We start from the raw sequence: 210,817 nt of genomic DNA, 5'->3' as shown, positions 1-210,817 counted from the left end.
CTGTAAAATTATGACAAGTTGTTACTGTGGTGCCACAATGAACTGAGATAATTGCACGGAATCATTTATAGTCTAGTCTTTGTGGATATACTCTCGTTAAAGAAAACAGCTTAATGTAAACTGTTTAACCCTTTCACTCACGTCTTCAGCCCCTGGCCTAGGAGTAAAAGGGTGACAACTTCTTTACACTTTGTTGTGCATTATCTTTAGTTACCAAAAGTCAAATAAGTTAAATTAAAAAAAACCAAACAAACCCAAAAAACAAATCAACAACACAAAACAAATGAACAAAACCACCAACAAAAAAACCCCAAACACTGATTCCAGGCAATTGATCTAATGTTAAAAATAATGCTTAGCAGAAACATTTACGGTAAACATAGCTAATTTGCAGCCAGCTGAGAGAGATCACAGAGACAAATGTATAAGTACCCTGTAGTTTCTATTTGCACCTTTTTTTTTTTTTTCTTTTCTGCAGTTTTCCTTTCCAAATGCAAAGTTTTATATTCTTTTTGATAGGAAAATTTCAATGATGGAATTATTAACACCTGTTTTCTGAAAGTCCCTCAGAAACAGAGGCACAACAAACTGGAAATGGTTGGAACAACAGTAAGCATTCGTACCAGGGTGTAATCTGAATCATCTCTGTACAGAAACCCATTAAGCACCTCTCTCCAAACTCAAAATTTATTTTATCCAATAGTTTAGTCAGTAGTAAGCATGAGATAAAGTGCTACTATTCAAACATCAAAACACTCTGAGGAAAAAAAAACAAAACAACAAAAAACTACCCTTTAAAAAAAGTGTAAGCTTGCTAAATATGAAATAACACAACCAACACACTGTCAGCCAGTCCATGGGAATGGTTTCAGGGTTCATGCTGTAGCAGATTAGAATGACAAGATTAGTGGTGTCTTGTTTCAAATTTTTTAGTTTGGTTTTTGTTTTAATGATGAGGCTACTGGCTCAAAGGAATAGAATCTAACAGCAAATTTCAGCATTTTTTTTCAAAGTGATTTCTCTCGTATTTTTACCATCGAGTTCTCAATAAGGGAAACATGCCAAAGCCAACTGCCAGAGCTTACTGTTTATGCCCCAGTTAAAAACTTGTAGCTGGAGAAGCCCTATGAACAGAAAAGATGCACATTCGCAGTAGCACAGAGGTAAAATACAGTGATAACAAACTAGCCTCATTTGTAGATTGCTAACCACACCACCACCACCATCCCCTCCCCCCCCCAAAAAAAAAAGAGAACTGCAGTGGGGTAACAGAGACTGGACAGAACAGTTGCACTGAAAATACTTTCCCCATCACCCAATCACCACTAATTACAATCCCTGCAATTTTGTGCAAGATCCTCACCTAATCAATGCATATATTTTTACCAGATTTTGATATTAGATCACAGCACTAGAAATAGTGCAAATGGGCTCAAAACAAAAGGTGGGTACTTAAATTAGCAAATATACCCAGTCACCCTGGGACCTGAGATGTGAGATAAAGAAAGGATGCAAGTGACATTAGACAGCACCATTCCTGTACTTCATAGAAGTTCAAATACACAAAATTTTGATTTGCACCATAACCTAATCCATCCCTTTATCCTCAAAGCTGAGGGTTGTGATGATTCCTCCATAGGCATAGATTGACTGCTCCACAGTCAGAACTACAGCACATGTGTTGGACAACTTGCTTTTGGTTGGGTATCAGTGGATCTATCAGAGATTTTCATGCTCACATTAATTCCCTGAGCCATCAAACATCACCCACACACCTGCACACACACTGCAGAAGCATAAAAAACACCACACAGTTCAGCTCACAGCATACCTGGAGCCCCAGAATCTCTATGTCAGACTTTCCTTACTTCCTGTCTCCCTGGGCAGTGCAACTGCAACAAGTCCACTGCATTCTGGCCCTTCCACAGCTATCAACAAAGCTTCTTAGAAGGCCTACAGGGAAACCTGCTGGCTACACTGGTTCTATAACAAATTCCTCATGTTCTTTAATCTCCCAACTGCTATCTTTCTCACCCTTTATCTAAAAGATGGTGTGCTAGACTGCAATCAGATATTCTACAAGTGTGCCTGCTTTATCTATATGGGACATAAGCTTTCCAAATGTAACAGAGAAATCTAGAAGAAACATCAGCTGGCATCAAATGTACTGAGAAAAAAAAAAATAATAAATCATGCTTTCTCTTTTTCACAACTGGGAGGAAATATATAAAAATAAAAAGCCTAAACCCAGTATTTTACTGCCTAAGATTTCCAAGTTACTTAAAATACCAAATGCTTCCAAATTCAGAAGAAACAAATTCTACAGCTCTCGGTTATCTGGTATATCTAAAGCAATATTTCTGACAGTGGATTGGCTGACAATCTGGAGGTGGTTTATTAAACAATACCTCCAACTTATTTCATATTTAGCAGTATACAAAAAATGCCCCCAAAACACTCAAAGCCTCCACTAGAGCCCCATGTCTTTCTATTAAAAACACCTTCAAATCCACTTTAAGCAGGAGATGGTAGTGGCAGTTTTCAATCCAAATCTAAAAGGAAAACAGGAATCTTAACATTATACATTGGCACAAAATTGTCATAATATTGCTCTTATTTACAATGGATTCTTTTTAAACTGGATTTGTATCATGGAAATGTTACAAACGTACTCTTTCCCACACCCACCCAACATTTTTCCTAATCAAATGGTATGAAAATAGTTATTCATAAAATCCAACAGTCATAACACCAATCACTTATAGGTCTATAAGTCATTATGCCTGCCAGATACATTCATGTTTTGTACAGCATGAAACATACAAAAATTTCTCTAAAAAACTCTGAAGGATGATACAGATCTTCATAACCCAAATATGTAGCAGTTTTGACGGGGGTTTTTTTTGGCCATATAAAAATATTTTAAAGGCCATTTATACCACAACAGGTAGAAACGTCTTAACAAATCATTTACGGTGCAGAAAGGCTTCAGTGCTATTCTCTTTGCCAATCTGTTTTTGGTTACCACTATCCTGGCTTGGGAGAAGCCAAAAAAAAAAACCCACTGAGTCGCCAATGGCCAATTATCTAGGAATAGTTACTTTGTTTCCATTTCCCCCCAGTGCAACTAGTTAATACACTACACATCAGCTTAAATCAGTGCAGAGGAAGATTTTGAAGAGATCTCTTATTCTTACCTTATGTTTGTCATAAAAACAGTAATGACAGACAAACAATAAATATCCCACACTTAATTGTGGTATAAATGAATCTTTTGAATTCAAACTGCTTTGGCAACTTTATATAGGACTATTTAAATATGTGACATACCAACACTATGTAATGCTGCTATAAACTCCATTTCTGATTTCCCTCAGAAAAAAAGGGCAAATGCTATTTTCATTTACAACTTAACTATGAAGAAAGTTTATTTCAATATAATGACTCTGAACTGTTTTAAGTGCTGAGCTTAAAACAGCCTTCCAACTAGTCAGCATCTCTGCTAATAATCTTGTAATATGGAAGTTAAAGCTTGTACTTTCCTAAAGAATTTTCTTTTGTTGCAAATGGCTTAAAATAAAACGGAGATTAAAGCTACCTTATTACTCTTTTTGAGTTTATCAGATCCAGAGATTCTTGTAAGATTCAATATTGATTTAAGCATCAAATCTAGAAATACAAGTAACAGGGCCACAGGCCACCTAGTGTTATTTTGTTTTCTAAAAATATTAAAACTCTGTCTTCGATTTGGCATTGTGGTTCATGTTTATTACTAAGTCTTATGCCAGGATTTCATTTTGCCTGAACCCCTTTCCACTTAATAGTTCATAGATGATCTCTTTCAAATGTCCATAGAACACAGTATATTATATAATAGAATTCTTCCATAGTTAAAAATTGTGTAGGCATAGAACTTTCTGTTCTAATTCTATGCCCCATACAGCTTACAACACAATTTACTGGATAAACATTTTCAGGAAACCAATAAATTAAAACATTTTAAATAGAGGGCACAACATTATGTTGTTCACAGGGCAGTCAAAGAAGTGACTGATTTGCTTCTTACAGTATATTACACCAGATACTTTGCTTCTCACTTGGTTTCTCCCATACTGCAACAAACTTTTAAAACTGGTATCTTTAGAATGAGCTCAGAGACTGTATCAGACAGACACTTCTTACAAAACTTCTACCTACTAAGCTGGAAACAACCCATACCCACCGGAACAATTTTGCACAAGTATAACAGAAGTTGACTGGGGTCATTATAGAATTCCAATAAAGTTTTAGAACAATTTCATAGTGTTCTCCCTCCCACCCAAGCCATTAAGAAAAAAAAAAAAAGAAAAGGAAAAAAACACCCCCAATAAAAGAAAAGGCAGACCTGTACGAACATGGCTTGAAATCAACTATGAGGACTTGAAAAAGTAATTGGTTAGCAGAAAATGGAATTAAATCACATCTGATTGCAAGTTCAACTTAGTGATCAGTGCTATTAAAAAGTTATGTTCTAATCAAGTAAGACAGCTATTCTCAATAAAAAGATAAAACAAAGTATCAGCTCCTAATGACCTACCAGCATTTCACAATAAGCTGCTAGTAAGAGATTATTTGGAAGGAATGAAGGAATGTGTCAGATTTTTCACAAGATTACCACACAGCAGCATACAATGCTCATTCATTAAGTTGGCAGAGGTGCTTTTGCTACCCAGAGCAGCACACAGGTACTTGTATCAAGAAAGAGGGAATGGTATTTCCCTGACCCCTTGTGGTAACACATTCCAAGCACCAAGGGCCGTTTTAAAAATCTGAACCCATTAAGATAAATATGACAGAACAATACCACCCCCACAGACTCATGAGTGCCTTTCACTGGATGTACGCTGTAAGTCTCAAGGCACTTAAGGGGTTAAGACACAATGCATGCACTAGTTCCCATCACGTAACCTTAAGTCACACGAATCAGAATACACCAGTGTATGACACACAAGCTGTGTCACAGAAATGCTGTTTATTTATTATTTTTTAAAGTTTTTATTGTTACTGTTATTATTTTGTACAAGATGCTGGTAAGTGGGCACTATGCAGCTACTGCTGGGTTAACACAGATGCCAGCTTTCCTCTAACAACCAGCTGGTCTCTAGTAAGGGTGTAGGACAAAGTGTGCTGCATCAGTAGGCAGTGTGTATCTATCTAGTATTGGCAATATTGCTAATGTTGTAGAAAACAAAACAGTGAGAGTCTGTACATAGTAAATAAACCTAGCACTGGAAAAAGACCATGGCTTAGTGTATTTTTTTCTCTCTTTTTTTTTCTTTTTTCTTCATTTTAAGAGACATGGGTGTAAAACAGAGTGAAATAATTCCAAGCCTTGTTTGTAGCAATTCAACCAGAAGCGCAGTATATGGCACTACAATGAAATATTGTCAATTACCCTGAACACAATTAGTTCTTTCAGTTTATGGTTTGTTCGGAGCAAAGCATGAAAATAAAGTCTTCAAAGAGATGAAGAGTTTCAGAGACTGATTTTTTTTCTTTTTCAACGTAAAGTGCAACAGTGCTGAAGTTTTCAAAGTCCTTTGTCAATTCTTTGCTGTACTTCACTATCATTTCCTGCAAGCAGTATTATGGCACAACGAATGCTGCCAGTTCATTATAGAGGACAGGATTCCTCAATTGATATTCTAGGTTTTTTTTGCTCTTCACTTATGCAGTGATGCTTGTAAAGGTTTAATAAATCCTTCTTCATACACCTTCAAAATAGCTTCACATACAAATCTGTATTGACTCTGAAAAGGAAAGGAGAGTCAGTAAATTGAAAAGAAACAATCAAAACATGCCATTTGGAAATGGAAAAGGCCTTTAACATTTCCCCACCCCACTCTATTGACAGGCCAAAAACTGTGTTTCAAAATTAGCTTAGTAAACACAAAACAACTGGAACTTTATATTAGAACATGTTGTTTCTCAAGAGAAGAATGGGATGAACAGCACTTTGAAATATATACCAAAATTCACACCCACAGAACCACTACTATTATATTAAATATCACATATTTAGTAACTTTCTGTTCTTTGTTTCACTGCTGAAATTTCACTGACCTGAGGTTTCCAACATACCTGGGATTTAGAATCTACATACTTTATACTTAAATTATTTCTGCCATGTTACCAGCACCTCCTTTGATATAAAGGCACATTGTTTCATGTTTTAGAAAGCCAGAAGTCCAGTTTCTTAACATTATATGATGTCTATCTCTCTACTGTATTCAAGTCTAGCACTTGCATACCTAGAAGTCACTAATAATTTGTCTTAAATATGTAATAGACCAAAAAACCCAACAGTAATGAAATTAAGACTCTAAAGAAAGTAAGATGAAATACAAGCACTGCTTTGTAAAGCAAAACAACTGTCACTGAATACTGCTTAATGGTGTATATGCTGGTCTGAAAGCCAGCAGGGTCCTGGAATATCACTCTCTTTCTATGCAGTAATCAGTGCTGTCAGATCTTAAACGCCCACAGATTTAGTAACAGAATCATAGTTTACTGCATTGTTGCATGTACATTAAACTAGCTAAATATATAGGTATTTGTGTAAAATACAGATTTTGCCTCCAGTGCTCCCCGAAGGAGATTAAATTCTCCTCCTACAGAACACAGAGCAGACACATGTCCATAGAGCCATCTTGTGGGCACTGAATGAATCTTTCAGGAGATTAAAAAAATCAGGAAGAGTGCAAAGGAGAAATTATAATAGCTAATGTTTCTGAAACCTTTTTAAAAGCTACTTCAACTCTCTTATGCTCCCTTCTCCCTCTGAAGCAGTAAACACCTGTGTTTCACTGAAGCTTCAAAGTTCTGGTTTCTCTACAAGAAATTAGAAGACTGGAAGATATTTTTAGCACATGGCAAAAAAAAAACCAAAACCCAAACCAACAAACCAACCAAACAACAAATCCCCAATCCCCAAGTCAATTTAAATACTTATTGCTGCATCTCTTCCTCTACTAATAGAGTTCTCTTCCTCTCTGTGCTAGAGAGATATACTGTTCATCCTGTATAATCAGCACAAACAACAAGAGCTATCCTTTACTATTTTTCATTCATCATCATCTTCCTCATGCTTCCTGTGCAAATTGAGTAACATAACTGATTGATTTAGAGGAATTAAAAACTTGGAACTGGTCAAAGCTTTATTGAAAGACAACACAACTTAAACTTTTGACTCTTTTTAGGTATTTTCTAAAGACATAACCACAAACTTCTCTCAGATATGCAACACCTGACTGACAAAGTAAAAGCTTCTGAAACTTTTATGTTTATAACACATTAAAAGAATATAGCAATTTTCTGGGGGGAAAAAACCCTACCATCTTAAGATACATCACATGTGAAGAAAGGACTTAAAGAATGCTGGCAGCAAGTCACTTTTTATAGACTAAATACACTTAAGATCACTTTGATGTATCTTGCATTGAATTACACTGATTTTAAAAAAAGATTATTTCCCTTTAATCAAGTCACTACAGGGGAAAGTTAAGGCTTGTTTTTGTTGTAACTAAGGAACAACAAAAATCACTGAATGGCATCACTGGAGGTTTTCCTTGCATGTCTTGTATCTTTGTGTGTTTATCTTTTATACTACTCCCATTCTTAACATACAGAATTAGGCTCCTTCTTTCTCACTGGGTAATTTTCAGATTACTGAAAACTAGTTGGTTTTGATACTAATTACCAGGTATCACTGAAACAGCCACTGCTTTTTTTGAGTCCTCTTTGTAGAAAATTTAAAGAACTGCTCCTTTTCCAACAGCCTTAGCAATTTATTCCTGCCTGCAGTCAAAGCTGTTCCATTAGGTAAAGGTGACCTCTCTGCAACATGATCAACAGCAAGTCTACTGAAAATCTATCTAACACTATGATTTGGTACAGAAAATCATTCTTCTGCAACTCAGAACAGCAAGTGTGATACTCACAGGTGTTTGGATCATCATGGCTCTTTGATCTCTCATGGTTCTTACAATATCTAATGGATAAACAGGCTGATTGCACTCAATGAGACACATAGCTGTCTCCATAGTAATAAGAACTCCTGTCCGTCCAATCCCAGCACTGGAAAAAATAGCAAACAAAAAAAACCCAAAAACAACAAAATAACACTCAAATTGGAAATGAAACAAAGCATCTGGAATATTGTCCATAAAGACTTCCTTTCTCAAGGATTCTCATGACTGATCAGTAATGATTCCCAGAGTATTAGGGCAGGGGTTAGACAGATGGTGTCTGTGTCACAGTTAAGTCGCCACCCTGCCCAAACAGAGCAAAAACTAATCAGTGCAAGAGGGACTGTCTTAAGCTAAGCATTGACTTGAGAAGAATTTACAAACTGGTGTTTATTCAGATCATATTATAAACCACACTAATATCCAGGCAATAACAAAACAGAGATACTGAGCATACACTGTGCACTTTGTGTCACTTTGACCATAACTGGAATGACTGTCACTAGAGTGCTGGGCTAATTGGATAAAACCATGTTTATGTTCTTGAAGTGATTCATGCCTTCATGTTTCAGTGTAAGTAACAGAATGATTAACAGAAACCTTTGGAGGATGAGGATGATAATATTATAATTTCTTCAATACAGCACAGATTGAAAAAGTATATTTAGTAGCAATCCTTTTCAAGACAAGGAAGAACTATAAGGTGTACATCTTGGTATGGCAAAATTGTTAAGAGAGCTTACATGAATCATGTCTAGCTTAAAACAAATCTAAAGATTTATCTGCATTGTATTATACATACCTACACTTTTCCACAAGTAGCAATCCTCAAAGATTGAATATTTAACCTTGAACTTGATAACTGGTTTCAAATTCACACTTTTCATGTTGCACTTTTGAAATAGAAAAACTGATGTTTCTACGAATTTGAATACAGGACCAAATCCATACTTTCAACTTTATCAGTTGAGGCAGTACTGGAAACTAGTGTTTTAGTTAGTCAATTGACATATTTACTTCTAAATTAGTTATTATAAATATTCCAAAGTCTGAAATTTAATTGTTCCAATTTTGAAGCATAACTTCAAACTATGGCCAAACTACTACTTTAAATCTTTGTCCAGAAGGTGGCATTAAAGTTACTACATATTTCACTGATGTCGTAAGAATTTCATGACAAGAGGTAAATGTCTGTGTTATATAAAATTATACAGAAACATTTTATAGGCCTAGAACATGTACAGAATTCACATGCAGAATGCTCTATCAAATCCAAATGGGAACAGTATCTGTCAAAGAAACTAAAGACTCATAAATTCAAAAGATTCAGCTAAGGGCAACAACAATGAGGGACAGTGCGATAGTTTCCATATAAGCATCAGGTAGGCAAGGATTCTTCAGCCTGGTAAAAGAATTATTCACTGATGGAGAACACTGAGACAATACATGGACAGAATGGGTGGTTCACCATCTCATCCAGAACAAGAATTGGAAATTTTCAGCTAAACTAACTTGTAAAAATAAAGACAAACACATGGTTAGAAACTAGAGGTGTAAGCAGTTCAACATAATAAAAACCTTTCCAGTTGGTTAAGGTTTTTGTTGATTTACAGTTTCTCTGAGGCTTTCTTCGGTTTCGTTCTTAAACTACTATTGTACCAAAGAAAAGTCTGCTCTGCTAGCTACTTGGACTCTCCACACTAAAGCTGGTGGCTTAGTTCTGAAAGCAAATTTCACCATTTTGTTATACTAATGCCTTGTCCTATTACACTGAACAGATGTTCAAAACAGTGTGTGTGCTATATATGGGGGAACCCATGGGATCCTTCAGCTTGACTCACTAGTGGAATTTAGTTGTACCTTCCAACAGCCACCAAGTTAGGCCAATTAAGTAAGTAATGTTGAACTGTGATATTCCCTCTCTTCTGTGAAATACCAACCCACTTATAAATACTGGTACTGAAATTAGCAGTGTGGAACTAAACCAATGCCTCACTGAAATGTACCCTCTAAAGTTGTTTGTTCCAGTGTCTCTACAGACTTGCACACTTTCTGCTGTAAAAGTTGTATCTGGCTGATATTTTCACTATATATTCATAGCCATATCAACCAAAAGTGTATCAATAGTAGATACTGAGGAACAAAATCATTTAAGACAGTGGCATTCTCATACTGGTTTTCCTAATCAGTAAAATTCACCCTCGCAAACACAAAGGAAAAGAGAGTGCTAAACTAATCAAATACTGTTTCTGATACACAAACTGTTAAAAAGAGAAAATACTTTGTTTCATCATCTTCAATATATGTCTAGTTTACTTGTAGATTAAATAATCTCTACATTTATTTTGTCCCTTAAATCTCTCATCCTCACTCTGAAACAGGAGCAACACACCCCTCGCTCAGAGTATTTGGGAATTCGCAGGTCAAATTCTATTCACCGAATTGCTCATCAAGAATTGGTATAGCACATTTTCACATGAACATGGCATTATGCATATTTATAGTTTACTAATTAGGTATTTTAAAGGACTAAGAATTTGACATTTAGTATAGGAATGTAGAATGCTATTAAAACCTGTATCACAAGAGAAATAAAACCCCACATTAAATGTGTACATAAAAAACTGGGTTAAAGTTATTTGAATTAATGAAAAAAGTAAATTGTTGAGAAAAATGCATCACCTTAATGTATGCACCAACATATGTAGTCAAGACTGCAGAGTTGAGAGGAAGTGTCTTTTATTTGATTGCTGCACATACCACTCTCACTTTCTGCTATGGATTATTTATACAGTTATCTTGGAACTCTGGGCAATAGTCCCCATGACAATAGTCATTGTTTCCCTGAATTATTACAAAGACTGCTAGCACAAGCATTTCAGCTGCAAATAAAACTAACAAAATCCTGCACAGATCAATACAGACAGATACTCCACATTTTGCTTATTGACAAGTGATAACAATTTCAAGCACTTGTTTGAATTAAAAATTGAGTTCTACTATCACCCTCAAAGCAGATAAAATCAAATGCTTTTCAGCAACAAAGCACAGAAAAGACACTGGGTGATAAGTAAGTTCAGTTTGATGATTTAATAAAATTGGAAACAGTTGGATACCTGCAATGAACAACAACAGGTTCTTCTCTGCCAGCCCTCTTTTTTCGCACAAGACACACGAAATCTAGGAAGTCACTGGAATCGTCCGGAACCCCATGGTCAGGCCATGCTATATACTGGATTTGGGTTAGTTGGCGGCTTTCTTCTTTCTAATCAGAAACATGAATTTTTTATTCAAAGGTAATTCAGGCCCCATTAAAAAAAAAAACTCAAACATAGACCACGCCAGTCATCATCAACAGTCCACTTACAGCAATTTGTACCCATAACAAAAGTGTTTTCAGGCAGCACTTTATTGGTGTTCATCTTTGTGCAACCCGGATTTTAAAATTATCTTTTTGTTCTTAAAAACAACGAAGGCAATCCACAACAGTTTGCATTTTCAACTACCTAAAAAAATATACATGCCATGTAACAGGAAAGCAGTTCAAGGATATCAATGATTTATCTGAACGCTACGTGTATGCAAAGGTAGTCAAATTTTTATCAACACAAATGTAACAGAGAGAGATGCTATCTTACTAGATCAAATGACAGAACTGGGGTAGGGAGGAGAAATGTAGGATTTTCAGACATAAAAGCTTTCCCTTTCAGACCTCATGTGAACAGAAGCATTGTTTTGGCTTTATATGCACCTCTTAATTTTATCCAGTGTACTATACATAAAATGAATAATGACTCTGTTTTCCACTTCCTCCTGTCAGTTGCTCTAATATTCTAAGCATAATTTTCCCCTGGCTAGTGATGGGGAGAAGCTGTCCCATCAGTGTAAAAGCAGAATTTCCAAGGAGAGAAGTTATCACACTTTAAATAACTTCAGGCATTTAATCATTTACTGAGGTTCCACTGCTGATAAGAAATGAACAATTGTCCCAACAGGACACAGAGGAAAAAATGTAACTGTAAATTGACTAAAAGACAGCTCTCTACAACTGGCAGCTCATACAGTAACCCAAGCAATGAGAAACAAGTATGTGAACTAAATTCTAGACACTCATTTCCAAACAATTCTGAGATTGAAAAGCTGGCTGGAGGTGCTCTGTAAACTGCATGTGCCCTGAAAATCATGCAGCTCATGTTCAAGAAGGTCCTTGTTTATGTGCAGTCTCCAATCCCTATTCATTTTTCTCTCAGCAGGATTTATCTTCCATCTACTCATATGTATCTCCAAGATAGAACCACTAAGAACTGCTTGCCTATACGAAAACAGATTTTAAGTTACAATAGTGAAAACAGCAAGGCAATAACAAGTTTCTCAGCTTCTTTAATTACTCTTTTACTTTGTCCAGGGCATGAAAGACACCAGGCAAAGACTTTTAAGACAAATAATACATCTTTTATGTGATTTAAAACCAACTGATGTGACTATGGAAACTGAATCTTTGTGGTATTTAACTAGTGAGAGATTTGTTATTATTCTAAGAGTATAATTTAGCCTAACAAGTACATAGCAATGAGTAGTTTATAAAGGGTTCTAGAAATAAACAGTTCTATTAATGTGGCTGTGTCATCAAGTTGACAAGAATGTCTGATTCCCTAAGTTTTAGCGAGACTGTACAGATTTCACAGATTAATACTTCAAAATGTATGTTATGATTTTACCTCCAGATTAGTCAATGTCATTTCTCGAAAGACATAAGCAGGATTTCCTTCTTCGGAATGGCAGGTAATCTGGAAATTCCCATATGATGAGCTTCCTGATGGTTCTGGCCAGTACTGATGGCATTTAACCTATGGTCAACACATTTTAAAAGATACCTGTGTTTAAATGTACAGATTGTTATTTTCCTTATCATAGTATCATATTATCAGTCAGGGTTGGAAGGGACCACAAGGATCATCTAGTTCCAACCCCCCTGCCATGGGCAGGGACATCCCACACTAGATCAGGCTGGACAGAGCCTCATCCAGCCTGCTCTTAAACACCTCCAGGGATTGGGCCCTAACCACCTCCCTGGACAACCCATTCCAGGGTTTCACCACTCTCATGGTGAAGAACCTCCTCCTCACATCCAGCCTGAATCCCTCCACCTCCAGCTTCATTCCATTCCCCCTAGTCCTATCACTACCTGATATCCTGAGAAGTCCCTCCCCAGCCTTCTTGTAGGCCCCCTTCAGATACTGGAAGGCCACAATGAGGTCACCTCGGAGCCTTCTCTTCTGCAGACTGAACAGCCCCAACTCTTTCAGTCTGTCCTCATAGGAGAGGTGCTCCAGCCTTCTGATCATCCTCGTGGCCCTTATACTATTGTTCATTACAGACTATTTTGTTCATTTTGTAATCTCTATTAATTTACTTACCAAACTGACTGTGTTACCTAATTACAGTTTATAACACAAAGCATTGCAGAGATTTCCTGGTTCTCTTTTCAAGAGGACACATGAAGCAGCTCTTGAGGTTAGCTTAACCTAACATGGATGCCTTTAAGTCTCATTACAACTTTTAAAGAAGGTAAATCTGTAAATATTCCATCTTAACTCTTGTGTGACAGAAATGCTCTTTTATAAACATTTCCAACCTCTAATTGAACCCTCTCAAAGCACATTTATATGGGAAAAGAAGAAACTTAAAAAAAAAGGGGGGGGCAATAAAAAAGTTGCTAAACTAATGCAGGAATTAGGAGATGCAGATGGTGGACTTCAAAAGACTCTTGGATGAAGTCATCGAATGTGAATGGAAGCTTCAAACATTAAGGTTTTCAGAGAAATTGCATAAGTGCCTAATTACAGAGGTCATTTCAGCTCAAGTGTACTTTTGTTTTTCCAACCCACCTGGCGATTCTTTAAGAGCAGCCAGATTTGCAGACTTCCTGCTCCACTGAGACATCCCGGCATGCAGTGGGATAGTGATGTCAGTAGCCTCATGATCAGCTTTAGAGCAGGGAGTCTGCCTATGGGTATAAGACAGATAAGTCCTTTTATTTCGTTATTAAGCAGCTCTCCAAAGAACTCCACAAATATCATTATTGAAGGGGTGGGGGAACCTTAGAGAACTGCTATTGCAAGTCTGTTCTTAGCAGATCTGCAAAGGAAAAAAAAAAGGCACTTGTACTGAAATTCCCTCTAATGATCTTTGTTTGGGAGCAGGCAGCATCATGCTAATACTGAGTCACTGAAAAATGGTTTTAAAATCCTGCAACTCCCCTTCAATTATTTTAATTGTATTTAGATGCCTGACCTTCCATCAAATATATGGTTACAAAAAGTGAGAATATATTCAGACAGTGGAACTGCAGCCTGAGTTGATCAGCACACCCACAACATACTACAAATCTACCTTCAAAAAGAACTACTGAATGTGGAGAAATTCCACTAAACTATTATTCCACTAAATTATTATTGTTATTTGTGTCCACACACTCAACCAGTCAGTGCAACTGTGAATGCTCCAGACTACAGACCCAGTAACTCTAGTTATTATGCGGTATGGCCAGATTTGATTGTTTTGCCTGTATCCAAAGGACAAAGCTGCACAGTAAGAGAGGAAACAAATCCAAACAAACTAAAATATACACCCAAGGCCTTTTACAATATCATTTGTAACTCTAAATTACTTCATTACTAGTATGGTATTTTTACATGTTTTTGTGTGGAAATGACTTAGGGAACAATGATTCATTCATATGGTTAAACAAATGTTTATAGCCACAAAGGAATATTTTATAAAACATTTCAGATTTCAAGCTTATCAAGGACTCTCTTTGAGACAGTCACCCAGTCATGGGATCTTAACACTACAAAGAGGTGTTCTAGGCTGTCTTAAAAATATTAATCTCTCTACATATCAAAGAAGTAACACACAAAAACTCATGAAACTTCTTTGAGTACCTTCATGCGAAGAGAAAAAAAGTCATTGTAGGTAAATTCTAGTTGCTCTTTGCTTTACAATAAAGACTCCAAAAAAAAAAAAAGGGCCTAAAATATTTTAAGAAATACATGAAGACTTCCAACATATTCCAGAAGTGAACAAAGTTTAAATGTTAGCTACATCATGAGTATCAGAAGGTTGAAAATTTAAGAGTCATTACTGCAACAGTACTAGGAGTGCAGCGCCCTTATGCAAAAATAGTCCTAGAATCACAGAATAGTTTGGGTTGGAAGGGATCTTTAAAGGTCATCATGTCCAACTCCCTTGCAACAATCAGGGGGACATCTTCAACTGGATTAGAGCTGTGTCCAACCTGAGCTTGAAACTTTCCAGGGATGAGGCACCTACTACCTCTTCGCCAACCTATTCAAGTATCTCAGCACCCTAATAGTAAAGAGTTTATTCCTTATTCCTTTGATCTAGTCTAACTCTCCCCTCTATTAGTTTAAAACCATTATCCCTAGTCACACTATTATAGTATATTCCTCTTATCTTTCACAGGATAGTGACCAACAGATCAATAGATTTTTTAAGAAGATTATACTAACAGTATTTAAGGAAATCTTTTACTTACTCTGCCTCTTTCAACTTGTGTTGTTAACATTACAACCATAGATGAGCCTTGTTCCCAAGTCATCTGCCAAAAGTCAGGACAAGTGTTCGGTAATGGACCTTGACAAGCAATGTACTGGTTTATTATTGTGGAAGAAGGGATTTCCATCTAAGAGAAGACAAAGTCATTATTTTAATTCTTCCAGCAAATATAAGTTAGGCATCAGACATTTAGTGTTGAGTAACTAACAGATTAAAAAAGTATCCACTACATTATATCTATTTATTCTAAATTAGCAGTATTGATTGGCACAGATAAAATTCTTCAGAGTGTTCCATTTGCAAAATTATTACAAAGATCCAAGTAAACATCACATATTAACTGAGTTATGTAGGTGCCACAATCAAGATTAATGATGGTCAAAACCAGAAATGATAGATGAGTGATTGGCAAATAACTGCAAACATTTCATGTTCTGTGCATTTCTGATGCTAGATTTAAAGTACTGATCTTGGAATAAATTTAACCTCTGGGGTTTGATCACAAACAGAAAAGTAAGTAGCTGAAAATTTGTTGCTACTGACAGTGGGAGAAAACTAATAATTGGGGAAAAAAAGAGAAGTTTTTAAAAGATGTAGAGGAAAGTGCTGCCAGGTCAAATGTTACTGATGTTGAACACAACCGTCACATGAGTAAGTAGAAAAGAAGAATAAATTAGTCTGGTAGAGGGCTTGCTTTTCCAAGTGTTGTTTTTTTTCTTGGTTTCTTTTGAAAAGGAAAAAAAAAACCCACCTGCCAAGAATCATTAGCCATAAAAAGTATATCTACAGTAACTTTTAAACCACTTATCTACAGGTTTATCAGCCACTGTGCTCTGTACTAGATTTATGAAAACGTTCCAATTTTTCCATCAACCTCTCCACTGGAAAACTGCAAAATCACTGCATACCAGAAACTCTTTTGACTCAACAGTACCACTCACATTGATATAATTTGCATTGATGTAATCTTCATTACTTTTTAAAATAACCCGTGTAGCATCATCTGAAAAGAAACCAATAATGAAAGATGTTACTTCTTTACTACCCATAGCAAAACGCCTTTAGAACACACATGCATGAACACACATACTTACAAGGCGAAATGTCTCTGTATCTATTTTTGGAAATGTTTTGAGGTAATCTGGCACAAGACATTGTCATTCCAGGCTTTTTCCTATACAATTGCTACAAGACAAAACCAATGGTCAAATGGTAACAGACACAAAAGACCTATTAGTATATTTTTTGCCTTGAGGTATTCTTTAGAACATAAACCACTGAGCAACAGTAGCTTCAACACACATGGAAAATGCTTTTTCAAAAGAAAGCACTATATATTTATTATGCTGAGGAATCACTGAAAATAATCATGTCATCACAGTTTAAACAAACTGAATGTAGAATTTCAAGCTTCCATAAAGAACACTGATCCAGAGAAAAGTCATTATTGTATATTGCTAAGGGAATTGACTGACACTGACATTCTACCCTGTGATTTGGAACAAGCAGTCTGCATTGGCATCCTGGCCTGCATTAAGAACAGTGTGGCCAGCAGGAGCAGGGAGGTCATTCTGCCCCTGTACACTGCACTGGTTAGGCCACACCTCGAGTACTGTGTCCAGTTCTGCACCCCTCAGTTTAGGAAGGATGTTGACTTGCTGGAACGAGTCCAGAGAAGGGCAACAAAGTTGGTGAGGGGCTTGGAACACAAGCCCTATGAGGAGAGACTGAGGGAGCTGGGGCTGCTTAGCCTGGAGAGGAGGAGACTCAGGGGTGACCTTATTGCTCTCTACAACTACCTGAAGAGGGGTTGTAAACAGGCAGAGGTTGGTCTCTTCTCCCAGGCAGCCAGCACCGGAACAAGAGGACACAGTCTCAGGCTGCACCAGGGGAAGTTCAGGCTGGAGGTCAGGAGGAAGTTTTACACAGAGATAGTGATTGCCCATTGGAATGGACTGCCCAGGGAGGTGGTGGAATCGCCATCACTGGAGGTGTTCAGGAGGAGACTTGACAGGGTGCTTGGTTACATGGGTTAGTTGATTAGGTGGTGTTGGGTGATAGGTTGGATGCGATGATCTTGAAGGTCTCTTCCAACCTGGTTTATTCTATTCTATTATAAACATTGTGTACAGGCATTTACCTACAGTGCAGTTGTTTGGGTTTTAAGTTTTTTACTTTTTTTTTATTATTCCCTAAATATCCTTATTATTTCCTGGATATCCTGTATCTCACTAACTGTGGAGAAAATTCCAGTCTACCTTGTACTTTTCCTGCAAAAACTCTCCTTTAAGAGGTTCCTGCCCTCTCGTGCCTTAGCCATGCTCTGCAATAACTGTTGTGCTGTAAAACAGTATCAGTGAAATGATCCAGATTTAATAAACAGCACTTTGAAAACTTCTAAACACTGAACCTGTTTTGGAGTCTGAGAAGCTAAGGTAAGGAGGCTTTTAAATCCACTTTGAGAAAACCTTTTCTTTCAAGTAAATTTTACCAAAGTTCCTAAAGAATGCCTTGTATATTGCAAATAAATGCTTTTATTTGGCGGGAAATTCACAGAATTCACACTGCTGTTTTACAAACTTACTGCTTCCTGCTTTAAGTTATTTGATCTCATGCATTAATGATCAAATATCATCAAGGCACAAGTAAGTGCTGAAGAAACACTAGAGCTATCAGCATCTTAGGACCCCATGGGAAGTGCACTGTCCTTTTGAAAGAGGTCATTAAAAGTTCAAGTATTTATAAAAGGCATTATTACATTAACTGTCACGATTAGGCCCTTATGATTAAGGTTGTGTTTTTCCCCATTGGTAATTTTACCTTCCCTCACTGAGGTTGTCAATACAATGTCATTCCACTTCAACAGTAACCTGGATATGGAGCGAAGGTCTGAGTATAGAACATATTTTAGTATACACATTTCAGCCTTCACCTCTATGAAAGCATTTTATCAGCATAGGTCCTTGATGACCACAAAAAGCTCTATGTAACCAATAACGCTATATATAACAACCAATACTCAAAACTAATACTAGGACTATTCTCTGCCATAAAGTAGTATGTACAACACAGGATTTTTTTTTGTTCTTCTAAGACAATAAGACAATTGTTTTGCTAAAAGATGCTGACTCTGAAATTTAACTGAAATCTGCTCTGCTTAATTTAATTACTATCCCCAAAGCCTTGGAACTTGCTCACAGCTACAAATGACACAGTACTCACGTCAAATTGAGCCAAAACAGTTCCAGTGATAAGCCCCTCTGCTAGCTGAATCATGGACTCCCTCAGAGCATTATCATCTTGATGGACACCATCAAGTGGAGATTTCTCAGGGATGTACTGGAAGTCAGGCTCACTCTCCAGCTTCTCTTCCACAACATCATAGACAGCTGCAATAAAGTGAGGTATGAATGCTCCCACTGAACATGCTGTTTGGCAAATAAAGTTAACTCTAAATCATATATTTAAAGCAGAAAAAAAGGTAAGTATTTTGCCTGTCCAAAATCCACCTTTTCTAACATACTCATTTTAGTCATCATCAGCAAGAGCAAGTAGCCCTTACTTATTTTAATTCATGACAGAATAAATTTTGATTTAATAGGAATTTTAAAGTGAAAGCACATCACTGACTGCTAGGATTTTGACCAAGACTCATGTCATACCCTAGCTAATCTGATTTAACACCTGAATCTAAGATCCTCCACATTGTGCCTCTGAAGTCATTATAGCTGCATTTAGATTTTAATTGACTTTGATTTTAATCTTCAATAATTAGGGCAATATATGCAGACCACCTGAGAAAATGGCATTTAGTATGTGCCATTATGATGCTATCAATGTTGTATGTGTGCCCTACCAATAAATAAACTCAAAAGATACATAACAGAGACATAGGCTGTTCAGAAGCTTGTTAAGTATCATATGACTATGAAGGAGGAAACCAGCAGCTCCTCAACTCTACGACTCTGGATGTTTTTGTCCAGGATACAAAGACAATCAACACACAAGAAGAAACTGGTTTAAGTAAATTGGTAAACAAAGCTAACAATTTAACCTGAAAAAGTAAGTGCAAAAAAGCTGCAAGAGCACTCACATACAGAAGGAGAGCTCAAGTAAGTGGGGAATGCAAATAAGAGAAAGAAGTAAAATTGTTTACAAGGTGGCTGAGGTACTCTTCTGAAGTAATTTCAATTATTCCAATTAAACACCATTATTTTTCATTTTGCTTTTTCCTGCAACCGGGATGCTCAGTAGAATTAAATCCAGCAACCATCTGCTGGCAGTGCTCCAACAGTGTATTTCATGAATATAATGCACAAGCTGTTATTTAGGTTGCATTTTTAGCACTTTCTTCTATTAAGCTTCCTTGAATAGAAATATTATCAGTCATTCTGGATTGTTTTAAAAAAAATATGGAAAGATTTTGCATAGATCAGCCTTCAAAGTCATCCAAACACTGGGGGTTTGGTGAGTTGGTGTTTTGTTCTTTTTTCCCCCCTTGTGTTTTTTATTTTCTTTATGGCAATAATAGCAACCTCAGAAAATGCATTCAATATCCGTATCGCTTTCTGGACATTTTTATAAATGAGACTGGGAACAAAATTTATATTAGCTCTGTCAGAAATATTTGACCTCTGGCTTTGCTATTAATTTTCAACACTTATTTATGCACACTCAGGGCATGGGATTGATCAAAACCTGTATGCAGATTGTGTTGTTGCAATTCTTTTCCAAGGAAGGGAGTTCTTTCTTACAAAGATGTCTAGCATTCCATCTCAGGACACAAAACAGAGGTTAGAAAATGGAAGCAAGGTATGAATTATTTTTTTTAAATTATTATTACTATGTACAAATCACTCACCATTGGGTCTAACTAGGAGCACAAGTTCCCCTGAGTGTCTCTCACAGCTAGCTTTAATAAACATAACAACTTGATCATGGGTATGCTCTGCTATATCCCTGCCATTAATCAGTACAACCTGGTCCCCTTCATTCAAACGAGGGACACAGAGATCAGCCTGCAAGAAAGAAAAAAAATAATTAAAACTGTAACCTGTAAAATGAGCCATTTCCAATTTTATACCTTAAAACAGCAACTTACAGTGACTATACTTTGGGACTTGAATCCTAATAGCCTAGTTACTATGGTTGCAGCACTGTATTCAAAGGATGAATTTAAGTGTTACAGAATACATAAGACTGCCATTCAGATGATCAAATCAATTTGCAAGTGGGAGGTGACTGCCATTGTAACATCTTTGGGAAGCTGTTCCTCCAGTCCTCTGGTTGAAGTAGAAAGCGCCTCTGAACCACGTTTTGTATAGGCAATTAGAATGAATGGACTTACCTTTAAGGGAAGGGAGTAACATTGGCAAAGCCTTGTTTAAATCAATTTCACAGGCTTGGATACTTGAGATGTGAAATACCACACCTCTAAATATAATTGTAAGACAGTCCATAAACCCCAGTAATCCCAGAAAACGGGTAATAAAAATCATTATTCTAATCACAGCCTAAAAATTGTCACAGGCAGAGCACATGCTATCGCCAAGTATGCTCTCCTCAGAGAGATGATGTTTTAAGCGTTCAGCCAAAACTGTTGAAGCTATTAAATATTTCAGAGATCATAATTAGTAGGGAGAATCACAATGCTCTTGTCAAACATTTTAGTGATTTCCAATAGCAAACAAAACAGAAAGCTGGACTTCTTAAACGTTAGCAAATAAATGGTCCACTCTAAAAACGTGTAAACAGAGCTGACTCCAGTCAGTTGAATACCAGGTCAGTATTTTTGGCAACTGACTGGCAAAATATTGTGCCTAGTTAGAAGACACTACTGACAGTCACTCAACATCAGTAACAACAGACAATTAGACCTGATGAATGATTCATGATGTCCGATTTTAATCTAAATCTTGGCTTTATTCAGCTACATCTGTCACTAAGAGAAATTAGCTATTTTAGTTATTTTTAACGTACCAAAAAACCTCAATATGTAATTTATGTGAAATTATATGAATGCCTGTATTTTAAAAAATAAAGTAAATGTATTTTTAGGATGACACAGCTCAAGAGAAAGTGCATACTGAACATCTGTAATTCCCTGAAACACTTGGGAATCAAAATTTGCTTCACAGTAAGAAAAAAAATAAATTCTTATGAGGATTGAAGTTCTAAAAATATTGTTATGCAGCCCCGTGAAATTCTTGCTGCAAATAATTTGCTTTGTTGTGATAATGTTATTGCACAAACTAATATTCATAGGCACCTATGAATACATACTTCAAGATACACAGGCAGTGCTATCAAGTTTGGTATTTTGAAAACTTACAGGTGTTCCTGGAGCTACTCTGGACACTATTACTGGCATCTTCTGATCATATCCACCCTTTAAAAACAAATTCAATTAGTAATCAATCACAACTGTCAGAAAATAATCTAAATAGGCATGAAGGGAAGAGATGTACTGTTACCTTTACATTGAAGCCAAACCTTCCATTTTCATCTGGTTTCATTCTGATCATAACAAGATTGTCATGGGGGATACCACCATTGGGCTAGTAAATAAAAATTACATCACATTAATATATATTTTGTTCATAGTTAGACTTTGTATGTAATAATCTTGTAGTTTCCTCATCAAATAATTACCATGGACATTTGAGAAAACATCAAGTAACAGTGCAAACATCCTGAGTTCTGCATAGGAAAATTAAATGTGTCTTGGACATAACTAAGCAGTCTCAAAGTAAGAAATAGTATTAGAAAAGACTAATTCACGACTAGTAGTCTTAAGAAAAACAGTTTGCAAATAGAAACTCCTTAAATTTGTTTTAATTAAGACTGCAGTGAAAAGCCATCAGTAAAAGTGTCACATAATGAAACGTGAGGCAATTGAAGGCATATTTTTGTTTCTATTAACAGCAATGTGATGGTACCAAGCAAGGGAAAATTTGGCAACAAAATGCTAGTTTCCAATCCCCTATTCCATTTCAAATGTAGGGGATTATGAGGTGTGGCACACATTCTGTGTTGATCAAGCTCTGACAATTTAGGCTGCTTTCTATGCAATCACATTACTGTTAATGGAAGTACCAATAAACTGGAGAATATCAGATAGTTTTTTAATTGGGGCAAAAAAATCAACTTGGTAGCATTTAAGTGTTTTTTTGTTTCTTCTCATCAATACTTATTCCATAGGCTGAATATTATCTAATATTTCCAAAGTTTCAATGGTGAGGAAGTGAAGTATTATTAAAGAAATTTGTTTCAAGCAAGTTTTCAATATTGTCAATTACAACCAAAGAGTAAGACTCATTAAGGAAGAGTGAGAAAAAAAAATATCAAAACCAAAAAACCTTATTAAAGCAAACATTTCTGTAAGTAAGAAAATTTAAAACCTGCAGATTCAACACGTAAAAGAAGTCTGTTCAACTTGGCTCACAAAAAGTTAACTCAATTCCAGGTGTTTAAAGCTCATGTTTAAAACCGAATATACTCTCCTGAACACATTCATAGTAATGAAAAGATGAAAAATTTGGGTAAGAAAGTAACAGTGTAAGACATGTTGATGAGAAGGAAAGGTGCACAGGAAGCCAGATCAAATGCAAATCATTTCATTCTATGTTCACTGGCCCTAAAGAGCAGAACTGGGTTCCCAGGCAGAATGAACAGCAAGCAAATGCTCACCTGCAGCACTTGGCAACTTACGTGCCATTGCATTCCCTGGCCAAAGGGGAATAGTATTTCCTGCTATAAGAGGCTACTTAGAGCAGCAGTTCATAATTAGAAACCTGAAGAGAGCACTGTATTAACCTGTTTGACTGAAGGAATCCTGGCCACACCTGTTTTCAAATGCTCCGAGACATTCCAAGTCTGCATACTTAGGGAATGCAGATGGCATAAAAAGTTGTCATTGGTGTATCTGTTCTACTACCTTTCTAAACAGACTTTCCATACACACAACAGACCAAGGGCACTCAATAACTAAATGAAGTAAAAACATTAAGGAGATTTCCCTAAAACAGCCGAGATGAAGCAGCATAGAGACACTTTTGTGGTACAGGAACCTGAAGTCCATTCTGGCCAGAAACCTTACTTTGAAAAAATAAACCCCACATTCCAAATCCTAAATTTACAATTTCACAAAATTCCAGAGTCAGGCTGCATCCTTTCTATAATACCAAAAAGGCATCAGCAGACCAAATTTGATCTTCAATTACAATGGTGTTCTGCCTTAAGCGAGGCTGCATAAATGTGGAACACAGAGAACAATCACATTGATAATGCACAGACTAAAAAGAAGCTCATTCTCACGCAGCTGTGTTGGTTTTGCAGAGCTAAAAGAAGTGAAAACAACTGAAAGTTATTTTTGTCTGTTTGGTAAAGATAACTGAATACAGAACAGAAAAACTTAGTAGTATTATCATTTGAAAGAGAACAGTGCTTTAACATGACTCAGGTAAGCACTGAGAAGACAAAGTCGTTAAAAATGTAATTTCATTCTTTATTTAAAGCAAAAACTTTTTGCATTCCCCAAATGCTCGTAAATCCAGAAGTTTCACTTTTGTGTCTTTTACTAAAACCCTGGCTACAAAATTAAATGTGTCTTTTATGGGAAATTTAACTTTGCAAAGAGGCCTGAGAGAACAGCCTAGGCCTAGCATTCAGAATGCAAATAAAATTAAACCAAAGGCATGCCTAAAGTAACCATTTCGGGAGCTGACTCATCATTTTGAATGTCTGAGGTTGGAAAAATTGTTTGCATTATACAGATTTTGCTACATCTGGATGTTAAACAGCGTTCTCATCCTGCAAAATGTTTATTTTCCCATATCAGTATAAAACCAAGAACCGCTTGAAAACTTCTAGAAGAACAAAAAAAAGTCACAAAAATGTTCAGTGAGATCTCAACTCAGTCAGACAATAATCAACTGACTGGATTACTCATTTAGCATGTGCTTAAGTGTTGAAAAAAAGACTTTTGCTCAGATTTTTCTATTTGTTGCAGGTCTTTCTGGTAGAGTCTCTCTTGGAAATGCAACACAGATTCAAGAAGCCTCTCCTGAACTAAACTGCTCCAGAACCTGGTAGGCATTTTCAGTTTCAGCTTTTTGATAAACGCTAGTTTAAACACCTGCACTAGGTAGTGCCTGCATTATCTTCTTTAAAACTGATGGTAAATGACTTATCAAAGAAGAGGTTAGTAGAAATTTCTCCATGTGCTGATGTTCAAAATATTTGAGCATCTGCCCCAGTGTAGTCATCTGGTGACAATGACATAGGCCTAGTCCAGCAGGAGGAAAAAAATAGCGGGAGATAGCGAACAAACACTGTGTACAACGTAAATGCTGTAATGTAATGCACAGACACAGCTCTCTGAAATGCATCAGAACCAAGCTCATGAAAAATAGGCTGTAGCATTTCAAGAAAAAGCAGAATGGTTAAACCAGAATGCAAAACTTACTGTGGATTTTTCAGGTGATGCAGGAACATCAAATGTTTCATTAATATGGTTATCCAGTTCTTGCTGTGAGTGTGAGTGATGAATTTGGTTCCAACTGTTCTTTTTAAATTGTTTAGGTGGTAACGCAGGAGGCTGCCCATCTATAGGAGTCTCTTGAGATCTAAATACCAAAATAGAAGTATGAAGTGGAATGATCATGAGATATTGACAATTCTTTCAGGGTTCCAAATAAACTGAAAGTGCTAGAAGAAACTGAGGAGTTTGACAGCTGCATATCTGCATGTATTTTTAGAATCTCAAAAATGTACTTGTGGTGGAATATATTGCAAGTGTACATTTGCTTTTTCTTGACAAGCAACTATACACAGAATCAGTAAGTTCATCTTTTACATATGTTTGCTTGGGTTTTTTTTTCCCCTAAAATGGTCTTGGCACTCTTTATACTGGCATATTCTAAAATTCACTGTATTTATGCTCTGCACCATTGCTAAAAAAACAGTATTTCTAATGAATATATCACTTAGTATATTTTCTTCAGTAAGAAAATGAAATTACTTTGCATCTCCAATTGACGCCTGCAGACACAACCAGCATAATAAAATACTCCCACAATATTTTCTGGGGTTTGATCTAAAAAATAGGAGTGCAAGTTGAAGACAACTCATTTGTCCTCCTGCATTTATCTGAAAATCCCATTGGTGTTCATAGTCTTAAATTTTCTCAACTTAAAAGTATATGCATACATTTCAAGAGAACTTTTGGGGGATTTTTTCCTCCCTTGAACATGCACAGCATTGAAACATTTGCAAAACCTGGCATTCATCACATGTATTTTTCAGTTGAGTTATAACACCATTACTGAAGATGAAAATAGCAGAAACTTCTATTTCTGTTTTAGAGCTGCAAGGACTCTACTGTTCATTAATTAAAAAGTTCTCGTGTTTATATAGAATATGGATCATTTCCTTTATTAGTCCTTTTGGAATAAAAGCATAATGGTATAATTTGTATTGCATAAATATATGATTCATCTTTCATTAGATGGCTTTCTATTTGAGAATTAAGAATGTTTTAAGAGGCCCAAAAGGGCAGTCAGCATATAGCTCCCATTAAGGGAGTCTGAATGCCAGTTTCTGAATACCAGCAAGGATACACGCCTTCCTACCCATGAACCACATTAAAAGGTTTTAAGTAATTTAATAGCTTAGGACGACAGCCCACTGAACCTAGTGGCAAATCTGCAACCACCAAGAATGAAGCTACAGGTTACAGCTAAACCTAAAGAAGACACTACCAACAAAAACGGGTGCATCTGTTCTTTCTTTCACCCACACACACTGCCCCATCCTTGAAGCGCTCCGGTGCTTCTGGTGCTGTGGCTATGGCAGCTTACCAAGCAAGCAAAAATACAGTAACATTCCGGAACAGCCTGGGTAGCTCTCTGCTGGTTTAACAAGGTGAACTGGTTCAACATGGGGTTGACCACTGCGTAGGAAGGGAAGTACACTCCCAGAAGCCAGAAATAGGACACTGCCCCTTTCATGCAAGCTGTAGTGGTAACTCGCACAACATCCCTCTCAAAAGCACTGATAACCATGTGATCAGTCTTACTGTATTTAACTGGTCTAGCCAGTAAACTGTTAGCAGTGTCAAGACTCTCATTAGGAGACAGCATAACATTTCAGGTTGCTGCAAGTTAAAAGACCTGAAGCACACATCAAATTCCACAGCATATAGTTTGTTTCTATGCAATTAAAGAAAGGCAGATGTCAGGTACAAGTTTTAAAATAAAAACAAAAAAAATCAGGTCTACAGTGATTAAAGAAAAATAAACAAAATGTACAACACTTTTCTTTCAAAAAAACATGAGTGGGAAATGGAACACTTCACTTGCAAAGCCACAAGTTCTCCATTTCAATTTTTAAAAAAATTAGTCAATTTTCTCAGAAAACAAAATATTTGCTCAGTACATTTGAAAAGATCCTAGTAATATTTTTCCCTCTATGTTTTGGCTTAATTTCAAGTTTCAGGTTTTTGGTTTTTTTTTTTTCTCAGGCAGTGTTGATAGAAAAAAACCCACAAAACCTTGTTATTCAATATCTGAAGTATCTCATGTTCAAAACACACTAGGGAACAAAAATAACATTTCTTAACACTTTTCAATGCAACTGACAGGAGAAAATTATATCATCCTTGTATTTTATTTTTTTTTTTCCAGAATAAGAAGCTTTTAAAAATTCATTTCTGTAGAAAAAGACAAAAAAAAAAAGTAATGATTTCCAACATTTGCAAAGTGATTTTTTCAAGGCAGTTATAAATTGTTTAGAAGTTGAATTACAAAGGTCACCCAGAACTTTTTAACTGCCTATGTGTTTATGCATTCGAGTATGGCCAGCACAGGTTATTCAGCCTTTTAAGTGAAGGGAAACATAGTTATGTATTTTCCTGCAAACAATCACTGCGGAGAGTTGTAAACTGCATGAGAAAGGAACAGAAAACAAAAGTAGACACAAAAAAAGTAATTCCAATAAAAGTAAAAATGAGATCTTGCGTTTGACTCGATGTCTGTACATACGTGTCAACAAACACAAATGAATTCCTACTGAACATACAAACTTACAGAAAAGATTTGAAAAGTTACTTAAATGAGCATTTTAGAAACAGCAATGCAAGTACTGTAATATATTAGCATAACGAATTGTGAGAACTAACAATCAAGCCTTGGGCAAAAACTTCATTGCTTTATATTTGCCCAGTCAGCTTTGAATTTCCTTGTGAATGCTTAGACAATGGCAGTGAAAGCAGCCTATTTTGCAGGCAAAGCAGCTCTCTGTTACTGCGTTCAGCAATTTACATAATAATAAAATAACACACAAACCCTGCCACTGACAAGCTTCGGGTATTTTTGTTACAGATATCCGGTCTGACCTTTTAAGGTATTAAGCAAAAGTTTCATATGCATCCCCGTAAATTTATTAAACTGAACACATATCATGAATCTGGAACTAGGGAATTACGAACAGAAATCTCTCAATTTAGTTCTGAACAGCACATGAAGATAGATAAAAAAAATGGCCAATTAAAGCTTGTATTTGTTAAGCTAGAATATCCTTCTGAACTGTACTAAAACTCAAATTTCATTTGCTATTTTGTCTCTGAACTCAGAGATCAGGTTAGCCCCTCTAACTTTCCTATATAGGTAAATTTGATCAATAAAAACCTCCCAAGAAACTAACAGATGGACTACTTAAATCTCACTCAGAAAAGTCAAATTGTTTATGTTTTTTCTTTCTTACTCTAAAACAATGTAATTTTCAATTACAGAGATAATAAAAATTTCACAACTACTAATCCCAAATCTTGAATCAAGAACATAACCTGAAACTTTCAGAAGATCCTAATCAGTTTCATGTATTTTTGGCAGTCAACACCCTCACCTTATGCTAGGGACGTTAAATTCTGCTTTTACGCTTCCAGCACAGAAAAAACCCAAACAAACAAAACCATAATTTAGTGATGGAAGGGCAATAGTTTTTCTGCTTGGACATAAAAAGTGCAAAATCATGGAAAAGAACAGCCATAGTTGCATAACTAATTTACAAAACCACTTCCCCTCTTTTTAAGACTCATTTCTATGGTGACTTAAAAAAAATAGGTATTAAATAAACAAATTAAGGACACTCAGGAACATCTTTTACAATGTAACTGAGAGTAAAGGCACATATTAGAATTGTGCTTACTTCACTGTATCAAGTCTACCATTAGATTTTCTTATAAATTATTTCAATTGGAATTCTTGGAACAGAAGGACCCTGACCCTGTGTGGCCTTTGTATGGCAGAACACTAACATAAGAAAAGATTCACAAGGGTTCCAGTTTTGTAAATAGGTTTAAAAAGCCCACCAAAAATAGGGAACTTTACATTATTCAGCCAAATTACTGTTTTATAATTCTGAAAGCTAAATAACTGTCTATGGTAAAATTGTAACTATGGTACTTAAACAACGTTGTGTGTTACTTCACCAAAAAAACTGTGTACTTTATTTCCCCTCTGAAAAGTAATGCAAAAGTGTTAAAACTGAAGGTACAGTCCAAGAAAGGTTTTTAAACCATGTTTCTGGAGTAATCTTTCCTGAGACACACAATTTGTTTAAAAACATCTATTTATACCTGTGCTACTCCATAGCTCTCAAATGGTTTTGAAACAATTTGCACAATTTCCTTGTTAGTAGAGAGTATACAAAAGTATGAGGGCAATGTATAGCTACATGTAAGAAGGTACAGTGGCAGTGTTAATAAGGCACACACTGTGCACCTTTTTTTCCCCCCAGTTAATCTGTACTCTGGCCATAAATTACTGTTTCAGATCTTTGAAAAACTCAGGCCTTTTTCTGTCATCCTTCTGGACTTAATACAGAGCAACAGTTCTTATTTTTCCCAGCATAGCATAGCAAACTTGCAGTGTCAAGAATATTAAGAGTAACAGAAAAAAAGCCTGAGAGTGCTATCTTAAAGACCATAAATATATATTCTATAATGATACACAAAACACACTAGGAATCTGAGAATGCTGGGGTATTTTAGTGAAGTAATTTGCAAAGCTCACTCTTACTTCTGTGCCTTGACAAAAAGTAAAAATTCCAAACTCACTAGAATTAAGAACATTTATCATAAACCACCACACTTCAGTTCTGTCAAGTAAATGACTTTCGCTTCCACAGCCAGATGCTGTTGATCAAATTACAGCATACCCACATTTTGGGTGGGTGGGGAAAGCATTGCAAACCTGCACTGGAAGCACATCAGATATAGACTAGACTAGAATAGAATAAACCAGGTTGGAATAGAATAGAATAGAATAGAATAGAATAGAATAGAATAGAATAGAATAGAATAGAATAGAATAGAATAGAATAGAATAGAATAGAATAGAATAAACCAGGTTGGAAGAGACCTTCAAGATCATCACGTCCAACCTATCACCCAACACCACCCAATCAACTAACCCATGTAACCAAGCACCCTGTCAAGTCTCCTCCTGAACACCTCCAGTGACGGCGACTCCACCACCTCCCCAGGCAGCCCATTCCAATGGGCAATCACTCTCTCTGTGTAAAACTTCCTCCTGACCTCCAGCTTGAACTTCCCCTGGCGCAGCCTGAGACTGTGTCCTCTTGTTCTGGTGCTGGCTGCCTGGGAGAAGAGACCAACCTCTGCCTGTTTACAACCCCCCTTCAGGTAGTTGTAGAGAGCAATAAGGTCACCCCTGAGTCTCCTCCTCTCCAGGCTAAGCAGCCCCAGCTCCCTCAGTCTCTCCTCATAGGGCTTGTGTTCCAAGCCCCTCACTAACTTCGTTGCCCTTCTCTGGACTCGTTCCAGCAAGTCAACATCCTTCCTAAACTGAGGGGCCCAGAACTGGACACAGTACTCGAGGTGTGGCCTAACCAGTGCAGTGTACAGGGGCAGAATGACCTCCCTGCTCCTGCTGGCCACACTGTTCCTGATGCAGGCCAGGTTGCCATTGGCCCTCTTGGCTGCCTGGGCACACTGCAGGCTCATGTTCAGCCTACCATCAACCAGTACCCCCAGGTCCCTCTCTGCCTGGCTGCTCTCCAGCCACTCTGACCCCAGCCTGTAGCACTGCATGGGGTTGTTGTGGAAAGAAGGACATAACTGCCCATTGCAGGCTCGAACCCACAATCTCAACACTCAGAGTCTCATGCCCTACCAACTGAGCCACGTGGTCCTCCAACCTTCAAGATCATCACATCCAACCTATCATCCAACACCACCCAACCAACTAAACCCTGTATGATTTACATCTCGTTAAGACATATACTAATACTCCCTAAACAACAGCTACCTTTTTATTGGACTTTCTGGTTCTCACCCAAATTTAACACTAAATTCTTAATGGTGAAGATTTCTGACCTATCTTCAGAGGTCCTGCAAGCTACCATGAAGCAATGGCTAACAGAACTTACGGTGATGATTCCAGGATGATGCTATTAGCCTGTGTGGAAGACGGAGACCTGTGATTTACAAATACTTCACTTGGGGAAGTGTGAACTACATGGTCCACCAGATGTCCAACTGATGAGGGTCGTAAGCGGGCTCCTTCTTGAGTGAAGGCAGAGTTGCGACTAAGAAGGAAAGCACAGCAATAAAATGTGAGAGATTTGAACTTAATCTGTATTTCTTAAACTACTACATAGGAATGTTTTGTCACTGCAAGCAAATGGTCATATTTTTATTAAATGAAGTTTAGAAAAATCATCATTGAAGCAATTACATTGTCAGATAAACAAGCTACATTTCACAATTTTTTTAAGGGTTCACAAATTCTCTGCATAAACACTAAATGACTAATAGTCTTCTTTGTTGGTTTGTTCGGGGTTTGTGTTTTGGGTAAGAGCTTTTTTTTTGGTTGGATGGTTGTTTAGTTCGGGGATGGTTTATTGGGTTTGTTGGTTTAGCTTTTGGTGTTTTGCTTCTTTTTTCATTTTGTTTGTGCTCCCTTTGTCTTTTTTAAATTAAAGATGCCTGAAAGCATTATGGTCCAATGAATGGGGTAATGGACAGACATTCAAGTCAAAGACAACGAAAAATACTTCCCCAAGAAAAATCCTAGTTTTGTTCATGGCAGAACTTAACCCAAATTCATCAAGGTAAAGATTTTATCCTCTACATCTTCTCTGAGAAGAATTATATTCCTTGCACTGAGAGTCTTTTCATCATTTCTGTGACTCAAAATTCTCCCATTTGAAAACTAATGAAGTGTCACGGACATCTTTCTTAAAATGATTTGAAACATGCACAATAAAGTTATGTTATGCTATAAACATCATTATTACACCATTTTTATGTAGTATTGATATTTACAGCAGTCTTTTAAGAACATGCTGCAAGGTGAAAGCATTTAAAAATCTTCTAGATTATGTAATAAGAAAATGGGTAATACTGATTCTTAAGCCAGTTTCAGTAAACTGAGAAAATTAGTTATTTTCCAAAAGCAGCAGGGATGATTTTTCACTAACTATAAACACACACACAGGATCACAGGATGCTGGGGGTTGGAAGTGACCTCTGGAGATCACAGAATCCAAATCCCCCCTGCCAAAGCAGGACCACAGAATCTAGCGCAGGTTGCACAGGAATTCATCCAGATGGGTCTTGTAAGTCTCCAGAGAAGCAAACTGCACAACCTTTATGAGGAGCCTGTTTCAGTGCCCTGTGACCCTCTCAGTGAAGAAGTTCCTCCTCATGTTGAGGTGGAGCATCCTGTGCTATAGTTTATATCCCTCATCTTATCACAGGCTGCAACTGAGAAAAACCTGTCCCCTCCCTCTTGACACCCAGCCCTCAGATATTTATAAACATTCATTAAATCCTCTCTCACTCTCCTCCAGACTAAAAATCCCCAGGTCTCTCAGCCTCACCAGAAAGCTCTATCCTGTGAAGAGTCAACTTTGACAGATAATGGAGAAAAATTAAAGGAAATAAACCCGTAAGGGTTTCTGATTACATAATTTTCACCAGTCTTTGAAGAAGTCCTATTAACCATAATCAATTATTTGTAAAAATTCACAGATTTTATTATCTTTTTCTTAGCCAAATGAACAATTTGGTTTTAAATGCTTCAGAAAATTCAAGTTCTCAAATTTAGGGTGGTACAGTCTCTATCTTGCAACTTTTTATAAGACAAGCACCTAAAATTTACCCCTAAACAGTTTCTCTTATTTGGACCTAAATGTTCCAGAGAATGACTCTGCACGTAACTTGTGAAGTTATTTGTCTTCATAATGCATTAATCCTATTATTACATGTGTAGGTCACTCACATCAGAGATAGACAGCCACTTCTAAGGAGAAATTTGATGCTACTTACTGATTTGGTGTTCCAGGTGGAGACCGCGATGGTAGACTCTGTGTTTCCAACCTATCATCAGACAGCGAATTCCTACTCACTACTTCCCAGTCCATCCCACTCATTACTTTACGTGCCAAGGGTTTGCTGGGGGATCTTAAAAGAAGAAAGTAAAATGACTAACCAAAAATCGTATGAGGTAAGAATAAAATTATACAAAATTCACCACAATGAAGCTGTGTATGCATGCTATCATGGGAAAACAAATTATATGCATGAAAGGAAACATAATAATGCAAAACTATATTTAAATAGGCAGTTCTACATTTTCTCCATACATTGTACAAGAAAATGAATGAAACAGCTGAGAAATATTGTTGGCTTGGAGAGAGACAGGCAAGATGGAAGAGGAACCCACTAAACTTCACTAGAATAGTTAGCAAAGGAAAGAGGGGGAAAAAAAAACACAGCTGTCTCAGGAAAAAATCAAGCAGGGGAAATGGCTTTGATGCTGTGGACTACTGTGTTTAGATCTGGGGTCTCTGGTTTAAGAGAGACAAAACTGGAGACAGTCTAGTGAAGGGCTACAAAGATGATTAGGGGACAAAGCATTCCTCTTATAGTGAAAGTCTTGATATTGAAGAAACATTTTCTTCTCATTCTTCACTCATCCCAACATACCTACACTCCCCTTTGTCTGTTTCTTAAGGACAAGTAAGACCATACCTCCAATGGTCCATGAAATAGTATATTTACCTTTTATACTGGATGCTGTCAAATGAATCATTTAAGAATTGTGGTTGCTTTTTTCTTAGCAGCACACGGAAGGGTTCAGTCATCCTATGACTGAGCACACCCAGATTTCTGCTGTTCATTGTTTTCAGTTGAAAATTCTTTAGCCAACAACAAAAATTCTTTTAAACAATCCTTAAATATACGTGCTCTGTGTTTTGTGTTCCTGGGTTTTTACTTCTACTTTGATGGTGTGATATATTGTTCAAATTTCCCCTTCATCACTACTCAGGTGTCTAGTTCCAGTAATGCCTGAATTTCATCAGTCTTGTGCCATGACTATTTTATTCTCATTTGCTTTTATATTCTACCACTATTCTCTATCCTCCAGGTTGAGCAATGAGATTGCAACATACTGTATCAGCACACTACCCCTATTTTTTTCTCCAGCTCCATACAGCAATGTCATAGAATAACTTCTTCCTTTGCTGTCCTTGGCACACATGGTAATTGTTGTTTATTCTCTTCCTATCATTATCAACTTACTGATTTACTGAAAGTGTTAAGTCCAGAAAGACGGAACTCTAAAAAATTAAGGAACTGCCCAAACACAGATTACATCATTCTGAAAATGAAAACATTTTTGCTCCTTGCTAAACTTAAAACACAAGTGTACAACGACAACCAAACAAGTGCCATATTAAATCATCTACCTCCACATGCAGAAACAACAGCTTATTCATAGTGTTTGATACTAAAGGAGTGGTGATCTGTACATGAGGGTTTCTTTTTCTTTTACATCTCTGAGCAGTTCTGAACATGTATTGCACGGTGCTGTTGCTGCTCTGAAGACTTACTGAACAACAGCTGACAAATTTCAGACAGTTAAGTAAGGTGAGTTGGTGTAAATACCAGTGTTTCAGGTCTGAATCCACTTGGGAATTAACAATTAAAAAATAAAGATCTAGTAGTATATTGATATTTCAAACCAGGGAAAAGATCAATTATTTAATTCCTGAGGGGAAAAAAATCCCATTTCTTAGCATTTATTCTAAACAGTATTAATTTGATTAAAAAATAATTAGCTTGATATGTCAATTAAACCAACATTTCAATTTCTGTAATTTGCTTTAAATGTAACTCAAACCACTTCCATATATTCTTCAGAAATACAGCAAATTTAAGCAGTTCTGAATACACAAAATAACAAGAAACCAGCAGAACTGAAATGCATGTCTGATGTCTTCAATTTATTATTCCTTTATTGATCAAAGCTATCATTAGCTAAACTTTGATGACAACACACTTGCAGCCAGAGGATTTGCACCAAGAGTCAGATCTGCTAAGAGGCTGATTCTACTAACCAAAGACCGGGCTGAGGGAAGAGTGCAGAGGAACATAGTAACTGCTGTGCTACTTTAGGTTAGCACAGGAGGACAGATACAGTATTTTCTGCCAGACATGTAAAGGCAACTATTGAACTTTCTTTACCTTCGGTAAAAAAAAGCAACAAGTACACTATGGCAAAGTTGATGTTTTGCTGTTTAGTGGTGGTTTTGTTTTGAAATGTGCAATAACAGTAGGCACTGTCCTTCCCTGTATAAAAGAAATTAAGCTGCAAGAGACCTACAAAAGCCTCTTACAAAAACCATTATTTTTTTCCAAAAACTAAATGGGAGTGCTTCAGTAAAAAATGCCACCACATTGTATCTTAAATCAGAGTTTGTAACTACATACTTGATAACTTCTGCAATCTATGCAACAAATTATCTTAAAGTGAGAGGCATCACTTTCTTCCCTATCAAAAAATCCAATGTTAAGAAAACTCACCTTTTACTGTGGAGAGGGGTCTGATCTCTCAGAAATAATACCTTGCTACTATGACAAACAGCTGCAGTGTTTATCAGCAAAGGTTCGTTTCAATTATTTTATTAACAGTTCTAACCTCAGAGTCCCACCCACTCCTGTTTGTTGCCTCCATTTCCTGTCTTTGCAGAAATTTCAAAGAAAAAATTACCACACTGAAGCACCAAACTTCTCCGTGTTGCGGCTTTTTGGTACTAGTTCTCCTGTCAACACTTCTAAACCGAACAAGAAGTTAGCTTTTTATTAACTTTTATGATACGCTGTGAAATATTTCTGTTACATCACTAATTCTTTACAATATTCACATAAATTTCCCATGCCAGAGTGCAGATGATGATATGGAGAGTTAGCTGGGAAAAAACTTTTAAAATGCTTTGATAAACTTGGAAATCCTAAATTCTGTGTTTGTCTGCTCACTCTGGATGCTTTTAGTGCACTCTAGCACAGGGCATTCCTAGTTAACAAAGCAAATTATTTGCCCATTGAATTTTTTGGTGTATCTGCAGAGTCATTCCTACAAAGAAATCCTATCTGAGTAGGGACAGAGATCATAAACTTTACCTGCCTCCCAGAAATCAAGAGCCATCTTACAAAGCTGTGATACTATGTCAATGTTTTTAAAGAAGGGGGGGAAAAGGACAAATCCCACACAAGCCTCCTCTCCCCCCAAAAACACAAAGCAAAAATAATAATAATAAAAAAAAAAAGGAAATAAAAAGAAAAGAGAGAGTAGCAGGGATGATATTACATAACACTACTAAAATAAAGCATGTGAAATTACATTAGCTCAGCTACAGTCCACAACAGCTTTCAAAGACACAATTTTTTTGTTTGTCTCAGTTGAAGTGCTGAACTCCCACAGGAGCAGGGAAATAAAGGGGGTATTGTTTGGGAATACAGGTGGGAATCTTTCAAATAACTTTGTTCCCAGAAGAAACATAACCTGGAGCTATGGCCTTGCTTTGTGTTTCAGCATGGAGTACAGGGAATGTGTTACTCCGAAAAACTCACGACTACTGCTTCCGACCAAGAGCCTTAAACTGTACACAAATCTGCAGATACGCCACAAACGACAGATGCAGTTTAAAGCAACTGAGGAATTAATTAACCTCAATAAACACATGGTTGAAGCAAGACTGAATTTTTGTTAACAGAGTCTGCACCTTAATATTAGGGAGTTTGCAAATACAAATGATAGAGATACACACAATCATACATAAACTACCTCCTCTCAGCTAGCTCCAGTCCACATCCTGAGAACTGAACAGAATTACAATAGTTTGGAAGAACTCTAAAAGGAGTATTCTTTAAAATAAATAACTAAATAAATAAATCTCTCAATTCACAGCTTGATTGACATTTTTTCACTTTTATTATCTACTTTCACTTTTGTTACGCTTATGGGAATTCTTATGGGTTTTCTTGGACTGCCACTATTCTGCCAGAAATGAGACCAAGAAAATATCTGTAATAAGGATTAAAAAAAAAAAAAAATCTCAACACCTGGAGCAAGTCTTCTAAATCCTGAACTTAGTGCTGCATGAAGCTTAAGAAAACACCACCTACAAAACACATCAAATTTATTACAGACTATCTCCTTCAAAGTCATAGATTCCATTTTAAGAAAACGGAATGTTAAATGGTCTTATGATTTTGGGGGGGAAAAAAGATCCATAAATACTACTACATTAATTTTGAAGTAAACCCCTCAGGAGTGCTAATTGCAGGCTGCTTGTTTTATTCAAATGGCTGCTATGAAAGTTTAGGTCCAATGTCATGTGCTCTGTATTTGCATTCCACTCAGTGTGTAAAGGCTAGATGAGCCTTACTTGCAGCCATCGCCATTTCCCAACTTAGAACAAACAGATCACTCAAACAATATCTCAGTGTATCAGTGATATTATTTCCTTACAATGAAATGATTCAAAGGTTTGCTTAGACAGTATTGGCTTAAGTAAGGCAGTTTTTAGACAGATATGGATGTGAAAATAGAATCTAAATCTGGATAGGTATAGGAAAAAAATCTGTTTGTTTGTTTGTTTTTTTAATTGACCTTGAATAAATCTTCTGATGTGGTACTAAAAGCAATAGCATCCACTTAATTCTCAAGCAGCACCTCATTGTAGTTGCTAGCATGTTTCTGGTTTCACAGCAAAGAGCAACCAAGCAGAACTTTCAAAAGCAACTGAAACAAGTCCACTGCTTTACAGCTTAAAAAGCTGGTTCAACAACATGATGATTTTGTTTCACGAAGACACAATGAGAAAGAAAGGCAGGTTCCAGGAACAAAACACATTATACCTGTAAAACCTTAAAAAGAAAAATGTATCCTCTGAATTCAAAAGGGCTAATATTTATTCAGTATTACAACTTGAAATGTAAATGCACAGAAGACAAGGAATTAAGGAATAAAAGATGATGTTCTTAGATTAAGCTTCTTGAATCACATAGTGTTCTAGAAATGTCTTATACTTCAAATTTTTTTCATCACTGAATACACAGCAAGTCTTTAAAATTAAAAATGCTTTAATTGTGCACTGTGATGGGGAAGACAGAAACATATAATCTACTAAAAGCCTTTTGAGGTGTATTTGTTACAACACGCCATTGCTTTCAGCTCACTGAGGTACACATTTATACCTCAAACATTTATCAGTCAGCAACACCACAAAACAACTCAAAAGGTGAGGATGAATGCTGCATTCCACCTAAAAGCTACAGTGGAGAACAGAATTACTGGAAGACAGGACACACAAGTACTTTATTAACTTTTAAAAGCTGAAAAGACTTGAAAAAACTGACAAATTCTAGTCATGCCTTACAATTTTATCCAGAGTATGTATTACAAATACAAGTGACCTTAGCACTACTTGTTCAGTTTTGACTCAAAGAGAAGAGTGCCATCTACTGAGTAACAGTTTCTAAAATGGTAAATATATGTCTCAAAACTAAGTATCACCTCTCATTCACCCTTCTTTCTTGGGGGTAATTGCCAGTTTCAGAGTGCAACAAAAAAAGAGTATTTTTTTTAATCTAATTCAAAACAGTTGTTTAAATAATTAAAACACAGTTGTCATGGTGCTAGGTCTACACTGTACTAGAAGTGTTGCCTCAAGTAAAAACTAACCAGATTCCCAAGTGAATTAGAGTAAAAGAAAAAACATCTCTGCAGCACAAACCCCAAATTGGCGTTACAAAAATCTGTTAAAACATGTCACAGTACTTCTGCCCTCAGAAGTATTGGGTATTTATGATGTGCCCAGATCAAATTATATTGTATTGCACAGGGGGAAAGAAGGGGAGGCAAGAAATCCAAGACAGAATTCACCAGTGCTCTGAAAAACAGCATTTGCAGGTACCTGAGAAAGGTTTCTGGTCTCATTAGAAAGCTGTGAGGAGAGATTTGAACTCTGGAGTTCCTCAAGGGACAACTGTGTTAAGAGATATTCCTCATCCCAGTAAAAGTGTAAAAAAAGCACAGAGCATGCTCCCTCCTCATGATTCTTTTTACTAACAACCAGAGAAGACTGCCAAGCAGACGCAGCAGCAGTTTTAAATCCTGTATCATCATTTCTGAATTAAGAACCAAATCTGTGTCTTCAGTTTCCTTGTAATCACCAAATCCCTCAGGAAACACAAGCAATAAATTCCACAATTAGTCAAACAATCTGTGACAAAATCTTCAGAAGCAGCTTGCTTCCAAAGTTTTCAAAGTAAAATACCTCACTGGGGTTGTAATGATAAAACTTCTCACCAAGTCAGACACTCACAGTATCTTAGTCTAAGGCAAACGTGTGTCCAGTCGTAGGCTGTTATCAGAAATAAAACATGCCAAATAACTCAATATTTTAATGGAATACAGAGCCTATTCTTTGCAATAAAGACAATACAAAGAAGGCCAGTAAAGGTAAAAAAAACAAGATGGAAGGCAATTCTCAATTTGGAAAAAATATGAAGTGGGGGAGTGGCGGGGGTGGAATATTGAAGAACGCTCTTAACTTTTCCATCATATCATTTCTGGCTGCCCCAAAGAGACACTCAGTATTCCTAAGGTTGGAAGAGACCTCAAAGATCATCAAGTCCAACCTGTCACCACAGACCACATGACTAGAGTAGGGAAGACACTACTGCCCACTGCAGGCTTGAATTCACAACCTTCCCATTAAGGGTCTGATGCACTACCAAGCTGAGCCACACTTGAAGCCACTCTCCCTTATCAAAATTCAACTGTTTAGTACGGTTACATCAAGCTACCAACAACAGCCTGTTAGAGTTGCACTTTATTCCACATGTTTGCAAACAGAAAACAATGATCCCATAACATCCTAAAAGACACAAACAGAAGACTTAGCTGATTCTATAGAAATGTAAATTGCTTACCTTGCAAATACCCTGTCTTTGTTTGCTCTTTCTTTACCATACTGCACAGACTGGACCTCTGTTCTCCCACTGGAAAACAAAACCAAACCACTAAATGCAACAAACTTAGGATCACATTTTCTCGCTCAAACAATTATGCTAGCTTCAGTTCAGTGTAACTTTAGATATCATTTGGGTAAGGGTTCATCTTCCTTCCCACTAGGATCTAATTGTAACAAAACCAATTAAAAATTTAAGGCATGAAATTTTCTGCTCTCTTCTGTTTTCTTCTTATTCAAAGTAGGAATAAACTTCTGCTTGGATAATGCTTAATGACACAATCTTTCCTGTCATAGCCACAATTCAAACTTACAGCATCTCCTCCATATGCCTACTAAACTATCTCCAGGATGTCTAATAACTTAGTTGCTACTTAGTTTGACAAAAATATCATCAAAAACTTAGGTAAGCACATCAAGATTGTATTTTTCTTCACAGTTTGTTGAAACCAAGATTAGAACCCGAAACTTGCTTTTCTTACAAGACCAGATGTCTTGTATCAAATCAAAAGTAATTTATATTTTATAATTCCTACTCTAACTTTTTAAAGTTCTATCAGCATTTTAGAATTGGTGGCAAGATACCATCAAAACTGCCACTTGCAGGTGGGTGTTGGTCTCTTCTCCCATGTAACTAGTGACAGAACAAGAGGGAATGGGCTCAAGCTGCACCAGGGGAGGTTTATGCTGCACATTAGAGGAAATGTATTTTCACTGAAAGGGTTGTCAGGCATTGGAACAGGCTGCCCAGGAAAGCGCTGGAGTCACAATCCCTGGTGGTGTTCAAAAGACATGTAGATGTGGCCCTTGGGGATATAGCTTAATGGAGTAGGATATAGCTTGGAGGAGTAGGATTCATGGTTGGACTCGACCTTGAAGGTCTTTTCCAATCTAAATGATTCTACAATTTACCACTTACAACTTCATACTACAATGCAGTTAGAGGATTCATGTTCTACAAGCATATTGATACTCAAAACTGTTCTTTCCTGTTCCTTAGAAGAACATTTACATTGCAGAACCAAAGAATAATTCACTATTTTCACATTCATATAACAGAACTATTGGATAAGTAAAGGCTGGAGTAGTAAAGGGTGGAGAAATGAGCCAGTTGGGATCTCATGGACAGAAGAGAAATGCACAAACTGGCAGCTGGTGGGGAACAACGTCATGCATAGGCTGGGAAGCAGGTTTACTCAATACCAAGTGAGACCACATCTGCAATGTTGTTGAGTTCTATGGTGTCTCAAATCAAGCAAAGGGCCACAAAGGGAAAACCGAGGGTCTGAAGTATTTGATGTATGAGTAGAGGCTGAGACAGCTGGGGCTGTTGAGCCTCAGGGAGTCTCAGAGGGATGAAATGAGTGCATGTAAATGCCTGAAGGGGGACAGAAGCCAGACTCTTTTCAAGGCAGCCCAGACACAAGGCAAGACGTAAAGGGTCACAAATTAAAATACAAGATATCCTACTTAAACAGGGGGGAAAAACCCAAACAACAAAACCACTCAACAAAACCCCCACCAACCACCAAACAAATCCACAACTTTTTTACTGTGAAGATGGTAAAACACTTGATCAGGTTGATCAGAAATGATGTGGAGACTCCATCCCTGGACACATTCAAAACCTGGCTGAACACAGTTCTAGGCAACCTGCTACAGTGATCACTGTTTGAACAGGGCAACAGACTAGACAAGCGTTCAGAGCTGCCTTCCAACCTCTGCCATGCTGTGATTCTAAGAGATCTCTTTTCAAATTTGCTGTCTGCTAACTTCCTAGAGTTATAAAACTTTTCATTCCAACAAGCAGCAAGCCATCTCTATTTTCTTCTATTGCTTTCCAATAATTCTATCATTGTATTTCACTTTCTCTAATTGCTACTAATAAATGCAAGTTTTTAGAGAACGACAAAGCTCCAAGACAGCAATTAGCTTACCTACAATTGATGCTCCGCCTCTCTTCTCTCCTGGTACAGATTATTTTGCATGTTTAGATGCTGAACTTTGATCTACCATTTCACTGACTACTCACTCCTCATTGTGACATACCACCAAAACTTTCTAGTCAACTTCTGGTTTTACTACAAAACCTGTAGTACTTCAATGGTATCTTCCATTCATCACGAAGAAAGGACACACTTGTTTTCCATCTGGTTAAAACAGTTCTTAATAACAAATAAAACTCTTAATGTTTTGGCAGTTTAATGAGTATTTGGTGAGAAATACTATTAGAACCAACCTGAAAATCCAAGGACAGTGCACAGAAGTCAGATTTTCTCACCCCTCCCAGAAACTGTTTTTATTTTTAATTAAAATTGCTTTAAAATTTGCAGCATTAGAATTTTTTAGTCCAATAGCAAAACAGATTTAAGAGGTCATCAATTTCATGTCTCTGATTTCATTTTCTAGCCAAATTTTGAAAGCCTCCACACAGATATTCCACAACCTCCCCCTCATGTTCCACTGATGCACTATCCTCCTAGAAAACTGAAACAAAAAAAACCCCAAAACAAACATTTCCTAATGTCCAGCTAGAATCTTCAATGTGAAATCTGTGACTGGTACTCCTTGTTCTATCACATACCATTACTGGTACAAGTTTGGATCCATCATTTCCGAAACTGCCCTTGAGGTAGCCTTAAGCTTGCTACTAAATTCCCTCTTAGCTTCCCTTTACCAGATTAAACAAGCCCAGTGCCCTTCACCTGCCCTTGTGTGCCACATTACTATTATGCTACTGCAAAACAGTCTCTCCAACAACTTACAGAAATCCTAGCCTTTTGGCTGCTTCATTAACTTTAATGACCTCCTTCATTTTTAGACAATTTCCCTTTTCATTTCACATCCATGTCAAGTTAAATCATTGAAGTGCTATTCTGTAATAGTAACCATGATGATTCAAACTCAAAATCCTTACAGAAATGAGAAAGTTCCCCCAAAATCACTATAGCTTCAATGAGACAAGTCTCAAACACTGTTCAGGATCACAAAATGTCATTTATCCCATGGTCCTGAGAATGCTGGTCAAAAACCCCAGATGGTATAAAAATTTAGCCACTGAATTACTTTCCTCTTTATACATTTGTGCAATTCACAAGTGTAACAGAAATAGTCTGTTATTGTGTTTTTCAGCTTTTCATCATCTCTCTCTGTACGTCACAGGCACTGCTGCCATTCTAGACAGATGATTAGCAGTAGCTCCATTATTCTCTATTCCAGGCATGATTTAAGCCATGAGAATTCTGCACTACTTGCAGAAACAGTTAACTCAGTTACTCAAATGAGCCTTTTTTTTTTTTTTTAATAAGAAGCATAAAACACTTTAAAAACCAACACCACCCACTCCATCATTAGAACAGAAATTATACTCAGGAATTATAGTTATTCCACAGTCATTCTTTGCACGTCCAAGCTTTTTGTCTGTTATGTCAAGTTCATCCTTAACAGTTACAGACTTAATTTCGTCCTTACTTTTATACTTCTGGTTACAATGAAGAACACTGATGTCTCTTTTTCTTCACCTAGGTGCCTATTTGTATGCACCTAGCTTAAGTTAGCTTTACTTGTACAAGCTTTTTTTCATTGATTTCTGTTTATCTTTACTTAGGTCTGTTTTATCACTGCTGCTTCACACAAGATGTGAGATCCACCAGTTTTCTGAAATACCAGGCCAAGGACCTTGAAGTTCTGAGACAACATGCTTAAGATAGAGATGCAGTCTGTGAGACAATCTCAGAGTACCAGCTCAATAATGACTACTACCATTAGACGTGATGATCTTGAAGGTCTCTTCCAACCTGGTCTGTTCTATACTATACTATTCTATTCTACTCCATTCTATTAATAATTCCCTTTCTAGGATATCCTAGAAAATTACTGACAGCATTTGAAACTTCGGTCAAGAGGGGAGGGGAATAGTTACAGGATTCAAAAGCTACTTGACTTATGGCACCCTTTAATATAGACTCTAACAATTTCCCTATGTTTCACAGTATCACAGTATAACTAAGGTTGGAAGAGACCTCGAGGATCATCAAGTCCAACCTATCAACACAAACCTCAGGACTAAGCTATGGCACCAAGTGCCACGTCCAATCTCCTCTTGAACGCCTCCAGGGACGGTGACTCCACCACCTTCCTGGGCAGCACATTCCAATGGCGAATGACTTGCTTAGTGAAGAACTTCCTCCTCACCTCGAGTCTAAACCTCCCCTGGTGCAGCTTGAGACTGTGTCCCCTTGTTCTGGTGCTGGTTGCCTGGGAGAAGAGACCAACCCCTTCCTGGCTACAACCACCTTTCAGGTAGTTGTAGAGGGCAATGAGGTCACCCCTGAGCCTCCTCTTCTCCAGGCTAAACAATCCCAGCTCCCTCAAGCCTCTCCTCATAGGGCTTGTGTTCAAGGCCTCTCACCAGCCTTGTTGCCCTTCTCTGGACATGTTCAAGTGTCTCGATGTCCTTCTTGAACTGAGGGCCCAGAACTGGACACAGTACTCAAGGTGCGGCCTAACCAATGCAGAGTACAGGGGCACAATGACTTCCCTGCTCCTGCTTATTGAACACTTGCCTGTTTCGTTGCATTCTTTCCCATATATTTCAAATCACCACTTACCAGTACCGGAACTTGGAACCCAGAGTGAAATAATGTGCAAAAAAGTTCTTCTGAGGGGGGAGCGGTCTGTCCAAACGGAAGAACGTGTGATGTTCAACACAAGCTTTCCACAAGTTCTTACACGCCCGGTAATTCACCATGTTGAAGCCCAGTAAGGTTTCTCTAGATTCGTGCTAAAAAGAAGAAAAAAATTATTTCAGGCCAAAAAAATAGTCCAAACTACTTTTGAAATTTAGGTAAACACTGCTAGCTTTAGGTTTCTCTCTGGGTTTTGGGGGGTTTTTGTTTGTCTGTTTAGGGGTATGTAGTGTGTTTTATTTCAGCTGTGCTTTATGAAGTGGATCTCTAATTTTACAAGAACTCTGTGTATTATAAACCCTTTAAAAACACCTCTAAATTTTCATTAAAGGAATTTATTTATTTTGGAAATGAGCCTGCTCAAAGGAACAGTGTTTTTAGTGATACTGACACAAGTCTAGATGGTCTGAAAATGTAGGACCCAAACGACATTAAAAAGTAGGTGATTTGAGAACTCAAAGGCAACATGTCTCCCTGTTGCAAGATTACTACAGTTAAGGCAAGGAACTGTCATTCACAGCTGCCAGTTAGAGATTATGAACAGGTAATGAGCTCAAGAGCAACTGATGTGCCTACCTCTATATGATTAATTAGGTTCCTTGTAAAAGAAAGAAGCATAATTGCAGAAGAAGCTAAGCTATTCTGCCTGTTGAGGGAGCTTGATTACATCAGAAATATCTTTAGCACTTGGGCTGTCTCTTCACAGTACTAAATCCTCCACAACATTTAGCACACCTTAACTGTTTTCACTTGGCAGTAAACTTCCTTTTCTAACTCAAGCTTTTGCTGCCCTGCTCAGCTTCAGATAATCTGATATACTGGGGCATAGACCTGCAACTCTGCTCTCAGTGTTGTATTTGGGAAATCATTTTAACTAATAGTTGACACTATTTTCAGCCATGTGATGAATTCAGGATAAAGAACAAAATAGATTAAAAAGGTAACAGCAAATTCTGAGCATTTATTGATGAAATGATATGCAATACAGTTACAAAAGGCTTTATTAACGAAGTAAATGTACAATAATATAAACAAGATACATTACTAATCAGCAAAAGAGCAACTATATAAATTTATGAGCTGCCTCATGCAGATCCAGTAAAGGACAAACTAGGTAAGATTTTAGATTCCAATAAAAGTTCTCACAATGTAGCAAATTTTAATTAGTTGTTAACCTTTTATACTGTTGGAAAAGAGAATTTGGGAAGTTATATGAGCTGATGATCATGCATTTTCATGTCAGCCGGAGCATTATAATTATAGGCCGGGGGGTAGGGGGAACCCAACCTTCTGTTTCCTAGTTTGTATTCCGGAGAATGAGCTGATCTGATTCTTATGCTACCATCTGATCACTAGATCAGGCATGAAGCATGAAGGAGGAGCCTGTATCACATGATAAGGAGCTGCTGCTAGATCAGCTTAATTGTAATGCGAAACAGCACTTTCACAGGAACTTGGTGTGTTAGAGCTTTAAAGGTACCCTAACAATAGATCTATTCATAGCTTCTAAGGCTCTCATTGCAGCAGAGAGAGAACTGATTGTCAGACCCTAACCTTCATCACAATTAAAGCTAGAAATAAATCTTTAAGGCAGAGTATAAGATACTAGCTCTTAAATGCACCCATCCTTTTCCTATCCACCCTTCCCAGTGCTAGGCACTTGCATGGATAGGTATGAAACCATAAGCTGGGCACTTGAAAATCATCTTTGCTGATGATTCTGGGCTGCAAGCCCAGATGGACAGCATTAAGAGTTGACTATTGACATTACCACAGCCAAGGATACAACAAACTAAATAAAAGAGAAGCTTAGGGAAACATGTTAGAAAAATGATACTATTGATTTGTTCTGAAACAACTTCAAAGCATGTAAGGAAAGCAGCACACGGAACAGGTAGAATCATCAAAAATATTGTGGGGGAAAAAAAAACAGCCATTGAAGTTATGGTTCAGAGGGCTTCTAATGTCAGATGAAGAAGTCATACATACAACATTCTTTTCCCTAAACAAAATCATAAAGAAACAATGGGGGGGAAAAAACTACTCCAGTAAATGTGTGCTTCAGCTATGCAACTGTCAGAATACACACCAGCTTCGATTCAACATTATATTACACTACCAGGGGAAGACGACTTTGACATTACAATGTCTCATCTGACTTCAAGTGGCTTATTTAAACACAGATATAATCTATTAACACTAGGCAAATAATTCTTTACTGATGCTGATGCCTCTAAGCAATTCCAAGACGAGGAATAAATTTAATGGCTGATTAAAAGATAAGGCACTTGCACTTTCGATGACAGTTGCAATTAAAAGCTCTCAACACTCAGTAGCATTATTTGAAAAATAGCTGTTTAAGACTCCTTAAAATCTTATCTAGCCCAAAGAAACAAAACAAGCACCAAAAAAAAAAAAACCCCAAACCCCAAAACTAAAAACCCACCACACACAAAAAAACCCCACCAAAACAAACAAAAAAACCACCAAAACAACCCCCCACCACAATGAAGATAATTTCTCTCCCAAGTCCACTTTTAAATCCTCTAAATCTGCAGTAGTCCTATAGTACTCAGGACGCACTTCTGCCTAGAATCCATCTTTACCTAGTCAGTAACTCTACATTTTAGGCCGTCGAAGTCTTTCAGCTGTAAGAACTTCACAAAACCTTTTAACTAATCTGATGAGTTAATTACATAGTCATATTTTTAATCTATTCCTCCATCTTTCCCCAGTGATGTGCCTGTGATGGGTTAAGACTAATCTCTTAGAGGCATGGAACAATGCATTTCTTGCTTATTAAACAAGCAGTGGCTCTGTTGTGCTTCACAGGGTAGCAAACACAAATCACAAGCAGTTAACATTCTTCACAGAAAACATCAACTTTTTCCCCAACAAATTTAGAAGCAGGCATAAGAAATTATTGTACATAATTTAAAACTGCAAAGATATTCTTATCTCCTGTGGTGATGATATACAAGTATTAAGGCCAACTAGTATTATTACTAAATCTGAGCAATACAAATCATCATGTTGTAATCAAACATTTACTTACAAGTATACGTACAACTGAAGCAGCATTAAGAACTACCTTAAACTTTCATTTGGTTTCTTGTGAAACTTTAATTTTAATTTACTTTCAATCTTTTCACAAATTATCTCATATAAGCAAGTTATATTTCCTGCATAGGAAAAGCTAAACATATTAACAATTAAAATCAAATAAAAAATAACATGAAAAAATAATCATATAAAGCACTATAATGGCCTATTAGAGAATTGAAATAGTCAGAATGCTTGTGATTGTAGATAAAGGCAAGAATCAAGATAGTATCATGCAGATTTGCAGTATAGACAAATTGCATTGCTCTTATTTTTTGAGATGAAATTTAAGACAGTACTCACCAATTCTTTTCTAAGTTGAATAAAAAACTGTTTGCACTTAAAAGAAATTTTTACAATCTTCAACCTAAATGAAAAATAAAATCACAATATTGAAGCGCGTCACATGCTGAATCATGGTTAAGGCCTTAGAAACATGTACTAAAAAAATACTTTATAAAGAGAACAGATGTAATTTCATTTCCATGAAATAGCTTGTATAATTGGAAATTTATGAGCCATATATTTATCTATCAAATTTACTTGTTTCCATCCTAAACCCAAGGCAGTTGCTAATTTAAGTATTGTATCATTGTATCTTTTATTGTATCATTCAGGGTTGGAAGGGACCACAAGGATCATCTAGTTCCAACCCCCCTGCCATGGGCAGGGACACCCCACACTAGATCAGGCTGGCCAGAGCCTCATCCAGCCTGGGCTTAAACACCTCCAGGGATGGGGCCTCGACCACCTCCCTGGACAACCCATTCCAGGGTTTCACCACTCTCATGGTGAAGAACCTCCTCCTCACATCTAGCCTGAATCTCCCCACCTCCAGCTTCATTCCATTCCCCCTAGTCCTATCACTACCTGAATCTTTCCACCTGTATCTACCTGTATCTTTCCACAGTTCCAAGAGCTATTCTATCCACTGGTCATTCCAACCAGATGTTCTCTTTTCTGAGACTGCTTTCAGAGCATGAAAAAATGTTTTGAACTACATCAGATTCCTGAAAGATTTCTATGTTCCTACATGTCTTTAAATATACCCAGAACTTGTTTTAATAAAATAACTAAGACAAGATATAAGCACAGCCATAAGGACTTGCCATCAAAGAAAATCATTACACTATCAGGAGGGCAAAACCCACGGAAAATATCACATGATAGGGAAAACTTCCAAAGAACTTTGCATGGTCACTGCAATGCTAGTTATGCTAAATGGCAAAAGACAACCCATCACAATCTAATCATTTATCTTTTCAAAGAAATGCAGTATTAGGACAGTGCACATCCTTTACTAAATATATAGGAGTACTATTTTGGTCAAGAATAAAAGCAAGGTTTCAATTGTAACAAGAAAGAACATAGTGATCTCTATGACTTGGAAAAGGAACAACTGATGATACTGCAAACTGTGGAACACTGAATTTAAATGCTATCTCAGAGACAGATAAAGCTGGATGAACATAAGCCATCAGTGTGCTCAGGCAGCCATTAGATGCCAACAGCATCCTGGCCTGTATCAGTAACAGTGGGGCAAGCAGGAGTATAACAATGATTGTGCACCTGTACCTGGCACTGGTGAGGTCACACCTTAAATACTGTGCTCAGTTTTGGGCCTCTCACTACAAGAAACACACTGAGATGCTGGAGCGTGTCCAGACTATAGCGACAAAGCTGCTGAAGGGTCTGGAGAACATGTCCTATGCAGAGCAGCTGAGAGAACTGGGACTGCTTAATTTAGAGAAGAGGAGATTGAGAGAAGACCTTATTGACCTCTATGGCTACCTGAAAGGAGGTTGTAGTGACGTGGGAGATAGTCTCATGATTCTTACAAGTAACAAGATGAGAGAAAACAAGCTCAAGTTGTGCCAGGAAAGGTTTAGATTGGATATTAGGAAAAAATTTCTTTTTCAGTACTGAAAGAGTGATCAGGCGTTGGAACAGGCTGCCCAAGGAAGTGCTGGAGTCACTCTCCCTGGAAGTCATCAAAAACCTTGTACACATGGCACTTTGGGACATGGTTCACTGTGCATGGTGGTATTGTGTTGACAGTTGGGCTTGATGATCTTAGAGGCCTCTTTTCAAATAAAATTATTCTAACAATTGTTATAAAACTCAAAGCAAGAGAGAACCTAGAGCACTCAGTTGACTTATGGGAAATTACACAGCAAACTCATCAGGGGTTACCATCAACCTACTACACAGAGCACCCTTACTAATCTCAACCATCATCTCTGATGATCCCTGTACTTCAAGTTACTATATTGACTTGGCAAAGCTACAAGAAAAAAAGAAAAACAAAACAAAATAAAACCAAATTTAAAAAAGACACAAACAAAATAATTAACAAACCCAATTTCCCAAAAAATCCACATCAGTGAAGACAGTAGCACTATTTTTAAGATTAGATTTATTTATGAAGATTATATAAGGACTTGAATAGTGACTGGAATTACCATTTGCATGTTTATCATCTCGTTGAATAAAGTAAACCTTCTAGGCTAGGAGGAACAAGCAGCAAAATACTAACAGTCACCTAAGACAGATATCTATATACAGAAATTACCATAACTAAATCAGATGGAGGCATTTTTCTCCAGGGGATTATTCAGAGCAGGATCCTAACTTGAATGTCCAAGTTTGTTGAGAGAGTTTCTGTCTCCAATAGCACAAAGGGAGTCTGTGAATATTAGTCTTTAAACTATGCTTACTTCAATCTTTTCCCAGACTTCTCTGACATAGGTTCAGGACTGGTCAGCTATGTAAGATAAACTTGGTAGCACAATTCACAAGCAAGGAAGAATTGCCCAGATTTAGTAGTCAAAGATAAACTTGGCTCCAGGAGCTATGAGATTGTGAAGACAAAGTGGGGAAGTGAGAAAGGATGCAGAATAAATCACCCTGGAGTTCAGGAGAAAAAAACTCCAGCTTGCTCAGAGATATGGTAGACAAAATCCCTTGGAAGTGACTGAAGAGAGGTGGCTGATCATAAAATACAATCTTCTCTGTGCAGAACAATCCTATGCTAGCAAGCATGCCAGCACAGGAGGAGGGCAACTTGGATGAGCTCAGGACTGATTACTATGCTCAAAGACAAACGAAAATGTACAGGACATGGAAGCAGAATTAAGTGACCACGAAGGAACACAGAAGTACTACCTAGCCATTCAGGAATAGAAGTAGAAAATCCAAAGCGCAACTGCAGTTGCATCTGGCAATGGATGTGAAAGGATGCATCAATTACAAAAAAAAAGCAAAGCAAAGTGTGTTTCCACTGCTGAACAGGTGATCTAGTAACAAAGGAAAGGCTAAAAGGAACTCTTTTCTTGGTCTTCAAGGGCAAGATCCACTTCCTGGATTCCCAGGTTTCTATGTCTGGCAGCACAGTGTGGGGAAAAAAGAAAGTACTCATAATACAGGAAGATCAAGTTAGAACACAGTGGATAAAAGGTGGTTTCCTTTGTTATGCTTTATTCCTGCCTTGTCTCCCTCCTGTTTCATTTCTTCCCATGATCACAAGGTTCACTACATGCAATGTAGATAGCATATGAAATTAAGAGGGAGGGGGCCAAGATATTTTGCTTGATTCTTCCTTGAACAATACAGTTGAAGCATTATTCTTCCCTAAAAATATGTATGTTTATCCTCTCACTTGTCCCAAAATTCATCTCAGATGTACTGAAAAAGGGCTATCTAAATACTCAATGTAGCAGTAAAGGACTAGGAAGACATGACACAGCTTCAGTTGCACAAGAGCAAGACTAACTGAAAGCAAAAAGAAAAAGGCATTAGTACTGGTGTCACTGGAGCAGCTGCATGGTTATGGATAAAAAGGAAAGGTAATAGGCATACTACTGAGCTACACTGTGAGAATTGACATTTCAGAACTTTACTCATAGCAAAATAAAGCTGGTAATTGGATGAAACAGGGCATGGGGGTCATTCTTTCTAATTTTTTTGTAAAGATCAATCATGTTGGTACTACCATTTTCACAGGAAGAAATTAATATCCTTGATGTCAGCTGATATGGTTGAATACAAATAATAACTCTTTAGGTAATTATACACGTACAAAAACCATACTAAGAATTTAGATCAGTCCCCCTGGCATGCAAACAATATGAAGCAGAACTCACAGAAACCTCTAGCTTTCAGCAGGGACACTTAGCTTAAATAGTGATTTACATAGCCAGCAATTTGCCAGTGTGTTTTTATAGACCCTATTTCTACTATTACTATTTTCACCAAAACAACAGCAGTAAAAGTAGTCTGAATCAAAATCTAATTATTACAACATTGCATTTGCAAAGCAACCTTAACCCAGAAATGACTAACAGTTCCAAACTCTTTCCACATGAACTCTATCCTTGATAGAACATCTCTACAACATAGGCAGGTCTAACTGACTAGTACAGTAGTTCCAGACTTATGATTGCAAGATCCAGTTTTATTTATCCAAATAACCATAGTGACTGAAAATCAACATGCTCTGCAATTGCCTCAGGTTTACTTTTCTTTGAATAATTCAGGGCAAAATGTTCACCAGGTTCAATGGTATCTGGCTGTGAATAACACTTGTGTCATACCTTTGTTTTTTCTTTTTCTCCATAAATCTATGAAAATGTCACCATTCCCACTGTTTCCCAAAATGGTAAACCACAGAATACGTGCCATCCTACAACAAAACTTCAAACTAAGCATAGCACAGAAAACCAGAATGTCCCTTAGGTTGCAGGTGAGATCAAGACTGTGATTAACATCTTGAATCTCTGAAAGGTAACTTAGTGAGAACAATTGAGTTTCTATGAAGTAAAAAAAAAATAAATCAAGAATTTTCTGCTGGATTTCAAACTATCACTTAGAATATCAGTTAGAATTCAGAGAAAATATTTTCTAGTTTTAATTATTGCAATTATTTTAATCTAGTTATATAGTAAGATGACAGACCAGGGGAAAAAAAAAACCAATGAAACAACAAAAAACTTAGTGAAGTCTAGTGCTGCACTGACAAAGAAATCAGCAAATGAAAACTTGCTCTATCTAGAAAAATGCTGAAAAGTGTTAAGTTTTGTGCCTGGTAAACTAATGTCTACTATGATAATCTACTATGTCTGACTTCACCCCCTCAGCCCTGGTGAGACCTCACCTGGAGTACTGTGTCCAGTTCTGGAGCCCCTATTACAAGAGGGATGTGGAGGTGCTGGAGCATGTCCAGAGAAGGGCCACAAGGATGATCAGAGGGCTGGAGCACCTCTCCTATGAGGACAGACTGAAGGAGTTGGGGCTGTTCAGTCTGCAGAAGAGAAGGCTCCGAGGTGACCTCATTGTGGCCTTCCAGGATCTGAAGGGGGCCTACAGGAAGGCTGGGGAAGGACTTCTCAGGATCTCAGGTAGTGATAGGACTAGGGGGAATGGAATGAAGCTGGAGGTGGGGAGATTCAGGCTGGATGTGAGGAGGAGGTTCTTCACCATGGGAGTGGTGAAACCCTGGAATGGGTTGTCCAGGGAGGTGGTCGAGGCCCCGTCCCTGGGGGTGTTTAAGAGCAGGCTGGATGAGGCTCTGTCCAGCCTGATCTAGAGTGGGGTGTCCCTGTCCATGGCAGGGGGGTTGGAACTAGATGATCCTTGTGGTCCCTTCCAACCCTGAATGATACTATGATACTATGAATGCTGCTATACCACACTCAATGACATATGTAATAAACCAATTAAAACTGAGTGTCAAAGAGGATTCCAGGCAGACAATGGAAACCCAAGTGACAGATGACATAAAGCACTATAGAAGTTATAGTCTAGAACAGGATTTCTCTTAAATGTTTTTCTATCCTATATGCACACATAAGAACAGGATCCCAACTTAAGAATACTGATAACTAGTTACATATTCAATAAGGCAACTCGTTTAAAAAATAGCTTAAAAAACTTAAGAGGAAAAAGACAGGGCAGCATTGTCTGCAATAAATCCTTAGCATGCAAATGTTTAACTATGGATGCAGAAGTGACAACGTCCTGAATGCTCCACCACAGCCATCCTCCAAATGCCATGCCTACATTAAATTTAACTCAACACAATGAAGTTATATGTGACAAAACAGTTAAGAGCACCTCTCCAGGTTAATATCTCTAAGTTTGACTGCCTTTAATGACTGGAAGTAGACCATAACACTACTCCTGGCTATAAAGTATGCTTACAAACCCCTCAAGAAAAAACAAATTATTTTGCACTATAACAATTTAACAGCCCAGCATGCAGAACAGGACAAAAACCCAGCATAAAATTACCCATAGCATATGCTACAACTAAGTTTCAGTATTTTTCAAAACATGTGATACTGGTAGTGCTAAAATGATGTTCTGAAATACCAAACAAAAACATAAGCTTAAGCAGTTGTCCTTACCACTGAAAGGTGTTAATCCGTACTCTGTTCTTAAAAATTAGTATTCCACCTGACATCACTCCAATCATTATCTCATTGTTACTCTGATCCTTTAAAAGAAAAGAGAAAATTACTTGAAGAAACACAAATATATTTAAAACCTCATATATATTCATTCTCATTTTATCTCTAAATATAAAAATATCATAGTAAAGCAGATTAACATGGAAGGAAATGTGTTTTAATAAGACAAGGAAGGAATAAATTATTAATTCCTATGCAGGACAAGCCTGAATGTTTGGTCTGAATTCTTTACACCCTATCGGAGAATCTTAATTTGTTAAGTTAAATCCTCTGTCTTCTGCCAAATTCAAAGTAATACAAAATATAGAGTATGATTCTAGCAGTTTATTATGAACAACAGCACTTGCAGACTGACTTGATGCTGGCTACACTAAATGCAACCAACAACTTAAATTCCTACCTGAAAGTAAATTGCCATCTGAGAGTGGAGAGATTCTACACCAAGTAATATGAGCATATTTAAATAGCACATTTTCCCTGAAATATCTCTGCACTCTAATTAAACACTTGCTATAGATCTTTGCACAACAGCAGGATACAGACGGCAGCAAGTTTCTCTAAGCTCAGGGAGCAGGACAAGAATATTTAAAACCAAAGGTGTCTCAGTTACCAGAAACAATTACATTCAGGGGCTTTGCAGAATTGGTAACATTGTACTGACAGAGTAAGATGGAGTCAAGACTTCAAGCTACTTGCTTTGCCAGATGAAAGTTGACACTGTATCTAATTATAATACATTCACCTGACATTGAGAGGTGACATTATGTAATGATGATTTATAATTTGGTTCCAGTTGAAACCAAATTAAATATTTTTCAAAGCTAACAGATTCCTAAATTTCAAAAATACATTCAACCAGCACATTTTTCTTATTCATCAGGATCCAAGTGGACTGGCATTCAGATCAGTAACATTCTACTCTGCCCTGGTGAGACCACACCTGGAGTATTGTGTCCAGATTTGGGCTCCCCAGTTCAAGGGGGACAGGGATCTGCTAGAGAGAGTCCAACAGAGAGCTACAAGGATGGTTAGGGAACTTGAGCATCCCCCCTATGAAGAGAGACTATGAGCCCTGGTGGCTGAGGGGATCTGATCAATGTCTATAAGTAACTGATGGGTGGTTGTCAAGTGGATGGGGCCAAGCTCTTTTTGGTGGTGGACAGTAATAAGACAAGGAACAATGGATACAAATTTCAACATAGAAGTTTCATCTCTACACGAGGAGAAATTTCTTTACAGTGAGGGTGATGAAGCACTGGAACAGGCTGGCCAAGGGGGGCTGTGGAGTCTCCTCCTCTGGACTTTCAAAACCTGCCTGGATGCATTCCTGTGTGGACTACCCTAGGCAATCCTGCTTTTGGCAGCGGGGTTGGACTGGATGATCTCTGGAGGTCCCTTCCAACCTCTAACATTCTGTGATTCTGTGAACACAAGTATAACTAAGCCCAAACTTAAGCAAAGAAACTAGAGTGAAATAGTGGCTACTGAACTTGCTAAATTGCAGTTAGGCAACTAGTGAGAATAATACTGTTGGTTTTGGTTGGTTTTTTTTTGTAAGCAGCAGCCAGGAAGGTTCACTAAAAATAAATATTTATTTTTCCACAAATCTCAGAGGAATCATTTTTTACACTACAAGATTAGTTTATCCAAACTTACCCTTGCATAGTGCAATTCAACTCCATAAAGTTCTAAGGTACGTGCTGTATTGAGATAATTGAACTCTGCTTCTGCAGGAGACAGCCCTCTGCAAGAAAGAAGCTAAATCAGAAACATTCTAACACAGTCCCTGTATCAGGCTCCCCGGTGAATGCAAATAAAATCTGCTTTTGCTTTACTACTTCTACCCCCACACTGAAATCTGAATTTCCTTTCTCACCATCAACACATTTCAATTTTAACACAAAAAGCCTTGCGGTTCCACAGACAAAGTCTTGTCAAGTGCTCATGACACAGCTTGGAAACGCACACCGGTTTACTTCTAAGGCACTATCATAATTGACATGTCTGTAGAGCTCTAAAATCCAGGTATTGCTTTTGCATTTGTTTTGTATTGATAGCAGCAATTTCTCCACAAGGCTCACATATAAGGCTTAAATTACCATTAATTCATTTTAACTTCTTTACCGTACCTAACAGAATTTGCTAAGCTACTGACTGAAGTGTAATGTAACATCCGGTAGTTTCTAAAGCCAACAACCTGCCCCAATTCAGCAAATGCTTTTGGAAACATAGCTTACATTTTGTTAAATTTAATTGTAACAGAAAGCACTTAAGTTCTAAAATACCAAGGAAACATTAGGATACTTTTTCAGTAAAGTTACACAATGGTGGGAGGAATAACAAAAGAAAAAGAAAAATATATGTTTCATTGCTTCATCGCCCTTTCCTCTTTAGTTAAAGGTCACAGACTTGAACACAGGAAAGAGCAGATACTGAAGAAAAGGACTTTGTTACTTCTAAAGTAACTCCTGTGTTTACTGGTGAGAACACCACTGAACAAAGCTTTTATGCAGAGCATTCTAAAGACCTGAAAACCTGCTAAGTTAACAACCTATGCAGCACACAGAAATACTGTTTGCAGTGTATCTTTAACATGTTCTTTTTCTTCACTGATTTTCCCTATCATTCTGTCATAGATATTTTATCTGTGCAGAGTATCAGTAGTACTTATAATACATACAATCTAAAAAAAAAACAGTAACAAAAATCACAATAAGCATACTCTTAAAAACTACCAAAAAACCCAAACCAAAACCAACAAACCAAACAACGAAACCCCCAAATCCCAGAAACCTTTAAGACAAATCATCATTTTCTATAAAATAGCACAGCACCAGCAGTCAGGATTTGACAAACTCAGTCAATATCTTCTGCTGTAAATCCTTACATGTGCTGCTGATGTAATTTTGCTATTTCTTTTTCAAAGTCTTGAGGCTGGCTAGGGATGAAAGAATAGTCTGAGAGGTAGCCTGGCAAGTTTTCTGAATGGTTGTAGTCTCCCAGCTCGGCTAAAATATTAAAAAGAGAGGTTATTGTTTATCACTGATGTACTAGGCACTGTGCAATGCCCCCAAATCCCTAAGAGTCTGCTCCCATATACTTTATGATCTATAGCAAAGAAAAATAGAGAAGACATTTGAACTCCCTTTTTCCCTTGTGAAATATATATTCCCTCGTGAATAAACAGTAACATCTCCGTGAATACCACGGAGATCATTTAAAGAGAGCTTTGAGTAGGCACTTAGGAAGGAAGCTGATGAAGTGTTTAATTTCAAACCACAAATTAATTCATAAACACTGTTATAATGACTACCACCAAACAACACACTTGAAGATATTTTATTGGATTCTTTTTTTCCTGGTTTTATTTTACCTTTGCTTGCTTTTATGTAATTAGACAACATGTATATTTTTAATCATACAGCTGCTACTCATTAAGATCTGTGAAAATAACACCAACCCATTCTATACCAATATATATTCAGAAGCATTAGAAAAAATATTTTTTTGCACATTCTATTGTATGAATGGAAAAAAAAGGGCACACAAACATATACCTACATTGAAACTGCTTTAGTTCAAACTACTAACAAGAGCATTTACATAGTCTCTAACACTTTCTTAAAATTATAATAAATAAATCAAAATCCCATTGTCAGCATGAAACACATACAAACAATGTTTGCTATAAATACAGCCTTTGAGGCTAACCATAAGAAAAAAAAATAGTTCAGTGTTGATTATCTGCAATCCATGTAATAGATGTAGAGTGCTAGGTAAGTAACATAACATGAAACCAGGAAAGCTCACAGCAACACAGCACAACGTGGGGTCCTGGGCAAGCCTACTGACACTTTTATGGGGCATGGAGGAACTGACGAGAAGGCTGAAGGTTCCCATGGAAAAGGAGGACAAGCAAGGTAAGAGAAGGTACAAAAAGAAGTTCAGCGCACATGTATTGCCAGAAACAGATCTCCTTCAAAACAATTGAAAAATTGGGAAGTGGAACCAAGTTGTATAACAGAGTGCATGCCTTGGTGACATCCACTACAGAGAATCCAGCACTGAGATCTGCATCTGCTCTTCACCTATATTAATAAAGAATCCCAAGAGCAAAACTCAGAGAGAGCTTAGTAATAGAGATGCATGGAAAATCATTAGAGAGATGTTTGCTCACTAGAGAACTTAAAGGAAGTGGAATCACATAAATGAATGTAACCACAATGCACTAAGCATACCTGCCACTTCTGCAACATTCGGGGAAACGAAACAAAACCATGTTGCATTCTAAAAAGCTTACCAATGTTATAAACTTTTCATAGTGCTTGCTTCATTATCAAAAATTCATGTCTTCTAAGGGAAAGCCCTATGGCATGGCAGGACTCATGGCACATACTGTTTTTCAAATAGTTGCAGTTTGAGAATTTTAAGAAAAATTGCCCTATTGATTGACCTGGGAAAAGTTGGCCACTTACCAAAATTACGCATAAAACATTGCATTGACATTACTGTAAGTTTTTTCCCCTGAAACAATTAACGTGGACACTACTTTTTGTGTACAAACAAAATATAAGGACTACTATATTACAGAGATGAGTGTCTTTAATAACAGGAAGAAAACACATGAATGTAGATGAATATATCAGGATTCCTTATAAAATTGAATTTATGGCAATCATTAATTTCAAGAACTAACTGCCTGTGGTTGGTTGGCTGGTTCATTTATCACTGAACTATTTAAGTTTATGAAGGAAAACGAAGAGAGGAAGAGGACTAAATCTCAGTCTTCAAGACTTATCTACTTAAAACTGACAACATGGGTATTGAACTTTTTGTCCGGATACAACCAGAATTCCATTGTCCACATCCATTTGGACGTATGTTAAAAATGCTTAGTGTTTAAAAAAGGATTTAGTATCATTCTCAAGAAGGAAAAAAAACAAACCAAACAACCCCACACTTCATGATACAGAAAAATACACAAAGGTTGTTTTGGGGTTTTTGAATCGAATGGGTTTAAAGAAGGAAAACAAAGAGCATTACCAGTAATTTTTTCCGTATCCAACTCAGCAAAACGTGCTGGGGGAGAAAAAAACAACCAACCATATTTCCTTAATCATGAGAAATGTAGCAGCACATCCACAAACATCACAATGCAATACTACACAAACAACAGTCTTTAGAAGCTAATCAATACTACTTACGATGTATTTCAGTACTAACATGTACAGGAATACTAATTATACTTACATTGAACAGCATAGGAAGCCAGAAGAGCAGCAGTATTATAAGGACAGGGCAATCTGTTTTGGTTTGGTTTTAAAATGAGAAATAAATAAAATTACATATTTCATATGACATCTGGTTATTTTGAAAAGCCTAGCTTTTCATGTGAACAAAGAGGACAGATAATTATTACAAACACTTCTACTTGCACAAATACTTATTTTTATTACATTTTCACAGGTAAAATTCCTCACTATTAACTTTCCTCTCAAAGTTACACTTAATGTTTAACATAGGTGTAAAAAAAAAAAAGGTCTTACCTTCCAGTAAGAATGTCCTGTTTAATTTGCAAAAAATACTGGTACCTTATTTAAAGAAAGAAAGAAACAAACAAAAATCACTGTAATTATTATATTATGGTTTAATGCAGTTTGCTTTCAATTAGTGCAAAACTGAAATTTCACATTTCGCATGCTATTTCTTAAGCTCCTATGAGAAAGGAATTAAACTGCAATTAATAAACTAACATAACAATTTTGCAAATTGAAATAGTTACAGGCTATGAAGTGATACATTGTAAATCACCAGAAGTCTGTACATTTCACATTCTGCCTGATTCATTTTCCATTCTTTATGCTGAACTTAAAAGTTTTAAAAAGTGTCTTTCACAAAGAATGAGTATGAACAACTAAACTACTGAACATAGCAGCCAGAAGTCAAAATTTGCATGTGTGCATGGAGGTACCTCAATAAGAATGATTATTTCTCTAGGTAGATAAAATGTATTTATTCTCAATGAGTATTTGACATTACTTTGTTTTCATAGAATCAGTAAGGTTGGAAAAGACCTAAAAGACCATCAAGTCCAACCCTGTCACTGAACACGTCATGACTACTAAACCATGGCACCAAGTGCCACGTCCAGTCTCCTTTTGAACACCTCCAGGGATGGTGACTCCACAACCTCCCTGGGCAGCCCATTCCAATGGCTAACAACTCTCTCTGTGAAGAACTTTCTCCTCACCTTGAGCCTAAATCTCCCCTGTGTCCTCTACTTCTGGTGCTGGTTGCCTGGGAGAAGAGACCAACCCCCTCCTGGCTACAATCTCTCTTCAGGTAGCTGTAGACAACAATAAGGTCTCCCCTGAACTTCCTCTTCTCCAGGCTAAACAATCCCATTAATTCATTTAAATTAAAATAATTTTGGAGTTCTTGAAAGTGTGGATTCTGTTATGTCAAATGCCTTCCACCTGACTTTGTTCGAACTTCTGAATTTCCCTGTAATTATGATGCGAGGAAAAACTAGGTTTAGAAACTCATGTAGTCTTCCCATGTCCACTTTTTTCAAGGCAGGAAGGAGACAAAACAGCAAAGGAACTAAAACAGGAACTATTTTCTACCAAACAGTGGCAGCAAAAACACTTACAGCTCCCAACAAACTTGAGAATGCAAACAGATTTCCCTCTAAATTACTTCCTTTGTTTCTCCAACAAAATCCAAATATTTTGCTAACATCCCAGAATTAGTCTTTTGTTCATTCAGTTTAGTTCCTTTATATTTTACTCAATGGTTTTGGATCATTTCAAAGTATAAATGTTCACATTAAATGGCAAATCACACCTGCTTTAAACCTCCCTGACACAAAAACTGAAATGGGGTAGCAAGACTCACTGAGACAGCAGGATGTTAGCAATAAGCTTAAACTCCTAGCAAAAGCTCCTTGTAACAGCGTAAAAGCAGCTGTAGATTTCAGACTCTAATGCAGTATTTTAAAAACCCCAAAACTTTCATCAAGTGGAAAGTTTAAACATCATGACTGGTTACTTACAAAATTTCTTCTGGTTTGGGACCTTCTACATTATTATTCTTACCAAAAAAAAAAAATAATAATAATCTGATTTCCTTTTTGTAGCTCTGTTTCAAAAGCAAGGAGTAAGCCATATTACCTGTTCATAACAAACTCTCATTGAAATTACATATAAAAAACATCTTGCTCCAGTTTGATTAAAATTAAACTATGAATATTTCCCACTATTAACTTGAAATAAGAAATTTTGAGGGGAAAAAAAAAAAAAAATCACATACTTCACATATCACAACTTCTGGTAATTGTACAGTCTTCATAAAGTAGATTAACTACTGCTTTAAAGACTTCCACAAGCATTTATAAACACACACAGAGAAATCCAGTCATTTACAAGCTAAATACAGTGGAAAGGTAAAATACTCCCTGTTTAAAAGAAAATGAGGAAAAACCCTTGCAAACTGACAAAGGTCAACTCCTACAGAACTGCCTAGAGTTTCTTTAACTGACCAGGGCTGCAGTAAGCTGAGTTTAAGGTATTAACCTTAAGAAATTAAAACTGAGATATCAGCTAGGCTTTAGAGACCCTAAAATACATATATGTTTTCGCCTGTAAAATGCATATTGAAGCCAAATGGGAGATATATAAAGCAAATTTACCTGTTAAAAAAAGGCAGTAATTCACAAGTCAAATTTATATATTAAAGGGATATACTTCACATGCTTAGACTGAGTTTCTCTTCACAAATATACTGAACAACTGAATTTTTCTTATTTTGTTTTGGTAACATTTATGGCTAATAAATGTAGGATAAAATTCTGTGTATGCACCTAGCTGCAACTTTTCTTTTTTCTTTGTGTCATGCTTTGATAGAAATATTCTGTGGTACATGGGACCTCAGGATTAAGGACCACCAAGTAGAGTTCATTTTCCATCCACTGTTTTCAGGAGTGAAGTTAATGGTGTGTTAGCTAATCAGCCCAGTTTGAATACTGAAGCCTTGTATATTACAGAGCAAAATGGGAAATCAATGGAAACTTTAGCCATGTAGATCTGAAAAAGGCCACACAACAAATCCAGTTAACACAATGAAGCTGGCACTGCGCTATTTTTTAATCCTCCTTACAGAGGTATACCTAGAAAAGAGTATTGGTAACTGGAGTCAATGTTAATAAGCAAGTCTTTCTGCCAGGAGCAGAAATAATGAAGCTTCATTTCCTAACAAGACAAGTTTCTAAAACTGAACTCTCCAACACAAGGTGAGCTCCCACTGGCCTTTACCGACCTGGGGAATTTATAACCTGCCTCCCTCACACAAATTCATTGAGGTCTAATGAGACAAAAGCTTGCACTATAGCATTCCCTGCTGTCTATTTGTATCGCCTCATATACTGATTAATTTCTCTATTTTCATGAAATTTTTAAGAACTGAGCATCTTTGAAAAGTCTCAGCCTAAGCTGGAATTGTCATTAGCTGATGCTGTGTTTCTTTTGTGTTTTGTTGTGGTTTGTGGGTTTGGGTTTTTGTTTGTTTCATTTTAAAGAGGGGGATACTGATTACACAAAAGGAGCCCCTATTTGTGACACAGCATCTTAACTGCACACTCCAAATTACCCCACAGACACTAAGTCTCTCTTTATAATAATTCCAAATACAAGCAAGTTTTCTCAGAGGCAATTAGGTCTATTAGCAAAAAAGGCAGCGCTGACCTAGATACAGCCAGCAATCGTACATTATGTCTCTTAGATCTGAAAGGATACTGTATTTATAGCTTTTTATTTGCAGCATAATATTTAAACAGTCTCTTTTCTTTACTGTTTACTTCATATTGATTAACATTTATTGGGTTTTTTTCTGTCTCCTCAGGAATATCACATGTTGTCCTTCAATTCAAGTAACACATCTTTCCTCATTCTGATATAGTGAATTGCCACATTTTCTGAGAGTAAATATTACAATAAACCAAAATTTGATCCAAGATCTCTGAGACTCATTTTAGTAAATCCTGCCTGTGTAGATATTTGTGATAAAGTCCCCAAAATATGACAAATCAGAAGAAATGATAAACAAATGTGGACTCAAATGGTGACAGTTTTGGTACTTAAGTTTCTAAAGATATCTTTAATAATTTAAATATTGGTGTGTGTTTTTTTAACAGAGCTGACCTGTCTTCAAAATGGCTAACATCCAAAAACTCCAATCTGTGAAATCATGTCACTCATGCAGAGGACCAGAACTAATTAAGAATACTGACAATTTGAAGTATTTCTTCAGGGACTAATCACAACTCATAATCCTCCTATCTTGAGTCACACTGAGCGTTTTCTTCAACAGATTTCTAGCACACTGCTATCAAAACAAGCTTATATGCTTCAAGCTAGGAATACAACCATACAGATTAATTTTATTAGCGCCAAGCAGAAAATGGAGGGGGGTTGGGAGGAGGCATGGAAAATCGACAACAACAAAAAAAAAAGGCAGAAAGGAATTTTTTAATCACAAAGAAGAACACAAGTAAGGATAAAATTAAATTTGTACTCATTGGTGAATAGTGGAATTAAGTTTTTCCTCTCATCTCAATTCTTCCTTTTCTGTTTCTACTTTGTAGTATTTTCTCCATGGAGTTACTTCACTTTGCACAGTATCAGTATCAGTCAGGGTTGGAAAGGACCAACAAGGATCATGTAGTTCCAACCCCCCTGCCATGGTCAGGGACACCCCACACTAGAGCAGGCTGGCCAGAGCCTCATCCAGCCTGGGCTTAAACACCTCCAGGGATATACATTTGTAAATATATTCACTGGGGCATTTTTACTATATTGATTTGGTGCAACTGCATAGTTCATATCTGTAACAGGCAAAAATTAGAAGCTTGAACATATGACAACAATTATTTACATTTCCATGTTATACTTTAAAACCCCAAAATTACTGTTTTGCCCCTTCAACATAAGCCTTCTGGAATAGTATTTTATTGATAAATTAACTGGACCTACCTTGTGTACTCTTCCTGGAGCTTGTTGGGGTCACTTACAAAAAACTTAACTCTGAAGTTCAAGCTGTGAGGAGATCCTCCTACAGTCAAGGAAAGTTATTTCTAATTAATGAGGGTACCCTGGAAAAACAGCATTAATATTGATAGATGAATTGGCCAAATACATCCATGTACTCACTTTTTAATTGTTTCCTGATAGGCTTGTTTGCATCTAACCACCTCTGGAAAGAGACAAATTATAACACTAACTTTAGAGAAACAAAGAAAGTATCAATTATGGCCTTATATATACTTAAGAAACTGTTGCTTCTCTATGACTGTTTACCTGGTCTTACTGGCATATCAAGTCCTGCTACTGATTCTCAAAGGAACCAACTTTGTCAACATCAGTTTTTCTTGTTCTTTCCCTGGGATTAATCCCCATTGCCCAGATATCTGTCTCTTACAGAAATAATTCAACTATGACTTGGATCTAGGAATGTCACATGAGCCTGAAGAAGGTTAGAACACATTTACGGTGCATTTAATGACCTTTGTCTGCTCTTTAAACAGATTGTCTAAACTGAACTAGCTGTGGCAGCAAAGAGCTATAAGCAGCCTTACTAAGCCAATTCAGAAGTTAATTTGATTAAACTAGCTCCAGTACTTTTGACTGCATTTTGCAGGTCTGACACATCCAAGGAGTGATCCCACTGGCTCAAAGATTCTCCTCAAATTGTCAGCCCAAGTACCATCTCTGGTAAATTGCTGAGACTTCAGAAGCCAGAGGCTCCACACTCACCCTGCTGGATTCTGTACTACAGAATGATTTCACTGCAGTATCCAGTCTTGATAGGGATTTATGAGAGATGATGTTGTGGGGAAGTACAGACAGATCATTATAAAAGTCAACATTGAAAATTTCAGATGGAAGTATGGTTCGTTGCCAAGCCCTACAAGTTGTTTAAACCACTCCACACAAGCAATCCTGAAGATTCTACACAACAGTTTAGCTCAGTCAACTTGTAAGTCTAACTTTGCCATAAATACCATTCAGTTTCTCATTCTGCCTTTCAATGGAAGCCCACGAGCCTCATGAAACTGTTACATGGCCACAGTTCCTATGAAGTGGCATTGATCTAACCTGTATGGCATGTAACTACCTCACATTTATCACAGGGCCTTTTATTTTTAGCATGTGAGAAAAGAGGAAGCAAACACAGAGGCACCTAAGCTATCTGACATACACTACGGATCTGAAATTAGTTGAGTCATTTTATTCATTAGGAAAAGCAAACAATGACTACATCCAAAAACTGTATCCTTGTAGTGGATGACTTAAGAAGAATTGAAGAGAGTGCAATACATTTTCAAGAGTGTGAGTGTGTAAAAAAAAGTCAATCCTCACACAGGATTGGCTAACTTTTCAGACAAAATGTAAAGGCATAAGGAAGAAGTCTTCAGCCAGGGGTACACATGAGGATCTCCTGGAGAGTCATTTCTGCACTCTCTCTTTCCTCAGCAATGACCACAGCCTCCTGCCAAAGGTGCTCCAACACTCACAATGACAGTATTCACTGCACCCTCACACCCACTATGCACCAGTTCCCTCATACCACTCCAGACACCAACAGCCCAAGACCCCATCCAAATACATATACAACTCCAGCTGCACATTGCATCAGTGCTTTCTTGCATTGACTTTTACAGCAACCCTGATAGTATACAAAATCCTAATGCTTTTGCAGTTTGTGCAATTTGTGTTTAGTCAAAACGACAGAGGTTTGGCATTCCACTAGCAGAATCCCCTTTTCCCGATCACCTTTATCTCCTGCTGCAATGACCACACCTTAGGAATTTTCTTTCATGCTGTTTCACAAGTTAACAACAGTATTTGTCAATCTAATTTGGGTTCTTTGTCCAACTGAACTGAGTGCAAAAATAAACTGGTATCAAAGGCTGAAATTAGTCAAACCCATACATTCTTAAACTTACCTGACTAATACTGGTAACAGATAGGTAATATTTCTATTTAGATCTGATACAATGTTTTCATTACAACTAGATAGGTACTGAAAAGTCAAAATATTTAGGAGTCAAAAAAATACTAAATCTTTAAAGTATGTGCTTATATCAAATAGCTGTGAAGTTATTTCTCCTTCAGGCTAACTCTTAAACAGATCCTTCTATTACAGTGTTGTGTTCAGCTGTTTCCCGATAGATAAACTGGAAGAAAAAAAAAATAGAGCTTAGAGGCTTAAGCTTTGAAAAGCAAGATAAATGAGAAAGACTAGAGATTTCTGAATGTTGACTAAAATATTAAGAGATATTTCTAAAGCTGAAAAATAATTCAACCTTCTGTATAGCATACCTACATCTTTTTGGCCTGGTAACAAAGTTTAGAATGAAAAACTTAAATGAGGCCAGTCTACCAATGTCTTATTAGGTCTATCCATAAAGTAACAAAAGAAAGCTTTTAAAGGTATCTACAACTGTATTATACAGCTTTATTCATATTAATAATCTTCATGTTGCCAGCATTTAGAAAAAGAACATAATTAAGAATAATTTCCTCTAGAGAAGAAAGAAATGGGGGAATTAGTTCACTATTCAGGCAGAAGAAAAATTATAGCTGTATTGTGACTTCTTTCTTCCTTTTCTACATTAAAAAGAAGAAAGCCCAACCTTTCAGTAAGATTAAAAAAGTATTCTATTTAGAACAGATCCTCTTGATGGTGAAATAACAGTAGCTGAAATCTACACTTACCAACGAATGCTGCCTTATCTTCTGAAATTCATCTTAGTTACTGAATGATTAACACTCTACAGTGTCACTTATCTCTACAGATCACACTCTGCACATTTTGTGAACAAAAATTACTTCTGGCAAACAAGTCGGGAGATAAATTTAGATCCTATCTCTGTGACATGTGTATAATGGGAATTAGGTAAAGAACTGTATTATAAGAATTAATACTTTGTTAAATCAAACATTTGATATCTATAAAAGAAAGTACTGAAGAAGTATTCTACAAGCAGTCACAATCTCAACAGTATAGCAGTAACCATTATTGCAATAAACGCTCCAGCTGGACATAAAAGTTTCTACCAGTGATTTACAAAGGTCCAGTCCTACAAAGTTTCCTTTCATTTAAAGTTCATGAACTATTAGAAACACTGACTTTCAAAGGAGTCCCTTTCTTTTCTAGATAAGGTGAAGAACTGGCAGTTCTTGTCAGAGAGTGGACTATATGAAGCACTACTGAAAGGCCTACCAGGTACTAGGAAGAAAAACACCATACAGGACAAACTAAAAAAACAAGCAAACCCCAAACCAAACCCAAAACCCCCACAACAAACAAAGGCAATTTTTTGCTAAGTCCTAATGAAAGCAGAAGTATAGACAAAAAAAGCTACTATTTCTTATTCCACCTAACAATGACCACATAGTCTAATAAAGTAAATCGATACAATAGAACGAGTAAGGTCCTTTTAAGGTATTGTTTTGTAAGCACAAATCTCAACATTTCACTGCAAACTTCTCAGTATAAAAAGATCAGTTTTATAGTAGCCACAAGGTGATAACACCCCACTCAAATGATTCAGTTGTAGAAGTGGCACAATATTGCAGTGACTTCATTTCTCTTTACAATGACACAGAGCATAGTGACAAGCAATAGTGATTTATAAAATCTTATGTATAAAACAAGAGTCAACTTACAGGGTTATCAGTAGATTCATCAGCTAACTGTAAACCAAAGTAATCTCTTTCTGTCAAATCGAGATGCTTGAAGACTATATCCAATAGAACTTGTCCCTGATCATGTTTCTGCAGAGAACAAATACAGATGGTTTTTAATGAACAAGTATGTAACACAGACTTTGGGCAGGCAGAGCTCTTTATGATGCGCTCTAGCAGCCTAAAGTTTAAATACTGCAAAGGTACATAATTTTTAAATGAGTTTCATCTCTCTTTCTGAAACACAAGGAATTATTTGTCCTCTATCACTTTCTGACAGTAAGATTTTCTCTTCCCTTCTCTCAGCTACTTACATGACTATTACTGAAAAGCCATTCATTACCCAAAACTAAGGGGAAAGACAGGGGGAAGCAAACTAGGATTTGACAATGAATGTTTCAGCCTTGTTTGAGTCACTGACCTTGAAAGTACAGATCTAAGTTATTCTTATTTTATATGAAAATGGACTCCTGAATCTAAATGAACCAGCATATTGAAAAAGTTTCCAGAGTTAAATGGCGTTAACTGAAGTTAACTGAAGCAGCCAAATTACTCTGGGAAGTGTTAAATGCCTTCTCTCAAAGATACTACTTCACCCTAAATGAACTAATTCAAATGAACTGAGTAACAGTAACATTCCTCTTCAGAGACAAGTGAACAATTTCCACTATGGGGACAAATTTTATCCTCAAAATGATATAAAAATAATCTACAGTTGCTGATGCCTAGCAATTTTTGGCCTAACCTGGAAATTCTGCCAACACAGTCATTGAAACAGAACGTGCCATTATGACAGGACTCAATAAATACATTTGGTGAAATCTGAGGGGAGTTTCCCAAAGAAGTTAGTGCCATAGCATACTGAAGTACAAAAGAGGAGGAAAAATTCTGGAAGAACAGCTGTCAGAAGAATGAATAAACAAAAAAATGAAAGATACAATTGACACTTTTTTTACCCAGATCTTCTACTTCCCTGGTGCCAAGCAAGCTTGCAATAATCTTCTAGGTGCCAAGTATTATTGATGCAACAGTGGATTTGTTACATCTTGCCTTGTTTACTGTAGGCAATAGGATATTTTTTAACTTTTAGAACAAAAAACCTGCTGTTCTGCTCCCAAATGACCTAATTTTTCAGAGATTATACAACAGCTTATTTTTGCAGCCGTTAAAACAGAAGTATGTAACTAGAAGGTTAAAAAGAAGATTGCAAGAATATAACTTCAATATATCAGAAAACTCTGCAAATCACAGGCATTTGTTAATATCTGAAAGCAGATTATCAAAACACTTTTTATTCAGCTGAAATTACACTCGAGTGAACTGTCAAAAATTATTTCCTAATAATAAAAAAATATTATAAAATAGTCAACAAGTTATGCATGAAATGATCCCAGCAGGACAATCATGACCATAGCTCTGTGCATTTAAGTTGAAGTTACAGAATGCACGCAATTCAGGTCCCATATAAATTTCACCAAGTGATCTAAGAATTGCTATAATTACTTTGAAAGAAGACCTTGGTTTAAAAAACAAAACAAACACCAAAACACCACAACCAGAAAAATACTTCTTGATAGGAGCACAACTGAAAAATTTACTTTCCAATAATTAAAAAGAAATTAAGAAAAATCCCAAGATGTTAAAGTAATAAATACACAAAAGCATAAATGCATAAAGCAATTTTAATACACAATCCAAAACCAATCATCATATTTACTAAATTAGGAGTTTCTAGTATATTTTATAATAAACCAGTCATCAGTACTATTTTTCAGCAAATAAAACTAATTTTAAAATGACATAGTAACACTAATTGCTTCTTGGCATTTTTCCCCACGTAGATTTAAATCAGAATTCAATATAAGAACTTATGACACTAACTGGCAGAAAGGAGAGAACCCAAGTTTAGGCTCATATTTACCACAGCTAACGTGTTACTTCCTCAAGTAACGTGTAGATATCAAATCTACATATTTTCTCCAATCTAAATCTGACAATTGACACTGTTTCTTAATATAGGAATAGGTATTTCCTAACAGAAAAGCTTAGAACTTGTTGTCCAGTTTAAATTTAGTAATACAGCACATCATTTCATGACCTCAAGGAAGGTATTTCTCCTGCAACAGAGCAGCAAATTTGGTAAGAGAACACTAGTTTGAACATGAAGCATGTTTTGATCTCAAAGTCCTACTCGCAGTGCAAAATGAAGATAAGTGTCTAGGAAAACACCAGACCTCAGTTTAACCCATCTCTGATACTTATATGATGATGTTGCAGCTTGTCACAGCAAGTGAAGGTCACAATTCTACTTGTTGTGAAATACCCAAAATATTTGTTATCCCAGCATAGCCACTGAAGGGCTATTATAAGTGATAAAAAAATATGGTATAAAGCTTCTGAGGGTTTTGTTTTGATTTTGTTTGTTGTTTTGGTTTTGGCTTTTTTTCCGCTGTGTGTGATTTTTTTTTTTTCGGTGGTTTTTGTGTTGTAAAAATATAAACTTAATGGATTAGCATAAAAAGAAATGTGCTTTATTCCTACAGACAAGCAATATTTCCTCTTAAAATAAAGAGCAATGCAAAAACATATGAAAAAAAGTAAAACATCTAACATTAAAGTGCAGTAGATAGACAGAAAACAATAGTACTTCTGAACTGAAATACTAGAGTGTCATGTGCACTTCTTATCAGCCATTGCTGAGACTTGATGGGGTGCTTGGTGCCATGGTTTAGTTGATTAGGTGGGTTGGATTGGTTGATAGGTTGGACGCAATGATCTTGAAGGTCTCTTCCAACCTGGTTTATTCTATTCTATATCATAGAATCATAGAATCAACAAGGTTGGAAAAGACCTCAAAGATCATCAGGTCCAACCTGTCACCCAACACCTCATGACTACTAGACCATGGCACCAAGTGCCACATCCAATCCCCTCTTGAACACCTCCAGGGATGGTGACTCCACCACCTCCCTGGGCAGCCCATTCCAATGGCTGACAACTCTCTCTGCGGCCTTTCAGAACAAATTTGTCATGAGTATATTAAGTGCACTTTAAGAAGTATCCATCATCTAGTGGCTAACAGTATTACTTGATACATACACATAATTTCTAATTGCAAAATGATCATTAGCTGCTTACACATTCCCATGTTTGAAAATCTATGAAAACACCTGCAATTACATAGGTTTAATTCCTGCTTACCAAAATACCACCATATTCCCAATTTATATTACTGACATCATGCTTTTGTTGCTATCCTACAGAACTGGTCTCATCTGCAGCAACCACCAGGAGATACTGCTGTCATGCCAGCCCAAAGAAATTTGGACTTCTGATGGCAGAGGAACAGCATGACAGGTCTCAGGCTTTCCTGGAAAGGGTGAGACACCCTTGCTGCTCACAGATTTATGAGAGGCTTTGCTGCTCCTTCACTAATGACAATGTTGAAACCTCTTCTCCTACAGTTCACCTCAATAGGTGTTTTGCAACTCAGGCAGGCACACTCCTAAACAGCTAGCACTGCACTACTGTCTTCTTTGCACCTAGAGCTTAACTTCAGCTCTGCAAAAAGTTCTCTTACTTTAAAAAAAAGGTTTCCAAGCAGGCTATTATTTTATTTTTGGTCCAAGTGAAAAAAAGAGAAGCAAATAAGTAATGGTGAAGTACATTTAGTGAAAATTTTCACTTCTGAAATTACAAGGGGGTTAATGCAGGGTTTGGAGGTTATTTTACAAGTATATTAAAATGGTATTTTATTGACTTAGAGGAGAATTCTGAGATAATGAAGACTCCAAATGGAAATATTTGTCCATGACTGCTAACCCACTAACCTTGCTCACAGAACAATTCATCTTATCCACCCTGACTTGGTTTTCCCTCAAGTTTAGAGAGATCTCCACATCTATGTACTGTTTTTCAGGAAACACTATTAAAGCAGCCTGCACATAAAAGATACCATTTGAGGTATATAAACAATTAATTAAAACCAATTAAAGCAATATGATCTGGAAGAAACAGGTTCACATCTAGTCAGTCTCACTTATTCCAACTACACATTCTACAAAGTATGCTTTCAGGGGCAAAGTATGAGCTCTTCATTCTGTAAGCAAAGTGTTTTGTAAAAAGGATTTGTACTCTTCAAACATATGCACAGGTTAGCTCCAACTGATTCTTCTGCCTGCAACCAAAGTAACCTTTGTCTGCCTACAATAGGCAGGGATTATTTGATTTGATTTGTTATGCTCTATACAAGGTAAAGCTTAGTACAAAGAACGCCCGTTTTGCAGATCAATGGAACAGCCTGGTTGAAACGTGAACTCTGCACATGTCACATAAATTATCAAGAGACACTGTCTGTGATCAGTACTTCACTGTGCAAGAAAAAATAGCACTTGAGCACATTTTATTAACTCAGCACTGCATACTCCAGATGATTAAGCTTTACAATCATTAGTATACAGAACACCTTTAGCAATCACTGGAAGGAAAAAAAACTTTGCTAATTTATTTGATGAGATCTTTGTTCTTCATATTTTGAAAACAGTTTTATAAATATTTATTGTCAAGTATTGTGTCAACCACAATAAAGTATAACAAAAGTATAAACCCTGAAAACCTGTATGCCATGTAGGTTAGTATACATTTGCTATGATTGAATACTTTATACTCCCTATTTTTGAAAGAACAGATTGAGACAAAGACCTGAGATCAAAATGCTGAACACCAAGGAACTTTTTATTCCCTAAATGCAGTTTTAAAAGATAAACTTGCAGGCTGATCTGTATAAACTGCAAAGCATGATCCATGCAGCTAAAATATTTAGTGCACTAGAGAGGTTGCAGGAACGTATTACGTAATTTTTTCTTGAGAGAGACACACTAGACATTTAAGGACTTACAACTGGTGATTCTATTCTATACAGGCAGTAGAATTCTCTAGCAATATGCAGCTTTTGAACACCTACACCAAAAAGAAGTATAATCTCCCTATCGCAGAACAATTATTATTTATTTTAGCCAACTCTTATTAGCAAACAAAAAACTGCAAAAGAAATGTTTTAATGGAAAACTCATGCACCTTAAAGCAAAGAATACAATATTTACTATTTTTCATGCACATGGTTGAACAGTTAGCTACAAAATCATGAGAAGTGTGCCCGAGGAGGTGGTGGAGTCGCCGTCACTGGAGGTGTTCAGGAGGAGACTTGACAGGGTGCTTGGTTGCATGGGTTAGTTGATTAGGTGGTGTTGGGTGATAGGTTGGACGCGATGATCTTGAAGGTCTCTTCCAACCTGGTTTATTCTATTCTAGTCTATTCATTGTACCTTACACCTTACTCATACTCAAAATGCCAAAAGAAGAATAGAGGAAAACAACATCTCAGTGGTAAAACTGCCCTCAAATTCCACTACAAAACTTCAGTCCAGAAGAGAATTACTAGCAATATATTATACTTTGTATATTCAATTTTGAAATGAAGATGTGTTAGTACTATGAATGATGCCAGAATGACTAAGCTGACAGTGACTTGGTACTTGGTATAGACATGTAGAAGCATGCCTGCCTGAACATAACTTTCCCTCCTATTCTGCACTTAACACTGTTTTCAAGGTCCAGCTCTAGCCATAGAAATCCAGCAAAGGAAAGGAAGTTCACCGATATTGATTTCCAATAAACAAATTACTTACATTAACTCTGAAAGCTTGTACAGTGTTATCCAGGAGAAAAATGTTGCAGACTACCTCCGTATGCTGCCTGTCTCGTGCCAGCTCAGATGCTCGTACATTGTAGGTTCTGCCAGCAGGCAATCGGAAACGTGCGGTCATTACTGTCCACACAGGGTCTTGAAGCAAAACAAACAAAAAATTGAAAAAGATCAAAGAATGCAAGTGTAAGAATGTCATACTTCAAAGAAACATCAACACACTACAAGTTCACTGTTACTCCATCACATGGAAAAGAAAAAAAATAAGAAAAAAGTACTAAATTCATGGTATCCAATACTGAAACAATGCCTAACAAATTACAACACAACCTTATCCCCAAAGACTCAGTCCATTAGTTTCTGCCCACTGACCACTCCCTTCCTATTTTAAGGTTGTTTCGTGTGTTTGGATTTTTGGGTGATTTTTGCTTGGGGGAAGGGGAGACCAGATTCTGGTTTTGTTTGGTTGATTTTGTTGTTTGTTTAGGGGTTTTGTTTGGTTTATTTATTTTTAAATAAATACATCTTAAAGGAGTTTGCAGAGAATATAGATTCTGCTTCTAAAACCGGTCATGGACTGCCTGTATGGCAGGGAGAGCCACACTGGTGGTGGCTTTGGTCATTCTTTCACCTTGGGGAGAATCCAGAGATGCTTGGAGAGGGGTGTGTTGATTTCTGTGGGGAGACTGATCAAGGTTTGAGGTGCTGCGCTGGTACTGCATCTCCCCTTTCCTCTGCCTTGGAGGAAAGTGGAGATTATGGAGGGGGTTTGAGTCCCTGTGTTGTCGCAGGTGGACAGGCTGAACTAGATGCGTTTTGCAGCCGCACAGGTCTTGTGGAGCTGGTCAGAGATCTGGCCAGAGAGCTGGCCAGGATGCAGGAGTCCCTGTCTGGCTGCAAAAAAAAAACCCATAAGGGACATTTTTGTCCATGTGGGTTTTTTTTTGTGTTTTTTTGTTTGTTTGTTTGTTTGTTTTTTGTCTTAAATAAATATATATACCTGCACGCATGTGTGGGTACCTAAAAACAGCTTGGTTTTTGCACTTTGTGGCAGGAACATAACTATTTTTTAAAGAGTTTTGGGTTATGGGTACTTTTTCCCCCACTCACGTGCACCAACTTCTCCATCCCCATCTCATGCCTTTTTGGCTGCACGACTGAGCAGGAGGCCAGAGGTGAAGGCAGCCATGCTCTCCTTCGGTGCCTCACTGAGAGATTGGAGGTGGACAGCCCTTTGGTTTCATCCTTCATTGGCTTTTCCCACCCCCTTCAGTAGGAAACAACCTCCTTACAGATGGGAATAGAGAGGTTTGGGGAGAAATTATGACTGTGCTTATCCCAAGAAAGGTTGGAACAGATGATCCTTGAGGTCCCTTCCCACCTGTGTTCAAGGATTCTAATTTCTTTCTGTTGGTTTGTTTTTCCTGGTTGTTTGTGGGGGTTTTTATTGCTTTAGGTTGTGGACTTTTTGTTTGTTTTAAAATGAAGATTTGTAACTTCTTTTTACTTCAAAAAGCATTTTAATTGCTGGGCATCCCAGATACTAGGCTCTAAGTATTAGAGGCAGCTAATTAGTTTCAGTACAGACCAGCAAAAATAAAATGCTTACACCAAGAAGCTTTATAGAGAAAAAGCATGCACAAAACAGCAAATATAGAAAGATTCTGATGCATTATTCAGCAAAGCCTGTGCATTCACTGCTTAATCATTAGACATAAGAATACAGGGCAATAACAAAAACCTTAGCATGGTTATTCTTTGCCTTTTAAAAAAATTACAGCATTTGTTGAAATATTTGTCAAACTAGTGAATTCTCTTTTTCCATCAATTTGATTTGATTTATGCATCCAGTTTGCAAGCACAAGCTGTTCTTACTCTCCAAATAAGGAACTGTGACCAACACGAGTCTACACCCTGCACTAAGTGCTGATAAATAAAATGCAAGAACTGCAGTGTGATTTTGCTTTTCAAAACAAAGATTCTAATTACTATCATGCAACCAGCCCTAGTCCCTCAAAGTAGTGATGTGCACACTTGATTGTATCAGCACTGTGCAATGATACTAGTTGCTTTAAGTACCTCACAGGATCAGGGCCCGTGATTCACTTAATTACACACTCAGCAAATGATTACTACATCCTTTCACAAGGGCATAACCAAACAAAGTTTCATAACTTAAGTGGAGAATATATCAAGATACAAAATATCTTAAAGCATGGTAGAATAAAATAGTTATTATCAAAATAATTCACTCTCCCCATTCTGAAAAAAAAATTTATGAAGGCTTCAAAAATGTTTACACATTTGCTTACTATTTTGGCTGTGGGGGGAGTGTATAATGATATTTTTAAGTAGAATTTAGTATAGGACAGCAAACATCCAGAGGTGATTAGAGCTTGCCTGGATCGTAAGAGATATCCATGGCTCCAATATACACAAATGAACAAGTAAAAGATAACAAGAAGGTGAAAGATCAGTCCTCTCCTAGCTTAGATACTTCAGGTCTCTTGGAAACATGGAAGACCAAGATCCAAGTTGATTGCATGTGGAAGGGCTGGAACTTCACAGCTTAATCTTCTTCCCATCATCTGCAGCCAACCTCCTAAGTGACTGTCCTAAAAATCACTTTTCTACAGCACACTAGCATTTAGAATAAACCAAACCAGGTTGGAAGAGACCTTCAAGATCATCGTGTCCAACCCATCAACCAATCCAACCCACCTAAACAACTAACCCATGGCACCAAGTACCCCATCAAGTCTCCTCCTGAACACCTCCAATGACGGCGACTCCACCACCTCCCCAGGCAGCCCATTCCAATGGGCAATTGCTCTCTCTGTATAGAACTTCTTCCTAACATCCAACCTGAACCTCCCCTGGTGCAGCCTGAGACTGTGTCCTCTTGTTCTGGTACTGGCTGCCTGGGAGAAGAGACCAACATCCGCCTGTCTACAACCTCCCTTCAGGTAGTTGTAGAGAGTGATAAGGTCACCCCTGAGTCTCCTCTTCTCCAGGCTGAGCAATCCCAGCTCCCTCAGTCTTTCCTCATAGGGCTTGTGTTCCAAACCCCTCACCAACTTCATTGCCCTTCTCTGGACTCGTTCCAGCAAGTCAACATCCTTCCTAAACTGAGGGGCCCAGAACTGGACACACCTTCAGCTCTTTCAACTCCACACCTCAGACATTAAAGAAAACATCCTTTGGATGATAATTCATCCTTGCAAAACATTTCAGTTTTAACTTAACCAGCATTTACAGATTTACAAGTACTTGCACCAGAGAGTTTTTGAAGTTTGGGGTTTTTTTTTTGGCTACTCAGTCACTCTGCCATCAGACCTGCAATGTTGTATTCATGTAGAATTACTGCAAGTTTATTCTATTTTGCTAAGCCAATGTGACAAACTAAGAAAGGATAAAGATATCAGACAAACCCCCCAGCTGCAAGCTAAACTCATTACTTTTTCTTCATGATGGAACAATGAAAAGTTGTGTTGCCAACAAAAATGCAAAGGTGACGTGTACGCATCTGATGACTCCTCATGGAGAGGCTGCTTCTGCTGTGCCTTCTACAAGTCAAAAAACCCAACAAAAACCAACATACAAAACCAAAGAAAACACCACCACCACACCCCAAAAGGCAAAAGAAAATCTTTAACAGAGAAGAATAGAAACCGCGCCACCATGGCAGTGATCTGACCCAACAATGTAACATTCCACAAAAAATATTTTGTCCCATAGACACAATCTGAAAGTTAATCACCTTACTAGCAATAATGGCATACAGATCAGTATCTTTATCAGTGCAGCTACACAACCGAGAACTATGGCCAAGACTTCAGAGTTGTATTTGCCTGTAAGCTCGAAGAATATTTTAGGAAAGCATACAATTTGATTTCATAGAGTTTATCTATACCACAGAAACATAGGCATGTTTTGCAAGGATTAGCATAAGTAACAATAAGATAACCTTCAGCATGTCTTGGTTGTAGAGTCCTTTCCCAAGAACACAAACACCAGTACACAAAGTAGAATTATTTAGCTTTCAACTAACTATTGCAGTCCTCACAAAACCATTTTGTAGTGAGCTAGGAAGGCCTAACAATCGATAATTTTGCAGCACTAAAAACAAAAACAACAAAAAAAAGAAGCAGCCCCCCTAAAATGCTGCACTTGTAAAGGCCAGAAACTAACATGCTTTACAGGAAGAAAAAGGTATGTCTCACATTTCCCTCCTGCTCTCTCCCCTGTTTTTGTCTTTTGCTGATCAAGACTGACAATATTTCTTCCTTCCTCATCACTGACTTAAGCTAGGCAGAAAACTTCTGGGTTCAAACAGAGCAACAAGTTCCTAAGAGTGAGCAAGGAGACAATCTACCCTCTGGTTTTGCTGTAATACAGCCAAACAGAAACATGGAATAGTCACACAGCAATTCATGTCTTTCTCAATGTACATAAAATACATTGTCAAATTCAGCACAAAAGGCATTATGAGTTCATTAAGGAAACAAAACCAGCAATATTGAGTCAGAACAACAGTTTATCTTGCTCACAGACCGGGAGGACAATGCCTTCTCACTCTTCCTAAGGAAGGAAGAAATGGATAGACATACATAAAAAGACACTTCTCACATACTGTTTCACAGTTGGGAGTTTAGCACCTTCCTGACACAGAGCTCATATGCACACCATGCTGGATATCAGTCATTCTTAAGTCCATGAATAAAACACCTAGGAAACCACATTTTGAACTTTACAGTTAGGAAATACAGAAATATTCTATGCCCCACATACAATATGCAGTAACCTGTCAGCAACGCTGCTGCAGACAGGTTTCCTCCGTGAAACTAAGAGGCTTTTAGAACTACAGAATAGAGTTTTACAGCTAAGTATGATAAGTGAAATCCTTCTACAAAGTGGAAAAGCAACAGCCATCAAAGTAATACAGAGAAAGGTAACAAAGACTATTTTCTGCAAACCACATTCAAAGGTACTCTTTCCCATACATCAGCAAGGAAGCTACTGGAGTGTGCAAGCATTATGTTAAAATGCCTTCACCATCATACACCCTCTCAGAAATACCCTTTCTAAAATATGCCAGGGCTATTACAGGTAACTCTTTTGTGGCCAATCATACATACACAACCCATAGTTAATGTACATATAGAGAGGACCCAGTTGCTAAGCACAGACAGACCCTGCAACTACTGGTCTTACTGTGACACACAATTGGCACTAAATGGTATCCATATCATCTTTCCTATTCCTTTCTTCCAGAAATACGTGCACCAAGAACACAGATAACATTATTTCTCATGATCAGGTATAGCCATTCTTGCTATAGATTTTTAAAACATGCTAGCAAAATAGTGAAATGGCTAGCAATTGCTCAAGACACTATAAATCATAATTATCTGATTTCCCAGTAAATATTGACAGATGAAACAGAAGAAATGATAGACATTCAGCTGCACTGGTTGCAAATTTCTGCAATGAAAATCTGTTATAGCTAATTTAAGTACAGAACAAATAAAGGACTGACAAAATAATCTGCAGGCCCAGAAGAAACAGGAGTAAAAACAAAGGCTGAGACTGAACAAAAAAAAAAGGTTTGAGAACAGCTGATTTAAACATCATGTAACTTAAGCAAGGTACTACCTGTGTGTGCACATCCATGTCAGTACCAGGGCTGCTTACAATAAAATCTATTCATGCAAGTGGATTATTTAAACTCAATTTAAAACAGCTTAATGCTTGCATAGGAAGGTATCTACTTATAATTTTTCATCATCCTCTGCTTAGCATGTAATATTTAGACACTTGAATTAACAATCCAAAACATATGTTACTACAGCAACTGGAGAAGGACAGAACTTGTGCAACCAAACTCCACTTACTTCTCAGGTCTGTGGAGGGAGTAAGTTGTGCATTTCCTGCCCAAGCTCAAGTTTCAAGCGATGAAGCAATTCTAGGGAGTGTTCCCTATCAACGAGCAGAACATTCCTGCAATACTGGCTTGGTTAGGGCATTAAAGAGCATACAGAAGCTTCACAAGTGATTTTTCAGCATCCTCTATTCTTCTATGTAAACTTATACAGTAAAGTGACAATTTGCTTGGGCTTATAATAAACAACCAATTTTAAGCAGCTTAATAAATAAGCAGTTGGCTAAGAAGATAATTAACTGAAAAGTTAATTTATCCAAGAGTGAAACCAGTGCACTGACTTAAAGAGCTTTTTAAAGAGACTTCACATGTACTGTACACACAGCCACCTCAGCACAGTACACTATGCACACATGCATGCAAGAACATGAGAAATTTCATTTTTTATGATGAATATTAGGCAGCCAAGAAGCTAATACATTGCCACATCTCCACGAGTTTAAAAGCCGGTATTTTAGCAACTCAGAAGGAACCTGAGCTCACCTGCTGATTTTGGTTCAACACAGTACATGAATTTGCAACAAGAGGTGGAAAAGTAGGCCAGCCTAATAGAAAGCCCACATCCTCATAGCATGATGTATATAGCTTGACTACATTAAATAGATTGCAGACCTCATGGTTGCTAAAATGATCCAGACAATCAGATTAGGAGGAAAAAAACCCTGTTACAAGTACAAAGGCAATTCTGAAGGTTTAAACAGAGTAATACAATATACTGCATTTCAAACATTTAGGTCTAGAATCCATCTTCATGTAGGTTTACTGAAAACACATTACTGAAACTACACTAAATGTTTTAACTAAAACCAGTCTGAAAATTCTACACATTTGCTGATTGTGCACTGTTTTGAGGGAAGTCCACATTAGCTCAGCAACTAAGTTGCATTATTTTACCTTTCAAAAAAAATTGTTTTGAAAGCTTTCAGCAATTCTGATGTTGTACACAGCTTCAGGACATTCCTTATAAATAAAATAAGAGTAGAAATGCACTTTCATTTAAGTGAATCAACCCATGCATTACAATCCTGAACTTGTTCCAACAATTCATTCTTCATTCACTTCTCCCTGCTTTCTGCTGACCACACAATTGAAAGTATCCATATTTCCTGAAAGCTGACATGTAAACACTGGATCATTTTACTCTGTTGTCACCACATGCAAAGGTTCAAGCTAAACTTTTAGCCATACCATAGCACCATTGATGCTTCTGGGCTCTATCAAAATCTTCTGCTTATTTTGTAAGTTTATTAATGATCTGTAAAAAAAAAAATATATATATATATATATTCAGCTTGTTTAAACAACTTATTCAGAAAGTACCCTGGATAGCAGCCCTTAAGAACAAAGGAGTCCAGGATGGCTGGACCTACTTCAAACAGGAGCTCTTGAAGGCACAGGAACTGGCAGTTCCCACGTGCTGAAAGATGAGCCGGCGGGGAAGGCAAACGGCCTGGATGGGCAAGCAGCTCTTGAATGAATTAAGGAAAAAAAAGAGGGTGTATCACCTTTGGAAAGAGGGGGAGGCAACTAGTGATATGCTTAAAGATGTTGTTAGATCATGTAGGAGAAAAATTAGAGAGGCAAAAGCCCAGTTCAAACTTAAGCTGGCCACTTCTGTGAAAGACAATAAAAAGCATTTTTATAAATATATTAATGCTAAAAAGAGAGGCAAGAAGAAGCTCCACTCTTTATTGGTCCTGGAGGGAAACATTGTAAATAAAGATGAGGAAAAGGCTGAGGTTCTAAATACCTTCTTTGCCTTCATTTTCAGCAGTAAGGCAGAAGGACTTCAAGATAACTGGCCTCCTGAACTGGTAGATGGGGTCAGGGAGCAGGGCAGTCCTGAAATCCATGAAGAATTAGTTTGGGACTTGCTGAGCCACTTGGATACTCTCAAGTCCATGAGACCAGATGGGATCCATCCTCGGGTGCTGAGAGAGCTGGCAGATGAGCTGGCCAAGCCTCTCTCCATCATTTTCCACCAGTCCTGGCTCAGCAGAGAGGTCCCAGATGACTGGAAACTGGCCAATGTGATGCCCATCCACAAGAAGGGACAGATGGATGAACCTGGAAACTACAGGCCTGTCAGCCTGACCTCAGTGCCAGGAAAGATTATGGAGCAGATCATCTTGGGGGCAATCACTGCACACCTGAAGGATGGCCAAGGGATCAGGCCCAGCCAACATGGATTTAGGAAGGGAGAGTCCTTCTTCACCAACCTGATCACCTTCTATTATCAGGTGAACCACCTGGTGGATGTGGGAAAGGCTATGGATGTAGTCTATCTGGACTTCAGCAAGGCCTTTGACACCGTTCTCCACAGCAAACTCCTGGCCAAGCTGTCAGCCCGTGGCTTGGGCAGCAGCACTCTGTGCCAGGTAAGAAACTGGCTAGAGGGCTGAGCCCAGAGACTGGTGGTGAATGGTGCCACACCCAGCTGGCAGCCAGTCACTAGTGGCGTCCCACAGGGATCAGTGCTGGGCCCTATCCTGTTCAATATCTTCACTGATGATCTGGATGAGGGGATTGAGTCCATCATCAGTAAATTCGCAGACAACACCAAGTTGGGAGCAGGTGTTGATCTGTTAAGAGGGTAGAAGGACTCTGCAGAAGGACCTTGACTGGCTGGACAGATGGGCAGAGTCCAACATGATGACATTCAACAAGTCCAAGTGCCAGGTTCTGCACTTTGGTCATAACAACCCCATGAAGCACTACAGGCTGGGGTTGGAGTGGCTGAAGAGCAGCCAAACAGAAAGGGACCTGGGGGTAATGGTTGACAGTAGGCTGAACATGAGCCAGTAGTGTGCCCAGGTGGCTACGAAGGCCAATGGCATCCTGGCCTGCATCAGGAATAGTGTGGCCAGCAGGAGCAGGGAAGTCATTGTGCCCCTGTACTCTGCATTGGTTAGGCCACACCTTGAGTACTGCATCCAGTCCTGGGCCACTCAATTTAAGAAGGCTATTGAGACTCTTTAATGTGCCCAGAGAAGGGCAGAGAGGCTGGTGAGAGCACAAGCCCTACATGGAGAGGCTGAGAGAGCTGGGATTGTTTAGCTTGAAGAAGAGGAAGCTCAGGGGAGACATTGCTGTCCACAAGCACCTGAAGAGAGATTGTAGCTAGGAGGGGGTTGGTCTCTTCTCCCAGGCAACCAGCACCAGAAGTAGAGGACACAGTATCAAACTGCACCAGGGGAGGTTTAGGCTCAGGGTGAGGAGAAAGTTCTTCACAGAGAGAGTTGTTAGCCATTGGAATGGGCTGCCCAGGGAGATGGTGGAGCCAGTGTCCCTGGAGGTATTCAAGAGGGGACTGGACGTGGCACTTGAAGCCATGGTTTAGTAGTCGTGAGGTCTTGGGTGACAGGTTGGACTTGATCTTTCAGGTCTTTTCCAACCTTATTGATTCTGTGATTAATCAAATGCTTTCTGCTTAAGGAAAAGAATCTATTTCTGTAAAGATATAGTATGGCCACTTTTAAAACTCTTCCTACAACTTCCACTGGAAAAGAGGGCTATCTCATTTTTCCTGATGATGAACTGGAACAACTACAGTGACCAATTTAACTATAAGCACAATTCCTTCAGCGCTACTACACCCCTCAAAAGTTGTCAAAAGAGAACACTGGATACAAGAAGACACTGGCATTGTAAATTAGGAAGGTGAAGCTCCCAATTTCTCAGCAACTTCTGTGCACTGGTGGGTAACCAGATGGTGGTCTTATTAGCACAGGTATCTATCCACAAGGGCCTGGCAGCTCTGGGACTCCCAAACTCACACCCACATCCTGCTTTATAGCCTGTCCCTGAGCAGAATCCCTGCTTCATATGCAAAACGGATACAGGAAACTTATCTAATCTCCAGCTGCTTTTATACATTCCCTCAAGACTTCTATTGTCTGTGGGCACTGTGAGCTGCTTGATTAAATCTCTTACAAATGCAGTAAGTACAGAACAGCAAAAGAAATTCCTATCTACAAGTACTTCACTCTTGAGAGCAATAAAGAGCAACATACTCACATCCCCACCACCACCAAATGTGCATAATCTCACCTGAATTTCAATGAATGAGCTACTTTTGCATCCTCAACCACAAGAAGAGCCAAGTCTAACACAAAAGGCATTAATTCTTAAAGCAGATCTTACGGTTTCTGAGGATTTTGTGCCTGAAGTTAAACAGCTGAGAAGTTGGATTTAGTCTCTCTTCTCCAACATCAGCTTCTCCTACATACAAGCCAGTAACAGAATTAATATTCTAATCACTTATTCAGAGATGTTTAAGATTTTAACTCATTTTATGGGCATGACAATTTAATGGAGTTGGCCGTGAATTTCAGTACGGGCTCAACACCTAAATTAGTAATTACTCTCAGTTTAGAAATTACTTGAGGTCTTCTTTTTAAATTAAGATCTCCTTGGATAATACTTTATCTGTTTCTTTGGATAGGAGTTTCAAATCTGAATAAATGCTGTGTGACACCAAGGAAGGTGTCTGGGTTTTTTTTTAGTGTTATAATCACATTGTTACTGTGACAAAGGTTAAAGGAGAAGCAGCACCTTGTTCTGTCACTCCCAGATTTTCATTCTTTCTAACAAAAATAGCAACTAACAAGCATTTGGTCACTCTACACAGGACAGTGGCCAGTCTGTTAGAGAAAGCTGGAGGATGCATCCCAGAACATGGCAAATTAATTTGTTAGTACTACAGCTACCTACTATTTCATGTGAAAAATAAGTAATTTCAACAATTTGACTATTTCCTCCCTTGCTCCTCCCTTTACTCAAGAACAAGAGTACAGATAACAGAAAAGCTTAATACAAATTAGACTAATTAAAAATCAATACTCATTATGCTTGAATTGTATGTATGACGCTCCCCCCAGGTAAAAAAAAAATCTCTCAAACTCATCTGCTCCCTTTCCATGCTCTGGGTCTGAATTAGGACAGTGCAGGAAGCCTGGTATCTGCTTTTCTTCACTCCTGTATGCAGCATTTCAGGAAGCAAAACCAGCAAGGTTTAGCCTGAGATTACAATAGTTACTGGCACAACTTAGAAATAATACTAATAAAAAAAGTAGTTCCCAGAAATCATGCCATCAATACTGCCGATTATTTCGAACCTAAAACCTTTACGTCTTCCCTTCCTACGCCCAGTTGTTTTTCCACATGAAGTGACTCTTCCATCTTCACTATATAGGACTCCAATTTAGATAGAGCCCAAGAAGATACTAAAATTCTTCTGAAGAGGATAAAAAGGACAAATGGGACTTTGAGATTTCAAACAGCTCAATATAGTTCATTTAAAACTCATTTTAAGCTTCAAATTTATTCTTAGTAAATACACCTGACATCACATTGCAACTAGCAGATTGATAAATGCTCTGAATTTCCAGAGCACATCCTTTCATAGCAATATCATCTCTTCTTTCAATTTTTGACTGTTGGTCTAGATGGAGGACTGAGCTTTAGAGAGGCTGAAGGTATACAGCAAATATACTAGAAATCTGTGGGTAGAATCTAGATCTAGAATCTAGGATCTAGAATTAAAACAGTCAGACTTTTATTCTATCCTATCCTTCTTCAGGGGGTTCAATTAATTTCCGTCTTCCTGCAACAGTCTTACAAGTCAGAGTGTGAAAGAATGCAAAATCAGAACCTCCTTCCAGCTAGCTCCTGCCAGCTTCAAGGCCGAGTACTCACTGACCTGATGGTAACGACACTTCTGAAGAGACAGAACTTCAGCATCACTTCAAAGTAACACCAGAAAAAACACCCAGAGAGTCCATGTGCCTGTTGTGGTTTAGCCCCCAGCCAGAACCAGGATAACGCATTTAGGAGAAGGCTTCATATTGAGTACCTCTGGTTATTTACAACAAACACTAACCCATGTGTCCTGCAGGTGACACACTAAAGCCACAACTGGAGTCAAAATAATGTATGAATTTGTGCAGCTATATTGTTTCTGGCCCGGGGTGATTATCAGGTGATAATCAGGGATAAGGGAAACTTCATGAAACAAGTCACATATACTTGAACAAGGTATGGGAAGAAGCTTGTCTGAGGTTTCAGATATTTGAGCATGCGTCTATAAAATTTCTATAGGATAGCCATACACCCATATGCACCTCAATGAACCAGAAAAAAACACCAACATCTACACCTCTATCAAGCAATAAACTACAACTGAACTTCAGAAGTAACCTGGATAGTAGTCAACCACATCACAGAACGGTTCAAGAAGGGAATGCCACAACATGAACAGGGAGCAGGCAGCTGAAGCAGAAATATCTACATAAAAAGTATTGGCATAGTTTAAAGCCTGTAATACAAAACCAGAAGCTGATGACAACCACCAGCTATAGCAGTGGCCAGCTTGTGGGCCAGCAAAGACACAGGAGAGGAGGAACCCCTGGGTGCACAGCTGTGGTCACCACACTGCTATATGACCACTTCAGCTGGTGCAATGGGCAGCAAAGAAACGTGTACTGAGTCAGCAGCAGCCCACATTCCTGGAATAAGTCATTTAGGATAGAAAATGGTAAAGGGGCTGGGGAGGGGAGGAAATCTAACTATATAAAACCAAAAAAAAAAAAGCAAAAAGGGAGAAAACCAAACAAAAAAACCCACAAACCACCACCCCCACCCCAAAATAGAACAGACCACAGTCTGTGGAAGGGGAGATAGTCAGATCAGTTAGAAAAGGATAAAGCTGCCAGGAAAAAGAACCAGGAAGATAAGCACAGTTTAAATACCACAACATGGTGAATTTCGCTATCCTTCTATATTTAAAAAATATTATAAATTAAACAAATATGCAAATGCATCAATCAAAACCACCTTGCTTCCTAGTGCAACTGCCAGCTCATCATATTTGGAAGCATTTATCATGTGTAAAGATTACTAGGAATAAATAGAGAATATTTTAAAGTGATTTCCACCACTTGCTCCTGTTTGAAAATAGCCTTATAAATGGCAATCCACAACCCCGACACAGATGATTACTCTACCAAACTCTTCCCATTCCTGGCGATGGATCTCTTATTCATGGTTTCATGACTCAATGCTATAATAAGATGTAATAAATGGAGCTATAATGAAACATCACTAAAATATCTTCTTGATAGAAACTACTCAAAATAAATGTGCAGTATTTTTTTTTTTTCAATGTGTTCTTAAACTAGGTTAAGCAGATTGAAATAGAATTTTCATTAAAAGGAAAGTCTGACTCTCATACAGCTCTAAGATTAGGAAGCCTAAATACTTGCTTGCCAAAAGAAAAAGAAGGTTAAAAATCAGTGCAAGTTCAGACTGTGGTGGTTTTAGGCTATGCCTTTAAAACTTAGTTATGGATTTTGAGCAGAAAAGTAGAAAAATGTAAATGAATCACTATTGGGTGTAAAAAGGAAAACAAAAGATTATTCTAAATAAATTCATTGGGTAAATATCTGGAATAAGAGGAGCTGTACCATAACAATTCTTCCTTTTTCTCTTCTCTTCTGATCTCAGCTGTTTTTTCTTTGCTCAGGAGAGATAATCTGCATGCTTTGGCAGGCCTTGGCTAAGTCTAACTCACTCTTTCTCTCTCCAGTCTTTTCTCTCTTGGTATGGGGGTGGGGGGGGGTGGGGTGTGGGGCAGTGGAATGGCTGCCCTGGACTCTTGACCAGGGGGGTTTTCATGTTGTTTGCTAATTGTCAATATCTGTAAATATTGTAAATACTATGTATTTTGTACATATTCATTGCAATCCGTTGTAGAGTGTAGATTTTGCTTGTAAATACAGCTTCATTTGCTTCTGAGTTGGTCAGGCAAAGTTAATATTGAGGAGAAAACTTCAACTCACCACATTACAAAAAATAATTGGCATCTATTCAACATTGGGCAATTGCTTGATTGATTAATTCCTGCTCGGATTAAGGAAGCAAACTGAAACTGGTTTGGTTTTTGTGGCATTTGATATATTCTGCTCTGACAGTAATTTTATATAGATGGTGCATGGCTCTTATGTTAGATAAGCTGGGAAGATATTTGGCATATAAACGGTTCCTTTGGTTTAAATACAAGCTGAAAATGCTGTATGATCACTGTTTGGGATTTCTTTGGCTTAAAAAATATGGCAATGTGACTGTAACAGTTCCCACAGAAATATATGAATTTAGCATTCCTGTAGCTGAGAGCTATGTGAGAAGATGGGATCCAAAAATGATGTATTTGCTATGTGTGGTTCTGTTATTGGTAATAATTAATGTGTTCTTGTTAATGGCACTGTACCAAGAGAGATGTGCAGCAAACAGGTGTTGTGTTTTTAGATGCAGCAGACATAGGAGAGGTAGTTCTAACTCAAATGCAGAAATTTCTACTGACGACAAAGACACAAACTAAAACTGGAAGCACCAGGTGAAAACACTTTGGTATTTTATACCTTGCTGAACAAACTAAAAAACCCCCAAACCCAACAACTTCTTCCTCTAGTTTTCCTCAAAAGTATCAAGGGGTAATTAAATCTGATTTCCCTTTGCTATACAATCCAAGAGAGGTTTCTCTAACAAAAAAGTTCACAGTTCTAGTAGAACCCTCAAGTTCTTTAGTACCTAAAAGGAACTTGGTAATATGAAAATGTAGAACTGCTTGTAGCCAGAACAACCTAGTACAGTTCTTTTGGGACAGTAATTATTTACAGCTTTGAACTTGAGCAACAGCCTGACTACACATGCTGCATGAAGGAAATATAGCAAGTGAGAATTCAGTTGATTATTAGATAGTGTTGGATGATAGACTGGACTCGATGATCTCAAAGATCTCTTGCAACCTGGTTAATTCTATTCTATTCTAATTAGGTTTTTATTTCAGGCTTCCACCTACAAATAGGAGGAGATTTTAATGAAGTTTAAGAAGCCAAAAAGAGAAACAAATTACATATAAATAACAACTGCTGCTCTTCCACAATTGTATACAACTAAGCAGGTAAGACAGGAGTAAAACACCTAACACTGGAAAGTAACATGTTCTAACTTGGTGTGACTATGAATGAACACAACTCCCACATCCTGTATGCTGTACAAGCCTCAATCTCAATTATCTGACAGCAACATCAACAGAAAACACATCAGTGGAGAAAATCTGTAGGGTAACTACTAGCCACTTGAACACCCACAGATCAATACTGCTGCACACTGTAGGATCTTCAAGTCCAGAACAGCTAGCTGGATTGGCAGCTTTACTTCCATCCGTAGCATCTGTGTTGTGAAGGCTTTGAAGGCAGTTTGAATTCAAAACAAGCTGGCAAAATTTGGAAAAAGCTTTTGTTCTAATCATAGTCAACTTCAAGCTGCATTTTGGCTGGCACTAGAACTGAAGTATTAGAGGAAAAGAAGTTGCATGTGTATAGCCTGTTCAGAACTGCTAAACCTAAGCCAGACTATCTTCAACAGAATTCAACATAGCAGATAACAACTCTAAGGCTGAATATAAGCAATTAGACATTTTCCATCAAAATTAGATTTTAATCAAAAATGTCATTTCCACAAAATCTAAATTTTCAAATGGAAAATTTTAATTTTGATAAACCCTACTTTTTTTCCTCTTCAAAAATTAAAATGTCTGGCTGGCTACCTGCCTGGAAAACAGTTGTCAACTCCACTTCCTCCTCCAACAGAAAACAAACCAAAGGATGTCTTCTAGCAGAGCTGCCCAGAAAAGTGACCTCACTGCATCCATGCCCCTGGCTCTCAGCTGTCCTGCCTCATCCAACCTTAGTGATACTGAATGAAATACTGAATGAAACTTCTTTTCCAAGTATCCTCACACTCAGTCTCTCCCCAGCTTTCTGGCACTAGAATGAGAAGCTCTCTGGACAGGGCAACAGCAGCTTTACTGACAGACCTGCCAAATAGCAAAAGAATCATCCTATTCATCCAATCTCAAGTTTTAAATTCCCCTTTTATTTTTTATTAATAACAGCTCTCATTTTTTTACAACTTCAGTGGAGCTTAGGTAAGTACTTCTCTGACTTGCCTACACCTTCTAAGATTTTCATTATAGCAAACAATTTCCATTCTCAAGCCGGCTCAAGAGGTCTAGAAGTTCAGAAGAACATGAGTGAGTCTGGCAATGAAAAATATTACTCACACTCAAATGACTAAACAGTTAAATCTGATAATTATTTATCTGCAGTGAAATTTAAAAAAACCAAACAACTAATCACCATTTTATGGGTTTAGTTTCTCTAGCAAAGCATCTCAAAAGGTCTAAGCTCCTGCAATTTGTGAACTGTACAAATTTACCTTGGAACAGGATCACTTTCAAAGATCAGGACCAGAAAACAATAGACCCATTTTACCGATGCTAAGGTGAAAGTTAAAACCAAAGCATAAGCCTTCCAAAACTGTGGCACACTGACCTCAACAGTCACACCCCATCAGGAGTTATGACTGATTAAATGTTAAAGCCCAAACTCAGACTCCATGCATTTATCATAGTATCATAGTATCATTCAGGGTTGGAAGGGACCACAAGGATCATCTAGTTCCAACCCCCCTGCCATGGGCAGGGACACCCCACACTAGATCAGCCTGGCCAGAGTCTCATCCAGCCTGCTCTTAAACACCCCCAGGGACGGGGTCTCAACCACCTCCCTGGACAACCCATTCCAGGGTTTCACCACTCTCATGGTGAAGAACCTCCTCCTCACATCCAGCCTGAATCTTCCCACCTCCAGCTTCATTCCATTCCCCCTAGTCCTATCACTACCTGAGATCCTGAGAAGTCCTTCCCCAGCCTTCCTGTAGGTCCCCTTCAGATACTGGAAGGCCACAATTAGTTTCATGTTTTATATTTATGTTCACACATTTTGAGTTTTGTAAGTTGCTAAACCATAATCAATTCTGTACATAAACAAGAGGAAAGATTACTTCCCGGCATATTTCTAAGACTTATCTAAAAATGCTTTTCCTTTTGGGATGCATTTCCTTCTTTTGAAACTAAACTGACAAAGTTACCAAAGCATCTGTAAGACAAAAAAAATTTTAAAAGTGCACTGGAATAAAGTTTAATGCAAGAGGAAATACGAGACCCACACTCAGATAAAAAGTCTGTAATTTGTACTAGGATGCAAAGCTGACTTTTGAGGGGAAAAACAACAACTTATTTTTTGTTTCTGTATATCACAGTATCACTAAGGTTGGAAGAGACCTCAAAGATCATCGAGTCCAACCTGTCACCACAGACCTCAGGACTAGACTGTGGCACCAAGTGCCACGTCCAATCCCTTCTTGAACACCTCCAGGGATGGTGACTCCACCACCTCCCTGGGCAGCACATTCCAATGACGAATGACTCTCTCAGTGAAGAACTTTCTCCTCGCCTTGAGCCTAAACTTCCCCTGGCACAGCTTGAGACTGTGTCCCCTTGTTCTGGCTACAACCACCTTTCACGTAGTTGTAGAGAGCAACGAGGTCACCCCTGAGCCGCCTCTTCTCCAGGCTAAACAATCCCAGCTCCCTCAGCCTCTCCTCAGAGGGCTTGTGCTCAAGGCCTCTCCATGACTGGATTATACATTACAGCTTTGTTCCACATAAGAGTTTCGCAGCAATGCTGCAAAGTTTCCACAAAATTAACTTTCAAGAAAGAGCAGATGTTATTAACGGAATGAAAAACATCATCACACTGTCAAAGTTAACTACAAATATACTCTGCAACAGCAAAAAAACCCTCCAACATTGCTGATCCAAAAAATATAGGCATGAAGTTGCAGGTACCCAACTAGAAAAGAAACAAAACCTATGAAGGAGGAATTTTTTAATGTAGTGCAGAACAAAACCAAAGTCTCACAATGTTACCCAAGCAAAACTAAACTTTACTGACATGCTCTATACTATTAAGCTGAAATTACTCAGTTAAGTTTCAGACCTTTAATTACATGTTAGATCCATTTAAGGTAATAATGATTTCCAGGTACAAGGTATATATTTGCTATAGCAAAACATATAGTGTCTTTGCATTTGATAGAACTCCCCACTGAGAGAAATTATCTGGCCATTGTGCTTGGAGCTGAAAACTTCTAAAATCAGATGCCATTCAGAATCAGCAAAACACTTAATACTATGGGTTTCAGATTAATTAAACTATTCTATTAGTTACTGAATTTGGTTTCAGTAGGAAAACTACTTCTACAATCTCCTCTATACCACTATGTTCAGGAAAAACGAGAGGATTTAATACTTCCTTATTGGTTCACTTCAGCGTGAAGTTTCATGTCCACTGAAAAAGCACGTTAGAAGCCAGTTAACCAAAAATGAAGCAGTAAAAGAAATCACAACTCCAGCTGGAGTAAAACCACACCAAGAAGGGCAAATAAACACAGAGATGCAGAATTAGCAACTATCTAAAATTTTGGACAAAGCACTACAAAATTTTAAAAGGCTATTTATAAGCTTAATATCACATTACTATTTATTGCACTGCTACATATGGTTTCTGTCACGTATTTACCATTTCTAAGTCAGAAACCCTGAATGCAGTTTAATTACCTGCATGTCACAGGGTCTTCAATTTCATTTAGTTACTTCTCAGAATTTCATTTACTTCTCTGCTGCTCCTGAGGGCTTTCATTTTGCTGGATCAATTTCCTGATAGGAAGCTAGCCCATACCTTCTGCCACAAACTAACACAAAAAGACCACAACACCCCTGACAATACCTTGAGAGTAATCAAGTTACGTATTTTTCTTTGTAAAACAACTGAATGTCTAGAAGTACCCTGTTACAGTAATTTCTGTGCCACTAACACTGTAAAATGGTTCAAATTCCCAACCCATGCCTCTTCACTGTGTCACAGGCTGCAAGCAGAAAGTTGTTCTACCTCAGCTGAGAGGCTAGGGCTGAATTCAGTACTTGGTTCATTCCCCTAGCAGAAGTATAAATGCCAACCCTATTGTAGCCATGGCCAAATACAGTCCACACATCATAGCAAACCTTCTCAAATTTGTGGTATAAAAGATCAGATTTAAAAATAATAAAGACTGATTTTAAGAAAACCATTCTGACAGGTAGTTAGTCACTAAACTATGAGTAGGTGAAACAAATCAACTTCTACACTACACTGCCTGTAACTAGCATCTACTTATTCATAATGCGATAATCTATCCATAAAGTTTGCTCTCAAAAGAAGTCTTAAAGCAAGTAATTAATTTTGCTTTATGTGTCACAGTGAAGTTCACATTACTTGTGCATAAAAAAAATTGCTGTTCAAAATGAACATATGTTATTTTACTGTTCAACTGTGTATAAAAGAGACTGTGACATCCTAGCCTTTAACAATCTTTTCCCACTCTTTTAAAAATAAGCATATAGCATGCTTGTTCTCTTTGAAGTGAAATGACTGAAGCAGCAGATTGATTTAAGAGCCTCCTATGCAAAGTAATTCACCTTTCAACATACAGCAGCTTTACAAAATGCTTAGCAAACCCCCCCATTTGGTTAGTCTCTTCCACTATATTGCAGTTAACAGATACTATTGTAATAGAACAATACCAGTTATAATCCCCAGGCTGTTAGAAACCAGAAGTTTGCAAGGCTGTTCCATCTACTGCAATCAGCTCTCTTTGCTCCTCCATGCAAGTGCTAAGCTCCTGGGTCCCCACCTCTGCTGAACCAGGTCTGAGGGTAGCAGGTCTGAATGACAGATTTTAACCAGTTCCCTCAGCATTCTCAATTCTCCTTTCATTCCATTGGAAAAACACTAAGTAATAGTGAATGATTATGCTGAATGTCTTGTCTGCTCCAAATCCTAACAAGCACTTGAAGCATACGGTAGTCGAAAATCTGACAGCAGAGACCTAACGCAAGGCTTAGGGATCATGTTTTCAGCAAAGTTGGAATGCTACAAATGCCAGAAAGGGATTTCATAGTAAAAAACCCAAAAACCCACAAGACCCCAAAAAACAGCAACCCCAAAAAGGCAATGTAAATCTGCAAGAAAAAACTCCAAACTTATCCACAACACCATGATTTCCAAAAGCATGTAAGGAATACACATTTTAAGCAGCTGATCTGCAATGACAGCCCAATAAAGTCACAGTATAAAACTTGCCCTGCTACCACATTCATTATTTCTATGAGGTGTGAAACTGCCTCCAAAGCTATCTGATGTGTCTCTCAGTAAAACAAGGCAATGTACTTTTACGATAGTAGAGCTTTAATTGGAAAGTACAGTACAAGCTATTATGCAGATGGCTGATATTTAGCCAAAAAACACTACCAAAGAGCAGTTACTCCTCACAGTAAAAACTAAGCATGGAAATGATGCTGCAGTTCCTAAATCTAGGAACTACTTCCTCAACTGTAACTGTGGTCCATGTCAAACAGCAGAAGACTTTAATAAGCAGGTGTTTTTCTGTCCAGCATTTCAGCCCTCAAGGATCTGTGAGCATTAAGTAATGTATACTTCCAGTGTGCACTGCTATGAGACGTGAATCTCTGAAAAACAAAATCGAAGTCCTCAAAGCCTGTGAAGCTGAAAAGATTCAAGTCTTTTGACAGAAATCATAAATTTAAGTGTCCCTAACAAGAAAGATTTGCAGAATGCACCCAAGCCTCCCAGCTTCTTGTTCTCCTGGTAAAGGTGGGAAGCAGCCAGCAACTAAAAACATCACTTCCTTAAACACCTTTCCTTTGAGGACATCATTGAACTTTTTTTTTTTCCAGCTCATGTGTCAAGCAGTCATTTTGGGATTGATTCACTTCCCTTTTTTGAAAGGGAACAAGCTAACACAGTAGGGGAAAAAAACCCAACAACAACACAAAGAAACAAAACCACCCCTCCCCCACCAACACCACACTCTCAAAATACAGACCACAAATGAGAAACTGTGCAGTGTCACCCTCTCAATAATGCCATGTGCAGAGACAGTTGATAGAAGAACCAAACACCTAGAATTCAACCTGCTGTCAAGCCATCCCAAGATTACGGGCCATCCTCAGTAAAAAAGTTCACCATTGGATGAGGTGTGATTAGTTTCCACTGGTGCTGCCTTACACAAGTAAGTTGTACCTGTGAGATCAGTTTGGTAAGCAAATCTCAAAAATAACCAAGGAGGCAAGTTTTATAAAGAATCTAACTTCGTTTCCCAACAGCTCTAAAAGAGCTTAATCTAAGTGTTTATGTTTTATTTATAGGAATATGCCGTTCTAAAATTTGCCACTACATTTCTTGTTTATATCCAGCATTCATGAAGTCATGATAAAAGGCTATAGAGCTCTCTAGTCAAAGGCATCAGGATGAACTTGCAGAGAAATGAGAACAAGTTACAATAAGGAATATTTTAATTTCTTTTATGAATACCATTACAGACAATAAAAATTCCTCTTGAGTCAGTAATATAAACAAGAAATTTTTCACAATATATTTGAGCATTTTATAAAGACAGAGCAGAGTATTCTGTTGAGTGAGTTATTTTTCTATGAATATTTGACATCAAATACAAGATTTTTTTGTCTTAGCACATATCATCCCTGAAAGAAAGTACAGATGGACAGAGGACACTGGAGATACACAAGGTTTCAGACACTTAAATGTGGCTACTAATAGCTCTCTAAAAAGTCCTGAGGGACTGTTAGAAAATTTTAATAAAATGCTAATTAAGTGACCTTAAAATAGCCTGACTCTTGTTCCTGCTGTTTTTCCTGGAAAAGCAGGCACAAACATGGGTCAGACTCACAAATTGATGGTTAGATTCACAGGTTGATGCAGTGGCCATGCTGAAACTACAAAGATCATTATTTATTACTGAAACCATCGGTTCAGTACCATTCCCCTCCTTTAAGTATTTCAGATTTCCTCCATGTGCCTTCTTCACTTGTCAATGCTTTAACAGTTCCACTTGTAACTGTTCAACTCCCTTTACCACTCAAATAATTCCCTACATTATGTCCATTTTTCTAACCACCTTTCAACTCCTCCCTGGCCTACTCTGTCCTTGTCTTTGCTGCTCCTGCTCCTCTAGGATGGATACAGAAAGCAGATGGAAAAGCAACAGAAATTACCAAATGTCCACAGGAAGGCAAGAAGAAAAGCTGTAGCAAAGATATAAAAAAACATGCTTAAGCCTACTCCAAAACTTAAAAGAGAGATTGCACGTACATCTACAGTCAGACTAACAGGGGTAAGGTACCTGATTGCCTGATGCACTCCACTGAGATGCTTTCCTTATGGTTATGAGTGGAAGGTATGGATGGCAACATAGTTAACCGCCTAACACAACATTACCAAAAATCACTAAGAGGCTTTTTTAATTTCACAAATTAAACATGAGGCACAGAAAGGTTCTCATACCATCATAAAAATCCATAAAGGACCTGCACGGTCAAGCAACTTCCCTTTAACAGTCTCCCAGGTGCACAAATTTTGAGTTAATTCTGGGTTTCAGAACTTTGCCTTGCCTCCTTTTTCTATCATCTTCACCAACAGAATTAATTCAATGTAGTGCCTAGGGACAACCTCCTTCAAAACAGGACTTTCAGGAGAAGAGAAAAGCCTGCAGGAAAACTGATTAAAGTACAAGTTTATTCTCGACATGCCCAAACATGTTGACAGTGACATGACAACTTTCCAGTAGCTAAGTTTTCCAACACATAAAAAGAGAAGAAAACACACAGCCTCTACCAAGTGTCACGAGACACTCAGAAGTTAAAATATTATTTCTTTTATTGAAAGTGAAAATATTGTACTGCACGCGTTAAGAAGAAACAGTCTAACAACATACAAATAAATTCAGGATGAAGGTATTAAAAGGTGATGTGCTGTCCAAATCAGCACACTTGCACTGCTCCTCTGAGACCTTACACCTAAAACCTCCTTGCATTCAAGTGCCTTCACAGTCAGGCTCAATCACTTTTCTTTTTACCCACTTTTTTTACGGCACCCTTTCATGAGCAAACTCAGCTTCCCCACAACCTCTGCATTGCATGACAGAAACTGAAACTTCTAACTCACACTCAGAATCAGGGGGTTTTCCACTTCAAGGTAAAGATGCAATATCATTAAAATTATGTTATTATGTGACTTCTCATTACAAGGCAGCACCACTAATACTGCCTTGCACTGTTTGCTCCAATGCTTTTTTCCTTATCTAGAACTCATCCTTAATAAGAGAATAGGCTAAGCTGAAAAGCTGTTTGGTTAATAGCTAAACTATATTATCTCAGAAATGCAGTTCATTTATATTGCCTGTGAACAGTATTATTCCTTCCAACTACTGTAAAGATAGGTTTGCAGGGTTTAGATAATGAAATTTCATGAATCTCATTTAATACCACTATAAAGGATAAAGTCAAATAGTCTCTTGTTGTTGATGAGGATTTTAGTTAGTTTTCCCATGCTGCATTAACACTAACATTACCACAACATTATAAATTAAAAATTTGTTTGTTGGTTTGTCCTAATGGTGTTTTACAACAGGCATGCAGTCCAGCAGTAATGAAGCACTGTGGAAGGCATCACCTATAACATTTCAGAATTAAAAGGCTAAAGAAGAGGGACGTATGGCAGGATATAGAACATGCACATTAACAAAGAAACTAAGTAACTGCATTCTTCTGTTTGTCAACGTCTACTCACATACACTTTCCCCTGAGGACAGTTCTGCAGCACAACCCAGCTCCCCTGGAAGCAGCTGCAGGTGCCACAGGTGAAAGCAAAAGGAGTGTTCTACAGCACAGGGTCTCTCTGCACAGTAGTACTGTGCTCAGGCTTAGGGCACAAAGCTCTTCCTCACACTCGCACAGATGTTTGATGAAGTATTCTTCCAAAATGAAGACACTAATATCCCACAAGCTACCGCCATATTAACTGACAGGACTTTCTTTCTAAACAGCAAGACAACATCATGGTATCACGGATCTTCTAGGGTACCAGGTCTTTCACTACAAGAAGCACTTTAAAGAAAGACTTTAAGCAAGGACTTTAGGAAATTCAGCATTTCCCAAAATGCAGTGGTAAACTGAATTAGCAGCAAGTTTCAGCTTAAAGATGCAGGAAATTGCACAGAATATTAAGGCTTATGAAGAGTTAAAGAGTGCCAAACCAAAATAAAACCACCAGACACTGAACTTGGTTTTCCCATTTAAGTCCTCATTGACATGATTAATGGCTCTGTGACAGGAATGAACAAACTTGCCCTACTACAAAAAGGCAAAAAAAATCTACAAGCCATGAAATTGAGAGGATCCTTTTCCCATTGCAGAATAATAAACCAGGGAGAGATATAAAGACTTCATTCTTTAACAATATTCAAAGGAGATCTGGACACACTACACCTCCATTATGATTATGGGGAGCACTCTCGTCAATAAAGTCAACATTATAATTTCTGAATTCCAACAACCACACCAGCACAGGCAATCCTGACATCAGAACAGGTATATTGCAAGTATCTGTCACTATGGGTTGAGGAAAAACTGACTGGTCACCAAGATATAACATGCAGTTTTTGGCTGCAGTTGTTGAGCATTTTAGTGTTCAACACTTCCAGAACTGTCAGCAAACCAAGTAATACGGACAACAGCCTGGCCTACCATGAAATTGCTGGTACTTTCTGTGGAACGGTGAGACAATGGCATACAATTTATTCCCTAGGTCACAAGAATGAGACCCTGATGACCCATGACTGGAAAGGTTTCAGTGGCTCCAGGAAGTTACAAAGAGAGTAGAAACACACAGATGGATGAGTTCCTTTATATTTCAGTAACTTTTGCGATGCCTCAGCTTTGTCCTGTGCTGGAAAAGGTCCTCTCCTCTTAAGACAGTGCTAGCAGGTCAAAAAGTGGAGTCTGCAAAACCAGAGAACAAAAGAGATGCAGTTCCAGTTGAATTGCCTGATTACTGAACTGAAGCTGCTAGGAACACTACCCACCACTCTTGAAACAGCAGGTAGCCAGTGCCATGCATCATGCTATTCCTTCACTGTTACTCAACGGTGGAGTGTCTCAGAAGGCAAACTAAAAAATATCTGAGTGTTCTTAAGATCCAACTATGTGACCGTTTGAGGCTGTGCCTTTAAGAAAAGGACAGTACTGGGGCATTGTGGCTGAATGTTTTGTAAACAAAAGACATGTCTAAACGAATTTCATTGGTAGATTGGTGGAATGCAACTTTAAGTTTTGAGTGCGGCTGAGACTTTCCTCAGTTCACTCTTCCCTCCTCCTTTCCAGCTCGTCCGCTTCTGGGCTCTCTGCCAGACTGACCTTGGACAGCTAAGCGTGTGGCCTACTAACACTTTGCTTTGATTTATAATTGCTTTTATTAACAATTGCTCTTTTTCTCTTTCTAACCCTCTTTGGGGAAAAAGGGGAGAGAAGGAGGTACAGGGGGGGAACCCTCCTCAGCAGAGGGGGGGAATTTCGTTCCTGTATTATTTTTCTTTTTACTTTGCTGTATATTTCTGTGTATATATTGTAAATACTGTAAATTGTGCATATATCCTGCATTCCCTAAAAATTGCTTGTCAATATAGCATTTCCCTTTTTGCTTCTCTGGCTGGCTAGCTGTGGTTTTTATTTTTTTTTTTCCCTCTTTGTGGGGGGAGGAGGCTGGGCCTTTCTCTCTAACCCACCACAAACTATTAAGAAAGAAATGAAAAAAAATGTTGTCCTTTCCCATTTCAGGAGCTGGTATCAGGATGCTCTGGCAATTTCTTAAGAATGACCATGATGCTATGTGCATTAGAGATAGAGGCAACAGTAAAGTTTATCACTACCACTGCTTTTGAAAAGTAGCTCCCACTGTCCAAGAACCAACACTGCATGTTTATTTACCAAGAGGTCATTAAAAAAAAAAAAAACAAAAAACAAAAAAACTCTCAAAGAAATGGAACTTCTCAGCAGCCAAGAGGATGAGAAGTCTACAATGCCCATCAGAGAATGTATCAAACTTTGAAAGATGGAGCCCAGAGCACAGAAATCCCCATTATTTAACACAAAACCAGCAAGAAGCTCATGTCTGCTACTGAAAAACAGGCAGACTGCTAGGAGCTACTCTGTTTCTTTATGAAGGATGTAACATGAGTATTATTAAATAACAGACATGTCCATCTGTCCTCTGGAAGTATATAAAGAGAAACACGAATTAGAATTTCTTCACAGCGTTAGATCATCCGCCTTTCACTAAGAAAATCTGCTGAAAAACAGAGAGAAATGAAGAGGTGCCAACTAGACTGAACAAGTGCTGACAGAGCTCATGAAAGTGCAGAAAAATCTCATCTAGCTCTCTAGAAACCCAAAATAAGTAACTGAAGAACACAGATACCCAAACTTATGCATACTTTGTGGTGGGATTTGTTGTTTTTAACAGATATAGCAGGCTATGCTACATGTACATCTCTCTGGCACATGGTGGTCGCTACAGTAAAATAACTTACAACTATGAACGACTGCTAATAATTTTGCCACTATATATTATATTAAAGCACTTTGTAAACTTGCTGTTATACTCTTCTAAAACATGAGACAGGAAGATACTGGCCGCTGGACAAGGAGTAGCCATGGCAAGTTTTAATAAGAGTGCAAATCCGGTTCTTACATTTCATCTTGCAATTCTGGGAACTGTTGAATTCTTAATCTGAAACAAAGGGATGGGAAAGGTCTTAATACTATAGTTGTTTGAACATTTATCTGAAATTCACATTTGGAGTTACACTCATCATCCTGTGTTGTTGGCTTCACAAAGAAGTTCCTTTCAGTGTTCTAGTGAATACAACCAACTTAAGAGAACACAAAATTGCTTTTCAGAGTATCTAAATCAGAGTTAAGGAAGAACAGAGAGTCTTTACTTAAATGACTGTTTTCAGAACGCTTACAGATAAAAATATGACATCTATGCAAATCTAGGCAAGGCAACAGGAGAAACAGAAAACTGACTGTTTGACAGCAACATCTAGGTAAAGAGAACACAACCACTATCTCCACTGGCAATAATTCAAGTACATTACCTCATGAATCTGAGAACAGCTCCTGAATGAAGATCATGCCTTCCTTTCAGTTGGGAAGAGAATAGCATTCAAGGGCTTACTGAAGAGTAGGCGGTAGGATCCATGTTATTGACAGGTACCAGCAGCATAGAACTGATAGGAGCTAAGAGACATTATACAACTACTGAGAATGGGAAAGAGCAACAGTAAGAGCTCTCAGGCAGAGGAGTGCTGCTAGCTTTATGACAAGAGCATCAGATGCTCAAACGCACAGACAATAAGGCTTTAGGATATTTTGGGAGAACGTGTAGAGATCACAGGCCAAAGTCACAAAAGGTCGTGTTTATTTACATTTTTAATGCCACAAATAAGTCTGCTTTCCATTTCTGATTTGGGGTTATACTTATTGGATTTCAACAGTTCACCTTCCTCAGGGCAGTACATCAAATCCTGGTATTGAAGTTCGGAAAATGACCTATTTACTGAAAAAAAATGTAGTAACGAATGACCATCAGTAGCCTGAGTGAGCTCATGGTTTTTTCCCCAGTGCATTAAGCTTAGATTGTTTTACTTTGTGGTTTGATCTTTGAAAGAAACAAAGCTTGATCCTTTTGTCCTAGAGACAGATGGGAATTTTGAAAGTCAATAATCAGGATTATCATAACCAAAAAGAAGGCAAGGACCAGAGGGTAACATCATTCCTTTCTGAAAGGACATATACAAGCAAAATATCAAAGCTGAGCTGCACAGACTGTCTCAATGGTGTATATCACACTGTTAAATAATGCCACCCTTTATACTTTGTTCCAGTTAATCAAAGGAACAGAGGGAGTGTAATTTACATTAATTGTTTAAGAACAACAGATTAGTTGAAACATTTTGAGACTTAAAACACATACAGATGCACTATTACATACAAGTTTGGACTGAACCAGAACATCTACCCACCCAAAATTGTGGGAATATGCAGAATCAGACTTAGATGTGAATTCATATTGTTTGTGGGCCTTATGGTCAGATTTAAAAACGTCCTGCTTTGCAGGTAACTTAAATTCAGATGTATATTTCACCATTTCAGAATCATAGAATAAAACAAATCACTCTCACCTCCAAAAAAACCCAACCACAAACACTTTTATGCTGCTATTAATAACTTGATTGCAGACTAATGATAGTATATCTCTATAGGCCACAGAAAAGGGTGGGATTATTTACTACATATATTTACAAAGAGTGCCTTGCAGTTTCTGGGACATGACAAACAAAATTATATGTTGTGAAGGTATCTGGTCCCTTTTGGAAGGGAACTGTGAAAGCAGGTATGCTTGTATGACGTCTTATCATTTGGGTTTTTTCCTCCAATGATTCACCAAAATGGCTTAAGTCTTTACTATTTCATACCAAGCAAGTATCATACTGTCTGCCTTAGAAAACTACTGATTTAAATCAATACTTTGAAACTTGTAAGTATACAACTCCATCAGCTTATCAGTCTAAACCTTATCACAATAATTTAATAGGTACTTCTAAATGATGGTATAGAGTTTCAAGAATTTGACTAATAATGCCCACCCAAATTATTTAACTCGGAGATTTTCAGCATGTCATGAGGATGACAGGCTCCACCTCATGTGTGTGCTCAGAAATGGGAGACTTCTACCACAGTTGTTATTGACCTCTTTTGAAAATAAGAGATGAACAAGCAGCTTTTAAAAATAAACTGAAAAACAAGGGGGAAGGAGAGAGAGGTTAAGGGGAAAAAAAACAACAACCACCAAGTAGCAGAGATCAGGATTTCCAGAAGTAGGATGTAATCATATCAGAAACAATTAGACCTTACTCTGATGAACTCTTTATTTTGATATAACCTGGCACCACCAGCTAAGGCAGCACTCCCGGCCCACTCCTGAGTCTGGCCACTTGTTTCCAGCCTTGCATCATCCTTCCCCTACTGCTGACATAGCCATTTGTACAGCCATATGGTAAACCAGAGTGAGGAATTAAGAAGCAACACAATTTTGGCAAAATTATTTTTCAGTCAGACCAGTTCCCCAATATGGTTCACTGTGCAGCAGCGTAAGTAGGACAGCAGGTGGCCACGAAGGGGGAAAGCTGCTGCTTTCATGGTCAAAAGGAGGAAAACAGAGCAAAGGTATTAGCAACCAGTCAAGTGAATAGATCACTCATTTTGGTATAAGTAATTCTGAGAGTAGAATAAAAGTGGAAAGTAGTGAAAACTTGGGGGAAATGTAAAGAGAAATTCAAAATTAACTTTTAGATTTGCTGAATTCTGGGCAGCAAATGACTGGATAAAATGAGATGATAGCTGGAGTAATTCACGAATGAAGTTTTGTTTTGTTAAATTCTGATGCTAAAACAGGAACTTCTTGTTAAGAAAAAGTCTAAGGAAATCAGTAAATTAGAAGGGGGTTATGTATGACGACAAATGTACTGGAATGAGATAGAGGCACAAAAGCAAAATTTACCAAAAAAGGGACAACAGCATATTCTTCCTTGAAGTACCAGAAACCACAGATTTCATATACCCTCCACTGCTTCCCTGACTATTTATGGACTATGACAAAGCAAGCCTGAATTTATTAAAAGTGAAACCATACATCAAACCTAAGTTAATGTCCACATGTCAGTGCTGCAATAATGGCATTATTTTTAGGTTTATCCAAATACTCTGTATATACCTGAAACTCTTGTATCATTTCTCGTATTTCTCTGCTACTGTAACCCTTAAAATCTCCTGCATTATTTAGGTCCATTTCACCACAGAATACACAAGGGCTTGTATACAATACAGCAAACAATGACAATGAAGAATAGTTGGGAAGAAACAAGCGTCATGTGATTTGTTTTGTGGTGTCTGAATCACTAATTTGTATTTTGTTTCAGGAGCTGCAAAGGAAAATATTAAGACTATATAGCATTAGCACAGACAATTCTGGAAAGGTCAAGTTTCCCAAAACATTATGAACATTCAGTGATTAAACAAAGGCACTATGTGAAAGAGACGACGGAGGCTGACAGAAAACAAGGCTCCCTGTACTGTTTCATCTGAAGGTGGTACAGTGTCTGGTGTATCAAAGCAAATGAAACAGTAGCTATCAGTGCACGCAGCGTTTTATTGAATCTGTACTTAACTACAAAAAAACTTGAACAGAACACAGACTCAAGTGCCAAGCCTGATTTAAACCCCTCTCTTTGTTTGTGATTTACAGAGGTCTTCAGGAGTACAAGATGCTTTAATACAATCCATAATGAGCAGCAAGACTCATCATACTGTCTGTAATGGTAAAAGACTTGCATAGAACCTGGTATTTGCTGCACTTTCTCACTTCAAATTTATATACCCAGTAGGCGTACGAAGAGAAAAAAAAAAATCTCCTTTTATCCAAGGATCTGAAAGAGTTTTACTGGGAAACAATATTTCACATTTATAAAGGAGAAGAACGAGATGCAGAAAACTAATTTGCCTGTCATTACACAGTGAGTCAGTGGCACCAGCCCACACTGGTCATACATCTCTTGCTGTTCTTATCAGGTACTGGCATTAGAGAGAGGTCTTTTATAACAGTTACATGCCATATGCAATAACAACATGATCCTCACCATTTCCAATTGAGGCTTGTTCTTTCTTTTGCTATGAAAATGAACATTAAAGCTTACACAATGCACTCTATGTAAAAGATAATACACTAGTGGCTTCCCTTTTCAGTCCAGTACTTACTGCCTGAAAGATACTGGAAACGCTTTTTGGTTTACATAATTACATCATCTGCAGAATAAAAGATATAGCCAAAACCAAGAAACTGATTTATAACCAGTTCATATGTGGCAAAACCATGGAAGGTTTACTGTACACAGGACCTGAATCTTCTCCATGTCATTCATCACTGTCAGGATTACTGAGTTCTGGATCTTTATTCTGATTTGACACTGCTTGGGTTGTGATCTGCAGCACACACTGTGCCAGTCCTTTTGATGCTGAATGGCATGAAAAGTGACTAGTACACTAGTGGGGGGGTAAGAATGATGATGACAGTACAAATGAACAAGGAACAGTAATACATAAACAAAAGATAAATTGTTGCAAGAAAGGTTAATTTATGCAACTCAAAAAATTTCCTCTAGTTAACAAGCAATCCTTAAATCCCACAGAGCTTGGCATAACATCTATGATCCCTTTAGCATATCATCTTTGGCACACAATCACACAAAGTAGCTCTAGGAAAGACTGGATTTTATCTTCACTGATGACTTTGGCAGACCTTTCTGGAAAGGCACACTTTCCTGTTGCAATTGATGCTGATATATTTTCTACAATTAGTCTTTCTAGCAGGAACTTTCACTTAAGTTTCTCACTGCATGCTCAATTTTACTATTTGCCAGAATATTGCTAAGTCTAGACTTCAAATTCGCAAGCATTTTTTCTTACAGTACAGATGTCCAAGTCTAAACAGTCAAATATATACCGAAATAATCTTGCCATTTTACCAAAAAGACAAAATATAATGTATAAAAATACAAGAGAGATAAAAGGTGATGTATTATGAAGAAGTTTGTACCAGTGCATCTAATTTAAGTGGTATAAAACTTTCAGCTCAAGGGTAGGGTAGGCAAGGCCAAGTTGATTACACAGCTGTTTGAGGATACTACATCTGCTACCTCAAAATGCCATGTAGATGTACAGGGATGTACTCCTAAATCCTGTACCAATGCCCAAATGCAGGTAAAGCAGGAAACAGACAGCAGCAGAAGGAAGAAAGCAAGCAGGATATGCTCCTTTCTTTCCAAACTTCTGTCATTATCAGCTGTCTCTTCAAAGAGTTATTTGACTGCTGCATCCTAGACCTTGATCTCTCTGTGCAATCATTCTGAAGCACCGCGCTAGTCAAAAACCTATCAGCTGCTATCAGCAGCGACCATCCACCTCTATCACACCTTTGCTACAGCAGGAGATCACAAGATCACTGGAATTAGAAAGGCAAAGGTAATTAAAATGGATGAAACAACTTGCCTCCAGAAACTGCTGAAGTCTCCATACAGGTTTGGGGAGCTACATCACTTACACACACACTTTCAAGATTCTCTTCTCAACAGCAAGGGCCAAAACCTAAGTGAAAGATTTGTGTGTACAAGATTTGATGTACAAACGTAACTCTCAAGATGACAGTGAATGCATACAGTCACCTGAAAAGGGGAAGTGTTGATAATGTTTAGAATAATTCCATTAAAAATACACTTAGGAATTTCCATAGCCATAGAGAACCTTGCTTCAGAGGGTTTATGGTGCTCAGGGGATGTATTATTGCTACAGTCAACGTGAAGAATTGAGGAGAGACAGGCTTAACTCTGTGGCTGAGTTAACATCTGGAAACTGACTACACCAGGCACTGGTGGAGACCTTGGAATAGTAATTGCTACAGGAGAAAAATATTTAGCTGTTACAGCCAATGTTTAATTAGGCATGGGGAAAAAAGATATATTAAGATCCATACATATTTTTAACTGCACCTATTAAACAGCTTGTCAGCTTTAGGCTACAAGATGCTTTTCAGATGGCGAATGAACTCGAAAATTATTTAACTAATTTAGAAATTCAAGTTTTCTTCCTAAAACAAATGCAGAGGCTGGCATCTAAGTAATACTTCAAACTTACTTTTCAGAATTGCTCTAAGTGCTGAGAAGCTCAAGATACTTCAAATTAACTTTCCCATGAAATATTTTCACATCTTAGCTACTCTCATTTTATGTTCCAAACATACTGGTATTTTGTGCTTACGTGTATTTTGATGGTGAAGATGTCTGACCTTCATACAAGACTCCACAAAACCTTCTTCCTCAAGAAAGGAAAAATAAAAGATGCCTCCCAAAAAGCAAGACAAATCACTTCAGATGCTCAATTTTCAATTTACAAAAAAATGCAAACAACCCAAGCAACAAAAAAAACCCAACAGCAACCAAAAAAAGCAAGCAAACAAATTCTTTTCTTCTTTCCTTCTCCAACATAATCCAAAACTTTATCAATTTTTGCAATAGGAAGGCTGCCTCTATATCACATTAGAGAATTCAACCAAAAGTCAATTAGACACTCAAAAAGGAATAAGAACCCCCACAAGGACAAGTCTGAAATAATGATTTGCTTGTTAGCAGAATTTTATTTTACAAGAAATTCCCATGTAGATAAATCCTGTATATTTTGTTGGTATCATAACATATCTGATACAAATAAGCTCAGAAGAAACTAAACACATGCAAAACCAGAAATACTAAAGGAAAAAACACTTCAACATTTAACTAAAATGCACAATACTTCATGAGAAATCTTCTTGTATGCACAACATATAGACATAAAAAGCATTCCAAACATCCTTAAAGTTCAAAGCACCTATGATGGGCTCATCTTGGTATGTTGCTGGCACTGAAAAGTGTTTAAGACAGCCAGACCAGTCCATAGAGTAGGTGCATTAAAGACTTTAAAAATATTATCCACTCCTTACAATTATTAAAATTATATCAATTGCTTAGAAGAAAAAAGGGTTGTCAGGATTGAAGGGTTAAGGATCCATGCCCAAGTGCCACAAAGTTTTCTCCCTTTCTATTTTTCCAAGCATTGTGGGGGACAGGGGAAGCATAACCATGTGGTAGGCTTATTGCAAATGTTGTAAATCTGAACTAGGACACAAATGCAATTAGTTGGCACACTGGGCCATTTGACAGTTGGATCCAGATGTTCCTGTTGATCAGCCTTTGTCTGTTCTGTTAGGGCCCTGAGTAGCAGCATTCTTTTCCAGAGAAATGAGGACAGAACTAGAATTTCTTTTATAACCTCAGCTAGTTTCAGCACAAATCTTTTGAACGTAGAGGCCCTTATTTAATTTTGTTGCCATGAACTCAGTAAATCAGGCTATCATCCTATAATAGAGATTGGTGTTAAAGCTAAGATTCTAACATTGATATTAAAACTATAAATATGAATTGGAACTATAGTTATGAATTGGAACTCCATTTATGTAATGCCTTTTAAAAACACAGACATTCTCAAAGAATGATTTTCCTTCCCAGGTGTATTCACATACAAAGAAGTAAGGGAAGTTTGGAAAACAATTAGACAAAAGTAACTGTCTAAGCTTCTAAAAAGCTGATATTTCTATTAAGTACTGTGGCTAAAACTTAAGATGTTACCCCCAACTATTTTTTGTCATCCAAGAGAATAATAAAAATCATTAGCCAATGCAGACCAGGTGCAGAAATTAATTGGTACACTGCTGTGGCAGTGGACCACTGATAACTACTTGGTGGGTTAACCTTGCTCATGCTTCCTACTGGGAGTTGTTACTTCTATTACCATCAGGGTTCCCAAATTCCTCTCCTAACTACCTATTAATGATTCCTAAACCCAAAGAAATGTTCTTACACCTTAAATATCAATCCTTTTTAATACTCACACCTATGAGTTAACCTTTTTTTCTTTGCAGGGTAATATTCTTCTGAAACACTAATTTTTTTTTTCTCACTTCTGTCTTCTACAGCTTTTAACAAGAAGAGACATAATTCTTGCACCAAAGTTATTAATTTATGTAATAAGATAGGACTGAGTCTTGAAGAGCATGACTAACAATATCTTCATCCTGTAAGTTGTTCTTATGGTATAGAAGCTTGCAGCCTTGTCTTTGGTCAGCTTCTGATCCAATTCATGCTTTCCCTACTAATCCCAGTAGTTCTCAACCCCTCATGGACACTGTATCTAGTCATTTACTGACATTTCAACAAAAATCTACTTTATTCCCAGTAATACAACTCTAAATTTAGGAAAAGAACCCAAACATTCTTTAAGTGTTATTAGTGCATTCAGAATGTAAGAACAACATCGATTCTTAAAAATTCAGTTATAGACCCATTTCCTGAGAACAGACATTTATTTTATAAGTTTGAGTGATTTCTATATCAAGGAGGCAGAAATCCATTGCAAAAATACAGAAACTGCATCCAAGTGGTTATACACCAACTCTACCAAAGATGATTTTAGAAGGTAAGTAGTAAGGAAAGCATATTTTCAGTAGGTCATAAGATACAAACACAATCCAACTAGATGTTGTGGAAAGGGAATTCCTCATATGAGGATGCTTAGTCAGGTGCACAGCCCATGAGACAGATGTTGCAAAAAGCTCAAATGGATTAATTTTTAAGCTTCCAAAAAACACACAGATCAACTAAGAATTGTCAAGATTGTTCCACTACCAAGCAGCACCAAAATGAAATAGCTGGAAAAGCACATTAACAATAAACCAGAAAGAATTTAGATTGCTAAACCTAAATTGCCAATTTTCTTCCACGTATAGATGATGGAATGTTTATGAAGATGCTTAAAGTATAACACCAATTAGGTACTAGAAAATTGTATTTGTGAGTTGTTTTTTTTTCAAACTCTATGGACAAGAACAACATGCTCACAGACACGCTGCCCAGGTATGAGAGGAAAGCACTTCTGGAAAAGGAATGATGAATACAAAACACAGTGAAGTGGCCAGGGAAAGAATTTAGTCCAAATTTAGGACTATATTTTGGTCTCTGAGGTAAATTTCTAACCACTTATTCTACAAAGAACCTCAACCAGTTCAAAACAATGTTCATTGAAAGGGATTACATGACAGAGTGTAGCTACAAAACAGTGTGCTGTATCTAGCAATAGTCTTTACTGCTCCATACCAATGTATTTTAATACCTATATGCTTCAAGTTTTCTGGCAACTACTTGCAAGCTAGACTATTTCTTTCCCAGTTTTCTCTGCATCTCTTACCTGCTTCTTTCATCTCATTTTTCCTTTATGCATTAAAAAAAAGTTGTTTTTTTCTCCTTTCCAAAGATACATTTAGGATTGGCTGCATAAGAGCACCAGTGCAAGAGAGAAGGGGTAATACTCACAGCGGTTTCAAGAAAAACATGAGGTGTCTGGTTTGTCTTGCATACTGTCATGTTTCATAAAGAAGCAGAAGACCTATAACCTAGAGAGCAATGTTGCTTTTTTTGCCCCATAACAGACCAAAGTTTCCCTAACAAAATGATAATTTTAATCATTCCTACACTCTAGCTTATATAGCAGTTAAATACCAATCACCTACAAGAAGAACAAAGGGCCAGAGTGCGTTTCAGATAGAAAACCATGTTTAATAAACTTCTGATATTAGGCTTACAAATTGTGCCAGCAACATTCCATTATCTTGTTCTTCTGAATGTTAAGCAGTCAGGGAAATTTAAAGAAGTTTCATGTAGCAATAACAAAAGTGAGATAGGCTTTGGTGTGCTTATCAGCCAGTTGAAATATAGACACTCGCATAGTAACTTTGGGGATGCTCATACCTTGACACTTCTATCATTCAAGAAGCAACTGACTCGAATGCAGTCTGGATTAGAAATGGTTCTTTTTAAGAAACAGGGAAGAACTTTGAGGAAGCAACACAACATCTGACTTCACTTCCTTTATAATCTTTTTTTAACACTCAAATCTTAAATGCACGATATTCCAACTTGTAATAGTGAGCACCAATGGAACTGCAGTTACAAGATTGTCTTTTACTAGAAACTGTCTTGCTCCCTAGCATGCTCTACCTTGCCTCCCTTCAGTCTCATAATCAGTAAAACCTTCCTCAGGGTGCAGTGTTTCACCTGCATAGTCTTTTGACTCCAAATTTTAGGAGGGAAGAACTAGAGACAGGCCATGCTCCCCTACCTCTCCACCTAGCCAAAATCTTTCTCAACCGCAAAAATACACATCCAGCACCTGCTGAAATAAGGTAGATGAGGATGGCACTGCTGGTCTTCATCTCAATGCAATTGAAGGGGTGGGTGGCAACTCTCAGCACCAGCTGGTTCACAAGATGAAATTCCACGAAGCAGTTTCACCTCAACTCTCCTCATGCACAACCAAACTGGCTGGTGAGCAGGAAGTAGGAGACTGGAAGAGTGGGGGAAGGCTATTGTCACCCATCACTCTGATTACCCTCCTAACAACTGTTTCCTTCTGGATATGCTTTCCATCCAAGGTAAAACGCTGTGCTAATACCAGGTGGAAACTGTGGGCAAGAGTTTCCCAAAAGCTGCAGTATTCAAGAGGTCTACTTACAAGGCAGTAAGCACTACTGAACAGAGTACTGTATTTCATGTGACATCATCTTTGGGCTATTTCAAAAGAAAAGCAGCATGCATTTCCTAAAGGTTCTAGTGTGATCAACCAATCTCTTTCTATAATTCACCTCACTTTCTATGATTCACCTGAAAACTTCAGGATTAAAAAAAGACTGCTAGAGCTGATGTGGCCTGAAGTGAAATGCAAACACTAAAGTACTCCCAAGACAACCTTGTGCTATCACAGGTTGGTTACTTATGTAACCATTACACTCAGGAAATTGAGCATTTCAGAGTGGAGGATATGCTTTACTTTGTATGTGTTGAATAGATAAAAACTAACCTCAAAACTCCATTCCCTAAAATTTTCTTTATTTACATTACAAAACAGAAACATTTGGTTGATTTTTGTGAAGAAATCCACTAGTGAATCTTTCACTAACAATCTTTGCACAGAGCTGAACATGCAAATTAACGTGAACAGAGCTTCACAGAAAAGATAACAATTACACTGTTTTGGAATACCGAATGTAAATACATCATTTTCAAATGAAACTGTCAAACATCTTGTTGTGGTGGTAAAAACCAAATCACTATGCAAAATGGTAATGCAAGAAAAGTCAATTGTATGTTTCTAATAATAAATGCTCTTGTGGCTTTTGAAGTCACAAAAAACTCTTGGCTGAATTGAAGCATTGATTTCTGCAGTTATTTATGTGCAGTTCCTATTAGAATTCTATTGAATTCCTTGAATGGTGAATGGAAGTGCTTTTGAAAACACACATAAAAACTGTTAAACATGGGGCAAAATAAATGGAAAGTGTAGCAGTGCCAGGGAAAGTTTCAAAAAGTCAACAGAACAGTTCAACATTTTTGTGAAGTGCAAGCATGTATGACACTGGCATGAATTATCAAGCCTAATACAAAAGCAATATACAAAATATATTTCCCTCTTTCTCGAGGGGAAGCACAAACATTGATATTTGCTTCTCAAATACTGCTGAAAAAAAAATCTTGGGATATTTTTCAAATGTGTGCTATAGTAAAACATGCATTTATTGATATAGAAATTAAAAATTTTATCACTCCATCCTTTTCTCCAAGGTAAACCAAAGTATTTTACTTAGCACATACACACATGTATCTGAAGTGTACACTATATGTTATTTATATATATGTTAATATATATATGTTAATTAGATCACCAAACAAATACACATCTTAAAGTCTAATTCCCTACATTAATTAATACAGTTATTAGGAGTACTTATATTATAAAGCATTCTCTGCAAGTGCTGGAAGTGCATTGAAGGCTTGAGATGTGGGTCCTTAATGCTTTTGTGTGTATGCAATTGTCCACTTCATACACTTTAAAGCATTTACAAGACAACTGGATATCCCACCAACACTGTGGAGTGATGAGTCTCACCTCAGCTTCACAAACATTCAGCCCTCAAAGCGTAATTCAATTTCTATTAGTTTTACATAACGACATGGGCTTCAAGCCCATTTACACACTTTGGAAACAAAAAATAAAGTCAATTTATTTTAGTAGCAATTAGTCTTTTTTATTATTATTATTTTTACTTAGACCCAAAGAATTACTATAACTGAATAAATGGCCACTAGGAAAGGCATCCCTTCCTTTTAAGAATTTTGCTTTAAAGTCTCACAATAAATGTATGTCTTAATGTTATAAAAATATGGGTATTGATACATTGTCAGTTTCACTCTTGCTTTTTCTGAGTTCTAATTATAGTCATTAAAGTCTGAAAAGCAGATCTTGAGAATGCAGCTTTCTGTTTACAGCAGAACAACAGCAGCATTAGGAAGTTTACCTTCAGAACATCTATATCAGACTTCATTTTCAACGAAGACCACATCTGTTTTCTCATAAACTTAACCTGGGAAGTACTGAACACTTTAAAAAAATAAACATCATCATTCTTGTAAGAGATGAGTGACTCCGTAAGTAGTCAGTAACTTATTTTGAAGCAGCTTACTATTATCATAATAGAACCACCTGGTACATATAAGGATTCAGTTTCTCATTTACTTGCAGCACAACAGTTCAGCTGAACTACAGCAACTACTTTGATTCTGGGGAATCCAGTGGTGATTTGCAGTTACATATTTTTCTCCCTAACATGACATGATTTGCTATCATACACTGCCCTCAGACAAGGGATGGATATCTGGTGATATAACACATCTCAGCTGATTGTACACAATTGCTCAAGCACACTCAATTGTCATGGCACACCAGATACAGCAATACAAAATATATTCTCAACTAATTTCAAGAGTTAAGTGCAAAATGCAGTTTGCATATAATAATTTCCCAGAACAGGAAAAATACTGTCAAGAGAAGGATTGAAAAATGCTTACACCAATACAACTCAGAAAAAGAAACTAGATACTTGACAAAGTAGTTTTACTGACAACACAAGCTCTAATCAAAGGTGGGTAAATGTTAGCTGAAGTTTCAGACATTATCAGGTTTCTCTTTCAAGCTACTCTCTCACATACATTTCATTAGTATAATCCTACTTGCATTTCTGTTTTCACAGGACTGTATGTTTTCAATGGCAAGGAATTTATTATCCACATCATCCTTATCCAGAGAGACACTTTTTACAAAAATCCTTCTGCAGAAAATATCTAGCTTGAATGGGCTTCACATACAGGGAGGGAGAACATATATCAAGGCAGAGGAGGGGGGAAGAGGGGGAGGGGTGTTGGGCAGCACCAGGATGATACAATAAGGAAGCAATGCCTCTACTGGTAACTACAACTGAGTCTTTTAATTGCTTACTTCAATTTTATTAAATAGCTTACAGCTATCTGGAGAATTTCTAATCTTTCATTTAATTAATCTCAAGAATGAAGTTGTCCTGTAGGAATTTCCTCTTAGAGGACTTTTTGTCAGATGTTAATTTTCAGTCTATTTTCTAGTCTTCTACAGACAAATTCTGTTGTAAGTGTAACTGTATATATATCCTTAGTGGTTATTCATGCAGCATTTTCTTACTGTATCTCTCAACCTTTTAAGTGGCCTGTTTTTGAAAGCAGGGATATTTCAATTAGCATACTTGTCTACTATTCGATTCAACAGAACTGACTTAACTGCTACAAGATTTGAAAATAATCCAGTTTCTGCAAGCACAGGGACTGTGGAAACTCAAAACCAGCTTTACATATAGGCCCTAAAGAGCATCCAGTGCATTTCACCCCTCCCCAGACACAATCACACCAAGTCACTTCCCCCAGCTGTATAACAAAGGACTCAAATCTATACAAGGAGCTAAGGGGGAAAAAGCAGTATTAGCAAAGCCTCAAATCTCTAAAGTACTAAAAAAGCCACTGTGGCCGGTTGACGTTGCCCCCTTAAGAAAGGGAATATGGTGGACGGAAGTTGGTAAACGGAAGGAATAGTCTAAACTAATTTCATTGGATGAGTGGGAGGAAGCACTTCTGAGCTGGGACTATACTGGACATTTCCAGCACTTCTCAGTCAGTCTTGCTTCCGCCTCTTCTTCAGGCAACAGCTTTCTGTCCTGGGCTTTCTGCCAAGGCTCCGGCCTTGAGAGAAAAACAGATAACAGGCCTGTATTAACTTTTTTCCAATTAACACAAACTGCTTCTAACATTTTTTTTTCTTTCCTCTCTTCCTATCCCACTCTGGGGAAAGGGGGGAGAGAGGGGAGAGCGGAGGTGGGGAACCCCCTCTGTCCAGAGGGGGGTCACTCTCATTTCTGTGTTACTCTGTTGTATATCTTTGTATATATTGTAGATATTGTAAATTTGTAAATAATCCCCTGCAAACCCTACATCGCTTTGTAAATATAGCTCCACTGCTTTGCTAATTCAGCTTGCGAGTTTTTTTTTCCTTTCCCTTCAATTTTTTTTTCCCTTTTACCTTACAAGGGGGAAGGGAGGAGGCTTCTCAGCCTTACCCCTTCCATCCCACCACATTTTTTTTTTATTGGCGCCCAACGTGGGGCAGATAATTAGTTTAATTTATTATTTGATTGATTTAGTGTTTTCCAGCTGAATTAGCAAACATGAAGGTATTGTGGTTTGTGGAGCGATTATTCTTTTCAATTTTTGGGGCACTGGTTTACAGATATTGTTTGGGTTTGATTTTGGATTACCTGGGCAAATATTTGGTGCGGACAATTTATATGTGGGTTATGTATAGAGTTAAATTATGGTATGGAAAATGTATTAATTTATTATGGCCAGTGAGATACAGGAATGTTACCTCCACCACTCTCCCAATTGAGATAAAGAGTTTTAAGATTCCGCCTGAGGAGACAGTAACTTTAGGTGATGCCTGGGATCCAAAGGTGATTTATGTGATGTGTATAATTCTGCTGCTGGTGATAACTAATGTGTTTTCTCTGTATTCCTTGTGGCGAGAGAAAAAGGTGTCCAGGGCGTGTTTTGTTATTAAAACTAGATCAAAAAGAAAACGCCGTGGCTCTCGATCAGTCCCAGAGTCATCTAGTGATGAGGACTGTGGAGAACCCGTGTCAGTAAAAAAGAAGGCTAAAAAGTTAATTGGTAAGGCAGCTCTAAATGACTTTGCTGATTCTAGCAAGCAGCCAAGGGCATCGGCTGGTATCAACATGGCACCTACTCCTTCCCCTACTCCTTCTCCTTCTTCTTCTTCTCCGTCGGCCATTAATGGAGCAACGTCACTTCCACCCACTCCCTCGGTGGGACCGGAAGTCACTGCCCCAGCAGCTGATTTATCTCAGGACTTGTCAGCTTCTATTAAGGTGGCTGTAAATTCAAACACAGCTCCAGTTAAGGTGGCTCCTTTAAAGACTAGAGCTGGAAAGGGCAAAGATGGAGAAGAAGAGGAGGAGACTGATCCTGGTGAGGGGCCCTCTACTCTAAAAGATCCTGCTCAGGAGGAAGAGAAGGTTTGTTTTAAAGATCTAGCTAACCTAGTGAGATCAAAGCAGGATAGAGATGAAGCTAGGAAAGCAGCTGGCAAAGGTGGTTCTCAGCTTAAAGAGATCCTTAGGAGAATGACAGCAGGATTTTATGGGCAAAGAATTCAGGGAGATGAAGATGAAGATGATATTACGGACTGTTCGTCACCACGGGAGGAATTGAGAAATGTCCGTAAAGATTTCACCAGGGCAGATAAGGAGCCAGTTCTAGCTTGGCTTAGTAGGTGTTATGATACAGGTGCTTCAGCTCTAACAGTTGGAGACAAGTCAGCAGCTCAGTTAGGAACTCTCTCAAGGGACAACGGAATAGATAGACATCTAGGCGAAGCTCTCGGTAAGGTTAATCTGTGGATACGCCTTTTAATAGCGGTTGCCCTGAGATACCCTTCCCGAGATGATCTTCCCTGGAATCCTAAACCCTGGACTACCATAGATGAGGGAATTAAGCGCTTGAGAGAATTTGCTGTTAGAGAGCTACTCTATGGTGAACATGAAACTCTGAATCCTGATGACGTTCCTGTGGGTATTGGTCTTGCTAAAAAGATCATCAAACTTGCTCCTTCTAATTATGCAAACATTCTGGCAAGCAGAATTGTGTCAAGAAGTTATGGTGGAGCTTCTCCTACGGTTGGCCAATTCAGTGATCAAATGAGACAATTGGAGGATAGCATGACACGTGGTTCTTTGGTTTCGGCCATCAAAACTATGTCTGGTGATATTCAGAATTGCATAAGAGAGTTAAAAGATGAATTTAGAAATTCCATATCCCAATTGGCACAAAAGGATAATTTCAATTCTTCCTCCAGGTGGGTACAAGTCTCATCTGTGAGGAATACACGTCCTCCAAGGAGGTCATTCCAAAACAGGACATTCCAAAACAGGTCGTTCCAAAACAGACCACCAAGGCAATCACGTAGAACTATTTGGATAACTCTGCGTGATCAGTTTGGTGAGAACATGAACCGCTGGGATGGCCAACCAACTTCTAATCTTTTCAGGAGACTGAGGGAATTGCAAAGTGGCAGAACCCGAGGTAGCAATACCAGAAGGGTAGCTGTTACTTCCACAGCTCCCCAGAACGACTCTTATGGTTCCAACAGTGGCTCCAGTTATAACATGCAAAGTTATAACCCTGCGCAATATGTGCAATGCACATGTGCACATGTTCCCCATAACTAGGGGTGCCCTGCCTCCCGCCAGGGGGAGGAGAGGGATAACAGAGATAACAGAATCTATTGGGATGTGTACATCCAGTGGCCTGGCACTTCACAATTTCAGAAGTACAGGGCCTTGGTTGACACAGGAGCTCAGTGCACCATAATACCATCAAATTATCAGGGATCAGAGTCTATAACCATTCTGGGAGTCACTGGTGGATCTCAAGAGTTAAGTAAGGTAGAGGTTAATATAAGTTTAACTGGTAAACAATGGAGGAAGCATACAGTTGTGACCGGACCTGACGCACCTTGTATTTTGGGAATTGATTTTTTGAGAGAAGGGCGTTTCAAAGACCCTAAAGGTTACAAATGGGCTTTTGGAGTAGCTTCTATAGAAATTGATGGACAAAAATTGAAGCTGTCTGCCAGACCTGAACTTTCTGATGAATCTGCAGTTGTGGGACAACATAAGATACAGGACATTAAATTGCCGGTTGCTTCTCAGACTGTGCATCACAGACAATACAGAACCAACCGTGACTCTTTGTTGCCCATTCAGAATCTGATTCGTCAGTTGGAAAGTCAGAAAGTCGTCAGCAAAACTCATTCACCTTTCAACAGTCCAGTGTGGCCTGTGCGGAAGCAGAATGGAGACTGGCGTCTGACGGTAGACTACCGAGCCCTGAATGAAGTGACACCACCTATGAGTGCAGCAGTGCCAGACATGATGGAGCTACAGTATGAGCTGGAATCCAAAGAGGCCAAATGGTATGCTACCATAGACATTGCTAATGCATTTTTCTCTATTCCCATAGCAGAGGAATGCAGGCCTCAGTTTGCTTTCACCTGGAGAGGAATCCAGTACACTTTCAACAGGCTGCCAATGGGCTGGATCCACAGCTCAAGCATCTGTCATGCAGTGATCCACGATGCTCTGGAGAAAGGCGGTGCTCCAGAACACATCCAGTTCATCGATGATATCATCGTCTGGGGTAAAACTGCTGAGGAAGTCTTTGAGAAAGGTAACAAAATCATTGACATTCTTCTGAATGCAGGTTTTGCCATCAAGCGAGACAAGGTGAAAGGACCTACCACAGAGATTCAATTTCTGGGAGTGCGATGGCAGGATGGACGCCGACACATTCCAGTGGATGTGGTAAATAGAGTCTCTACCATGGCAAGTCCCACAAACAAGCAAGAGACCCTACGTTTCTTGGGGATAGTGGGATTTTGGAGACTGCACATTCCTGGATACAGTCAGATTGTGAAACCTCTGTATGATGTGACTCGAAAGAGAAACCATTTCCACTGGGGACCTGAACAACAAGCAGCCTTTGACCAGATAAAGCAAGAGGTAATTCAAGCAATGGGTCTGGGACCTGTCCGAGATGGTCCAGACATTAAGAACATTTTGTACACGGCTGCAAGTGACAATGGTCCAACCTGGTGCTTGTGGCAAAAAGCTCCAGGTGAGACTCGTGGACGACCTCTTGGTTTCTGGAGTCGAGGTTACAGAGGTTCAGAGGCTAATTATACTCCAACAGAGAAAGAAATCTTAGCTGCCTATGAAGGAGTAAAAGCATCTTCTGAAGTGATTGGAACTGAATCACAACTTCTTCTAGCTCCCAGATTACCAGTTTTGAATTGGATGTTCAAAGGCAAAGGCTCCACACCACATCATGCCACAGACTCAACATGGTCTAAGTGGATGGCTCTGATAACACAGAGAGCTCGAATGGGAAATCTTGAAAGACCTGGTCTAGTGGAGGTGATCTCAAGTTGGCCTGAAGGTATCAACTGTGCTAAACCTCCAGAGGAGAAAGTGACTCGTGCTGAGGAAGCTCCTCCTTACAAGGACCTCTCTGATGATGAAAAGAAATATGCTTTGTTCACAGACGGTTCCTGTCGTCTTGTTGGAAACAAGCGAAGGTGGAAGTCTGCAGTGTGGAGTCCAACACGCCGAGTTGCAGAGGCGAAAGATGGAGAAGGAGAATCCAGTCAGTTTGCAGAGGTAAAAGCTGTCCAGCTAGCTCTCGACGTGGCTGAACGTGAGAGATGGCCAAAGCTTTATCTCTACACCGACTCATGGATGGTAGCCAATGCTCTATGGGGTTGGCTAAAGAACTGGAAGAAGAGTGGTTGGCAGAGAAAAGGAAAACCCATTTGGGCAGCCAACCTGTGGCAGGACATTGCTGATCGAATCGAGAGAATTCCAGTGAAAGTGAGACACATTGATGCTCACATTCCTAAGAGCAAAGCTACTGAGGAACAGCAACACAACCATCAGGCAGATCTAGCTGCAAGAGTTTCTCAAGTAGACATGGACTCTAATCTTGATCTCGACTGGAAACACCGAGGTGAGATATTCTTAGCTCGGTGGGCTCACGATTCGTCAGGACATCAAGGCAGAGATGCAACATACCAATGGGCTCGTGACAGATCCATAGACATTTCCATGGATGCTATCACACAAGTCATCCATGACTGTGACATTTGTGCTGCTACTAAGCAGGCAAAACGACTTAAGCCCTTGTGGTATGGTGACAGATGGTCCAAGTACAAGTATGGTGAAGCTTGGCAGATTGACTACATCACTCTACCACATTCTCGTTCTGGTAAGCAATACGTGCTTACTATGGTAGAGGCAAACACTGGATGGTTAGAAACTTATCCAGTTCCACATGCAACTGCACGCAACACCATTCTTGGTCTGGAGAGACAGATCCTGTGGAGACACGGAACTCCAGAGAGGATCGAGTCAGACAACGGAACTCATTTCAAGAACAACCTTGTAAAGAGCTGGGCAAAAGAGCACGGTATTGAGTGGATATTCCACATTCCCTACTATGCACCAGCTTCAGGGAAGATTGAACGCTACAACGGTTTGTTGAAGACCACTCTCAAAGCCATGGGAGGTGGATCTTTGAAAAACTGGGAAAAGCATTTAGCACAAGCAACCTGGCTGGTAAATAGTAGAGGTTCAGTGAACCGAGCTGGACCTGCACATTCAGATTTGCTACGGAAAGTGGAAGGTGATAGAGTTCCTGTTGTTAGAGAAAAGAATCTGTTAGGTAAAACTGTTTGGGTATTTTCACCCTCAGGAGAGGCTAAACCTGTCCGAGGGGTGGTTTCAGCTGAAGGTCCGGGTCACACTTATTGGGTAATGCAAGAGAATGGTGAAATTCAGTGTATTCCACAAAGAAATTTAACTTTAGCTGAAAGAGGTTAATTTCGAACTGCTGTACAGCTACATCGCGTCCAAAGGAAGAATCAACGAGGAGTCTACGGTGCACGAACCCTGAGATCCCTGAGAGCCCTGAGTCAACTAAGAGACCCTGAGATTTCCCTGTTTCCCTTTTCTTCGCTTCGTCGGTGAAGAAATGAACTGTTTTCCATTTTTCTCATTTTCTGATTTCCTTGGACTTTTGAATCATCTACATCTGAGCATAGCCGGAATGGACTATGAACTTTACTCACGAACTGTAAATATCGTTTTGGATTAGATGGACAGTATGAACAGCCAATGAAATTGTTTAGAAGGGGTGGACTGTGGCCGGTTGACGTTGCCCCCTTAAGAAAGGGAATATGGTGGACGGAAGTTGGTAAACGGAAGGAATAGTCTAAACTAATTTCATTGGATGAGTGGGAGGAAGCACTTCTGAGCTGGGACTATACTGGACATTTCCAGCACTTCTCAGTCAGTCTTGCTTCCGCCTCTTCTTCAGGCAACAGCTTTCTGTCCTGGGCTTTCTGCCAAGGCTCCGGCCTTGAGAGAAAAACAGATAACAGGCCTGTATTAACTTTTTTCCAATTAACACAAACTGCTTCTAACATTTTTTTTTCTTTCCTCTCTTCCTATCCCACTCTGGGGAAAGGGGGGAGAGAGGGGAGAGCGGAGGTGGGGAACCCCCTCTGTCCAGAGGGGGGTCACTCTCATTTCTGTGTTACTCTGTTGTATATCTTTGTATATATTGTAGATATTGTAAATTTGTAAATAATCCCCTGCAAACCCTACATCGCTTTGTAAATATAGCTCCACTGCTTTGCTAATTCAGCTTGCGAGTTTTTTTTTCCTTTCCCTTCAATTTTTTTTTCCCTTTTACCTTACAAGGGGGAAGGGAGGAGGCTTCTCAGCCTTACCCCTTCCATCCCACCACAGCCACCAAATCTATTAACTCAAGATGTCAAAAAAATTGCACATCATGTCACAAAGCAAAAAGTAGCAAGTTCTCAAACAAAGATCTCCAAAATTACTTCCTCAGTCCTAAATATAAATATCTGAGGATTTAAAATGTTCAATTCCAAACTGAGTGCCTTATGAATTTTACTTACATGGTACATTCTAATATATCATAAAATTAAGAGTTAGTGAAGGGGGGGGGGGAGGGAGGGAAATTATTATAAAACCAACCAACCAAAAAAATCCCACAAAACTCTAAACTTTTTCCACTACTAATGTTCTGTCCCTCCTTACCTATCTCCACATACAGCAAAATTGAGAAGAGATGCTCAAAGCATAGCCAGTAACAACTGTATTAGTCCTGAATCAGTAGTCTAACTCCAGCTCACAGAAGACAATTGAACCCCAAAAAGACTGTCAAATAATTTGGAGATATGACCCCATAGTATAGCTGATTGAGCTATCTGTTCCACTGTAATACCACTTCTGTATTTCAGTTTCCCCTTACTACAGTTCTGTGTACCAAAGTTATTTCAGCAGAAGCTTCCCATGAGGTCATGAGATTTACTGATATTAATCAAAAGAAAACACAATAATCTTTCCTTTGTAATTATGTTTTCAAAGACCTTATACATTTTATAATCATTGCACAGTAGCTGTCCTTTTGCTCTTTCCCCTTTTCTATACCCAGACTTAGACAAAGGTGATGCATCCTTTCAGTTTTAGCAACACATTTTAATCTTTCAAAAGCCTTTTTCACAGACATTACATCTGGAAAGGTCTTTCCATGCATGAGGTTTAAAGAGATCAGCTCCACAGAAAGCAGGTGCATTCAGGTGTGCTAGTAGGATGCAGTTATCTTCTTAGTTAACATACAAGTCTAAAACATAGTAAGTGGGGAATACTTGCAGATTAGTATTCCCAAGACTCACCCGTTGCCTCAAATACACTCAAGTATTAAAAACAGACTCTGGCATGGATTGTAATAGCAGCCTGCCTCCCCAAAAAAGTCAAGAACATCTTCCAAGGGAAGTCTTAAAAGCAGCTGACAGTTTGGAGGTTACAGGCCACAATGAGTTGAAACTCAAATGCCTAGTTCTATAAATTTGTATTCCTTAGTTGTCAAACTAATTGATACATGTCCCTTATCCTGAAGTGTACCTTTTCTAAACAGGGGCACCACATAAATTCAATTTATATGAACTGATGCTATAAGCAATTTAGAGGCACTACAGAACTGGCACATGCACTGCATGTTCACTATCTGTATGCAGACACAAACACCTTACAATGCAACACATCAGTGGTCGTATTGAACCTTATTCACATATCGAAAGACAAAAATATGCTCAATACTTTTTTTTTCCCAGCTGATACTAAAAGCTTCTTGCAAGGATCAAGACAGAAAAATGCAAAGAGACATATGTTAATTTCAACTCTGCAAAGGCAGCTTTTCATGGGAAAACTGCATTTTTCCCCCTCGAAAAAACATTACTGAATTGACTGACAAGGCTAATGGAAAACAGACAAACAACAGAACAACAAACCAACCCACAGTTTTACTTTTCATCCAAACAAAACTGTGCTAACCTAGGAGCTCAGAAAGCATTAATGGCAATAGCATTTTTTCCACTGAGTGGTATGTTTCTATGTGCTCCTACTGAAAAGGTGGCCATTGCACTATTTCCTATTCAAGGCTGAATTAACTGAGGTTAGTACAGCACTGCATCCCTCTTGGCACAGACAAGAGAACACAAGTTTTGGTATGCCACACTTTAATACCTCCTTATAAAAACACACTGTCTTCAGCATATCAAATCCACTTGCTTGACTCTTAAAAATACAACCTTCCCCTGTGAAAACACTTGAATCTTGCTTGTTACCCATTTTCCAAAGTAAGTTAGCACATCCAGACAAAGGAGCCACAACAGACTCATCTGTTACCAACTGCTGCTTTGGTTTACATTGAGAACTACTTGCTACAGTTTCAATTTCTGTTTTTAAACCTGACTGATGACACAGAAGAAAAATTATAATAATAAAGACACCTGAAAAAATTAGAAGACTTATCTAAGAATAATTTTCTCATCTGAAAAAACATTTTTTAGGTAATTTGTTTCTCATTTATATCTTTTGCAACAGAGAGAACATTATTTAGGGGTTAGTTTGATGGTCTGTAGTGCAGAGAGATGTTAGTGTGCCTTGCAATACTGGCCAGAGGACGCAGGGAAAGTTAAAAGTACACTCAACTCTCTTCAAAGTTAGCATCCTTTTAGAGACGAAGTAAGTTTAATCCAGAGTTAACAGAACAGAACTAAACCCATTTATACTGTTATTCTTAAGAAACACTAAAAGAACAAACAAAAAACCCCAACAAAACACCACATTTAAATTATGGTTTTTAAAAAGAATCAGTTTATGACCACTGTCAAACAAAACAGAGAAACTGCATGCAACTGAGGCCTCCCAAACTGAAACGCTACACCCCACAAAGTACCAGTCAGAACCAGCTTTTCAGTATTCAGTACCAGACATTTAGCAATTCTTAATTTAAAGTATAAATCCCAGGTTGATAAGAGAACTGAATAGATGCTACTCCAATCTAATCTACACCATTCTAATTAAAAAAAATCCAAGCATGAAAATGTTAATCTCTAGCAGCATTACATTTGATTTCCATTTGAAGATTTGGGCTTTTGGTCATGCAGAATAATTCAGTCATTACTCTTTTTCAACTAGTTACCCTGCAGAAGATAAAGGAACAGCCAGTAAGAACACACATGGCATAAGAAGTGGGTTATAATTTTTGCCCCCCTCTTAGATCTTATGGAATGCCTGAAAACTCTTAAGTGGCAACTGCACTTCACACTTCCATCAGTGAAAATATGTCCCAGACTATTCTTCATTACAGACCATAGCTACTCAATTTTTTAACTAGATATTCGCCATTTCCCCCTTCCTTATATAATAATTGCAGAGATGGCAGTAACTCATAAACCATGGAAATGGAATTGCATTTATCACATCCACCAGTTGCCTTCTAACTTGTTCAGGAAGTAATTGCAGTGTGAGACAAGTGTGCCAAGAGAGGTCTAACTGTATCACCCCACCAAGTCATTTTTGAAGGTCCATAAACTAAGAACAGAGAAGCTGGTTCAATTCTCACAAAATTTTCAACTTAATTCAAACAAAAGATTATCTAGCTCTGCTTGTCTGATCTACTTGAGTATATATGTGCATATCAGCTGCAATATTCTGTAGCATTCCTGGGACACCAGGCGTACAATTAGCACAGACTGTAGTATGCTGTAACACGGATCATTGTAAGGCAAGCATATTCTTGTAACCTCCATCTGGACATTTAATGCTGGTACATTGACACATCAGTAAAACTTCCATGAACACATTAACTCCTATAAACATGAAGCAATTTATTATGTAAGTGACAAACAGCGGCAGTTTCCTAATAATTCTGAGATTCTCCAAAGTAGGAATGGGTATTTTGAACATGCACCTGCAGATACACAATTCTAGAACATATTACAGAAAGCTTCCAGAAAACTGCAATATTTTAGAACATAAAAGCTTTCAAAAGCCTACATAAAATTATTTTTGTGCTAGTTCAGTAGATTACAAGTCCTAAAGGAAAACCAGCCTCTGCTCCCAAACAAACATACATGAACAGCTGGCTCAGGCAGCAAAGACCTGCTGTTGTATTACCAGGCTACTGTTCAGCTTCTTTTGATTTGTCTCCTGCTCAGGCCATTCTCCCCTCCCCTCTTTCTTCCACCTTCACAGTTCCTTCTTTCAACTATAAACAATCCCATATTATATGCACACACAACCCATTTTTACACAATACTGAAGCACAATAAAGCCCATGAGAATTTTGTCCAGCCATTTTATGAAAAGTGACAGCACCAGAGTGAAAGTGTGGTATCTAAAAAAAAAAAAAAAAAAAGCACAGCCAACCATCTGCTGAAAGAGTCTCATTTGACCATTTTTATAATTGGTGAGAATAGAAGGGAGGTAGGACAAAAACAGGACGTGCAGACATAGAATTAATGTGATCTTGCATCAAATGTAAACCCAAACCAAAGGGGTAATGTAAACAGACAAGCCAGAATTACTTATTGGCAGATCTAAAGACCTAAGAAGACTGACACAGAAAAATACTATGTATCAATTTAAGGAAAATAATCTAACACTGACTTCAACAACAAGAAAGCATTAAGTTTTAATTAAGTTAATTAAGTTTTGATCAGCTGAAAAGTTAAAACATAATTTTTAATCCATCATAATTTTCCGAAAACACTAATTCACCTCCTCCAAAGGTTTAAACTGCTACAAGCAACCAATTCTGTCTGTTTCCCACAAAAAGGTTAGTTTATGGGACTAAGTGAACCATCCTAAGTAACTTCCCCTTCAGTATATTCAAAGTTGTAAGCATACTCAGTTCTCTGGAAAACGTTTGCAGAGTACGCATTCCACGTAACTTCCACGTACATTCATAAAATAACCCACCAAGGATAACAAGACCCCAGTAAGATGGAACCCCCAAATTCTTCTCAGGACCTTACAGCAGCACTGCTATAACATGAAAGCCATTAAAAAACAACACAAAACAAACAAAAAAACCCCCACAACTCTTTTCCACAAAATAATCATGTCACAAAGTAACATATCAGGCTGTTACTGTGGGCACAAATCCTGCAGCTCACTGTACACAGAGAAGTCTACATGACATGCCACACAGACAAAAGGTTAACAATAAAACATATAAAACATTCACAGGCACTAAATGCTCATGATAAACATCAGCCTAGTGTCTACAAAATGAATGTTTGAGCTTCAGATCCTGCAGTGAGTTTTGTGTAGGTGGATGCCTCTGCCCAAACAGAGGTCACTGCAGGATTAGAGCCAAAATGGGTATTAATTTACCATATATTCCAAATATGCTAATGGAAATGACATGTAAATAGTATTACACGAACTCCATTCATTAACAGGAAGCTCATCCACTCCACAGAGCAATTAGCACTACTTCTAAGATTACAGGATTTTGCTTTTATTCATGTTTTACAAATGTAGCTGCTAATAATTAATTAATTCTAGTGACAGAAAACAACATATAGGCTTAACTTTCCTGCTGCTACAGTATATCAACCATGAGAGTATTTTTAGCAAGGGTGTTCAATCAATACTGCTATGTACAACCTAAATTAGACATTAGCAGGGCAACAAACAAAATATTTCAGGAAAAATTTTACCAAGGAAACATCATACCAAGCCCTAAGTAGGCAAACCCAATTCCAAACAAACTTAACTGCAAACATAATGGAAATGTACCAAAAGGTAAAATACTAATGTATTTCTGCTTTTGGAGAAAATGCATTTGCATTTCAATGTTTAAACTGACATAAAGCCCCCGACAAATAAAACCACAGACAGCCTAAAAATACACAGCAAGTCTAACAACAACAAAATAGTCTCCAAAAAACCAAACAAATAATCACACCCACAATTACAACTCTAAGTTTATAAAGCATAAACACGGCCAGGAAACGTGCAGACGCACTTCTATGTATTTATATGCTTATCACCCAGAATCACATTTTATCAACATGGTGTAAGCCAGAGTCGTGCCAATATGTAAAAACAACTTTTTAGGTCAGTGAAGCAAGAAATCCATTGTCAAGAAAATGGCATCCATAAGATTATGATACTGAATATTTTATGCTGTGGCAATGAACTGGAAAACTTTCCCACCATATACATACCTAACAGGAGAACAGTTTTACCAATTCTTATTTAGCTCATCCTGCAATGCACATTTACTATGTGATGAGCTCATAAACGTCTGCATGTGTGTGAACACATCAGTGGCTCCCAACATTACTGGGCAGTTATGTGCCAATAACAAGTAAACGTGCACTCACAACATCCTTGTCCTACTCAACACAGAGTTTCGCTCTGGGCAAGAGAAATGCCTCGTGGGTGAGAAAACGTACGTGCACACTAGTCTAACAATTATTCCTCAGCTGAGATCCATTAGCACTTCTGTACAACACAAATCACATAAATATTTTCTGTCTCGGAGTTTAAAAAATTCTAACAGCTTGGCCACGTTGAAGTCCTGGAAGGATATCAGCAGCAGTACAAAGTTCATTCACGTGTATTTTACATCTGAATGACATATATTCTTTGAACAGGCAAACGGTGGAAACATTTAATCTACGCTGGCAGCTACCAAATCTCCTAGAGATTTCTGAAAGGAAAAAGACGTTATTCCTCTTCCAGCTGGTACTGCAACAGCACACACGAGTTAACCCATCACCAGGTACACCGAGAGCCTCTGTCGCATATAGACACACACGATTATACAAGCCTTCTGCTTGAGGGAGATACTAAAAATGTACCAGAGGAATGCAACGGCAGCACTCAAACGCATTTTCCCTGCCCATAACCAGGGCAACGTGCACATGTGCCTAGAAAGCCCATGAACGCAAACTTTCGCATTAAACATACAAAAATCCACCCCAAAACCAACAAACCAACAACAGAAAAAGGAACCACAACAAAAACAAACAAACAAACCAACATTTCAGGCGTTCAGCTGAGTTTTCCACATTTTAGACCCCGACATGCCCGTGCCGCTTGTTCCCCCGACGGCTGTTTATGAGCCCCCTCCGCGGGCCGGCAGTCGGTTTCAGACAACCCACTCCCCAAACCCCTTCTCCATAGAGAAGCTGGATCTCTTTTCAGCGCGGGGCGCAGAGGGGACACTCATAAATACGAACACCTTCCCCTTCGAAAGAGAAAAAAGGCTCTGGGCAGAATCGGTCTTCGCCAGCGGCGACCTGTACGAGAAGTTGCGGAGCTGAGGGGGAGCAGGGACGGGGGGGAGGGAAGCGGCAGTACCTCGGCACCCACAGCCGACGGGGGCGGTTAAGGCGGCTGCCGGTGCGGGGGGGGGGGGGGGGGGGGGAAGCCGGTCAGAGCAGAGGAATGCGGCGCGCGAGCCCCGCCGCCGCCCCTGTTCCCTCCTGCCCCGAGACCCGAGCGCCCCGGCGGCCGCTCTTACCTTCATATAACAGCCACGTCCTTCCAGAGGGAGCGGGGACGGCGGAGGGATGAGGCGCGGGGGCTGCGTTCGTGGCTGCCGCCCCGCGACCCCCCGCGCGAGCACGGGCACGCGCCGCAGACGCTCGGGTGCGCGCTGAGGCGAGCACGCGCGCGCGCGCAGGAACCGCACCGCGCAGCACCGCACCCCCAGAGCGCGGGAGCGGCCGCGCCGCTCACTGCCTTCAGATTCCCTGCAGCGACCGCCCGAGCCGCAGCCTCGGGAGCAGCAACGGCAGCCGCAGCAGCCGCCCCGCGCCCAGCCGCAGCGGCTGGGACCACATCGTATTGCGGCGGCTGGGCCGAGGGTCCGAGAGAGGAAAGATCTGGGGGAGGAAGAGAAGGGGCAGCCTGAAGGCTGGGAGGCGGCAAATCCGCAACCTGCTCCGACCTCTCCTTCCTCCCTCTCCTCAACAGTGACCAGCCGGAGGAGGTGGCGAGGCGAGGGCCGGGACGCAGGCAGGCACGGCAACGCCGAGCGGGCCTGGGCTCCCTCTCACTGGACACAGCCCCTCCTCACACACGCCGGCAGTTGCCCCGTGTAGAGGCCCGGCCGAGAGGCAAAGGGGACCGAAGAGAGGAGACAGTAGGGCTCTGCAGAGGCACCCTCCCTGCCGGTGAGCGAGCGAGTGAGCAAGCGTCTGGGGGGGAAAAGGGGGGGAGGAACAGCAGCCTCCTCCCCTCACAGCCGCCCTCCCGCCTCATACTGGCAGCATAGCAACCAACATGGCGAGTGCGCAGTCACTGGTAGCGATGGGGCGGGGGTGCGGGAAAACTCGCGAGAGCCAAAAGGGAAGTGGATGCTGTGCTTTTCTTTTGATAAGCCCGCTTCCTGGTCTGTAATGGCGAAGGCAGGACTGAGAGTCTTGTAATCTGATTGGTTTGGTCTGACATCAAGTAATGGAGGTGGTGCTCTATGTCCGTCCGTAACCGTGGGTTGGTTACCTGAGCCGTCAGTTACGGTGCAGGGCTTTGGTAGCTGGACGGGCCGGCCTTGGGCGGTGGCTGCGCTCTTAGGCTGCTGTGCCCACGCGCTTTGCGGGACTCTTCTTGAGGAGGGTTGTTAGGCGTTCGCGCTGGTCCTCTGTCTCCCCCTTCTGCGACGCAGCGCTTACCCGAAATTCACTCGCCTATGGACAGCGAGGCCGGGGGAGAGTGGGGATCACCCGTCTTCAGAAACGGGGCTGTGGAAAGGCGGGATGTAACCGCAGTACTCCCCATAATCTGTGCTAGTGTCCCTGATGTGGGTGGGATGGGAGAGATGAAGCCCCTCTGCGCCCTCAGGTGCAGCCTAGGGACTTACCTGGTCGAGATGCATAGAATCGGAGCTTCCTTGGAGCCTGGGCCCCGGGACTGTGTGGGGAAGCAGTGAGGGTCCAGAGCGCTGGCAGCAACATAGCGTAATGAGAAAGCAGAGCTGAGCAAAGCATTTAACAAGGTGAGCTACTGCACACTCGAGTAGTAGGTGCTACTGCGACATGCAGCTGACTGGTACCTCGGTTTCATGAGACTTGCAGGTAGTTTGAAACTTCCAGGGCAATGTCAGTCAAATAGCAAGTGTGCATTGACATCAAGTCTGCTGAGTAGTCAAAATCTCAATAGTGAAAGGAAATGAGCCAGAAAGAGGGGAATTGGGCTGTCTTAATAACATAACCTTGGTCTTGGCCCCGTGTCCACCCAGCCTTACCCTGCAGATGGCTTAATCATTTTTGTTTGTAAGCCCATGTGAGAGTTCTTCAAAGTGTGAGGCACATTGTGCTTTTTGGCCACATAAATATTTTCATAAGTTGCCTACGGGAAGGTAAGCAGGTAAGCTTTGCAAGACTTAGCTTAACTCGGTGCTTTCAGGTATTTATACTATGTCTTAAAGGGTTTGGTAAGAAATAATCTTTAATGTCCATTTATTATTATTAAAATGTATTTATTATTAAAATACAACCTCTCACAACAAGCTCTTCACCAAATAATAGACACACAGAATGTATAGTTTGAAACAAGTTCTTGAATGTCATATTAAATCCCTAACCATAATAAGATGCAGAATAATAGGGAATTTGCATGAGCTTTCTAAAAATCTCAGTCTTGATGTTTGGAAGCCTTATGTACATTTCCAACCTAAATTGCTCTTGCCCGGTTTTGTTCTTTTGCTTACATAGCCCCTGCCCCTTAGTGGTGTTTACCCTGAATTATTTTTAAGAAAGCAGTCATACCCCCTCCATTTTGCTAGAATAAATAATTTGAGCTCTTTTAGCCTCCTCTCCCTTTTCCTGAGTGAGTATTAGGACACTTGGGAGCCTCCAGTTTTCTCATCTTTTTTTTTTAAGGATGAAGTTGAATCAGGTGTTGAAAGACTTGGAAGGCAATCAAGCAGAGATTTTAGATAATGCACAATTACTGGAGCAATTTTAAATACTGCACTTTTAACTGATTATGACTAGAAAACACTCCTAAACTGCTGTTATCTGAATTTTGTAGTGAAAATCTAGAAATAGATGACAAAGTCTGAAATGTGAACTTTTCCCCCAGACTGAACAATTCCTGGGCTGATGATTTCATAAAGACACAGAATAGCATACAGCAGCAGTAATGACGTTCTGTATTGTGTCCACATGTTGAACATTTCACTAGTCGTACTGACAAACTGATTGTGGTGCATCTGGAGACATTCAGTAACCGCCTTCTGTGTTCCTGAACTACCACCAGCCTCACAAGCAGTGGATAAAATACATTGTTCTGTGTGTTAAACGGAACCTCAGCTGCAGAGTTGTCTTTATCTCCTGCTAATCCTCATTCATATAATGGGAAATTTATTCACAGATTGTATAGGTGTGTTTTAATCAATTTACACATAGACTTTAAAATCCACTCCTCACATTTTTCCTTACTTATGCCCAGTATATGTAAAACACACAGTTACATTCAAATTGAGAATAACAATTAATACATTACTTTATACAAACTGTGTAATGGAGATGCAATCCAAACCACTCCGTGTAGCTGTAGAACTACACATTTGTTTGGCAAATATAATCTTACACTATTAGCAAAAATGTCACAAAACTGGTGACATACAGATATTTAAGGCTGGATGATGCAAAGTTATTTCTTCACAATATTTTACTATTCCTGTAATTCATTGTTTACAGAAGGCCTGATTCAGAGCCCTAGATAAAGGCAACGGAAGATTTCCACTATGTGCAAACTACTTCAGGTCAGGCATACGTTGCAAGAGCGCTAAATGTTTTAAAAGTAGATACTGAGGCAAAGTTCTCCAGCTCATGCTCTTACAATACCAATAGTGCAAAGCTGCTCTGCAGGATGTTTATGTACATAAATTGCTCAGACCATATAGTGTTCAGGGCAGAATTCTGATTTCTGTGTTGTGTTGCATACCCTGAGTGATCACTTTCAACAATTACAAGAGAAAGCAAATTGAAATGTGACTCTATGATTATCTACTTGAAAGAGAACACATTCTTTTCACATGTAAAAAATGCATTCAGCTCACTTCTCTTTCAGCAGCGTCACTCATACAGAAGTGCAGGTTTTCAGCTACAGTTTGCCTGTGCATATGAGCAATGCAAGCTGCCTTTTTTATAGATACTCCACATAGTATGGATGCATAGGGATTTACCTGTACTGCCACTGATACATTTTAGGGAGGATATGTTATCTCAGAATAGTAATGTCCTGCTAGTAAAACACCATTGTGTTAAACCTCACAGCTCTTTTATAAAGAATAAACAAAAGCTTGTCCCTTACTTAATATATCTGTGGTATTTGATTGTGCCAACAACATTATTACTCATACCAGACCTGCCAACCAAGCTGTGATAATTTATGTGAGAAAAATGTATATTAAAAATGTGAATGGGATTTTAAACCTCTCACTGAAATACCATGCAGACTGCTTTGTTGACAAAATTACATACTTAAACACTTCATAAAAGCATTTCAAGATGAATGACTCTCACCACAGGTGGAGTTTAGCTGAGAAAAGAGCAGGAAACAAGGCACTTAATCTTAACACCAAGATCAAGCATAACGTATGTTTAATAGCAGATACATTTTCTATAAAGTGGGATCCTGATTCTGCAAGCATCAAGCTTCAGGGGCACAGGCACAAAGTAAAGTAGATTGGCCAAATGCCATGTGGAATGAGCCATTGGTCAGTGTGAACTGCAGGCAAGTTTGAGCTTGCACATGGCTCTGGGATCAATATTAAAATGTAGTATTGATATAAATACTGAGTGTGCTTCTTCAGCAGAGTCCTAGGTAAGCTACAGGGACAGAATCATTTCACTGTTTAAGGCATGGACTAATTTTAGTTTGTACAACACATAGTAGTTGTTAGAAGTAGTAGTTGTTAGAATACTGCGACATGATAATTTGTGTTAATAACTTGCTGTGGCTGTTAGCCAGTTGAGAGCCTGTCTGTATTTCACTTTAAAATATATTTAAGATAACCCTCTAGGAAAATACTGAAAGCTTATGGAAACATTAATACCTACAGTTTTTGCACCACATTTTGCAAAGTCTTTTTTTTTTTTCCAGCCAACCCTTGACAAACTCCTTGACTTTTAACACACATCAAAATACCATAAGGTTGCATCTTTAGATGCCCACTGCAAATACATGAGCCTTTTGTGAATGCCGTCTGTGCATTCACTTGTGGAATGCTGTTATTTTCTGCTTCTGTCTGAAAGAGGAATAGCATAAACCCTGGCAAGTTAAATATAAAATCATAACTTTTCCAAATCAATCATGAACAGGAGACCTGCCAAAGAACATGAGGAACCATCAGGGAACAGAGGTGTAACAGAAGCATTCAAGGAAATCACAGGAAAAAAGTGAAGGACTTTTCTTTTTCTACTGCTACTCTCTGTCAGATTCTGAGGTGATTTCTTGGGGGCACAGCAGAGAAAGTCATCCTGAAAAATTAGTATCTATGATTTTGGTGCAAGTCAGTGAATTGTACAGCATGTGTTTGTCAGGATGATGTGTTTCCTACCCCAGGGTTCTAAAGAACCTTAGATCTGAAATCACCAAACTACTAACTGTGCTTTGTAATTCATGATTTGAAGCAAACTCCATTCTGGAAGAATGAAGAGTGGCGTATGACATTCCAATTTTTATAAAGGACTTCAGGGAAAACCTAGAAATGACAGACCAGTCAGTCTAACACATGGCTTATCACCACACAATTGGAATAGATGGAAACTGCAAATGTGGTGGTGCTTTAGAAATATCAGTAATGTCAGCAAATACTGATAAAGAGGAGCTGGATTATATAGACTTTGTATACACATTGGGACATTGGATTCCTTCTCAGCCATAAACCAGCTCTTTGTTGGAAGAAGACCAAGTTTGTACCATCTTCTGCTGCCTCCTCGCCTTCTCTTTGCATCTTCCTTTTAGTCTTAGTCTAATTTCCACAGAAAGGAAATCCAAATGTATGTGACAGAGGGAGACACAGCGTGTTCTGGGTATCTTCCCAGTCTGAACAATAAAGGGACTGTAGATAGGACATGAAGAACATTTACCATGCAGCCTAGATGAAGCAATTATGTGCACAGATTTCCCAAAACATTTTCACGAAGCACACACATTTTTACAAAGTGACTAGTAATGGCTTCAAAAGGAAGACAGATGGATAGTAACCAGTGAGATTCCACAGGAGCCTATGCTTTAAAACATTTATGTGAAACAGGCTTTAATTGGTGATTGACAGTGTTTTCCAATGATTTACAGTGATTCAGGAGAACCAAAATCAAGTCTGCTGGTACAAAATAGCAACAAAAATCACAATAAAGACTGAGCAGGTGATAAAAGAGCAGATATAATGCAATGATCACAGATATCTGTGAGAAGAAAACCTCTCTGCCTGTGCAACATAGTAGGCTCTAAATTTAAGTCATAGCAATCAGAACAGGTATTTTGAAGTCACTGTGGATAGTTTTCTGCAGTTACTATCTCAGTGCTCAGAGAGGCAGTTAGAACTGGTAAGAAAATGAAAAAGCCAACATATAATGCCACTGTATAAATACTCAGGAAACATGTTCTTTCCTTTAATACAACACAAAATTCTGCTTATAAGACCTTGGCATGAGGTAGCATCTTAAGCATCAGAAAAACATGAAAAAAACAGAAAGAAAAAAAAAAGTGACCAGATGGACCAAAAAGCTAGAGTGCTTTCTAAGGAAGGCAGATCAAATACTCTGGGACTTTAGGGAAAATAAGTGACGAATGGGAGACAATGCAGATATCAAAAAATCATGACTGACATGGGAAAGGCAAGAGGGCAAGAGGGAACAACCACTCATTTTTTTTTTATGTGAACTAGGATGAATCTACTATTTTTTTCAGATGAAAGTGTAAAACAAACGAGGAAGTACTATTCAAACAACAGCTGCTTAATTTGGGTAATTCATTGTCATGAGATATTTTTGACGCCAAAGACACTAAGGGCTGCCTGAAGTAACTAGACAAATTAATGAAAGTACAGGCTGCTTTGCAGAGAGATGGTCAGAGTCTCCAATTCTGTCTTCAGATTGCCAGAAATTGAGATGGTAAACAGGAGAGGAAACAAAGCTGTAACTGCTCTGTCCTTCTACTTACACAACTGCAGGATACCAGGTTATGTGGACCTTTGGAGTGACTCGGTTCAGTCTTTCTTACATTATGGCTGCAGTAGAAAGACATCTGTCTTGGACCTTTTTCTTCCAGTCATATCCTGTGGGTATTGAACATGAGAAATACTGATAAAATGTTTTAATGAATTAAATGCCTAAGAAACCTAAAAGGGAACTGATGAATGTTTTGAGATGAGATCCATAGTGAACTTATTTTAGGCAAACTAGTTGCATAGCTATAAAGCTGAAAGTGGCCATTTAGTTAGACCTCAACTTTGACTTATCCAAAGAACCTCGCCCAGTAATTTCTGCAGCAAGCCTATAACTTTGGTTTGAGCTATGCTGCATGTTTAAAAATAGTTTTTGCTTTTTCTAGGTCCATCATTAAGCAACCTATCACTAAGAACTGCCACTGAAGCCTCATGGGTTTGCAACTTGTCAGAAAATTTCTGGAGTCTTTGAGAGAAGAGAAAGAGACATGCAAAAAACAAGGGAGTGCTGGTGGGCTTATTTGTAAGGAATTACTTAAATCCTGCTATTGATTTCCTTATGTAGTGACAAATTTCCAATTAGTATTTCAAAATGAGCAGCTTAGGCATGCAGATACCAGCCCAAAAGGCTTTAATTTCCCCCCATCCCCTGACTTTGCATACACTTTTATGTGGCTGAATTGTAGTTAACTTTGAGGAAGCTAGACAGTTTTATTTCAAATCTTAAGATTAGATCATAGTGATTCTAATAAGGAATCACTACATGCACAGGTTGCTGTGTTTTGTACCCAGTGCTATTTACCTTTCTGTTGCCACGATCTCCACTTCAGAGTGCAGGCCATGGCACTTTATTCTCTAAGGTGACCTGTTTAGATAAGCAATACACATTCCACTTCTGTAAAGAAGATGGTTTTGTTGGGTTTGTTTCCTCGAGCTGCAAGACAAGCATTGAAATGAGCTCAGCCTTTCAGATGAGCAGTTATCATTTTAAGTCCGCTTTAAGTATAACATTGGGAAACCTTTTGAAAAACACAAATACATGTAAAAGAAGAGAGGAGGGAAGGGCTGCTCTGTCATCCCTTCCCATTCTATTGCTGGGGGTTTTAAAAAATGCTGTAGCATTTGGGTACTTTGGCCTTTCATAGACTTTGTTACAAAAGTTTGCACAGAACTACCCACTCATCTCAAACACAGAGGAGACCATATGTCACCTCTCACTGCTCTGCATTTTCACAGTTGAGGTTTTGAGGTCAGCACTGTCTGCCAACATCAAGCACCAGTGAAAGGCTTTTCCCCTGCTGGTAAGCCTTAGCCAGAAATGCAACTCCTAAAACTATCTTTCTTTGTTGCAGTATAACATGACATGTTTCAAAATTAAATATTCTTTACAAGTATCTCTAATAAAAAGAGCATTTAGTGACTGTTGTGGTTTGCATTTCCCTTGCATTAGCCATCTACTTGAGTACAGAAAACTTCCAAATTTGACCTTTCCTGAGAAAAAGACAAAAGACAGCACAGCAGGAACTCAGCTAAACAAAACGTGTGCAAACATCTTCCTATTACATCCACATTTTGGCCTCCCTGCAAAGGAATTAAAGTTGTTGAAAGAGATTTTTAACTGGTTAAGTTCTTCCAGGAACAGTACAACTCATTCTGAATTCTTGATTCATAGAACATTCACTTTCTGGTTGCCTGAAGTAGCTCCAAATTTCATTATAAATAACAAAAACTACTACAATGCTTGGGCTGATCATACTGGAATTACTCAGATTAATTACAATTACAAGCACTGATATTTACCCAAAATTCAGCTCACTTCATTTTCTAATACTGGGGGGAAAAAAAATATTTTCAGATCAAGAATTCCAAAGAAGGTTTTATGTGTTCTGTATGGATGGAATCTACCAGATGACATCTTCTCAAATAGCTAGCAAAGACAAGATGACCAGAGAGGTGGTGGGATTTTTCAAACTATTTGACTGCTGTTATGTGGATAGAACCCTAAGAAGATGCTTTTACAGACACAATATTGGTTTCTGAGTTAGAAAGGATGTAGAAGAACAGAGAAAGCAATAACTGTTGAGTTGTCACCCTTATGGACTATGCATGGAAAATAACAAAGCATTATATTGTATTTCTACCACTGTTCTACCTGCATCTATCTTACTCAACCACAAAAGGGACCACACACTGAGGACAGGATGGCTCAGTGCTTCATCTGTGGTGACACCACCACGAAGGCTACCAATTAGTTGCAGATTTAATGTGGCTTTTATCTGATCAACAGCAGGTCTATAGGGTTGTTCACAGCTCATAAAATCTGCTTATTATCTAAGAACCTTAGCTTTCTTGTACTACTTCTGTAAGGAGCCATAGTACCAATGATAAGAATTATAATGAACATGCTTCTAGTCATAATAGTTGTGGGGACTTGGAAATATGGAGACCAAAAAAGCCAGAAAAAGGAAACAAAACAGAATGGAAATTAAAATGCAACTATATTTCCCATTTCACAATCTTGGCAACAAACTGTTTTTTTGAATGCTTGGCTTCACCAATAGTGATGCTGCTGATACTCCCAAGTCACTTTTAGGACAGTGAAAAAGTGCATAAAGTAATTCTTCTTTACTTAAAAATCTGGAGGTTGCTCTCTCCAACTTCAGGATCTGTCACTTACTGGACTGCCATGAGATAGTTTTTCAGCAATGTCTGCTGCCTTTTCTTAAGTTCTCAGAAAATGGGGTGGTGTCCTGATTCCAGTGGGCTTTTGTTCTGGGCTCACCAGATGGGACATCCAGCAGTTCAGAGGCACAGGAAAACAGCAAGGAGCTGGACTGAGATTAGGATAGAGCTGAAAGGTATTTCAGGAGATGACCTTGGCAAGGCTGCTTGCAGGCAGTACTATCAGCTATACTCTGCACCAAGACAGGAAAAAGAGAATCCCCCACTCAACACCTTCCAGGTAGCTAATGGGGATGAAGGAGTAAACAGATGTTAACACATTTCTACCCTGCTTAGATTTAGTGAGGACAAGTGCAGAATGGGTAACCCTTGAGTCTCCTGCTACATATTGGTTAGTGCCTCCAGGCTAATGCAGATGCTTATGTATTTGCTCACTACATACTGTATGTGGCAACACACAGAATTCTCATGAATTGCAAATAAACTGTATCTCAGATAATTTTGGATCAGTCTTCTCTAGAGGTACTCTTAACAAGGGACATACTTACCTTCTACTTTGTATTCTTGCCCAAGGCAGCACATTTCCATGCTATATCATGACAAATTGTCTCTGCAACCCCATCATTAATTTCACAGCTGTCTCCCTGCTCTTAACAGTGGTACTTTTGGAGGACTCTCCACTATGAATTCTGCCTAGAGGCAGATTCTGGTGTATGGATTTGTGCTTTTTTGTTCATCTCATCATAAACCAAAGACATTATGCACATGAAAAAGTGCCAAGGAGGTTTGAAGAAAATTATTACAAATCAACCTGGCTTTTCTTTAGTCTGTTAGTTCACAATAACTGAAAAGTAAGCTTTCTTCTGTTTTCCTATGTATGTTCTACACTAATTTGTTTATAAACAGGATATAATAATGACATTCAGGGGAAAAAAAAAAAGGAAAAAAGTTAAAAATGCAACTGGAAGCTTTTTTTTTTCTGTTGTTAAATAATTACACAGGTGACCCTATTTATCAGGACCTGCTGATATTTGGTATGTCTCAAAAGCTAAGCCCTCAAATCCCAGGTTAAATCTGCAGAAAGGCAGCAGGAACAGGAACAATTCCTGGTTTGCTTGTGCATTCACAACTTTCCTGTGCCCCACAAGGTCTGGCTGTACTGTTGGCCCAGGACTAGTCCTGAGCCAGTGGTCTTTCTAGTACAACCAGCTGCTGCACTAACACCAACATCATCTGAGTCATGCAGGGGCTAAGTAAGGACAGAATTTGGGGAGCAGTAGCCCTGCCATGCAGTTAGATTGAAGACAGCACTGGCATGAACTGAAGAAATGCAAAACTGACAGGACAGAAACACTACTGGCAGAGTGAAAGCAAATTTAAACTAAGTAGGGAAGTTTCTAAAGGACAATATGCCTTCATAGCAATTACATACCTCAGAGTTAGAGCTTTCTGAGCTGAATCCAAGCCAGTGATAACCATCCTGCTCTCCCAGGCTTGGAAGCCTTGTATTTTACCCAGTTAAGTACAGCCACTTCAGAGTAACCCTTGAAGTGTTTTGCTAAATGATCTAGGGAAAGGTAGTATTCCCACTCCCCAGGACTTCACATTTTCAACCCTGATGTGCACAAGGGTTAATGGCAGTTTCTGCTTCTCCTTTTTTTCTGTTATTTACCCTTTCTCCACTAGATGCTACACTGAGACCATCAAACATTTATTGAGTCAAATAACATAAATTTTAAGACTCAGCACAGAACAGACTGTTTAAAACAAAACATGGATAGCATTATTCTGTTTATGTATCTGTGTGGTGTGAAGATGAGAGTAATGCATCTTACACCGGAGTAACTGCACTGACTTCATCAGAGCCTGTTACTTGGAGCTGCAGAGAAGAGGGATAAAGCAAGTCCGTGCACTCTGGTGTTACTGCTCACATGCAATTGTATCAGGTAATTACAGAAATGTGTGACATGGTTTATCAAGATCTAAAATTAAGTGAACAATTCATGGCAATACAAGGAACTAGTCCCTTGCATACTTACCTGGTAAAAAAATTACTGTAGGTGATACTTTTAATGAAGCTGACACTTCAAATAATGTCACAGAAAAACATTAGTTTTACTGATATTATGCAATTCTTTGATTCAAACAGCTGTGGAAGCACTATCCAGTATGGTTCCCACAGAGCCTGCCAACCTGGCTTTTAACTTGTGTTGGAAATTGTGCAATATCTTCTAGTAAACAACCTGAGATCCTCTTACCTTTTAGAGAAGGCAGGTCTGACCAAGCACTTAGGGCACAGCCTGTCCTGTGTGACAAGTTTATTGGATACAAGCATTACAGCCTGAATTGGAGTCTCTCCCTGGAAAAACCAAGTGAGAGTCAGACTATTTTAGTGAAGTAGGGTCTCCAGAGCTGTGTCTCTATCAGGTCTTTGGTTACCCCACAGTCCTGGAGGTTGTCTTATGTATACCTTGCCATCTGTCACACTACTCAGAAATGTTATAGCCTAATTGGTAGCAATTTTATTGCTTTAGGAAGTGGGCAAATACAATTTGGGAAACTTCAGTATGACCTGGTTAAGATACAGCATCAATAACACGCTTCAAGACATGGCTTCAAAACACTGTTATGCTGGCCTGTCTTGCTGTAACATGCTTTAATTTATACATTTGGTCTTAATCTTGGACAAGAGCTGGAACAGAAAAGGATTGTTTGCTGAAGTTCAGTAGGGCCTAACAGAAGTAAATATTTACTGTCCAGGAACCCAATCTGCTGCTGCTATGATAACCTTCAAAATGTGTGTGATATACATAGGCTGAGGATCTAGCCCAGATGCTTAGCAGACTGTCATTGCGCCCTCGCCACCTTATTGACCATTCACAAGCTTATCTTCAGATTAGTATGGAGAAAGGATCTTTTCCCCCACCTTTCTTCTAATAGATAGGATAATGCTTAGATCAACATTATTCTAAGCTATGAAGTCTTCACAGTGTTTCAGGTCAGAGATTTCATTTTGGTAGAATTTCATGTAATACTTTGCAGGGAGATTTAGGAAAATTCATCAAGATCAGGAGAAAAAGCAACAGGTTCACAACTAGTAGCTGTTAGATTTACAAAGAAGAACTCTATTTTATGCTTGGTTACACTGAGAAGCTAGTATTAAATATAAATGCTTGTCCTCTAGTACTTACTAGTTCCTCCATCTGAAGAAATAAAAAGCACAAACCCCTGCCACAAAGCAGGTCATAATTCTCTGAAAGATCAAACAAAAGTTCATGACCTAAATGAAATAGAATTTACCTCATAATGATCCTGGGAAAGAAGGGATCTGCCACTGGTAGGGAGTCAGAATGACAAAGGGAATAGTAAATGGGAGCTCTGTAGGGCTTCTTGCCTCTCTCAGATAGGTTCATCTCCAGCTCAGGTCAGTATTGATTGAAAACTTATACTTCACAGTCTGTTCAGTGCCTAGTGACTGTAACTGGGAATTGAATTCCCAGTGGACAAACAGTCGTATCACATAAACCCACTGCTAGACCTGAAATTAATTTCTAATTTTGCTGGCAGCCTTCCAACAGAGAGGTCAGGCTGAGAAGTAACCATGAAGATGAGACCACCTCCTGGCAAAACTGGAGGTGTAGCAGGGACACAGACCACAGGGAAAGGCTAATGTGGCAGGGCAGCAGGTGGTTTGCATGTGAGCTTTCCAGAATAAATGTCTCCAGTCGTCACGCGGAGCATTTCAGTCTTCTGGATGCTGGTGCAGCAGCAGCATTTGCAAGTACCAAAACTGCTTCTAGATCTCCCCTAGGAGACGTGATCTATGGCAAGCAAACATCTCAGCGAGGGACCTTCCTTGCAATAGATGGCAAAGAGTGCAGAGCCAAGCTGCCTCCCATGGCCCTGCCTCCCCAGTGCCTTGGTAGAACTGTAACTCCACATAGGACCAGATGGGTGACTGCCACAGAGCTAGCCAGCCAGAGGCAAGCCGTGGGCCCAGACCAGAGCAGGAGTAGGGTTCAGTTATCAGGGTGACTTACAAAATTAAATTTGTGGCATGTTAGTGCCAAGGGAGGAGAGGGGAGCAATACAAGTTTGATGGAGTACTGTAAAAGTTAAAATGAGCTTGAGGGTGCAGATAAATACTCTTCATTTGCATGTACTAGGAAAGAAAGCAAAAATATTCCCATGTTCCTTTTTTTCTATGGCTTGTTTGGACAGTGTCAGAGCATTTGCTAAGGAAAACCAGAGAAGAGGCACTGAGTTTTCCCAGGTCCTTGGGTTGGAACTTCTTCTCACTATTTTTGTGGAGAACTTTTTACCATACAAGAAAGAGCAACAAAAATAAAAAGTGTTACTGTTTGCAATATTACAAAATTTGCTTAAAAAGCAATAGGAATTTGAGTTACTAAAAGCAAGGAAATATTGGGGGGGAGTGGGGCAGGGGAGGGGGGAGAGAGGGAAGTAGTTTCTTTAGTACATTTTGTACTCCTATGAAATTGGCTAACATTCTTGCGTTAGTTAGCATTCTTCATGCTGCTCCAATCACTCCTGATACTAAGGAAGTCTTCTTACCTGCAAATCACAATTGCCTAATGTCTGATTGCTATTTTATAGTAAAACTGATCCTGGGGAAATCTGAGTAGGTGGTGTCACTTTCAGGTAACTAGCACAGGGAAAATATATGCTCACACAAAGCCTGAGACTGTGATACAAAATCTCAACAGGTTTTCACTTTATAGCACATTACAGAAACACTTCACTGCTTTTGCAACAACTAACCTCATTATCCCATCTCCCATCCCCAGTCCTCCCTGCTTGTCTCCCAATTCTGCTCTATCTTTTGCTTCATATCTTCTTGCCTGTAACCTCTTAGATCAGTTTTTGCAGACTGAGCAGATGTAGGGCGGGTACGTGATCATTATTTCTGGATTTATCTGAACACTGCATCGATCCTGCTGCACTCCCCCACCTCCTCTTAGCGCTCCTCCAACCACAGCATCTGTCAGGACCTCCCTGGCAATTATATTTTGCTCCCTCCCAAATATCCACCTTTTGAAAGGTGGAGGTTCCAGTGTGCGATTTTGGACTCCTTTCATTGTCTTTCCTTGTGACCCTGAAGAGCCTAGCAAGACACATCTGAAGGTGGGGCAGAAAGGGAAATAAGGCTTTGTGCAGGGTGGCTGCACCCCATGGAGCAACCATTTTACCAACTCCATTTGAAAACCAAATTTTCTGGCAGGCAGGCAAAGTTGGCAATGCAGCAATTGTATCTTGGGGATTTGGAATATATTCTTACAGAAGAATAGGAAAATGTGGGAACTTTCAACTCACAAAGGCTTTTTTTTTAAATGTCTACCTTGGATCAGTGGCTTAATAAGAGGACATCACAGACTGTTTCACCCTGTCCCAAGTGAAGGAGGTCCATTCACTGGGTGCTGACTCTCACCACAGCACCAGGGCACATTGGCACACATGCAGTGGCAGCTCCTGTTCTTGGAGGATAAAACACTCCTTTGATTTCTACTCACTTCAAAAGTCTGACTCCCTTCCATGCATCATTCTGGGCTCTGAGGCAGGTGCAATCTCACAGATAGGATGTGCTGCCATCTTCCTCTCTATCTAGTCCTCCAGTGTCAAGAATGAATATTTCTCACACCACTGAACTACAAGTGAGGGGCAGAAGACAGGTTTTGGTGCTGTTAGAGGGCAACAAATGAGGCAGCTGTAAGAAATGACAGATTTTCATACACACCTGCTGAAACACGGTGAATGCTTCACGCACGGAGTTTGATACAGTAATGGAAAAATCAATGCCAGGATCACACTTTCACCACACGTCAATAGCTCATGTGCATCAGTAATTACACTTCTTGGCTTCTAATCCAAGACTCACAATGTTTCTCCTGCAGCTTTTTGTCATTGTGTATTTGTGATCTGCAAGAGCTGAGCCTCAAATAAAAAGAGGGGAAAAATATTATTATTTTTTTTACCCATAGAGTGCTCCATTAAATGCAATACACCTGCTGTAACCTGAGCTGTACAAGGCAGATTTACCAGCTACACTGGGAGAAATTCTCTAGACAGGTGGTCAGATTGACTGGTTCCTGTAGCTTTCTCTGGCTTGAACTCTAATTCTGGAACAAGTTCTATTCACAGAGATGCCCAGAGCCCATCACTTGCAATTTCTAACTTCACATCCCACATTAGGAGCAGGACGTATAAACCCAGCTCTGGGCTATCAGCTCTGACATGCTGGCAGTACTGCCAAGGGGCTGTGTGTCTCAGAGAAATCCAGGGGTCTGCTCTGCCAAACTGAGTGTAGAGATCTGGGCAAACAGGCCTCACATTTATTAACTTAATTTGACAACTGAAGGTCTATTTTGAGAATCCTTATAATGCACCATGCTATATCTGGAAGAACTAATGAGGTCTTGGCTAGTGCATCATGTAATGCTGTTAATTTTTTGCTGAAACTCCCAGGCTGGTTTTGGTTTGCTCTGAAAAGTCTGAACAACTTGGGTTTGTTTCAGTGAAATAAGGAATCGGATCCTGATAGAATTAAAGTATAAACATATTTTCTGAAGCTGAAAAATGGCATTAAGCTTTTTTTATTATAAACCAATCCAGGCAATTCTTGCATGAATACCCTCTAAAGAGAACATATAAATGGGAAAAATACATTTAAAATACAGCCACTCAGACATCCAGTCAAATAGATGCATTTGTGCTTTTATGTCATGCAACCTACAGCTCTTACATCTGAAGTGACTAACACAAACCAACACTTACTGAAGCATTAATAGGAAAACTGCACACAGAACCATGACTTGGCCTATGTAAACCCCTGTCAGAGAGTTAGATCTGCTCAGATCCACAGCACGAGCTACCCCAGATGAGCTACCCCAGACCTTGCTCTGAAGCTACTCTGTCCTGTCTCAGCATGGAATCTGCAGCTATATATTCCTGAGAGTTCCCAGTAGCACCTCATTTTCTCTAGAGTGAGGGCAAAACCAAACCACTCCTGCTCATAACAGGAAGCCAGGTACTTAAGTGCAAAACTTTCCAGAATGAAGTGTGCTGAGGGAAGGGAGACAGGATGGGGAGCCGGAATAGATCATCCAGAAGCCACATACCAAGGGTATCAAAAAAACCAAGAAAGTGGGGAGAATTCTGCCAGTTTGAAACTCTTGCCCCTTAAGTGATCTGCTAAGATTGATACAGTGAAGATCACTGAATTCCTAAAAATGACAGTGCTTCTGTAGACCACACCAGGTATAATGCAAGAAAAAAATCCAGCACCTGAGAAGGCATCTCTCAGTGTTTAAGGGTAACTCTCTCATTCAGAACAGCACTGTAACACTAGCTCTCAAAAAATTAAAAAGTTAAAAAGGAAATGAAAATAAAAAGCAAACCAATCAAATCTGAAAAAGTACTAAGAGGGTTTCAAAATGAAAGAGTAATGCTTCTAGCAACAGGGAGTAGATCTGAGCTGAAGAATGAAGTTACTCTGTTTTTGCAGGTTGAAACTTCTGTTCCAGAGGAGGAAAGTGCATATGCCTTAACCATCAGTGTCCCATAGCACCCCAATGGATGTTGGCTGCCTGTGACCTGAGGCTGCTATACACTGTCAGCATATGGTGGACCAGAATCCTGCTAACATTACTTCTTAGTCAAGACCCTCAGCCTTCCTATCACAAAATGGGAGTCCTGGAGCTGTAGCACCAACCCTGTAACAAATAGCTGCACTAAGTGATCATTTCACAGATACTATTTTTCAGAAGTGTCTGCAGATAAAAAATGTGAGCTCAAAATCTATTCTTACAGGATATCCACTATGCAGATTCATGGCTGATCATTCACATTTGCCACTAACTTCTAGAGGGATGCTATCCAATGAGCTCACCAATGGCACAACAACTTTGTAAGTCATTATTTCAGCCTTGTCACTGACAGCATGTAGTATCTTTTTATGCACTAGGAACATCTTTAATTTACATACTCAACATCATCAAGCTGTTCAGGTGTGACCATGTTATAAAACCTACATGATTCTAGTACAGCTTCGTGTAGACATTATTTATTTATTTGCTCTATTAGCCTACGACAGCACAAAATAAAAGCAGGCAGAAAAGGCCCATCAATTTTCTTTAGCTTAAACATCAGTCACAGGATCAGAATCTTGTTCCTGCGAAGACAATATAGGCTCTAACTTTCATTTTATGTCTAAACATATCTGCTTCTTTAAGTCTTTCCCAGAGATTTACAGTGCTAGATTATGCTAAAATGTGCTTGGACATATGGAATGGCATCATCTGGGACAATAAAGGTCTGCAAGCTTTGCATAAAACAAAGGTGTTTTAAGACACACAGCAGTTAATGTTGCTATTTCCCAAGAAACCCAAGGTGTATATCTTCTTGCATGTTGCACCTACGCTACGATCAAAGCTTCAAACCACACACAGTCAATACAACACTAGAGCAAATATGATGATGAAATAATTTTACATATGTATCAATACATGATATCAGAGTGATCAGTTCATGTAGTCAATCCTGAAATAAGATTCCTGTGCTACTAGTCAGTTTCGTTGCAATCTTGCATACCATGGAAAGATGTCTCCACCTGTGCTGCCAGCCAGCTGCAATAGGCTGTTACCCAACTCATTGCATGTCCCAGTTAGGCCCTGAAACTGGTTCTACCCAGATTACATTTCTCTTGAGATAAGTACATCACTACTTGTGATTTGTGCTTCAGGCTCATGTGTCTGTACCTTCAAGGCTGTGCTGTCATTGTGTTCTTGTGATTTTGGTGGTCTTTTCTATACTCCCCTGCTTTTCTTCATCACACTTCAAGACATGGCTTCCTGGTAAAATAAATAAGGTTTCATGACCACAGTCTAGTCAGGCATACATCCTTGAGCTAGGATTGCTGGCTAGTTCAATGTACAGAAATAAAGGACTTTTAGGATGTGTCTATAGAGACAGAAAGTGATATAAATAGATAGAATGACCTGTTATTAATATTTGCTGGTAATGGCGATATTACTGCTGTGTTATCAAAGCTGCTTTACAGCATGGGCAAACTTTTAACCAGACATAAGGATTGATACAGTCTGGAGAGCTCTTTGAAGCCAAAGGGTGAATAATTGAACCAGCTTAACTTTAAATCCTCTCAGAAACCACACATTTTATGGAATCAAGCAACTGCAGTTTGCTTTAGAATGACAAGCTTTTCTGGATCAGCTAAATCTAAAGAAAATGTTATTACTGTTTCCTATTCTCTTTCTCTTATCTTATACATACCTCACATACATCTCTGTGTCTTGGAGCATGGGTTTTTTCAATGCCTGTCCAGAGCTCAACAACAAGATGCCAGATCCAGAGCTATTTACATTGCTTGACTCCCACTGCCTGCCTAAATGTCAATTATAATGAAACAGAAGTAGAAACATGGTACGGAGTTCTTTTTCCAAGTGAGCCTTCTAGATTATTGTGTCTTGTTTTTCACAAAGTTTTGTCATATTTCATCACAGTGTGCAGTAATCAGACTTATCCATCCTTTGGCATTTCCATCAGCAATCTGTTCAGTTTCTTAATTACCTTTTAAACAATTGTTTAAATTCTAAATGTGTCTTTTGTATTCAGGAGAAAAAAAATATTTAGCATGAAACAAATGTACAAGTAAATCCACAGAACCCTATAAAATATGTCCCTCCTTTAGCCTGCTGCATTATCTTTCCATGCCAGTCCTAAACAGCTTCCCTATGACTAACATTGCTATGACCTGATTTACACACACAGACACACACACACAGAGTAGCTGCAACTAATTATCATATTTAAACTTCTGTGTGGCTCAGCTCTGAAAAATTTGACCTAATAGGATTCTACACAGAAAAGGATGTAAGTACCTATCAACCTGCAGCAATTTACCATAGCATTTGTAAAGATATGAATAATATGCACAGTCATGCACATGCTACTAATGCAGACTGAATTATTCACTGCAAATCTGGGCAATATTTTTGTCAAATAATTATTATGGATAAATGTTTTCCACATCCAGTACCTCAGTATATGTTTGAATAATACTCTGCAGATAATTGCATGCAAATGTTGCACTGAAATATTGGCACTTTCATCCATTGAATAATTATTTCCCAATCAATTTATTTTAGATAAACTAGTGGTATTTATTCACTGAGCTTGGTTCTGTCTAGGCTAATAAACAGACACGGTGTTAGCCCCAATGTACTTGTAATCTTCATTTCAGACATGCAAGCTCTTGCAGGCAAGGCACTACCACAGTATTTCTGGGATCAAAATGGAGATAAAAGAAAAAGGAAGCAGAGGAAGAAAAATGAGTCAAAAGTTGGAGGTCTAAAATCACTAGTTACGTAATGGCTGATCCGTCCTTACTCCATTGACTGTCATTCTTTACGTCGGTTTTGATCTTTCTCTGCCCTTTTAATCTCTTAATGCCTGAATACACTCAGTCTCTCATTATTTGCTTGCCTGTTTTAGATTGACTAATTTATATTTGCTTGCAATTAGTCCCCAATCTCTGATCAAATGCTGTGCTTGCAGGACTGTCAGCATAAATTCTACAAATAATTCTCCAGCCATGCAAATATTTTCCAAGAACCGACCCCAAGGCATGCAGATGCTGCTTTTGTCTTTTTTCCTTTAATATTCAAATACCAACACACAATCACCCTGAACAAAATTCACATCACCAATTGCCAACACAGGACAGCTCTGTCATTTTGTGGTGTAAAACCTTATGGAGAGCCTGTTCTTCTTAAGTTTCAGGGAAACTTCTAGATTATAGACTAGATGCAAATACTGTGAAATAAAATGTGGCCAGACGGTGATTCCCAGCTCCTGAAGGCATAGGCCAGCTTGTGTCCATAGTGATCAGGGCTCCTTCCATTTTAGGAAAGTTCATCCCTATGCTGCCTGATGGCCTTTCTTGTTGTGAGACATCATCGTTATTATTGCTGTTATTATGATGACAACAAGGAGATGGTTATTCAGTTCAGTATGTGAAATAATGTGATGGCTGTGCTCCAGTCCTGTCCAGAGCAAGGCTTTTACAGAACAGTCATGCTGTTGGGCCACTGTGTGGTACACAGGAAGGTGGGGGCTCTGGGAGTGGCACTGACCAACCAGCTAAGGTGACAGGAGCCACATAGGCTTCTCAGAGCACTTCGTTCAGGAGATGAGCCAGCATGTTGTGAGACCTCTCACATCCCAAAGCATGGGATAGTGGCAGAGTTTGGCTTTAGCTTAGTCTCTCTCAACTAAAATGCTGGTGCAGATACATCTTTTAATGCTAAGCACAGAAGTTACCCTTTTGCAGCTGATCAAGCTTCCTTCTGCTACAATGCAATGCTGTTTAAAAAAAGACCTTCTACCTGAAAATGGACACTGTTGCTGCTTCTCTCTAAGGAGGCATTAGTAAACTGTCTACTGGCATTACAACAGATTTGCCTCTGCACAGCTGTACATAGCTTTGCACTTGTGTTTGCTGATCACTGAAGCTGAAGCTAAAGAAAATAAACTCATCAAACATATGCACACATTGCTTAAAAAATAATGCAGACTATAGCCTATTAAATATGTCTCTCTCAAAATAAATTAACAAACAACCCAGGAAGCAAAGTCATAAAACAGGGGCCCTGTCTAGTCTGCCAAATACTCTCTGCCTTGGTCTCTGATCAGTTACAGTCAGACATTCATGACTTTCTCAGCTCTGTCCATAGAAAAATCTAATTTGGAAGTACTTTTAGAAGATAATTTTGGTGCACTGAGAATGAAAATATAATAACAGCACCTATTCCCAGATCAGGTACATCACACATCGTTTTGAGACAACAGAGTCATTAGGCTCTTACACCTACTTCATGTACTTTAGAATAACAACCATAGGAATTTTTTTCACATTTTGTTTACTGCCATTCTTTGGCTACTGCCTAAATCGTAAAGGCTGCAGCAGTTACCATCATGCAATAGGACCACAGGGCTTCAAGATTAGAAATAAATTTGCTAAACTCTGGCTTTATTATTTTAATTCATATATTGATGACAAAACACTGAATGAGAGCACAATTCAGCCTAAGAGATGAGATGTCAGAATAATTTTATATCTTGTGACTAGCTATTGATTCTAATGGTATCTCTTACTTAGCTGCCTTTGTTAATGACTTTATGGTGAGAGCATATTTCAGCAATTGTGAACCTGTGGAGCGCTCTATGTTCTGGGGCAAGTGATTAGCTTAATGAGGAGAAAGCCAATTTCCTGAAGAAGTGCCTTGAAATAGTTCCTGCTTTTAAATGGACTGTAACACAGACAATTTGTCATTTCGAGGTATAAAAAACACTTAACTTCACACTTTGGTGCATTTACAGCACTCCTGCAAAGGGACAAGAGAGATTAATAGATTTTTCTCACCTAATAAAATAGGTGGAAATTGGTCCCTTCAAGTCCTCTTGCTCGATAGAGAAACCAAAAGATTGTGCTCGAGGAGCAGACTGTCACTTAGATTCTCAGGTACTTCCCAAGTTTCACTAGATGTTTATTATTGAAAATATGGCCCATGGACATCAAACCCTGTGACAGAGCTTTGATAAATGCTTGTATCCTTCAAATACAACATACTTATTTTGTTATGGGCAAGTACCTTTGCGTTCAGTAGTCAAGAAGTAATAGCAATGCCAAGATTTCAGTAAGTTGAAACTGCCTTGCTGCAATCTTCTGTAGAAGTAAAGAAGCTGTAGGAAGGAACAACTATGAGTGTTAGGTCATCTAGTCCATCTTGCCAACAAAGGGTGTTTCTCTGCAGCCTTGGCAAGCAAACCTGGTAATCAGGATTGCCAAAATAAAAATTGACAAGAGCCTTGATACTTGATGTGCAAGGAAAAGAAATGAGCACAAACCAGGTATTTACTTTGCCTACATTTTTTTCAGAGTTTAAGCAGAAGGGCTGGAATGCCCTTGAAAGTTCATCCTTGGGGAAAAGCTGTACTGTATTAGCTGTGTCTTGGCACTTGGCAGTTTATGCCATCTTGGATTTTTCCAGTAAATTTAAGAACTGTAGTGGAGAAAAAAAAATGTACAGGGAAGGTTTAATATAATTTTTTCCTCCCCTAGTTCCTAAATATAAGATGCACTTTTTACCAGCCCACATCTGCAAGTTATGACATGCTTACCATAATATAAAAAGGCTGTGAGTTTAGGAAATTGAGATTTAGCACATTCAAGGATTATAGTTTTAGATGGTCTCAAGCTCTCTCACTGCTCAGTAGCAAAAACCTTCTGTCATTGAGCTCTTGAGCTAAAAACCCTTTTCCTGTGCAACCATTCTACTTCTTGTTAAGGTGACTCAGAATAACTTACTTACATAAAGAAAGTGAACTTTGTCTGTGTATGAAACTACACCAGGTTAATAGACCATTATGACACAAGAAAGACGAAAGAAGCTGGACAGCCATCAGAAAAACATCTCCAAGTAGAAGATATCCTCATCCTCACATAGGGATGAAGTTACAGCAGCAACCACTGTGGTAATAAACACGTAACTGGGCAAAATACTTTTGCTATAGAATTTCTTTGTTAATGCCAGTCACCAAACAAAACAGGCCACATATGATAGCTTTATGGTGATGGTGAAAAAAATGCTTTGATGTTAGGGGGGACTATACTGGTGATTGCCACACTCTTCAGCTCATGCCAGGCTAGCACTCTAAAAATCCAGGCAGCAGTCAAGGCCAGGATGTGGTAAAGTGGCCAGAAAGTGCTCTCCTGCTGTGATGGTGTGACAGCCTCTACTACTTTGAAAAGAAAAAAAGGACATCTACTGGAAGTGTTGCTGTATTGAATATAAGTCTGCCTGTCACCTTGTGTTATAACAATTACACCAAATTCAGAGACAGGAAGAGAGGTATAGAATATTCATTATTTGTTGCTTGTCAGCTAGTGGACCTTTCCGTTTAGATTATCTTAGTTTTTAAGACAGTCAAACTGGCTACCACTTTGGGATATATTTAAAATATGCTGGTCCAGAACTTGATAGTGGGATAAATTCACATAATTCCACTGATCTCAGAGGAGCTTTTGCAATTATATCATCAGAGTTTCTAGTCCATGATTGAATTTCATGACTTATTTCCAACATATACACTCAGAAGTGGAAATGTTTTGGTCTGTATTTTAACGGAAAATAAATGTTACGGGTGATTTATGTCCTACAGACCCACAAAAAATGTGCAAAAGATAATTAAAAGAATGGATATTGCATTCCTTTGAAATAAGTAATTCTTCTCACACCTGCCTGCACGAGTTGTGGCATCATACGTTGTGACTTCACTCCTACTCTTTCACATTTGCTTAGGAAATCTCAGAGTTCTGAAACATTGAATAATTAATTGGCTGTGGGAAGCTGTGAGCAGGAAATGTTACATTAAGATGCTGTTCTCAGAGCATCAATAAGAAACAGAACACATTAAATGTATGTCCATAGAAGAAAAAATTCTGGAAAAAATGCATATATCTGATCTTACTATGCACCAAATCCACCTGTCCTTTCTGTTGCCCCTGCCTCACCTCTTAGATAACTCCAAATGTTTATGGTCATTGCCAGTAAAACTTAGATTCTCACAGCAGCCAAGTCGGCATTATTCCACTACAAATAGCACACTCATGTGAGTTTTAATCACCTAAAGATCTCCAAAACATGGGGCTCTTGGCAGGGAAGAAGCCTTTTCTACAAGAAGTGATGTTTTTTACTCTTCTGTAATTCCTCAAGTCAATAAAGAAAACAGAGATCAGAAAATTGCTGTTACTGTTTTAATGGAAATTGATATTCTCCTAGCAAAAAGATACTTTTGAAGAGTAAATGGTCAAGGCATAACAAATGAGTAAGAAGTTGGGTCAGAGTAAAAAACAAAGATTAGAAATATTTGGTAATTTTTCTACATCACAGAAGGTTGATTGCAAAATATTCCTAAGTATCATATTAAAAATCTATCAGATTTGCTAAATGTATTAATGAATGAGTAAGGTGAGAGTAATGAAGCCAGAATTTGGAAGGCAGGAAAAGTCATGGACCAGAAAAAAAAACACCCAAAAAACCCCTCAATGGAATCTGACAGAACTAGAGAGTGGGTCTGCTGATGAAAATCCCCTTAAAGAAGTATAAGAAAAGACACTGCAGAACTGGAAGGAAGCATTCACCTACAAGTATACAAAATCTTACAGGATTGCTTTTATATGTGATCCAATTTTTGTTACAAACACCTTAGATGGCAATTAGTCTTAGCTTGACGTAAGTGTACTAAGTGGGATCCCACCTCAGATCCTGCAGCTTTCATTTGGGCACCAGTTGCACCTTACTCCTAAACCTTCTCTTCTCCTATGTAATTGCAGCTCCCTCTATACCTCATCATAGGTCTTGCAGTCTATGCCTCTGATAACCTTGGTAGCTCCCGATAGACCCTTCTAGTTTCTTCTCATCCTTTTTTGGACTGAGATATCCCACAATGTGTAATCTCTGTTGATGGACAACTTCCAAAGCATATGGGCAGCTGTCAGGTAACTACCCCCATCACTGTGCCTCCTTTCCCATCCCATCTCCATCCAAAAGCATCAAGAAAACGAAATGTTACAAACCTTCAAGTCAATAAACACCAACAGAATTAGAACGTCAGCCTCTGAACTTTAGAATGGGCTCAGGGAGAAAATTCCCAGCATGGTCAATGCAGATGGAAGCAAATTTCATTTGTACTGTATTTCAAGCATCCACTGGAAAAAGCCCTCCACTACAGATGAGGTTCAAGAGGAGTTCTGGCAAAATAGACAGCATCTCTTGTGTAACTTCAGTGACAATTACACCTGGCAAAACCAGCCAGACTGGACTCTTTCATTTGATAACCTCCTATTATTCTCTCAGTGACAGGAGCATATGCCCTATAAAGGACAGAAATCACTTTGTTATCATTAAAACACAGACACCTCTATGGTAACCCAGGCGATTCTTAATGGCCACTCTGCAACACATAAGCCCAGGAGGACAAACAACATCTCCAACTGGGAATACCAGGAGATATAATGTCTATTTAGATTAAAAATAGTAGCATCTACATGAGAATCACCCAAAGTAATGTTGAAAGGGCACAGAAGCAAAAAACACCTTTGACTTCTGCAGACAATATAGAATGTTACATAGAATAGAATGTTACATAGAATAAACCAGGTTGGAAGAGGCAATATCTTCAGCAGTGACATAAAGCTTTCAGTGGTAGTTTTCAAACTTTTCAGATTGTGCCATATTAATGTTCTCTAATGGTTTAAGCCTCTTCCTAGCACCTCTGCACATGTTCAGCAGGAATGAAATAAGCTTGCATGCAGCTCTCATTGAACACTGAAAACTGAAGCATGCTGTCCCCATTGCATCCTCTGGGATGTATCCATGGAAGTTATAATAGTGACATTTCTTCTATCCCATACAAAGAGGTTAGAAGGAGAATAATTTCTAATTGAGATGAAGGAGATTCTTTAGCCAGAGGGATTGAATTTTATATTGTCAAATTATTTGAGTCACAGGTAGGATCTCACTGGTCTACAAGTGCCATAATGTTGATGCCTGTAATTCCTAGCTGGCTATTAGAGAATCACAGAGTTGTCAGGGTTGGAAGGGAGCTCAAGGATCATCTACTTCCAATCACCTTGCCATGGGCAGGGACACTTTCCACTAGATCAAGTTGCCCAGTAGGTGATCATTGTAGATGTGCAGTTATTCTTCTAAATACCTCAAACCGGTCTCCCTTCCCCTTGGTTAGACTCCCATTAACCAGGCCCTCCTGCTAGTTACTATTTTTGCTACCAGCATTGCCCTGGCATTTAAAAATCCACTGAGTATTATGAATGGCAGATGTAACATTTGCTGGACCAAAGAATCTCAGACTGCAACTCAGCTCAGCCTGTTAATCCCAGGAAAAGCAGTCATGTCCTCAAAATCTGTGTGCTTTGCTGAATTCCTGAAAAAAATGGCTCTTTCAGAGAGAATGCCAAGTGTTATCCTCACTGGGCAGGACTTACTCAAGCACAGATGCTTACTGACTTGCTGTCAGTGCTCATGTGAGTGACTGCCTGCCAAGAGGTACACCAAGCTCACTTCTGACACATGGAAGCTTACCTGTCATGTTCTTTGGCTGACAGATCACTGCTCCTTGGTCCACAACATTATTTATTATAATCAGAAAAGGAGTAAATAAAGAACTCTAAATTTGTGGATTTCCTTACATTATTTATAGGAACATTGAACAGAACAGTTTCATTTTTAAACCAGGGAATCACTGTTTCATAGCTGACAGCCTGTGAAGCCATCTACCAACTGCAGAACGGAAGAACTTTGAGTAGCTGAATTATAAAACACCTGATGAGTTTATGATGGCATGATGGATGCACATATTAAAGGACAGCAATGATCTGTATTTTACACATTGCTTTTCAGGGAACCTGTTAGTGTAAGGGGAAATTTATATTGCAAGCTCTTTGACAGACTGGATAGAGACCAACTTAAAGCTATGAAATGCTAACAAATACCACTGGAAAGACAGAAAATTGTAAAAGACGTATGAGGTGACCATACTTCTGTGCCACAGGCTACAGAAAGGTTTTTTTTAGTATCATAATCAAGAAATGTAGCAGTCTTTCTGCTGTCTTTAACCCGCTTTAATAGCAATAAATTGCTTTGGGTTTTGTTTGTTTGTTTTTCCTAGGAAGCCAACATTATAAGAAAACCAAAGGCAAAATAAGACTTAAGAAGCAGGCAGAGGGGACACTGTTTCACACTGCTGAATATAATCTGTCCAAGGAGAGCCCAATTAGTGCTTGGTGGTTAGGTTATCCATCTCAGGGAATTACTTGGTTTCAGTCTCTTGCTTGCCAAGGAGTTAAACACTTTCCACATTAGCAATAATGAGAATATGATGTAAATAATCCTTGGATTGCATGATACAAGCAGCTCCCCTTTAACCTACCAGAAGGCTCCTTTTGCCTCTTCCCCTTCTAGACCCATGATTTCTGGATTTCCTCCTGCACCGTGATAGAGTTTAACAACAGTAGGATCCCCCTCATCAGTCCTTGCCTGCAACACACTCCTTCACATAAGCTCCAGATTATGGTTTAAACTTACAAATCATAAGACTGAAGAGACAATTTGGCACAGGTCTACTTCCTCAACATGCACCCTATCATTTTACACAATGCAGTGAACTCAATGTCACCTTCTCCAGCCAATCATTAAAAGGACATCCCAGCTGCACATTGCAATGGGTTTGATCCTCGCAGTGTAGCTTCAGGCAGGTCAGAGCAGAAGAACAGACTGATCCCCTTCACAGATCCAGCAGTGGCAAATGAATGGTTGAGCAAGGTCCAAGCAGCATAACTGGGTCATTTCCAGACCCTTGCTGAATTCTGCCAGCCAAGTAACACATTGCTATCAGTCATGCCTTCTGCTGGTTTTAAGCAAGCACCTCTACTGGATTTAGCCATCAATATGGGCTCCATTTAAAACATTCAAGGCAAAACTCAACAGAAACTGTAAGATTAAAACAAGAGCAACACCATGAAACAAAAATGGTATTGCAGGTCTAGGTTTTTTCCAGAGGCTTTCATATCCACAGTTTCAGCTGAAGCCAACATGCATCTGATACCCATAAAGTACCAAGTAAGGAACAATTCTTTCATACCAGACATCAAATTTGAAAGTCCAAGATAAAAACATTCAGTGAAGGGGAAGGAATTTTGTCACATCTGACCCCATAACATGTACACACAGTATTCTGCAAGGTTCAAAGCTGCATCAAACTGTTTCCAGTCTCAAAATACAAGAAACTTCAGAGACAGCCACAGAAAACTTACCTTTGGGATCTCCACATAACACTTCTTCAGTGTGAGCAATTGTGCATATGGATTAAGGAAACAGTATGCATGCGTGCCAGCCAGACTGCTAATGCAGAGCATGGCATCACATTTGTCTTTGTAGTGTTGGGGTTTTTCTGTTGGTTTGGGGGTTTTGTTTGCTTGTTTGTTTTCCATTTAGTTGGTTGGGTTTTTTTTCCCCTGCTCACTGCATAAACAGAAAAACAGATCTGGTCACCACAGGACTCTAGAAGAAAATGTACTGTTTCTTGATCCATGTATTGTGAGGTCTCAGCCCAGATTCTTTAATACTCACTGCATGAAATCCCAAATATGCAGAAAATCACAGAACCACAGAATCACCAAATGTTAGAGGTTGAAAGGGACCTCAAAAGATCATCTAGTGCAAGCATCTGTCAGAGCAGCATCACCTAGAGTAGGTCACACAGGAATGTTTTGCAGGTCTCCAGAGAAGGAGACTTCACAATTTCTCTGGGCAGCCTGTTCCACTGCTCTGTCAACAGGACAGGACAGGACAGGACAGGACCAGACCAGGTTGGAAGAGACCTTCAAGATCATCATGTCCAACGTATCATCCAACACCACCTAATCAACTAAACCATGCAACCAAGCACCCCATCAAGTCTCCTCATGAACACCTCAAATGATGGTGACTCCACCACCTCCCTGGGCAGCCCATTCCAATGGGCAATCACTCTCTTTGTGTAGAACTTCTTCCTAACCTCCAGCCTAAACCTTCCCTGGCATAGCTTGAGACTGTGTCCTCTTGTTCTGGTGCTGGTTGCCTGGGAGAAGAGACCAACCTCCGCCTGTCTACAACCTCCCTTAAGGTAGTCGAGAGCAATAAGCTTTTCCTCATGTTTATGTGGAACCTCCAATGCTTCACCTTGCACCCACTGCCCCTTGTTCATCACTGAGAAAGAAACCCTAGTCATTCTTATTCTGTTCTTGGACTAAAACTTTTGCATTTTCATGGCTCTACACATCCAGTTCAGCTGCTGGAAAGTTAGGAAAAAAATGAAACAAATGTTTTCACATTTCAAATTGCAATTGCCAAAGCATGTCTTTAATTTGCAACACAAATGATGTTCTGTCTAGGAAAGCTAAGCTTTACACCTGCTTCATAGGTATAAAGCCAACACACAAAAATTGAGGCTTCATCTGGCCAGCTGCAACTATGCCATAGCCATCTTCACAAGTGAAGAAGATACAAGTGAGCACTATTAGGATCTGTAAAGTGTGACTGAAAATAATTAGCTGGATTTCTAAGCTCCATAAAGTAACAGATTCAGCATTTCCTTTTATAAGTTGTTGCGATGCTTAATGAAAGCTTCGTCAATAGAAAGTTTGTCTTGTCGGATTTGACTTTTTCAATATTCACTGTTGTATCTTTTGATTAGATGGAAAAGCATGGAAGCAGAAGGGAAAGAAGTGTTAGGGGATGAACATAATTTTCCAAATTGCTTAAAAGAATGTACTAAAAAAAATAAACCTTTGGGATCACTGCCTTTTATTTTTGTATGGCAACTTCTAACCAGCACAGGCGTATAATGAATGCCTGAACATTAAGAATTTATGTGTGCTGCCTTAGATGAGCATAATTCTCAACTATTATTAATGAGGAACTATACAACACACTTCAAGTTTTATGCCTAAATTACATGAAGTTTCTAAAAACCACAAATACATCTGTCTGTGGGTACCTACAGAGAATTATATAATACGCTTTTATAACACAGTCGCTGAGGCAGTGGAGTTCATCCCATATGAGAAAAGATCTCACAAGCAAAACTGTCTACAGAGTAATTCTTCCCTAGCTCTGTTCTCTGAAATATTTATAGATGTCTCCAGTCTAGTCAGCAAATGAATAAAAAAAAAATAATTAATCCCCCCCCAAACCCAGCATCATTATTTACCACACGGCTGGATCTTCATTTTCTGTCTGCCCTGAGAAACAGATCCAGTGTTTCATTATACAGAATAGAATGGAATTAACCAGGTGGGAAGAGACCTTGGAGATCATTGAGTCCAACCTATCAACCAACACAATCTAATCAACTAGACCATGGCACCAAGCACCCCATCCAGTCTCTTCCTAAACATCTGCAGTAATGGTGACTCCACCACCTCCCTGGGCAGCACATTCCAATGGCCAATCATTCTTTCTATGAAGAACTTCTTCCTAACATCCAGCCTAAACCTCCCCTGGCACAGCTTGACACTGTGTCCTCTTGTTCTGGTGCTGGTTGCCTGGAAGAAGAGACCAACCAGGTCCAGGCTAAGCAATCCCAGCTCCCTCAGCCTCTCCTCATAGGACTTGTGTTCCAAACCCCTCACCAGCTTTGTTGCCCTTCTCTGGACACCTTCCAGCAAGTCAACATCCTTCCTAAACTGAAGGGCCCAGAACCGGACACAGTACTTAAGGGGTGGCCTAACCAGTGCTGAGTACAGGGGCAGAATGACCTCCCTGCTCCTGCTGGCCACACTGTTCCTGATGCAGGCCAGGATGCCCTTGGCCCTCTTGGCTGCCTGGGCCCACTGCAGGCTCATGTTCAGCCTACCATCGACCAGTACCCCCAGATCCCTCTCTGCCTGGCTGCTCTCCAGCCACTCTGACCCCAGCCTGTAGCACTGCATGGGGTTGTTGTGGCCAATGTGCAGAACCCGGCACTTGGATGTGTTAAATCTCATGCCGTTGGATTCTGCCCATCTCTCCAGCCTGTTGAGGTCCCTCTGCAAAGCCTCTCTACCCTCCAGCAGATCAACTCCTGCCCTCAGCTTGGTGTCATCTGCAAATTCACTGGACTCAATGCCCTCATCCAGATCATCAATAAAGATGTTAAAGAGTATGAGACCCAGCACTGATTCCTGGGTGCCTACTGCTAGGTCTGCGAAGCTTAGCCCAGTTAAAGAAATAACCTGGAAATCAACTGCAATTGCTTGCAAAAGTGCATTCCAATTCTTGTGTAGTACACAGTTTAGCAACAATACCAAGATTTAGAAAATTTAAGGAACATGGGATTATTTTCCTTGCTTTGGCTTTTCTTCTGCCTTTCAAGCCCCTCATTCTTGCAAGTGTCACTCAAAATGATATTTTTTTTTTCAAAAGTGAGTGTTCTTTTTCATCAGACAAAACCCAACAGACCCCACTGCTTCTGCTCAGTGGCAGGTGATTAAAAGACATCTATAAACTCATTAGTAGAACTGGCAATATGAGCAACTTGAAAAGACGCCGTTCTCAAAGCCAGCGTGCAGCATCTCTGCACAGCAGCCCTGCAGTCTAACACAGGCATGCCTGAGCTCAGTCAACCTCAGTACAAGCAGTTAATGATACATTACTTGTTATTTCCTAGGTCACAATACATCACCGGGACACAGAAGTGTATGAAATTCCCTACAATTTTCAGGAACATGAAGCAAAATTACTAATGGCTCAAAGGGAATAGCAGCATCTCAAAAGTGATTACAGAGGCTAATTAAGATCAAAAGTGAACTGGGTGCCATAGACAGCAAGTTAGAAATGAGTCTTTCAAACAGTAATGCCAAATGGAAAACTCAAAAGTAATATTAAATTTTCTTTTTGTGTGGCAAAACAATAAGATTCTTAACCACAATGCCTCTTTGCCATTCAGTCAAAGGAATTTTTCTTTGCAAAAACATGTAGACTCAACCTAATAAAACAAAAGATGTTCAAGCTGCTGTGGTGATTGGCTAATGAGCACCACAGAAGTAAGTAGGTAGTGCAAATGAAAGTGCAAGCAGCAAGTGAAAGTCCAAAAGGTTCACAAATCCTGAGCGAGCTGACACAGCTTGCAAGATGAGTCAGCTGGCAGCAGAGGCAATTAAGAATGGCAGAGCAAGGGGAAATGAAAAGGAACAGAGAATGAAGAAAAAACACTCTCACTGGAAAATTATTTCAGCAAATGATAGAAAGAAAGCTACCAGCAGTCAGCAGGTCTGCATTACACCACTATACAGTTACTAGCAAAAAGTTGTTAGGGTCTTGCATGTCCTTTCTTAACATTTCTTCTGCAAGAACTGCTGGGACAGTGAGCCTGGGATTTGGCTCACAGTGTCTTATGTTTTCTAAATACTATTAGTCATCTCAATGAGATCTGCTGTTTTGCAAGACTTCTACAGCATAAGTAGCTTGGCCACACACAAAGGGGGACACAGCTTCACCTGTTACTCATTAATGCCTTGACTACATTAACACAGCAATGCTCCTGCAGAACAAAGCAGCTAGGGGCTCCAAGTAACCACATTGGGACTGCAAAAGAGCCCCACTTCCAGATGATGGAAGGCTGGAAAGTCAGCCATAAAGAAAAAAAAATTCTTTCTATTCTCATGATTTCAGGGACAACTCTTTTTTCAAAACTTAGGCACAATATGCTTAATTACTGACATACATAGGAAGCTTCTTGTTACACTTTAAGACAGAGGTGACATTCTATTAAATGCTCTGTAAGCATACAGTACCACAAATGATTCCTGCAGGAAGGACTAAAGAAAGACTAAGGTGGGGGGAAATACAAATACATCCAGGCTTGCTTTGTTTTCCAAAGCACATTTTTGGATGCAGACTTGAGTTTTTAAGTGCACTCTGAAGATTGCAGATCAGGATACATCATGGTGAACATGTTCTGACTGAGGACAATGAGAGCTCCCAGCTGCTTAGACATTTCAGTGTTCATTTCTAGCTATGAAGTTTAAGAGCTTGGCTCTTCCCCCGCCCCCCAAGTGGGAAAGACAAATTGATTTCTAGCCAAATTTTAATGATTTTCTACACTTTACAGAGTTGGCAGTTTGAGCAGGTTGAAAAGAGGTTGTGGAGTCTCCTGGACACATTGAAAACCCGTCTGGATACATTCCTGTGTGAACTACCCTAGGTGTTCCTGCTTTGGCAGGGGGTTGGAACTGATGATCTCTGGAGGACCCTTCCAATCTCTAATGTGCCGTGATACTGTGATATATTCTCAATGAAAAAGAAGCCCAGCAAATATCCATAAGCCATTTTTCAGCTCTTTCAGATTTCATTTGCATAACACACTAATTCTAAGAGAATAATTACATTGGTTTTCTCTTCTTAAGTCTAGTTACGGCAACAACCAAATTCAGCTTCCCTCTCTTCCTGACAGTGTTCATCTAATTCTGAGATCTTAATTACATCTTCCTACATCAGCATTCCTCTGCTTACCAGTGTGTTCTGCCTTTCAGTTATGCATACTCCCAACTGGGATGAATGAAACCAAGGAGGAATAGGATGCATGGATGGCAGATTGTCTGCAACTTGATCATTTTTATATTAACATAATCACACCTGCTACATGAAGTTTTTAATGAACATGAGTGGATAACAGTTGCAGAATATGGCCCACATACTTGTCTCAGCATCTGCAGCTTGGTAGGAATTGCATTTCCATATAGTGGAGATGCCTACAGTTGTTTTAATGATGCCCACAATAGCTGCATATAGCAATACTCACTCTGGGATAGATTCTTTTCCTTTGTTCCTTTAATGAAAGCTGTCTGTGATTCAGTTATGACGACTTGATTCATACATTTTAATTCACTCCTACCCAAGCCACACTTTGTCACAGTTGTTTCACAACTGCTATGGCCAAAGGCAAAACAAGAGCAGTAGGCTCCATTTCCAGCACCACCTCTCCCAACACCACCAACTTATCTGTCAGGTTCTGGAAATTACCTCAGTGTGAAAAGGGGTGGAATAACAGTGGCCTACTGTAATAAAAAAGTGATGTTTTCTGAAGGACCACTACACTTCAACTGAAGCCCTTGGGGAACATTCTTCACTCACATGCCACCTGGGTGGAGATTTCTCTCTTGAAAGCCACCTCTGAAGATCCTTCTTCCTGTGAACTGCAAGAGGAACAGAGACTCGTAGAAGTTTGTCTTCAAGAAAACTGCCTAGCTCTCAGCCTTGCTGTATTTCTGCCAGTTTTATGGGTTTGACCATTAAACAAACTGAAATAATCTCCATGAAAAGAAACCACAATTTTAAGGATAGGGGGGAAAAGTATGTGAAGCAGACTGCTTTCTTGGATGTCAGTAGGAATTCTGAGGAAAGTACCTAGGTGGCTCTTCTCTTGCATTATTATCCACTAAAGCTTTATGTAGCAGCAAGCATTACATTAGTGTAAAAATTAAGTTATGAGAAATGTGGGGGTTTTTGTTATCTAGAAAATTTAGGATAACAACACAAATAAACCATTTGAGAAAAATCTCTCTTTAAACTGTGTATAAATTTAAACTAGAAACTCATTTTGGACATTTGCTACTCGTATTTTTTCCTTTAATCACTTTATCAGACAGAAAGAGGGCTTAATTTTTGGAGACAGTAGCCATTTTTATGAGAGTTCATGTATCTTCCACACCTTTTCTTTTACAGTTTCTTGGCTTAGTCTTCTTATAACCACATCTCCTAGTTAATTCCCTTTGCTCAACATTTTCTGTTGGTTTTCTAAAAAAGCAAACATACAAAAACCCAAACACCACCACCACCCCCCCCCAAAAAACCCCACCACCAAACCTCAAAACCAAACCAAAAACCCAACTGTACAAAGTCTGCCTCATATAAGCAGTGGAAGAAAAGCCAGTTACTACTACAAGCTTTCTGAACTCCTCAAAATTTCAGCTTCAGAGCTGTGGGATGCTTGCTTCTATTTTACTCCCAAAACTAGACCCCTTCTGCCACCAGTACATGGAACTCTTACTTGATTTCACCAGAAGTTCACCTACAGTATCTGCAATATTGTAAGACTTTGCATGAGTATTTTTATGGCCATATGTTTGAGCTGTGCCATTTTTACCTGCCAAATAGCATGGGTGATCTTGCAGCAACAATTAAAATGGCAACACACACATGATAGAAACCTTTTCCAGGACAAGTGACATGTTCCCAAAATTTAGGCAAGTCTTAATTAACAGTTGAGATTTCAATGCCCATTTTCCTTATAGTAACAGTACTATGATTCCAGATTACACAGTAACAGAATAGGAGCTTGACTACACAGAGATGGAAGTGTATAAGCTCTTGGTAAGAGCATCTCTTTAGAAGATAAGGACATATGTCTGAATACTGGCCAGCCCTCCCTTACTGATACTAGCATGCCACAGCAATTTCAAAGAAGGGTAAATCAGACACAGCATAGAGGTTATTGGAGAATCCAGCTCTAAAATTAAAGCAAAGTGCACAACTGCAAAACCCATTAGCATCGCTGGTGCTTTGCAACCTGAGAATGTTAAATAACAGCACTAGCTGCAGGTGCCTTGATGAAAAGCAGCAGTAAGGAGTGGTAAGATGCAAGCAGATTAATTAAACTTTGTTTAAACTGCTATTTGTTGTAAATCTCAGAGAAAACCTCTGTTTCCTCTCTGCACTCTTTATGTAGTAGCAGCCTCTTAAGCTACACAAGTGGGTCAAGTTCTCTCTGAGAACATTTCATGGAATTTAGACTTGTCTGAAGGAGCTACAAAGTTTGAGAACAGTTGTCTTGAAGATCACATAAAAGCTTCAAGGTGAAGCTATAGTAAAAATTTACTGCCCATGCACTAAAGACCTTTCCAGAAGATTAGTTAACCTGGGCAAAACTCAGTTCTGCCAGACAAAACCTTCTTAGGCTGAGACAGAAGAACAATTTCCTTTGACAACAACTCATCACAGACCTCACCAGTCACTGCACCAAATGCTACACTATTTTTTATACCTTGCCTTCTTTGACATAAAAGGTGATATAACTCTAAATGTATGTAAAATTAAACACAAAGTGAAACAAGGCACACAGAAAACCCTCTCTTGAACATGCTTGTCCCACTTGTGAGAAAACAGTCAACCCATGACAGTCACGTTATGCACTGACACTGATGGGAAACGTGCAAGTTAAACATGCTGCAGTCATCATGTCATGTAGAGAGCAGAACTAGATGCTGTGCTGGGTTGAGGCAGCCCCCTTCCCCACCCCTGGCAACCATAAACACTCAGACAAACGGATTGCAAAAGTGATGGAAAGTTTAAATAGAAAGCAGTGAAGTTTTACAGAAAAGCAAAAGCACAGTGACAAAGAAAAATCCCAAAACAGACCCAGAGAGATCCCATCCCCACCTGAGGGTATACCCAAGACCCCCAGGGCTCCTTCTTCCCCCTCCCACTGCTAGGCTAGTCTCAGCTGGCCAGATCTGAGACTGCCCATCCCCCCATGGCCTTGGGCCTAGCCAGGCCCAAAGCCAGGAGACATCTCCCCAGTTACCGGCTGACGGAGGAGGAAGAAAAGAGAGAGTGCTAGACTCCGCACTGGATCTTATAGTGGTGCAAAGGATTGTGGTATGAAATACTACATAATTTCCTGTGTCCACCCGTCTGGGCTGGACCTCTGGACACAGGAAGTAAACATTACAGGGGGGCATCCAGCTCAAACTGCAACAATGCAAGCAAAATGATTCAGGTGCTGACAATAATCTAGCTGTACTAGTATGAACTGCAGCATAATTAGTGTGCCCTACTGAAGAATAGCGATTGCAAGCATAAGGATTTACACAGAGCACGAACTCACACAGGACAGACAGAGTGTGTCTTGGTATTTATATAACAGCACAATACAGACCACCCAGTTTTTTAAACATCTTTAGGTTGTTCCAAAGGAGGAATAGCAAACATACATACAAACACCCCAATTTAAATTACAATGCTTCACAAATTCTTCACTGCACTTTACCCTTTCAATTTTCCAGACTGCAGTGGCAGGAAGGCAGAGGAGAGCAACAGAACTTTCAGATCAGTGTCTGAGAAGTTCCCCTCCGCAGTAGTCTTGTGATTTGAGATGCACACAGAACAGAGCACTTTTGAAGTAAGTCTTGAATATTTTAAGGAAGAATTCTTTATTCACAGAATGTACAGTAACTCCTTCCTAACTACATGCAAAAATAAATCCTGAAATTCTAATGCGGGGGGGGGGGGGGGGGGGGGGGAAGAGCAGCACAGCAGTGTTCCAAGAGAATACATAATTCACAAGTTTCAAATTCAAGCACTCCCTTCCTATGCCTGGAGCTCTCTTAAAATATTAACAATCAAGTCTCTTCGGTAAGTGTACGGGGTATACTTTATTCTGAACCAATGCCTTGGGAAAAGGTTTCCACTCGGGGCATATATCTTTGTCCCTTGTTTTCCCATCAGACCTCGAAGAATCCTGTTGCGGGACAAGATTTTATCATAAAATTCAACCCCCCCTCTGGCGTAGTCTTTGGAAATAGTAGCTGCCTTCCTGTCAGCCTTGCAGTCCAGATGATAGGTCATAGCGTCATAAGAAACATAATAGCACATCAGTCCACCAGCAGCAGTTATGAGGTTACAGATGCCACGAAGTATCAGGGGGCCAGAAGATAAACCTAGAAGTAGCTTTACACCTTTCCCACAGAGAAATGTACCGGCCAAACAAGTTGGAGCCACAAATGCACTTGCTAAGGGGCTGCCATTCTGCAAATACACAATGTCTCTGGCAATGGCAAACTTCTGAGCTTCAAGTGAAAAAGTTAGAGCTTCCTTCAGAGCAACACCTTCCCTGCTCTCCCAGTCTACTTCTTTGCCATTGATCACAACAACGTGGTTGACTATTCCTTTTTTATCCTCAGCTGTACTATCAAAGTTAGGTGGAATGCCCACCAAAGACCCTGAAGGCAGCCAGGGGATTCCAGCACTCACAGGGTGAAAACCGGAAGCTGCAAAGGCATGAAATGAGTCCTTGGACTTCACATTGGTGTCTTGAAGGACATCCTGAAAGACACCACACAGCCTTTGTGAAAGCTCAGCTGGCTGGCCCTCTGACCAGCACTCATGCAATAGTTTGAATGTCTGCTCAGGAAACACATGATAAGAAAGGTTAGCACCAAACAGTCCCATGCAAGAAACAGCCAACAAAGTGATCTTGCGCTTCTTTAACCACACAGATGCCTTCTGCAGGAACCGCACTGCCATAGTCAATTCCTAACCTGTTTATAACACAAAAATTGGGAATTAACGTGTGCATAAATGGGTCTCTCATCCCTGTAGCATTAAAAAAAGGAGCAAAAACCATGAGAAGAAACAGAGCACAATAACCAAAGAAACATTCTCTCTTTGACGTTCAAAACCACAAAATACCTTTACAGAGAAAGTGACACTGATCCATTTTTGGGCCTTGGAACATAGGATGATTGATACAAAGAATTAACTTCTCCCTCTCCTCCACTAAATCAATTTACAGTGACAGTAATAAAGCCACCATACTTCCTCCTTTCCCTAGCAATCAATACACATTCAGTATTTACCCAGCATAGTTGTCTAGTCCTTGCCAGCACAAGCCTACTGTTGTGGTCCACTACAGGCACAGACTATGGATATTAATGGCATGAACCCACAATAATTAGCTTAATCTATGCTAGCCTCCTTTAAGAATTTTAATCACTAACCTTAATACTAAATTCAGTAATTTGAGCTTGCCTACAACTTCCAAAGTAACAAACAAACAGTATGTGTATCTTTGTAACTGTAGCTTTTCCTCCAAAACACCAGTATGTGTTTTTCCTAGTTTGTTTCACTTCCAACTTCCAGGCAGTAGTTCTAGCTCACTCAGCAAAGAGCTCTTTTCAGAAAGCAGCATACTTTCAGTGGCTTCTTTTAAAAATTTGTCTCTGAAATACTTTCTCTGACAAAGAGTACATGCAATCCAGAGCAGAAACAGGTACAGAAAATGTTTCAGGGCAGACCACTACTTTGTGACTTTGTAAATAAGCAGGGATACTTAAAAAAACTTTCAAATCTATCAACTCCATTAGTTCCAAAGTCCTGCTTCCCTTGTGCAATATCAGTTCCTTTTATGGAGCAAGCCACACGGTCTGCTCTGGCCAGGAAAGCTCCAATCTCCTAAAAAAACCCATAGGCTACAGAGTGCTCTCCTAAAATGATGCTACTATGAAGATATAAATGTGAACTAGGCTCTAGCAGATATCAGTGAAAATTGGATGCCCCTGTCTGCATTTGCATCTTGCAATATCTCTTGTCTCAGGGCTTTAACACACAACCTTCAGAGAACCTTGCTGCAGCTGTTGAAGACATCAGCACTTCCATCTGTCCTTACAGGAAGCCAAGGTGCTTTGATACAACCACCAAGGTCTTAGTGTAAAGTACCATCAAAGGTGGGTTTCAGCTATGCTGCTGGGCTTTGTACAGCAGCAGCTGAAACACAGACATATGCTCTCTTCTTCCACTCATGCCAAACAAGAACCTCCTGCAGAGGGGTAGAGTGGACAACTGGGGGCTGTAACATCATAAACCAGCTCTGCATGACATGCCAGGATACACCAGTCACAATTAACAGTAAATTACTATTAACCACAGGGAAACAAAAAGGGATTAAATTAAAGGTGGTGTTTTAATGATATGTTATTACTTCTCGTTCCTATGAAGCTCCTTCAGACATAAAATTCACCAGGAAAAGAATAATCTTGTTTAATGTTTATACTGCACTGAACACATACTGAATACTTAATAGAAAGAGTGATACATGAAAGTATATGGTACAATGTAAGCATACAATAATTTAATATGTATTTCTTAGTGTAATAGGTGCTGAAGACAGGAGGTGGTGATTTGTTTGCCAAAATTATTTAAGAAAAACACAGTAAAGAGCCAAGAACTCCAGATACTCTTCCCTGTTGGTAACTTAGGAAGCCAGGAAGCTCACCTGGACAGGGAGGCAACCAGCAACCCATGGGTGAACCACAGGAAAACATGGCAGAAAGTGCTGTGCTTATGTATACACTTCTTCTAAACAGCCATAAAAGCAGGATATACCACAACACTAACTTATCTCCTGCTGCAGTCATAATTAAAATTAACACCTGCTAAGTATGTTTTAAATTTCTTACATTAAATTATCCTTTGTGCAGGCATGTTTTCAAACCTTTGTGGATGGACCCCTCACAGCCCAGGCTATGTTCTTGACTGGATTACACCCAGCAATCCTGGTACACACCTAATGCAAGAAGAAGCACAAAATGCCAGAGAGCACTCATTTTCTCATGATGGTTAATACTCAAGAAAATAAATGGAAAATTGCCCTTGATACCTCTTAGCCTTCATGCCTTCAAATCTTCCCTGAGGGTCACCCCAGACTCAGCTCCTGCAAAAAATCCTACTACAGCCCTCATGGCATACAGTATCTTTTTTTATTCATAAAACTTTGTGCAACTCATACAAGAGGAAGGCAAGCAGAAGCTACAAATCAATTTATACAGGCCATATCCTGCAAGCTTAATCACCTAGGTAGCTCCCTAAAAGCCACGTGGGTTTATGGGGGCATTTATAAAGTAGTCCCCCCCAAATGCTGGAATACTACTTATGTATGCAGTGTTATGTGCACTCATTCTTACCTAAGCCTGAGAATTTTAATAGTTAAAGTTCAAAGCAGGGGTATCTAGGCAGGTTTTGTCCTAACAGTTGGAATCATAGAAGAATCACACAATCATTTCCTTTGGGAAACACCTTGAAGATCATGAAGTCCAACTGCCAACCCAACACCACCGTGCCCACTAAACTATGTCCCCAAGTGCCATGTCTACATATGTTTTGAACATCTCCAGGGACGGTGACTTCACCACTTCCCTGGGCAGCCTGTTCCAAAGCCTAACCACCCTTTCAATAAAGAAAATTTCCTTAATACCCACTCTAAACCTCCCCTGGGTCACCACTACCTCACTACACCTTCCTTTCAGGTAGCTGTAGAGAGAATAAATTTGTATTTTCTAATTACATGTAGCTGAGGGGAAAGCCCAACTTAAAACGTTACCAATCAGGAAACGAGGCAAGGTCGGGACATGCCTCTAAGGCTGGGGATTTTCAGGCTCACTGGTCGAAAAATACACATTTGAGAGTGGGGGCAGCTAGAAACGGTTTATGGTGAAGGGCGGGCCAGGGCCCGGGAGCAGGCCGCGGGGACAGGCTGCCCTTCCCCGCCTTCCTTCCCTGCCATGCCATGCCGGAGCGCTAAGGGCCGGTTCCTGTGAGCTCCTTGCTTCGCTCCCCCCACCCCACACCCCCACCTACCGGAGCTCCCCGCGCCGTGGCCCAGGCGGGACTTCCGCGGGCCGGCAGCTGCTGTGCAGCGAGCGGAAGAGGCAGGGGAAGAGGCGGGCAGCGGTGCGCAAGGGGAGGGTTCTTTCAGCGGGGCTGCGGCGATGTCGGGGTTTAAAATCTGGTGGCCTCGAGTAATGGCAGCAGAAGTCTGCCTATGGGGATGCCCGACTGGCTGTTCTGCCCCGCCAGCAGCCCAGAGGCGAGGAGCAAGGACGCTGCGCTGTGATAGACACCCTGAGAGGCCGCGGTGGCCGAACAAGGCATGGTCTCCCTTACGGAGAGACCTTGTTTTTCCCACAGTGTCCTTGTATTTCACACTGTAATTCTGAGTTTTCCCTGCAAAATACCTTGCACGTGTGTTAGTAGTAGAGCTCTCCCGCTGCAATGCAGGAACGGTTACTGGGAAGGCCATTGAACATGCACACTAATTTAGTAGCAGCATAACTTGGCATCCATCATGTAGGATTTGTTTTCTCTGTCATCCCTAATAGAAAAAATTAATTATTTGCTCAAAGTAGAAGATGGCCAGGGTCGTGTCTCAATACTCCATGGAGTGCTTACAACCTTGGTGCTCTGTTCTGTCAGGTTGAAGGTGGTGATGGGTGATAGAGAAGCACTGTTCAGTAAGTGCTGGCCTCTGAGAGCATGGCTCTGTTAAATCCAGCCTTGCCCCTGGGCTGTGCCATCCTTACAAACCAAGGACCAGTTTAGGATTTTATTGGTGTAGAAAATTGGTTTTCCCTTGGCATGCGATGGTTGTGTTCAAGAGCCCTTTCAACACCAGGTGCTCATAATGTAACCATTTTTCACAGTCCAAGTGGAAATAACGCTTTGTAGTGGGTTGAATGATAGCAGAATAGGAATAAAAAGCAAGCTGTGGTTATTCTCTACTTACATTAATTTTGGCAGATTTTTCTTTCTATCATAGAATTATTTTTGTTGGAGAAGACCTCTAGGATCATTGAGTCCAACCATCAACCTAACACCACCATGACTGTTAAACCATGTTCCAGAGTGTTGTGTATAGATGGCGTGGTTTTTTTTTAACACCTCCAGAGAGAGCTTTACCTTCCCCTTCAAATCAATAGAGCTGCTACAGCCATGGGTCTGCACACTCAGTGTGTGTGGCTTCATTGTCTGTCAAAATGTGTTATTTGCAACTTGGCATTGGCATTTAGGCAGATGTACAAAGGAAAAATGCATGCAGGTGATGATAGACAATTGGAGACCAGTCTTGCAGCATGAGGATAGATTTTGAAAGTCTGAGAGTCACCAAGACTTACTTATCCTCTTGGTAAATATGGAAGGAAGATTGGATGGGTTTGTATAGCCTAACTTTCTGAAAGGTGCTTCTGCTTTCTGTACTGTTTGAAGATGTCTAGAAACCAATGGCTTCTTATGCAGGAACTCAAGACTGCTGCAGTATTGCATTTGCACTGTGGTTTCTATTAAAAGCTTTATAATAAATATGATTGTTAAACATGAAGACTCCAACTTTACTAATCACTGTGATGACATGATTCTGGTGTCAAGAAGCAGCTGTTTCAAGAAGAAACGGGAAAGAAGGCTGAAGTACAGCCTTTTCTTAAGGAGCACATTATAGTCAGGGAGCAAGGGATATAGTCAACTTTTAAATTAGCCTGCTAGGTGGTGCTGTAGGACATGCTCTAAGTTACTCATTCACAACTGTATCCGAGTTTTGCCTTCATGTCCTACCAGAAGACAGGTAGGTGCCCACCATCACCTGCCTCTCTAAAATTTAATATATAAAATCTTGTTGCTACAGTAGCAAAAAGGTTGATTTTAAAGTACGGAACTGAAATTCATTGACTTCTTTTAATGATTTCTGTAGTCTCACAATCTCTTATGCTTATGTCATCTCAAAAGTAAATGTGAGCCAGTGAGTATCCACTACTCTGAGATACACATATTTCTTCCCCCAGTATCTTCTTCCTGTATGGATTCAATTTATGTGCTTTTCTGTGTAAGTACTGGTCTTTATTAGAAGGTACCATGAAGAGACTTACACTCCTGGCTCAGGTTTATGCAACACTGTGTGTCCCAAAATCCTCTTCATGTAGTTCAGTGCCTGCAGGTGTCAGATGGAAAAGACAGTTCAGGGTGCTGGGACTAGGGAAATATACTCTGTGAGTATGTACGACCATAGAGTAACATTGATAGCAGGAAGAGAGAGCTTATAAAGTCTGCAGGACAAGGATCAGCTGCTAAGTACCCATGGAAGCAGTCATGAAGAACAAGGGACTGGATAGTGTAGACATTAGCAGTTTCTACAAAAGCATTTGTCAAATTAAAGACAAGAGGACAGAGAAGAAGTCTGATGAATAACAGAAGAAATGTTAGAGTGCAAAAAGCTCCTGAAGTGAGCTGTGTTGGTACATCTGGGGAACATATTGTTGTGAAGGAAGGGCATGACATATTAGCCTGGGTTTTGGTGCTGCTACCTGGACTGCTTTTCAGTGTTACTGAGTATAGTGCTTCAGCAATGATTGGGTGAGCTCATGGTGAAGTACAAGGCACTCAAGCAAAATATGTATCTATAAGGTATCTGCATTAAGGTTAACTTACAATTATCTGTGCTGGAAATCCTTCAAACTTGGCAGAAGACCGCAGACAATTCACTGAAAACTGACGAATTAAGTGACTGCTATGGTTCTGAATGATTGTCAGCAGGTCAAGCTTGGCCATGCATAAATGGTCATCCTACTGCACTGAAGGGGAGGAAAACTTGTGGCAAAATGGCTTTCCAGGCAGTGACCCTCAGCAAGTTGCGTATCTCCATATTGCAGCTAATAGCAAAGAGACAGTGGAACTGAAACATGTAAATTCAGCTGTTGAAATCTCAGCAGTTTCAGTTGCTGAAAAGGGAAGATACTGGTTAATATCGATAACATTTCCTTGTGAGTTCCATTTCTGCTGCTTCTCTTATAGTTCCATCTCAGATAGAACACTATTCTTGTCCAGTTGATATGGGATACAACTAGGATTTTGCTATGGCTCAGTTAGCAGTTATAAACTGCACTTTGCCTTGCATTAAGAGTTGTCTGGAATATCAAAAGCTCTGCCACTCTTACGTTGATAAGCAAAGCAGTAATAGAATGAAAAGTTTCCTGTTTCCTTTTAAAGTCTGTTCTGTAGAAACAGATGATATATTCCTAACTATTATCTTATTCCTGGGGCATGCATATGTTCTTAAAGATAAATACTTGCTTTGTGCTGCCTTTTCAAGAGGGATGATGTATAGATAAGTATAACAAAGGATGGCCATTGAGAAACAGCTATTTCTGGTGTCAAGACAAAACTTGAAACTGTAGTATTGAAAAAGGTATGAAAAGATTATAAATTGTGTTGTTGGGATTGGCAGGAATATGGATCAAAGCAATCAAAGTAAAGAGTCTTTATGTGAGCTGGAAGATATTTTCTTCCCAGTGTACCACATCTCAGAATTGGTCAGGGACCAAAAGTTAGTGTTTTAGAAGACAACAAAGAGGCTGTGAGGCATTTGGATTACAGTATCACAGTATCACCAAGGTTGGAAGAGACCTCAAAGATCATCGAGGTCAACCTGGCACCACAGACCTCAGGACTAGACCATGGCACAAAGTGCCACGTCCAGTTCCCACTTGAACACCTCCAGGGACGGTGGCTCCACCACCTCCCTGGGCAGCCCATTCCAATGACAAATGACTCTCTTGGTGAAGAACTTTCTCCTCACCTTAAGCCTAAACTTCCCCTGGCGCAGCTTGAGACTGTGTCCCCTTGTTCTGGGTAAATCAATTTGTGCTGAACCTCGTGATCCTGCAGGTAGTCTACTGCTATTTAAAACTGCTTCTCATCTATCGACATTGTGCAGACAGACCCTATACTGCAGGGGTCTAGCAGTATTACAGACATCATTGTGATACCATTTGGTAAAATCAGAACAAAACTCACAAACCAGTTTATTGTCTAGCTTGGGATTTTCCGCTAATGCATTGTCTACAACTGTTGAGGTTTAATATAGTCTTTGTTTTACAACTCTGGTCCTGCAGTTTGCTAGCTGTAGTGAAAGGAAGGTAACTATAGTGAATTATGACATTTCATGTCTTCATAATACAGCTAATTAGCACTATTCCCCTTTGGAATTGGAAGCAGCATGTCTTAGGAAGGAGTGGATACCAATTCTTAGAGGCAATGTCATAATATTTAACAGATTGAATCATACTATCTAACCTTGGTAGTATTTACAGTTCCTGACATCCTTACTGCAAAGGTAATGATACTTGACGGCAAGCAGAAATTGAGGCTGTTTCACTGAGTTAGTCAGCTTAGATGGTCACTGAGCACTGCTCCATGGTGGGAGTACTTTGCAAACACTATGAGCTTCCAAGTCTCATTGCAGATAAGTATGTGTTTTCCTATCTCATTAGTAGCTGTAGAAGGTACAAACAGAGCATAGGTTTTTCTGGTAGCAGGGGGACACGCAGCCGTGGTTTTATGGACCAGGTCTTTAGATTCTGTTTTGTGTTGAGAAATAAAGCTTTAAAATGTTTGTAATCCCAACACAGAAGTAGACTTGCTCTGATTCTTTCTTGCAAGGCTGGGGGGCAGAACACAACTGCATTCAGAGGATTTCTCTTTGGCGCAAATACCATGAAAAGGATTGTTATTAAATATCCTGGTTTATACATAGCTAGAATGATACACAGAGCAAGACATACCTGGATCAAGACAACATAAAAGCTCTAGGAATAAGTTTATGAATGAGAAATGTTGTCTGTAACACATAGAGTGTTCTGTCATAAGCACTGAGAGTCTTGATACAGATGCAGTGCCCAGACAACTGGAAGGAGGTGCTTTGCTAAAGAAAAGCTGCATGGTGGCATTTGAGTACCGAAGATGAAATGCAGTCAGTTTCTTCCACTTGTTCTCAACAGAGCATGACTTTGTACAGCAGACCTAATAAATGTTAGCTTTGCAGGTTATAAACCTGCAAAATACAAAGACAGTATTAAAAAATCAGGTGAGCATCTTTTTGATTTGCCAAGCTTTTCATACGCTCAGACTGATTTCTCAACAGTCATGACAGATAACAGCAAAAACTCCAGGAAGACAGGCACTGTTACCTAAGGCTATATTGCAGAAACAAACCAGGCTTATTAAATTTAGAATTTGTTTGCATCTACAGAGTTACTCAGAAACTGAACTGCATGATTGATGTCTTCATAGCTGCAGTAAAGCACAGGCACAAGTCTTGGGTCCTTTAGTGATGCATACTGTGTAAGGATGTGCAAGGATGTGTCTCCTGCCTCTACGTATTTAAGCTCTAAGTATCAGATTATGCCAGAAGACATTTGGTAAAGGAAATTAATAAGTTATGCCATATGATTTTCAGGGAACTTCTCTATTTCATGCATTTGAAGCCTATGAAAATAGTTTATGCTCCTGCCCAAGCAGACCACAAATCCCACCCTGACTCGAGTTAGCTGAAAAAACACCCCAGTTCCAGGGGATAGTTATCAAGAGAAATAACTAGATTAAATGAAGAGGAAATGGAAACTACATGTTGAAATGAGATCCATTTGGAACGTATCGAATTAATAGAAACACAACTGATGTAAGACTTGCCTTCTTTAGTGTTACAAACAAAGCTCAGGTCCACATCTGCACTGCCTAAGGAATGAAGAGTCTTGCTGATATTAGTAATGAAGGATACATTCAGTTAGTACAGAAATAACTTTATGTCACCACTGGAAATCTACTATTTTCTTTGTACCCCTACTGGGTGCCACTTTGCCTGGTTCTGTGCTGGAGAGTTGAAGATGTCCAGTCCCAACCTGTGAAATTTCTAATTTAAAAATAAAATTTGCTTGCCTAGCTACATTTTTTTTTTAACCACTCTCAAAGTGACATCTAATTTTCTCCGTCAGAAAAATCACAGTTAAAATACGTAAGAAAAGGTCATAATGAGAAAATGGGATCATGTCTAGCTGTAACACACAGCACTTTTTTCTTGGACAGCGTGTTTTACTGGAGAAAAATAACAGCTTCTGTGTGGGAGCTGACTGAGTCTTATAAGGAGTGCGTGAAGCAGAGAACAGCCACAGTAAGCCAAAGCTGTTTTCTATAAGCCAATTGCTCTGCAGAACCAGGTGAAATATATCTGCTTTGACACTGGTATGTGTCTGTGTGTAGGAGGGGAGGGGTCTAATCCCACACTCTTTTCTTGGAGAAAACATTAAGTCATGGAAGAGCATGATTCTATTGCAGCAGTCATTTCAGGATCTTACAGTACTTTAAGAAACATTACTGAGCCCTTCTTCAGATTGCATCTATCTCTGACACTGGCCATATTGCAGCATTAGATGTGATTCAATCAACTTGTGTGTGCTTCATCTTTGCAAATGAATTAAGTTTTGAAGAGATCCGTGCTCAGCTAGAAGTCCAAGAGAGAAGTACTATCCAATAACACTCATTCCTATGTAAGAATTAAGTTTGATCAGGCACAAACAGATTTGTTCATATGATTTACCTGCATCTCTTTAGTTAACTGCTAGCTTTCCAGGTTAATAGTTTTTTTCAGGATAATTACTAAGACAAAATCTGGATACCTCAATATCAGGTTTGTTTGTATGTGTATTGCCACTCCAATTATATGTTGCTGGTGATGTCTGATGGAATTTATGCTAGATACAGTTTTGCATAGCTGGCTTGAAGCATAAGCATTTCATCTGCAAAATAAGCAACAGAAAGACACTATGGGTACCTTTTAAAATAAACATTGAAGATCTACACAGCTGATGCTGCATCCAAAGATTCAGTTGCCACCTACAGTCAAATTTATGTGTTGTGCTTTAAGAGTTACCTATAACTGCAATCATAGCCCAGGTCTGAATACTGAAAAGTGAAATGTCACAGGTCCAGTATTACTGGAAATTACAAACAATTATGCTTCTGAATTCTCTCACATCCACTGAATAACTGCATGAGGAGAAACTTCTGTAAAATCCCTGAGAAAAACTTCAAGCCAACCAACATCCTACAAAGGGCAATGTATGTTGGTTTATAGAAAACAGTTTTGTTTCACAGAGGCTATTGTTTGTTTCACAGTCTCCTCAAGAGGGTGTTACATCCTCTTCAAGTCTCCTCAGGAGATATTAATTGAATCGAAAGCAGAAACTGTGGTTTTTCCCCAACTAAATGTATTCTCCAAGGGGAAAAAAACAAACCAAAACAAACAAGCAAGCAAAAAAACCCCGGAAAACAAGGGGCTGATCAGGTGTGTGGACTACGGTAATGGTAACATGCAGATGAACAAGTCTGAGATACTACGACAAAGAATATTCAAAGCAAGAACCTTGCAATTGTTCGGTCTGCAAAAGCCTATTATCACAGTAGTTTGCATTTCTATATCACAAATCACAAGGGAAGACACAGGGATAACGCTTCAGAAGACTGTGAAACTGATAATCCACATTCTGCAACAGAAATTGTTAAATGCCAGGAATGGTTTGCATTCATCAGAAGTAATCTCTCTACTAATCTGGAGTTGATAACAGTGGCTGATATCACATGTTACATGTGGAGAATCACGTGGGAGCCAACAAACTGGAGAGTCAATCAAAAAGCTGGTAGCTGCATTGGGCAGAACAGTCCATGTTATCCATAAAGACAAAGGAAATCTTATCATATATGATGACAACTACTTACTGGGTAGCTTGCAATAGATAATCTAGTGCTAAAACCAAACCTGAGAGCAAGTGTAACAGATATCCAAGTGCTTTGCAAAGAGCAACTTTACAGATGAGTGACAACATCTAAGAGCCAGGTGAGAATGAGTCATGGTGCCCTCAGTTCAAAAACAGAATGAAGTTTTTATGTATACACACACCTATTTCTCACATGATTTCTTCATACGAAGTTAACAGGAGAATGACTTAAGCTTAGAAGAACTGGCAGAACAGCTGAAACCAGCAAGAGCTGATGTTAGTTTACAGATCACTTTGATATTTTGATTTGCTGTGCACAGATGTCAATATTTCATCAACTGAAGAGTTACAGGATGGGAAGACTCTTACTAAGTATGCCTCTAAACCTTTCAGTCAGTTACTTATTTTTGCTTCATGCAGAGGAGCAATTAGAATGAGTGGTTTGCATGGGAACACACATACAGACAGAAACTGTAGCCCAAGGAAAAGAGAGGAAAAAAAATACTTAAACAGACTCCAAGCCTATCCATGGTAACATAGTAAGTCAGGAGCAGTAAGAAAAAGCTTCATTTATGCAAAGACCAGCAAAACAGGAAAAAAACCCAAACACATAGCTTCTTCTCCATGTTTCCCCTTTCTTCCAAAGCAGACCAGCATTTTTTTACCAGCATTTTTCTTTCTCCATTAAATCTCCCCTCAATTAACATAAGTGATTGCTCTCATGCTCCAGGCCACCTGAGTTGCTTCTTTTTAAACCTGCATATTTGATAAACATTAAGGACCATTTCTAAGGATGTGCTCAATGGCTAGTTACTCATTTTACACAAAAATCAGGACCTCGGTTGTGTGTTTGCTAGCATAGGGGAAGGAATCTATTAAAAACTCTGCATCTGAAAAACCTCTTCACAAGAACAATGTAATTGTGACCTACCTCCTACCCTAGAAAACCCAGTGCCTGAAAGGTTCAGTCTGGTCCTGTCTTCTTTTCTTGGCCTCTACTGTTGACTGCTGTATTTCTCGCCTTATGCAGTAAAGCTGTCTGTGATGCAAAATGTAGGCAATGTGCAATCTGAAATAAAGCTGCTTACTGCACAGAGGATGACAAAATTAATAGCTCTGAATTTTAATGAGAAGATGCTTGATTTCTGTTCCACTGGGACTACAGGGAGTAAGTTAATACATATGACAACAGGGGAGAAAAAAAAAGCAGGGGATAAAAACATAAACAGAGCAACCAACTTTATCTGTGTAGGAGTTCATCCATTTAAATGGCTGTCACAAAACTGGCTGCAGTGGATTAAAAAAAAAAACAAACACCTTTTTGTTTTTTCAGAGACTACATGCCTCAGCTCTAGCATTCTCAAATTAATGTATATTCAGGCAAGGAATATCAGAACCTGTCTGTTGGAGGAAAGCTTGCTGCTTTCACATTGTTTTAGAATCAATCTGTGTGGCGAAATCATGCCAGACCAACACCACCAGCTGAGCACTCATCCCACCGTCTTTATCCTGCCAAAGTACCTCAGGAGTGACCTAGAGAGCCTCTTTCTCCAGCTTGAAAGTCTGTGCTTAGCCCATGCTGCCCACAAATACTGTTTAGCTTCCAGTTGCAAGACTTGTTTTGATTACACATGCTAGCAGTCAGGCTGTGACTAAATGGCTATTGGCAAAGGTATTGAACTAAAGCCTAAAAAGGGAACTTTCATTTGGACGCCAGTGAGCTTTGGATCAAGCGTAAAAAATAGAATAAAAGCTCTAAAGCAAATATGGCAAAACTTCAAGTTTCTGTCCCTTTCTAGTCTCTTGTAATTAGAGGTGATGATCAGGATTGTTCATTTATTAGATGCTATCAAATGCTATTTCAAACCGTGGTAATTAAAAAGACCTTTTGAAAAGCAGCAGAGAAAAAGAAGTGTGTTTGTGTTGACACAGTAAGTTCTGGATAAACAACATGTAGACCTATTTCAATTCATAGTCTTTCAAAATCAGACTGACCTCCAATTCTTCCTCATGCTGGTCTTCAATTAATGCTATTTCCTCGTGATGGTCTGGAATTAATGCTAGTTTAAAGTAGCTAGGAACTTTATGCAACAGCCAGATGTGTTCAGAGCCCTGAACACTTTTTAGCCAATATTAGACACAAGCCTTCAAATATTAGGTGGGTCTAGTAAGATCACTACTGGGAGAGAGTGTGGCAAGAAATACAATTGCCTTGCTGTTGTTGTATTGTTACGAACAAGAATGGTTTCAAAACTCATCCTGAATTCCATCTCAATCACCTCTGCTCAGTGAAGAAATTCAGGGGGAAAAGCCTAATGATGATTAAAAGTTCTCCTTCAATCACCCTTTCATGCACACATGCCATCTTGCTCTTCCAACTGACCCACTGGCATTTTACCTGTCCCCTGCACAAGTGACCCCTTCCCTGCACCACTGGGTGTTGGGCTCTATGTCACACATGCCTGTTTCCATTAGCTTCCAGCCAGCCCTGGGCACTAACTGTCTGAAAATGGGCAGCAGCTGCAGAGGTAGTTCTAACCCTCCACCTTTTGGAGGTTTTCATATGGCAAGACTATAAAGAGGCATCAACAAGCCAGTTTCCTTTCAAGATTTCCTGATGCTTCATGGTTCAGACAACAGGAAAAGTTATCCCAGCATTTCCCAGTTACTTGTTAAGAAAAATTTGTGTACTTGCGGCATGGCTGTTGATTAGTGTGTTTGATGAGACACCAGAGTGGGGCACAAATTGGCTAAAGCATGGCTTTAAAGTTGGCTAAGCATGGCCTTAGCCCTGTTAGTTCTCTAGAAGTGGTTTCATTTTGTCACCTGCAGTGACAGTGTCTTATGCAGTGACATAGTGAGGGACTTGGTTAGTTATAGTTAAGGAATTTCAAGCAATCCATAGGGATATCTACCTGATAATTAGAAGAGAGGTTTCATCTTGGTACCAGAACATCCCCTATGGACAGTGAAGGAGAAAAGGCAGCTGGAAGAACTATGTCCTTTGCCATTTTTCACCTACCAAAGCTGAATTTGATCTGGTTCCCTGTAAAGGGCCGGACAGTTTTGACTAATTCCTACTTGCTTGTTCCCAAATAGCCATCTGCTTCCAAGGATGATTTGGAAATCATTTGCCTCAGCAAATTTGTCTGGGAAGCGTTATCTTTTGCAACCTTTAATTTCTTGCTGTTTTAATTAATTGCTTTTCATTTGAATTTAGTTTTAAACTTGACTGTGAGGCTGGAAAGAGCTTCTCTGCTGTTCACAATAAATAATGTGTCCCACACCTCTCCCATCCATTAATATCTGCACAATAACAAGACTTGGAAAGCAGACACACTGAACTATTTTGGTCCAGAACTGTAACTTATTTCTCTAAGGGCAGCCTGAGGCATCACAGATATCATGTTAGAAGTGATGCTCTTCTTGAATGCACGCATCACAAAACATAGCTCATTTAATTTGCTAGTGCAGTGCTTCATAAATGATACTTTCCTCCTGGGGCTGTCATGAGAAGACATCAGGGCAGAGAGCCATGTTTCAGCCCTCTGTTTTAAAACCCTTTGTGCTAACCCATGAAGTTTCCTCTTCTCCCCAAGTAGGAATTCCAGTTCATTGTAGATCTGTTGTTTACAGTTCTGTACCCCTCCAGATTTTATGGAAAATACCTCCATTTGACAGGTGATGGCAAATGGTTTGAAGGGGATTCTTCTGATTTTGCACTGTACTTAATTCTCATTACTGTGGAAAAATGGCTTTGAACAGAAAAAGGGTAGATGTAGATGAAATATAAGGAAGAAATTCTTCACTGTGATGGCGGTGAGGCACTGGAACAGGTTGTCCAGAGAAGTTGTGGATGCCCCATTCCCTGGAAGTGTTCAAAGACAGGTTGGATGGGGCTTTGAGCAACCTATCTACTGGAAAGTGTTCCTGCCCATGCTGAGGGGTTTGAAACTAGATGATATTTAAGGTCCCTTCCAACCCAAACTATTCTATGATCATAGAGTTCATTCAAGCATTGGTAAAGTACTCAAATAGAGTATTAGCAGATCCTAAAAATGCCCTCTGGGTTTGAGAGTACAAAACATCCCCACATTCTGTCTAAACACAACTGCACAAATGATTGAAATCAGCTGTATGGGTTGTTAACAAGTTAAACATTTTTGAAACTTCCTCCCTATGCAATCCTGCTGCTCCATGTTACAGTATTCTCCTTGCACAGTAAGCCTGCACAGCTGGGAGCAGATAACATTACCCACTTTAAAGTAGCTTTAGGAACTATTATCAGGAGCAAAGTAAAACCCAGGTAGGAAGCCCCAGTTCTACCTTTCTGAAGGTGCTGGACATTTTAAATGACAAATTCTGATGCACTTCCCACTCTGATTGCCATCATCCACCAAGATTCTTGCTCCTGAGAAATTTGCTTTGCTATAACTTGAGTAGTGCACACAGGATGATGTGCTCTGCCTCTGATAGGTAGGACAAGGACACTTCCACTGTCGTGGCCTGAAATCTGAGTCCTTCTGGGCTCCCTTTTACTAGCTTTTGGGTGTTACATGATAAATAATTGAACTGGACTTCTCTCTCTGGCAGAAATTTGGCAAACTGTATGACCCCTTCGAGCATGACTAATTTAAAACTCCCCAGTCTCGCCAAGAGGACTAATTTAAAACTCCCCAGTCTCGCCAAGAGTCCAAATTAGAGTACAGATCAATATTTTTTTTAATAGAGAAGGGGTCTGCAACTCTGATATAATAGGACTCAAACAGTGCAAAGTGACCTCCTTTCTGTTATTTTCTCACAGCTTAGAGGCTAACCTATCTCATCCCACTTACTGCTGAGAACCTTCCTCATGGACTAGCTGTTTGGTCACACTACATCCCACACACAAGAAACATCTCACAGCCCTGACTAAGGAGGAGAAACACACCCAACATTTCTTTTCCAGTGTATATGGAATCCCACATTAATCCTGCCTGGACAGCCTGCCAACTAATCGGGTTTACTGACTCAGCTTTAACAAAACCTTGAGCAGATGAGAAGATGAGTATCCACTTAGTTAATCCTCTGACTGATTTCACAGTGCACGGTCCCTGTAAGCGAGAAGGGGCAGACACACTTTGAAGACATTAAGCTCCAAGCCATTTGCAAACAAATTTTCTCTCTTCCAAATAGACAGGTGCTCACTGCTGCTTAGCATCCAAATTCAGGATCATCATAGTGACCTCCCAGCTGTCACTAACAGAAGTGCCCAAAGGCAGATTATGCACATGAAGTTCTCTGCAGCTAAAGCCACCATATGTTCAGCTTTCACTGGACATGTTTCACAAGGCCAGTGTTCTCCAGGCTGAGAATAGACTGGCCATTGGTCCTGAACCTGTGTGTGTCTGCAACTCCATCCAGGCTGCTGACATTTGGACCAAAGCCGTGAAGCATGCTCAGATCCCCTGCATGGTGGCTTCAGACAAGCCGGAATCACTGTGCTGCCCATCTGCTGGGGCACAGCCTGCAGGGCCTTGAAAATCCAGGAAGAAATGGAGGCTTAACTTTAGCACTGGCAACTTTCATCAAGAGAGGGAACAGAGAGCTCTCTCCTGCCTGCAGCTTCTGTGCACAGTTCCAAGCATCATCAGGCTGAGCTTTTGGCAGCTTCTCCAGGCAGGAGCTGAAGTCCTGTATCAATGCTGCAAGGTGTGCTGGTGGCAAGGCAACCCTGCCTGCATAGCTTCCCTACACAGCTGCTTCTGTGCAGAAAGCACCATGCTAGGGCCTGGCAACCACAATGTTCTCATGAAACACAAGTTATGATAGCATTAGCTAAGTCTTGATTAGAAAATCCTTTCTGCAACACACTGTTCATAGCTCAGTTACAAATTCAAGAAGATTTTTGAGTGCAACTCTTGGAATTTAAAAGGCAAACTGCATTCTTCCAATTCTAGAGATTCATTGATGTCCTACAACCATGTTACTGTAAAATGAGATCCCTTCCACCTGTCACATTTCCATTGAAAGACCCAGGTGATTGAGCCTCAGCTAGTTTAATTCACTGGGAACTTTTTGAGTGCTCTGTCTGGAGAAATGTTTCTTTAAGCTTAAAATAAAATTAGAAAAAAACTAAAAAGAAGAACCCTATGCCAAGGAAACTGAGAAGAAAACAAACAATTAGAGCATACAGGCCTTGACTTTTTCCCTCCAGTGAAACAACAGAGACATTTTAATAATTAAGCAGTTTCATAATGTTTGTAGAGGGAAATGAAAGTTTATTGCTTCTGCTGTTTCTATAAAGGCGTAAGGGCAAAGCATGGAGGCTTGCAGAGCAGAAGACTTAGGGAAAGGAAGGGAAAAATGTGCTGGTGCTAGAGGGGTGAAAGAACAAACCTCTTACTCCCTAGGTAGTGTTTACAGTACTGCAGTGGGAGCTTGGCTAAGGAAAGAATGAGTCAGGGTTTGGGGCCCCATTTGGTAAACCAATATTTTTACATGCAAGGAACTTGGGTGAGTATGTATCAGACTGTGGTGTAAGAGAGACCTGATCCAATAAAAGCTGGGTTGTGCAGTTCTGACTCATATTTTATCATCACTCATGCTCTAAAACAATGGCTATTTTTTTTTTCTTACTGACATGAATGGGAGCATGATTAAGCCTTTGCACCATTGTGATTCCCTTGGAGAATGTAGGTCTAGGGTAAAGTTAGCTGATGCTCATTACAAGCATCAAAATTTGGCCTCCAAAAGCAAACAGTCTTTCTCCCTCATCAGAAAAAGAATGTGAATTGCACAAAACACATTTATTTAATTTCTTTAGACAGATGCACACTTGAATTAAACTCCTTCAAAGTTAGGATTACACTGCCTTTGTATCTATGAAAGAGAAAGGCAAAGTTGATTCAAGACATACAGAGCTAAGAGTTTTAAACTCTGCCAGTTCCTACAACGTGTTGAAATTGATACAATATATCTGGAAATGATTTTTCCTTGGATGCTGCAGAGAGGTCTCAGAAATGTGTTGGAGCTTGCTCTGTAAATGAAGGAGTGACTCTAAGATTACACATAGCTGGTTTGTACTTGCAGCATTTGGAAACAAAGAGGGGAAACCAACATCCAAAGCATAAGCAGCAGTTAATATGAAAAGCAAGAAAAAAAATCAGAGCCAGCACTCAGAGAGATACATAAGAAATGTAAAAGCCTGGCCCTACCCCTTAGTGGGAGTACCACACTGTGCAACATCAAATAGACTGAAACAAGACATGTCATGGGTGGGGAAAAGGAAAGAATTAAAATCAGCCAGATCCAAAGAAAGGCTGGTCATGGAGGAAATAAAATATTTATCTAGCTTTGGGTTTCTGCTGTAATTTCAATGTTGTGGGGGTTTGGTTTGGTTTTGCTGGTTGTTGTGGTTTTTTTCATACAGTGTGATGCAGCAGCTATTAGCAAAATAACTATTTCATTTTCAACAAAAGTGATGGCAGATCCCAACAAATCACTTGTCACATATAGAACTGGTTTACATGTTGTCTTGTTCTCTCACTGATTTTCCTGTACTGCTATGAAGGATTTACCTGTCTGGTAGCATTGACCAGGACAGGTCCTAGAGCAGTCACAGTATCACAGTATCACCAGGGTTGGAAGAGACCTCAAAGATTGAGTCCAACCTGTCACCCCCTCTTGAACACCTCCAGGGACGGCGACTCCACCACCTCCCTGGGCAGCACATTCCAACGGCAACTCACTCTCTCAGTGAAGAACTTTCTCCTCACCTCAAGCCTAAACTTCCCCTGGTACAGCTTGAGACTTTGTCCTCTTGTTCTGGTGCTGATTGCTAGAGAGAAGAGACCAGCCCCTTCCTGGCTACAGTCACCCTTCAGGTAGTTGTAGAGAGCAATGAGGTCTTGCCTGAGCCTCCTCTTCTCCAGGCTAAACAACCCCAGCTCCCTCAGCCTCTCCTCATAGGGCTTGTCCTCCAAACCCCTCGCCAGCTTTGTTGCTCTTCTCTGGACACATTCAAGAGTCTCAATATCCTTCTTAAATTGAAGGGCCCAGAACTGGACACAGTATTCAAGGTGTAGCCTAACCAGTGCAGAGTACAGGGGCACAATGACTTCCCTGCTCCTGCTGGCCATACTATTCCTAATGCAGGCCAGGATACCATTGGCCTTCTTGGCCATGTGGGCACACTGCTGGCTCATGTTTAGGCAGCTGTCAATCAGCACCCCCAGGTCCCTCTCTGTTTGGCAGTCAGATGTAGCTATGCTAAGTGGACAGCTCTCTCAAAACTTAGTGCCACTTAACAACTCATCTATGAATGAGGACGGTGGGAAGGGCTGACCTTAGCCCTCATTAGATCCTCTCCTGTCCCTCTCAGCTTGATAAATCTGTGCTTGGAAGAGTAAGTGTCTGTGTGCACATTCCAGTCTAGGAATAATGATGTGTTATTACAGAGTAGGAAGAATAGGAACAAACTCCAATTTAGTAGAAGCTGGACCAACCCTTCTTCCATCCAAAATAAATAAAACAAAACAATACATCACATTTCCTTCTTTTTTTTTGGTAAAGTTGAGACTTCACTGCATTCTTTAGTATTTGATATCATAGAGTAAGAGAGACACTTATATGTTTTGCAAGAGTGGTTGAAGCTGTGTGACATGCTACATTACAGTTTCTCCAGCAGCAAGTTTACTTCAAAGAAGTATACATGCTTAACTATGTAAAAAATTAATTAGCCTGACAGGGGTGAAATAGCCATAGGTGGGGGCTTGAACTCAAGCAAACCTCTTAACACTGGCTTTGCTGCTGGAGCAATCCCAACATTGAACTATCTCCTTAATAGCAAAAGAGCCTTGTTGCAAGGGCAGCTATGAACTTTCAGCTATGAAACAGGATGAGGTGACAAAGCTGTAAGGAAACACAGATGTGCTTGCCTTGCAGCCTTGGTAAGTGAGATCCTGCTTTGATTGTACTGCCAGATGTCAAAGCAATGGTGAATTACTAACCCAAGCTAACTAACACAGGGTGGGCTGAGGGGAAGGAAGTGTGAAGTGCTGACATGTATAAGCATCACATAAAATGCACTTGTGCTGTAAAGGGTAGGTCCCAAAAGGCCCATAGCATATGCATGTAACTGCTTGGACACCGTGATCTGTATAAATACATTCATGCTATTTCAGGCACTACTAGAGACTACCTCATAAGAGGAGACTTTTAAAATATTATATGGACATTTCTCTGTTAAGCATGGGAATGTTATTGGAATTGGAGCTATGAGAAGTGGTAGATAGGTTTTGCTCACAATGTTCACTGTGTTTGTGCCCCTCATAATTGTAGAGTAGGAAAGGGAGGAAAGGGCTGTTACTTCTGCTCTGAAAGGGAGGAAAGAATAGAACAGAATGGAGTAGAGTAGAGTAGAGTAGAGTAGAATAGAATAGAATAGAATAGAATAGAATAGAATAGAATAGAATAGAATAGAATAGTAGAATCAACAAGGTTGGAAAAGACCTGAGAGATCATCAAGCCCAATCTATCACCCAACACCTCATGACTAACTAAACCATGGCTTCAAGTGCCATGTCCAACCCTTTTTTGAACACCTCCAGGGATAGTGACTCCACCACCTCCTTGGGCAGCCCATTGTAATGGCCAATCACTTTCTGTGAAGAACGTCTTCCTTACATCCAGCCTAAACCTTCTCTGGCACAGCTTGAGATTGTGTCCCCTTGTTCTGGTGCTGGTTGCCTGGGAGAAGAGACCAACCTCTTCCTGGCTACAACCTCCCTTCAGGTAGTTGTAGAGAGCAATGAGGTCACCCCTGAGCCTCCTCTTCTCCAGGCTAAGCAACCCCAGCTCCCTCAGCCTCTTCTCATAGGGCTTGTGCTCCAGACCCATCCCCAGCTTTGTTGCTCTTCTCTGGACATGTTCAAGTGTCTCAATATCCTTCTTAAATTGAGGGGCTCAGAACTGGACACAGTACTTAAGGTGTGACCTAACCAGTGCTGAGTGCGGGGACAGAATGCCTTCCCTGCTCCTGCTGGCCACACTGTTCCTGATCCAGGCCAGTATGCCACTGGCCTTCTTGGCCACCTGGGCACACTGCTGGCTCATGTTCAGTCTACTATCAACCAGTGCCCCCAGGTCCCTTTCTGCTCTCTAGCCACTCTGATCCCAGCCTGTAGCACTGCATGGGGTTGTTGTAGCCAATGTGTAGAACCTGGCGCTTAGATGTGTAGGGGAACAGAGACACAGAGGGCTCACTTAGTCCCATCACTGACTTGTGGAAATAACAAAGATTATAGCCCACATTAGAAGGGTGCCCTCTCAACTAGTAAGTTAAGCAGGATGAGAAGCAAGCCATGCAGAGAGTTGGCAAAGCTTGAGCAATGTCAAAGCAACAGAAATGTTGCCATGAGTTTGTGTATATGAAGAGTTCCAGTGTAGGCTGTCCCAGGTTTAGGAAGGGTAATTTCCATTCCACCCTTCCCTCCACCATGTGCTGCAACCTGAGGTCTTTAGTATAATTTATCTTCTCCACTCATTTGATTGTGGACACTCCAATATGTTTTGTTTCCCTCCCCCTATCAATTGGTTTACACTGGGTGATGTAGCTGATAGTGATGGAACAGAGAGAAGAAGGATGTCCAGGACAGAGTTGCATAAGCCTGTTTTTGAAAGGAAATGTGGCTAAAGATTGAGCAGCCTGGTGTTTTATATTGTTAATTATCAGAAAGCACCATCAAACCACTGCCAGTGAGGAGCACAATAAAACCATTTTGAAATAGAACAGATTTTTATCAGCACATATTTCGATGTAACAAAGTAGCAAATAGAAGACTAACTTTTGGTTGTTTAACTTGGGTATCAACAGAGCTTTTGCATAGAGGAGGGACTGGATTAGATAATTATTAACAAGGTTCCCTTGCTTCCTGATCACCTTTGCAGGCAGAAATTCTGAAGCCTCATGACCATACTATTTTTCATGCCCTAATTACTTGGCCAAAATCCTGCTCTCCACTGAGTCAGTCTTTGCTGAGATTAGTGGAAATGTTTTTGATTTACAGTGAGATACAAATTAGCCAGAATGCATGCTGAGGAGAAAGAATGTCATTTTAATATCATTAAAAAATGAGGAAGAGAAGCTAAAATAACTTTTGTCTGTGGCATAATATTGTTCCCAAAGCATTGTGACATCTCTGTATCTCCCAGGGCTAGAAAGGCATGACATTTTGATATTTGCTCCTTCAAACAAAACAAAACAAATGATAAAACCCATGGCTGCTATAACTCCATATACATTTCAAACTGTTTGAGAGATACTGGAAGGCAAGGCACTCAGTAGGGAGATGGAGTCTTTAGGGTGTCTCCTTCATCAGTGGTCTAGACATCAGGGCAGTGCAGGTGTTAACCTGAGGCCAGGGAAAGTGCTGAGATCAACAGTGGGGAAGCCTTAAGGTCAGGGGAAGATCTACTGTGAGCTTTGGAATATATTCAGTATAATTGTGCTATGGATATGGAGAGAAATGAATGAATGCATAAAAAAGCAAGAGCATGGAGGAGATGATGAAAGCAGCAGCAGTGTGAACACCATGAGGATGCTCACCAGGAATCATTGATACCTACCCTAATTAAGAGCACCAGGCTATGACAGACATTCTCTGGACTCCTACCTACCTGCAGCCAGGTCAGCTGCTCACTGCTCAGCAGCCCCTGCATGCAGGGGGTGGTGTCATGTACCCATGCAGACCCCACATGCCCAGATTGGGACCATCGTGTACAGGTCACCAGCAGGTGGAACTGAAGCTGTGCTGGACAATTTCAAAACCCCATACCTGACCCTCCATCACAGCACACACACTTTGTCCCTCATGTAGCACTTTGTGCAAAGTTTGTGCACCTGTGAGGAGAGAGTAGCAAGTGCTGTAACTGCATGACCTGCTATAACTGCCTTACTAGCACAGAAAGAGTGTCATGCAACATATATAGCTGCACCCATTTGCTTACCCAAAAATAGGAGGCAATGAAGAGCTGAGCCCAGAACCACTTTCTCTGAAGAGCTTGCAATCTGGTGCCATAATTAAAGACAGTATTGATACTGCAGCCACAAGAGCTGCTCTCCAGATGCACAACCTGGCTGTGGGTGATGCACAACCTGGCTGTGGGTGATGCACATGAGTCCTCAGCTAGACTGCTCCATATTTTCTATAAAAACATGCTCCTGCAAAGGGCACATTCCTAGAGGTATACATGATGTATATTGCTGTGTGTGGAGCATGTTGGAAGAAAATGGGCAAGCTCAGATGTTAGGGTATTGAGCCAACAGTAAGAGAGAGAGCAAAGGAAGATGAGCACATGGAGGAACAGCTGGTTTGAGTAGAGCCTCACACAGGAGCCCCTGCCCTGCTCTCTCTCCGTTCAGTGAGTATGGGTGTTTTACCTACAGTAGATGGAGGTGGGAAGGAGAGGATTGGTGCATTGAGCATGTGCTGGGATCTCTGTGTGGAGGCCTTTTCTGGCCACTGTATGTAGCCTGTTAGAGAGAATACACATATATGTTGCTTATAGAGGGAAAAAGTTAGCACTATTGGCCTTGACAATATATTTATTGCCTAACCTCTAGATTACACAAGAAAATGGCATTGAGGACTTTGATTTGAGACCTGTGTTTTAACCTAGCCCTGCTCACTGCTTCATTTGCTTCCCCTGGTTCCTTCAAGCACAGATCCTTACTGATGCAGCCATAACAAAGGATGTGTAGTGGGTTGATAGGCTGTTGGTTTTTCCCTCTTTTGGAAATATTTTAAAGCAACCATCTGCCAGTTCCCCCTATCCTGGGGAGATGATCTGACAGCAAATTATGCAGCATCTCCCTGCTCCAGTACTGTGAAAGGAGAGGATGAGGGAAATGCTGTGCAGGGCTGGGGAACAGAGCTAGGGGTTGCAGCTGGTGTGAATGCTCTTGCTGAAGTGAAAAACCACATTGAATTGCTTCTCTTTCCTATGCACGTGAAATTCCTTGTTTGCTACAGTCAGTTGAAAGTAGGGATTTAATTTATTGCTTTCTGTGAAGAAGCTGAGGACAGTGTGGTGGTGTCACAGCTGCCTCTCTAGGTCTGGTGAGATCACCAAGATTAAGCAGAATGGAGTTGGTTGGGAAAACAGCAGCATGATGCAAGAAAGAAGTTTCTGGTGGCTGACTGGATGGAGAACTGACAAGAGACGAGAATCACAACTTCATAATGTCACACATTTATTTTTAGGTGCAAATTTGCCAGAACAGTGGATAAATAACACAAGAGAAGACAACTATTTAGTTACTATTTCATAGAATCATATAATCTATCAGGTTGGAAAAGACCTCAGAGATCATCAAGTCCAATCTATCACCCAACACCTCATGACTAACTAAACCATGGCCTCAAGTGCCACATCCAACCCTTTTTTGAACACCTCCAGTGACAGTGACTCCACCACCTCCCTGGGCAGCCCATTCCAATGGCAAATCACTCTTTCTGTGAAGAACTTTCTCCTCACCTCGAGCCTAAACTTCCCCTGGTGCAGCTTGAGACTGTGTCCTCTTGTTCTGGCGCTTCTCTCTTGTGGGAGAGACCGACCCCCACCTGGCTACAACCTCCCTTCAGGTAGTTGTAGAGAGCAAGGAGGTCTCCCCTGAGTCCCCTCCTCTCCAGGCTAAACAACCCCAATTCCCTCAGCCTCTCCTCATAGGGCTTGTGCTCCAATCCCCTCCCCAGCTTTGTTGCCCTTCTCTGGACACGTTCAAGTGTCTCAATATCCTTCTTAAATTGAGGGGGCCAGAACTGGACACAGTACTCAAGGTGTGGCCTAACCAGTGCTGAGTACAGGGGCAGACCAACTCACCAAACTCACCAACTGTATGACAGCTTTACCTAATACCAACAGTAAGTTGGGCATAAAAAAATATCAGAATAGAATAGAATAGAATAGACCAGACCAGGTTGGAAGAGACCTTCAAGATCATAATTTCCAACCCATCAACCAATCCAACCCACCTAAACAACTAAACCATGGCACCAAGCACCCCATCAAGTCTCCTCCTGAACACCTCCAGTGATGGTGATTCCACCACCTCCCCGGGCAGCCCATTCCAATGGGTAATCACTCTCTCTGTATAGAACTTCTTCCTAACATCCAACCTAAACCTCCCCTGGCGCAGCCTGACACTGTGTCATGTTCTATAATTCAAAGTTTACCCCCTAAAGTTTTAGCCAAGCTCCAGAATCCATTGATTACAACCAAATATTTTGACTTTTCTCTCCTGCCTAGGAGGTGACAGTCATTTCACTCCATGACTTCACATTTCCCAGGCCTGTCATACCTTTTAACAGCTGCAGCTGCTGTGTGAACAAATCTAGGCTACACCCGATCATGCAACACAGTCTAAATCCATCATCCAGAGTAAAAAATTATCCTAAATGGTCTGTGGCTCTTGGGTGCAAACAGCCAGCTAGTGACAGCCACTAGTCACTGGTGTTTTCAGTCTGGGGCAGCATAGGTGGAGCCAGAGTGGATATTGCTTTAGACAGGTGCTATACATGCCACAACAGATAGCTTTATTTCCAATAGGAGCTGGGAACTCGCACTGTTTTGATGTGTCAGCGTGGCTGCATATGGTCAGAGGCTCTGGGTAAATGCAGTTTTTAAATCACTTTCTTTTTAATAAAAATTTAATGCTGTAGAAATCCATGGAGGAAATAGAGGGAAAAGATCTTACTAGATACAAGAAAAGCTCACTTGTTTTTGATCTGTCTCTTGCAGCCTTTGGAAGCAGATATATTTATTTACTGCACAATCTCAGCTCTACTGGAGTCAGTGGGATGTCTGCCACCACCTTCAGTGGCAGCAGGCTGGTGCCTCCAAGGGATGATTCACTGAGCATGCTCTCCCCTCTGCTGCAGAAGGAGCCACTAATGCATGGCCTTTGGCTGCTTGCTGTGCTAAACCCATTTATCTGAACCATGACAGCATAAGAAGCAGTTTTAGCAATTAACCCACTTTTGCTGGCATAAAACCAATCAAGCTGCTTCTTTTTATTTACTAGGGGAGTCCATTTTAACTTCCCAGATGCTCAATTGTAGGGGAGAAAGGCGAGTTTTGCATGTTTAAAATGGAGTATTGTATCCATTTAAGGAGCAGGAGGGAAAGGAAATGGTGAGTGATCCTTTCCTTGCCTGAAGACTGACAGCCTGGCAGCCTCCAAAACAGAAAAGTCTTTGTTTATTCCAGCACAGCCACAGTGCCCACAGCTGTCAGGTCTGGTGCTCCCATACTGCCTAGCTCATAATATCAGGAAGAACCACTGTATCCTCCTCATCAGGGATAAGCAGAAAAGCTCCATCAAAATGGGGTACTGGAGCCAAGCTGGCAGGTCAGGCTGTGTTTCAGGCAGCAGATAGCTGGAATTGGGCACCCTAGAAATCCAGGAGGGTGGAGTGTCCCTGCCCATGGCAGGGGGGTTGGAACTAGATGATCCTTGTGGTCCCTTCCAACCCTGACTATGATACTATGATACTAAGATGCTCAACACATCTATATGGCTGTAGAACAAATCTTCAGGGAGAGTAGCAGTGCAGAAAAACTGTCAGATGCTATGAAGGAAGGTGGCAGGAAGGTACTGCTTCTCTTTGAAGTGGGTTAGCACTGTTAAATGTGCGCTTTGAAGGTCAGTTATGATTTGAAACTGATGTATCCCATGTCCAATTGTCCTTCTCTAGCTGTGGGGGATGGACCTAGGAAACCATCTGCAGATGGAAAGGTTGGTGGGTGAGAAAATCCTAAACCACAGGCTTAAACTTCACATGAAAACATCCTGACAGGTGCCAACCTGAGTTATTCCTGCTGCACTGAAAGAGTGGTAGCGGGGAGGGATGTGGGGGAGAGACAAGCAGGAAATGCTGTTCTTTGAGTTTTGATAATAAGAGGCCCTTAGAGCACAACATATGCTATCCTCTTGATTTCTGGCAAGGTCACAGAGGCTACTGTCCCTCTACTTTGTAGTGCTTTTGAGCACAGGTGATGCCTGTTGGCTCTAGGTAGTGGCCCACCAAAGGGGTAAAAGCTGACCAGCTTCCATGACTAGTCCTTTTCTCAGCTCTGGTCCAGGCAAACCTTGAGCTCAGCCAGCTTCCCTCAGCCAACTTCAAACTGCAATTTAAACTAACTGTTCCTTGGCTGTGACTCAGAGCAGTGCTGCTTGTGGGCATGCAACCAGGACCTGTTTCTGAGGCTCTGCCAGCTGTGATTTCAGCTAGTTGCAAAGTCCCTTTTCTTCCTTCTCATGTTTCCTAATCCATAGGACACATATTATTCCTCCTTTACCTCCTAGGAATCATGAAAATCACCTGCTAGAAATATTAGCAACATTTTGTCCATGAAAGAACCACCCCACTGCACTCACTGCTTCTTTCAGCATAACATTTGCTTCAGCCCTACAACTCTTACTCTGTTTCCCATCTGAGGCACTATGGGCAAAACTAGTCTATGAAATGTTCTCTTGAGCACATTAAGGTTATTACTGAGATTGGAACCTTTCAGAGACACTGCAGAAAGCAAGCTGAGGCTGGTTGCTACGTTGGGCAAAGGTTTGCTGTGCAGGGGGCTGACTGGCAGGAGCTCAAGCAGTAAGCCTTGACCACAACTGCTGGATACTCGTGAATAAAATAAAATGAAATAATCATTCAAGTGGAACAAAGGAGTAGATAATAGCCCTCATATATTTAAAACCCTGGAAATATGGGAGACAACTGGTTTAGACCCTATGTTGTACTTTTCTCTTCAGCTGCAAGTGCCAGCACAACTAATAAAGAGAGAAGTCAGAAAGAAGCTTTATTTGTAACAGTAATTGGTTCTGAAAAGCTTCACTGTTCTAATAGTTTTCAGCTGGGCAAAGGGACAAGCTAGAAACTATAGAAAGGCTGAAGTGAGATACAACCATGTGAAAACAAGCATATTTTAAACCTTGTGAATGCAAAAACACCCCACCATCATTTGTATAAGGGTTTTCAGGTGTCAACAGGGTGTTCACAGTAGGGAAGATGGAGACTAGGAGAACTGGTGGCACTCAGGAATTCTTCCCAGGAGCCAGGGATAGGGTCACAGAAACACTTTGCCTAAAAGCAGCTGGACATTGCCAGCCTTCTGGGCTTTGAAACTAGGTACAGAGGGTAATGAGACAATGGAAAGAGAGGTGCACTGCCACTGAAATAAGTCTGTCATGAGCAGCAAACAATCTGGAGATTCATGGTCCATGCCTCCTGCACTGTCCTACTGCAATAACCAATTTTTGCTGTTTCCTGGGACATCTCAAAGAGCACACCCAGCTCCTCACTCCTCTCTCTGATTTCTTCTCCATGTTTTTGGGCCCTTCCATGCTGCCTACTCACCCTCCATCCTCTTTTTTGCCTCTTGGCAGGTCAGAAGCCAGCACGGAGGGTGACTAATCTGAAGTTACACAGGGCTAGCTGGCAGCCAGCTGCCACCAAGCAGAAGAGATGGCCCTCATTTTTCCCTCAGTAGAGGCATGAATAATTTTCTCTTCTCTCCAGGCACAGAGTTCTACATTGAGCTTATGGAATCTTTTTCTCTCAGAGGCCTCCATCTGTCTGCCTAATATGTTTATATGGCCTAGAAATTCGGATTACCATGAGCAGACAGAGAAACAGGCAGACAGACTGCATGGATGAAGTCATCTTAGAGAGCAGTGTTAAAAAGCTGGAATGCCATGTTTATGTATACATGAAAAAAAATAAAGAAATCTGTAATAAAAGACAGGGGGCTTAGTAGCTTCAAAAGAAAGATTTCTGGGGAGCTGACAGATAGCTTTATGTGCATCATCAGATGTCTGGAAGGTGCCTCTAAAGAAACAAATTCCGCACTTCTACATGCTTCATTCACCCTTTGGGAAACACTTCTTCCTCAGACTGACATTTCAGTTACATTCATTCCCTGAGGCATTTTATAGGAAAACACAGCAACATATTTGATTGTTCAGGAGGTTCTGAACTTTACATAGATAACATTTGGAAACACAAGGAGCTCATGCCTGGGAGCTCCAGCTGCTTTCAAACAAACAAAACTGCTGGACTCAGTTATATGGAAATGTAAATTTGGTGTAGCAGTAATACCAGAAAAAGGAAAGGACTTAGTGCTGCTGGGTTGTACTAACCTAAGCTGCAAAGTGTGTACTGGAAGTTCACATTAAAGCTGCTAAAAATGAAGGGTGGAAAAGGCTTCATGCACTAAAAGCTTGTGTAGGAAGAACCATCTTCCTCTGGCTGTCTGAAACCAAAGACTGAGAGTGCAGTTGGGATAACATTGACGTGTTACATTCATTAGGATGTTAAGAAACTCAGGATGTTTCCAAGGTCCTAGTCCCAACAATGAGCACAAATAATGTCAAGCATTTTAAATAATTTTTAAATAGGCTGAGGCTTAAGCAGTGTGTGAGGGAAGTGCAGGCATGGGTGTGTTGCTCCTTATTAACCCCTACGGAAGAGTCAGTGTGAAGGACACCAGGTCCAAATTAGACTATGCCACATATGTGAAAATGTGCTGAGTTGGCCTCTACCCTGTGTTTAGCATTGTCAAACCACAAAAGAGCACCAGAGAAATAATCTGTCTCATGCTGACAACAGAAAGGACAAATAAGTGCGCAGCCAAATGCAATCATAGGAGAGCTGCAGTAACACAATGAGCTGGGTATGTCAAAATCCCAAACCTGCTGTTGCGAGTGCAGACCCTTCATGTTGCGAATGCTACAGTGAGTGTCCTTGAAGGGGGTACACGGGTTGCAAACAGCAGGCAGGTCTGAGGTCAGTGGAAGGTGAGCCTGTCCCAGGGGAGATGTATTCTTCAGTGCCCAAAGGAGTGGAAGATGGCCATGTTGGCCAAATTGGTCCAGAAGATGGGCCATAAACCAAGCAAAATGCTTGATCATCCAGCTCTGCACTTGCTTAAATGACCACTTGTCTTTCACCTGCTGCTGACAGAAGAAGTTGGCATACAAATTTGCAGCCTGGGAAACAGCACAGGTTCCTGACTAGCTTGGAAGCTCCAGCAACCAGCCAAATTTGGACATTCAGCCCCATCAGCTGCATCTATCTCATCAGACCTGGGAGCAAACAGGAAGGCATAACACAGTGCTATGGATTACAGAAACTGGGGCCAGAGTGTCTCAAATGTAAAGTCTAGATACGACAATTCTGCATAAAGTATCAGTTTCTCACATAGTCACTCTCATTTCTGAGTAGATCTTGAAATATTCTCCTCCATGGAAAAATCTTGCCTCCCTTCTTCCCACCCAGAGGGTGCAAACGGGTTTGTGAACCTTAGTACATCATTTACAGCTGCCGTAAGTCTGGAACAATGTACACTATCAGATGTGCAGGTCTCATTTATAAAGCAGGATTTATGATTCCACCCCTTAGATCTGCAGATAGGTTTTATTGTGATTTATGCCTGTGTCATGAAGGACCATATATAAGAATTACCTGATGTTATCGAGGGACCTATTTTTTTTGGCCCTTATCTTTCTTGTGAAAGAAGAGACTACTCAATCACTGTTAGCTGTATACTGAGTGCAGTGTCTTCTGTGATTTAGCCATATCCCTGTTTTCAGTATTATTAGCTTGTGATGTTAGGACTAACCCAGTGAAATACAGCATATGCTGAATTGCAACTATAGATACAATTCATAAATAGCTCTTCAGTGACTGTGTTGGTAAATATAATTACAGTATTTTTAAAGGAGACATTACATCAACATTAACTGAATGCTGGCATCAAACTGAGGTATGAAAATGGCTCTTTGGATCCTCTGAGTAAAATATATTGTAGCATAAATTGTAGGGAAAAAATCCTATTTCTGATAAAGGTGGAGACCGGATTTCTGAAAGCATTTAGCCATCTAACCATCACTAATTTAAGAAGACATTGAGGCACTAGAGATAATTTTTGCCTGGAGAAGCAAAGAGACACCTAGCAGTTTCATAATACCCCATGTGTTAGGCTCCCATTATTTTCACTAGACCTGGGTACTTAAGAATTTGTCAGTATGCTACTTAGGTTTCCCTACATCTCTTCCAGTGCTGCCATGCCCTCAAAAATCAGACTGTTCTTCCTTGAAAGCTAGTAAGTCATAGGCTCTTGGAGATGTTTTGGGGTCTTACAATACTTGGAATTGCCTTTGATAGCTTGGGTCTAATTGGCATAAAAAAGGCTAACCTGTGTCCCTTATGAGGGTTTGAAACATCTGCAGGAGATGCTTCAGTGTTTCAATAGATCTGTTTATTCTCAGATATGCTAACAGCCAGGTGAAGGCCCAAAACATGATGCTCCATTGTTACATCCTATTCTGAAGTGCTCTTTGGCCACTTAAGTCTAATAAACCTTTTCTCTGCTTTTGATCCAGGAGAAACAGAGAAATTCTCCACTCAAGAACTCATACAAGCCTGCAGAGACACTGTCTTGATGAGTGTCTTGATGAAGACACTGTCTTGGAATCACCTTCAGCCGAGGTGTGAATTAACCCTTGGCTTCCTACTTCTTGCTGATCCCACCACTAGGAAACTATACAAAATGTGGTGTTGCTGCTGCCCTTCCAGCAGCTGTGACCATGTGTTATAAGGGAAGGGCCCAGGCATGTCTGTGGCTCCACCTGCACAAATAGGTCTCAACAGTTATTCGCTCCAAGCTTGGTCTCAAGCATCTCAGACTTATCATAAAGGCAAGCCTCACATCTAGTCACATGTTCATCTAGATGAGAAGATAACTGAAGCAACAGCCCTCTTGCCCCTTTCATTCTGCCTCAGAAGTAAGAAATACTCCCTGGTAAGAGGTTGGGGCAGTCAGAGTACTAAGCCCTCAGGAAACATCAGGATGTAAGAACCTCCTCCCACATGCCATCTCTTGACCCTGTCCTTCTGCCCGCTGAAAGCAGCAGCTACCTGCAGTGCTATCCCATTTTAGAGAGGGAATTACAGTGCTTTCTAGTAGCATTTTCCTCCATGCATCCCCCAGGACACTTGCAAGAGCAGAGAGATAACAATTGCAAGGAACACTTTCTTATCCCAAGCTCCCTAAAGCTTTTTCCCTTGCAGGAGATGGACTTACCAGGAATACATCTGTGCTCTGGCATTGCCTGCCAAGATGGTAGCTTCTTCCATTCTCAGGGAGAAAACGTCCCAGCAGATTGTTAGGAATTTGAGTAATCTAAAAGATTGCATAGAGGATGTCATGGTTTGGTGGAATGGCTCATTTAAATTAACTTGACTTCAGGAAATTACTCCCATGATTTGAGTCCTGCCTATTTTTCACATCTACATAAAGGGATGTGCCAACACTTTGATCTCAAGTGCTGGCACAGAACCTACAAAGGCCTAGACATCAGACACCAAGCTCAACTTGCTGCAAACCACGTGTGGATGCAAGCTGCTAGGAAGTCCTTCCAGGAGCTCTAGAGTGGCCTAATTTGCCTGTGTAGGCAGAGCCATTTTGTCTGAGGTATTCTGAGTCCGTGCCTACCAGGCTGAGCCACTGGAAGGGTTTAATTTCTGGATCCCAAAGAGCTGTATTTGCATGTGATGTGCTGAGTGGCTCAGCTGGCTGGGATGAGAGTATTTCTGAGATCCAGAAATCACAATGACTGTAAATGTCTGGGGAGCTTTAAATGCTGACAGTATGTCGAAAGCCAGGGTGTTTTTTTTCAGCATCACAGTATTAGATTTAGGGACTTCTATCCCACTTCAGGTTTAAGTTCTTAAGTAGATCTTCTTCCTACTATTGAAATTGACTTCAAGAATTTCCTTATTCTAGGTGTAACTTCCCAATGACTGTTCCATTTACTTTCAGGCTGACAGCCTAAAGCAACCAATTTAGATCCTGAACTGCTACATAATATATATTTTTCAAGAAAGCAAATATGAATTTAAATTAAGGGATAGATTCTTACCAGAATTTCAACTTTCAGCAGCCTGTGTTACATCCATTAAAAAAGGCATAGGCTGAAAAGTTTTTTAAAGTGCAGAAATTACTTTCTTCTTCAGACTCCTATAACTCAAACAGCAAATAAAAGACTACAAGATATGACACATCCCTATTGATTTCTATTACACGCCCCTATTTTCTCTCCCATGGAGAAATTCAAGAACAAAAATCACTGCCCCAGAGGAGCATCTCAGCACCAGTGCATGAAAATGAGAAGCTGTGATACTCAGTGCTTCGTAGCTTTCTAAGTGGGCCTAGAAACTTTACAGGCTTAACTAATCAAATTACATTTGCTTAATTAATGGGAAGAGCCTATGCTCTCAAGATGACAGGCTTTGATAAATGAGTACAGCTGCCCTGGCTTTCAGCAGCATGTGTGAGCACTTAATGGGAGTAGGATGGGGGAAAGTAAGGGATGTAAAGAAATTAAATAAATGCACTATATGTGAATGGAGCTCCCATTCATGCTTATTCTGCACCTGAGATGGAGAGGTAGCTCTGAGCTGCCTTTTTGTTATCAGTATCTGAGTCTGTGCAGGGATCTGACCCACCATTGGTGCATGGAAGGGGCAACCCTGGCACAGGCCAGATCTATCGCTGTGCCCTGAGTCACCAGCCTATGGGGGTGCTCTCACCCACTTACCATCATTTTAGGCAGCTTCAGATAACTTTACTGTAACAAAGAGTTGGCTATTAAGGAGAGCTAGAGAACAAGGAAAGCATCAGTGATTTCCTAGGCAAGGAAAACCAAACCCTGCTGTAGATGGTGCAGAAAATCACCTGCCTTTTTTAGAGCTTCTCTTGTACTTAAATCAGAAAACAGCCTTGTCTCTTGAATTATCTGCTCTGTTCCTGTCCAAATGACTTCTCGTGTGCTTGCGTTACACGAGCTTGAAACACATGATACAAGCAGCTGCCAGGCCAACTGCTCTGCTGAAAATTGAGCCAGTTGTACATACTTTTGTACATCATACACAGTTGCATGTGACTCTTACTCTCCCTGTTGCCAACTGCTTCTTGTCTATTTTCTCCAGGAAACAGACTTATCAATTTAATTTGCAAGAAACTCTCCCAATCCCAGCTGGGAAGTCATACTTTCCCCCACCTCCCTTCCACTGCTTTCTTCAAGGCTTTAAGTTACACAGCAGGGCCAATTAGGAATTCAAACCAGGTAGAAAGAGAATATACAGTAGCAATAAGAGCCAGTGGCGTGATTGATGTTGCTTATACAAATGCTTCTGGCTTGAAAAGCAGTGTCTGGGTTGATTCCAGAAACCATGTCTAATTTCAAAAGGCTCTTCTGAAAGAAAAAATAAAATAAGAAGGTTATCAGCACATACTACAGAAAGCAACTTCCACAGATCATTCCACCCCCAAAATACCAACCAATTACTAGGAGCAAAGTGTGAGAGAACTAACAAGACCTTTTACTTGTACTGATCATCCTGCACATTTACTGAAATAAGGCTGAGACTTTTTTCTCTGTGGGCTTCCCAACAATCAGAGTTGCATTGGTGGAAGTACGGCTTTAAACTTACATTGTTACATGTGTTAGGAGTAAAGGCTTAAAATTATGAAAATCTGAGTACTATTAGCACAGTAAAAAAATCAGTCACTGAATGTCCCACTGAGTCAAACGGACCTGTGCAGTTTTTGGAGAGAACAAGAGATCTTCCTACATCAGCCCGTGATGTTTTACTGGTATTTGCTAGTGATGCTAATCTATGGATCTATTAATTTGTGTACAGCTCTGACATAGTAAAACCCAAACCCCTTGTTCCATGCCTGTCCTTCTTCATCAATCAATGGCCCTTCAGTACTGTCCTGGCACATCCCCTTCTGCCAGCCTCAGCAGGAAGGAAACAGAAATCCTATGGAAAGAAGTTGACCCAGATTTAGCCTGGTAGCTGCCAAGCCCAGGAGCAGCAGAAGATGAATGCGGGGTGGGTGTTGAGGAAGCATGCAAACCTGCCAGCTCTACAGTGACACAGGCAATGAGCTAGTGGATATCTGGATACCTTCCAGGCAGGCTGCTGGACAAACATAGAGGGACACGGTGTTCTATGTGCAGGAAGTTGGATGCATTGGGATGCATTAGCCTTCTTCCTTATGTGCAGAGGCTACTCTGAGCAATCCAGTTCACAACATTTAAAACACTTTTGGACCCAAAGAAGTTGTTAGAGTTGTGTGTAAGAGGACTGGGAGAGCTCCAGAGGGTCTAGGGTCAACACACAGGCATGGAAGGGTAGAGGAGCTGGAGATCTTTGCTAATATTTGGTACTGTGCTAAGTGTTTGCACAACCTAACCCAAGGCATTTACATGATGTGTCTAATTTGGAACTGTGGTCTTCAGAGGGCTTTGCATATTCATTGAGGAGAAATAAGCTTCTTGTGGCATGATCTGTAGTAGTGCCTGTATTACATGGGAGAGGAGCCCATCACATCCAACAACTGCAGAGGGAGCCATGGTAGTTTGGACTCTTCACTTGCTCATCTAAGCCGAAGGTGGAGTAAAATGCTATGGAAGAGCCATAATGCTTATGTGTTTGAGTGGATTTCTGGATGGGACAGGGCATCCCTGACCCTAGGCACAAGATACATAAACCTCACTGGTCTGTATTCCTGTGATCAAATAAGAACTACTTTTCTCTGGGTCATGCCAGCAGAACCACTGCTCCTCACCTTGTTCTACCTTTTGCCAGCAGCAGAACCATAATTTATGATAGAATCAATCAGGTTGGAAAAGACCTCAGAGATCATCAAATCCAACCCATCATCCAACACCTCATGACTAACTAAACCATGGCTTCAAGTGTCAAGTCCAATCCTTTTTTGAACAACTCCAGGGATGGTGACTCCACCACCTCCCTGGCAGCCCATTCCAATGGCGAACGACTCTCTCAGTGAAGAACTTTCTCCTCACCTCAAGCCTAAACTTCCCCTGGTGCAGCTTGAGATTGTGTCCCCTGGTTCTGATGCTGGTCTCTTGACTGACCCCCACCTGTCTACACCGCCTTTCAGGTAGTTGTAGACAGCAATAAGGTCTCCCCTGAGCCTCCTCTTCTCCAGGCTAAACAACCCCAGCTCCCTCAGCCTCTCCTCATAGGGCTTGTCCTCCAAACCCCTCGCCAGCTTTGTTGCTCTTCTCTGGACACATTCAAGAGTCTCAATATCCTTCTTAAATTGAAGGTCCCAGAACTGGACACAGTACTCAAGGTGTGGCCTAACCAGTACTGAGTACAGGGGCACAATGACTTCCCTGCTCCTGCTGGCCACACTATTCCTGATGCAGGCCAGGATGCCATTGGCCGTCTTGGCCACCTGTGCACACTGCTGGCTCATGTTCAGCTGGCTGTCAAGCAGTCCCTTTCTGTCTGGCCGCTCTCCAGCCACTCTGACCACAGCCTGTAGCACTGCATGGGGTTGTTATGACCAAAGTGCAGCACCTGGCACTTGGACTTGTTAAATGCCATCATATTGGACTCTGCCCATCTGTCCAGCCTGTCAAGTTCCCTCTGGAGAGCCCTTCTACCCTCTTAACAGATCAACACCTGCTCCCAACTTGGTGTCATCTGCAAACTTACTAATGATGGACTCAATCCCCTCATCTAGATCATCAGTTTGCTTTTATCCATTTACTTTTACATCAATTTACTTTTATCCAGAGTTTGGAATAATATTGCCACCAGTCTGTGGGTGGTGCAGTTGGCATGTGGCTCAGAGGTGGATGTGTTCTCCCTCTGGGCAATGCTATCCATGGCAAGAAATCCCACCTCTCTGAAAGTTCTTGCTTCTTTTGTGACTACAGCTTCATTGCCTTTAAAATGGGGGCCATCCTTTGCATAAATAGTGCTCTTAAAGTAGGCTTAGGGTTTTCAAGGTGCTGGCTGTTCTTTTATTTTTAAAATACTTAGTGAGCTGCAGTCAGATGGGTAATCATTGATGCTCCATTTAAGGCATTGTTGCATGTAGCAATTCATTAAAAAGCCCCAGGGAATGAGAATGTGGCTTTTATTTTAAAAGTTATAAGCTCTGGGACTCAAGCAATGTTCTCTCCCAACCCAGATTTGTCACAGCCTGCTGCTATAAAGGCCATTCTCTGCTGTAAGCTGTCTTCAATGCATTGTCATTGTAATTGACAACAGATTTTTATTTTTTCAAGTGACACTTGAAGAGGATTGGAGGATGACAGCACATGACTGAGTAAAATTATAGTTAGGGAAATGTAGGAAGAGATGACTCTTCCCAGAGCTTGTGGCTGTCAGGCAGGGTTTTCTTTTTTGTGCCTGAAATGGGATTAAGCCACAAGGCTCATGGATTTACTGCCATTTGTGCTCTAGTCCTTTAGGAGAGAGAAAAAAAAAGGTAAACCACTGTCTATTTTGAATACACTGGATTAAGATCCTGCCTCATATTTTGCATGGTTTGGGCATTAAAGTGTGGCAGGACCTGGTGTGCATGGGTGGGTCTGGAAGGCTGGGGTGAGCTGCCCATGGCACTGCCCTGGGCTTTCCAGTGTAGTCATACATGGGCCCATTTGGCTTACTGGGATTTTGCTGACTTGCAGGATGTTGCATGATATGCACTGGGAGGTCTTCCAGTTTTGGGCTTTGGGTTTTAAACAATCTGTCTGCCCTGCTCACATTTCAGACAACCACCATTAAGCTCTTTGTCTAGTTTACTGCCCCTCCTCTACCTATAAGGTCCCTCTACTGTTCCAACTGACCCAAACTCCTCTTTGTTCAGCTGAAACCCCAGCTCTGGTGCCACCTTACAGGCATAGTCCAGAGCAGCATTTTAGATCTTATATTCAAAAAAGCTTCAGCAAAGAAAAAACATTAAATGCCAGTAAGTCTTAAACAGATGGAAAGTCAGTGGCAAAAACTACGACAGAGAATGCTGCAGAAAGGTGATGCAATGAAGAATGGCTCCAACTATGGTGGATAATATAGAGGGAAGATGGAAAGGTAATGAGGGAGGAGTAAATGCTACAGCTAAGACAATGAAAGGCGGTTAAGGAGAAGGAAAATAATAAAAGGAAAATTGATCTGTGCCATTTTTTTTGACATCTGGTTTACTCCTGTAAGCTGCAAAGTAGTCTGTTTGAAAGTACCATATGTCAGCAATGCAAGGCATTTTCTCTCTAATGCATGTGTTTAGTGAGCTCTCTGGATTATGGTGCAAGTCTTTCAAGCATAACTGAGTGTATATTAAACTGCAATGGGTGCTTTTGTGGGTTGCAGGTCAGATGAACTATAGCCCCTCTGCAAACCAAGCCTCCTACTGTACCCTGCAGACATTATTTCTCCTAGGTCTTAGAGATTAAATACACCTCTGTTCACTTTTGCATGACAAAAATGCAGAAATGTTCTTGTTGACAGGCTACTTCTGTATGTCACTATCATTTTCTGTAGGCTTGTACGCTAGCCCCAGTAAAGAGGTGCTCCTTGACTGAGTAGGGCACTGTGCAAAGCAAACAGAAAGGTGATTTGTGAAGCATGAGAACCAGCAAGGCTCAGATTGGAGGTAAGTAAAAATGAACCTATGTTTGTAAAAACTGCATACCTGCAAACTGACAAGTGATAGATTTACATGCATAAGCATCTTTCTGCCTTTTAGAAAGATGGAGACAGGAATGAATTACGCCGCAGAACTGAACGTTTTAGGGAGAGGTCTTTTCTTAATTGAAATTGTCCAGTAAGAAGGATGGCTAGGAATTAAGGTATAATTGCAGAGCTGCATGCCTTTTGTATGACTAAAGAAGCTTGTCACAGCTTTTCTGTCAAAATGATTACTGAATTGAAAATTATTGGTGAAGCTGGATTTTTTGTGGAGTGTGTCTCCTTTCACAAAAGCACTCTCCAGTTCTGCTGCTAGAAGCCTAAACAGCACAAAGTTGCAGCCACTGCCTCATCTCCCAGTGTCTAACTGAATAAAACCTGACTTATATTTTGGATTGTTTGATGAAAAGTCAACATTTTCTCTGATTTCTCTCCATTGCTCTCCCCTGTCCACTGCCTAAGAAGGGAAAAACAGAGTAATAAAGCAGCTACAGAATACAGCCTCCCAGTACCTCTGAATGGACAATGTGCTTTAGCAGTGACTGAGGGCTCCTTTGAAACCAACAATAAAAGCATCTTTTCTGTGGAGGAGCACAAGGCTCACAGGGGCAAGAGACTTTAATGACACCATTGTCTTTCAGGCAATTAGGACTCGCTGGCACAATCCAGCATTGGTACAGCCACTGTTTTGATTGCACTGCAATGGTTTAGAGAAATGTAGACTGCTGAGACTTAAGAGCATCATAAATTGCTTTTAATCTTAAACCATCATAGATAAAAACGTACTAACACAGGCATAATCAGAATCCACAGGCGTATTTTCTCTTTTAAAAACATATGCCCAGGAACAGAGGTCTCCCCTCCACCCCTCCTCTCCCTGTGTACACATGCTGTGCAATGCTTATTCTCCTGCTTCTCTCCTGACATGCTTGCAAAAACGGGTCTGAGCCTGCCAGCTGTGTGTATGTTTGTTGTACATTGTGGATTATATTTTAATGACATACCCTAAGCCTCTTACACTCAAATGAATGTGCATTTAACTGTCTATGTGTTCGTGCTGGTTTATAAGGTAGAGGGGTCAGCCAGCTAATCCCCCAGCTTCTCAACGAGCGCACTGTCCAAGAATTTTAACGGAGCTTTTGAAAGCCTCCCGTTACACAAGGTGCCCTTAATGGAGACTTCTCCTGCCTCTGAAAGTTCCCTCTTGTTGCTAGACACAATGAAAGGCAAGCCATAATCTTTGTGGAGAGCGCCTGGATTTTTTCATGTCGCAGCACGTAGCTGGGATGCGGAGCACAGCTCCCTCCGCTCTCCTGCCACAACCAGGGGGATTAATTTCATTAGTTCGGAAAGCTATTTCAGAGGGAAGGGAGGTTATGTAGGTCACCGATTCATCCCTGCTGCCTTGCAAAAAAATAGAATTCATTATGAAATTTCACTTTAATTAATGCAATGCACCAGCTTTTAATAGTATTTCATCAGGACAGCTGGTAAAAGCACATTAGCTACAGTTTAATGTTAAGACATAATTGAACAGAACTCCTGTTGGAGCTTGGCTTTTGCAATATGTTTCACTTCTGCTTCTCTTGCAAGCTGACAATTAAAGGGATTGTGGGACTCCCTCATCAGAAGATGATGGATCCAAAGCCTGTTCAATTTAACAGAAAGGCTCCAGTTAGCATGGGTCTCTGAGGAACAAGCCCAGCATCCATCCTGTATTTACATTCAGGTATTAACCAGTACTGCTGGTGATCTATAAGCCTGAATATAAAATAACAACTCTGGTGTTTTGTCCCAGTTGCATCTGAAAAGCCATGGTCAAATGGTCTTCATAAACCATTATCTTTTGGCTTACCTTAGAGCTTTCTCTAATTTTATCTCTGCATAATTGTGTGTTTTAGTACTTATTTGATTACCTGCCCAAATTAATGTCAGCACAGCAGCTTTCCGAACAGCTGTATAAAATGTTCACATCCAAATGGTGTTTTTTCAGTCCTTTGTTTTACAGTGATCTCCTGGAGTATAAATGTGAACTCTCAAAAGATTTTAGTTAGTAAGTACTTGGTCATGATTATTGAAATCTAATTAACAGGCTGAAGAGTCTTTGGAAGATTAATATACTTAGGAAAAGTTTGTGAACTGTTTGAAATCTGTTTGATTTGAGGCTGCTACCTCCACTTCTCTTTGTCATTTCTTTGGGTGAGTGTTTGAATAGTCAGTAACAGTATTAATATAAAACATCCACTACTAATGCAAGTGCAGATTGCTTAGTTTCCTTTTCACTCTCCCCCATCAGCATTTTTTTTTCACCATGTTTTTGGGGCAGTTTTACTCCCAAGCTTCACTTTGAAGGGACACAAACTAGTAAGGTGTTAGATGTTTCAGGTGATAGTTATTTTCTGCACAAATAGGTAAGAAAAGGGAACAGGAGGGAAAAGTATAGTATGTCCTCACCAAAAACCCCACTGGGTTCCCAGTAGTGCCCAGCACCTGACAGTCCAGCTGGCAGTACCCAACCCTGCACACACAAGGAGGGGTCCTGAAGGTGTGTTAACCTCCCCAGTCATGTCAGATGCTGTACAGATGGCTATGTCAGAAGGACTCTGTGACACCCACCCTCTCTGCATTTGCTGCTGGACATTGTCACAAAGGGCAGGTGGGGCTGATGGAACCACTTGGGACAAGGCCAGTCTACATGGCAGGTAAGGCCATCTCTCCTCACAGATGCTCTCCTTGGGTCTAGTCTCTTTAGAAACCAGCTAATCCTGATACCACATGGAAACACAGACAAATTATTGTTGTCCTCAGCTGGTCAGTGCAGGGGATTAATTTCTGGGAACCAGCAAAATTGCCCCAAAGACATGCTAAGACCCCCTTAGTGATACATCTTGACAATGAATTTGACCCTGTCCTTATAGTTTCATAGTTTCATTCAGGGTTGAAAGGGACCACAAGGATCATCTAGTTCCAACCCCCCTGCCATGGGCAGGGACACCCCACACTAGATCAGGCTGGACAGAGCCTCATCCAGCCTGCTCTTAAACACCCCCAGGGACGGGGCCTCGACCACCTCCCTGGACAACACATTCCAGGGTCTCACCACTCTCATGGTGAAGAACCTCCTCCTCACATCCAGCCTGAATCTCCCCACCTCCAGCTTCATTCCATTCACCCTAGTCCTATCACTACCTGAGATCCTGAGAAGTCCTTCCCCAGCCTTCCTGTAGGCCCCCTTCAGATACTGGAAGGCCACAATTAGGTCACCTCGGAGCCTTCTCTTCTCCAGACTGAACAGCCCCAACTCCTTCAGTCTGTCCTCATAGGAGAGGTGCTCCAACCCTCTGATCATCCTTGTGGCCCTTCTCTGGACACGTTCCAGCACCTCCACATCCCTCTTGTAATAGGGGCTCCAGAACTGGACACAGTACTCCAGGTGGGGTCTCACCAGGGCTGAGTAGAGGGGGAGGATCACCTCCCTCGACCTGCTGGCCACACTTCTCCTGATGCAGCCCAGGATCTGATTGGCTTTGCGGGCTGCAAGTGCACACTGAGAGCTCACGTTGAGCTTTTTGTCCACCAGCACCCCCAAGTCTCTCTCCTCAGGGCTACTTTCCAGCTAGTCACTGCCCAGCCTGTATTTGTGCCTGGGATTGCCTCGACCCAGATGCAGGACCCTGCACTTGCTCTTATTGAACTTCATGAGGTTGGCTTGTGCTCACCTCTCCAGCCTGTCAAGGTCCCTCTGGATGGCCTCCCTTCCCTCCAGCGTGTCTGCTGCACCACACAGCTTGGTGTCATCAGCAAACTTGCTGAGGGTGCACTCAATGCCACTGTCCATGTCCCCCACAAAGATGTTGAACAAGACAGGTCCCAGGACTGATCCCTGAGGGACTCCACTTGTCACTGGCCTCCACTGGGACATGGAGCCATTGACAGCCACTCTTTGGGTGCGGCCATCAAGCCAGTTCCTTATCCATCTAGTGGTCCACCCATCAAACCCATGTGTCACCAGTTTGGAGACCAGGATGTGGTGTGGGACAGTGTCGAAGGCTTTGCTCAGGTCCAGGTAAATGACATCAGTTGCTCGCCCCTCATCTATTAATTTTGTCACCTGCTCATAGAAGGCCACCAGGTTGGTCAGGTAGGATTTGCCCTTGGCAAAGCCATGCTGACTGTTCCCAATCACCTCTTCACTATTCTTTTGAGCAAGTAGTGACTCCAGGAGGATCTGCTCCATGATCTTTCCAGGCACAGAGGTGAGACTGACTGGCCTGTAGTTCCCTGGTTCCTCCTTCTTACCCTTTTTGAAGATGGGGGCAATGTTTCCCCTTTTCCAGTCTGTGGGGACTTCACCAGACTGCCATGACTTTTGAAATATAATAGAGAGGGGTTTAGCAACCTCATCTGCCAGTTCTCTCAGTACCCGTGGGTGTAACCCGTCGGGTCCCATGGACTTGAACACTTTCAGGTTCTTCAGGTGATCACGAACCTGATCTGCACTTACAATGGGCAGTTCTTCCTCCCCGTCCCTGGCATTGTCTTCCATAACATCAGGAGTGTGGCTAGAGGCCCTTGCAGTGAAGACTGAGGTAAAGAAGTTATTAAGTACCTCAGCCTTTTCCTCATCACTTGTGACCATGTCACCATTTTCCTTTCTGAGGGGGCCCACACCTTCCCTAGTCTTCTTCTTCCCATTAATCTTCCTTGTGCAGTAGACACAAATCCAAGCACACATAATAAAATTCAAGGCACCAGTCTCTCTCCAGGGAGGAGCACCAATTCTGTCCCACCTTTACAGAGCCTGTGATAAAAGGCTGTTGCAGAGAAGAGGCAACAGGGCAGTAAAAGATGCTGTGCTTTAGCCAAACTGGCTCTCTAATGATTTTTCAATGCTGCAAGCTATATACTGGTCACAGTGAGAGGAAACCCAACTGAGACCATTGCTAGGGCTGAAAAAGCCTGCAGTTTGATGTTAGTTGGCAATAAACATATTGGCAACCTTCCTTCATGTAGAATAGAATAGAATAGACCAGACCAGACCAGGTTGGAAGAGATCTTCAAGATCATCGTGTCCAACCCATCATCCAACACCATCTAATCAACTAAACCATGGCACCAAGCACCCCATCAAATCTCCCCCTAAACACCTCCAGTGATGGCAACTCCACCACCTCCCTGGGCAGCCCATTCCAATGGGCATTCACTCTCTCTATGAAGAATTTCTTCCTAACATCTAGTCTAACCCTCCCATGGCACAGCTTGAGTCTGTGTCCTCTTGTTCTGGTGCTGGTTGCCTGGGAGAAGAGACCAGCCCCTGCCTGTCTACAACCTCCCTTCAGGTAGTTGTAGAGAGCAATAAGGTCTCCCCTGTGCCTCCTCCTCTCCAGGCTAAGCAACCCCAGCTCCCTCAGCCTCTCCTCGCAGGGCTTGTGCTCGAGGCCTCTCACCAGCCTCGGTGCCCTTCTCTGGACATGTTCAAGTTACGTCAGGCTGATACTAACTGTGGCCTGAGAAGCAGAAGCAGTTTATTCAGCACAAGCATCAGTAACACAATTTTATATGACCAGTTCTGAAGATCCTCTGGATGCTACAAGGAACAACCACATTGGTATTAGATAGCATTATTTCTTTGTTGTTGCCTTAAGGACAACATTTAAAATGACAAGTCCTTTGGCAAAACATGCATTAGCCTCTGCCTCTTGGAAACTTGAACAGCAACCTAGCTGTGGGCTCATATAGCTTACACTTGGTGCTCACAGGTTTGTTCCTTCAGGGCAGCCCACTGCTGATGTACTCACCAGTATCAGGGACTCCATGGTACAAGCAGGATTCAAGCATTTGTTCTGTAAAGAAAACAAAAGTGGTTGTGTAAATAAGCCCAAAGTCATTTTACAAAGGGTAAGCATCTTCTTCCTAAATGAAGCAGAACTGGTGACCTTTTCATTTTTTATTTTCTCTCTATAATGTGATAAGCTGAATCCTAAATTAGGATGGATTGTTTAGGGAAAAAAAATCGATTGAAAATATGGGGAATTACGCCCCTTCTGGAAGCAGCCTATATTTAGTAGGTATT

The 210,817-nt window shown here is 39.8% G+C and overlaps 2 protein-coding genes across 18 annotated transcripts; both read right to left on the bottom strand.

The window, feature by feature from the left end:
- Window positions 1-445: 445 nt before the first annotated feature.
- PTPN4 (protein tyrosine phosphatase non-receptor type 4) lies at window positions 446-128,163 on the bottom strand. Of its 5 annotated transcripts, none has more exons than XM_068138957.1 (28): window positions 128,056-128,163; window positions 73,622-73,776; window positions 67,917-68,024; window positions 64,395-64,437; window positions 64,218-64,296; window positions 59,736-59,780; window positions 59,440-59,492; window positions 59,233-59,268; window positions 57,077-57,197; window positions 55,846-55,933; window positions 54,127-54,215; window positions 48,026-48,089; window positions 44,543-44,715; window positions 39,895-39,963; window positions 32,938-33,072; window positions 31,035-31,193; window positions 25,051-25,210; window positions 22,058-22,141; window positions 21,916-21,972; window positions 20,446-20,602; window positions 18,807-18,973; window positions 16,679-16,769; window positions 16,526-16,587; window positions 15,565-15,711; window positions 12,725-12,853; window positions 11,123-11,271; window positions 7,980-8,115; window positions 446-5,789 (listed from the first exon to the last, which is right to left on the bottom strand). In XM_068138957.1, exons 2-28 carry the CDS (start codon window positions 73,757-73,759, stop codon window positions 5,703-5,705), a joined length of 2,826 nt encoding a protein of 941 aa, XP_067995058.1. In that variant the 5' UTR covers window positions 73,760-73,776; window positions 128,056-128,163; the 3' UTR covers window positions 446-5,702. The 5 variants fall into 5 exon arrangements, 4 of the variants coding, with proteins under 4 accessions (XP_067995058.1, XP_067995057.1, XP_067995056.1 ...); XM_068138956.1 differs by lacking the exon at window positions 128,056-128,163 and adding an exon at window positions 127,893-127,913; XM_068138955.1 differs by lacking the exon at window positions 128,056-128,163 and adding an exon at window positions 127,573-127,827.
- Window positions 128,164-133,780: 5,617 nt separating this feature from the next.
- Window positions 133,781-169,496, bottom strand: TMEM177 (transmembrane protein 177). 13 transcript variants are annotated; one of them, XR_010987400.1, is made up of 5 exons: window positions 162,054-162,345; window positions 143,153-143,349; window positions 139,656-139,756; window positions 135,518-135,649; window positions 133,781-134,826 (listed from the first exon to the last, which is right to left on the bottom strand). XR_010987400.1 is itself a non-coding variant. In XM_068138944.1 (3 exons), exon 3 carries the CDS (start codon window positions 166,332-166,334, stop codon window positions 165,399-165,401), a length of 936 nt encoding a protein of 311 aa, XP_067995045.1. In that variant the 5' UTR covers window positions 166,335-166,348; window positions 168,266-168,372; window positions 169,443-169,496; the 3' UTR covers window positions 165,218-165,398. The 13 variants fall into 13 exon arrangements, 6 of the variants coding, with proteins under 6 accessions (XP_067995045.1, XP_067995048.1, XP_067995046.1 ...); XR_010987405.1 differs by having other exon boundaries at window positions 135,518-135,580; XR_010987399.1 differs by lacking the exon at window positions 139,656-139,756 and having other exon boundaries at window positions 162,054-162,339.
- Between the last annotated feature and the right edge of the window lie 41,321 nt (window positions 169,497-210,817).

Source organism: Melanerpes formicivorus, unplaced genomic scaffold, assembly GCF_026170545.1.
Source record: "Melanerpes formicivorus ecotype bairdi unplaced genomic scaffold, bMelFor1.0.p_v2 SCAF_5, whole genome shotgun sequence".
NCBI classification, from domain to species: Eukaryota; Metazoa; Chordata; class Aves; order Piciformes; family Picidae; genus Melanerpes; species Melanerpes formicivorus.
Note: the sequence above shows the minus strand (reverse complement) of the source record. Positions and strands in the feature narration are given on the sequence as shown.

What these genes read in the sequence shown, in the direction of transcription:
- PTPN4 (XM_068138957.1), bottom strand. Translation starts at nt 73,759, where the DNA reads ATGACCGCACGTTTCCGATTGCCTGCTGGCAGAACCTACAATGTACGA. An exon ending in GGTTTGGCTTCAATGTAAAG is followed by an intron (nt 21,973 to 22,057) that starts GTAACAGTACAT and finishes TTGTTTTTAAAG; the next exon opens with GGTGGATATGATCAGAAGAT. An exon ending in ATACAGAGACATTTCGCCTT is followed by an intron (nt 16,588 to 16,678) that starts GTAAGTATGTGT and finishes GTTTCTTTTCAG; the next exon opens with ATGATGCTACACGGGTTATT.
- TMEM177 (XM_068138944.1), bottom strand. Translation starts at nt 166,334, where the DNA reads ATGGCAGTGCGGTTCCTGCAGAAGGCATCTGTGTGGTTAAAGAAGCGC.